The following is a 288,358-nucleotide window of genomic DNA, read 5'->3' as shown; positions in this document are numbered from 1 at the left end:
TTTGGACCAGCCAACGGGGTTAGTAGGGGTCTTAGAGCAGTAGCTACTAACCAGATAGTATGATAGAATTCCAAGGACTTCACAACTGGAAGAGTCTCATTGAGACAAGCCTGCCTTAGTGGCTATACATGCTGTCTAGGTGTGTTTATGGTCAGAAATATTGCCTGAGTGTGTTTACAGTCAGAAGGTAAGCAGGTTAATAATTTTCTCTTTAAAAAAAGCCTCAAAGACATGAACTATTTTTAAAGAGTGTTCAGTGTTCCATTATGTCCATTCTCTCCTCATTCCAAAGTAAAAGGATTATAAGTTGAGCACAGGGTCACCAAGCTTAAAAGTACACTCCCCAGGCTTAATTGCAGCTAGCTGTGGTCATGTGATTAAGCTATTGCCAATAGGATGCAGATAGAAGAGATTTGAAGAACCTTCTGTTCAAAATTTTAAAAGGAGAGAGGATATTCTCTTCCTACTTTCTTCATCCTGGTATTTGCTTCTTAAACATTGTGGAGAGCGATTCTGAGCTATGTGGACAAGGGAAATATCCTAAGATTGGTTGAGCCACAGGATAGAATGAGTCTGGATCCCTGGACAACTGCATGCAGCAGAGTTGCCATGCAGCCATCAACCCTGGACTATCTCCAGACTGTAATATGAAGAGAAATAAACTTTGATTTGTTGAAGATATTGTCAATTTGGGTCTCTGTTACAAAGAGCCTAAACAATACAAAAATATGAGTGTATTATGGGTTTCTCTCTTTGCTACTCTTTTTATTCACCTGAGCCAAATATATGTATATGTATTTCTTTCTAACTTTCAAGTCGAGAGGTGATGCTAGAAAGCCACAGGTGCTAAGATCTAATATTGATTTTAAGTCTCTTGTACCCTCCTACTGAGTGATGATAAGAAGACAATTTCTTTTCCACTCAATATCACTTCTAAGGTGTACTTAGGCACTCTTGGAGGTTATGTTGATCATTTAGACAATCCTATGTACCTCTTTTGGATTAAGAAACTGATATTAATGTACCACCACTGCAAGTGAAATGGAACAGATCTTAACTTTACTTTCTATAGTCTGTAGTTCAAGCAGGGACATATTCTCCTTGAATCTTAATATTCCCATTAGAATAAGGTAATACAACACAACACGTGGAGCAGTGGGAGAGGAAGAGGCCACCTGTGCAGCCAGTCAGGTCGAATTAGCCCTTGCAGTCAGTCACTGGAGAGAAAATAATATTGGAATGGAATGTCTATTTGACCAAATTGGGAGTAGAATTAGTAAATCTCTACATCAAATAGTAGCCTGATACCTGTTAGACTTAATATGTACTTTGCTGAAGAGAAGCTACTTGTTCCCTAAACCAATCTATCCTAGGTCATAATGAACAAAAGTGAAAAAAAATTAGATGGTAAAATAACATAGAGCAAGATCTTTTCTGTCTGGTTGTAGAATTTAAGCTGTAGTACCAGAACTGTTTATCAAGAGTTTATTGAAGGCCTGGCTAGCATGGCTCAGTGGTTAGGCATTGATCTATGAACCAGGAAGTCATGGTTCAATTCCTGGTCAGGATACACGCTAGGGTTTCAGGCTCCACCTTGGGTGGGGGATGTGCAGGAGGCAGCTGATCAATAATTCTCTCTCATCATTGATGTTTTTATCTCCCTCTCCCTTCTTCTCTGAAATAAGTAATAGTATTTTTTTAAAGTTGATTGTAAGATTTCAGTCAAGAATTATGATTTAATTAGCTAAATCTAGAGAATCATAGGGCAAGAACCTGGCCTGTAAGTAGCCACAGCAATTGTTTTCCAATTCCCTTAACATTTATGTGATCTTATTTAAAGCTCACAACAACCCTGTGAGGTAAATACTACTATACCCATCTCATATATAATGAACTTAAGGCCTAAAATAGTCAACCTCAAAATTACCCCCAGCTAGTACTGGGAAAGAGCCAAGACTTGAACCCAAGTCTGCATTCCATGTAAGCATAAGCTGAAAGTTAAGTTCTACATTAGAAGTTAATTTGTGAAGGGCATGAGATGAAGGATGATCTCCCTGCATAGGCTATTTCACCTCTTGAGTACTGAACTTTGAGTCAAACCATTCACTAGAGACCTGTTTTCCCAAAAATACCCAATTTCTTATGAGTCTTGGGATCTGAATGACAGGTATCAAGGACAATATTTTAGCTTTAGTGGGGTTGCTTATCTTATATGTAAGTAAAAAAAAATCCAGCAGCATCGGAAAATCAGGGAAAGCCAAGTGCCTGAAGAATCTACAACTTACATCAATAGCTAGCCTAGAAAGATAAATGACTGTAACTCCAGATATTTGGAGCTCATTTTGGGGAGACAGATTAATAGAAAATTTTATTCCAGAAAACAGCTTTACTTCTAGGCATAGGGATTGCTTATGTGGTTTCCAGAAAGTGCTCTTCTCTCTTCAGGGTAATCTACTGAGTCTTTAACAATCTTTTCAGCACTTCTATTTAATTCCCTACACTTTAATCTGAAAGTAAAGGTAGAAAAACCCAGTGTTAACATGAACTACAGACATAAGAAGATAAAGAGGGAAAAGCCTGTCAGGTTTTTTTTATTTTATTTTGTTTTGTTTGTGTTTGTTTGTTTGTTTGTAGGGCTTAAGGCAAGAACTTCTCCCATCCAGGATGGAATCAGATCATACTGTATGCTTCATGAGTGATTTGGGGACTTGGGGTTCAAGGTGAATGGACTAGGTCTCTTTCCTCTGAGACCTGATGAGAAAGATCTGTTGTTTGGGTACTTAGCTCTCCCTAGTGATTTAACAACAAATAACCGTGAAGGAAAAGTTCCCTGAGGGAGGCAAGATAGAGTTTGCAAAAAAGTCTGAGTTTATAAAACAAGTCTCTGGGGTAATAATCAACTCCTGTGCATATTCACCCTCAAACACACATGCCAAGCCAAAGTCTAGTTAAGAATACACAGTGTCTGCAGGTCAGTACCACAGAATTACTACACCATGGAGGACATTATAAACACCAACAATCAAATTAAGCAATTTTTTCATTCATTCATTAATCAAACATTTGAGTGCAATTCCAGTTGTTCTCTAACTATAATGTACATCAGAATTTCTTTTTCCAGTTAGTCCTCTATCATATAATCACTGCCTATTATCAACCTCCCCTAACGTGGTTGCTATGTAGTTAGAATTCACTGAAAGTCTCAGATTGACTATTTGTTGATTTACCTGGTGTATCTATTAAGATACTGTTGACTGAGACTAGCAGAAAACCTTTGCCCCTTTCTTAATCAGGTGGTTTGGTTTTGTATTGTTGAGTTGTACTTGATGACATTTGAGATGGGAAGATTATCATATGGAATCTGGGTGAGCCCAATGTAATCACAAGGTCCTTATGATAGGGAGGCAGCAGGGTCAGAGTCAGAGAAGGAGATGTTACAACGGAAGTAAAGGGCAGAGTAGTATGGGGCCATAAGCCAAGAAATATGAGCAACCTCCAAAAGCTAAAATAGGCAAGGAATAAAATTCCCTCTAGATTTTCCTAAAGGAATGCAATTCTGCCAAGACTTTGATTTTAATTCTCTAAGACCCATTTCAGACTTCTGATTTCTAGAACTAGAAGATAATAAATTTGTGTTGTTTTAAGCTGCTAAGTTTGTGGTAATTTTTTACAGCGCTAATAGGAAACTAATACACTATCTTATTGTTTAAGTTAGAGCAGGCTTCAGGGTTTGTTGATTTAGCACTTTTAAAGTGTCATCAAGTACAATGCAACAATTAAAAAACAAACCACCCGATTTAAAAAGGGGCTAAGGATGTGAATAGGCATTTATCTAAAGAAGATATGCAAGATTTTCTTTATATATTTAGGGGTTCCTATGTTGGGTGCATATATGTTTACATAGGTTATATCCTCTTATTGGATCCATCCTTTTAGTATTCTGTAATGTATCTCGTCTTTGTCTCTTGTTATATATATCCTATCTAATAAAAGAGCAATATGCAAATTAACCATCACTCCGCTACACCCACAAGTCACGCCCACCAGCCAATCAGGAGCGAATATGCAAATAAACCCAACCAAGATGGCTACGGCCACAGAGAGCAGGAGGGAGGCTTGGGTTTCCCCAGCAATGGAGGAAGCCAAGCTTTCCGTCTGCCCTTGCCAGCCTAGGCCTCCACTCAAGGCTACAAAGTTTCAATGATATAAGATACATAAATCCAAACAGAAATGGCGGCAACCATGAAGCTGGAAAGAGCAGGAGGTTTGGGTTTCCCTGGCAATGGAGGAAGCCAAGCTTTCTGCACACCCTGGCTGTCCCAGGCCTCTGCTTACGGCTACAAAGTTTCAATTATAGAAGGTAAATAAATTCCAACAGAAATGGCTGTGGCCACAGAGTGAGCAGAAGGCTTGGCTCCACTCCAGGCTACAAAGTTTCAGTTGTAGAAGATAAATAAACCCCAGATACCAGGGCCTCCACTTGGGTCACTGGGGGGCATGGCCAGCCTGCAAACCACCACAGGCCCTTCGCCCAGTTCGCCCCATGCCCCAAGGGAACCCCCACCCTGATCCAGGACATCCTTCAGGGCAAACCAACCGGCCCCCACCTGTGCACCAGGCCTCTATCTTTTTTTTTTTTAAATATATTTTATTGATTTTTTACAGAGAGGAAGGGAGAGAGTTAGAAACATCGATGAGAGAGAATCATCAATCAGCTGCCTCTTGCACGCCCCCTACTGGGGATGTGCGCTTAAACAACGTACGTGCCCTTGACCGGAATCGAACCTGAGACCTTTCAGTCCGCAGGCTGACGCTCTATCCACTGAGCCAAACTGGCTTCGGCCAGGCCTCTATCTTATCTAATAAAAGAGTAATATGCAGATTGACCATCACTCCAACACACAAGATGGCTGCCCCCATGTGGTCAAAGATGGCTGCCCCCATGTGGACACCAGATGGCCACCACAAGATGGCCAGCAGAGGAGGGCAGTTGGGAAAGACCAGGCCTGCAAGGGAGGGCAGTTGTGGGTGATCAAGCCTGCAGGGGAGGGCAGTTAGGGGTGACCAAGCTGGCAGAGGAGGGAAGTTGGGGGCGACCAGACTTACAGGAAAGGGCAGTTGGGAGGGACCCAGGCCTGCAGGGGAGAGCAGTTGCGGGGGGGCAGGCCTGCAGGGTAGGGAAGTTAGGAGTGACCAGGCCTGCAGGGGAGGGCAGTTAGGGGCAAACAGGCTGGCAGGGGAGTGGTTAGGGGGTGATCAGGCTGGCAGGCAGAAGTGGTTAGGGGCAATCAGGAATGCAGGCAGGCGAGCAGTTGGGAGCCAGCAGTCCTGGATTGTGAGAGGGATGTCCAACTGCCCGTTTAGGCCCAATCCCACTAGGATCAGGCCTAAACAGGCAGTTGGACATCTCTCGAGGGGTCCCAGATTGGAGAGGGTGCAGACTGGGCTGATGGACCCCTCCCCCCCATGCACCGGGCCTCTAGATTTTTTTTTTTAATAAAAGTAGTGCTATCCCAGCTTTTTTTCATTTCCATTTGCATGGAATATTTTTTTCCCTTCCCTTCAGTTTCAGTCTGTGTGTATCTTTTGTTCTGAATGAATCTTTTGTAAACAGCAAATATATGGGATCATATTTTCTTATCCATTCAGCTATCCTATGGCTTTTGATCACAGCATTTAATCCATTCACACTTAAAAGTTATTGATAGATATTTATTTATTGCCATTTTATTATTTATACCCATGTTCCTCTCTCTCTCTCTCTCTCTCTCTCTATATATATATATATATATATATATATTCAGTGGCATTGATAATCAAATATTTATTACATGACCCTTGGTTTGTATGATTTGAGTATGTCAAGTATTTGCTTGGCGCTAAAGTGAGTAACTCTATAAATTAGACTGGAATGGAAATTTTCACATAATAAACTGTGGTCTACAATGTCCCTGGGTGGATATAAGAATAAATACTTGCTTTTACAATGCATTTGCCATTGTGCAAAGTAAATCCCTTCATAAGTAGTTAGACAGAAAACATATAGATTGCTTGGGATATCGGTTTTATGGGAAACCAGTACAATGACATTGCATCGTTTATGTTTTCCTTAGGAGTATATATCTCTCTTTTCCTGGGTTTAGCTTATTAGAAATAACTAGGAGAGAGATAGTCAGAGCTGTTTATGAATATCCATGCTGTGCCTGTCTCCAGTCCCCTGAGACACAGTCTAATCCCTGATGGCATAGGGTTCTAGGGAGGTTGAATTGGGTTGGCTGCTGGCAAAGAATTCTGCCTGGCTTCCAGTCTTCTCAAAGCTTGAGCTCAGGGAGATAATTACTGAAACTGCTGTAGTCAGGAGTAGGCTGGGAACCAGGGAAACAAACTCCATTATGACATTCTGAAAAGGAAACAGCAATTTCTCTTAGAATCAGAGAATCAAGGGGCTTGCAAGGGCCCTCGACAAGCCATCATTCATTCCCTACCCTCTAGGTAGGCCTATAGTGAAATCATTTAAGACAAACTTATGAGTATCACCCACCCCTGCACTGGCTGCTATTTAGTCCATTTCTTAACACAGGGGAGATGGACTTTAGGACACTTGAACATTTAAATAGAGAGCGGATAAAGCCCTAGATAGGAAATCTTCCCTCCTCAAATCCCTCATCCTCCAGCATGGATAACCTAATAAACAAAAAGGCTTGGGAGAAAAAGCCCAATAGCAACAGATCCCTTGTGCAGGCCAAGTGTTGCTTAGCAGAGCAACCTGGGTATTGGATGTAGGCACAGCCATGTGGAAGAAGTAGGATGAGTAAGTCCAATGCAAGGAAAACTAGCAGGAGCCTTGTAGAAGGCTCTGATTGTCTTATTACCATTTGAGACATTCTGATGAAACGATTTTCTGTTTTCTGCTGCCCATAATTAAACATAATTTATGAAGCCAAAAGCTGATAAGTACTGGTGAGAGCCTAATGTGAACCCTGAACAATTGCATTAGTTTGTTTTGAAATTTAAGATTGTGTTCTCAATATCCTTGTTCTCCTCTCCCAAATTCTGTTCTCTACTTGGCCCCTGTGTCATTCCTCTCCACCAAATTGTCCTTTTATCCATCATGTTTAAAAATTAGTCTTCCATTCTCCTTCCTCATCATTAAAATGTGTGATCTTTATAGTACAGGTCCAACTAAATACAAGGTACAAATCAATCTGGTTGAACTAATTCAAGCTCATGTAGGGATAATTGTGAGCTCTTGAATGATCACAGGACACTGCACTTTAAAAGAAGATAAGGTTTATCCAAATTAATTTCTGATCCTAGAAAAATTTTAAACTAAATGATTTGATGAATTTTTTAGAGGGAAGGTTTGGGGAGGGAGAGGAACCTTTAGATCACATACTACTTTGCTGCACTGCTTTGACAACATCCTAATTGTACTGTCATCCAGGATAGGAAATATGGTCAGAACCTTAAAAACCTACCCATGCAGAAGCATAAGGTCTTGAAGCATTACATTTTAAATGAAAGCGAGAATCAGAGTTTTGGATGTGTGTTTTTTATTGAGTCTCAATAAAACTACCCAGTTGGTGTCTTCCTGGAGAAAGCCTCCTCTCTATGTGTTACATCTTCAGAGCAGTCTGGTTAAGACTAATGATTCGCCCTATTTTGGAATTTCCTTGCCAAGAGAGCAGTAGGTAAGAGATGATTGAGAAGATAAGCATCAAGATGAGATACTCTAAACCAAGCATGTCAAATCAAAGGCTAACATGGGCCAAATACACAAGGTTTAAGTTTATGTGGGCCCCCCAAAAACAAAAGCTTCAATTTTCATAGAAACGTAGGTTTATTTCGATAGAGACATGCTGAATACAAAGGGCTGAAATAAATAAGTAATCATTAACATAAATAATAGAAAATTTTTTTTAAATCAATATTTTTTCTTGAACATTAACTTACCAGACACTGAATAACTGCACAAATTTATAAGTGTAATGCAAATAAACCTATTTTTCTTGTTTTTCAAAAGCGAAATATTTCCTGTTGGCCACACTAACAAGTCAGTCCAAGACTAATGACATGGCAATCAACTGCTAAAATATTTGCTCCTAATATTAGTGGAGAGAAATGGTGAACCTGCACATAAGGCACGTAAGAGAAATGAATGCCACATGATGATAATAATCAGTCATTAGCGAACATTGTAGTTTGTTATTAGTAATTATGCATAACAGGATATTGTAAAAATTAAGTTACAAAATTTTTATTAAAACGTTTCTTACATATCATTATATTGGCTAGGCCACAAAAATATTCATTGTGGGATGCATGCGGCCTGTGGGCCTCGAGTTTGACATGCTCGCTCTAAACTAATAGAGAAAGAAAAAGTCCCATGGCATATATACATCAGCCTCAGCCAACTGAGTAGCTGGTGTTTTTCTTGCACTCTCAATTTTCCAGTTGGTGAAATTCAGCATTGAGTTAATACACACAATTGTAAGAAGTGCATGCACTGTTTCACAAGCAAACTCACTGCAGACAATGAGCGACAGATTCTGCAGTGAGGGTCCACCTATTTGGCCTGTAACTTATTTGCAGATGCATGGCTCTGCTGGATCTTTAAAAAAAAATGCTCTTTATTCTAAGCTTTTTCCTTTGGGGTTTCCATCCCATTACCAGCACCACCCTTCGCCTCCCACAAACACACACTTTGCAGTTTGCAGGGCTGATAACTATACCTAAAGTTAAACATCACAATCACTCTGATTGACAGAACAGCCAAACAAGACCAAAGAGAAAGGGAAAATTTTCTATGTACAGTATCATGTCACCTGTGAAGAGAGATAGTTTTACTTCCTCCTTTCCAATTTGGATACCCTTTATTTCTTCTTCTTGTCTGGTCACAATGGCTAGCACTTCTAGTACTACGATGAAACAGGAGTGGTGAAAGTGGGCATCCCTGTCTTGTTCCTGTTTTTATGGGAAATGGTTTTAGCTTTTGTGCATTGAGTATGATGTTGGCTATAGGTCTGTCATATAGAGCTTTTATTACAGTGAGGTATGATCTCTCTATTCCCACTTTGTTGAGAGTTTTTATCAAAAAAGGGTGTTGGATTTTGTCAAATGCTTTTTCTGCATCTATTTATATGATCATGTGGTTTTTATGTTTCAGTTTGTTGATGGGGTGTATCACATTTATTGATTTGCGAATATTGTACCAGCCTTGCATCCATGGAATAATTCCCACTTGGTCATGGTGTATGATCTTTCTAATGTATTGCTGGATCTGATTTGCTAGAATTTAGTTGAGGATTTTATCATCTATGTTCATCAGGGATATTGGCCTGTAATTCTCTTTCTTTTGTAGTGTCTTTAAATGGTTTTGGGATTAGGGTAATGCTGGCCTCACAGAAAGAGCTTGGCAGCGTTCCTTCTTTCTGAATTTTTTGGAATAGTTTGAGGGGGATAGGTGTTAGTTCTTCTTTGAATGTTTGGTCAAACTCCCCTGTGAAGCCATCAGGTCCAGGGCTTTTGTTTGCTAGAAGTTTATTATTATTATTATTATTATTATTATTACTGCTTCAATTAAAAACTCCATCAGGAAAATACTAGATTTAATAAATGAATTTGGTAATGTAGCAGGATATAAAATTAATACCCAGAAATTTGTTGATGATAACCATTCTGACTGGTGTGAGATGGTATTTCATTGTCATTTTGATTTGCATGGCTTGGATGATTAGTGACTTTGTGCATGTTTTCATGTGTCTCTTGGCCTTCTGTATGGCCACTTTCAAAAATGTCTATTTTAGTCCTTTGCCCATTTTTTAAATTAGATTATTTATCTTCCTTTTGTTAAGATATATGAGTTTCTTATACATTTTGTGATTAGGCCCTTATCAAATAGAACATTGGATAATATTTTCTCCTACACAGTGGGCATTTAAAAAAAGCCAGTTTGGCTCGGTGGATAAAGTGTCAGCCTGTGGACTGCAGGGTCCCTGGTTTGATTCCAGTCAAGGGCACATGCCTGGGTTGTGGTTTCAATCCCAAATAGGGGGCTTTCAGGAGGCAGCCAATCAATTATTCTCTCTCATCATTGATGTTTCTATCTCTGTCTTTCTCTCCCTTCCTCTCTGAAATCAATAAAACATATTTTTAAAAAGAAAAAGAAAAAATAGAGGAATACCTAAACAAATGGAAGACTATACCATATTCATGGATTGGTAGAATCAACATCATTAAAATGTCCATACTACCCAAAGCAACCTATAGATTTAGTGCAATCCCCATTAAAATACCAACAGCATATTTCACAGACGTAGAAAAAACTCTCCAAAAATTCATATGGAATAAAAAAAGACCCTGAAGATCTGCAGCAATCTTGATAAAGAAGAACAAAATTGTAGGGATCACTGTACCAGATATCAAGCTTTATTACAAAGCCACTATTCTCAAAACTGCCTGGTACTGGCACAAGAACAGACATATAGACCAATGGAACAGAACAGAGAACCCAGAAATCAACACAAGTTAATATGCTCAATTAATATTTGGCAAAGGAGGCAAGAACATACAATGGAGTCAAGACAGTCTCTTTAATAAATGGTGTTGGGAAAATTGGACAGATACATGCAAAAATATTAAACTAGGCCACCAACTTACACCATACACAAAAATAAACTCAAAATTGATGAAGGACTTAAACATAAAATGGGAAACCATAAAAATATTAGAAGAATCCATAGGCAGCAAAATATCAGACATATGTCGTAGCAATATCTTTACCCACACAGCTCCTAGAGCAATGGAAACTAAGGAGAAAATAAACAAATGGGACTACATAATAATAAAAAGCTTCTGCACAGCAAAAGAAACCATCAACAAAGCAACAAGGAATCCCTCCCCCTTTTATATTTTATTTTTCAATTACAGTTGACATTCGGTATTATTTTATATTAGTTTCAGACATACAGGGTAGTGGTTAGACAATTATATAATTTACCTACCTTACACCACCAATATTATTGACTATAGTCCCTATGTCTGTATTTTACATCTCCGTGACTATTTTGTAATTACCAATTTGTAGTTCTTAATCCCTTCACTTTTTTCATCCAGTCCCCAATCCCCTCCAGTCTGTCAGCTATTAGTCTCTTCTCGGTGTCTTTGAGTCTGCTTCTGTTTTATTTGTTCATTTATTTTGTTCTCTGGATTCTACATATAAGTAAAATCTTATGGTATTAGTCTTTCTTTGTCTGACTTATTTCACTCAGCATAATACCCTCTTGGTCCATCCATGTTTTCACAATGGTAACAATTCATTATTTTTTTACAGTCAAGTAATAACCCATTGTACATATGTACCACTTTTTTAATACTTAGAATGTTTTATTTACTTTAGGTAGACTGGTAACAATTACTTGCATTTATACTTTTTAAGATATTTCACTTTATTGAAAAATAGATAATTGTTACATTATAGACTTGTGACTTTCATGTGTTTGCTGCTTTAGGTTGAGAAAACATCCAGCTCTTTCCTACAATGTGTTTAAGTATTACAACTCATCAACAAAAGGTGTATGCCCCAAATTTCCACTTGCTGCCATTGACTTCTGGACAGAAACAAACTCTTTTGCAGCATTTATGACATAGGTGTCAGCTACTGAGTCAATATGCTAAAGGACTGTGGATGGTTGCATGTACGAGCCAGCAACAAGAGCCTGAGATCCAACTTTATCCAGGAATCCCTCAGAATACTCCAATGACTTTAGGTACCTAGGTTTCAGCTTGTTCTTGTCAGTCTGGACATCTGTACTGGAAAGCTTTTCTTGATCAATTGCTTTTACTTGATTGTAGGCAGCCTTGATAACATCTCTGGCAGCTGCAGCCTGGAGATAGTGTAAATCCCAGAGTCCAGAATCTAAGTAACTGGCATTAAAAGGGGACATGTCAAATGGCTGGTGAATCCCCTTGGCAGCAACTTGGTTCAGAGGGCTGGTGGCATTGCTGCCTCTCTTGACATGTGGCCCAGCACCCAGGACATGCTGGAAAACATTAAGTGCATTTGCTTCTGCCCTTCCTGCGGTAGCACTTTTCTGCTGCTAAAGCAGCATAGAGGAGTTTGTCTCTACTCTGTTCTCGAATTTCACCTCCATGGTATCTGGCCTTTGCACCAGATAAACTAAGCCCACCCCTCATGTTCAATAACTGTTCAGCATCTTGCTTCATAACAAGATGACTCACACCAACTCCTATCAAAGCCATTCTTGCACTTGTAAAATGGTTCTGAACATAGTAATGTGACTCATCTGTTGTCGCTTTTCCAATCTTATAATCAGGACAATACAAGGAGTTAGCCAAGGCATGTCGGTAAGCGGCAGGGTACAAATTTCAATGATATGATCCTGTGGATCCTGAAAAGCTACAGCTTTCTCAATCCTTAGATGAGACGAAGGGCAGCTACCTCCCAATGATGAAATTCAAGTGCTGTGGTGACATTGAGCAGGAACTCCATTAGAATATTGATGTGATCCTGCAGACATTCCACAGTGTAGGCCATGTTTTCCCTTGTTGAAGTCACACTTAATTTACCACCAACTGCTTCAATTCCATGGGTTATCTTGAAAGATGATGCTCCTTTTGTAGTCAGACTGGATGCAAGATGAAGCAAATGAAAGGTTCCTAAGTTGTTAGAGTCCTTGTACCTACTGCCTGCTTTAATGAACAAACCAACTCTTGGTGCAGGAACATAGTTTTCCAGAGAAGCAATCACTAAACTATTTGGTAATTTGATAAACCCAAGGTCCTGAGGATGTGGAGGCACTCCTGCAAGGGTAGTCATGGCTTTCACTTTGGGAACAACTTTGAGGGAATAAAATCTCAAGAAAGACCTGGTTCTGTTTAGCAGCTGCATGGCCCAAAATTGCTCTGACCCACTGCCACTGCCAATGTGAAGGAAAGCAAGATGGTTGCGGACCTGTACCACTTTTTCTGTACCCACTCATTTATTGATGAGCATTTGGGTTGCTTTCATATTTTCCTTCTTGTAAATAATGTTACAATGAACATAGGGTTACATTTATATTTTCAAGTTAGTGTTTTGGGTTTCTTTGGATATATATCCAGAAGTGAAATCACTGGGTCATAAGGTAGCTCTGTTTATAATTTTATTTTTTTAAGAACCTCCATACAGTTTTCTATAGTGGGTGCATCACCTTGCAATCCCACCAACAGTGTTCCAGGGTTCCTTTTCTCTACAACCTAACCAACACTTGTTGTTTGCTGATTTAATGATGATAGCCATTCTGACAGGTATGAGGTGATTTCTCATTGTGGTTTTAATTTGCATTTTTCTGATGCTTACTGGCATTGATTATCTTTTCATATGTATATTGGCCACATGTATGTCCTCTTTGGAAAAGTGTCTATTCAGGTCCTCTGCCCATATTTTAATTGCATTGTGTCTTTTTGTGTGTGTTTCTGTGTGTGTTGAGTTGTATGAGTTTAAAAAAATAAATTTTTGATATTAACTCCTTATCAGATGTATCATCTTCTTCCATTCAGTAGATTGCCTTTTCTTTCCTTTTTTTTTTTTTTTTTTTTTTTTGGTGGTTTCCTTTGCTGTGCAAAAGCTTTTTAGTTTGCCATGGTCCCATTTTTTTTCCTTCTGGCATTTCCCTTGCCAGAGAATATGTCATAAAAAATACCACTAAGAGAAATGTCCAAAATGTTACTGCCTATGTTTTCTTCTAGAAATTTTATAGGTTTTTTTTTAGTTTTATATTTAATCCATTTTGAGTTTATATTTGTACTAGAAGCCTGGTACACAAATTCATGCAACAGTGAGGTCCCTTGGCCTGGCCTGCGGGATCGGGCTGAAACCAGCTCTCTGACATCCCCCAAGGGGTCCCAGATTGTGAGAGGGCACAGGCTAGGCTGAGGGACCCCACTGGTGCATGATTGGTGCTGGGGAGGGACACGGGAGGTTGGCCAGCTGGGGAGGAACCGTGGGAGGGCTCCAGGGCATGTCTGGTCCCTCTAGCTCAGTTCCGATTAACTAGACCCCAGCAGCAAGCTAACCTACCAGCTGGAATATCTTCCCCCTGGTGGTCAGTGCACATCATAGCGAACAGTTGAGCAACCTTAGCATATCATTAGCATATTATGCTTTGATTGGCTGAATGGTCGACCAGTCAACCTGATACTTAGCATATTAGGCTTTTATTATATAGGATACGGTGTATGATGGTAGTCTAGTATCATTTTTTTTTTTTGGATGTATCTGTCCAACTTTTCCAACACCATTTGTTGAATAGACTCTTTACCCCATTGTATGTTCTTGCATTCTTTGTCAAATATTAATTGTTCATAAAAGTAGCCCAGTGCCATGCTGTTTTGATTTCTATGGCCTTGCAATATAGTTTGATATCAGGTAGCATAATATCTCCAACTTCATTCTTTTTTTTTGTTTTTTGTTATTGTTAATCCTCATCTGAGGATATTTTTTCCATTGATTCTCTTTTAGAGATAATGGGAGGGGTAGAGACAGAGAGAAATATAGATGTGAGAGAGACACATAAATTGGTTGCCTCCCACACATGTCCCAACCAGGGCCAGGGATCCAACTGCAACAAAGACACATGCCCCTGACCAGAATCAAACCCATGACTCTTCAGTCCATGGGCCCACATATAACCACTGAGTCAAACTAGTTAGGGCTGTTCTTTTATTCTTAAGATTGCTGTAGCTATTTGTGGTCTTTTGTGGTTCCATATAAATTTTAGGATTATCAGTTCTAGTTCTGTGAAAAACACCATTGGTATATTAATAGGAATTGCATTGAATCAATAGATTGATTTGGGTAGTATGAGTTTTAACAACAATATCTTTAGTTATAACTAAACTATTCTGGGACTTTTGTTGGTCTTTTTGTCAACTTTCAAGCCAGTGAATTGAAACAGATGAGTTGAAAGATTTGGTTTACTAGTAGACTTATCTTTGCTTTTTACTAGTTTTGTGGATCTGGAAAACTTACTATCCCCTCAGAGTTTGTTTCCTCATCTATAAAATAGGATAATATATTTCCTGGACAGATCTCATTTTTCTGGTGAGGACAAGTAATATATTGAAAAACCCATATGTAAGTTAATTGCTACTTTTCTAAAATCTTATACATATATAAAGTTGGTTTTAAAGATTCATTTCAACCTTTTGATCCATTCTTCAGACTGCTTTTTAAATTCTGAGTCTACCTTTTATATAATGATGCCCTCTGCTGTTCTCTTGTATATCTTTCAGTCCATACAGGAGAAATAGTCTATATCATCATTCTATTCACGACTATTAGAATAAGAATGATACATGGCTATCAGTTGGGCTTATTTTAATGTATCTGTCCAACTTTATTTTAAAGATGAAAGCAAAATATGGACATAATGGTGAAGTGCCTAAAATAAGTCAGATCAAGACCAGAACCCAGGCTTGTAGACTCCAAAATCACCGTCCTTTAGTTAGAATGACGATATAGAGCTATTAAAAACACTATGGAATTTTAATTAAATGTCCAAATAGACTTTATTATTATGCCCCAACACTTGTTCTTTCTCCTAAATTTATTATCAACATTAAAAGGTTATTGGTGGCATCTACCCAGTTACCCAAGACAGAAACCGCAGTTAGTTTTAATTCTGCCTTCTCCTTTACCCACCACATTAAATGTTATGTACTCTTTCTATTATGACTTTAAATATTCTACCTTCTAAATCTATTTCACCTTCTTCTTCATTTGGACTGTCATCATTTAAGCCTACATCTTTCTTTAGCTTGTGTTATTTCAATAGCCTCCTAAATTTTTTAGCTTAGGTTAACTTAGCCTACATTCATTCAGTCAGTCAATAAAATTTTTGCTTAAATCCCTAAAATGTTCAAGGCAATATGCTAGACATGGAGAATTAAAATAGAAACAGATATTGTGTTCTCAAGGACGCTAGTAGAGATAAATATGTAAACAAATATGAAATTTTGGTTCTACCAAAATAATTGATGAGACAAAGCTGAGTTTATTCTTTCCACTGTAAAGGAAAGTATTAACTCAACATAGACTTGGTAGCATTTATAAGTAGTGAAGGTGAAGTCAGGGTATCTATTAAATTTTGAAGCCTTTTTTAAGGCAAATCTTTAAATAGGGAGGGAGACTTGACTATAATCGAGTAAGAATCATGATATAATAGTTTAAGATTGATTGACCTAGCAGGTGAGGATTTTGGAAAGAGAGTTCCAAAGATTTTTTGGGTGTAAATTATTGGTTTATGTTTTCTGTTGAGAAGATGGCAGTTCTCTCAGTAAGTTCCTGGGATGTACAATAAAGTTTATTTGCAATTTTCTTTCTGGTCAAGAATTTTATAGGATAATCGAGTTGATGAATACAGTAGAATAGTAAAGTCACATGATTTAGATAAACTATGGTGGTAAATGGTTTCACTTATAAGAAGGAAGGACTACAAAGCATTATAAACACATGTATGGAGTACTATGGGAGGAAGGAGGAGAAAGTGGGGATAATTAGAAAAGGTTTTATAAATGTGAACTGTTTCTTAAAATGTAAATAATATTCCATTTATAGATATACAACATTTTGTTTACCCATTCATCAGTTGATAGACATTTGGGTTGCTTTCACTTTGGGGCTATCTATACTAATAAAAGGGTAATATGCAAATTGGTCAGGATGCCCTCATGCAACTACTGAACAGCAGGCTGCGTTGGGTGACCAGACCGGCACGGGGGAAGTGAGGGGTGACTAAATGACCAAACAGCAGGCTGCGTGGGGCGACCAGGCTGGCAGGGCAGGCAGTGAGGGGAGACCAAACGGCCAAACAGCAGGCTGCATGGGGTGACCAGGCCAGCAGGGGGACAGTGAGGGGTGACCAGGCTGGCAGTGGTGGGCAGTTGGGAGTGACGAGGCCAGCAGGGGGGGCAGTTGGGGGAGACCAGGCTAGAAGGGGGGAAGTGAGGGGCAACCAGGCTGGAATGGGGGGGCAGTTAGGGGCCACCAGGTTGGAAGGGGGGGCAGTGAGGAGCGACCAGGCTGGAGGGGGGGCAGTTAGGGGCGATCAGGCCGGTAGCCAGAGGCAGTTAGGGGTGATCAGGCCGGTGTGGGGGGGCAGTTGGGGGAAACCAGGCTGGCAGGGGGGGCAGTGAGGGGTGACCAGGCAAGTGGGGGGTAGTTGGGGGCAATCAGGCTGGTTGGGGGGCAGTTAGGGGAGACCAGGCCAGAAGGGGGGCAGTGAGGGTTGACCAGGCTGGCAGGGGGGAAGCAGTTAGGGGCAAGCGGGCCAGCAGGGGAGGGCAGTTGGGGGTGACCAGGCCGGCAGGGGAGGGTTAGAGGCCACCAGGCCAAAAGGGGGGCAATTATAAACTATCAGGCTGGCAGGCAGAGGCCGTTAGGGATGATCAGGCTGGCAGGGGGGACAGTTAGGGGCAATCAGGCAGGCAGGCAGAGGCTGTTAGGGGTGATCAGGCAGGCAGGCAGTGAGCAGTTAGGAGCCAGCAGTCCCGGATTGTGAGGGCGATGTCCGACTGCCGGTTTAGCCTCGATCCCTGGGGTCAGGCCTAAACCAGCAGTCAGACATCCCCTGAGGGGTCTCAGATTGGAGAGGGTGCAGGCTGAGCTGAGGGGACGCCCCCCTGCACAAATTTTGTGCACATGGCCTCTAGTTATGCATAAGCTGCTATGAACATTTATGTATACATTTATTGTGAACATATATTTTCATTTATCTTTGGTACAGTATACATCTAGGAGTAAAATTGTTGGGTTATATGGTAATTCAATGGATAACCTTTTGAGGAACTGCAAGACTATTTTCTAAAGAAGCTGCATCATTTTACATTTCTACCAGCAATATATGAATTTTAAAATTTCCTGACATTCTGGCTAACATTTATTTGCCATGTATTTTTTTAAAACTATAGCCTTCTTAGTGGTATTTTATTGTAGTTTTGATTTGCATTTCTCTAATAACTAGTGATGTTGAACATTTTTTCATGTGTGTGTTGACCATTTCTATATCTTCTCTGGGGAAATAGCTTTTCAAATCCTTTGTCCAATTGGTTTTTAATTGCATTATTTTTCTTTTAATTGTTGAGCAAATTACTCTGGATACAAATCGCTTATTAGATATATGATTTGCAAATATTTTCCCCATATTTATTATGTCTTCACTTTTTGATGGTATATTTCAAAGCACAAATGTTTTAATTTTTTATTGAGATGAAAGTCACATAACATAAAATTAACCACTTTAAAGTGAACACATTCTGTGACATTTAGTACATTTAAAATGTTGTGCAATCACCACCTTTATATAGTTCCAAAATATTTTCAACATACCAAAAGGAAATTCTGTAACTATTAAGCAGTTGCTTCCGATTCCTTATTCCCCCAGCCACTAGGCAACCACCAATCTATGTTATGTTTCTATGGATTTATCTATTCTGACTAGTTTATATAAATGGAATCATGCAATATGTGATTTTTTTTGTGTCTGGTTTCTTACACTTACTATAATGTTTTCGAGGTTCTTCTACATTGTAGCATGTATCAGTACAGTAAGTTCTGGCTTACCATTGTTGATAGGGTCTGCAACATTAAGTGAAATGACTATAATGAAACCAATTTTACCATAAGCTAATTAATACCAATAAGAGTTAAGTTCCTAGGTACTTCAATGTTATATAAAAAAAACAAGGTTAAAGGAAACAATGTTATTTAAGGACATGCTGTACTTCATCCCTTTAGATAGCTGAATAAATCGGGAACTGTGAGTCCTCCAACTTGTTCATTTTCAAGATTATTTTGGATATTTGGGATCTCTTGCAATTTCATATTAATTTGAGGCTTTGCTCTTTAATTTCTACCAAAAAAAATCCATTGGAATTTCTATAGGGATTGAGTTGAATGTGTAGATTATTTTGGGTAATATTGCAATCTTAACAATATTAAGCTTCCAATCCATGAAAATTAGATTATCTTCTGTTTTGTTAGTTGTTCTTCAATTTCTTCCAGCAGTTATGTAGTTTCAATATACAAGTCTTCCACCTCCTTGGTTAAATTTATTCCTACGTATTTTATTCTTTTGAATGTCATTATAAATAAAATTATTTTTTAATTTTTTTTTCATACTTATTTCTGGTGTATAGAAATGCAACTGATTTTTGCACCCTGTAACTTTGGTAAAGATGTTTATTATCTTTAGTAGAGTTTTCTGCATGTAGATTCTTTAGAATGCTGAAGTATTTGCATATAACCTATATTTTTATATAGGTTACAGCAAGGTGTGCCTACACATGATTTTATTTGTGTGTATTCAGCATGCTGATAGGCATGTGGCATTTTTGAGTTTTGCTTTTTGGAACTTTCTAAGATTTCCCCCAAAATATTTTCTATTTGCATTGGTTGAATCCGTGGATGCCTACTGTATTTATTTTCTTGTCTAATTGATCTGATGAGAACTAGTATATTCAACATTTTGAATACCTGTAGTTAGAGTAGGCATCCTCATCTTATTCCTGATATTAGAGAATATTTTCAGTCTTTCATCATTGAGTATGATATTAGCTATGTGTTTTCATAAATGCCCAATATCATGTGAAGGAAGTTACTTTCTATTTTTTATTTTGTTGCAAATTTTATCAAGAAAATGTGGTTGGCGTTGGCCAGTGTGGTTCAGTTGGTGGGCATGTGCTCCTGTACACTGAAAGGTCATGGGTTCAATTCCAAGTCAGGGCACATACCCAGGTTGAGGGTTTCATCCCCCCCCCATCCCCATTGGCAACCTATTGATGTTTCTCTTACATCAATGTTTGTTCTCTCTCTCTCCTTTTCCCTCTCTCTTCCTCTCTCTCCAAAAATCAATAGAAAAATATCCTTGGGTTAGGATTAAAAATAAAGAAAAGAAAATGTGAAAAATAATTGTGATCAATTGCTTTTTCTGCCTTAATTAAAATTCTCACCTGGTTTTATTCCTCCCTTCTGTTAATATGATGTATTACATTGATTAATTGACTTATGCTAAACTACCCTTGCCTTACTGGAATAAATCCCATGTATTCTGATCTTTTTAATATACTGATGGATTTTCTTTGTTAGTGTTTTGTTGAGAATCTTTGAATCTATATTCAAATGGAATATTTGTCTTTAGTTTTCTCTTCTGTGATGTCTTTGTGTGGCTTTGGTAGTGGGGGAAAATTGTCACCATACAATGAGTTAGGAAGTGTTTTCTATTTTTTGGAAGATGTTGAGAAAGTTTCATGTTCTATTGTATATATGCACCACTTCTTTATTCATCTATCTTACTAAGAAAAGCCTAGGTGGTCCTCATGCCGTCACTCCATGATGTCCTCATGTGTCACAAGATGGCTGCATGCACAGCAGAGGCAGAGACCAGCAGCCACTCCATGTGTCTTCCGCCAAGGTTCCTGCAGCCTCATGCCCACCATGGAGGTGGGACCCCTGGCTCCAGCCTACTTCTTTGGGGCAATCCATCGAGGAGCCCCGGATGGGTGGGAAGGGCCTACCTCTTTGGGGCAATCGATCGTGGGGTTCCCACACTGTGAGAGGGCATAGGTCAGGGTGGGGGACCCCCCCCCCACCAAGTACACAAATTTCGTGCACTGGGCCTCTAGTCTAAAAATAAAGAAAAGATGAAAATAATTGTGAACAATTGCTTCCAAATCTTGGCTATTGTAAATAATGCTGCAATGAACTTAAGGATGTATATATTTTTTTAATTTAGTGGTTTGGGTTTCTTCAGATAAATACCCAGAAGTGGGATTGCTCAGTCCTTCTTTGTCGCTTGTTATATAGGCTTTGTTTTTTTTTAAAATTTCTTTATTTATTAAGGTATCACATATTTGTCCTCATCCCCCCATTCCCATCCCACACCCCTCCCCATGCATGCCCCCACCCCTTATTGTCCTTAACCACTGGTTAGGCTCATATGCATCCACACAAGTCCTTTGGTTGATCTCTCCCCTTTACCCCTACCCTTCCCTACCTTCCCTCTGAGGCCTGACAGTCTGATCCATGCCTCCTTGTTTCTGGGTCTATTCTTGTTCATCAGTTTATGTTGTTCATTATTTCCCCTAGATGAGTGCGATCATGTGCTGTTAGAAATACACTTATAAGAACCGAAAATGAGACAAGCAATAATGGTTATGGTGACAGGCAAATGAATCAGACTGTAGTGAGTTTCTTTTTGGGCCAACAGTTCTTTTGAGACCCAATTTCAATGTCTAACAGTTCCTTATGTGTACATGTCAGCACTGACATTACAGTTCTGGATGGTGGACAAATGGTGGTAATGCAGGTCCGACTCTCTCTGGTTTGGTCCTGGGCAACCTGCAGTGATGCACAGCTGCTAACTGCTAGTAAGGGAAGGCCACATCAGCGTCTTCCATCTCTGGACTGCTTCTCTTCTGTCTTCATGGCTGGAGTAGTCCTATTGATTCCTCTCTCTTGCTGGAATCCACATGGTCTCGGAGTTGTTTTCTGAAAATATACAAACATATTCTCGACCAAAAGTTAATAAAGGAATATTTTCAATAAATTTGACTTGGGATCCTATTTCATTTTTTGCCCAAATGATTTTCCTCTGGCTTGTTTTGACACCTTGTGTGTTTTTCATGGGTGTCTTGCTTTTAGCCTTACAATTAATTTTCTAAAGTATTAATTTTCTAGATGTAATTTACTTACAGGATATTTTTCCTTACGTGATATTCTTCTACTATCCCCTCCTTTTTTGATTTAAATGTTAGGAGGCTTTTGAAATTTTATAATGTAGTCTTGATGGCTTTTAAATTTTAATTTTTTGCACTATAATATTACTGTTTTAGGTTCATTACATGGTGCACAATTTTATCATGAGATGAACTGCCAATAAAAATTTTAGTTAACACTTTAGGAACACCTTTTTGTCCAGTACGATTAATTTTTCTAGAATATTCGCTTGTTTCAACTAGCCAATGTAAATTTGCCTGAAAACTTGACTACTATTTTACTGTCAAATTTATTACTCTAACAACCATCTTATTTTACCCTGTAAATATTAGTGGAAAGGATTATTTGCCTTCTTGAGTAGGTCCTGAGCATTCCTGGTGGTAGGCTGGATTTAGATATCATAAACCCACTTCCCCACACCATGGGTACAAGACAACTCAAACAATTCTTGTTGGAGTGAGAGGGCAGCTGTTGTCGGCCAAGTCTCTGTTGGTCACCTGGGTCTTGATCTGAGCTGGGCATGGGAAGCACGAAGCAGCCATGGGGGCAGGAGACCTCCCTCAGAAGGGGCTAAGGTTTAGGCCCCTGCAATGTTGGGGGGGGGTGAGGGTCTGTGCCCCACCTCTGTTGATCTCCAAATTCTCTCCTGATGGCCCCTCTGCGACTGTGCCTGTCTTAGGTTGTTTCTTCCTTGAGAAATCTTACCCATCTCTGGCTAAGCAGCCATCCTCTGGGGCCAAGCAGGGTGATGTGAGGTTCAGTTTTGTCTCCTTGGTAGCCTATGCCCCCGTGGCCTCCATGCCCAGCACCTGCCTTGGTATCCCTTCCCCTGCTGGCAGGGCCCCAGCACTGATCACATATCTTGGGAAAGCCGGGTTTCTTCTCCAGGGAGGGCTCAGTTCGCCCCACTGGGTGAGAGACAGATCCATGGCACCAGTCATCACGAGACTTCAACATCGACATGAACGGAGAGCTCAATGCAACAGCTTTGAGCAATTGAATTGTGAGAAGAGGGTCCCCCTTAGCCTAAAGGCCAAGAGGGACCAATATAGAATGCTCAGGTGCCTTCCCAGGAGGCCCTGTACATAATGAAAGGGATTAAATCCCTACATGTCCTTTTTAAATTGCTGCCAGACATTCAAAGAATTAGTTTGTAAGTTTGCTTGGGATAATTGTATATTATGCTGTTGTAATTCTAAAATATCAAGAGATGTGTTACGTTTGTCTCCAAGCACTAAACAGATGATTTTTTTTTATCCCCAAGGGTGCGAGGAACTTTTATAAGTACTGGGGGTGATCCAAATCTGGGAAAAATTTTAATGACAGTGTAGAATAATATCATGTAAGGATATTCTTTGTTCTAGTCCATGGCAATTCCCTTTCAAACTGGCTGTCCATTTCTTTTTGTATAGACAAGGTCTTAGTTACATTTTCTGCACCTCTACCGGGGGCAAGTAATTATAGTAGTGACACCATTTCTTTGGTGTCCACACAAGCCAGAAACCTCTCTTTAATTGTATACACAAAGGGGTGTTGTTTTGATTTTGTGTCATACAAAAAGGAAGCTGGGTGGAGACCCCTGTGTATTTATACTTTCTTGCCCCACCCATGGACCTCCTGGATGAGCAAGGTGTTTGGTGTTATTGGTAACTAAATTAGTCAGGGGATCAGCCCACGTAAGGGGTCTTACCCATGAAGGTTAGGGAGCATAAATCCAAAATACTTACCCTCTTGTCCCAGGTAAAATTACCGTACATCTGATGATTGCTAGCATGGATAGAGAGGTGTTCTCAGGCATTCTTGGGTTTCTGGTTACCTCACAATTTCTTCCCTGAGGTTTGACGTTCTGATTGATGTTTCTCTGTTTCTGGATCTGTTTTTCCCCCCATCAGTTTATGTTCTTCATTATATTCCACAAATGAGTGAGATCATGTGATATTTATCTTTCTCTGCCTGGCTTATTTCACTAAGCATAATTTTCTCCATCTCCATTCATATTGTTACAAATGGTAAGAGCTCCTTCTTTTTTACTGCAGCATAGTATTCCATTGTGTAGATGTACCACAGTTTTTTAATCCACTCATCTGCTGATGGGCACTTAGGCTATTTCCAGATCTTAGCTATGGTGAATTGTGCTGCTATGAACATAGGGGTGCATATATCTTTTCTGATTGATGTTTCCAGTTTCTTGGGATATATTCCTAGGAGTGGGGTCACTGGGTCAAATGGGAGTTCTATTTTTACTTTTTAAGGAAACTCCATACTGTTCTCCACAGTGGCTGCACCGGTCTGCATTCTCACCAGCAGTGCACGAGGGTTCCTTTTTCTCCACATCCTCGCCAGCACTTGTCATTTGTTGACTTGTTGATAATGGCCATTCTGACAGGTGTGAGATGGTACCGCATTGTTGTTTTGATTCGCATCTCTCTAATGATTAGTGATTTAGAGCAGGTTTTGATATGTCTCTTGGCCTTCATTCTGTCTTCTTTCGAAAAGTGTTTACTTAGATCAGATGCCCATTTTTTGATTGGGTTGTTTATCTTCTTTTTGTTAAGCTGCCTGAGTTCCTTGTAAATGTTGGAGATTAAACCCTTATCGATGACATCATTGGCAAATATGTTCTCCCATGCAGTGGGCTTTCTTGTTGTTTTATTGATGGTTTTCGTTGCTGTACAAAAGCTTTTTATTTTGATGTAATCCCATTTGTTTATTTTCTCTTTAGCTTCCATTGCCCTAGGAGCAGTATCAGTGAAGAAGTTCTTTTGGCATATGTCAGAGATTTTTCTGCCTGTAGATTCCTCTAGTATTTTTATGGTTTCCTGTCTTATGTTTAAGTCCTTGATCCATTTTGAGTTTATTTTTGTGTATGGTGTAAGTTGGTGGTCTAGTTTCATTTTTTTGCATGCATCTGTCCAATTTTCCCAACACCATTTATTGAAGAGACTGTCTTGACTCCATTGTATGTTCATGCATCCTTTGTCAAATATTAATTGAGCATAGTGATTTGGATCTATTTCTGGGTTTTCTTTTCTATTCCATTGATCTATATGTCTGTTCTTGTGCCAATACCAGGCAGTTTTGAGAACATTGGCTTTGTAATATAGCTTGAAATCTGGTATTGAGATCCCTCCTATTTTGTTCTTCTTTCTCAGGATTGCTGTAGCTATTTGGGGTCTTTTTTTATTCCAGATAAGTTTTTGGAAAGTTCGTTCCAGGTCTGTAAAGTATGCTGTTGGTATTTTAATGGGAAGTGCATTGAAATTATAGATTGCTTTGGGTAGTATGGACATTTTGATGATGTTGATTCTACCAATCCATGAACATGGTATGTTCTTCCATCTGTTTATGTCTTCCTCTATCTCTTTTTTCAGTGTTGTGTAGTTTTCCGCGTATAGGTCTTTTACCTCCTTAGTTAAGTTTATTCTTAAGTATCTTAATTTTTTTGGTGTGATGGTAAATGGGATTGCTTTTTTAGTCTCTCTTTCTGTAAGTTTATTATTGGTGTATAGAAATGCCATAGATTTCTTAGCATTTATTTTGTATCCTGCTACTCTGCCGAATTTATTTATTAAGTCTAATAATTTTTTGATGGAGTCTTTAGGGTTTTCTATGTACAGTATCATGTCATCTGTAAATAAGGACAGTTTTACTTCTTCTTTTCTGATTTGGATTCCTTTTATTTCTTCTTCTTGTCTGATTGCAATGGCTAGTATTTCCAACACTATGTTGAACAGGAGTGGTGAGAGTGGGCATCGCTGTCTTGTTCCTGTTCTTAGGGGAAATGGTTTTAGTTTTTGCCCATTGAGTATGATGTTGGCTGTGGGTTTGTCATATATGGCTTTTATTATGTTGAGGTATGATCCTTCTATTCCCATCTTCCTGAGAGTTTTTATCAAGAAAGGGTGTTGGATTTTGTCAAATGCTTTTTCTGCATCAATTGATATGACTATATGGTTTTTATCTCTCAATTTGTTTATGTGATGTATCACGTTTATTGATTTGCAAATATTGTACCATCCTTGCATCCCAGGGATAAATCCTATTTGGTCATGGTGTATGATCTTTCTGATGTACTGCTGTATTCGATTTGCTAGAATTTTGTTGAGGACTTTGGAATCTATGTTCATGAGGGATATTGGCTTGTAATTCTCTTTCATTGTGTTATCTTTATCGGGTTTTGGTATTAGGGTGATGCTGGCTGCATAGAAGGAGCTTGGAAGTGTTCCTTCTTCTTGAATTTTCTGGAATAGTCTGAGGAGGATAGGTTTTAGCTCTTTCTTGAATGTTTTGTAAAACTCCCCTGTAAAGCCATCTGGCCCTGGGCTTTTGTATGCTGGAAGCTTTTTGATGACTGCTTCAAGTCCTTCCATAGTTATCAGCCCTATTGAGATTTTTAGTCTCTTCCTGAGTAAGTTTTGGAATGTTGTGTTTTTCTAGGAATGCGTCCATTTCCTCCAGGTTGTCTAGTTTGTTGGAATAGAGTTGTTCATAGTATTTTTGGCAATCCTTTGTATTTCTGTGGGTCTGTTGTTATTTCACCTCTTTCATTTATGATTTTGTTTATTTGGGTCCTCTCTCTTTGCTTCTTGTTGAGCCTGGCTAGAGGTTCATCAATCTTGTTTATCCTTTCAAAGAACCAGCTCTTGGTTTTGATCTTGTGTATTGTTTTTTTGGTCTCTATGTCATTCATTTCTGCTCTGATCTTTATTATTTCCTTTCTTCTGCTCAATGTGGGCTTTTCTTGTTGCTCCCTTTCTAATTCTTTGAGTTGTTGAATTAGATGATCTATTACCATTTTTTCTTGTTTTTTGAGGTAGGCCTGTAGAGCTATAAACTTCCCTCTCAGGACTGCTTTCATTGTGTCCCATAGGATTTGCAATGTTGTGTTTTTATTGTCATTAGTCTCCAGGATGTTTTTAATTTCTTCTTTCATCTCATTGATAACCCAATCATTGTTTATTAGCATGCTATTCCGTTTCCAAGTGTTTGAATTTTTTGTAATGTTTTTATTGTAGTTTATTTCTAATATTATGCCATGTGGTCTGATAAAATGCTTAATATGATTTCAATCCTTTTGAATTTGGGGAGATTTAGAACGTATATTCCATGGCTTTGAGGTGAAATACTCTGAAGATGTCAATTAGGTCCATCTGATCTAGCGTGTCATTTAGAATTGCTTTTTCTTTGCTGATTTTTTGTCCAGAGGATTTATCCATTGATGTCAGTGGTGTATTGAAGACCCCTACGATGATTGTATTGATATCGATCTCTCCCTTGATTTCTTCCAGGAGATTTTTTATGTATTTGGGTGCTCCTGCATTGGGTGCATATATGTTTACCAGGGTTATATCTTATTGCTGAATTGCTCCCTTTAGTATTATGTAGTGGCCTTCCTTATCCCTTATTATGGCCTTATCTTTGAGGTCTATTTTATCTGATATAAGTATCGCAACCCCAGCTTTTTTCTCGTTTCCATTTGCCTGAAAAATTTTTTTCCATCCCTTCACTCGCAGTCTGTGTGAATCCTTTGTTCTAAGGTGGGTCTCTTGTAGACAGCAAATATATGGGTCATGTTTTCTTATCCATTCAGCTACTCTATGTCTTTTGATTGGTGCATTTAATCCATTTACGTTCAATGTTATTATTGGTAAGTACCTGTTTTTTGTCATATTTTTCCTTAGTGTTTGTGTTTCTTCTTGCCTTTCTCTTTCTTCCTTTTACAGCAGTCCCTTTAGCATTTCTTGCATTGCTTCCTTGGTAGTGATGAATTCTCTTAGCCCTTTTTTGTCTGTGAAGCTCCTGATTCCACCTTCAATTTTGAATGATAGCCTTGCTGGGTATAGTATTCTTGGATTTAGACCCTTGCTTTGCATCACTTTGTATATTTCATTCCATTCTCTTCTGGCCTGGCGTGTTTCTGTTGAGAAATCAGTTGATATTCTAATAGGAGATCCCTTGTAGGTAACTTTCTGTCTCTCTCCGGCAGCCTTTAAGATTCTTATTTTGTCGTTGGTGTTCACCAATTTAATTATGATGTGTCTTGGTGTCGGTCTTTTGGAGTTCAACTTGTTTGGGACTCTGTGTACTTCTTGGACTTGGATAGTTTTTTTTCTTGCCGATATCAGGGAAGTTTTCTTCAAACAGGTTTTCCATTCCTTGCTTCTCTTCCTCTCCTTCTGATATACCGATTAAGTGAATGTTATTTTGTTTTGTGTTGTCCCATAGCTCCCTTAGGCTCTCCTCTTGCTTTTTAAGTCTTCTTTCCAGTTGCTGCTGTGTTTGTGTGTTTTTTCCACCTTGTCTTCTACTTCGCTGATGTGGTCCTCAGCCTCTTCTAGTCTACTTTTTAAGCCTTCCATTGTGTTTTTTATTGCAGTTATGTCGTTCTTCATCTCCTCTTGATTTCTTTTTATGTTGGTGACATTCTCATTCAGCTCCTTATAGGTCTCATTGAGTTGTGTGCATTTGTCCTCCAGCCCTTTAAACATCCTTATAACCATTACTCTGAATTCTATCTCTGATAAGCTGCTAGCCTCGGATTCATTTAACTCCCTTTCTGGAGATTCCTCTTTTTCTTTCCTTTGGGGGTTGCTTTTTTGTCTTCCTATGTTTTCCTGTAATGTTTTAATTGTAGATGCAATTGCTTTGCTGCCCAGGTTCTTTTGGGGATGGTGCCACTTGCGTAATCTCTCAGTTCTCCTGGGCTTGTTAATCTACTGTAGCTCCCTTCTGAAGCTATTTGGGTTCTCTTGATGTAGGCCTGTGAGCTTGGGAGGCACAACTGCTGAGTCTAGAACTCAGCTGCTGTGGAAGGGAGTGTCCCAATTTTTGCTCTCTTGCACCCTTAATTGTAGTCACGTGTGCCCAGCAGGGACTCGTAGTGTTCCCCAGGAACCGTCTGTTGGGGTGTTGAGGCTCAGGGGACCAGAAATTTGGGGGGGGGGCGTGACTGAGGTGCCCAGAGATCTGCAGTCATCGGGTGGGCAGACCCAGCTTTTGCTGTTGCACCTGTGGTGGGTATTTGCTTACTCCCAGTGGCAGTTCACAGGAGCACCCTAGTTAGTTTGCCAGTGAGGCACACTGAAGGATTCTGAAGTGTCTTGACAGAGTAGCTGCACAGTTGAGGTACCTGTGGGCCAGTATCTAGGCTAAGTAAATTTGAGGCTTCTACTGCTGGAGGGGTGTGTGCCTCCTGCTTTTACAAGATCACACCCAAAGAGAGCTCACAGTGTCTCCCACTAGAGTCCTGTGGTTAGTTGGGCTCAGTGTGTCCAGCTGCCGGAACCTCGCACCTGTGATGGCTTATCCGCAGATTTGCGCTCTCAGGGCACAGAGCTCCGATGCACTTCGAGGGGTCCCAGCACTTCAGCTGAGCAGCTGGGCTAGCCTCCAGGAAGAGGGAATTCAGATTTTCCACTGCAAGGCCGCTCACCCCCGTCTGTACAAAATCATACCCTCGGGTGCTCTTGGCATCTCCCACGCGCTGCCCAAGGAGAGGCACGCAACCCCGGAGTGAAGTGTCCTAGCTTGTCTATGGGGTTGGGATCCTGAGCGCAAACGTCCCCAGCTTGACTCTGGGTTTCTGTTGTTGGGGAACGTGCACGCTCTCTCTCTCAGCGTCTCCTGCACACTGCCCAAGGAGAGACAGGCAACCCTGGAGTAAAGTGTCCTAGCTTGTCTATGGGGTTGGGATTGTGAACATGAATGCGCCCAAGCGTGACTCCGCAACTCCCAGGTTTTGCTGTTGGGGAGGGGGAGCTGCACTTACAGCTGCTGCGAACAGTGTATCTTTGGATGTGGAGGTCCAAGGGTCTGCAGCTGGGGTAGCAGGATATTGGCTGCAGTTTGTGATGGGTCGTGGGGCAGTTCCAAGGCTTGTCTTGTTGGTGGTGTTGATGGGTTTCTAAAAAAGGCCGTTCAAGATGGCGTGGGCTCCGTGCTGGAATTCTGCTGTCCGGGGAGTGCCCGCAGCCATGGTAGTCTCTCCTTGTCAAGGAGAGGTTGTCTGCCAGTCCCTGCTGTTCCTGCGAGATTTAACTTTCCCTCACTCACTAACACACACCCCACGCACAGCTACACACTCTCCTTTCATAACCTCACTCACTTCCTCTCTCTCCGCTCCGTCCTGCCAGCCACCATTTTTTTTCTATAGCCTTTGTTTTAAAGTCTATTTTGTCTGATATAAGTATTGCTACCTCAGATTTTTTTCTGTTTATTTTCATTTTCATGAATTATATTTTTCATTCCTTTAATTTCAGTTTCTGTGTCTTTTGATCTGAAGTGAATCTCCTGTAGACAGCACACCTAAGGGTCTTGTTTTCTTATCCGTTCTGTTGATTAAATAATGAATTTAATCTGGGAGATCAACTAAGATTCTATTAGTGGCAGTGATAGTGGTGGTGGTAGTGGTAATAGTAGTAGTAGTAGTAGTAAGAATAAAAAGAGATGGGGAAAAATAAAGAACATGGACTTAGCAGCTGGAGGGAGGAATAGGAAAACTAGAAAGTAGCTGGGCTATGAACAAGAAGGGCATCCAAAAACCCAGCAATGGGGCTTTAGCTTTTACAGAAAGAAGAAACAGAACAACTTCAATAGTGAAACAGATGGCTATACATTCAATTTGGAGAAAAGTCAGATGGGTGGGGCAGAAAAGAGAGAACACTCAGATAATTGATAGAATGGAAACAAATTTTAAAAAGAAAACTCCCATTTTACTGTAAAGGAAATTTAAGAAGTATGAACATAGATGAGAAACACTGCTCACATTCTCTTGGGGCCTAATCTCTATCTCAGGCCTACTAAGTATAAGACCAGAGATACTCTGATACTCTTGGTTCAGTGTAAAGGATGGGAAATGTCTAATTTACCCCTGCTCAGAGAACATGAACAGTTTATTAAGAACTGTGACAGGTCTGTGGAGAAGATAATTAGAGAAGAGAGTACATCTCAGTTGCCTTATTGAAATTGAATTTTGGGGGGCAGTGTGGTAGAATTGAATAATCACAAGCTTTGTGGCCAGACAGACACATATCTGAATCTTGACGCTGCTACTTTACTCCCTGTGTGCTTTTGGACAAGTTATATATCCTCTCTGAACCTTGATTTTTCTCTATCCAAAATGCAAATTATATTGATTTCATAGGATTGTTGTGATAATTAAATGAAAGTATGTCAGCAAAGCACCCAACACAATGTCTGGGAAGTGTATTACTAGGTGCTCAATATGTGCCAGTTGCTTTCCCCAGGCTCTTATCAGTGCATTCTAGGCACAAACTGGAGCTGTCTCCTGATTCTAAAGGCTTTGACCCAATAATTCTACTTCTGATATTCTATAATGAGGAAACTCCTCAAAGAACAGAAGACATTTTGTGATCAAGGATATTCAGTGAGTTTTCTTTTTTATTCCAAACTGGTTATACACCAAATTATTATACAACAAAATATTAATGATCATTGCTTTTCGGTGGAGAATTATCAATAATTTTATTTTTTTACTTTTCTACCTTGCACATTACATTACTTTTATACTAAAATTTAATTTAATTACAGAATACTTTTTAAAAGGCTCTTGAGAAGTACTCCACAGCAAACAAAATTATCTACAACTATATGTGATAATATGGGTGAATACCACAAGCATAATACTAAGCAAAAGGAGCCAGATGCAAAAGAATACATAGTGTAAAATTCAATTTATTTTAAGTACAAAATCAAGCAAAAGTAATTTATGCTATTAATAATCAGGATAATGGTAATTCTTGGAGGGAGAGTGGTAGTAGCCTTTGCATCTGGCTCCCTTTGCTCAACATTACATTTATAAAATTCATTGTATCTGTAGGGATTGGGGAGTGACTGAAAAGGAGTATAAGGGAGATTTTCGGATCTGGTAATGTTCTATTTCATGATCTGGATGCTAGGTGTGCTCAGTTTGTGAATATTTATCATCCTTATGAATAGTGTTATACTTCAATAAAAATAAAAATAGAATGATTGATGGATTATTAGGTAGGTAGGTAGGTAGGTAGAAAAAAATGAAAGAAAATGTACTGAGTGAATGCAAATCGTCATCAGTGCCTTATCTGGAGAGTCATCTTTAAAACAAAGAAAAACTCTTGTTTTGGCCACAAGATGGCGCCATTAGTTGCCTGGAAATCAAATACCAAAGTGCTCTTCAGCACGTTTTTAAGAACCAAATAGTTGGTGTATTGTCTTAAAAGAAGAGAACTTAGAGATTTTAAAGTACAGCATTCTCTAATTTTCCAGATAAAAGAAATAAGGCTGTGGAAGGGTGACTTGCCCAAGATCACACTGTTGGTTAAAAGACCTTAGGCTGAAACCCAGGTTTTGGGGCTATCAGCTTGCTCTGCCACACTTAACAATTCCTATTTTCAGCTCTTTTTCCTTCCTGCCATGATATGGAATAAAAGGGTTATCAATAATAACTGCACCTGTTTATTAACAAGAACAGACCCAGAAACAAGGAGGCATGGATCAGACTGTCGGGCCTCAGAGGGAGGGTAGGGGAGGGTGGGGGTAAGAGAGATCAACCAAAGGACTTGTGTGCAAGCATATGAGCCTAACCAGCCGTTAAGGACAACAGGGGGGTGGGGGCATGTGTGGGGAGGGGTGTGGGCTGGGAATGGGGGGATGAGGACAAATATGTGATACCTTAATCAATAAAGAAATTAAATTAAAAATAATAATAATAAGTGCTCCTTTCTTTTTTTCTTTTTGTTAATTTTCACCTGTGGATATTTTTTTCCATTGATTTTTAGAGAGAGTAGAAGGGAGAGAGGGGGAGAGAAAGAAAGAAACATTGATGTGAGAGAGACACATCAATTAGTTGCCTCTCATACGCGCCCCTGCAATCCAGGTACATGTCCTTGACCCACAGCCCTTAGTTCCACAGGCAGATGATCTAACCACTGAGAAACCGGCCAGAGCATAAATGCTCCTTCTTTTATAACTCCAGAAAATATAAGTCTCATATGGAATAGAAAATTCATGACTAGAATTGCCATTATTTTTAGGTTCCAGTGTGAAATTTCCATATATGGACATTTAAAAATCATCATATGGCCAATTCTGCCTGAGCTGGCTTAGGTTTCTACTTCTTAGATATGAAGGATAGACCAGACATTCTCTGTCTATTTTCCCCTTTTTTCTTTGTTTATCTTAGCCTCCCTCCCTCCCTCCCTCACTCCCTCCCTCCCTCCCTCCTTGGTCTCTTATCTCTGAGCCACCAATGCTTCTCAGAACCAAAAACTCAAAATCAAATGCAATGGCTTTCTTGAACAGACCAGACCTTAGCTCTGTGTTGTGATATATTTGTCAATGTGGCAGAGGACTTTCAGGAGAGAGCGCACATGGCAGATTAAAGTGTCAAACTAAGATGAAAAATCTCTGTCCTTGTAATCTGGACCTTTTGACAGGCTCCAAGATATGCACAGGAATCTTTTTTGATCATCTACACTTTAAAGATGGGCTTCGTATACGGGAGCTAGATAGATTGGAACAAGGGGGTTATCCTCCCTCTCCCTGGAAATGTTTGGCCATGTCTGGAGACATTTTTCATTGTCACAACTGGGAGAAAGGTGCTACTGGAACCTAATGGGTGGAGGCCAGATATGCTGCTAAACATCCTACAATGCACAGGACAGCCCCCCATAACAAAGAATTAAATAACTCCAAATGTCAATAATGCCAAGGTTAAGAAACCCCACTGTATGTAAAATTAGATGCAAGTGGAAGGTCTTTTGGATTTCTCAAGCAAACCAGATACCTTTCCAGCTCTGTGAGAAATAAAACAGGTAGTGTCTAACACTCCAAGGTGAGGACCTATAGAGATATAATGCAGTTGATTTAGGCCAATCTATATTTTATTGTATAATTTTGCCTTTTAATTTCTTCCTAGTCCAGAAGTATTCAAGTCAGTTCTTAAAACATTGAGTGCCTACATGCACAAAGGAGACACCATAACTGTTGAACCAAAGGGACTCTCAAGGGCATATCACAAAGTCAGAGAGTCTCAGACTGAATTAGACTGAGATTTTCCCCTCTTGTGCTTTCTTTCTAAATGGTGACAAAGGAATTTGAATTTTCTTTGAAAGATCTGCTGGACACTTCATGGCATCACACATATTTCATATATTACCCAAGGTCAGTACTAACATATAACAATAAAGGATGATTATTAGCCCACCCTGCATCCCACTGAGTCTAGACTCTAGCTGCTCTCAGTCCTACCTCTAGTCCTAGTCAAGCAAGCAGAAAAACAGAAAAGCTTATCAGAGGGAAGCCTCCAGTTACCAAAATTCTTGGTGGCTGAGGGGAGGCTTCTGGTTTCTTTATTTTTCTAGGTAACTATAGGATAACCAGAATAGGCATTGTTGCTAAAAATCTTTCTAATATGTGTATACCTTTTCCACATTACGAAGTAAGAGAACCTGGATGACTAGGTTGAAGCAAATATTTTCATGGTTTTAGTCATCTTCTTGCAAATCAGTGACCCCTATCCAGACCTGGAGATAGTAATTGGAATATAAGAACTTTAAAAGTAGTCCAGTCCCTCATTTTCCAAATGATTAAACTGAGTTACAGAGAGAAAAGTGAGCTGAGGTCATAGGGGTCACAGAGCTGGAAAGGCATAAGACCAGCTTCAATGTGAATATATACATACTAGAGGGCCGGTGCACAAAATTCATGCATGGGGCGGGGGTGTCCCTCAGCCCAGCCTGCACCCTCTCCAATCTGGGACCCCTCGAGGGAAGTCCGACTGCCCTCTCACAATCCAGGACTGCTGGCTCCCAACTGCTCGCCTGCCTGGCTTCCTGATTGCGCCTAACTGCTTCTGCCTGCCAGCCTGATCACCCCCTAACCACTCTCTGCCAGCCTGATTGATGTCTAATTGCTACCCTTCCAGCCTGTTTACCCCCAACTTCCCTCCTCTGCCAGCCTGGTCACTCCTAACAGCCCTCCCCTGCAGGCTTGATTGCCCCCAACTTCCCTCCCTTGCAGGCCTGGTCCCTCCCAACTGCACTCCCCTGCTGGCCTGATCACCCACAACTGCCCTCACTTGCAGGCCTGGTCCCTTCCAACTGCACTCCCCTGCTGGCCATCTTGTGTCCACATGGGGGCAGGATCTTTGACCACATGGAGGCAGCCATATTGTGTGTTGGAGTGATGGTCAATCTGCATATTACTCTTTTATTAGATAGAACTAGAGGCCCGGTACACGAAATTCGTGCACGGAGGGGGGTTGTCCCTCAGCCCAGCCGGTACCCTCTCCAATCTGGGACCCCTCAAGGGATGTCCGACTGCCCGTTTAGGCCCGATCCCACTGGGATCGGGCCTAAACGGGAGTCGGACATCCCTCTCACAACCCAGGACTGCTGGCTCCCAACTGCTTGCCTGCCTGCCTTCCTGATTGCCCCTAACCACTTCTGCCTGCCAGCCTGATCACCCCCTAACCACTCCCCTGCCAGCCTGTTTGCCTCCAACTTCCCTCCTCTGCCGGCCTGGTCACCCCTAACTGCCCTCTCCTGCAGGGATGATCACCTCCAACTGCCCTCCCTTGCAGGCTTGGTCCCTCTCAACTGCCCTCCCTTGCAGGCCAGGGTGCCTCCCAACTGCCCTCTCCTGCTGGCCATCTTGTGGTGGCCATCCTGTGTCCACATGGGGGCAGGACAGCTGGTTTGCCCTGAAGGGTGTCCCTGATCAGGGTGGGGTACCCTTGGGGCGTGGGTCGGCCTGAGTGAGGGGCCTGTGGTGGTTTGCAGGCAGGCTACGCCCCCTGGCAATGCAAGCAGAGGCCCTGGTATCTGGAATTTATTTTCCTTCTACAATTGAAACTTTGTAGCCTGGAGCAGAGCCAAGCCTGGGGCTCCCTCCGAGGCCCGCAGGCATTTGTGTTGGGGTTATAATTGAAACTTTGTTGCCTTAAGCGGGTGGGCCTGGCCAGGGAGTGTGGAAAGCTTTGCTTCCCCTGTTGCCAGCGGCAACCCTGGCCTGCTCTCTCAAGCTCCATTCTGCCGCCATTTGTTTGAATTTGGTTACCATCTATAATTGAAACTTTGTAGCTTGAGTGGAGGCTTAAGGCCTACAACGGCTGGCAGAAAGCTTGGCTTCCTCTGTTACCTAGGAAACCTTGCTCTCTGTGGCTGTAGCCATCTTGGTTTGGGTTAATTTGCATACTCTCTCTGATTGGATGGTGGGCGTGGCTTGTGGATGTGTCGGGGGTGTGGTCAATTTGCATATTACTCTTTTATTAGATAGGATAGAGGCCTGGTGCATGGGTGGGGTCAGCTGGTTTGCCCTGAAGTGTGTCCCAGATCAGGGTGGGGTTCCCTTGGGGTGTGGAGTGGCCTGGGCGAGGGGCCTGTGGTGGTTTGCAGGCCGACCATGCCCCCTGGGGACCCAAAGGGAGTCCCTGGTATCTGGGATTTATTTATCTTCTACAATTGAAACTTTGTAGCTTGGAGCAGAGCCAAGCCTTCTGCTCGCTCCATGGCGGCAGCCATTTTTGTTGGGATTTATTTATCTTCTATAATTGAAACTTTTTAGCCTTAAGTGAAGGCCAAAGCAGGCCAGGGCTGCAGAAGCTTGGCTTCCTCCATCGCCGGGGGCAACCCTAGCCTCATGCTCTCTCCAGCTCCGCGGCTGCTGCTATTTTTGTTGAGATTTATTTATCTTCTATAATTGAAACTTTGTTGCCTTAAGAGAAGGCCTGGGCTGGCCAGGGTGTGTGGAAAGCTTGGCTTTCTCCATCGCTGGGGAAACCCAAGCTTCTTTCCCGCTTTCTCTGTGGCTGCAGCCATCTTGTTTGGGTTAATTTGCATACTCGCTGCTGATTGGCTGGTGGGTGTGGCTCGTGGGTGTAGCAGAGTGATGGTTAATTTGCATATTACTATTTTATTAGATAGGATATATTCTATATAATAAAGACATAATATGCAAATTGACCATCACTCTAACACACAAGATGGCCACCTCCATGTGGTGAAAGATGGCCGCCCCCATGTGGACACAAGATGGCCATCACAAGATGGCCAGTAGGGGAGGGCAGTTGTGGGCGATCGGGCCAGCAGGGGAGGGCTGTTGGGAGGGACCATGCCTTCAAGGGAGGGCAGTTGGGGGTGATCAGGCCTGCAGGGGAGGACAGTTGGGGGGGACTCAGGCCTGCAGGAGAGGGCAGTTGGGGGGAACCAGGCCTGCAGGGGAGGACAGTTAGGGGCAACCAGGCCAGGAGGGGAGGGCAGTTGGGGGGGACCAGGCCTCCAGGGAAGGGAAGTTGGGGGTGACCAGGCCAGTTGGGGGGGACCAGGCCTGCAGGGGAGGGCAGTTGTGGGGGACCAGGCCTGCAGGGAAGGGCAGTTGGGGGTGACCAGGTCAGCATGGGAGGGCAGTTGGGAGGGACCAGGCCTGCAAGGGAGGGCAGTTGGGGGAAACCAGGCCTGCAGGGGAAGGCAGTTAGGGGCAATCAGGCTGGCAAGGGAGGGAAGTTAGGGGCAACCGGGCCAGCAGAGGAGGGCAGTTGGGGGCAACCAGGCTGGCAAGGAAGGGCAGTTAGTGGTGACCAGGCCAGCAGGGGAGGGCAGTTAGGGGCAATTGGGTCAGCAGGGGAGTAGTTAGGTGTTGCTCAGGCTGGTAGGGGAGTGGTTAGGAGGTGATCAGTCTGGCAGGTAGAAGCAGTTAGGGGCAATCAGGCAGGCAGGCAGGTGAGCAGTTCGGAGCCAGCAGTCCTGGATTGTGAGAGGGATGCTCACTGGGATTGGGCCTAAATGGACAGTTGGACATCCCTTAAGGGGTCCCATATTGGAAAGGGTGCAGGCTGGGCTGAGGGGCACCCCCTCCATGCACGAATTTCGTGTACCGGGCCTCTAGTGTGTATATATTATATTAACTGGGAAGGAAAATAATCTTGCTTAAGTTGAAAGTTCTGGCTAGTATAAATAGAAAGTATAAGCTTTCTTGTTCTCCATTCACTTCTTCTGTAAGTACCAGCCAGAAAGGACTGAAGCAATTTTCTGAATCATTTCCACTAAAACCCCATTGCATAGCTATAGTCTTTAAATATATGTGGTGTGGCTATAGAGTAATGTGACCAGTTTCCACAAACCACACAAGAAAACTGGGCACACTATTATATATTCATACTGCATGCTCTGGATTTTCCATGAATACAGGGGACAGGAAATCCAGAAATAACCCCCAAACTTGTTTTGAAGCCAGTTTCCACCTCCACCTTCAACAAATCTCTTCGAGAAAGCCACTAAGGAGAAGTAAAATGGACTTACAAAGCCATCACATTTCTTCTTATCTTTTCTCTTATCCATGCTTACTTTATCATCTCCTGGTGCTAATACCAAGGCAAGTGGCAAAGTGTTTGAAAGAAAGGGGGAGAGATGGCAATTGAAAAATAGTCTACTCGTAGGGTAAAAGACACAAATTACAGAACACTAGCAGTGATGCTTACACTTCAAGAGAAAGATGAATTGTTGGCTTCTCCCATTAGTTATGCTCAATAGCCTTACAACTCAAAGTATGGTCCAAGCACCTGCAGCATTGGCATCATTTGAGAGCTGGTTACAAATGCAGAATCTCAGTCCCCCATGGCATATTTCAAGTTAAACAAGATCTCCAAGTGATTTGTGTATACAGTAAAACTTTGTGAAGCATTGATGTAGAGTACGGTGAGAATAATTCTAGATTAGGATTGTTAAACTGGGTTTCGCTTCCTGCTTCTGCCAATTACTGGTTTAATAAATGTTTCCAAATCACTCCTTCTTTCTGCACTCCAGTTTTATCATGGGTACAATGAGGGAATTGGACTAGAAGACCTCTGAGGGTCTTTATGCACCAAAATCTAGGATTCTAACTAACAGTGGACACCTGACCTTGAATGTCTCCTTATAAACACCTCAACTTCCCTCAGATTAGCAAAGTTTATGATTGAAAACCCAGATGGTAAGACATTGGCTTTTGGGGCATTTCCAACTCCTCCTTTCAGTTTGCCCAAACCTTACTGGCCCTTCCAAGGATTCTGAGATGGGATGGTTGTGGTTATTACCATTCTCAGTTTTTCAGAGTGAGTTTACATGAATCAAAGGAGAAGGCAGCTATGTTGAAGGTGGGAAGGAACCAACATCTGTGGCTGTCCCCCTGGAACTATGACAGAGATACATTCTTAGGATGAGGATAGCTAGTAACAGCTTCAGAAGCTTGTCCCAGTCCACCTACCAGTTCCTCTTCACAAGATCACCTAAAAAGCACTACATTTATCTTCAGTGTTAAATTTTCTCTTTCTGCTCTTCCATCTCATGGACCAAGTCAAGTTGACCCTATTGCCACATAGTCAGTGTTTGGCCCTAGACTTATTATTGAAAATGAGCTAAAATGTGGCAGAAGAGAAGCATCACCTCAACACCAGGGTCATATTCTGTAGAAAGAAAGAGATTTGAGTGGCTTATCTTGGGTGCTTCAAACCTCAACTAGCCATATTCAGTCCATAAGTAACTACTGTTCCAGTAACAATTGTTGCATATAAACCACCCCAAGCTTAGTGACACAACAACAATTTTATTATGCTCATGGATTCAGTAGTTTATGAATTTGGGCAGAGATTGTCTGGGTAATAGTTTCGCTCCTCATGGTGTGACTTGAGGTCACTTGAGGTACTTAGGTGATAGATAGGATAGTCTGGAGGATCCAAGAAGGCTTAACTTCCATGTCTGGTACCTTGGTAGCAATCTCTGGAAGACTGGATTTGCTGACATTGTTTTCTAGAGTGCCCACATGTGGCTTCTCTAGCATGGCTGTCTCAGGGTTATTAAAATTCTTACAGTAATATAGTGTCACTTTTGTCATATTGTATTTGTTGAAGTAGTCAGAAGACAACTTTGATTTAAAGAAGATGGAACACAGATTCCAAATCTCAATGGGATGAGTGACAATTAATTTGTGGTCATAAAACAAACAAACAAGTAAAAAAAAAAAATCCTATACCATACCCAGAGGATAAATAACACTGAGGAAGCACTCTTTATTCAGTCCTTGATTGGCCCATATATACTGCCAAGGACTCCTTTTCCCCCTCCAGCATGCGGCCTATACAAGAGGGCAAGCTCAGCAGAATGCTGAAGATGCTCTTTGGTTCTTCTCTCTATGGTCCACACCATATTTTTCTTCACTAGATCTAGATTTTAGAACCTACCATAAAAGGAGGAAGTAAAACTAGGGCATAGGAAAAAAAAATGTTCTCTCTTTCCCTTCTCTCTCACCACCCCTGTCTTTTTTAATAAGATCTATAAGGGCGAAGTTACCCATTTTCTGTCTCCTTTCTCTGGGCTGCATCTTGGTCCTGTATAAATTTCCATGAGCTAGGGAATGGTATATTACTACACCTACCCTCTGGGATCAGAAGGAATAAAAAGAGCAAACTATGCAGAAAAGAAGGGTTGCAAGAGAGCCAAAAGAAAGCGAAGATTTGTTTGCCTTAGGCCAGTTCTATTTATATTTCCTCTAATCCACCCTAGCACGGTGGTCTAATTGTGTGACTCTGTGGATTCCAGAGCTCCATTTTATTCTTGATCTACACCAGAGTGCTTCTGCTAAGTGAGGGGAGGGAGTTCTAGTTCCTCATTCCTCTCCCTTCGAAGAGTTACAGTATATGCCACTTAGCTATTATTGATCACCAACTCTGTGCCAGTAATTGTGCCACTTTACACCCATTATGCCATATAAGTCTCACAATAACCCTATTAAATGTATAATATTATCCTTGAGTCACACGTGAGGAAACCCAAAGGCTCAGTAAGTTGAAGTAATTTGTCCTGGCTCACACTGTATAAAACAGAACTTAGATGGGAACCAAAGTGATCTGACCCCAAAGCCTTCAAGTGGCAATCTACCCATGTTTTTCTCAGCCAAGCAAGAGGCACAGTAGCAGTTATTATAAAGCTATAAGTACAATATATTTATAGTCAATGAGACTTTTAGTTAAGGGTTATGTGCAACTAACCAATTATATTAGTATACAATTATAATAGTAATAATATACAATTATATTAGTACCAAAAGCTTACTATGTGCCAGGAACTAATGAAACATGTTAGCTACATTAATTTTTGAATTACAACAGCCTGTCATTATGAGTTGTAATTGAGTAAAATGAGGCACAGAGAAGGTAACTTGACCAAAGTCAAATTATAAATAATTGACACAGCAGAGTTAAATACAGACAAGCCTGACTTAAAAGTTCATGCTTATAACCATTACGTAACACTGCCTCTCTAAATTGTATCTGCCTGTGAAAGTTGAAATCATAGGTGTTATTAATCTTTCTAGGAAAGTGAACGTATGTAGCCTACTGTAGAGGTACAGAGTTTTAAACATATAAGAGCTATTTTGGTTAAGGTCTTGCATCACTCCTGAGGAAATATATATATATATATATATATATATATATATATATATATATATATACACACACACACACTTGTTGCCTATTCAGTTGCTCCTACTCTAGGACCTTTAAGATTATATGAATCCAGAAGCTAAATAAAAAATCATTTCCTTTCTGCTCAAATCTCTTAGGCATTATTAATGCATGAGGCTGTGTGCTAAGCATTTTGGGAAACACAAGTTAAGAAATTACATAGTGATAGTTCCCTAAAAGTTCCTGGTTCTGGGTAAATCACTGTATATAAAATAAACCTCATCTTATTACTTCTTGTATCTTTGCATCACTACAATTTTTCTCTAGAAAAATTATATTTTTATATATGATTTTTAATCCTGGAGTTCTTAGGTTGTCATCAGAGTTGTTCCAAATCACTACCACCACCACTTCTCTAGGTATAGTTCCTCACAGAGAGAACATTTCCCACCATGCATGGTGAATTTTAGCTGCCAACCAGCTTGTTAGAGGAGTGAGGCAGAAACCGAATGTAGCTGCAGTTTGGTTTTTCTTTCATGTGGTCCTTTCAACAAGTCCTGACCCATCAGCCTACCACATCAAATACAAATACTTCCTTCTGATTTTCCAAGTCTTCTATCTATATCTGTCCTCACCTAATCCACCAACTCCATTTCTCCCTGTTCCTATGTAAAGATCTTCTGTAATGCAGATAAGCCCTTGACCCCAGAAATAACATCATGCTTATTCCTACCTCCTTGTGTTTGTTCACTCAATTTGACCTTCCTCCTGCTACCACTAGTGCTTGTACCAGCCAGGTTAACACTTAATGGCATTTTTGTAATAGGCACCCATTATATAATGTATCAGCTTTCACTTTTCAATTATATTGTTGTCACATTGTGATTTATAAGATATATATATATCCTAAAATAAGAACACAATAAGCCCAAAGAAAGCAAAAGAAAGAACATAGCAAAGAGGAAGTCAATAAAATTTAAAACAATAGCAAAAAAAATCAGTGAAACAAAGATTGTTCTTTGAAAGAATCAATACAATTGACAAATGTCTAGCAAGACTGACAAAAAAGAGAAACCACACAAATTACCAATATCAAGAAAGAAACAGAGGATATCACTATCATCTGCAGACATTAAGAGGATAGTAAGGGATATACTGTATTTAGCTTCTTGTTAAGAGGGGCTTTTTTTTCTACCTGGACTGTAATTCAGAGGGGGGGGAGGTTTGACCACCTAAGTGTAGATACAGGAACGGATATAATTGAGTGAGGCTTTCTCTAACACAGATTTGCTGTGTGGGATGGCATATGCCCCAGCCTAAATTATTCAAACTGGATATTGCCTCATTAAGGACTGCTTTGTCAGGCTTTAAATAATAGATTCCCATCTCTTTTGACACTGGTACCTTCAACTCCCCCTATGAGCCTTCAGGAGGAAAAAATTGTACTTTTTCTACTAAAAAAGAACAACAGCAAAGTTTGGGATCCAAGAGGGTGGTGGAGTAGGTGGGAGTTAGACTCACTTCTTCCCAAAACAAAATTGAAATTGCAACTAAATTATAGAACAACCAACCTGAATAACCAATTGAAAACTAGCTGGACAGAAGTTTTATAACCAAGGATTTACAGAAGCCATGCCAAGACTGGTAGGAAGGGCAGATACATGAAAAGAACTGAAAGACCTGTACTTAGAAAATTATAAAACACTAGAGGCTCGGTGCACGAAATTCATGCACAGGGAGGGGGGTGTCCCTCAGCCCAGCCTGCACCCTCTCCAATCTGGGACCCCTTGAGGGATGTCCGACTTCCCATTTAGGCCCGATCCTGGTAGGATCGGGCCTAAACAGGCAGTCGGACATCCCTCTCACAATCCAGGACTGCTGGCTCCCAACTGCTCGCCTGCCTGCCATAGTGATTGTCTCTAACTGCTTCTGCCTGCCAGCCTGATCACCCCTTAAGCACTCCCCTGCCAGCCTGATTGATGCCTAATTGCTACCCTGCCAGCCTGATTGCCCCTAACTGCCCTTCCCTGCAGACCTGGTCACCCCTAACTGCTGTCCCCTGCAGGCTTGATCACCCCCAACTGCCCTCCCTTACAGGCCTGGTCCCTCCCAACTGCCCTCCCATGCTGGCCTGATAGCCCACAACTGTCCTCCCTTACAGGCCTGGTCCCTTCCAATTGCCCTCCCCTGCTGGCCATCTTGTGGTGGCCATCTTGTGTCCACATGAGGGCAGGATCTTTGACCACATGGGGGCAGCTATATTGTGTGTTGCAGTGATGATCAATCTGTATATTACTCTTTTATTAGATAGGATAGAGGCCTGGTACAAGGGTGGGGGCCAGCTGGTTTGCCCTGAAGTGTGTCCCGGATCAGAGTGGCGGTTCCCTTGGGGCATGGGGCGGCCTGAGCAAGGGACCTGTGGTGGTTTGCTGGCCAGCCACGCGCCCCGGCGACCCAAGTGGAGGCCCTGGTATCTGGGATTTATTTATCTTCTATAATTGAAACTTTGTAGCCTTGAGCGGAGGCTGGTGCCAGCCAGGAAGCTTGGCTTCCTCCATAGCAACCCTAGCCTCCTGCTCTCTCCAGCTTCGTGGCTGCCACCATTTTTGTTGGGATTTATTTATCTTCTATAATTGAAACTTTGTAGCCTTGACCAGAGGCCAGGGCTGGCCAAAGGGGGTGGGAAGCTTGGCTTCCTCCATTGCCAGGGAAACCCAAGGCTCCTGTTTGCTCCGTTGCCGCAACCATCTTGGTTGGGTTAATTTGCATACTGGCTCCTGATTGGCTGGTGGGCATGGCTTGTGGGCGTAGCAGAGGTACGGTCAATTTGCATGTTTCCCTTTTATTAGTGTAGATTGAAGAAAGAAGTTGAAGAAGATACAAATATTTGGAAGAATACACCATGCTCATTGATAGGAAGAATCAATGTTGTTGAAATATCTATACTATGCAAAGCAATCTATAGCTTCAATGCAATGCCTATCAAAATACCAATGGCATATTTCACAGAACTAGAAGTAACCCAAAAACTTATATGGAACAACACACACACACACACACACACACACACACACACACACAGCCCAAATAGCCACAACAATCTTGAGAAAGAAGAACAAAGTTAGGAGTATCATGCTACCTGAATCAATTATACTGCAAGGCTATAGTAATCAAAACAGAATGTTGCTGGCATAAAAGCAGACTACATAGATCAATGGAACAGAGTAGAGAGCCCAGACAAAACCCATGCCTATGTAGTCAATTACTATTTGACAAAGGAAGCTAGAACATACAATGGGGTAAAGAAAATTTATGCAATAAATGGTGTTGGGAAATTTGGACAGATATCTGCAAAAAAATGAAACTAGACCACCTTCTTAGACAATGCACAAGAATAAATTAAAAATGAATTAAAGACTTAAATCTAAATTTGAAACCATAAAAATCCTAGAAGAAAACATAGCAGTAAAATCTCTGACATTTCTCTAAGGAATACTTTTTCTGATATATCTCCTTGGGCAAGGGAAACAAAAGAGAAAATAAACAAATGGGACTACATCAAACTAAAAAGATTTTGCACAGCAAAGGAAATAAAAAATAAAATACAAAATGAAAAGACAATATACTAAATGGGAGAAGACATTTATCAATGATATGTCTGATAAGGTGCTAATATCCAAAATTTATAAATAACTCATACAATCCAATAACCAAAAAACAAATAATTCAAAAGAAGTCTAAAATTATTTTTAATTAATAAAAATTATTTTGTTTTGAAATTCACTTAAAAAAGTAGCCAGAGGACCTGAATAGACATTTTTCCAAAGAGGACATACAGATGGTGGAAGCATATGGGTATCATTGTTTCCCTTTTGCCTCTCTCTCTCTCTCTCTCTTTCTTCAATTAAAAAAAGAAGCATATCCTCAAATGAGGGGAAAAAACACACAATTAGGCATCATCTCACACCTGTCAGAATGGCTATCATAAATAAATCAACAAACAAATGCTGGTGAGGATGTGGAAAAAAGGGAACACTTGGTCACTATTCATGCACTTTTGAATGCAAATTGGTGCAGCCACTATGGAAAGCAGTATGGATTTTCTCAAAAAAATTAAAAATGGAACTGCCATATGTCTCATCAATTCCACTTCTGGCAATATATCTGAAGAAACTTGAAACACTAATTTGAAAGAATATCTGCACCTCTATGTTCATTGCAGTGCTATTAAAAATAGCCAAGATATGTAAGCAATACAAGTGCCCTTCAAATAGATGAGTGGATAAAGAAGAAGTGGGACATATATACAATGGATTATTAGTTAGTCTTAAAAATATATGAAATCTTACCACTTGGGATAGTGTAAATCAAGCATGTCAAACTCGGTGCCACCGGGCTGCAGACCTCGAGTTTGACATGCTTGGTGTAGATTGACCTAGTGGTTATTATGCTAAGTGAAATAAGTCAGACAGAGATAAACAAATACCATATGATATCACTAATAAATGGAATCTAAAGAACAAAATTATCAAAGAAAAAATAGAAACAGACTCAGATATTGAGAACAGAATGATAGTTGCCAAATGGGAGGGAGATTGGAGGGCGAGGTGAAAAAATCTGAAGGCATTAAGAAGTACAAATGGTAGTTACAAAATAGTCATTGGGATGTAAAGTACAACATAGATAATCTATCTATATAATAGAGGACTATGCAAATTAGCCAGGACGCCATAATGTCATGACTGCTCAGAAGGCGGCAGGGATGCGGGCAGGGCCGTAGTATCTGGGGGATGGGAGCCTGTGGTGCTTCCTCTGGAGTTGGGGAGCTAATGATGATGGGCTATGGTCCTCCTCCAACAGCCCTCTCCAGCAGGGATGGGGTTGCTGAGACCCAGGCCGGGCCTCCGGCCACAGATCCACAGGTTCATGGAGACTGACTCTACCAGGCTGCCTGGAGGCTATGTGGCTGGGCCGCAGGGTGCCCTAACCCAGTGCCCATTCAAGATGTGAAACAGAGAGGAGGTGCGGGAGGAAATCCAGAGAATGGGATGTGGGGTTTCAAGACTCACTTCTTTTGGGCTTTGTCCTTCTTGGCCTTATTCCTTTTCTTTTGGGCCTGGAGCACAAGCACTGCAAGAGAGTGGGGTGGATGAAGGGCAAATGTGGAAGAAACGAGGTGATCCAGGTGAGGGTGGAGACCTAGCATTTGCGAGAGGCCTGGCTGTGGGGCTGCCTGAGGGGTGGCTCCTGGATGAGCGCCACGACTTCAGTGAAGCGGCCAGCCAGGAGGCAGGCAGCCCAAGGGGCGCAGAGCAGAGCCAAGGCGGCCTGCACCAGAGAGGGCTCGGGCCAGGGCAAGGGGCCAGTGGGCGGGGATCTGCCTTGTCCACAGAGAGCGAGGTTCTGCAGTGGCCACAAGAGGTGGTTGGCCAGGTGGAGAACAAGGTGGAAGGACACTCAGGTGGAGGGGCATGGACCTGCAGCCCTGAGGTGGGGGTTGAGGGGTAGCGCCACCTCAGTGGAGGGGTGCCACACTGCCAGGTACCTGACTGCTGCGGTTCAGAGAAGCTCCTGGCACTAACTGGGCCTCGCCCTAGCGGCCTGTGCACTTGAGAGGCAGCAACTCCTGCTCCCACCTTGGCCCCAAATCAAGCCCACGTCTGCTCTGCCCCATGGCGGTGCACACCTGCATGGTGAGTGCGAAGCCTACCACCTGCTCCAGAGAAGGGGGGGCAGTAAAGAATGGGGGCAAGGGGCCGTGGAGAGGAAAGAATGTGGAGCATCCACAATGAAGAGGTGCTTGAGAATGAGGCTCAGAAGCCAGACGGGGAGGTTTGTTCTGTTTGCCCCATGGCTGCCCCTTAGGAAGGTTGGAGATCACGGCTGTGAGAGCTCCCTGCTTGCTGAGTCAAGTTCCACAGCCAACTGGAATTGGCCTCAGTTTCCTGGTCTGTAAAATGGATTAATGGTGTCCCAGTGCCTTTGCTGACCTTAAGGGCAAATTGAGATACCATATAGAGAAAATGAGGGGAAGACATGAGAAAGAAAAGGAAGGGCGAGCAACACAAAAGAAATATTGGAAGGAACCTATAAATCTATTGTCACTTAAATTGGGAATATAGTCAATAGTGTTGTAATGACAGTATGATGCCAGGTGGGTACTGGAAATATTGGGGAACACTTTGTAAAGTATATGATTGTCTAACCACTATTCTGTAACTAATATACAACCTGAAACTAATACAAAATAATATTGAATGTAAATAAATGAAAATAGGAGTGAAATTGTTATAAATTTCAAAGTTTAAATAAAGTCAGTAGAGGAAGGAAAGGGGAGAATAAAATAGTGTTTTTCATTTTACCACTTTATTGTCTTTTCAGTACATGAAAAAGACAGTTGTCTTTATATGATACTAGTGGCCTGGTGCACGAAATTTGTGCACCGGAGGGCTGGGGGTGTTCCTCAGCCCAGCCTACACCCTCTCCAATTTGGGACCCCTCAAAGGATGTCCTACTGCTGGTTTACAGGGATCAGGCCTAAACCAGCAGTCAGACATCCCTCTTGCAATCCGGGACTGCTGGCTCCTAACCACTCACCTGCCTGCCTGCCTGCCTGATTGCCCCTAACCACTCTGCATGCTGGCCTGCTCACCACCAACTGCTCCCCCGCCAGCCTGATCACCCGCAACTGCCCCCCATGCCAGTGTGCTCACCGCCAACTGCCTCCCTTGCCGGCCTGCTTGCCCCCAACTGCCCCCTGCTGGCCTGCTCACCCAAAACTGCCCCCTTCCACTGTCCTGATCACCCCCAGCTGACCTCCACTGATGGCCTGATCGTCCCCAACTGCCCCCCTGCTGGCCTGATCACCCACAACTGTTGTCCCATCCTGGCCTGATCACCCACAACTGCTCTCCCCTCTTGGCCTCTAACTGCCTCTACCTTGGCCCGCCACCATGGCTTTGTCCAGAAGAATGACCGGAAGGTCTCCTGGAAGGTCTCCCAGTCTAATTAGCATATTACCCTTTTATTAGTATAGATGGATGCCTGGTGCACGGGAGGGGGCAGGCTGGTTTGCCCTGAAGGGTGTCCCGAATCAGGGTGGGGTTCCCACTGGGGTGCCTGGCCAGCCTGGGTGAGGGGCTGATGGCTATTTGCAGGCTGGCCAAGCCCCCCAGCAGAGACCCTCACCCCATGGGGGTGTGGCCAGCCTGCATGAGGGGCTGATGGCTGTTTGCAGGCTGGCCACGGCCCCCAGCGACCCAAGCTCCCAGCCCCTCCAATTTTGCTGGGGGTTTTTTTCAGCGTCTCCTTGAGTGGAGGCCAGGGCCTGCTGGAAGCGGGTATCTGGGATTTATTTATCTTCTATAATTGAAACTTTGTAGCCTTGAGCGGAGGCCAGGGCTGGCCAAGACAGGCTGGAAGCTTGGCTTCCTCCATCGCCAGGGGCAACCCAAGCCTCGTGCTTTCTCCAGCTCTGTGGCCACCGCCATCTTGGTTTGGTTAATTTGCATACTCGCTCCTGATTGGCTGGTGGCCATGGCTTGTGGGCGTAGCAGAGGTACTGTCAATTTGCATGTTTCTCTTTTATTAGATAGGATGGTGCTTTTATACTTTTCTAAGTCATTCTCTCATTTGATGTTCAGGGCAACTTAAAGACAAGATAATTATTCCCTCCACTATTCAAAGAAAGGAAATCTTGGTGTCTGGTCCCAATGATTCAATCGTCAAGCCCTTATTGTAAAGCAGAGTTAGTGAAATTTTCAATGAAGGGTCATATCTCTACTAATAAAATCCTTGGGGGCAATTAGGCCAGCAGGGGAGGGCAGTTGGGAGTGATCAGGCTGGCAGGGGAGCAATTAGGCATCAATCAGGCCAGCAGGGGAGCAGTTAGAGGGTGATCAGGCTAGCAGGCAGAAGTGGTTTAGGCCCTGTCCCGGAAGTTGGACATCCCCCGAGGGGTCCCAGATTGGAGATGGTGCAGGCCAGGCTGAGGGACACCCCCCATGCACGAATTTCATGCACCAGGCCAGTAGTCTATATTATAAAAGGCCTGTGGCTGTAATGCCATAACACCATAATGCTGTAACACCATAACGCCCAAAGACAGGTCACCTGGAGGTGCATTGATGGGTCTTGCTGCACAGCTGGTCTGGGGTCCTTCCTTGCGTGGTGCAGGTCTGGGGTCTTGTGTCCCACCTTGTGTGGTGGGTGTGGGGTCTGGGCTTCCAGCCTGCATGGAAGGTCTGGGGTCCCATCCCACACAGCAGGTCTGGGGTCCCATCTCATGCGGCGGGTCTGGGGTCCCACCTCGCACTGCAGGTCTGGTGTCTGGGGTCCTGCCTCACGCGGCGGGTCTAGGGTCTCACATGATTTTGGCTCACGTGGTGTAGCCCACAGGCTCAGATCACATCAAGGTTGGTGGCCAGCAGGCATGCAGGGTGGCAGGCGGGTGGGCGTGGTGAGGCGGACTTGGCGAGGCATGCGCTGATGGGCAGGGCTGCGAGCACAGCGAGGCATGCACATGTGGTCGGGGCCACGCAACTTTGCGTGTGTGCTTCCAGTATAGTCGATAATATTTCATACTATTAGGTGGGTACTTGAAATAGCAGCGGGATCACTTTATAAAGTATATGATTGTCTAACCACTATGCTGTACACCTAAAACTAATACAAATTAATATTGAGTGTAAACTGTAATAGAAAAAATAAAATAAAAAAGTCTAATAAAGGAATACTACATATAACTCTACACACATAAATTCGGTCACTTACACTAAATGGACCATTTCCTTGGAAAACATAAAGTACCACATTCATTTGATACAAAAATCTGTAATTTGAACAGCCTTACAACTAGTAATACAATTAAATTAGTAATTTAAAAACTCCAAAAAATCTCCATGCCCAGATTGTTACTCCATGATTCTACAAAATGTTTAAAGAAGAATTAATGTAATTCTACACAATCTCTTCCAGAAAAATAAAAGGAGTGCTTCCCATTCATTTTCTGAAGCTAAGAATTTCCATGATACTGAAAGAAGACAAATATAGTTGAAAGAAAGAAAGTTTACAGGCCCATACCTCTCATGAATATAGATGTAAAAGTCCTGAACAAATATTAGGAAATAGAATCCAACAATATATACAAATAGCTATACAGCATTAATTATGGAATTTATTCAAGAATAAAGTTAGCAACATAGATAAATACAAAAGCCAATAGTATTGCCCCTTTTTTGGTTTGAAATTTCTATTTTTCTCTCAGTGTAACTTAAAAGGTAAGTAAATAAAACAATAATTATAAATGTATATTAATGGGCACAAAATGTAAAAAGATAGAAGTTGTAGCAATAATAACATAAAAGGGGCATGGAGCTATAAAGTAGTGTTTTATACTATTGAAATGAAATGGGTATTAAATTCAAACCTTATTGTTATAAAGTTAAGATGGTAATTGTAATCCCCAATATAACCACTCAGAAAACAACTTTTAAAATGTACATAATAAGAAACAAGAAAGAAATCAAACAGTATACCAAAAAGTTAATGAATCACAACAAAGGTAGTAAAGGAGTCAATGAGAAACAACAACAAAAAAAATGAGACATGTAAAAGACAAAGCAAAATGGCACAAGTAAGCCTTTCCTTATCAGCAATTACTTTAAATATAAAGGGATTAAACTCTATAATCTATACTAATAAAAGGGTAATATGCAAATTGGTCAGGACACCCTCACAGTAATGACTGAACAGCAGGCTGCATGGGGCAACCAGGCTGGCAGAGGGGGCAGTTGGGGTGACCAGGCCAGTGGGGGGGTAGTTGGGGGTAACCAGGCTGGTGGGGGGCAGTTTGGAGTGACCAGAATGGCAGGGAGCAGTTGGGGGTGACCAGGCCAGCAGGGGGGCAGTTAGGGGAGATCATCAGGCTGGCAGGCAGAGGTGGTTAGGGGTGATCAAGCTAGCAGGGGGGACAGTTAAGGGTGATCAGGCAGGCAAGCAGGTGAGCAGTTAAGGAGCCAGCGGTCCCAGATTATGAGAGAGATGTCCGACTGCTGGATGTCCCACAGGGATTGGGCCTAAACCGGCAGTCGGACATCCCCCAAGGGGTCCCAGATTGGAGAGGGTGCAGGCTGGGCTGAGGAGACCCCCCATGCTTGAATTTAGTGCACTGGGCCTCTAGTCCTATATAATAAAAGGCTAATATGCAAATAGACTAAACAACCAGTTACTATGACATGCGCTGACACCAGGGTGCGCACACGGAACATGGTGGGCGTCAGTAGCAGGTGGCAGAGCACAGAACATGGTGGGCATTGGCCGCAGTGGGATGGTGGATCAGGTGAGCAGGGGAGCCAGACCAAGGCAGGGTGCCAGTCGCTATCATCGGGGAGAGCCTCTGGTGATTACTGAAAATTCTTTGCTCCCATGCACCATAGTCCCGCCTGGTGCTCACACCTGCTGCTGGTGCCAGCCCTGCTTACACCTGCTGCTAGTCCCAGAGCTGCCATTGGCACCCGCTGCTGGTTCCTGGCACTGGCCCCAATCGCTTGGCACCATCAGCAGGTACAAGTGGCAGCTGCTGGCCCTGATCACCCCTCAGGGCTTCTCCACCTCCCCCTGCTCCTGAGGGGTGATCAGGGCTGACAGCTACCTCTCGCACCTGCTGCTGGAAACAGCCTCACTTGCACCCACTGCCAGAGCCAGTGCTGCCGCTCATACCCACTGCCGGCACCCAGTGCTGGCCCTGATTGCTCGGCGCCAGCCCCAATCACTTGGCACCATCAGCGGGTGTGAGCGGGGCCGGTGCCATCAGAACATGGGAGTGGCAGTGTTGGGAACAGGGCTGCTGGTAGACAGGGGACTGGGGGCCTTGGTAGGAAGGTATGAGGGGGGCTGGACGGGGGCACGAAGGATGAGCCCAAACCCTCCCTTGTGCCCACAGCAGCCTCACGGCCCACAGTTCCTTTCAAGGTGCATGAATTCATGCACTGGGCCCTTAGTTAAAGGATGAAATTGTTGGAATGGAAAAAAGTCAATATGCTGCCTACAAAAGACTCACTTTAGATCCAAAGACTAAATTATATTATCTACACTAATATAAGAGAAAGATGCAAATTTACCTTACCTTCACGATGCCCACCAGCCAATCAGGAGTGAGTATGCAAATTAACCCAACAAAGATGGCGGGTTAATTTGCATACACAGGAGCCCAGAGGTGGGGGTGGGATGCTTGCGTCATCACCATGAAGTAGGTGTTTCGCACTGCCCCAGCCACTCCAGGCCTCTGGGCTGCGTAGGAAGGTGGAAAGGCGGCTCTGGGTGGAGTGAAGGCAGAAAGGTGGCTCCGGGCCAGAGCAAAGGCTGTGCTGGCAGCCAGGGTAAGGAAGGCTCATTCTGCATGAATCTTCATGCATCAGGCATCTAGTCCTATATAATAAAAGGGTAATATGCAAATAGACCAAACAGCAGAATAACCAAACAACCAATCAAAGTGTAATATGCTAATGATATACTAAGGCTGTTCAACTGCTTGCTATAATGTGCACTGTCTACCAGGGGCAGAGAGTCAACTGGTTGACCAGTTGATGATGTGCACTGACAACTAGGGGGCAGATACTCCAACCAGTAGGTTAGTTTGCTGGGGTCCGGCTGATCAGGACTGAGCAAGATGGGCCGGACACACCCTGGAGCCCTCCTGCAGTCCCTCCCTGGCTTGATCATGCACTGGTGGGGTCCCTCGGCCTGACCTGTGCCCTCTCACAATCCGGGACCCCTTGGGGGATGTCGGAGAGTCAGTTTCAGCCTGATCCTGCAGGCCACTCCCCTTGGGAGGATGCCAGACGCAGGGCTCATGGCTGGTGAGCACTGCTGCGGCAGCATGAGTCTCTCCAGATCGGGACTGATTGGGCACGAGCCTTCAGCAGGCACAGTGGGGCTGGGATGAATGGGAGCAGCAGGTAGGAGCTGCAGGCGGTGTTGGACTGCAGGTTTTGGCCTGATCCCTGCAGGCCACCCAGAGGGACCCCACCTTTGCACGAATTCGTGCACTGGGCTTCTAGTTGATACATAAACAACATGGATGAATCTGCAGAGAATTATACCAAGTGAAAAAAAAGCCAATCGCAAAGGTTACATACTCTATACTAAATTTATATAACCTTCTTGAAATGACATTTTAGAAATGGAGAACAGATTCATGATTGTCAGAGGTTAAGTGGATGGATGAATGAAGAAAGTTGATGAGGCTATAAATGAGCACTGTGAGGAATTCTTACTGTGATGGAACTCTTCTGTATTTGGCTGTGATATTGTGTTAGAGTTTTGGAAAATATTACCATTGGGGAAATATTGGTGGTTACATGGGATCTCTCAATATTGTTTCTTTCTATACTAAGAGACATGTGAATCTATAATTATCTCAAAATAAAAATATAATTAAAAAATCAAAATGCACAGAAAGAAAAATATCTGGATGGAAACATACTATCTCTGGATGATCGGATAATTTAGGCATTTATATTTTTCTTTGAGCTTTAAAAGATTTTAGTTTTTCTAATATGACCTGCATTGTTTTGTATATATTTTTTATTCGTGCCAATGTGTGGGAATCATCAAAGTGATCCTCCCGCCATTCCTTTTTTTTCTTCCCCTATTCACAGGACACCCAGTTTATTTTAAGTAGCTTCCCCACCAAACTCCCACCCCACCCCATCACAATTCATTCCTATCTGCATTTAGATCTTGCATTACAGCTATAGAATTTTTCCTTCACCTGGACGGAATCAAAGCCTTAACTTAAGTCTAGGATCTGTGAATGGATTTCTGGATTCAACCTAGGGAAAAGGACAGGCATAGAATTTGGAGGATTCAGAGAGGGAGCATGAGAGCCTTTGCCACATCCCTGATAATACACAGAGTACATAACCAAGGAATGAGAAAAGAGCTCCTGGGATATGGATGTGCTTGTGTTTGTTTGTTTTTTTCCTGTTCTTTTCTTACATGCACCCGCACAGCCCTACAAATGAATAAGGAAATAGGCATCTGGCTCCCTTTTCTCTTCAAGAAATGCTGATTCTTGTCTTCTGAGTAGTAAGTGCCTTCCCTGCTCCTAAACAATAAATCAACGCCCTGAAAATCATTTGAAAGACACCAAGATTTGCCCTTGATTAATTTTTTATTTCACCTTTTCTTCTCTAATGTTAAAAAGCAGGTGGTGTATTTTAGTTTTAAATGACAGCTTCCGGCTTGGACTTATAAAGTATCTTCTTTGTTACTTTGTTTTTTGAGGGGAAGATACCAGTTAATTTTTTTCAAGCATTTTATTATGAAACTTTCAAAGATGCAGGAAAATATAAAGAATTTTTTAGTGAACACCTGTACACTCACCCCCTAGCTTCTAGAATTTACATTTTATGGAACTTGCTTTATTTTTAATATTTATTTTTATTGATTTCAGAGAAGAAGGGATAGGAAGAGAGAGATAGAAACAGCAATTATGAGAGAGAGTCATAGATTGTTTGCCTCCTACATGCCTCCCACTGAGGATTGAGCCCTGACCGGAATTGAACTGTGACCTCCTGGTTCCTGGGTCCATGCTCAACTGTTGAGCCACACCCAGCTGGGCGAAACTTGCTTTATGACATAAATTTCCATCTAGCCATCCTATCTAAATACTCATCAATCCGTCTCATTATTGTTTGAGACATTTCAAAGTAAGTTGCATTCTTCAGTACACTTCAGTATGCATGTCAGTAGCTCGAGTTTAATAATTGTGCAAGTTTGTTTTTTCCCTTTGGATGTGCAATTTATATACAGGAAAATGCACAAATCTTAAGTAGTACATTGGCTGAGTTTTGACATATACATAGAAGTGTGTAATCCAAATCTCTGTCAAGATACAAAATATGATAATCAGAAATTTCCCTCATGCCCCTTTCCAGTCATTACTCACCTCCAACCCCTTTGGAGTTAACCAGTATCCAGATGTTTGCAACATACCATAGATTTGCCTTTTTTAGAATTTCATATAATGGAGTCATATAGTACTGTTTCTGGAAAGCTTCTTTCACACAGCATAATATTTTTGAGAGTCATCTATGTTGTTTTGTATCAGTCGTTTTACCTTTTCATTGCTTTGAGTAGTTCATTGTTTGAGTTATCACAGTCTATCCAGTCTTTAATTGATGGACACGTGCCATGCTTCCAGTTTTTTGCTATTATGATAAATTTATCATTGCTTTTCTGTGTTAATAAATGTGTCTCATTTGAGAAAGTACTATAGAGTATTTAAATTGAAAGAGCAGAGTTGGGAAAAGTAGTTGTCTCTTACATGATACCTTGGTGAACTGAACCTTAGCCTAATGGTCAGTCTCTAGAGCTGATATCAGGCCCTTGCCTTCCCTCAGCCCAAAACAAAGAGATATCTGTGTCCCTGGCTGCACTTCCTCTCAACTCATAAATTGCTCTATTGAAGCAGGTGTGACATCATTAAAAATTTGCTTTTAGTGTGTGATTTAATATTCACAAGCTCAAATCAGTCTTTTTTTTTTTCACTGTCCAACATACTCCAGCCTAGCATTAACTTCCACCATGCTTAGTATAGACAACAGCAATAGGCTCCTATTGGGTATTACATTTCCATTATGGTCACTTATTAGCGCAAAGTCGCTGTGTAATAATTCTAATTTTTAAAAATTAAAATATAGTTAACATACAATTTTATCTTATTTTAGGTGTACAACATAGTTAATCAACAATAAGTCTAATAATGATCTGTCACTGTACAAAATTAGTTTGATATTATTGACTATAATCCCTATGCTATGATTTATTTATAACTGAAAATTTGTACCTCATATTCCCCTTTACCCTTGTTACCCTTTACCCCCTTGCTTCTCTACTGGCAATCATCAGCTTGTTCTCTATATCTATGAGGTTTTTCTGTTTTGTTTTGGTTGTTCAAATTGTTTTTTTAGATTCCACATATAAGTGAAATCATATGGTATTTGTCCTTCTCTGTCTGACTTATTTCACTTAGCATAATATCCTTTAGATTCATTCATTTTGTTTCAATGACTAGATTTCATATTTATTAGGGCTGAGCAATATTCTATGTATATACACTACATTGCTGGAGGCTGATTCCAGCAGGGCATAATAAAATGCAAGAAGTTCATCAGAAGGCTGATGAACCTTGGGGATTCAGCAGGGCTGAAGATCTGCGTATATATTATTGCCTGCTGCCATACAGCTGAGGGCAGTTCCCCCAACCTGATAATACTTTATGGTTTACCAAACCTTACCTTTGATATGTATATCTGCTTTGCTATAAGGTAAAATGTGCAAATAAAAAGCCCTTGGTCTGGAGATTTGGGGAGCTCACCACTAGAGTGAAGCTTCCCATGGCTCCCCCATGCCTCCCAAATTTATATTTCATGTCTAGTTTATTTAATTTACATGCAGCCCTTTATTCCATATTCCTTGAACCCTTGCAGCTGCAGATAAGACCCCAGCACCACATTTTCTTTATCCACTCACGTATCAATGGAAATTTAGGTTGCTTCTATGACTTGGTTATTGTAAATAATGCTGAAATAAACAGAGGGGTGCACATATCCTTAAAATTAGTGTTTTTGTTTTCTTTGGGTAGATACCCAGAAGTGTAATTGTTTGGTCATATGGTCACTCTATTCTTAATTTTTTGAAGAACCTCCATGTTTCCCATAGTAGTTCTACCAAAATTCAACCCCATCAATAGTGCATGAGAATTCCGTTTTCTCCACAATCTCTCCAAAACTTATAATTTGCTGTCTTTTTTATTATAACTAATCTTACAGGTCTGAGGTATTTTCTCACCATGGTTTTGATTTGCATTTTCCTGATTATTAGTGATGTTGAGCATTTTCCATATGCCTGTTGGCCATCTGCATGTCTTCTTTGGAAAAATTTTTACTCTGTCCACTTTTAAATTGGATTGTTAGATTTTTTAAATTTATTTTGAGTTGTATAGTTCTATATATAATTTTAATAACTCCTTATCATATACATCATTTGCAAATATCTTCTCCCATTCTATAGGTTGCCTTTTCATTTTGTTTATTTTTTTTCCCATGCAAAAGCTTTTTAGTTTGACGTAGTCCACTTTCCTTTGTTGCCTTTGCTTTTGGTGTCAAATCTATAAAAACATTGCCAAGACTGATGTCAAAAAGCTTATGAGCTACATTTTCTTCTGGGAGTTTTGTGGTTTCAGGTCTTACATTCAAGTCTTCAACCCATTTTAAGTTGATTTTTGTGTATGGTGTAAGATAGTCATCCAGTATCATTCTTTGGCACATGACTGTCCAGTTTTTCCAGCACCATTTATTAAGGAGACTGTCCTTTCCCCATTGTTTATTCTTGGCTCCTCTGTCATAAGTTAATTGACCATATATGGGTGGGTTTATATCTGGGCTCTCAACTCTGTTCCCTTGGTCTATGTGTTTGTTTTTGTGACAGTGTCATAATGTTATAATTGCTATGGCTTTGTAATATGGTTTGAAATAAGGGAGCATGATTTCTCCATCTTTATTCTTCTTTCTCAAGATTGATTTGATTATTCAGGATCTTTTGTGGTTCCATATAAGTTTTAGAATTATTTCTTCTATTTCTGTGAAAAATGCCATTGAAATTTTGATAGGGATTGCATTGAATCTATAGATTGTTTTGGGTAGTATGGACATTTTGACAATATTAATTCTTCCAATCCATATAATCTAACAAGTGTGAGGTAATTTCTCACCATTGTTTTGATTTGCATTTTCCTGATGATTAGTGGAATACCTTTCCATTTACTTGTATCTTCTCCAATTTCTCATAGTTTTCATTGTACAGATCTTTCACCTCCTAGGTTAAATTTATGCTTCGGTATTTTATTCTTTTTGATGCAATTATAAATAGTATTGTTTTTTTTAAATTTTGTTTCCTAATAGTTTTGTTGTAAGCAGTTATATATATATGAGCAGAACAAGGACCATGGGCCAGGTACAGAAGGTCACCAAGGTAGAAAGCTCCAGGTACCTAACATGGATAGTCAATTATAGAGTGGGACCTTACCCCCAGGTTGACTTTTCCTCCCCCTGACCTTTCCTCCATAGAGATAACATTTATGCTTCAAGTTGTATTTCAACTCTTGGCCCAGATAAGCAACAAAGCTCCTACAACAATTTGTTATTAATGTCTAGAAATGCAAACAATTTCTGCATGTCAATGTTATATCCCACAATTTTACTGAATTCATTTACAATCATGCACCACTTAATGACAGAAATACATTCTGAGAAATACCTCATTAGGTGATTTCATTATAGTGTTGTAGGATGCACCTCAGTACAAGACCCAAACTGTAAGAGAACATTTATTGGGTAAATGACAGAGGTTGAAAAAGTAATTCCTAGATGAAATGGGCTTAGCAAACAAGTTCTAGAGGTAAAGGAAGGGTCCTTGGAGCTTGGGAGTGAGGGAGCTAATGGTAATGTGCCTGTGGCCAGGACAGGGAGGGGAAGGGGAAGAGGAGAGGGAGGGAAGCGGGGAAAGGAAGGGAAACTCAAGGGCACACTCCCTGGGGGGAGAACACACTGGGTCTTCCATACTAAGGGTTTTAAGGGCTAAAGGGTGGAGATTTTAGGGGAGGTCCCAGGGAGTTATCTTAATAGAGTATTCATCAGTTTTCCAGGGGTGTCCTTTCAGGATTGTGGTCTCCACTGATTGATTGGTGGCACCAGGGCAGGGGTTCATTATTCAATACAGCTGGTCCTGAAGTTAGCTGTGTCTGGATTAATTGCTTATCTAGGCCTGGAGCTGAAATACAACTTGAGGCCTAGATGTTATCTCTAGGGAGGAAAGGTCAGGGGGTCCAAACCACATGACCAGCAATATGATAGGGAAAGAAAAGTCACTCTGGGGCCAAGGTCCCATCTTACAATTGATTGTCCATTGCTAGGCACCTGGGGCTTTCTACCCTGGTGACCTTCTGAACCTAGCCCATGGTCCTTACTCTGCTCATGTCTGTCTAACTCCCTACAACAGTAGTGCAAGCATAGTGTGCATTTACACAAACCTAGGCCATGTGGTATAGGGTATTGCTCTAAGGGAAGGAAAACTAATTTTTCTTCTACCTTTCTGGGTACTTGGCTGAGACATCCTTGTAATAAAAGATAAATTAACACAAGAAAAACAAAACTTTAATAACATGTATACCCTGTATATACATGGAAGAGAGCCAGGAAACCTGAGTAATTTGCTCAAATGGCAGAAGCTACCTTGTTTAAACACCATCTTCAGCTGAAGACAAAAGATGTTGGAGGTGGGGGGGAGTTAGTTATGAGTGTTTACCAGAAAAAGCATAGTAAATAGAGTAAGGTTGTGTTGGGTCCCAGCCCCTCTGCTAGGCATGGGACCTCCTTGGAAGCTGGAAACTGGAAGAAGACTTTAGTAGCCTCAGGTAGATGGGACATGCTTTATTGCAAATAAAGCAGCTGGCCACCCAACTGTTCAGTAGCACCTTTTATACCAACTCAAACAAAAGAGGCTTCTTGCCAGTTAATGACATCAGTGTTACATAAAATAGGTAGGTTATCAGAGTGTGTCTGTGTAATGCGCATACTGATATTTGTCTTCTTGTATGTGTATGGCACTGGGTCTTTAACATCCCACATACTCTGGTCAGGGCCCCCACAGGTTGTTATTCAGATTTGTCCTTGTCTTCTGCATTGATAAGTTTCTAAAGATAAGGTCATCCCCCTCTTGCTGGTACAGGGAGGGAGATACCCTTACAAATGGAGATTTCCCTTATAAATGTAAATGCATTTTACAAAGGGTAACTTATACTTGGTTTTCAGAACTTCTCCCAAGTCTTCTGTTTCTTAAAATTAACCAGCATGAAATAATACTTATGCCAAATAGACTTATTTTGGGCTGAAAAATTCTGTTTCCATACAGTTTCTAGGCTACAAACCTGCACAGCATGTTACAGTACTGAATACTGTAGGCAATTTTAATACAATGACATTTATGAAAAGCATTGTGCTATGACATTGTGATGGCTATGGCATCACTCTTTTTTAGCTCTATAATCTCATGTGAGATTGTATATCAGTGATTTTTTTTAAAGATTTTTATTAATTTTAGAGAGGAAGGGATTGGGAGAGAGAGATAGAAACATCAATGATAAGAGAGAATCATTGATCGGCTGCCTCCTACATGCTTTACACCAGGGATCGGGGATTGAGCCCACAACCGGGGTATGTGCCCTGACCAGAAATCAAACCGTGACCTCCTGGTTCATAGGTCTATGCTCAACCACTAATCCATACCAGCCAGGCTATAGCAGTCTGTTGTTAACTAAGATGTCATTGTGTGGTACATAATTGTATTTTTTTGTTGTTAATCCTCACTGGAGGGTATTTTTTCCATTGATTTTTAGACAGAGTGGAAGGGAAGGGGAGAGACAGAGTGGAAGAGGGGGGAGAGACAGAGAGAAACATCAATGTGAGAGAGACACATTGATTGGTTGCCTCCTGCATGCACCCCGACTGGGGTTGGGGATCAAGCCTGCAATGGAGGTAGCTGCCCTTGACCAGAATCGAACCCAGGACGCTTCAATCAGGGGGCCAATGTTGAAACCACTGAGCCAAGCCAGTTAGGGCCATATAACTGTATTTTAAGTTTTTTGGTGGAGTCGTTAGGCTTTTCTATAAATAATATCACAGCTGCTAATAGTGACAGTTTTACACGTTCCTTTCCAATTTGGATGTGTTTTATTTCTTTTTCTTGCCAAATTGTCTGGCTAGGACTTCCAATATTATGTTGAATAAAAGTGGTAAGAATGGAAATTTTTGTTTTCTTCTTGAGCTTAGAAGAAAAGTTTTCAGCTTTTCACTGTTGAGTGTGATTTGTCACATATAATCTTTATTATGTTGAGGTATATGACCTCTATACTCATTTTGTTAAATATTTTTTATCATAAATTGATATTTAATTTTGTCAAATGATTTTTTGCATCTATTGAGTTGATATAATTTTTATCCTTTGTTTTGTTTATATTGGGTAACACATTAATTGATTTGCAGATGTTGAAATATCCTTGCATCCCTGGAATAAATCTAATTTAATCATTGTATATGACCCTTTTAATATATTAAAGTAAGAAACATGCCAAAACCGGTTTGGCTCAGTGGATGGAGTGTCGGTCTGCGGACTGAAAGGTCCCAGGTTCGATTCCGGTCAAGGGCATGTACATTGGTTGTGGGCACATCCCCGGTAGGGGGTGTGCAGGAGGCAGCTGGTCGATGTTTCTCTCTCATCGATGTTTCTGGCTCTCTATCCCTCTTCCTTCCTCTCTGTAAAAAATCAATAAAATATATTTAAAAAATAAAGTAAGAAACATTTAAACCTATATAGAATTTTTGTGAGTTTATTTGAGCCTGTGGACAATTGCTGGGAAGCAGAATCTCAATGTATTGAGGTAATGCTCCGAAGAATGGTGTTTTTTTCACCTAGTCTAATAAATTAGCATCAAAAGAGAAGACATATGTGGGTTACATGAAATCCATTGGTGATAGATTAGGGAGGTTGGAGAAAGCAAAGAGGGGAAACCTCAGGGATTGGATAAAAAGTAAAACAATAGACACATGCTTCTTTTACATAGGTGAATACAGGATACATAGGTGTTACCTATGATAACAATAACAATGAGGGAATTTTTAGTCTCAGCCCTGGGACATAGGTTGTGCCCTGAGGGGTCCAGAAAAAGAAAAGTTACAAGTTACCCTGACATTCCAAAGGTATGTTATCATAGATGCAAAGAGACAATAGGCACCCCTATGTTCATTGCAGGATTATTTACAATAGCAAAGATTTGGGAAGCACCCCAAGTGCCCATCATAGATGAGTGGATAAAAAAGCTGTGGTACATTTACACAATGGAATACTACTTGGCTGTAAAAAAAAAAAAGAAGCTTCTCTTACTCTTTGTGACAGCATGGATGGACCTGGAGAACAATATGCTAAATGAAATAAGCCAGTCAGAGAAAGATAAGTATCACATGATCTCACTCATATGTGGAATTTAATGAACAAACCAAACTAACAAGCAAAATAGAGACACACTCATAGATAGCAGGCAGATTGGTCTGGTAGGGGATGTAGGCGGTGGGGAGGGATTGAGCAAAAATGAAGAAAAGGAGAAAAACTGATGGACATGAACAACAGTGTGGTGATTGCAGGGGGTGTGGGGGAGGTTGAAGAGAGTATTGGGGATAAATGGTGATATAATAAAAAAGAAAAAAAAAAGAAACTGCCATATCTCTTTTCAAATGTGGAGAAACACTTCTTTCATTTAAGGTGCCTTTAGTATCTCTGACTCATGGGTTTCCCAAGAATAGAATTGCCCTTTGTTGTTGAAATTGTGGAGGTGGAATGATTCCCACCCCTTTCCTGGATCAGAATTGATTTGAGAATATATGTACCTTTCATAGCATCTCTGCTCTCACAGCTGTCAACCCTAGTCAGGGGGAGTCGGGGATATTTAATTATAATGCTTCTGATAGTTTCTTAGCAGAGAGCCCAGTGCCTGCTGCACCAACAGCTGAACTCAACCTGAAGCTGCTATGCTGAAAACTCACCTTCAAATATCTGACTCTTTATCAGTAAGCCTGCTTAATGGTTCAAGAACTTAATGTTTACACATGCTCAGTCTGTTCAAGTGCAGGTTGCAGGCTGCAGCACACTCCAGCTTTAAGAGGCTTGCATTTCTTTATCTTACCACTAGAGGCCCAGTGCATGAAATTCGTGCACTGGGGGCAGCGGAGCATCCCTCAGCATAGCCTGCATCCTCTCCAATCTGGGACCCCACAGGGGATCGGGCCTAAACCAGCAGTCAGACATCCCTCTCATAATCCAGGACAGCTGGCTCCTAACCGCTCACCTGCCTACCTGCCTGATTGCCCCTAACCACTCGGCCTGCCAGCTTGATAGCCCACTAACTGCTCTCCTGCTGGCCTGATTGACACCTAACTGCTCCCCTGCTGGCCCAATCGCCCCCAACTGCCCTCCCCTGCAGGCCTGGTCACCCCCAACTGCCCTCACCTGCAGGCTTGGTCACCCCCAACTGTCCTACCTTACTGGCCATCTTGTGACAATGTAGGGGCAGCCATCTTGTGACAATGTGGGGGCAGCCATCTTGTGGCAGCCATCTTGTGATGATGTGGGGCAACCATCTTGTGATGATGTGGAGGTGGCCATCTTGTGATGGTCATCTTGTGATGACATGGGGGCAGCCAACTTGTGACAATGTGGGGGCTGCCATCTTGTGATGTGAGGGTGTGAGGGTCAATTTGCATATTACCTCTTTATTATATAGGATTATGTTAGGGGCAGCCCAGGATACAGTTCAGCAGAGAACAAAGCACCTGAGAATGGGGTCCTCAATACAGCCCATGTTTTCAAAGTTCATCACATTTGAACATACATGAACTAACTGGCTCTGCTCATGTCCCTCTGGGATCTATTTTTTAAAAATATTTTTCATTGATTCCCCAGAAGAAGGGAGAGGTATAGAGATATAGAAACATCAATGATGAGAGAGAATCACTGATAGGTTACCTCCTGCATGCCCCACACTTGGGATTCAGCAAGCAACCTGGGCATATGCCCCAACCGAGAATTGACCCATGACCTCCTGGTTCATAGGTCGATGCTCAACCACTGGGCCACACCAGCCAGGCCCTCTGGGATCTATTTCTATGTCCTTTGTCTTCTTTCTTCCATGACTGATTAGAAGAGCATGGGCAACAAAATTCTCTGAGAGGTGGGGTACTCTTGTTTTAACCAATCTAGAAATGTTCTTCACTTCCTCCCATAGTACTTTAGCAGTACCTCTTTTATGGCACTGTACACTTTTTTTTTAGCAGTACCTCTTTTATGGCACTATACCCTGTATCATCACTATTTGAAGCCATTTGTTTACCTAATACCCCACCTTGTCCCAGATAGGATTTGAAGTGGTTTGTATGAATGAATAAAATACAAATAAATATCACAAATTGAAAGTGGAATAAAAGAGACACAAGGGTGGGGACATAAAATGGAGTCAAACATGCTTTTTTGTACACATCTTAGCTCTTCTTATAAATAGTGAGTGCCATAAGGAAATAACTGTTTTATTTATCTTTGTATTTCTAACAAGAAATGGTCCATTCTTTTTTAAAAATAGCTATATTGAAATATAATCATATACCACAAAATTAACCCATTTAAATGTGAAACTCAATGGTTTTTAGTATATTCAGATCTATGTAATCATCACCACAATCTATGGTAGAACATTTTTGTCATCCCACAAAGAAACCCTATATCTTTTAGCAGCCAAACCTCATTTCTTCTTAACCTTAGCCTCCAACAACTATTAATCGGTTGTTTTTTTGTCTTTATGAATTTGCCTCTTCTGATTACTTCATGTAAGTGGACACATACAACATATAGATTTTTCATTTCTGGTTTCCTTCACTTAGCATATTTTCTTCGTTTATCCATGTTGTAACATGTATTAGTACTTGAATTATTTTATGGCTGCATAATATTCCATATTATGGATATAATGCATTTTGTTTACCCATTCTTTTGTTGACTGGCTATTATAAATAATTCTGCTATGAACATTTGTGTACCATTTTACATTCCCATTACCCATGCCTAAGGGTTCCAATTTCTCTACATTTATGCTAATATTTTTCATTATCTTTCTTTATGATTCTTGCATCTTAGTGAGTGCAAAATAGTACCTCATTTTGGATTTGATTTGCATTTTCTTAATGACTAATGATATTAAACATCTTTTCATGGGCCTATTGGCCTTTCGTATATCTTACATGAAGAAATGTCTATCATATCCATTGCTCATTTTTATTGCATCATTTCTTTATTTTTGAGTTGCATGAGTTATTTATATATCCTACATACAAGTCCCTTGTCTGCTATATGATTTGACAATATATTTTCCCATTCTGTGAGTTATTTTTTCTCTTTCTTGGTAGCATAATATGAAGTACAGAAGTTTTACATTTTAAAAAATATATTTTTATTGATTTCAGAGAGAGGAATGAAGAGGGAGAGAGAGATTGAAACATCAATAAAGAGAAAGAATCATTGATCAGCTGCCTCCTGCATGCTGCACTGGGGATCAAGCCCACAACTCAGGCATGTGCCCTGACCAGGAATCCAATCCTGATCTCCTTCATTGGTTAACACTCAACCACTAAGCCATGCCAGATAAGCAAAAGTTTTACATTTTGATGAAGTACAAGGTATCTATTTTTTTTGTCAATTGTGCTTTTGGAGTTGTATGTAAGAAATTTTTGCTTAGCTCAAGTTCACAAAGATTTACAAAACCTCTTTCTTACACAGTCTGGAAATGCAAACGTTTAACTACAGCAACAGCTAACATTTTTTGACTGCTTACTCTGAACTTGACATTACACCACGTACTGTCAAGAAGATATTGATGTCAGTAATGGCAACAATAATAGTTAACTTTATTGACTTCTTTTTTATTGTTTAAAGTATTACATGTCTCCTTTCTTCCCTGATAACCTAGCCTCGGCCACTCCCACCCCCCAGGGCAAGCCCCGACCGCCCCAGTGTCTGTGTCCATTGGTCATGCTACTATGCATGCATACAAGTCCTTTGGTTGATCTCTAACCCCCCACCTCCCCTGCCTTCTCCCTGAGGTTGGAGGGTCTGCTCAGTGCCACCTTGTCTCTGGATCAATTTTTGTTCATCAGTTTATGTTGATCATTATATCCCACATATGAGTGAGATCATGTGATAGCTTATTTTGCTAGGCATAATGCTCTCCAGTCCCATCCATGCTGTTACAAATGGTAAAAGTTCCTTCTTTTTAATAGCAGTATAGTATTCCACAGTGTAGATGTGCCAAAGTTTTTAATCCACTCATCTGCCGATGGGCACTTAGGCTATTTCCAAATCTTAGCTATTGTAAATTGTGCTGCTATGAACATAGGGGTGCATATATCCCTTCTGATTGGTGTTTCTGGTTTCTTGGGATATAGACCTAGAAGTGGGATTACCAGGCCAAATGCAAGTACCATTTTGAACTTTTTAAGGAAACTCCATACTGTTTTCCACAGTGGCTGCACCAGTCTGCATTCCCACCAGCAGTGCACAAGGGTTCCTTTTTCTCCACATTCTCACCAGCACTTGTTTGTTGATTTGTTGATGATAACCATTTTGACAGGTGTGAGAAGGTACCTCATTGTTATTTTGACTTGCATCTCTTGGATGATTAGTGACTTTGAGCATGTTTTCATGTCTTTTGGCCTTCTGTACCTCTTCTTTTGAAAAGTGACTATTTAGGTCCTTTGCCCATTTTTTGACTGGATTTTGTTAAGTTGTATGAGTTCCCTGTAAATTTTAGAGATTAAACCCTTATCAGTGATAATATTGGCAAATATGTTCTCCCAGGCAGTGGGCTTTCTTGTTGTTTTGTTGATGGTTTATTTTGCTGTGAAAAAGCTTTTTATTTTGATGTAGTCCCATTTGTGTATTTTCTCCTTAGTTTCCATTACCCCAGGGGCTGTATCAGTAAAGATATTGCTACGAAATATGTCTGATATTTTGCTGCCTATTGAGTCTTCTAAGATTTTTGTGGTTTCCTGTCTTACATTTAAGTCCTTTAAACATTTTGAGATTGTTTTTGTGTATGGCGTAAGTTGGTGATTTAGTTTCATTTTTTTTTTGTCTGTGCCTGACCAAATTTCCCAGCATCATTTATTGAAGAGACTGTCTTGACTCCATTGTATGCTCTTGCCTCTTTTGTCAAATTTTTTTTGGGAGGGGCAAGAGTATTGTTTTTTTTTTATTGTTTAAGGTATTACAAATGGTAGTACATATGTCTCCTTTTTTTCCCCCATTGACCTTCCCCCGGCCTCCTCTACCCCACGGCACATGCCCTCACCCGACCCCCCCATAGTGTCTTGCATCCATTGGATATGCTCATATGCATGCATACAAGTCCTTTGGTTCATCTCTTACCTCCCCTCCCCCTCCCCAGCCTTCCCACTGTAATTTGACAGTCTGTTCGATGCTTCTCTACCTCTATCTATCTTTTTATTCATCAGGTTATAATGTTCTTTATTATCCATAAACTAGTGGCCTGGTGCATGAAATTTGTGCATGGGGGTGGGGGTGGAAGGGGTGTCCCTCAACCTGGCTTGCACCCTCTCCAATCTGGGACTTCTCGGGGATAACCGGCAGTTGGACATCCCTCTCACAATCCAGAACTGCAAGCTCCTGACCACTCAACTGCCTGCCTGATTGCCCCTAACTGCTTCTGCCTGCCAGCCTGATCATTTCTAACTGCTCCTTTGCTGGCTTGATTGCCCCTAACCACCTCTGCCTCTGCCCCGCACCTGGGACCTAGGATTCCCTCCTCCAGCCGACCACAGGCACCTGGGATCCAGGCTTCCCTCCCTCTGGTCAGCCATAGGCACCCGGGACCCGGGCTGGCTTTGCCCGGGCTGGTTGCAGCCTCAGGGGATGTTGGGCAGGTGGCTTTGCCTGGGCCACAGATGCAAGTGCAGGCGCCTGGGACCGCAGGGTTTGCGGCTTCTCCATCTCCTGGGCCACAGCCAGTCGCAGGTGCTGGTGCCTGGGACTGCAGGGTGGGCAGCTTCTCCACCTACCAGGTCATAACCAGCCACAGGTGCTGGCACCTGGACCACAGGCAGGCGGCTTCTCCATCTTCTCTGGGATGCAGGGTGGGCGGATTATCCTGCTGGCTGTGGCCTGGGATCATGGAGCAGGTGGTTTTTCATCTCCTAGGCTTCAGCTAGCCTCCGGTGCTGGCGCCCAGTTTCTCCATCTCCCCAGGACAGGGGGCTGGTGGACGTGGGGTGGGTGGCTTTTCCAAATGGCTGTGGTCTGGGATCACGGGGCAGGCGGCTTCTTGGTCTCCTTGGCCGCAGCCAGCCTCAGGCGCTGGTGCCTGGTTTTTCCGTCTCCCCCAGGACGTGAGGCAGGCGGATGTGAGGCGGGCAGCTTCTGCGGCTGGTTGCGGCCTGGGATCATGGGGCAGACAGCTTCTTGGTCTCCCTGGCTGCAGCCAGCCTCAGGCACTGGGACCCAACTTTTCCATCTCCCCTGACTTCTCTGACTCCCACAGGCCCAGAGGGTTGGGGGGCGGGGCTGTGACATATTTGTCAGGTTAATTTGCATACTCCCTGCAGATTGGCTGGTGGGTGTCATGGAGGTACGGTCAATTTGCAACTTTCTCTTTTATTAGTGTAGATGAGTGAGATCATGTGGTACTTTTCTTTCACTGACTGGCTTATTTCACTTAGCATAATGCTCTCCAGTTCCATCCATGCTGTTGCAAATGGTAAGAATTCCTTCTTTTTTAACACAGCGTAATATTCCATTGTGTAGATGTACCACAGGTTTTTAATCCACTCATCTGCTGATGGACACTTAGGCTGTTTCCAAATCTTAGCTATTGTAAATTGTGCTGCTATGAACATAGGGGTGCATATAACCTTTCTGACTGGTGTTTCTGTTTTCTTAGGATATATCCCTAGGAGTGGGATTACTGGGTCAAATGGGAGTTCCATTTTTAGTTTTTTGAGGAAACGCCATACTGTTTTCCACCAATCTGCACGCCCACTGGCAGTGCACAAGGGTTCCTTTTTCTCCACATCCTCTCCAGTACTTGTTGATTGTTGATTTGTTGATGATAGCCATTCTTAAATGTGTGAGATAGTATCTCATTGTTGTTTTGATTTGCATCTCACTGATAACTAGTGACTTTGAGAATGCTTTCATATGCCTCTTGGCCTTCCTTCTGTCTTCTTTCAAAACGTATTTATTTAGATCCGTGGCCCATTTTTTGATTGGGTTTTTTATCTTCCTTTTGTTCAGTTATATGAGTTCCCTGTAAATGTTGGAGATTAAACCCTTATCGGTGATAATATTGACAAATATGTTCTCCCATGCAGTGGGCTTTCTTGTTTTGTTGATGGTTTCTTTTGCTGTGCAAAAGCTTTTTATTTTGATGTAGTCCCATTTGTTTATTTTCTCTTTAGTTTCCATTGCCCTAGGAGCAGTATCAGTGAAGAAATTGCTTCGGCATATGTCTGATATTTTACTGCCTGTGGATTCTTCTAGTATTTTCATGGTTTCCCATCTTATGTTTAAGTCCTTTATCCATTTTGAGTTTATTTTTGTGTATGGTGTAAGTTGGTGATCTGGTTTCATTTTTTTTTTGCATATATCTGTCCAATTTTCCCAACAGCATTTATTGAAGAGACTGTCTTAACTCCATTGTATGTACATGCCTCCTTTGTCAAATATTAATTGAGTATAATGGCTTGGTCGATTTCTGGGTTCTCTATTCTATTCAAATGATCTATATGTCTCTTCTGGTGGCAGTGCCAGGCTGTTTTGAGAACAGTGGCTTTGTAATACAGCTTGATATCTGGAATTGAGATCCCACCTATTTTGTTCTTCTTTCTTAGGATTGCTGTAGCTATTTGGGGACTTTTTTTATTACAGATGAATTTTTCAAAAATTATTTCTAAGTCTGCGAAATATGCTGTTGGTATTTTACTGGCGAGTGCATTAAATCTATAGATTGCTTTGGGTAGTATGGACATTTTAATGTTGTTGATTCAACCAATCCATGAAGATGGTATCTTCTTCCATCTGTTTGTGTCTTCTTCTATCTTTTTTTTCAGTGTCCTGTAGTTTTCCACGTATAGGTCTTTTACCTCCTTAGTTAAGTTTATTCCTAGGTATCTTAATTTTTTTTGGTGCGATGGTAAATGGGATTCCTTTTTTAGTCTCTCTTTCTGTAAGTTCATTATTGGTGTATAGAAATGCCATAGATTTCTTGGCGTTAATTTTGTAAACTGCTACATTGACAAATTCATTTATTAAGTCTAATAATTTTTTGATGGAGTCTTTAGGGTTTTCTATGTACAGTATCCAGTCATCTATGAATAAGGACAGTTTTACTTGTTCTTTTACAATTTGGATGCCTTTTATTTCTTCTTCTTGTCTGATTGCAATGGCTAGTACTTCCAATACTACGTCAAACAGGAGAGGTGAGAGTGGGCATCCCTGTCTTGTTTCTGTTTTAGGGGAAATGGTTTTAGTTTTTATCCATTGAGTATGATGTTGGCTGTGGGTTTCTCATATATGGCTTTTATTATGTTGCATTATGATCCTTCTATTCCCACCTTGTTTTTATCTTGAGTTTTTATCAAGAAAGGGTGTTGGATTTTGTCAAATGCTTTTTTCCACGTCAATTGATATGACTATGTGATTTTTATCTCTCAATTTGTTTATGTGATGTTTCACGTTTATTGATTTGCAGATATTGTACCATCCTTGCATCCCCAGGATAAATCCTACTTGTTCATGGTGTATGATCTTTCTGATGTACTCCTGGATCTGATTTGCTAGAATTTTGTTGAGAATTTTGGCATCTATGTTCATGAGGGATACTGGCCTGTAATTCTTTTTCATTGTGTTGTCTTTATCTGGTTTTTGGATCAGGGTAATGCTGGCTTCATAGACAGAGTTTGAAAGTGTTCCTTCCTCTTGAAATTTTTGGAATAGTCTGAGGAGGATAGGTTTTAGTTCTTCCTAGAATGTTTGGTAAAACTCCCCTGTGAAGCCCCCTGGCCCCAGGCTTTTGTTTGCTGGAAGCTTTTTGATGACTGCTGCAATTTCTTCCATAGTTATCTGCTTATTGAGATTTTTAGAATCTTCCTGATTGAGATTTGGAAGGTTGTATTTTTCTAGGAATATGTCCATTTCCTCAGGGTTGTCTAGTTCGTTAGAATAGAGTTGTTCATAATATTTTTTAGCAATCCTCTGTATTTCTGTAGGGTCCGTTGTTATTTTACCTCTTTCATTTCTGATTTTGTTTATTTGGGTTCTCTTTCTTTGCTTCTTGGTGAGCTTGGCTAGAGGTTCATCAATCTTGTTTATCCTTTCAAAGAACCAGCTCTTGGTTTCATTGATCTTTTGTACGGTTTTTTTGGTCTCTATGCCATTTGTTTCTGCTCTGATCTTTATTATCTCCTTCCTTCTGCTCACTCAGGGCTTTTCTTATTGCTCCCTTTCTAATTCTTTGAGTTGTTGTGTTAGATGATTTATTACCATTTTTTCTTGATTTTTGAGGTAGGCCTGTATAGCTATAAACTTCCCTGTCAGGACTGCTTTCCTTGTGTCCCATAGATTTTGGATTGTTGTGTTTTTATTGTCATTAGTTTCCAGGATGATTTTAATTTCTTTTTTGATCTCGTTGGTAACTCAATCACTGTTTATTAGCATGCTTTTGAGTTTTCCAAGTGTTTGAGTTTTTTGGATTGTTTTTATTGTAGTTTATTTCTAATATTATGCCATTGTGGTCTGAGAAAATGCTCAATATGATTTCAATCTTTTTGAATTTGGGGAGACTTTGCTTGTGACCCAATATGTGGTCTATTTTTGAAAATGTCCCATGTGCACTTGAGAACTTATATTCCATGGCTTTGGGGTGAAATGTTCTGAAGATGTAAATTAAGACCATCTGATCTAGTGAGTCATTTAGGATTGCTGTTTCTTTATTGATTTTTTGTCTAGAGGATTTATCCAGTGATGTCAGTGGTGTATTAAAGTCTCCTACTATGGTTGTATTGTTGTCGATCTACATGTTTTCCAGGAGTTTTTTATGTATTTGGGTGCTCCTTCATGGCGTGCATATATGCGTATCAGGGTTATATCCTCTTGTTGTGTCGATCCCTTTAGTATTATGAAATGGCCTCCCATATCTCTTGTCATGTCCTTCACTTTGAGATCTATTTTGTCAGATAGAAGTACTGCTACCCCAGCTTTTTTTTTCCTTTCCATTAGCCTGAAATATATTTTTCCATCCCTTCACTTTCAGTCTGTGTGAGTCCCTTGTTCTGAGCTGGGTCTCTTGTAGACAGCATATATATGAGTCATGCTTTTTTATCCATTCACTCACTCAATGTCTTTTGATTGGAGCATTTAATCCAGTCACGTTTAAAGTTATTATTGAAAGGTAATTGTTTGTAGCCATTTTTATTTTTTGTGACTGTGTTTCTTCTTACCTTTTTATTTCTTCTTTTTACACCAGTCCCTTTAGCATTTCTTGCATTGCTGGCTTGGTAGTGATAAACTCCCTTAGCCTTTTTTTGTCTCTGAAGCTCCTTATTTTCCCTTCAATTTTGAATGATAGCCTTGCTGGATAGAGTATTCTTGGATTCAGTCCCTTGCTTTGCATCACTTTGTAAATTTCCTTCCATTCTTTTCTGGCCTGATGTGTTTCTGTTGAGAAATCATTTGATAATCTAATGGGAGCTCCCTTGAATGTAACTCTCTGTCTCTCTCTTGCAGCCTTTAAGATTCTCTCTTTGTCCTGTACATTTGCCATCATAATTATCATGTGTCTTTTAGGGTCTCTTAGGGTTCAACTTGTTTGGGACTCCCAGTGCTTGTGTGACTTTTTTCTTCCCCATATCAGGGAAGTTTTCTGACATTATTTCTTCAAATAGGTCTTCTAACCCTTGTTCCTCTTCCTGTTGTTCTGGCACCCCTATTATTAGCATGTTGCTGCATTTCATGTTGTCCCATAGCTCCCTTAGGGTCTCCTCCTGTCTTTTAATTTTTTCTCCAATTGCAGGTCAGTTTGGGTGTGTTTTGCTTCCCTGTCTTCTAATTCGCTAATTCAGTACTCTGCTCTCCTAGTCTACTGTTGAAACTTTCCATGGTGTTTTTTATTGCAGCTATATCACTCTTCATTTCTTTTTGATTCTTACATAAGTTATTGATTTTTTCCATCCATTTATTCTTGATTCTTACATAGGTTGTTGGTTTTTTCCTCCATCTGGTTTATGAACTGTTTGACCCCTATTCTGAATTTTTTTCTGACATATTGCTTGCCTCTGTTTCACTTATCTGCTTTTCTGGCGAGTCCCTCTTTTCTTTCCTTTGGTAGTTTCTTTGTCTACCCATTTTTGGTCTCACCAACTGATCTAGATGTCCAGTTGTGCAGGGGCTGCTCCTTGGGTGGCTGTGGCTCCTCAGGCTGAGGTTGCTCCTTAGGGAGTTGCTGAAGTTGCTGCTCCTCAGTTGGCAGCAGCTCCTCTGCTGGGTGTTGTTCGCAGCAGTGTTGTCTCCTCTGGCTGTTGGGGAATGCTGTTTGCACAGATGCTGTTCCTTGGACAAGGGTGGGCTTTTTATGCGGCTGCTGCTCCTTGGATAGGATTTGGCTGCATGCTGCTACTTTTCCTCAGATGCGGTGGGCTGGTCGTGAGGCTGCCGCTTCTTAGACAGGGCCAGGTTGCTTGCCGGGTTGGTGCTCCTCATTCGGGTGCGGGCTTCTTGCACAGCTGCTGCTCCTCGGACGGGTAATGGGATGCTTGCATGGCTGCTGCTCCTCATGCGGGAGTGAGCTGCACTTGCGGCTGCTGCTCCTTGGATGGGGGCGGGTCACCCACCCAGCTGCTGCTCATCGCTCAGGTGCAGGCTGCATGTAGCTGCTGTTCCTCGGACCAGTGCGGGCTGCTCAGGGCTGCTGCTCCTCAGATGTGGGCATTCTGTTCATGTGGCTGCTGCTCCTCATCCAAGGGCAGGCTGCTTGGGTGGCTGCTGCTCCTCGAATTGGTCAGGCTGCTTGCGGCACTGCTGTTCCTCTTATGGGGGCGGGCTTCTCACACTGCTGCTTCTCCTCTAATGGGGGCAGGCTGCTCGTGCTGCTGCTGCTCCTCGGACAGGGGCAGGCTGCTCCTCAGAGAGGTGCAGGGTGCGGGCTGCCCACAGCTGCTGCTCCATGGTTGGGAGTGCGCTGCGCTGGGCTGCCACTCCTCAATCGTGGAAGGGCTGCTCTTGCGGCTGCTGCTCCACAGATGGGGTGGGCTGCTCGTGTTGTTGCTGTTCCTCAGACAGGGGAGTGGGCCACTTATTCAGCTGCTGCTCCTTGGACAGGGGCAGGCTATGTGAGGCTGCTGTTCTTGGGCCTGGGGTGGTCTTCTCGTGGGTCTGCTGTTCCTTGGACAGGAGTGGGCTGCTCACGTGTCTGCTGCTCACATGGTTGCAGTGCCCTGGGCTTTTTCCAGGGATCCTATGCCCTTCCTGGCTGCAAATTGTCTCACCTGCTGAGTCTCCTTCGCCAATTCAGGTTGGATGTTATTTGTTTCAGCTGTTTATTCTATCTGCTCTGAGAGAAGGCTTGGGACACGTCTGTCTATTCTACCACCATTTTTTCTCTCTCCTGTAATATTTTAATTGTTTCTGTGTCCTAGATCCAACTGCTTTGCTACCCAGGTTATTTTGGGGATGGTGCTACTGGTTTGATCTCTCAGATGTCCTAGGCTTGATAATATAGTGTAGCTCCCTCCGTGAGCTATTTGGATTCTCTAGATGCAGGCCTGTGAGCTGGAAAGGCACAACTGCAGTGTCCAGAAATCAGCAGCCAGGGAAGGGGATGTTCAAATTTTTTCTGCCTTTTGCCCTTGGTTGAAATCATTCATAGTGCCAGGGTAGAGAGGCATTTTAGCCCAGGATATTAAGACAGAAACACTGCCACCCAGGGGTTGTATCAGAAATTGACTCTTGTGTGTAAATACAACTAAAGGCACGCTGAGAACCAAAGAGAGCATAGAGATTCTGCTTGCTTGAAAACAGGGTTGTGGCTTATGACACAGAGGAGTGGTGAATAGCAGGGAACTTCAATACTGTGCTGACTACCTGAAAGGAAGCAGACATGCCAAGCAGAACAGTAGAGGAATTCAATGACCTTCACTACTTCACATTTTTATTTTTTATCTTTTACTTAACAAACTAATGTTTTTTCTCTCACTAGATTTTACCTTATTGTTATATTTTTATTTTTAACTATTATTATTAATACTAATATTTTACCCTTTTTTAAGTTTTATTTTATGTTATTTTTTCTTTATTTTATTTATTTTATTTTATTTTATTTTGGGATTAATGTTCTACATTCTATTTTTATTTTCCCTTTAGCAATATTTTGTTCTATCTCAATTTTTCCTATATGCCAACACTCTCTTCTTCACTGTTTCCCCTTTTTGTCCTGTTTCTCTTACCCTGTCCCTGCTTTAGTTTTTCTCTATCCTTTCTTTTTACTCCCTGTTAAAAATTGATCTTACTCATATATCTAATTTCCCCTCCCTTGCTCCAAGCCCATACATACTTCTCTCTTCTCTTTCTTCACTATCCAACTTGTTTTTTGCCGTTTTTCTTCCTTCCTGTCTTGTTGTTGTTTATTTCATTGTTGGTTAGTTTTTTGTTGTTGTTTTCTTTCTTTCTTTCCTTTTTTTTTTGCTTCTGTTTTTCCCCTCCTTGCTTGTTCTCTTTTTCTACTAATCATTTAACTAATTCCAATCACCAACTCAGACCTATCTACTCTCTAGTCTCCTTTTCCAATAGTAAACAAATACATAGATAGATCAAAGAATGGGGAAATTCCTATATATAGGAATTCCAACTGCCCTCCCTTGCAGTCTTGGTCCCTCTCAACTGCCCTCCCTTGCAGGCTGGGTGCCTCAATATATATATTGAGTGGCCAGATTATTATGACAACCTGACATTTGTAGGCAAATTAGCCACACACTGCATTGTATGGGATATGGAAGCCGAATGCCTGTTCAAACACCTTTGCTGTCTGCAGTTACCAAGATAAAATGTCTCCAATTCGCACAGGAACAGAAGGACTGGACAGTTGAGCATTTAAAAAAAGTCATGTGGTCTGATGAATCACATTTCCAGTTGCATCATGCAGATGGAAGAGTGAGAATTTCACAGAAACAGCATGAAAGCATGCACCCCACATGCATGAGTACAACCCTTCAAGCTGATGGGGGCAGTGTTATGGTTTGGGGCATGTTTTCCTGGCATGATTTGGGCCCTTTAATTCATGTGGAACAACGTCTGAATAGCACAACATACTTAAGTATTGTTGCTTATAAAGTCCATCCTATCATGTTGATGGCATATCCCAAAGAGATGGCTTCTTCCAACAAGACAATGTGCCACGCCTAGGTGCTCTTATTGTGCAGGAGTGGTTTCAAGAACATAAGGGAGACTTTACCTTGCTTAGGTGGCCCCCACAATCACCAGATCTCCATCCAGTTGAGCATTTGTAGGACGAAGTTAAAAGAGCTATCAGGCAACTGGTTCCATATATATATACTAGAGGCCCGGTGCCATATATATATACTAGAGGCCCCTCCGTGCATGAAATTCGTGCATGGAGGGGGGTTGTCCCTCAGCCCAGCCTGTACCCTCTCCAATCTGTGACCACTCGAGGGATGTCCGACTGCCCGTAAACGGGCAGTCGGACATCCCTCTTACAATCCAGGACTACTGGCTCCCAACTACTTGCCTGCCTGCCTGCCTTCCTGATTGCCCCTAACCGCTTCTGCCTGCCAGCCTGATCACCCCCTAACCACTCTGCTGTCAGCCTGTTTGCCTCCAACTTCCCTCCTCTGCTGGCCTGGTCACCCCTAACTGCCCTCTCCTGCAGGGTTGATCACCTCCAACTGCCCTCCCTTGCAGTCTTGGTCCCTCTCAACTGCCCTCCCTTGCAGGCCGGGTGCCTCCCAATTGCCCTCTCCTGCTGGCCATCTTGTGGTGGCCATCTTGTGTCCACATGGGGGCAGGATCTTTGACCACATGGGGGCAGCTATATTGTGTGTTGCAGTGATGATCAATCTGCATAATACTCTTTTATTAGATAGGATAGAGGCCTGGTACAGGGGTGGGGGCCAGCTGGTTTGCCCTGAAGGGTGTCCCGGATCAGGTGGGGGTTCCCTTGGGGTGTGGGGCGGCCTGAGCGAGGGGCCTATGGTGGTTTGCAGGCCGGCCACACCCCCTGGCAACCCAAGCAGAGGCCCTGGTATCTGGAATTTATTTTCCTTTTACAATTGAAACTTTGTAGCCTGGAGCGGAGCCAAGCCTGGGGCTCCCTCCAAGAGTAGCCATTTGTGTTGGGGTTATAATTGAAACTTTGTTGCCTTAAGCGGGTGGGCCTGGCCAGGGTGTGCAGAAAGCTTTGCTTCCCCTGTTGCCAGCGGCAACCCTGGCCTGCTCTCTCAAGCTCCAATCTGCCACCATTTGTTTGAATTTGTTTACCTTCTATAATTGAAACTTTGTAGCTTGAGTGGAGGCTTAGGCCTGGCCAGGGCAGGTGGAAAGCTTGGCTTCCTCTGTTACCTAGGAAACCTTGCTCTCTGTGACTGTAGCCATCTTGGTTTGGGTTAATTTGCATACTCACTCTGATTGGATGGTGGGCGTGGCTTGTGGGTGTGTTGGAGGTGTGGTCAATTTGCATATTTGTCTATTATTAGATAGGATATATATATATATATATATATATATATATATATACACACTGAATGGCCAGATTATTATGATCTCTGAATGCATAATAATCTGGTCACTCATTATATATATATATATATATATATATATATATATATATATGGCCTTCCTGGCCAGGGGGAGGAGACATGGGTGGTTGGCCAGCCTGCCTGCTGGTTGAACTCCTTGTCAAGGGGACAATTTACATATTAGCCTTTTATTATATAAGATATACACTGAGTGGCCAGATCATTATGTGTTCAGAGATCACATTATGTGTTCAGAGATCACAATATATATATATTAGTAGTGCTGTGCATGAATCCATGTTCCAGTAGCTTGCCAGTAGCTCACTGCCACACTCCAGTAGCTCTCCACCCACTGCCTTCCCTCCCGTAGCTCCACCTGTCCCCTCTCCCCTCACACCCCCCTCATGACTTGATGCCCTGTCTGCTCCGCTAGCTCTCCACCACCCGCTTATAGCCAGTAGATTCCTGCAGCCCTCCGGTAGCTCTCTGCCCACTGCCCCACCCTCCTGTAGCATCCTCCACCCCGCTGCCCCTCCTCATAGCTTGCTGCCCTGCCCCCTCCTGTAGCTCTCCACTGCCCGCTTGTAGCATGCTGCCACACTGTACTGCTGATCTGTGATCTGGTAATTATGCAGTTGGTCATTACACTTCATGGTGTAGCGACCATTTGCATATTACATCTTTATTATATAGGATATATATATACATATATTTTTTCTTTTATATATATATTTTTTGTATTTTGTTTTTTACTTTTCTTCTTATACACTCATTTTCCTTATACCTCCTCTATACTGAATTGTGGGTATTTCCCCATTCATTCAATTCCTTGACCTTACTTCCTCATAGTTATCTGGGTATTTGCTGTTTGGAGGTTTGTTGTGTGCATTTTTTGGATTAGTTTTTGTTTGTAGTTTTCACTCATCAATGGGTGTTTATTTTTTACATTTTTTTGGATTAGTTGATGATTTATTGGAGTTTTCTCCCCATATACATATATTTCCCCCTTCTTATTCTTCTCTTTCTTTTCTCACTAATATTTTTTCCTTTTCTCAATATCATTTTGGCACTCTTTTCTATTCTCTAATTCTCTTTTCTGTGGTGGTCACCTTTATTTGGGGGTATTAGTATTGTGAATACATTTGTGTCTGGTGCCCTGTGCATTGTATCTTGTCATGCAGTATTTTGTGCCTTTAAGTCAACGCAGGAGAGAGACAGCTCCATAATCAGAAACCCTGAGAGGAGCCATCATGGGGAAACAAAGAAACAACCCACATAAGAAAGAAAAGTAGGATTCACCAGAAAAGGAAGTAAATGAATTGGAGGCAAGAAATATGACATAGAAAGAATTTTGAGCAATGGTCATAAGGTCACTGAGGACAGAAGACAATTTCAACAATATGTGAAAGAACCAAGAGGAAATGAAGAAGAATCCAAAAGAGATGAAAAATGACATTGCAGCAATAAAGAACTCAATGGAAAGTGTCAACAGTAGACTAGAATAAGCAGAGGACCATATCAGTGAACTAGAAGACAAGGTAGGAAAAAAGACCCAAGCATAACAGCACCTAGAAAAAAAACTTAAAAAATAGGTAGAGAGCCTAAGTGAACTTTGGGACAACATGAAACAAAAGAACATCCACATATTAGGGGTACCAGAAGGAGAGGAAACAGAGCAAGGAATAGAAAACCTGTTTGAAGAAATAATGACAGAAAACTTCCCTGATATAAGGAAGAAAAAACTCACACAAGTCCAAGAAGCTCACAAAGTCCCAAACAAGATGAACACGAAAAGATCCACACCAAGGCACATTATAAGTAAATTGGCAAACACCAACCAAAAAATAAGAATCTCAAAGGCTGCCAGAGAGAGACAGAAATTTACCTACAAAGGATCTCCCATCAGATTAACAACTGATTTCTCAACAGAAACACATCAGGCCAGAAGGAAATGAAAAGAAATATACAAAGTCGTGCAAAGCAAGGGTCTGAATCCAAGAATACTGTACCCAGCAAGGCTGTCAATCAAAATTGAGGGTAAAACCAGGAGCTGCACAGACAAAATAAGACTAAGGGAGTTCATTACCATCAAACCAGCAATGCTAGAAATGCTGAAGGGTCTGCTATAAAAAGAAGAAATAGGAAGTGAAGGAGGAACACAGGCAAAAAGAATAAAAATGGCAACAAAAAATACATATGAATAATAACTTTAAATGTAAATGGATTAAATTCTCCAATCAAAAGACATAGGGTAGCTGACTGGATAAAAACATACCACATATCTGCTGTCTCTAGGAAACCCACCTTATAACAAAGGACTCATACAGACTGGTGGTAAAGGGATGGAAAAAGGTTTTTCAGGGGAATGGAAATGAAAAATACCCTGGAGTAGCAATAGTTATATCTGAAAAATTAGACCTAAAAGTGAAGGCCATAACAAGAGATAAGAAAGGCCACTTCATAATACTAAAGGGAGAAATTCAACAAGAAGATATAACTCTAGTAAACATATATGCACCCAATACAGGAGCACCCAATATATATATATAAAAAAAAAAAACTTCTGGAGGATATCAAGGGAGAGATTGACAGAAATACAATCATAGTAGGGGACTTTAATACCCCACTGACACCCCTGGACAAATCCTCTAAACAAAAAATCAGCAAAGAAAGAGCAATCTTAAATGACTTACTAGATCAGATGGACTTAATTGACATCTTCAGAACATTCCACCTCAAAGCCACAGAATATACACTGAGTGGCCAGATTATTGTGATCTTTAAATGCATAATAATCTGGCCACTCAGTGTATGTGCTATATAATAAAAGGTTAATATGCAAATTGTCCCCTCAACCAGGAGTTCAATCAGCAGGCAGGCCGACTGAACACCCATGTCCCCTCCCCTGGCCAGACCCCACCATCCATGCATGAAGTCATGTACTGGGCCTCTAATATATATATATATATATATATATATATATATATATATATATACTGAATGGCCAGATTATTATGCATTCAGAGATCATAATAATAATCTGGCCACTCACTCTATATTCTTCTCAAGTGCACATGGTTCATTTTCAAAGATAGACCACATATTGGGACACAGGCAAAGTCTATTCAAATTCAAGAAGATGGAAATCATATCAAGCATCTTCTCAGATCACAAGGGCATAAAACTAGAAATCAACTATAATAAAAACAACAAAAAAACAAACACCTGGAGGCTAAGTAGCATGTTATTAAACAACTAGAGGCCCAGTGCATGAAAATTCATGCACTGGAGGGGTGTCCCTCAGTCCAACCTTCCCCTCTCACAGTCCGGGAGCCCTCAGGGGAGGGAAGGGACCCAGTGATTAGGGGAAGGCAATGCCTCCATTACACCTCTGCTGCAAGCCTGGTTACCTTAGCCTCAGGTGGCCCTTGGGGGCTGGGCAGCCGCCATCCAAGGCTTGCCTGTGCCACAGGCCAGCCCTGAGCATCTTGGAAGCCAACATCTGAGTGTTGCCTGTGCCTCAGGCATTGTCTGGGAAGCCACCATCTGAGGGTTGCCTATGCCTCGCATATCATCTGGGCAGCCACCATCCAAGGCTTACCTGCACCTTGGGCCAGCCTTGGGCCACTGGGAAGCCAACATCTGAGTCTACCCTGTGCCTTAGGCTGGCCCTAGGAGGCTGGGGGGCTGAGGGCACTGGGGGACTCCAGAGGCAAGCGTGTGGAGAGGCCAGTCCCACCTGGGGGAGGGCCTGACTGTGCCACACACCTGCTACCCCGGCGGGGCTGAGGGGACTCGGGGCCGCCATTTTGTGGCTGTGGGAACCACCATCTTTGAGGTGTGGCAGTCAATTAACATATTCCCTCCTTATTGGCTGTGGATACTGCCATCTTTGTGAGGGTGCGATGGTCAATTAGCATATTCCCTTTATTAGATAGGATGACTCAGTTACCAGAGAGTTCAAAGAAGAAGTAAGCATCATGGAAACAAATGATAATGAAAACACAACAATATAAAAATCAATGGGACACAGTGAAAGCAGTCTTGAGAGGGAAGTTCATAGCTCTACAGGCCTACCTGAAAAAACAAGAAACAATGGTAATAATTATTTAACCATACAACTCAAAGAATTAGAAAGAGAACCACAAGAAAAGCCCAGATTTAGCGGAAGGAAGGAAATAATAAATGTCAGAGTGGAGATAAAGAACATAGAGACCAAAAAAACAATACAAAAGATCAACAAAACCAAGACCGGGTTCTTTGAAAGGATAAACAAGATTGATGAACCTCTAGCCAGGCTCACCAAGAAGCAAAGAGAGAGGACTCAAATAAACAATATCAGAAATGAAAGAGGTGAAGAAACAACTGATCCCAAATAAATACAAACAATTATGAAAAAATACTATGAACAACTCTATTCCAACAAATTGGACAACCTAGATGAAATGGACATATTCCTAGAAAAATACAACCTTCCAAAACTCAATCAAGAAGAATGAAAAAATCTGAATAGGCCAATAACTACCACAGAATTTGAAACTGTCATCAAAAACCTTCCAGCAAACAAAAGCCCTGGTCTGGATGGCTTTATAGGGGAGTTTGACCAAGTATTCAAAGAAAAAATAAAACCTATCCTCCTCAGATTATTCCAAAAACAAAAGGAAGACACACTCCCAAGCTCTTTCTATGAAGCCAGGATAACCCTAATCCCAAAACCAGGTGAAGACACTACAAAGGAAGAGAATTACAGGCCAATATCCCCGATGAACATAGATGCTAAAATCCTCAACAAAATTCTAGTAAACCGGATCCAGCATTACATTAAAAAGATCATAAACAATGACCAAGCGGGAATTATTTCAGGGATGCAAGGATGGTACAAAATCCACAAATCAATAAATGTGATACATCACATAAACATATACAGAGACAAAAAGCACATAATCATATCAATTGATGCATAAAAGGCATTGCATGAAGTCCAACACCCTTTTCTGATAAAAACACTCAGCAAAGGGGAAAAAGGATCATACCTCAACATAATAAAAGCCTTATATGACAAACTTACAGCCAACATCGTACTCAATGGGCAAAAAGTAAAACCATTTCCATTAAAAACAGGAATAAGACAGGGATATCCACTTTCACTACTCCTCTTCTACATAGTACTGGAAGTGCTAGCCAAAGTGATCAGAAGGAAGAAGAAATAAAAGGCATCCAAATTGGAAAAGAAGAAGTAAAATTGTCATTATTAAGAGATGACATGATACTGTACATAGAAAACCCTAAAGACTCCATCAAAAAATTATTAGACTTAATAAAAATATTCAACAATGTAGCAGGATACAAAATTAACACCAAGAAATATATGGCATTTTTTATACACCAGTAGTGAACTTACAGAAAGAGAGATTTCAAAAAGAGTCTCATTTAACATTGCACACACACACAAAAATAAGGTACCTAGGAATAAACTTAACTAAGGAGTTAAAAGACCTGTACTCAGAAAACTACAGGACGTTGAAAAAAGAGATAGAGGAAGAAATAAACAGATGGAAGAACATACTGTGTTCACGGATTGGTAGAATTAACCTCATTAAAATGTCCATACTACCCAAAGCAAGCTATAGATTCAATGCACTCCCTATTAAAATACCAACAGCATATTTCACAGACCTAGAAAGAACTCTCTAAAATTTCATCTGGAATAAAAAAAAAAAGACTCTGAATAGCTGCAGAGATCCTGAGAAAGAAGAACAAAGTAGGACGGATCTCAATACCAGATATCAAGCTGTATTACAAAGCCACTGTTCTCAAAACTGCCTGGTACTGGCACAAGAATAGACAACTAGACCAATGGAATAGAATAGAGAACCCAGAAATCGACCCAAACCACTATGCTAAATTAATATTTGACAAAAAAGGGATGAACAAACAATGGAGTCAAGGCAGTCTCTTCAATAAATGGTGCTGGGAAATTTGGTCAGACACATGCAAAAAAATGAAACTAGACTATCAACTTACACCATACACAGAAATAAACTTAAAATAGATAAAGGACTTAAATGTAAGTCAGGAAACCATAAAAATATTAGAGGAATCCACAGGCAGTGAAATATCAGACATATGCTGAAGCAATTTCTTAACCAATACAGCTCCTAGGGCAATGGAAACTAAAGAGAAAATAAACAAATGGGACTACATCAAAACAAAAAGCTTTTGCACAGCAAAAGAAACCATCAACAAAACAACAAGAAAGCCCACAGCATGGGAGAACATATTTGCCAATGTTATCTCCTATAATGGTTTAATCTCCAACATTTACAGGGAACTCATACAACTTAACAAAAGGAAGATAAAAAACCCAATAAAAAAATGAGCAAAGGACCTAAATAGATACGTTTTGAAAGAAGACATAAGGAAGGCCAAGAGACATATGAAAACATGCTCAAAGTCACTAATCATCTGAGAGATGCATATCAAAATGACAATGAGGTACCATGTCACAGCTGTCAGAATGGCTATCATCAACAAATCAACAAATATCAAGTGCTGGTGAGGATGCGGAGAAAAAGGAACCCTTGTGCACTGCTGGTGGGTTTGCAGACTGGTGCAGCCACTGTGGAGAACAGTTTTTCTTCAAAAAACAATAAATGGAACTCTCATTTGACCCAGTGATCCCACTTCTAGGAATATATCCTAAGAAACTAGAAACACCAATCAGAAAGGATATATGCACCCCTATGTTCATAGCAGCACAATTTACCATAACTAAGATTTGGAAACAGCCTAAGTGTCCATCAGCAGATGAGTGGATTAAAAAACTGTTGTACATCTACACAATGGAATACTATGCTTCTGTGAAAAGGAATGAATTGCTACCATTTGCAACAGCATGAATTGAACTGGAGAGCATTATGCTAAGTGACTTAATTCACTCAATGAAAGATGAATATCACATGATCTCACTCATTTGTGGATTATAATGAACAACATAAACTGATGAACAAACACAGATCCAGAGACAGAGAAGCATTGATCAGACCTTCAAACCTCAGAGGGAAGGTAGGGGAGGGTGGGGGTAAGGGGGAGAAATCAACCAAAGGACTTGTATGCATGCATATAAGCCTAACCGATGGATGCAGACAACAGGGGGCGAGGGTGAGGGCAGGATTTGGGGGGTGGGTGGGGCAATGGGGGGGATAAGGACACATTTGTAATACCTTAATCAATAAAGGGAAAAAAAGAAAATCTCATACCCTTTGAGACAGCATGGAGACACTTGGAAAGTATCATGTTAAGTAAAAGAAGCCTGTCATGGAAATACAAGTATCACATGATTTCACTCATATATGGAATCTAATGAACAAAATAAACTGATGGACAAAATAGATCCAGGGACATATAAGCATAGAATAAACTGTGGAATCTCAGAGGGAAGATGGGGGAGGGTCGGGGAGAGGGAAGGGATCAATTGAAGAATTTGTATACATATATGCATAATCCATGGACACAGAAACTATGGTGATGAAGGCCTGGGGCAGGGGCTAAGGTGGGCAATGAGCAGTCAAAGGGGAGATAAGGGGTACATATTTAATACTTTCAACAATTAAGATTTAATTTAAAAATATAAAATAAAATAAAATATGGTGCCAACAACACTCCCCCTCCAAAAAAATACCCTAAATGTACAATTATGGTATGACTCAGCAATTATATTTCTCAGCATTTTATTTCCAGAGAAAAAAAAACTATGGTTGCATAGAAATCTGTGCACCACCATTTACACATAACACTCATTTATTTTATATAATACTAGAGGCCCAGTGCACGAAATTCGTGCACAGAGGTGGGTTGTCCCTCAGCCCAGCCTGTAACCTCTCCAATATGGGACGCCTCAAGGGATGTCCGACTGGGATTGGGCCTAAACGGGCAGTCGGACATCCCTCTCACAATCCAGGACTGCTGGCTCCCAACTGCTTGCCTGCCTGCCTTTCTGATTGCCCCTAACCACTTCTGCCTGCCAGCCTGATCACCCCCTAACCACTCTGCTGCCAGCCTGTTTGCCCTCAACTTCCCTCCTCTGCCGGCCTGGTCACCCCTAACTGCCCTCTCCTGCAGGGTTGATAACCTCCAACTTCCCTCCCTTGCAGGCCTGATCCTTCTCAACTGCCCTCCCTTGCTGGCCGGGTGCCTCCCAACTGCCCTCTCCTGCTGGCCATCTTGTGGTGGCCATCTTGTGTCCACATGGGGGAGGATCTTTGACCACATGGGGGCAGCTATATTGTGTGTTGGAGTGATGGTCAATCTGCATATTACTCTTTTATTAGATAGGATAGAGGCCTGGTACAGGGGTGGGGGCCAGCCTGTTTGCCCTGAAGGGTGTCCCGGATCAGGTGGGGGTTCCCTTGGGGTGTGGGGCGGCCTGAGCGAGGGGCCTGTGGTGGTTTGCAGGCCGGCCACGCCCCCTGGCAACCCAAGCAGAGGCCTTGGTATCTGGAATTTATTTTCCTTCTACAATTGAAACTTTGTAGCCTGGAGTGGAGCCAAGCCTGGGGCTCCCTCCGAGGCCAAGCAGCCATTTGTGTTGGGGTTATAATTGAAACTTTTTTGCCTTAAGTGGGTGGGCCCAGCCAGGGTGTGCAGAAAGCTTTGCTTCCCCTGTTGCCTGCGACAACCCTGGCCTGCTCTCTCAAGCTCCAATCTGCCACCATTTGTTTGAATTTATTTACCTTCTATAATTGAAACTTTGTAGCTTGAGTGGAGGCTTAGGCCTGGCCAGGGCAGGCGGAAAGCTTGGCTTCCTCTGTTACCTAGGAAACCTTGCTCTCTATGGCTGTAGCCATCTTGGTTTGGGTTAATTGCATACTCACTCTGATTGGCTTGTGGGCGTGGCTTGTGGGTGTGTCAGAGGTATGGTCAATTTGCATATTTGTCTATTATTAGGTAGGATTTCATGTATTAATAACCACTAATCCAATTTGCTATACCAATGATGGAAATTTGGCTCATTTTTATTTTCAACATTTAAAATAATGCTTTTATGAATATCCTTGTAGCTTTCTTCTTGATCACATGCATGAGAATTTTCCTAAGATGCATATCTAGAAATGAAATTTTAGGGTCATAGGTTGATATACATTTTCAACTTTACTAGTTACCAAAAATTACTCTTCAAAATGGAGCCAATTTATGTTTCCTCCAACATTGTATAAAAGTTTAAGCTTTTTTTGTCTTTGCCTATATTTGGTATGCCATACTTAAAAATTTCTATCAACCTAATGTTTTTCAAATATGTAATTTCTGTTTTTACTTGGATTTCCATAGTTAGGTGTGAGGTTGAGTGTATTTTCATATGTTTATTGACCAATTGGGTTTCCCCTTCTATGAACAACATGGACATATTATATGCTCATTTTTCCTATTGGAGTTTTGCCTTTTTCTTATTGGTATGGCATAACTTTATATATATATATATATAAAGACATTAACCCTTTATCAGTTATATAAGATTCAAATATATTTCCTCAGTCTACTACTTATCTTTTAATGTTTTGATGCTATCTTTTGTCTTCAGAGGCTTTAAATTCTCCTATAATCAAATTTACCATTATCCAATCTAATAATAGAGTAATATGCAAATTAACCATCACTCCGTGACAAAAATGGCGGCGCCCATAGACACAAGATGGCGGTGCCCAGTCCTCTCAGGCCCACTGGAGACCCCCAGTCCCAGGGAGGGCTGCTGATGAGAGCCAAGAGCTGGCAGCGTGGCCCAGGATGTAGGCCTGGGAGGTGGCCGCAGCCCCGGCATGATCTGCTACTAGCCTCGGCCCGTGCATCCCTGGCTGTCCACCTGGGAGGCTCCCGCACCCCCCCAACCCCCCTCCCATGATCCGCTTCCAGCCCTGCCCGGGCCATGGGCCTGTGAGGCGGTCATGCACTCCAGCGCGATCTGCTCCCAGCAGTGACCCAGGTCGTTGGCCTGTCGGCTGGGAGGCGCCTGCACCCCTCTCAGCACATTCCACTCCCAGCTGTGGCCAGGGCTGTAGGCCTGTCAGCTGGGAGGCGCCCATGCCCCTCTCGGCGCGATCCGCTCCCAGCCATTGGTAAGGACTGTGGGCCTGGGAGGCAGCCGTGCCCCTCTCCGCATGCTCCACTTTCAGCCGCTGCCAGAGCCAAGGCCGGTCGCCTGGGAGGTGCCTGCGCCCCTCTCAGCGCGATCCGCTCCCAGCCATTACCTGGGCCTTAGGTAATGAATCAGGGCCTAAGGTAATGAATCAGAGCCTAAGCACGTTCAGCTTTCAGCCATGGCCATGGCTGTGGTCCTGGGAGGCAGCCACGCCCCTCTCCGCATGCTCCACTTTCAGCCGCCAGGACTGAGGCCAGTCGCCTGGGAGGTGCCTGCACCCTTCTCAGCGTGTTCTGCTTGCAGCTGTGGCCAGGGCTGTGGGCGCGCCTCTCTCATGCGATCCACTCCCAGTCTTGACCCGGGCCGTAGGCCTGTTGGCTGGGAGGCGTCTGTGCCCCTCTAGGTACATTCCGCTTTCAGCCGCCGCCAGCTTCTTCCCAACCTGCAAAACTCCAGCTTGATTCCCCTATAAAGGGAAGAGAATAGGACAGGACGTTCCCAGGAAATGGTGACAATAGGTTGCATGTGTGGACTGTGCTGGAGCTGTGTCCACAGCACTGTGGGAACACTGAGGAAGGAGCAAGCAGATCTGGCTGCAAGGATGGGGAGAGGGCCACAGAGACTTGGCCAACCCTCAAAGGGCCCAGTAGAACTTTCATAGGTAGAGAGGATTGAGATTATTAAGAGGAGGAAGGCATCTTGGAAGGAGTATTTCAAGCAGAAGGGAAAAAATGGGCCAAAAGTTTGTGGGAAAATGAATAAGTTCAGTATTAGTAGACCTCTATGTGAAAAAGCCTTCCATCTTAACACCTACATTACTTAACAGACTTGGCTCCAATTGACTTTGCCCTTTCAAAATAATTTTTGGAGGGAAAGATGGACAGTTGATTACATGTCTATTGTTTATAAAAGAAAAGGAAACTTTTAGAAAATATGAAAAAGTGTGAAATCACCTATAAACCTTCTACCTATTCAAATATAAGCCCAACAACCACATGATATCACCTTTCCAAGGTCTCATGAAATTCCTGTTTAAGGAGTTTATTTTATGACACCTTTAGTTTGGGTTTACATTTTTACTGGTTTGTCAAGACCACAGCAGGTACACTGTCCAATATGTTAAAGAAAAAACCCTATCTAATAAAGAGGGAATATGCAGGGGAGGGCATTTGGAGGTGACCAGGCTGTCAGAGGAGGGCAGTTGGGGATGATTGGGCTGGCAGGGGAACAGTTAGGTGTCAGTAAGGCTGGCAGGGGAGTGGTTAGGGGCAATCAAGCAGTCAGGCAAGCAGTTGGGAGCCAGCAGTCCCGAATAATGAAAGGAATGTCGGACTGCCCACAGGGATCGGGCCTAAACAGGCAGTTGGACATCTCCTGAGGGGTCCCAGATTGGAAAGGATGCAGGTTGGGCTGAGGGACACACCTCCCCCCAGTGCACAAATTTCGTGCACTGGGCCTCTAGTCCTATATAATAAAAGGCTAATATGCAAATTGTCCCCTTGACCAGGAGTTTGACCAGGGGGTAGGGCCAGCTGGCCAACCGCCCGTGGCCTCTTCCCCTGGCCAGCCTCGCCCCTGATTGGTCCCCCCCACCCCAATCGGGGCAGGTGGGCCAGACCCCACCCGTGCATGAATTCATGCACCGGGCCTCTAGTTTTTCTATAAGATTTCTGCTTGTTGACTCTTGGTGAAGGTCTTTTTTTTAATCACAAGAATTTAAAGAGTCTCCTAGATTTCCTTCTAATAATTTTAAAGTTCTTTTCTTTATAATCAAGTCTTTAAAATGTCTGAAGTTTATTATTATGTACCATGTGAGGTGATCTAATTTAATTTTATCCATATGAAAGTTAATCCCAATTTCACCTGTTGAATATTCCATGCTTTCCTTACTTTAGCCCAGTTAAACAAATATCTATACCATCTATTTTCTAAACATTGTTCTAGGCACTTTGAATACAGTATTAAGACAAATAAAACTATTGCTAATCGTTAATTATATTTCATTAAATCTGTTGCCCTTGTTGAGTTTGTATTCTACTTTGGAAAGATATATAATAAATATGATAAATAAGTATTTTATGTAGTATGTTGGAAGATGACAAGTGTTATGGAAAGAAACTGAGCAGTATAAGGGAAATTGGGAGTGCTGGATTGGGAAGAATGATTATAACTTTAAATAGGGTGGTCTAGTTTTATCACATTATGAAGTTGATATTTGTAGAAAGACGTGAGGGAGTTGGCATGTGAACATTAGGGGGATAATAAAGCTAATACACACACTATCTACACTAATAAAAGAGAAACATGCAAATTGACTGTCACTCCACTATGCCCACCAGCCAATCAGGAGTGAGTATGCAAATTAACCCAACAAAGATGGCAGTGGCCATGGAGCTGGAGTTAGCAGGAGGCTTGGGTTGCCCCCAGTGACAGAGGAAGCCAAGATTCCACCCGCCCTGGCCTCCACTAAGGAGGGGCTGGGAACCTGGGTCACCAAGGGGCGTGGCCAGCCTGAAAAAGGCCCTCAGCCCCTTACCCAAGCTGGCCACACCTCCATGGAGTAAGAGTCCCTGCTGGGGGGCATGGCCAGCCTGCAAACAGCCATCAGCCCCTCACCCAGGCTGGCTAGGCACCCCAGCAGGGACCCCCATCCTGAAGGGGGTGTGGCCAGCCTGAAAACAGCCCTCAACCCCTCACCCAGGTTGGCCACACTCCCACAGGGTGAGGGTCCCCGCTGGGAGGCATGGCCAGCCTGCAAACAGCCATCAGCCCCTCACACAGGGTAGCCAGGCTCCCCAGCAGGAACCTCCACCCTGAAGTGGGTGTGGCCAGTTTGAAAACAGCCCTCAGCCCATAACCCAGGGTGGCCACACCCCCCAGCGGGGACCCTCACCCCATGGGGGCATGGCCGGCCTGCAAACCACTACAGGCCCCTTGCCCAGGCTGCCCAGGCCCCAAGGGAACCCTCACCCTGATCCGGGACACTCTTCAGGGCAAACTAACTGGCCCCCACTTGTGCACCAGGCCTCTATCTATACTAATAAAAGGGTAATATGCTAATTAGACTGGGAGACCTTCCAGGAGACCTTCTGGATGTTCTTCTGGACAAAGCCATGGTGGCAGGGCTGAGGTAGAGGTGATTAGCGGCCAAGAGGGGAGGGCAGTTGTGGGTAATCAGGCCAGGATAGGATAGCAGTTGTGGGTGATCAGGCCGGTGGGGGGCGGAATTGGGGGTGAGCAGGCCGTCAGTGGAGGTCAGCTGGGGGTGATCAGGACAGTGGGGGAGCAGTTTGGGGTGAGCAGGCCAGCAGGGGGGCAGTTGGGGGTGATAAGGCTGGCCGGGGGGGCATTTGGGTGCAAGCAGGCTGGCAGTGGGGGGCAGTTGGGGGCGAGCAGGCTGGCAGGCAGAGTGGTTAGGGGCAATCAGGCAGGCAGGCAGGCAGGTGAGCAGTTAGGAGCCAGCAGTCCCGGATTGTGAGAGGGATGTCAGAATGCCGGTTTAGGCCCAATCCCTGTAAACCAGCAGTAGGACATCCTTCGAGGGGTCCCAGATTGGAGAGGGTGCAGGCCGGGCTAAAGGACCCCCCCTTCCCATGCATGAATTTCATGCACCGGGCCACTAGTTTACTAAATAAGTAAAATATTACATATCTTTACTGATTTAATCATCACTATAACAGATGTTTCACAATAACTAATATTTGTGAATTTCCTTGATCGTCAACATTGACTTCCATACACAAAGAAGTACTTTCCCCCTGAACTCATGCCTGATACCTCTCTTCTGCCAGCGATCCTTCTCTAAAGGTGGGAGAGAAAATGTCTTAGTGAGTAGCTGAGAGTTCTTTGAAAAAATATATGTTTGTGAGATTGAAACCAGACACAATGGGTCCGAGGCCGCCAGTTACTACTTGAGCCAAATTAAGCAGAGACGGGGTTGAATCATGTATGAGTGTTTATTCCAATGATGCCGGTAGTATGGGGAGAGCAGTCAGTCACCCTGGAAAGTCTGCTCCGATCCCCCTCACAAGTTGGCTGATTATATACACACATGAAGTAGAAGATTAGCTGCAAGTGTAACAGGGAAGGGGGAGAGTACAGTCTGCAGTCCGGCCTTTAGGAGTTCAATAACAAGGTGGCTAATCTTCTATGATGTTACAAACAGCTCAGCCTGTTCCTGGGACTGGAGAATGGTCATCACTCCTGAGAAAAAATTCCTGGAGGGGGTCCAGGTCCAGGTACAGCAAAGTGTGTCCTGTCCTTGGTCTGTTCTCAAAATGTATTTCTTTTCTGAGTAATGGACCCATCGAGGCATCTTATCTTTTTAAAGCCTTGTTTCATCCTCCAGTTTCCCAGGGTCTGTAAGAAAACTTCTCATCAGTACTTAGTAAGATGACTGACTAATTGTTAAGCAACTGTGTCTCTATTCTTAGTAATGCCATTCCCCTGTATCAAGATGATCTAGTCCAGGCTTTGCAAAAGTTTTTTCCACAGAACATTAGTCCATGAGATGCTTGGGACTAAAGGTGGTGGGTTCTGAGCTTAAAAAAAAAAAGCCTGGTAAACTCTTTATACTAAGTTGTCTTTATGGAGACTTGTGTCATATTTTAAGAATCTTAAAGGCCCTGAGAAATTTCATGATAAAGAAAACCAATTTTGTATAGCCCATCACCATTTAAAGGCTTTTGAACACAGAACCTTTTTCCTTGGAGCTCAGACAACAAAGAACACCTATTAACATCCACATACCTCACACTGGGAAACATTGATTTTGTTTACTCCCCTGCTCTCTGGTATGTGTAAAACAAACAAAGCCATCTATTCTAGATTGTCTTTTAGAAACTGTTTGCAGCTTCCACTGTAGTGTTGCAAATCCTATACCATGAGGACATTTTCTTTAATATCTATTCTGAATCCCCTTTTTTTAAGTTTTAAAAATCTATCTATTCTTACATCCTCACTGGAAATAAAAGTATTTTTAGTTTTGATGCAAAATGAATTGCTTATATTTACAGAATGCTTATGATGCAAGAAAAAAAAATTTAAGATATTGGCCTTGCTGGACAAGGATGTTGCAACCATTGATTAGAATTTCCATATTTCCCTACTCCCATTCCTTGATATTTTTGTGCACCTGACCTGAATAACCCTGGTTTTTCAAGAGGTGACTACAATTTAAGGCAGAAACAAATGAAAAAAGACACATGCAGTTCCCTCAGGAACTTATTTAGAAACCAGGAGTGCAGCAGCAAGGGGGACTTGGCTATACTGGTTGCACACTTGAAGCTGACCACCCAGCTAACATAGATAATTTAGGCATTGCTAAGCCAACACCTTCCAGAGAAGAAAAATCATATATTTTTATCCAACTTTGAGGTAGCTTACAGTAAAACACATGCTCAGAAAGTGCTTAACTGTAAATCCTCAATAGCTATATATGAAAAAAGGGTTACTTATACTTGGAATCAGGTATAACATAATTACTAAGCATACTAATGTCTCTGAGCTTCCTGGAAGCCAAGTAAAAATGGAACCATGATAGTTCAAGACTGTTAAATATCAATACATGCAGCCTTAGTTGTGAAAATGGTATCCCACCCCACTTCAGTCTCTCGTCCTTCTCTTCTTTCGTCTTACAGTTTGGCTAGATTTAATAAATTCAATTTGGATGCTTCCTTGCTCTTTATAATACATCTGATATAAAGTAGCCAATTAGTAACAAAATAGGCCATTTGAGGAGAAAGCTGTTAATATTTATCTTGTAGCCATCAGACTTAGTTCACATAGAAAGATCTCTGGGTTGGATTTGAAGTTTCAAACTCTCAAAGGTAAATTTCGCAGATCCCATTAACCAAAGCTAAAAGGTCTTTGGGGTCCTTTTTCAACTCTGTCCTCTATGAAATCTGGAGCTCTTTTCCCTTGTCTTGTCTGTTTCCTACTCCCTCTTAGTCTATTCCATTGTCCTCATTAAACAAACAAACAAAAAAAAACAAATCCAGTTGTTGTATGAACAGACTAAAATTCCTTAAAGAACTTGCCGATTTAATCGTTATCTCTCAAGAAGGTGAAAGGAAGAGATCAACAATTTCTAGGAAGCCTGGTTTGACTGTGTCCAGCCCCCAGGCAGATTAAGTCAAGATTTTGGCCAAGTGAAATTACTAATTCGGTAAAAGAAAAGGCTAGCACATTGCTCATTAGAGCATTCTAAACTTGCCTGTGCAATCTTTTTGCTACCCTGCAATTTCCTGTTGGTTATAAATGAAACCTTTCTAGTTGTTAATGCAGGCTGTAAATTGAAAAAAAACCACACAAAACAACATGCAATTAATCATAGGAGGTTGGGGGAATTCACTAAGCCTGAGTATAGGGGAGATGCTGGGCAAGGCACTAGGACCTAGAAGGCATCTATCCACCCTGGCAGGAATTTCTTGCTTGGAGCTCAGACAACAAAGGCACAGAGAGATTGGTTTTCTTTCTCTCAGCATCTCCACCCAACCAGCAGAAAACCGGTGAGTGGGGCTTTCAAGTTATTTTCAGGAAGAATGTAACAGATGTCAAACAGGAAAAGCACAAGGCAAAGTTCTCTCTTTCTGTCTCTCTCTTTTTCTTTACCCCTCTGTCTCTCTCTGTGTCTCTTTTTGCCCCCTGCCTTATTCTTGGATTTGTTTCCTAAGCCTCTACCTGGAATTTTCCTTTGAAAAAGTGAGTTTGATGTTCCTTTGTTTTCACTGTGATGTTTATTTAGAATAATACCACCCCTGACACTAGAGCCAAGCATTACTAGCACGCCTGGGGAAATGCTTGCTACTTGTCTTGAGGAGGTGGGGTCTCTACCACTGCAGGTTGTCTGACAGACAATGCTGAGCTCAGCACAGGTCATGGTGACACTGGAAGAAAAAGGGGACTGATCCTGGCAAACCTACTAGGCACCAGTCCTCCTTTATCTCATATCCTTCTGGTCTCTTGCAAATATCTCTATGTGGCAGTGTGTAGCAGCTGAGCCCTGTTTGCTTTGTGAGTCCTTTTATCCCCATATGTGAGATGCATGTTAATAGTTTGTTTCCTAAGCTGTCACTACCTTTGCTAGCTTTTGAGACTTCTGTTGAATTTGATGTCATGTTTTTATTTTCTTTGTTGTTGTTGTTCAACATAAGGGGGAAAGCAAATCTGACAGATGACCATCTTTTCCTCCTCTTGTAACACACCTGGGCAATAGACAGGTTTGGGGTGAATTGTCTGCTGTGAAGGCAAAATGCCCCTTCAGTCAGGGTAGAACTACAGAACAATGAAAGGTGTGCTTGCTTCTAAAGACCCCATATGCTGTTCAGAGATTCATGTGGGAATCTTTTAAACAATTAAATTATTCTGTTAAGAGGTGGGGTTGCATTGGTGGGAAGGGGGATAAAACATCTAAAAAAAAATAGAAGAGGATTTTGTTACTAAATGGAACCAGAGGGAAGCAAACCTAATAAATTGTTAACTGAATTTTCTAATCCTTTTTCCCCCCAGCTTATTTCTTATGAATGTTGTATAGCTGTACCAGCTTGGTGGGGAAAGGGTTTGATGAATAGCACAAAGACACTGGCTATTCCCTAGAGGCTGCCCCTTTAGAGGAGACTCTTACTCAAGGCTTATTCTGGGGGGGAGGGTATGCACACATTAGAATAGGAAAGAGAGTTTAGAATAAAATTAAAACACTCTCCTTCGAAGTCATTTTACTGAGAGGCAAAAATTGTTTCCTAAGCTAGAGATGCTAACCTTGGCTAGCTCCTTCTGTTCTCTTCAAGGGGAATTTTGTTAGGCTATGGATTCATTTACAACTGTTAGTCATGTGAGCATGTGTGAGGAAACAGATGCTGGTTTTAATGTATTTAGCCTGAAGTTACAATTTGATAGGAGCCAGTGTCAGTAGGTCCCAGGATTTTAAGCTATTTCAAAATCCCTTTCACTTCTCTGTTTGGCACAGTGCCAAAAGTGCCTCTCTCTATCTCTCACCCCAACCCCCACAACCACCAGCACCCCCTTAGCCCCTCCTTCTTCTTTATTAAGATCAATATTCCTGCAGCTCAGGGGCAAGCAGCAGATGGGTCACTGGCTTTTTTCAACCAATTCTTTTCACAAGCAGCAGATTGCAGATTTGGATCTGGCTAATATTTGATTTTTTTCTCCCCACTGCTTTTTCTTTCCTCTTTTCACCCCGACCCTTTTCTCCAATACTCAGGTATTTGAGGTTCCACTAAAATATGGAACTTGATTTTGGACATTTTGACGAAAGAGATAAGGCATCCAGGAACATGCGAGGCTCACGGATGAATGGGCTGCCTAGCCCCACTCACAGCGCCCATTGTAGCTTCTACCGAACCAGAACCTTGCAGGCACTGAGCAATGAGAAGAAAGCCAAGAAGGTACGTTTCTACCGCAATGGGGACCGCTACTTCAAGGGGATTGTGTACGCTGTGTCCTCTGACCGTTTTCGCAGCTTTGATGCATTGCTGGCTGACCTGACTCGATCTCTGTCTGACAACATCAACCTGCCTCAGGGAGTGCGTTACATTTACACCATTGATGGATCCAGGAAAATCGGAAGCATGGATGAACTGGAGGAAGGTAATTCGAGGAGTGGGTGGTGGCCTATGGTGGGAGGTGGCATCATTGGTAATGGTTACATTTTTTGGATTTCAATGAAAGAAATTAGGAAATATATTTGTCAAACAGCACGTTTATGCTCAAGCTTCTGATTCTATAAGCATCAACAGAGCCGTTAACGATTACCCTTCATGGCCTTCAGTCTCTGCTGGGGTTCAACTATAAATCGTGGTGATAATGCATTGTACTTATCCATGAGGGTTTACAAAGGAAAACCTGAATTGTGTGTCATTTACTCTAGATCTTAATATTTAACTCTAAGTATACTATCAAGGCAGACAATGAAATCATTAAGGGTGTTAAATGAGGAAATAAGTTTGATTGGGTTAACAGAAAGAAAATATACTCAAATGTCGTTTGAACTGCTAAGAGACTATTTGTGAATTGCAACTCTGGAAATATACATCTTAAAATTAGGACTTCTTGAATATGTTCACAAAGGATTATGCTTTTAGGTAAGTGGTCATTGCTCAGCTGTTGCTTCTAAAAAGCCCCTTTCAGGGTGTGTCCCTAAGGCTGAGGTCATTGAGAGAAATATAAAAGAAAGCTGTAGGTATTCCTGGTATTTTAATAAGGACTATTCCTACTAGAATAGGAACTGACTAACTGTACCTAAACCCTTTTAAATCCTCTCTACATTTTGGTTTTGCAATTGAGTTTTATGACTAGATTGCTGAAAATCCTGACAACCTGTGTAGACACCCAAAAACAGGGGCTGAGCTCTTACCAAAACTTGCTCATTCATAAAATATTTTTTGGTAGTCATTTAGAAAATAGATCTTGAGGTGCATTCTACTTTACTTTATCAAATAAATTATATTGAGGATGCCTTCCTACCTCCACTTTTAATTTGATATGACATATGTGATCAGTTTAACCTAAACACAATGCTTTCAAAAACAGCCTCAAGAAGTGGTGATAATGAAAATACCCCTGCCCAACCTCTCCACCACTCTCCAGCCTTCACTCCTCACTCCCTCCATTCCCTGAGCAAAGGTGTGTTTAGAGCAGGCAGTTCCCTAGGGAAATCAATTATGAAACAGCCAACAAGGAAGCAGAAATAGCACATTCAATGACTTGTGTGAGTGTGCTCCGCCTCTGCTTCACTGCTTCTAGGTTTCCTATGTTCCTAGACAAAGGAGCATGAGGGCTTCCCTGTATGAGAACACATTCTTGCAAGTAGCTGCTGTTTCCAAAGTAAGGTCAAGTAATTTAGAGCCAGTTACTTATAAGATACTTATAAGTGTCCATATGGCTATTAGATTTAGGTCTCAGGGTTCAAGTCCAAGGTTTTTCTACATAACTAACTGACCTTGGAAAACAATGCTGAGGAGGCTTAGATTATTTGATCATGTGCTAAATGGTCAGGCAGAGGTTAATCCTAGGCTTTTCCTGAGAATTGAAAGATTGGCCATCCTAATGTATATCTTAAAATAAAGGAGAATCACGGCAAACTGGAAGAAGGGCTTCAAGCTAGATTGAAGGAGCTGTCCAACAGAGTAATCAATAAAGTCTTTTGTCACTGTAAAATACACATTTGAGTTAAATTTGAGGGTTTTATTCTGTAATAATTTTCACAAACAAAGCAACCCAAATTACCCAATGTGTCCTCATTTTCACTAGCTGTGATCTTCTAAAGCCCATAATAGACACTACCGCAGACTTCTGAGCCAAGTGACATTGTATTTAAAGCAAGAATTAAAATGGTCTTGTGTTTGATAAAAGAAAGATTCCCCCCCCCAAAAAAAAATCCATTTTTAACATGTATTGCTCAAGTATATGACCTTGGTATTGATTCACAACCCCCAGATTTGTGTGTGTGTGTGTTTGTGTGTGTGTGTGTGTGTGTGTTATAATCTCAGTTTAGTATAGGAAATACATGTCATTTTGAAGACTGGAGCCGTCAGAGGACACAGCGTACACATTTCCTTTTGATCCTTTTGAGTCTTGCTAGATTGGACTCCTCTCATTTACCACTCCTGGGTGCAGTGATAACACTCCCTGGTGAATTACTGGATCATATAGAGTATGAATATGTCTCAGTTGCATTTATTCATGTCATCTATGACCACAAGCTGCAGTGACCCTCACTGCTGCCCCCTCTAGAGTACTGCCCATTTAGTCAAGGAAATTATGGGGTATCTCTGGTATAATGTTGATAAATGTGACTGGTTTTCCCACTACCACAGAGCAAGAAAAGAAGGGGCATTGCCATGAGGAGGATAAATAAAAGGGGCATTTTTCCTCCCTTTTGTCCTTTGTAACACCTCATATAGGAATACAGGGTAGAAGTCTCTCATTTTGGTAACTTTTGGAAAAAGTTGAATGAAAGATTTAAAAAAATCATATACATGGCTTCCCATGAGACTTAGAATTGAAAATGTTTGGAAAGATCGCTGGGTGAAGAATCAGGGGCATTGGGTTATAGTCTTAGAGGCAGAAGATAGTAATGGCAACAGAAATATTTGAATTCAGATTTGCTTCAAATCCAATATCTGTTAACTGCTAGCTTGTGACCTTGGGGAAACTCTTTTGATGGCCTGAGCCTCAGTTTTTCATCTGCAAAGTGGGAATAGCTGCTTTGACAATTAAATAAGACAATGGCTTTAAAGAGTTTAGTATTCTGCCTGGCACACAGTAGCACCGAATAAAGGGTAGTAATTGCTGTTTGAGTCATCCTACTTTATAGCTTGTTAGGTACATGAATATACGCTTGTCCTCATTATCACTATGATTAATGTTCTCTTTAAAACAACTTGTCTTAAAAAACAACTTTACTAAGGTACAATTTCCATATCATAAATTTCACCCATTTATGCATGCAATTCAATGATTTTTAGAAAATTTACCAAGTGGTGCAACCATCATTATAATCTAATTTTAACAATTTTCATCACCCTAAAAAGAAACCATGTAAAGGGGGGAGGGAAATGGGAAATATCTGTAATACTATCAACAATAAAATTTTTTTTTAAAAAAAGAAGCTGTGTAGCAATTAGCTGCCACTGACTATTTCCCTTGTTCTCTCCAGCCCTAAGCAACAATGAATCTACTTTATGTCTCTATAGATTTTCCGGTTCTGGACATTTTATATAAATTGAATTATACGCCATTTACTTTTTTTCTTTCTTTTTTTAAAATTTCTTTATTGATTAAGGTGTTACATATTTGTCCCTATTCCCCCATTACCCCTCTCATCTCCCCCACTCATGCCCTTACCCCCCTGTTGTCTGTGTCCATTTGTATGCCATTCACTTTTGATGACTGGCTTCTTTCACTTAGAAAACTGTTGACAAGGCTTATCCATACTATACCATGTTTCAACACTTCATTTTTTTATTGAAGAATATTCCATGTATATATAGAGCACATTTTATAGTATACGTACTATAATATACGTATTGTAATAAGTATACATGTAATTTTGAAGACTGGAGCTTCATTTTCTTTTGATCCTTTTGAGTCTTGCTAGATTGGACTCCTCTCATTTACCACTCCTGGGTGCAGTGGTAATACTCCCTGGTGAATTACAGGACTATGTAGAGTGTGAATATATTATATGCTTATCTGTAAAATGAAACTGGTAACACCTAACTACTATATCTGTTATAGTGGTTATGAGAATAAAAGCAGATAATGTGTACGGAAACACAATGACAAAGTAAAATTATACTTACAAGGCACCATTATTGTTAATGATGTAAACATAGTAATGATGATGATGATGCTGGTGAGAGGTTGAAATGGCTAGTGGTTCCCATACCTGCCTGTCTTTTAGAATCTTTTAGAGCTTTAGAAAAATATAAATTACTGGCCCACACCCTAGATATATTGTGTTAGAAGCCCCAAGCCTAGGGCTCCAGAATGTATGTGCTTACAAATCTCCCCATGTGATTCTTATGAGCACTTAGACTTGGGAAATACTGGATTAGGTGATCTTGATGGTCCCCTTCAGCTAACTACAGTGGTGGGAGTTCATAGGAATGCAGAACTCCTTGTTTAGTTTTTTGCTCTGTAGATTAAAGGAATAATGGAGCATAGAACGTATTATATTTTCAAATTGCCACACTATTAAATATGTAGCCTAAAATGAAAGAAAAAAAGCAATCATTTAGCAATCACTCTGGCCTCGTGGCACTCCTTTGTCTAATGCCTCTAGTCTACTGTCTGCTTCTACATACTGAAAGTAGCAAGGGGAAAATTTGGGACCAAAGTCAGGGTATTGATGTCAGCTTTCCCACATATCCTTGGTTACACTAAGGGTCTTAGCAAAGTCATATAGAAAATGGCCCTTATTGGCTGTATTCCCAACAAAGGAAATCCATGAATTACATTTTCTTTTGTCTTGCTTAGTGTTCATTGTTGAATCTTTCTCCTCCTCTCTTATCCTGCCCAAATATTTCCCCAATTTATTGTATGTTAGTGTCCAGAACAATTTTAGGGTTATACATTTTGAGCATTATTATGCAGAACAGGGGACAGAATATTTACAATTGAGACAGTCTTTTTAGAAAATCTGAACTGTATGGTGACCCTAGCTATGATACCGTTTCTTTGCCATAGCTCATTTATTCCAATGAGATGAGAACACCTTCTCATTAATTTATCTTCTGATTATTAAAGCAAGCACATTGCCAGAGAGGAGGATCTTAGGATACCTGGGAGAGATGCATCATTAGTAGGTATGATAATACCATGAATTATCATTTAATATGTTTCTTCTTGAGTAATGAAGTCCCAGAAAAAAGGAGAAATCCCAGGCAGAAGTGTTTCGCACTGAGAAAATGTTTAATGTTTTTGAAAATGGAGCCATCCTGAAAGTGAGGGGAGGTAGACATTAGATCATCTTGAACCCATATCTTGTTCCCTTCCTGCCTTTTCAGCTGTACTTCCATGACTTCATTTCCTTAATTCCTCATACTAAAGCACTTTGTCAATTCCAGCAAATTTTCACCTTGCTTGCTCTCTGAAGCCAGCTTTCCTTTTGGTTCCCAATGGGAGGGAAATGGCCCTTGGAAAATGTGGCAGAATGGGAACCCAGCTGTGTAAAGGTACAACACACCACTCCCAGCTCCAAGCGCCAGGCAACTGGATATACAGGAAACACTGAACTCTGGCTGCAGATGTTGCAGACATTTGCAAAATCAGAACAAGAAAACCTGGGTCTAGAGAAATAGCACATTTGATGTCTTTCCAGTAGCAGAATTAGAGAGTCCTAAGTGGGGGGCACCCATTTCTTTAACATTTAATTGCCATAACAGCTTTGTTATAGTAAAGCTTATTTGGGATGGAAAAAAGAAAAAAAATATTTTTATAGACCTTTAGAAGGGACTCAGATGTCACTAGTATAGCTAGAATTTATCAAGTGCTTACTATATACCAGGCTCGGAGCTCAGCACTTTACATATATCATCTGATTTGTGCATCCAAACAACCTTAGGAGATAGGGATTGTTATTATCATCCCCACTTTGCAGACAAGTAATTGAAGCCAAGGGAGGTTAGGTAACTTGCCCAACAATACACAAGTAGGAAGTACTGGGGACCTCATTCTGATTGACATCACAACAGCTGCTCTTTTTCCATTACTCCATATTAGGGCCAAAGGAGAGAGAGTGGAGAGACTGAAATGTACTTTTGGAAGGTGCTTAACGTAGATTTGGCTGAGGGCCAGAACCTTTGGAAAGTTCTTGGTGCCATATGATACCATAGCTCTCTGCCATCATGTTCATTTGCATCTAGGGGTGCTTAATCATACTCGTAGTTCAGAGGCTTAAGAGGTTTAAGAGATGGGAGAAAAAAAAGTCCAGAGTACTAATAGGGCTACACAGCTGACTTTCCAGAAGAGACTGTAGATGAGTGAAATCATAAATATATAGCTTCACACATTTCTACACCACCAGTTGTCTAACAGAGTTTTAAAGTGTATGACAAGTTATGGAAAACATCTGACATAATGGCCGTGGCCTCTTGGAATGTGCCCATAAAACTGGTGAAGTGTTAAGGCAATAGGCTGTTTCTAGGATGTGGGGGATATTGGCTGTAAATATATGAGGGAATTGAAAAGCACCCATTTCATCCTTTTAAATCACAAATTAAAGACCCTAGACTATAACTTGGTTTGGTTAGGATTAGTCAACAAGGGATCCAGAGAAATTAGGGTTTCTTTTGGCTGAGGTCTTTGAACATACTATCGTGTGTGCATGTGTGCAACAGGATGCCTGTGCTTGCATACAAAGCAAGAGTGAACACTAGCAGTTTCTGGTATTTGGAGATGTGTTGGAGGCCACTGTGCATACGTTGGAAGCCACTTATTCTCCCATTCCACACACCCTCATAAATGTCCTCAAAGGTGCCCTAGAGATTCTGACTCAATTTTCTCTCAGAATTAACTGAGTAATTTATTAATTAATGTGGTTTAAATAATTTGTGGTATAGCAAAACAATCAATATTTGCAAAGGGAGTGAATTATCAGCCTGGTGTTTCTGAATGTCTCTGCATGCTTTTCCTGCTGAAACCAAAGGAAGAAGAGCCATCAGACTATAATTGTGTTTAATGCTTCCCTTGCATTAGCTAGAGTTGGTAGGTTGATTTATTTGTTTATTTATGTATGTACCTAATTACTTATTTATTTAGAGTTATTACTGATAGGTTAAGCCTGATTAAATGCTGCTGATTTTCTGCAGCTTGACCTCTGGATGAACTTCTGTATACCTTGAGGCAAATGTGTTTTACTCAACAAATTCACCAGTTTCCAATACTTTTCCCCCCAAGCTGAGTCTACCTCTCTTTAGAAATTCCAGTTTCTAGTCCCAGGTGACTAATCCCTCCTTTTGCCTCTGACCTGTGTGTTTCTTCCGTTGTATTAGTCATTTCCTCTAGCCTCAGGTACATGTGAAAATTACACTAGATCCCTCCAATCCATAAATCAGGCAGTATAATATATTCTCACATCTTCACCTCATTACTTACAGCAGCCAAGGTGAGCACTGGTGAATATAGCCCTGACTACACAGTGCAGCATTTGGGAAGATAGAAAGATGAGGGATGGGTGGTGAAAATAAGGAAGAGTGTTTCTCAAGCAAGAGCTATGGCTTGCAGATACACAGAATATTCTCTGTGTGTGTATGTATGTGTTTGTGTATGTGAGTGTACAGGTTGTTATTTAGACAGTTTCTCCAGCTGGATGTGGCAGTGAGCAGTAGAGGACACAATTATGCACACATATATACATTCAACACACACATATTTTGCATATCAACATTCCACTGCTTAGCCATGTTCTCTGTGCAAAGGACAATGTGGCTTCTTGGCAAGTATGTACTATATGTACAGTATGCAGGGTTACTTGGGTCACTTGAATTTGGAATAAAAATGTATTAACTTTGAAAGTTCTCCTAGGTTTATAATACAACAATGGAGCAGGGCTATGAGTCTAGAAACAGTACAGGAACATTAAGGAAGATGTACATGTGAGAAACACTGTGGTAACGCCCCAGATGTTAAAAACATCTTAGAAATTAACATAAACATTTCAATTCTAATAAAACTGTATCAGGCTTAAGAACCCTACTTGTTAGATTATGCTTAGGTGTATTCATTGTCCTGGGGACCCCTTTGTTTAATAGATTTTTCAACTAGGTATGCCATTATAATGAATAATGTTTTTCTGATTACTTGCTCTTGAATTTGAATGAGCCAAGTTGTTAGAGAACCCTATTAGGAATTGTACCTAAGGTTGGTTATTATCATCACTTCTCCAAAAGTCCTACTCCAAGATTAGTGTATATTAGTTTGGTTAGAATAGTCCATATACCTACTATTAAACTAATCACCACTTATTTATTCCCTTAGGGGAAAGCTATGTTTGTTCCTCAGACAACTTCTTTAAAAAGGTGGAGTACACCAAGAATGTCAATCCCAACTGGTCTGTCAATGTGAAGACATCTGCCAACATGAAAGCCCCCCAGTCCCTGGCTAGCAGCAACAGTGCCCAGGCCAGGGAGAACAAAGACTTTGTGCGCCCCAAGCTGGTGACCATCATCCGCAGTGGAGTGAAACCTCGGAAAGCTGTGCGTGTGCTTCTGAACAAGAAGACGGCCCACTCTTTTGAGCAAGTCCTCACTGATATCACTGAAGCCATCAAACTAGAGACTGGGGTTGTCAAAAAACTCTACACTCTGGATGGAAAACAGGTAGGGTTTTTTTTTCAGACTACTTCTCTTCACATTTGTTCTAAATCCTTGGATGATCATCATATACTTCAGGCATCATTTCTGGTTGGGGGACACTTCCTCCACCTCTCATAATTCCTATCTGATATTTTATGTCTCATTTTGGAAGAAAGTCTTTTCAGCAGACAAATCAATGGACAGGGAATGTGAGGCTTTGAAAATCAATCTGCTTCTTTCTTACTAAGTAAAGTGGTTACTTAGTCTCAGCTTTCTTATCTTCTAAGAAAAGATTTATTATAACCTAGGACCTACATTCTTATGTATATGAATTTATTTATTACATGATGCAACCTTAGTTGTTCTATGCATGTGACTGGAAATGAGCTTTCCTCACTCATTTCTTCTGAGATAGCCTCACATTGGTATTCAGCATCAGTCTGTTGAAAAGAGGTTGAAGTGACCCTTGCATTTTAGGAAAAAAGTCAGATCTGGGGGAGGCACTGAAGTCTCTGTTTCGTTGTCTTTGTCTCACACTACACCATATTTTTTCTCTCTTTCTTGTCCATGTGACATAGCTATTTTATTTAGGTTCCACTGATGGTTTGTGTGAGAAAGGAACTGTTTGAGGATTCTAAAATTAGCCCAAGAAAGATGCTGCCATCTGTTCTCTTCCAAATCAGGTTCTTCATGTCATTGGTTATGCTACTGAAGTACCACCTATATTAATATCTGGGAAAGAATGCAGTCAGGCGTCTACTTCAGACAGATGTACCATTCTCTTGAGCACAGAGAGCTGTAAATATATGACAAAAAATGTTCTAAGGGAATTGGAACAGTGGCTGTTCTGTTGGCTCTAAAGAAAATGCGTGTCCTCCATAAGAGAAGACAAGTGTGGATTATTATCAGTCCATACTTTCTACTTCATAAAATACCATTAGTGTTTGAACAAAAGGGCTAATCATAACTGCTCTACCCATGCTCACAGGATTCTCATGAGGATTAAAGGAAATCATAGATATGAAAGCACTCCTTAAATTAAGACATATGATATAAATATATATGCATACAATTCATCATTAAATGAGATAAATATGTAAATTTCCAGACATTTTCATATATATATATATATATATATATATATCAATAAATGTTAGTTCTCTTCCCTTTACTTTATCGCCATCATTCTTATATTGAATTTTCAGCATTTTTGTGGAGATATACCATACCTTGGCATTCTGTGACTACTCCTAATAGTAAATAAATGGACACTTTCACCTCCTAGGTAAGCAAGCTCCAGTCCAGTGATGGGTGGATTTTTATCCTACAGCAGTCTACACAGAGCAACAATCCCTCTCCAACTACTTCAAACACTGGCTCCAATTTCTTTGGGGAACAAGTTACAAAATGCCAGTGTATGATATGGTGTGTGTACAAAAATGCTAAGGATCAGTGCTCAAGGGAGCAGAACAATGCCTTGTCAGGCATCAGTGCCCCTGTTGATACTGTTCCTTCTCTTTAAAATGTCTCCAACCCCTGGGACTTACCTTTTAACACCTGGTTCATGTTATGTTATCTCTGAAAACTGTCTCCACTATGCAAAGTTAAAGCAATCTTAACTTTTTTTTTTTTAATGCTCAGCTCCTGGTACATTGTGGATGATCTAAAATGTTTGTTAATTCAATGAACCGACATAAAGAGATTCTTACATGGTCAAAGTAGATTTTCTGAGCTGTTCTGAGAGGCCCTCTGCTTTCAATGCCCCAGACACTTTCCTTTTGTCTATCTGAAGAGATAGGGACCTTCCAAAGGAGTGGATAGTCTACCCAGGTAGTTCTATCCTTGACTTACTTGGAAGTCACTGAAGGGAGACTTTTCAAGCAATATTTGCCAAAGTATATTCTAAGAACTATCTCTACCTCCCTGACCCTAGAAGCTTTTCATAAAGGGTTCTGTGGTCAAATAAGGTTGTAAAATGCTGCAAAATATATGTCTTTCTTAGAGATTCATGGTGCTTTTTGGCATATTAAGTGTTCTGCGAAGTCCTGCAGAAAGGAAGCCCATTTAATTTACTTCCAGAATTATATAACCACAAACATCTTTTATGAATTATATATATGAGAATATGTATATATATATATAATAAAATATATAATGGAATATATATTATGGAATATATATTATGGAATATATATACACATATATATTCTGCAGAGCACACTAGGAAATGCTGTTAACAGAAGATGCTGAATGATTGAGATTTAACTACCCAAACCTCACAGGTAAGATTGGTATATATGGGATAGCCCACAAATTAAACATAGTTGTGTGGTTACAACAAGGACATTAAATAACTATATTTGGGGATGCAGGGACAAACCTACTAATTACAAAATAGATTCTGAGTATACCGAAAATTGGTGCCAAGCTCAAAATTTTGGATCCCAGCCCATTTCCCAATTTTAGTGATGACAGCTTTAATGTTAGCACCTGTCAGTCACTTTGATTACTGGTAGGTATTCTTACTACTTAGGAATATGATCTTTCTCTATGCAGGCTGAAGGCACATGTGTTGCAATGGCTTGAACTTGCTCAAGTCAGATTTGGTTTAGCCTGTCTTTGGCTAAATGAGGCACCAGGCAGAAAGGAGAAAGTAAGGTCAAGGCTATTGGTTATTAAATGTTTTAACATGAATTCCAGGCCATAACTTGGTTTCTGTCTTGCGTCTTGCTCTAACTGGATACCAGATAAACCAGAACAAATGGTTTTCTCCTTCTCTGTTTAAAACAGCCCGGTTGATTATATCAGATTTATTGTTGCTTCTGTTTTCATGTGTACCATTTGATTGATAGGCTTATACTGATTGACAAACAATCTGCAGACATGGCTCTAATCTCTTTCTGTTTTTATTTTGTTAGGATGTGCTTTTGGAGCCCTTGGTCTTTTCAGGGCTTACTTTTTGTCAATATAGAAGACTGGTTTCCTGATTTCTTGCCTCTGAGATATTGTGGTTTGTGTAGTCAGGAAGCTAACCATCACCGTAGGAAGGAGTACTAATTTGTTTCTCAACTCAATAAGAAGTTGCTAATGTAATTAGGAGTAGTTCGTAGGGTCCTGAATACCCCCATAGGCTATAATGGATTTCTAGGAGGTCAGGGAAAACATGATGAAGGGTTGTATTATGATGTATTTTCACTCTCAGCTGAGGTTCTTTTGATTCCTTAGCAGCTGCAGTAGTTGTGGTATGTTGAAAAAATTACCAAACTATCAATTTCTATAATCAAGTCACATATTGACCTTTATGCTTAAAGATCATGGATGCATTAAAACTGGAATTCAAATTTCTGGTTCATTTGCCAACTCAGTAGATACATGGTTTAGCCTTAAATTCATTTCTGTAAAGCACAGAACATGATGCTTCTGTTAGTGATGCAGAACTTTAACAACAGACTTCCAGCTTTTTGCTATTGTACACAGGCATACAGCTGGTCCTTACACCATCTATTTTCATGCTTCACTTATTGGCATCTCTAGTCTCGGTTTTGTTCACATCCAGGATCTGTGCCGTCAAAGATTCACTATTGCCTCAAGATAAATACCTAAGGGATAAGTATAGCCTTTAGTATTATTTATGTTAGCTTTGTTAGGCTAATTTTTAATTGGATGAATTTATTTTGTGTTTCTGTCTATATCCTTCTATTACCAACTACTTGCACCAGGAATTTTAGGTCTCAGAATAACAAAAAAAGAGGTTTGAGCTGATTCCAAAATTACCTATAGCTTTGAAAGCTAGAACAGGAGATTTAAGAAATGTTTTGAGCCATAGATGGTAGAATAGGAAAATGAGAGCACAAAGGATATTTGAACCACTGCTAAGTATTCCAGGAAAGACTTGTCCCTTCTATCTTGCTATACTGAATAACTGGGTACTGCAAGCACAAAGGAAATTTCAGGAAACACAGGAAAGAAGATAAGTTGGATTTAACCTTGGAAATGTTGAATGCTTTTCCCAAGGTCTTTACTGGGCCTATGTAGCCATTTTATCTTTCCCTCCATCATCTTTGCCCCCTCAAGTCACATCTGGTCTTACTTATATTCTCTGACCTCCAGCTCTCCAAGAGCCAACCTCTATCTCCTCTTAGTGTTATGACCCTGTCAGTCAATGTTGAGTTCAGTAGAAAATGCCACGTGGCTATAAATTATGCCCCAAGAGGGAGGTCATTTATCATTGACCTTCCCTTGAGAAAATCAAGGCTGGAAAAGAGATGTTTGTTTTACCAAAAGTTCCACCCTCTCCCCATTCCCTGCAACCTTCCACAGATTTGATTCCAGGAGACATGTTTTAAGAGGATTGGCTTGCGCCTGAAATTGAAAAAAGCAAAAATGGGAAGCCAGGCTGGGCACTGTGAAAGGGGACAGTTTGCAAACTACCTTGCCATATGCAGAATATACTTCAAGGTTTCTCACACTGAGGTAGATTTTGTACTTTAGAAGAGGGCTGATGGAACACATCAAATATATTATCCTTCAGGAAAGGAAAAGACTAAGTGTAGCCTGGTTATTAGATATTTCTTAAGTAAATTATCATCTTAAGAGTTTTATTTATTTTTATTTTTTGTTAATCTTCACCAGAGGATATTTTCCCCATTTGTTTCTTTTTTTAGAGAGAGAGGAAGGGAAAGGGAAGAGACACACAGAGAGAAACATCCATGTGAGAGAAACATATCAATTGGTTGCCTCCAGCAAGTGCCCCTTCTGGGCAGAGGGTCAAGCCTGCAACCAAGGTATGTACCCTTGACTGGAATCATACCCACGGCCCTTCAGTCCGAGGGCCGAAGCTCTAAATCACTGAGAAACTGGCTAGGGAAAAAGTTCTATTGTTGATGAAACACTCCTGGTTCTGAGTAGTGATAGAGGTGGGGTTGGGCCATTTTAATCAAAAGTTTTGGCATAATATTCCAGTCTTCCACACTGATGAGTCTGTTGATATCCAACAATCAGTACGTATATGGAAAGAGAGCTAGATTGGGATTTAAAGACCTGAGTTCCAGTCTTTACTCTGTTCTCCACTAGCTATGTGATGTGGGGCCAATCACATCTCTTCTCCAGTCCTTAGTTTTGTAGATAACTGTATGACCTTTAAGAGTATTATGCTAAGTTAAATAAGACAGTCAGAGAAAGACAAATATCACATGATCTCACTTATATGTGGAATCTAATGAACAAAATAAATTCACTAACAAAATAGGTCCAGAGGCATGGGTGCATGGAACAGACTGATGAATCTTAGAGGGAATGGGTGTGGGGGGCCAGAAGAGATTAACCAAAGAACTTACATACATATATGCATAGCTCATGGACACAGACAATAGTGTGATAAGGGCCTGAGGTGGGACAGTGACTGTGTGGAGGGGTGCAAAGGTAGGGAAAATGGGGGACATCTATAATACTGTCAACAATAAAATATATATATTCAGAAAAAGAGTACTTCTAGCTTAGGCTGTTTCCAAATCTTAGCTATTGTAAATTGTGCTGCTATGAACATAGGGGTGCATATATCCTTTCTGATTGGTGTTTCTAGTTTCTTTGGATATATTTCCAGGAGTGGGATCACTGGGTCAAATGGGAGTTCCATTTTTAGTTTTTTGAGGAAACTCCATACTATTTTCCACAGTGGCTGCACCAGTCTGCATTTCCACCAGCAGTTTTCCCATGCAGTGGGCTTTCTTGTTGTTTTCTTGATGGTGTCCTTTGCTGTGCAAAAGCTTTTTATTTTGATGTACTCCCATTTGTTTATTTTCTCTTTAGGTTCCATTGTCCTAGGAGTAGTATCAGTGAAGAAGTTCTTTAGGCATACGTCTGATATTTTGTTGCCTATGAATTCCTCTAGTATTTTCATGGTTTCCAGTCTTATGTTTAAGTCCTTTATCCATGTTGAGTTTATTTTTGTGTATGGTGTAAGTTGGTGATCTAGCTTCATTTTTTGCATGTATCTGTCCAGTTTTCTCAATACCATTTGTTGAAGAGACTGTCTTGACTCCATTGTATGTTCGTGCCTCCTTTGTCAAATATTAATTGAGCATAGTGATTTGGGTCAATTTCTGGGTTCTCTATTCTATTTCATTGGTCTATATATCTGTTCTTGTGCCAATACCAGGCTGTTTTAAGAACAGTGGCTTTGTAATACAGCTTGATATCTGGTATTGAGAACCCACTTACTTTGTTCTTCTTTCTCGGGATTGCTGCAGCTATTCGGGGTCTTTTTTTATTCCAGATAAATTTTTGGAAAGTTCGTTCTAGGTCTGTGAAATATGTCGTTGGTATTTTAATGGGAAGTGCATTGAATTTATATATTGCTTTGGGTAGTATAGACATTTTGATGGTGTTGATTCTACCAATCCATGAACTTGGTATGTTCTTCCATCTGTTTATGTCTTCCTCTATCTCTTTTTTTCAGTGTCGTGTAGTTTTCCCCATATAGGTCTTTTACTTCCTCAGTTAAGTTTATTCCTAGGTATCTTAATTTTTTTGGTGTGATGGTAAATGGGATTGCTTTTTTAGTCTCTCTTTCTGTAAATTCATTATTAGTGTATAGAAATGCCAAAGATTTCCTGGCATTAATTTTATATCCTGCTACATTGCCAAATTAATTTATTAAGTCTAATAATTTTTTGATGGAGTCTTTAGGGTTTTTTATGTACAGTATCATGTCACTTGCGAATAAGGACAGTTTTACTTCTTCTTTTCCAATTTGGATGCCTTTTATATCTTCTTCTTGTCTGATCACAATGGCTACTACTTCCAGCACTATATTGAACAAGAGTGGTGAGAGTGGACATCCCTGTCTTGTTCCTGTTCTTAGGGGAAATGGTTTTAGTTTTTGCCCATTGAGTATGATGTTGACTGTGGGTTTGTCATATATAGATTTTATTATGTTGAGGTATGATCCTTCTTTCCCACCTTGCTGAGAGTTTTTATCAAGAAAGGGTGTTGGATTTTGTCAAAAGCTTCTTCTGCATCAATTGTTATAACTATGTGGTTTTTATCTCTCAATTTGTTTGTGTGTTGTATCACGTTTATTGACTTGCGAATATTGTACCATCCTTGCATTCCTGGGATACATCCTACTTGGTCATGGTGTATGATCTTTCTGATGTACTGCTAGATTCGATTTGCTAGAATTTTGTTGAGCATTTTGGCATCTATATTCATGAGGGATATTGGCCTGTAATTCTCTTTCATTGTATTATCTTTATCTGGTTTTGGTATTAAGGTGATGCTGGCCTCATAGAAGGAGCTTGGAAGTGTTCCTTCCTCTTCAATTTTCTGGAATAGTCTGAGAAGGATAGGTTTTAGTTCTTCCTTGAACGTTTGGTAAAACTCCCCTGTGAAGCCATCTGGCCCCGGGCTTTTGTTTGCTCAAAGCTTTTTGATGACTGCTTCAATTTCTTCCATAAGTATCAGCCTATTGAGATTTTTAGAATCTTCCTGAGTGAGTTTTGGAAGGTTGTATTTTTCTAGGAATGTGTCCATTTCTTCCAGGTTGTGTAGTTTGTTAGAATAGAGCTGTTCATAGTATTTTTTAACAATCCTTTGTATTTCTGTGGGGTCTGTTGTTATTTCACCTCTTTCATTTCTGATTTTGTTTATTTGGGTCCTCTCTCTTGGCTTCTTGGTGAGCTTAGCTAGAGGTTCATCAATCTTGTTTATCCTTTCAAAGAACCAGTTCTTGGTTTTGTTGATCTTTTGTATTGTTTTTTTTTTGGTCTCTATGTCATTCATTTCTGCTCTGATCTTTATTATGTCCTTCCTTCTGCTCACTGTGGACTTTTCTTGTTGCTCTCTTTCTAATTCTTTGAGTTGTGGAGTTAGATGATTTATTACCATTTTTTCTTGTTTTTTGAGGTAGGCCTGTAGAGCTATAAACTTCCCTCTCAGTACTGCTTTCATTGTGTCCCATAGCATTTGCATTGTTGTGTTATTATTGTCATTAGTCTCCAGGATGTTTTTGTTTGTTTGTTTGTTTTGTTTATTTGTTAGTTTTAATGGAGAGATAAATTCATTCATAATATGAAAGAATCAATATTGTGGTGATATCAATTTTTCCAAGATTGATCTATAGATTAAACACAATTCCCACTGAAATTCCAGCAGACATGTCTTCTGAGACCTCAGGAAACTGATTCTAAAGTAAATGTGTAGGCTAAGGACTTAGGATAACTAAAACTGTTTTGAAAAAGATGAACCAGGTTGTAGTTATACTACCTGATTTCAAAATGTCTCAAAGTTATGGAAATAAGATACATTGTCATTGGTGAAAGGATTGGATACATGCATAGATCAATGGAGAATATTGTTCAGACATATCACCTTTACTATGTTCAACTGACTTTGACAAAATTACAAAGGTAAAGAAGAAAAAATGGCCTTTTAAGCAAAGATTAGTAAAACAATGAATAATCTAAATGCAAAACAAAACAAAAACAATGAAGAAAATCACTTCACGTTCTCACTTACTTTACACCTAGTACAAAAATTAACTCAAAATGGATAATCCATCTAAAGGTAAAAATAAAAATATAAAATTTCAACAAGAAAATATACATGCAATAGTTACACAAATCTTATTTCCTTACTTTTCCTTCCATGAGTGTCACAATATATGTTTTTTTAAAATAAATCTTTATTGTTCAGATTATTACAATTGTTTCTCCTTTCCCCCCCCCATATCTCCCCATCACCCAATTCCCTCCCCCCCATTGTCCTTATCCATAGGTGTATGATTTTGTCCAGTCTCTTCCCATACCCCCCACACAGACACCCCTTTCCCCCTGAGAATTATTAATCCACTCCCATTCTATGCCTCTGATTCTATTATGTTTACCAGTTTATTCTGTTCCTCAGATTTTTAATTCACTTGATTTTTAGAATCACTTGTTGATAGATATGTATTTGTTGTTCATAATTTTTATCTTTACTTTTTTCTTCTTTTTCCTCTTTTTAAAGAATACCTTTCAGCATTTCATATAATACTGGTTTGGTGGTGATAAACTCCTTTAGCTTTTTCTTATCTGTGAAGCTCTTTATCTGCCCTTCAATTCTGAATGATAGCTTTGCTGGGTAGAGTAGTCTTGGTTGTAGGTTCTTGCTATTCATCACTTTGAATATTTCTTGCCACTCCCTTCTGGCCTGCATAGTTTCTGTTGAGAGATCAGCTGACAGTCGTATGGGTGCTCCCTTGTAGGTAACTAACTGTTTTTCTCTTGCTGCTTGTAAGATTCTCTCTTTGTCTTTTGCCCTTGGCATTTTAATTATGATGTGTCTTGGTGTGGTCCTCTTTGGATTCCTCTTGTTTGGGGTTCTGTGTGCTTCCTGAACTTGTAAGTCTATTTCTTTCACCAGGTGGGGGAAGTTTTCTGTCATTATTTCTTCAAATAGGTTTTCAGTATCTTGCTCTCTCTCTTCTGGCACCCCAAAAATTCGGATATTGGTACGCTTAAAGCCATCCCGGAGGCTCCTTATGCTATCCTCACACTTTTGGATTCTTCTTTCCGCCTCTCTGGTTGGGTGTTTTTTTCTTCCTCATATTCTAGATCTTTGGTTTGACTCTTCGGGTGTGGTGGTGTACTCTGTATATTCTTTATTTCAGACAGTGTATGCATAATTTCTGACTGGTCCTTTTCCATTTTTTTGGTATTCTCATTTAGGTCCTTGAAGGTCTCTTCAAGTTTCTCAGTGGTTTTTAGAAGATTCTTGAGTAACCTTATAAATATGGTTCTGAACACTGTGTCGTCCATTAGTTTGCTTTCATCTATCTCTCCTACTTGTGACATACTTTGATGTCTCCACATTTTGGCTGCCTCCCTGTGTTGATGGAGTGGCTTTGTGTGGTCGGTGACCTATAGGGGCCGCTAGGTCAGCTTCCCCAATCACCCTAGGTGGTCGCTCTTGGTACTCCCCTTTGTGGGCTGAGTGGAAAGTCTTGGTATAGTTAAAAGCCCTGATTGCTGTTAGTACACTGGGAGGAATTGACCTCTGGTCCAATTGGTTGTGAGGGCCTGCTGTGTCTATAACGAAAGAATTGCTGTACTGGAGACACAGTAGGGCTTTGGTGCTCACTGAGTCTGCCTCTTGAATGTGTCCCTTATGAGAGTGGTTGAAATCTGGTGTCATCCACACTGACAGAAAAGTCACTCTCAATCTCTGACCGATGGCCGAGAGTCCCATAGGTGTCTGGGTCCCCCGTGTGTCCCCAGAAACTGGAGTTCAGAGTGGTTGGGATTGTTGGTATCACTGGCGGGAATTGATCTCCAAGCCAATTGGCTGTGAGGATCAGCAGTGTCTCCACTGGGAGAGCTTCTGTGCTCAGCTTGGATGGGGCGGAGTCTCAGGGTGGCACAGACAAGCTTTGGTTTCCAGTCTGCTCCACCCTAAGAGGGGCGGTTTCTCTGTGCCCGAATTAATGGCTGCATGCCTCTGAGAGAAGGCAGCTTTGAGCCTCTCCCGCTGCCTAACAAACCAGTTTCTCCCCAGCTGGGGCTGGATTTCAGTGCAGACCAGAGGTTTTGTTTTTCTCCCGAACGAGAAATCCAGTCACTGGGAGGGCTGTGCTCAGCTTGGATGGGGCAGAGTCTCAGGGTGGCGCAGACAAACTTGGTTTCCGTCCACTCCACCCTAAGAGGGCAGGTTTCTCTGTGCCCTAATCAATGGCTGCGCACCTCTGAGAGAAGGCAGCTTTCGAGCCTCGCCCGCTGCCAAATAGACCAGTTTCTCCCCGACCGCAGCTGGATTTCAGTGCAGTCAGGAGGTTTTGTTTTTCTCCCAAACAAGAAAGCTAGCCACGCAGTGTCTGCTGCCCTCCCTCTCCACGCACTTCGAGCAAGCTTGCGGAGTAGTATTCAGCCACCCGCCCTTTCCACGTTCATGGATCTCTGCACCTCCACAGCTCCTGAGGCTCAGCGTCCCCCTCTCTTTTTTTCTCTAGTTGTAGGTTTTCCACTCTGCCAGCTTTCCGGTGGTTCTGGAAGGTGTGCGCTCTGTTTTCCAGTTGTAGTTTCAAAATTGTTGTGGCAGGCAATAATTAGGTGTTTACCTTATGCCGCCATCTTGGTTTTTTCTCCAGGATTTTTTTAATTTCTTCTTTGATCTTGTTGATCACCCAATCATTGTTTAATAGCATGCTATTCAGCTTCCAAGTGTTTAATTTTTTTGGAATTTTTTATTATAGTTTATTTCTAATATTATGCCATTGTGGCCTGAGAAAATGCTTGATATGATTTCAATCTTTTTGAATTTGGGGAGACTTTGCTTGTGACCTAATATGTGGTCTATTTTATAAAATGTCCCATATGCACTTGAGAAGAACGTATATTCTGTGGCTTTGGGGTGAAAAACTCTGAAGATGTCAATTAGGTCTATTTGATCTAGTGCATCATTTAGAATTGCTGTTTCTTTGTTGATTTTTTGTCTAGTGAATTTATTCAGTGATGTCAGTGGTGTATTAAAGTATCCTACTATGATTGTATTGTTGTCAATCTCTCCCTTGATATCTTCCAGGAGTTTTCTTTTTTTAATGTATTTGGGTGCTCCTGCATTGGGTGCATATATGTTTACCAGAATTATATCTTCTTGTTGAATTGCTCCCTTTAGTATTATGTAGTGGCCTTCCTTATTTCTTGTTATGGCCTTTTCTTCGAGGTCTATTTTATCAGATATAAGTATCGCAATCCCAGCTTTTTTCTCATTTCCATCCCTTCACTCTCAGTCTGTGTGAATCCTCTGCTCTGAGGTGGGTCTCTTGTAGACAGAAAATATATGGGTCATGTTTTATTATCCATTGAGCTACCCTATGTCTTTTGTTTGGTGCATTTAATCCATTTACGTTTAATGTTATTATTGACACGTACATGTCTGTTGACATATTTTTCCTTAGTGTTTGTGTTTCTTTTTGACTTTCTATTTCTTCTTTTTACTGCAGTCCCTTTAGCATTTCTTGCATTGCTGGCTTGGTAGTGATAAACTCTCTTAGCCCTTTTTTGTCTGTGAAGCTCCTGATTCCACCTTCAATTTTGAATGATAGCCTTGCTGGGTATAGTATTCTTGGATTCAGTCCCTTGCTTTGCATCACTTTGTATATTTCATTCCATTCACTTCTGGCCTGGTATGTTTCTGTTGAGAAATAAGTTGATATTCTAATAGGAGATCCCTTGTAGGTAACTTTCTGTCTCTCTCTGGCAGCCTTTAAGATGCTTACTTTGTCGTTAGTGTTCACCAATTTAATTATGGTGTATCTTAGTGTCAGTCTTTTGGGGTTCAACTTGTTTGGGACTCTATGTACTTCTTGTACTTGCATAGTTTTTTTCTTGCCAATATCAGGGGAGTTTTCTGTCATTATTTCTTCAAACAGGTTTTCTATTCCTTGCTTCTCTTCCTCTCCTTCTTGTATCCCTATTATTCGAATGTTGTTTCGTTTTGTGTTGTCCCAAAGCTCCCTTAGGCTCTCCTCTTGCTTTTTAAGTCTTCTTTTCAGTTGCTGCTGTGTTTGTGTGTTTTTTTCTACTTTGTCTTCTACTTTGCTGATGCGGTCCTCAGCCTCTTCTAGTCTACTTTTTAAGCCTTCCATTGTGTTTTTTTTTTTTTAATTAATAAGCTTTATTTATTTATTTATTTTTTTTTTCTTTTCACAGAGAGGAAGGGAGAGGGAGAGAGAGTCAGAAACATCGATCAGCTGCCTCCTGCACACCCCCCACTGGGAACGTGCCTGCAACCAAGGTTACATGCCCTTGACCGGAATCGAACCTGGGACCCCCCCATCCGCAGGCCAACGCTCTATCCACTGAGCCACACCAGTCAGGGCCTTCCATTGTGTTTTTTATTGCAGCTATGTCGTTCTTCATCTCCTCTTGGTTTCTTTTCATGTTGGTGACATTTTCATTCAGCTCCTTATAGTTCTCATCGAGTTGTGTGTATTTGTCATCCATCCATTTAAACATCCTTATAACCAATACTCTGAATTCTTTCTCTGTTAAGCTGCTAGCCTCAAGTTCATTTAACTCCCTTTCTGGTGATTCCTCTTTTTCTTTCCTTTGGGGATTGTCTTTTTGTCTCCCCATGTTTTCCTGTAATATTTTAACCCTTTGCACTCGCTTGCGTTTTTCTTGATTCCTTTATTCTACTCGGGATTTAATTTTTTAAATACCCCAGATTTTACAAAGCATGGCAGTAGAATAAAAAACTGGATTTTCTTTTCATACAAACTTATTTATTTGGATTTTTTCATATTTCAAATTATTGATACATTCAAAGAGTATAAAAAGAGCTGCTACCGATGCTAACCGTGTCGAATCACACTCGACATCTGAGTGCAAAAGGTTAATTGTAGATCCAATTGCTTTGCTACCCAGGTTCTTTTGGTTATGGTGCTACTGGTGTAATCTCTCAGTTCTCCTGGGCTTGGTAATCTAGTGTAGTTCCCTACTTGAACTATTTGGGTTCTCTTGATGTAGGCCTGCGAGCTTGAGAGGCACAACTGTGGTGTCTAGAAGTCAGCAGTCGTGGAAGGGAGTATGCCAATTTTTGCTGTCTTGCACCCTAAATTGAAATAATTCTTGCCAAGTGGGGACTCACAGTGGCACCAAGAAACCATCTGTCGGGGTAATGTGGCTCAGGGGGCCTGCACTCTGGAAAGGCGTGACTGTGTTGCCCAGAGAGAGTTCTGTAGTTGTGGGGTGGGCAGACTCAGCTTTTGCTGCTGCACCTGTGGTGGATAGGCGCTTACTCCCAGTGTCGGCTCACAGGAGCACCGGCAGTAAGTTTGGCAGCGAGGCACACTGAAGCACTCTGAAGGGCCCTGGCAATGTAACTGCATAATTGAGGTGCCTAGCTTCTAAAGATTTTTCTTTTGGACAGTTCCTATGGCCTCAGGGAGTATTCAGATTACATGGTGTTAATCAGGGTGGAATCTGGGTGTGGCTATATTGGTTGTCTGGAGACTGGAGGGAGGGGCTATCTCTCAGGAGAAAATGGCGACCAGGGACCAGATGTGACTCAGCACCAGACGTACTTCCACCTCTCTTGGACTGTCTGCTGCCTACTCTCCCTAGATTCCACAACTCCACCCCTTTTGCTGCACCTCAGCCATGGGTAAGTGTTTGTATCCAAAAGGTCCTACGAACTAGATTCAGTGGAGAAAGACACAGGCCCCAGCGCGAGGAGGGACCGCATCTTTACAAGCTCCTCTCTTGCCAGCACTGTGTGGTCTTGCCGCTAGCTCTTCAGGGCTGCCTTTGAGCTCAGATCCCAAATCCAGACTCCAAGGTCTAAAATCCACTACCTCTCGCAGTCCCGTGGACCCTTTTCCTCACCGTCAGATGCTTTGCCTGTCCTCAGGGATGCGGCTTAGCACTGTGTAGTTTTTCCTGACCTTCTGGGCATAGAGATCCGGCAGATTCTATTGCCCAGATGTTTGATTTTACCTTTTTCCAGGAGATCTCTGCCCTTTCCAGCTACAAACTGTCTCACCAGCTGCGTCTCCTTCGCCAATTCAGGCTGGATTCCTCTAGTTTCAGCTGCTCCCTCTATTTGCTCCGGGACAAGGCTCAGGACACGTCCGTCTATTCCTCTGCCATTTTGTCTCCTCCTCTGAAGTAACTAGTTTCTTTTTCTTAGTTTTTAATTTTATTCTTTGTCATTATTGTCATTCCCTCAAAGTGGCAGTAAAAGCATTGCCTCCAAATACAGCTTTTTAAAAAAATCTTTATTGTTGAGAATATTATAGATGCCCCACTCCCCCTCATTACCCTCTTCCACCTGGTCCTCATCCCACCCCTTCACCACTCTAGTGTCTGTGTCCATAAGAAGATCTTTGGTCAATTCCCCTGCTTCCTGCCCGCCCCTCCAGCCCCACCCACTTCTCTCTGAAATTCATCAGTCTGTTCCATGCTTCCATGATTCTAATTCTATTTTTTTCACCAGGTTATTTTGTTCATTAAACTTCTTGTTTATTTTGATTTTTAGATTCAAAATAGCTTTATTGAGATACTAGTGGCCCAGTGCACGAATTCATGCACATCAAAATTAATTAGAAGAAATATTTTAATATTGCTATTCACCCTTTCTCTATAATGGAAGTGTCAACCAAATTCATGATTGACAATGACAGATAGAAACACACACGTGTGATTGTTACCAGTGAGAGCTTTATATGTATCATGCATGAGTGAGTCAACTTAGCCTTTTATAGATACAGAATAAACTTGCTTAATTAGACACCTGCTTTCTGATGTAGCTAAACTTTTTCCAGCCCAGTGAAGCACCCCAACTTCTCTTTCAGGTAATCGTCAGCAACACAACAGTAAATATCAACACAAAGTAGATTATTATTGTAGATCACTCAGGGAGAACAAAGGGTAAAATATTTAACTGCAGCAGTGTTTGACTACTAGTATATTCTGTGTAGTGAGAAAACCTGAAGTCATTTTCAAGGTCCACCATTTCTTACTTCTTTTAAGTTGGGTCAAGTTTCTAAATTTTCTAAAACTCCATTTTCCAGCTAATGAAAAGAAAATAGGATTCCACCACGTCTCCTATCTACCTACTCCAGGACTTCTGTCTGTGAGGATCAAATGAGATGAGGCATGGGAAAAAGCTTCACATACATTTGGTTAAAGTGTGAAATGTTTCCACCTGGTTATAAAGCAAGTTGTGTTCCTGAGCTGAAGAAACTGCAAGGAGGCTGGTCATCTCTAGAGAGAGGAAGCCAGGCATTGCTACATGACGTTATTACCTGGCGCTCACAGCAACCTGTTTTGAGCTGGGCTCAGCTGGGCTGTGGGCTGCATTTTGCACTATGGCAGTGTAGGCTGCAATTTGGTGGGCTGTCACTCTGGGGTGATAGTGTGGCTGTGTCCCATTTAGGGGAAGCCGAGTGTTACTGTGTTGGCACCAGGTCTGTGCTGCTGTTTCTCTGTAAATGGCCAGTGTGCATTATGGCAGCTCCTGTGTTGAGCATCTGCCCCCTAGTGGTCAGTGCACATCATAGCAACTGGTAGGACAGGCGGAGGGACACTTAGCACATTAGCCTTTTATATATATATATATATATATATATTTATATATATATATATACTAGTGACCTGGTGCATGAAATTCGTGCACGGTGGGGGGTTCCCTCAGCCCAGCCTGCCCCCTCTCACAGACTGGGAGCCCTCTGTGGGAGGTGACCAGGCTGATCAAGGGAAGGCGCCAGCCCCATTACCCTGCTGCTGCAGCCACTGCCAGCCACTGCAGCTGCCAAGGTGTTTTCATCAACAAGGACTCTAGTCCCTTTACTGTGAAAAAATGACAACTTTCTTTAGGCATTTTCAAGATGTGTCTTTCATAGGATATGACATTTCCTTCTTTCTTTTTTTTTATATCCTCACCTGAGGATATGTTTCCATTGATTTTTCGAGAGTGTGGAAGAGAGAGGGAGAGACAGAGAGAAATATCAATGTGAGAGGGACACTTTGATTGGTTGCCTCTTGCATGATCCCTGACCTGGGCCCTGGCCAGTGAGAAGCCAGTAACCTAGGTACATGTCCTTGATCAGAATCGAACCCGGACCTTCGGTCAGCAGGCCGAGGTTCTATTCACTGAGCCAAACCAGCTAGGGCAGGATATGACATTTCTTAGCCCCTCGAGCAGCGGACCTTCATTTTTTCCTCCAGGAGTGTAGTGGAAAAACCTGAGATCACCTTGGATTCTTATAACCCAAGTTGCCAAGAACACTGCAAGTGGCAGCGTACAGGGAGCTTAGCCAATGAGCGGTCAGAAAAGGTATTTACTCTTGAACTGGTTTGGCTCAGTGGATAGACCATGGGCCTGCAGACTGAAGGGTCCCAGGTTTGATTCCTATTAAGGGCATGTACCTTGGTTGGAAGCACATCCCCACTGGGGAGTGTGCAGGAGGCAGCTAATCAATGTTTCTGTCTCATTGATGTTTCCAACTGTCTATCCTTCTCCCCTCTTCTCTATAAAAAAATCAATAAAAAATAAATATATATTTAAAATGGTGTTTCCTCTGCAGCTCATGTGGCCCCTGTGTTGTATCCACAGGGCTAGGGGGTGTCCCCGCCACCCGGTGGTGGCTGCCGGGGTCTCCGCACACCTCAGAGACTGGCAGCCAGCCTCCCCCTGTAGTGGGTGCTGGGCTGGGGGGCATGCGGAGACCTCCAGGCCACACACAGCAGCGGTCGCCAGGGTCTCCGCAAGCCCCAGAGGCCAGCAGCCAGCCCCCCCATCGTGGGCACCGGGCTGGGGGCATGGACCCAAACCGCGGCTTGGCACCAAAACACGCACAAACAGCTGGGGGCCGGGCAGGAACATCCCCGTGTCGCCATTGCGACTTGGGGATGTTCCCTTCCCGCCCCCAGCCGCTTGGCGGCTGCACCCATAGTCCCGGAGTGGCCGGGGGGTGATCTGGGACCCCTGCTGCTCAGGGCCTACAGGCTAGGAGTAGCCTGGGTCCCGAGGATGTTCCCAGGACCCAGGCCACTGGGCACCTGTGTATGCAAATTAACCACCATCTTTGTTGGGTTAATTTGCATACTCACTCCTGACTGGCTTGTGGGCGTGGCTTAATAGCGTGGCTTGTGGGCGTAGCAGAGGTACAATCAATTTGCATGTTTCTCTTTTATTAGATAGGATAGATGTTCCCCATATCATACAATTGACACATTTTAAGTGTACTATTATTGGATTTAATATATTCAGAGTTGTCCATCAATCATCACAACAAATTTTATAATATTTTCATCACCACAAAAATAAACTCTATACCCTTTAGACATCATGTTCCAATCCCACTAGTGACTAGGCAATTATTTATCTATTTTCTGCCTCTACAGATTTGCCCATTCTGGACATTAAAAATTAATCCAGATGGAATCAACAATATGTGAAACATGCTGGCTGGCTTCTTAACTTAGTATGTTTTCAGGATTCATCATGTAGCATAGTAATACTTTATTTCTTTTCATGGCTGAATAATATTCTATTATACAGATATTCCACATTTTATTTATTCATTCATCAGTTGATGGAAATTTGGGTTGTTTTTACCTTTTTGCTATTATGAATAATGCTTCCATGAATATTCATGTTTTGATTTTTATGTGGACATATGCCTTCATTTATCTTGGGTAAATACCCAGGAATAGTATTTACCAATGGTATTCACTGGGTTGTATAGTATGTGCATGTTTAAAAATTTAAGAAACTGCTGAACTGTTTTCTATACTGGCTGCTACATGTTATATCTCTATCAGCAATATATGAGGATTCCACTTCCTCCACATCTTCATCAACACTTGTTATTATTTATCTTTTTATTTAGTAATCCTAGTGGGTGTGAATTGGGATCACATTGTGTTTCATTGGCATTTCCCTAATGACTAATGATATAGAATATATTTTCACATACTTATTGGAATTTGTATATCCTTGTTGGAAAAAAAAAGTGTATTTAGATCCTTTACCCATTTAATTTTTTTTATTTTTTAAAATAATGTTTTTATTTTCAATTACAGTTGACATATATTATTATGTTAGTTTCAGGTGTACACATTAGTGATTAGACATTACATAACTTACTACGTGCTTATCCTAATAAGTCTCACACTTATCTGGCACTATACATAGTTATTACAATATTATTGACTATATTCCCTATGCTGTATTTTACATATCCATGACTATTTTGTAACTACCAATTTGTAATACCTAATCCATTTATACTTTTCAACAACCCCCCTAACCCCCTCCCATCTGGCAACTATCAAAATGTTCTCTCTATCTGTGAGTTCATTTCTCAATGTTTGTTTTTTAGATTCCACATAAGCAAAACTATCTGGTATTTGTCTTTTCTCTGTCTGACTTATTTCACTCAGCACAATACCCTCTAGGTACAACCATATTTTTCCAGATGGCAAGATTTCATTTATCTTTTATGGCTGAGTCATACTCCATTGCATATATGTACCACTTCTTTTGTTGTTGTTAATTCTCACCCAAGGTTATTTTTTCCATTGGTTTTCTTACAGACAGTGGAAGGTAGGGAGGAGGGGGAAGGGAAGAGAGAGAAAAAAAATCAATGTGGGAGAGACACATCAATTGTCTCCCACATGTGCCCTGACTGGAGGTAGGGGTCAAATCACAATCCAGGAATGTGCTCTTTACGGGGAAGCAAACCCCCGTCCACTCGGTGTGTGTGCCCAGACTCTAACCACTGAGAAAACTGACCAGGTCACACCACTTCTTCTTTATCCATTCACGTATTGATGGACACACACACATACAATGGTACTGGATATAGAAAAGGACAAACCAGATTCAAGAATATTTGGGAGGTAGAAATTGGAGAGCTTAGGGCTTAATTGAATTTGGGGCTGTATTAGTTTTCCACTGCTGTGTATAAATTACTACAAACATAGCAGCTTAGAACAACATCCATTTATTATCTCACAGTTCTGTAGGTCAGAAGAGCAGACTTGACTGGGTTTTCTGCTTAGGGTCTCACAAAGTTGAAGTCAAGGTGTCAGATGGGATAAATTCTTATCTGGAAGCTCTGGGGATGAATCCACTTTCAGCCTCATTCAGGATTTTTGGCAGAATTTAGTTCCTTGCCTCCCTGATTATCAGCTGGGAGCCATTTGCAGCTTTTAGAGGCTACACACATCCTTCTCACATAGTTCTCTCCATCTTCAAGCCAACAAGTATACATTAAATTGTTCTTATGCTTAGAATCTTTATCTATCTATCATCTATCTATCTATCTATCTATCTATCTATCTATCTATCTATCTCTATTTATCTATCTATCATCTATCTATCTATCTATCTATCTATCTATCTATCTATCTATCATCTATCTATCTATTATCTACCTATCTATTATCTATCTATCATCTATCTATCTATCTATCTATCTATCTATCTATCTATCTATCTATCTATCTATCTATCTATCTATCTATATCTATTTATCTATCTATCATCTATCTATTATCTACCTATCTATTATCTATCTATCATCTATCTATCTATCTATCTATCTATCTATCTATCTATCTATCTATATTAGAGGTCTGGTGCATGAAATTCGTGCATAGGTGGGGTCCCTAGGCCTGGCTGGTGATCAGGGCCAATCAGGGCCAGGGCGACTGGGACCAGGCTGATCGGAGCCTGCCGGCCCGGGTAAGGAACAGGGAGTAGGAGGTTGGCCACTGGCCTCCAGGAGGGAGCCAGCCCTTGGCCTCCCTGGTAAAGGGGCTGTATCCACTGCCACCCACCCCCGGTTCCCTGTCCCAGCCTAGGGCCCAAAGGCCTCTGAGGGGTTGGGAGAGGTGTCAATGGTCACCGAGCTGGGTGCGGAAGGAACAGATGCCGGATGCCGATGCCCACCCTTGGCACCCCGCCACCATGTGGCTCCCCATCTCACCCTTTCCTACTTCCCTTGCCGCTGCACCACCACCAGGGCCTGCCGGATAGGGGGAGGGACGGCCTGCTGGCCCAGGGGAGGGCCAGGGCGAGGGACTGCAGGAGTTTTTCTGGCCAGGGGGAGGGACTGCAGGAGGTTGGCCACTGGCCCGGAAGAGGGAGCTGGCCCTCACCCCCCCTGGGGCTGCATCTGCTACCACCCACTCCCAGTTCCCCATCCCAGGCCAGGGACCATGAGGAGGGACCACAAGAGGTTGGCCAGCTGGGGGAGGTTGGCCAGCCAGGGGAGGTTGGCTTTGGGAGCACACTGACCACCAGGAGGCAGCTACTGCATTGAGCATCTGCCCCCTGGTGGTCAGTGTGTGTCATAGCAACTGGTCGTTCCAGTCGCTTAGGTTTATATATATATATACTAGTGGCCCAGTGCACGAAATTTGTGCACGGGGTGGGGGGGGGTGTCCCTCAGCCCGGCCTGCACCCTCTCCAATCTGGGACCCCTCAGGAGATGTCTGATTGCTGGTTTAGGCCTGATCTCTGTGGCATCGGGCTTAAACTGGCAGTCGGACATCCCTCTCGCAATCCGGGACTACTGGCTCCTAACTGCTCACCTGCCTGCCTGCCTGATCACCCCTAACCACTCTGCCTGTCAGTCTTCTAGACCCCAACTGTCCCCTTTGCCGGCCTGCTCATCCCAACTGCCCCCCCTGCTGGCCTGCTTACCCCAACTGCCTGATTGCCCCCAACTGCCCCCCACCCAGCCTGCTTGCCCCCAACTGTCCCCCCTGCCAGTCTGATCTCCCCCAATTGCCCCCCCTGCTGGCCTGCGTGCCCCCAACTGCCCCCCCCCTTTTGGCCTGCTCACCCCCAACTGCCCTCCCCTCCTGGCCTAATCGCCCTTAACCACTTCTGCCTCGGCCCCGCCACCATGACTTTGGAAGAACATTCAGAAGGTCTCCCTGAAGGTCTCCTAGTCTAATTAGCATATTACCCATATATTGATTTCACAGAGTAAGGGAGAGGGAAAGAGATAGAAACATCAATGATGAGAGAAAATCATCCATTGACTGCCTCCTGCATGCCTCCTATTGTGGAATAAGCCTGCAACCGGGGCATGTGCCCTGACCAGGAATCGAACCATGATGTCCTGGCTCATAGATTGATGCTCAACCACTGAGCACACCAGTTGGGCTCATGCTTAGAATCTATTTAACTCCCCCTTCTGCCACAAGTCAGAGCAAAATTTCTGCTTTTAAAAGTCTGTGATTATATTGCTCCCACCTGGATACTAATTTTTCCTTTGATTAACTCCATGTCAACTGATAATTAACCTTAATCACATATGAAAAGTCCTCTTTGGCCATATTTCATAAATAATCATAGAAATAACACATTTTCATAGGTACCTATCACACTCAGAGGAGGAGATGATACCAGGGCAAGGGCTAGTCTTAGAATTCTGCCTACCACAGGTGATGGAAGAGGAGGAATCAGATGACTCTGAGGTTTATGGCTGAGGTATATGAATGGATGGTAGGGCTATTCACTGAGATAGGAAAATCCAGAGCAAGTAGAGTTTAGATATATTGAGCTTGGGATGCCTTGCTACATCTAAGTGGAATCTCCAGAAGGTAGGGGTATATATAGGTCTAAAACTCATAAAAGAAGTCTGGGCTGGAAGTACAGATTTTGATATTTCAACAATGGTAGTTAAAATTAGGCAGGTAGCTGAGCTCACCAAAGGTTCATGTGATAAGTTGCTCCAGGAATAGACCATTAAAGGACTATTTGCATTAAAGAGATAGGTAGGAGGAAGAGTCCAGGAATTGTTAGAAAGAATCATGAAGAACTAGATGAAAATGTGTCCAGAGAGTCTAAGAGAATAGTTTTGAGGTGGGAGTGTGCAGCTATGTCAAATGTGGCAGATAAGGTCTGTTTCATATGAAGATTTAGAATATTAAACCAGTCAAATTCAAATTATTTGAATAATAATTCTTTCTGGGAACAGGAGGCCAAATTCTCTGGTAGATGTGAGGGCAGGGGCTGGCTTAAGAAGACCGTCGGAGACAACTAGGCAGATGGAGTCATGACTGGGTCAGCCTATAGAATGGAATTCTTCTTGGCAGCTCCCATTCCTCATTTTCTTATGGCCTTGGTCTCCTCTAGTTCTTGTGTTATACATGGTTGCTAAACTTTTCTTCTGATATAATTTGTCATTTGTGCATTTTAATATGCAGAGCTATCCCTTTGTCCAATTGTGCTCTGTCCTACCTTATAACTTAAAGCTCAATCCCCAGATAAGTTAATCCTTTTTAGATATGATTTTCTCAGAGCCTCTATCTCAGTTCATGGATTTAGTTGGGAAGGCTCTAATGAATCAATCCTTACTCTAATGTTAGCTCCTATCAGTTTATAACACATTTCCCAAATTATGTTATATTTAATACTAGTCTAAACAAATGTTATTTGGTCAAATAAGTTTAGTAACATTACATAGAAGCAAGACTTATTGAAAAAAAAAAGAGTCTAATAAGCTCTCTGTAAAGTAATCTTCTTGACTTGGTTTAGTCCAGTGTTCCTTCCCTAAACTTGAATATCAAACCTTAAACACACACACACACACACACACACACACACACACACACACACACACACACCTAACTATGACTATATGGTAGAAGGTACTTTGGGAATCATTGGCCTCTACCTCAGGTATTTATTTGCATTTTATTTATTTATTTATTTATTTAAAAAAATCTTTATTGTTGAAAGTATTACATGTCCTCTTTTTTATCCCATTGACATTTTATAGCCTGCCCTTGACCCCCGACCCAGGCTTCCACAACCCTATTGTCTGTGTCCAAGGGTTATACATATATGCATATAAATTCTTTGGTTGATCTCTTCCCTCCCACCCACTCACCTCTGCCTTCCCTCTGAGATTCTATAGTCTGTTCCATGCTTGAGCGGTTCTCAATCTGCTGTAGAGCCTAAGACCATTGGAAAACCCAGATATTTACATTAAGATTCATTAACAGTAGCAAAATGACAGTTATGAAGTAGCAATGAAAATAATTTTATGGTTGGGGGTCACAACAACATGAGGAACTGTATTATTAAAGGGCCGCGGCATTAGAAAGGTTGAGAACCACTGCTCTAGAGGGAAAAGGAGAAATTGCTCAAAAGGTGAGATTTGTCTAGATGTGTCAAGAGTCCCCCAAAATTGACTTTCAGTCATAGGCATTACAGTTTGGCTTCTCTAAACACAGTGGTAAAGAGGCAACAATACCAATTCCATTGCCAGGTTTAGAACATTCACATTAAGTTTAGTCATATATAAATCAGCACTCCTTCCATACTGGAGAGTCTCATTGGAGGAATCAGAGACAGGTTTACTAATTAGCCTGACTGCCATAACTAGTGCTTGCCATTTATGTAGACTGAACACTTTTTTATGTAGATTGCACCAACTCCATGCTTCTCTAGCTGGCAACAATTTGGCAGAACCTAGGGGTCGGAATGTCACCCAGCATAATAAAATCCCTTAAAAGAGGTTTTAGGCCAGAGACCAATACCTTCTGAAGTCTCTTTGTGTCTGCCTATGTATATCTGTGCCCATTTCTTTTAAGTATTGGTAGTCTCATCTGATGAAGTCGTATATAAATATTTATATGACAAGGCATTTCTGGTCTTACTCACCAGAGACTTTATAGCCATGATAAAAAATTCCCTCTGGCAGTCTTGCCTCCACAGTTTATTTAATAAGGCAGTTGATAGGTGAACTTCCTCTTGCTGTTTGCAAAGAGGATGGAGCCTTGTTTGTTTGGAGTGTCAAGTATTTGGCTTGTCTCCTGGTGTGAATTGATGTTTGTGCTTTCCCAGGGACTCCTCTGATTAAAAGAAGTACAGGTTCTCTAGTGGACCACCCTTTAGATTTTGGATCTTCAGGAATAGTTGATACACATATAGTTGCATTATAACTTTTGTGGGCCCTAGGCACTTTTGCCTTTGTAGACCCTTTCCTCCACTAAAATTAATAATTATCACTGTGTTGCTATGAAGAGGAATATATTAATATTATATACATAAGCATTTTCTTCAAGCTAAAATTTTATTTTTTCTGATTTTAAAATTAATTAATTTTTGTGTATGGGTACATAAATGTATGGTGAGCCCTAGGCACTGTGCTTACTGTACGTGATGAATAATCAGCCCTGGATATACTGGGTTATCTGTTTTCTAGGTTGGTATTGTGAGCTCACATCAGCCAAGCGAGAATAAGAATGCTGTGACTCAGAACTCAGTCCAAGAGAGTGGTAGCTTCTTAGACCTCCCAACTAATAATTGAACCCTTCCTCTGGTTTACTTCTAACGTGTTTTACCAACTGTACAAAGCATGATAAAATGCTGTCAATAGTCAGCATTTTTCCTAGCTTGGCTGACTCAGAGTTGGGAATAGGAACATGCCTCCTCAGCATCTTCAAGGAGAGACTTCAGGGATTGATAAATGGCATCATTTATTTCCAGACTGGAACTGTTTCTGTCATTTAGCCTGCAGCCCTGCAGAGGACAGCTGAGTGAAAGGAAGTGCAGAAGTTGATTAGCAATGAGATAGATTACTGCCAGCTCATCTATAGAAAACAGGGTTGGGACAGATTTTAATACATGTCTATTCTTAGTGATATTTAATATAGACACCTCTATCTCAACCCTTCCATAATCTTCCTTAGCAACAGCTACTCCACACTGGAATGAGGTTCTGAATGGTAATAGTGGTAGCACTGCTATTATGTTGGAAGCTAAAGAGTTTGTTGACTAAAGGTCTACTGATAAGTCCTATCTAGAAGTTGGTAGTGCTGGAATTGGGGATAAACTGATGTAGAAAGTGAGCATTTAAAAGTGTCTCCCTCTTGGAGTTTACTTCATATAGCCACCTTTGCTTTCAGATTTTTCTGGGACTAGGGCTATGATTCAGACTCCAGAGTAAATAACTGTTACTGAGTAGGCTAACAAATTCTCAGCTCCCCTACTCAGCTTGACAGTCCTGCCACTGGCTCAATTCACCGAGTGGTATGGTGTTTGGCTACTTCATAGGGACTTTGCTGAGACCTTGAGGTCAGATTGATCAATCTCTCTCTTTTCCTTTTTGTAAAGCAAAAAAAATCTGTTTAAATCAATATGTTTCCATATCCCTAGCTGAATGTGGTTTTCAAGGAAAAGAACATCTGCTCCATACTCCCCTTGCCCTTGTCAGGTCCTAACCTGAAGTAGGACAGAATGATGCTGGGCAGCTTGGTTTATGTATTAACACATACACCATAAATGCAAAGGTACAGATACTGGAAATGTTCACTCAAAAGACAAAGCTAGTGGGGACACAGAATAATAATAATCAGAGCAAAATATAATACAAAATTAAGGTTGATGAATGTTTGCAGTCTCCAAGAATATTTCCTTTGGAATACAAAGGAAAACTTGATTTTTTCATTACAATATAATATATTAGGGTTGGCAAATGATAGGTTTAAAATAAAGGAATGCAGGATTTCAAAATGTCAGTGGAGTAAGTGGAAGCTACATCGACACACTCCCACACTCCCTAGATCAAATTGAAATTACAACTAAAATGCAGAAAAACCATCCTGAATAATCAACTGAACACTAGTTGGAGAGAATCCTGATAACCAAGGATGGAAAGTGGAGACTGCATAGAGACTGGTAGGAAGTGCAGAGGCATGAAGGTCTGCCCGGGCTCCCACAGACAGCAGCTGAAGTGCCAGGTGGATATTTCAGCTGTGAGGGGTTCCCACTGAGAACTCTGGGGTCCAAACTCCAAGCTTTGCTCCCTAGCTCAGAGCACCAGAACTGAGAAAGGTGCCCACAGAACATCTGGCTGTGAAAAATAGCAGGGTTGCTGTCTGCCAGGGAAAGATAGCTGGAAATGCAGGCAACCTTTTAAAGGGCCAATGCACAAAATTTTGTGTGCAGACACTCACCTTGGACTCTGGCAGAGGGAGAGCAGAGTGGACTGGAGCTGTGTGAGCAGAAGACAGGGTTGGAGGCTCTGGGGTTGGAGCTTGGAGGGCAGACACCCAGGTTTCCTGTATTGAGTCATTCCCTCACACTGTGGAGGACATTTTTCTCCTGCAGACCTTTACTATCCAGACAGCTTTTGCCTGGGAAGGAAGCAATAGCCCCATGCTCTTGGAAGAACCCTTACCCCACCCTGTGGAAACTCTGAGGTCCATTAAGAGACTGAGAATAACAGTCAGCCTGCAAGCTGAAGCAATTGCCTCACCTTGTTGGAAAACCTCTCACCCTACCCTGTGATCGATAGCCTGAGGCTAATCAAGACTGAATAACAATTGACTACAGGCAGAGGCAGGTCTCTAGAGGATTTGAGTTGGCCTGATATAATTTAGGGTCTGGGGCTAAGAAATGCAGACCTTGGTGCACATCTTGGTCCTTTCTAAAGGCACCCAGCCTGAGCAGAAGAAACCACAAGCTGTGGATTGTTGATAGCTCCAAACAGGGTACTCAGGGCCAGTCACAAACAGTGTCTGACATTGTACTGCACTAGAGATTGAAAGTTGTACCAAATCTACTTAACACACAGCAAATATGGGGAGACAAAAAAACAAGCCACAAATGAAAGGACAAGCCAATTCTCCAGAAGAAAAAACTAAATGTAATGGAGATAAGAAATGTATCAGACATAGAGTTCAGAATAATGATTACATAAATGCTCAACAGCATAAGAAAAAATAGAGTAACTATGAAGAATGACATAGTACTAATAAGGAACACATCAGAAGGAATACCCAGCAGATTAGGGGAAGCTGAGGATCAGATCAGTGAATTAGAAGACAGGGTAGGAAAAAAAATCACTCAATCAGAGAACCAAAAAGAAAAAACAATTAAAAAGCAAGAGGACAGCTTAAGGGAGTTACAGGACAACATGAAACATAACAATATTCCCATCATAGGAATATGATAACTGAGCAAGGGATAGAGAATGTGTTTGAAGAAATAATGGCAGAAAACTTCCCTAACCTAGTGAAAGAAACAGTCACAAAATTCAGGAGGCACAGAGAGTCCCAAGCAAGAATAATCCAAACAGGCCCACACCCAGACACATAATAATTAAAATGCCAAAAGTTAAAAACAAAGAGAGAATCCTAACTCAGCAAGAGAAAATCAATTTACATACAAAGGAGCTCCCATAAGGCTGTCAGCTGATTTTTCATCAGAAACGCTACCAGCCAGAAAGGAAAGGCATGAAGTATTCAAGGTAATGAAAATCAAGGATCTGAAACCAAGATTACTATATCCAGCAAGACTATCATTCAAAATAGGTGGTGAAATAAAGAGCTTCCCAGACCAAAAAAAAAAAAAAGGCAAAAAGTTTATCACCACCAAACCTGCACTGCAAGAAATGCTAAAGAGACTGCTGTAATGAGAAGAAGAAAGAGAAAAAGAGAAACATGGACATAAAGAATTGAAATGGCAATACATAAATACCTATCACAATGGAACTTTAATACCTCACTGACTTCACTGGATAGATATTCCAGACAAACACTTAACAAGGAAACAGTGAATCAAAATGGTACTGGATCAGATGTATTTATTTGACATTTATAGAACATTTCACCCCAACGCTGTAGACTATATATTTTTCTCAAGTGCACATGGGTCATTCTCAAAGATAGACCATATGTTAGGACACAAAACAAGTCTCTACAAGTTCAAGAAGATTGAAATCATATCAAGCATCTTCTCAGATCACAGTTGAATGAAATTAGAAGTCTACTACAGTGAAAACACTCAAAAATATTCAAACACATGGAGGCTAAATAGCATATTAGTAAACAATGGATGGGTTACCAATGAGATCAAGAAATAAAAAGCTTCCTGGAAACACATAAAAATGAACACACAACAACACCAAATCTCTGGGACACAGCAAAAGCAGTCCTAAGAGGGAAGTTCATAGTACTACAGGCCCACCTCAAAAAAAATAAAAATTAATAAAAAACTATTTAACTACACAACTTAAAGAATTAGAAAGAGAACAAGAAAAGCCAAAAGTAAGTAGAAGGAAGGAAATAAAAAAGATTAGAGAAGAAATAAATGACATAGAGACTAAAAAAATAATACAAAAGATTAATGAAACCAAGAGCTGGTTTTTTGAAAAGATAAGCAAGGTTGATTAACCATTAGCCAGACTCATCAAGAAACAAAGGTAGAGGACCCAAATAATTAAAATTAGAAGCAAATTCAGTGAACTAATAACTAGCACCACAGAAATACAAAGGATTGTGAGAAAATACTATAAGCAACTATATGCCAACAAGCTGGACAATGTGAATGAAAAGTACAAATTCCTAGAAAAATAAATCTTCCAAAACTGAATCAGGAAGAATCATAAAATCTGAATATGCCAATAATCATTGATGAATTTGGAGCAATAATCAGAAATCTCCCAGTAAACAAAAGCCTTGGTCTGGACAGCTTCACAGGGGAGTTTTGCCAAACATTCAAAGAACTAACACCTGTCCTCAAACTATTCAAAAAAATCCAAGAGGAAGAAACACTTCCAAGCTCTTTTTATGAGTCCAGCATTATCCTAATTCCAAAACCAGGTAAAGATACTATAAAGAAAGAGAATTACAGGTCAATATATCTGATGAGCATAAATGCTAAAATCCTCAACAAAATATTAGCAAATCAGATCCAGCAATATATTAAAAAGATCATACACCATGACCAAGTGTTATTTATTACATAGATGCAAGGCTGGTACAACATTCATAAATCAATAAACATGATACATCACATAAACAAATTGAAAGACAAAAACCACATGATCATATCAATAGATGCAGAAAAAGCATTCAACAAAATCCAACACACATTTTTGACAAAAACTCTCAGAAAAAAATGGGAATAGAGGGATCATATCTCAACATAATAAAGGCCATATATGACAAACCTACAGGCAATATCATATTCAATGGTCATAACCCATGGACACAGACAATAGGGTGGTGAAGGCCTGGAGTGGGGAGCAGGGACAAGCTAGAAGGGGTCAATGGGGAAAAAAGTGGGCCATATGTAATACTTTCAACAGTAAAGATCTAAAAAAATAAAAAGGAAGAAAAATATGCAACAGCAACCATGGGGTGAGGGTCACAAAGCCCAATATAATTATTATATGGCCTGTGTTATCCAGCATTCTTCAGAGAATCAGAACCAATAGCATGTGTATATAATGAAATTTGTTTTAAGGACCTGGCTCAGGTGATTGTGGGGCCTGGCTGGCAGGCAGGAAATCCAGAAAAGAGTTGATTTTTCAATTCTGAGACTGCAGAAATGATCCTCTCAAAATACGTTTGCCAATCACTGCAGTAGAGGGAGGTATAATGAAAAGGTGCAAGAGACCCAGATATTCTTTCTCTGCCACCAAAGAGCTGGGTAATCTAGAGTAAATTGCCACCCCTTGCTGGATCTCAGTTTCTAATTTGTAGGATAGATTATCCCAAAAGTTCCTTTCACAGTTCAAACATTCTATGTACTTCAGTCCTTTCTATGATGCTATAACTCAAATCTGGAAGATCACAAATAGACAACCTTAAGCTGCTTTTTGTTATGTCTAGAAATGACTCCACACTGGCAATAATCTCAGACATCGGTAAATGTTAATTATATATAACTAGAGGCCCAGTGCATGAAATTCGTGCATGGGGGAGGGGTCCCCTCAGCCCAGCCTGCACCCTCTCCAATCTGGGACACCTCAGGGGATGTCTGACTGCCGGTTTAGGCCCAATCCGGTACCACTGGCTCCTAACTGCTCACCTGCCTGCCTGCCTGATTGCCCCTAACTGCCCTCCCCCTGCTGGCCTAGTTGCCCCCAACTGCCCCTCCTGCCAGCCTAGTTGCCCCTTACTGCCCCCCCTGCCAGCCTGGTTGCCCCCAACTGCCCCCCCCCCACTGACCAGGTGTCCCTAACTGCCCCCCCACTGGCCTGCTTGCCCCCAACTGCCCCCCCGCCGGCCTGATTACCCCTCAATGGCCCCCTCCTCTGGCCTGGTCACCCTTTACTGCCCCCCTGCCAGCCTGGTTGCCCCCAAATGCCCCCTCTGCCAGCCTAGTCACCCCTAACTGCCCCCCTGCTGGCCTGGTTGCCCCATGCAGCCTGCTGCTCGGTTGTTTGATCGCCCCCTCACTAAACCTCTTGTTGGCCTGGTCACCCCACGCAGCCTGCTGCTCAGTTGTTTGGTCATCCCTTACTAACCCCCCTGATGGCCTGGTTTCCCCACGGAACCTGCTGCTCGTTCGTTTGGTCGCCCCTCACTAAACCCCCTGCTGGCCTGGTTGCCCCCCCCCCCATGCAGCCGGTTGCCCCCCCCACGCAGCTGCAGGCTGTTCACAGGCTGCTGCTCCTGCAGTTGCTCGGTCGTTTGGTGGCCCCTCACTAACCCCCCTGCTGGCCTGGTCGCCCCATGCAGCCTGTTCAGTTGTCCATTCATTTGCGATGGTCACTTAGGCTTTTATATATATAGATATGCAGAATAAACAAAATGCCCAATATTTCTAATTTATTAGTGGTCTTCTTTTTTGAATTTTGATAAATTAATTTGGGTGACATTGGTTAATAAAATTATATAGGTTTCAGGTAAAAATTCTATAATAAATAATCTGTATATTGCATTGTGTGTTTACTACTCAAAGTCAAGTCATATATATTTGCCCCCCTTCAGTATATATTTGACCCTTGTTACCCTTTTATAGCTCCCTGTGACTCCCTTTTGCTCTGGTAACTGCCATATTATTGTCTTTGTGTATGAGTTTTTATTTGCTTGTTTGTTCATTCGTTGCTTTCAGTTTTATATTTGCCATGAGTGACATTATATGGTTCTTGACTTTTTCCATCTGACTTACATTGCTTAGCATGATATTCTCAAGATCCATTCATGTTGTCACAAATGGTTGCATATTTTATTTTCTTTTTTCAAAAAAATTTAATTTTTAAAAAATATATTGAGGAAACTCAAAATATATTTTTTAAAAAGCATATTGGGGAAACTCCAAATAAAATATATTTTAAAAAAAAGAAAATAAGAAATGCTGTCATTTGTGACAACATGGATGGATCTTATTATAGCCTTCACTTTGAGGTCTATTTTGTTAGATATAAGTATTGCTACCCCAGCTTTTTTTTTCCTTTCCATTTGCCCGAAAGATATTTTTCCATCCCTTCCCTTTCAGTCTGTCTGAGTCCCTTGTTCTGAGGTGGGTCTCCTGTAGACAGCATATATATAGGTCATGTTTTTTTATCCATTCACTCACTAGATGTCTTTTGATTGGAGCATTTAGTCCATTTATGTTTAAAGTTATTACTGAAAGGTAATTGTTTGTAGCCATGTTTATTTTTTGTGCCTGTGTTCTTTCTTACCTTTTTATTTCTTCTTTTTACACCAGTCCCTTTAGCATTTCTTGCATTGCTGGCTTGGTAGTGATAAACTCCCTTAGCCATTTTTTGTCAGTGAAGCTCCTTATTTCCCCTTCAATTTTAAATGATAGCCTTGCTGGATAGAGTATTCTTGGATTCAGTCCCTTGCTTTGAATCACTTTGTAAATTTCCTTCCATTCTTTTCTGGCCTGATGTGTTTCTGTTGAGAATTCATTTGATAATCTAATGGGAGATCCCTTGTATGTAACTTTCTGTCTCTCTCTTGCAGCCTTTAAGATTCTCTCTTTGTCCTGAACATTTGCCATCATAATTATCATGTGTCTTGGTGTGGGATTTTTGGGGTTCATCTTGTTTGGAACTTTCTGTGATTATGTGACTTTTTTCTTCCCCACATCAGGGAAGTTTTTTGACATTATTTCTTCAAATAGGTTTTCTAATCCTTGTTCCTCTTCCTGTTGTTCTGGCACCCCTATTATTTGTATGTTGGTTCATTTCATGTTGTCTCATAGCTCCCTTCGGCTCTCCTCCTGTCTTTTAATTTTTTTTCCAAATGCAGTTCAGTTTGGGTGTGTTTTGCTTCCCTGTCTTCTAATTCGCTAATTCGGTCCTCCGCTTTTCCTAGTCTACTGTTGAAACTTTCCACGGTGTTTTTTATTGCAGCTATATCACTCTTCATTTCTTCTTGATTCTTACATAAGTTATTGATGTTTTCATTCATTTCTTTTTGATTCTTACATAAGTTGTTGATTTTTTCCTCCATCCGGTTTATGAACTGTATGACTCTTATTCTGAATTTTTTCAGACATATTGCATGCCTCTGTTTCACTTAACTTCTTTTCTGGTGATTCCTCCTTTTCTTTCCTTTGAGGGTTTCTTTGCCTACCCATTTTTGGCCTCACCGACTGATGTAGATGTAGAGTTGTGCAGAGGCTGCTCCTTGGGTGGCAGTGGCTCCTCAGGCTGCAGTTGCTCCTTGGGCAGTCACAGAATCAGCTGCTCCTCAGTTGGCAGCGGCTCTTCTGGTGGGTGCTGTTTGCAGTAGTGGTGTTTCCTCTGTCTGGTGGGCGATGCTGCTTGCACAGTTGCTATTCATTTGAAGGGGGTGGGCTGATCACGAGGCTGCTGCTCCTCAGATGGGTGTGGGTTGTGTGCAGCTGCTGCTCTTTGGATGGGGGCAGGCTGCTAACATGGCTGCTGTTCCTCAGATGGGGGTGGACTGCTCACATGGCTGCTGCTTCTTGGATCAGGGCTGACTGAATGCTGCTGCCATTCCTCAGATGGGGCAGGCTGCTCATGAAGCTGCTGCTTCTTGGACAGGGGCAGGTTGCTTGAATGTTTGCTGCTCCTCATATGGGTGCAGGCTGCTCGCGCAGCTGCTGCTCCTTGGATGGGGTACGGGCTGCTTGTGTGGCTGCTGCTCCTCAGGTGGGAGTCAGCTGCATGTGCAGCTACTGCTCCTCAGATGGGGGTGGGCCACTCACCCAGCTGCTGCTCGTCAGACAGGTGCAGGCTGCATGTGGCTGCTGCTCCTCGGACCAGTGCGGGCTGTGTAGGGCTGCTGCTCCTTGGATGTGGGTGGTCTGCTCATGTGGCTGCTGCTCCTCAGACCGGGGTGGGCTGCTCAGGTGGCTGCTGCTCCTCAGGTGGGAGTGAGCTGCAAGTGCAGCTGCTTCTCCTCATATGGGTGTGGTCTGCTCGCGCGGCTGCTGCTCCTCGGATGGGGTACAGGATGCTTGCATGGCTGCTGTTCCTTGGGTGGGAGTGAGCTGCACGTGTGGCTGCTGTTTCTTAGATGGGGTGGGACACTCATCCAGGTGCTGCTCGTTGGACAGGTGCAGGCTGCGTGTGGCTGCTGCTCCTCGGACCAGTGCGGACTGCGCAGGGCTGCCACTCCTCAGAAGTGGGCAGTCTGCTTGTGTGGTTGCTGCTCTAATGGGGGCGGGCTGCTCACAGCTCTGTTGTTCCTTGTATGGGGGCGGGATGCTCACGCAGCTGCTCCTCCTCAGATGGGGGACAGGCTGCTTGCGCGGCTGCTGCTCTTCGGGTGGGAGTGATTTGCACATGTGGCTGCTGCTCCTTGGACCAGTACAGGTTGCGCAGGGCTGCCACTCCTTGGATGTGGGTGGTCTGATTGTGTGGTTGGTGCTTCTCAGTCTGGGGCGGGCTACTCGGGCAGCTGCTGCTCCTCAAATGGGGGTGGGCTGCTCATGGCACTGCTGTTCCTCATAGGGGGGCAGGCTGTTCACACAGATGCTGCTCCTTGGATGGGGGCAGGCTTCTTGTGTAGCTGCTGCTCCTCAGATGGGGTGGGCTGCTCACATGGTTGCGGCTCCTCAGACAGGGGAGCAGGCTGCTCACACAGCTGCTGCTCCTTGGACAGGGGTAGGCCACATGAGGCTGCTGCTCTTAGTCCTGGAGTGGGCTGCTTGCGGGGCTGCTGCTTGTGTGGTTGCAGTGCCCTGGGATAAAGTGTTGGGCCAGTCAGAGGGAAGCGTACTTCAGAACTCACAGGGGCTTGTGCCCGTGGTAGCTGGAGACTCATTGACCATGGGACCATAGCCGAGGTAGCAGGTCCCTGGCAGAAGTGGCTGTAGAGTCCCAGGTATATCTGAGGGCTCACTGGGTGGAGGTCAGGCTGGGCTCCCAGTTACAGCAGCTCTCCTCTTCAAAAAGGCTAGGCCTCTGAGGACAAGCTGGCCTCCTCGTACTGTTTGCAATGGTAGCAGAGGCTGTCTAGTTAGGTGAGCCCGGTTAGCCTACCCCCGAAGGTCCTGCAGGATCTAACTGTGCCACACACACACACATACACACACACACACACACACACACACACACATACACCATGACCACACACTCTTCTTTTGCTCCCTCCCTCACTCTTGCTCTCTTCCTCACTGCCAACTTCTTCCTGCCTCTGTAGTTGGGTCTGGGGTGTTATTGATCCGTTCATCCCATTCGTGGATGGAGTTTCCTCTCCAGGTGTCTGGTTATGTGGCACACTCTCTAGCACCTGGCCAGACAGGATAAAATTCACCTCGACAAGACACAACACAAAGGGAACAAAGCACGAATGTACTCACAACACCGATAATCCCACTATTAGTAACCACCTGAGAAAAGAGAATTAGGGAAGAGAACAGAGAGCAAAAATGATATCGAAGGGAGAGAAAAAGATAAGAGAGAAAAGAAAAAGGAAGAACCAATAGATAAACCAAAAAAAAATACAAACACCCTGCAAAGAGGGTGGGGGCAGAATCTGTAGAGGCTGAGCTTATATATAGAAAATAAGGTTAAGAATTGGATGAATATGGGGAAGACCTCAGTTCAATATAGAGGAAGTAGAAAGGGAATGGGTGGATAAGAAGAAAGAGAATGAGAAGAAAATAATAATAAATTTACAAAAAAATGATTTCAAAAATGGCATAAAATAAAAAATAGCAAATAAAAATAAAATAAAATACAGTGATGGAAAAATAATGTGAAAAGAAACAGAAAATAAAGCAACAGGAAAACAAAGAAAAAAGATAAAATAATAATTTAAAAATAGAAATAAAAATGAAAAAGTGAAGTTTCGTTCCTTTGGCTGGCTTAAGATCCCAGTCTTCTGTACTGTACTGTTTCTCAGATTCCTGTTGCTGGGACTGAAGGTCTCTCTTTAGGCCAGTCGCTTTGGACTCTCAGGGAGTATTTAGATTTTTTTTTTTTAATCCTTTGTACCATTCAGGGTGGAATCTGGGTGAGGCTGTATTGGTTGCCCAGAAACTGGAGGGAGGGGCTATCTCTTCAGGACAAAATGGCTGCCCAGGTTCCGGGCTCAGGTATGATTCAGCGCCACACTCACTGCCACTTCTCCTGGACCCCTCCTCTCCTCAGACTCCACAAGTCTGCACCTTCTCCCTCACCTCAGCCATGGGTAAGTGTCTGTATCTGAAAGGTCCTATGAACTAGGTTCAGTGAAGAAAGGCTCAGGCCACAGAAAGGGGAAAGACTGTGCCTCTGTGTGATCCTCTCCTGCCGGCGCTGTGTGGTCTGGTCAGCCCTTCAGGCTGCCCCCTCTGGGTTCAGCCTTTCATGGCTGTGGACCCAGACCTAGAATCCCCTGCCATCCAGCAGTCCTGTGGACCTTCTTTCCACAGTCAGATGCTGTGCCTGTCCTCAGGGACACAGCTTGGTGCTGTGTGGATTCCCTCTGACCCTCTGGGCTCAGAGGTCTGGCAGACTCTCCTGCTCAGATCCTTGATTTTACCTTTCTCCAGGGATCCTCTGCCCTTCCTGTCTGCAAACTGTTTCACCAGCTGAGTCTCCTTCTCCAATTCAGGTTGGATGTTATTCATTTCAGCTGCTCATTCTATTTGCTCTGGGACAAGGCTCGGGACACGTCTATCTATTTCACTGCCATTTTGTCTCTCGATTTCCTTCTTTTTATTACAGATGCATAGTATTCCACAGATTTTTTATCTACTCATCTGCTGATGGGCACTTGGTTTTTTTCTAGAGCTTTGCTATTATATGTAACGCTGCTATGAGCAAAAGGGTGGATATATTCTTAAAAATCAATGCTTGGGCCACTTATCTGAATAACTACTTCATGCTATAGACCTTTCAGAACCCCAATAAAATGCTTCTCTTCTGGGCTCATTCATCCACCAGGGAAATTGCTGAGAGGATAAGATGTGGGGGTTGGGGTGTGTAAGGTGGTGGTTGTGATAAAAATATGTTGGGATATCTCTAGTCTAATGTTTTCCAAAACTGGGTGTGCATCAGAATCACCAGGAACCAGCATGCCCATGGGAGAGACCTGAGAATCTATATATTTCAAAGCTCCCCCAAATGATTCTGATGATCAGCCAGGTCAGTGAAATACTAGCTTCATTGTTCTCTACTGCTTATCAAAGTTTAATTTATATATAATATTCCACATTTATAACAAATTTGCAAGTGTACTGGTCAGAAGACCAAACAAAGCTATTAAGGTAGTGGTTCTCAGAGTGTGGTCCCTAGGCCAGCAACATTAGCATTACCTGCAAACTTGTTAGAAATACAAATTCTCAGTTCCCACTCTGCATCTAATGAATCCAAAACTCTAGGGTTCAGGCCCAGCAATCTGGGTTCCAACAATCCTAGGGGCAATTCTGATGCTCTCCATCAGTGGTCTGAAAACCACTGTTATAACTAATACTAGTAATAAGGTACAGGGGGCTGGTGCAGTGGATTTGAAAAATTCAAATCTCAGTTCTGTCTCTACTCTTTATGGACCTTAGTTTTCTCAGCTATAAAATGGGGTTAGAAATAGTACACATGAATTTCACCAGCATTTGTTTTGCTAGGAATTTCATTAGGTGTTAGGAATAGATAAAGATAAATAAGATACATTCTCTGCCCTTAATGAATTCACTGTTGCCTTGCCTAATGAGCAAGTTTATTGTGGATCTTAAATGAGATAGTGTATGTGAACATACTCTGTGAACTATAAGGTATGTTGCAAATATGAGTTATGGTTCTGATAAAAATCCTGCCAAATTTTCTTCCATCTTGCATTTGTAGTGGTTCTCTGTAGCCCTAAAGCTTTAGCAGACATTCCACTGGGAAAAGCTGAAAAGGTAAATTGAAGCAATAAAATTATCTTATATTTGTCTTGGGCTTCATGCTTTTATTTTTTAAAATATTTTTATTGATTTCAGAGAGGAAGGGAGAGCGAGAGAAAGAGGTAGAAACATAAATAATGAAAAAGAATCATTGATGGACCGCCTCCTGCATGCCCCCCACTGGGGACCGAGCCTGCAACCCGGGCATGTGCCCTTGACCGGAATGAACTTGGGACTCTTCAGTCTGCAGGCCAACAGTCTATCCACTGAGCCAAACCAGCTAGGGCTTGGGCTTCATGCTTTTAGAAGTCCTTTCACTTATATTATCTCTTTTCTTTGTCACAACAATCCTGTGAGATAGTTTGGGTGGATATGATTATCTCTCTTTGTCAGATGCAGAGTCTGATTTTCAATGAAGAGTTTCATGCAAGGTCACAGAACTTATCAATGGCAGAGCCATAAGTAGAATCCAGATCTCTTAACTCCTAAGTCAGTCCTTTCCCCCCATACCATTTTGACTGATCTAGTAAAACCATTTCAGATATTCACTACATGCTAATTAGGTTGCTGCAAGCACAGATGTAAAACAAACTAAAGCCTTCTTTTGAAATATTTTATTTATTTATTTTAATTTTTAAATTGTTGACAGTATTACAGATGTCCTCCATTTCCTCCTCTTTGTTCTACTACCCCGCTCCTGCCCCACCACAGGGCTTCATCACACTATTGTCTGTGCCATAGGCTATGCATATATGCATATGTTTTTTGGCTAACCTCTCCCCACCCCTACCCCCAAACTTTCCCCTCTGAGATCTGTCAGACTGTTCCATGCAGCCAAGACTCTGGACCTATTTTCTTGTTCAGCTTTTACTTATCTGCTTGAATTAAAGCTTACATCAGCTGTCAGAGAAACATAGCTAAACTCCTGTTTTGAATTTCTATGCATCAGAAGACATCAACTGTTGTCAGGCAGTTGGATTACATGTACATTTCAAGATTCAAAGGTTTGCCTTAGCTACATTAGGAAACGAGAATAATATTCTTGCACCATAGAAAGCCCTTTAGAAAAGATTATAAATAAAAACATATATTTTAATACAAGGTGAAACTTGAGACCTCCTCTTCTCCTTTGAGTTTTGGGTTTTTGACACATAGCCTAATTTTCAGAGTAAGTGGAAATTGAGGAGTTTCAACTCTGGACAGCCACAGTTACTGGGATTTACACCTTAATGAAGACATTTTTTATTTGCAAGTAAATGCTACAGAATGAAATATTTTGCTTGAATAGGCAAAACTGAAGGATAAATTTCTTGTTTTTAAAAGAGGATGTTTTTGAAATAGGTTCTGGACAGAGTTGTCTTCTTCATATATAATACGTAGACAAATGGTTTCCCGCTTGGATCTTGAGGGCAATTCTGCATTTTTCCATGCCAGCTCTCTGCCCCGCCCCCCATAAAAACCGTACGCCTATACCACTATACACAGATAATTCCCCATCACCAAAAATTCTATTTGAAGTTCCATTAAATACATATTCCTTTGAGGTTCCCTGTATTATGGACTGTGCTTCACTGGTACTTTCATTCAATATTGTTCACTTTCCATAGTTTACACTATGTTTTGGATTCTTCAAATATCTTTTGATCCAGGAGACAAATGCTACACAAATATTTTTTTTCTTGATTCTTTTTATTTATTTATTTATTTATTTATTTATTTATTTAATTGAGGTATTATATGTGTACATATCTTACCATTGCCCCCCCACCCCACACCCATACATGCCCTCACCCCCCAAAGTTTTGCGTCCATTGGTTATGCTTATATGCATGCATACAAGCCCTTCGTTTGATTTCTTATCTCCCCCACCTCTCCCTAACCTTCCCTCTGTAATTTGACAGTCTGTTTGATACTTTACTGTCTCTGTATCTATCTTTTTGTTCATCAGTTTATAATGTTCTTTATTATCCATAAATGAGTGAGATCATGTGGTATTTTTCTTTCATTGACTGGCTTATTACACTTAGCATAATGTTCTCCAATTCCATCCAGGTTGCTGCAAATGATGAGAATTCCTTCTTTTTTATGGCAGCATAGTATTCCATTGAGTAGATGTACCACAGTTTTCTGATCCAGTCATCTGCTGATGGGCACCTAGGCTGTTTCCAAATCTTAGCTATTGTAAACTGTGCTGCTATGAACATAGGGGTGCATATATCCTTTCTGATTGGTGTTTCTAGTTTCTTCGGATATATTCCCAGGAGTGGGATTACTGGGTCAAATGGGAGTTCCATTTTCAGTTTTTTGAGGAAACTCCATACTGTTCTCCACAGTGGCTGCACCAGTCTGCATTCCCACCAGCAGTGCACGAGGGTTCCTTTTCTCCGCATCTTCGCCAACACTTGCCATTTGTTGATTTGTTGATGATAGCCATTCTTACAGGTGTGAGATGGTACCGCATTGTTCTTTTGATTTGCATCTCTCGGATAATAAGTGACTTTGAGCATATTTTCATGTGTCTCTTGGCCTTCCTTCTGTCTTCTTTTGAAAATATTCTGTTTAGGTCCATTGCCCATTTTTTTATTGGATCACTTATCTTCCTTTTATTAAGTTGCATAAGCTGCCGATAGATGTTGGAGATTAAACCTTTATCAGTGATAGCATTTGCAAATATGTTCTCCCATGCAGTGGGCTTTCTTGTTGTTTTGTTGATGGTTTCTTTTGCTGTAAAAAAGCTTTTTATTTTGATGTAGTCCCATCTGTTAATTTTATCTTTAGCTTCCATTGCCCTAGGGGCAGTGTCAGTGAAGAAGTTCTTTTGGCATATGTCAGAGATTTTTCTGCCTGTGGATTCCTCTACTATTTTTATGGTTTCCCGTCTTATGTTTAAGTCCTGTATCCATTTTGAGTTTATTTTTGTGTATGGTGTAAGTTGGTGATCTAGTTTCATTTTTGCATGTATCTGTCCAATTTTCCCAACACCATTTATTGAAGAGATTGTCTTGACTCCATTGTATGTTCATGCCTCCTTTGTCAAATACTAATTGAGCATAGTGGTTTGGGTCGATATCTGGATTCTCTATTCTGTTCCATTGATCTATATGTCTGTTCTTGTGACAGTACCAGGCTGTTTAGAGAACAGTGGCTTTGTAATACAGCTTGAAATCTGGTATTGAGATCCCTCCTACTTTATTATTCTTTCTCAGGATTGCTGTGGCTATTTGGGGTCTTTTTTTATTCTGGATGAATTTTTGGAGAATTCTTTCTAGGTCTGTGAAATATGCTGTTGCTATTTTGATGGGAAGTGCATTGAATCTGTAGATTGCTTTGGGTAGTATGGACATTTTAATGAAGTTGATTTTACCAATCCATAAACAGGTTATGTTCTTCCATCTGTTTACGTCTTCCTCTATCTCTTTTTTCAGTGTCCTGTAGTTTTCCGCGTATAGGTCTTTCACCTCCTTAGTTAAGTTTATTCCTAGGTATCTTAATTTTTTTGGTGCGATGGTAAATGGGATTGCTTTTTTAGTCTCTCTTTCTGTAAGTTCACTATTGGTGTATAGAAATGCCATAGATTTCTTGGCGTTAATTTTGTATCCCGCTACATTGCCGAATTCATTTATTAAGTCTATTAGTTTTTTTATGGATTCTTTAGGGTTTTTTATGTACAATATCATGTCATCTGCAAATAAGGACAGCTTCACTTCTTCTTTTCCAATTTGGATGCCTCTTATTTAATCTTCTTGCCTAATTGCGATAGCTAATACTTCCAGTACTATGTCAAACAGGAGTGGTGAGAGTGGGCATCCCTGTCTTGTTCCTGTTCTTAGGGGAAATGGTTTTAGTTTTTGCCCATTGAGTATGATGTTTGCTGTGGGTTTATCATATATAGCTTTTATTATGTTGAGGTATGATCCTTCTATTCCCACCTTGTTGAGAGTTTTTATCAAGAAAGGGTGTTGGATTTTGTCAAATGCTTTTTCTGCATCTATTGATATGACTATGTGATTTTTATCTCTCAGTTTGTTTATGTGATGTATCACGTTTATTGATTTGTGGATATTGTAACATCCTTGCATTCCTGGGATAAATCCTACTTGGTCATGGTGTATGATCTTTCTGATGTATTGCTGGAGCTGATTTGCTAGAATTTTGTTGAGGATTTTGGCATCTATGTTCATTAGGGATATTGGTCTGTAATTCTCTTTCATTGTGTTGTCTTTATCTGGTTTTGGTATTAGGGTGATGCTGGCTTCATAGAAGGAGCCTGGAAGTGTTCCTTCCTCTTGAATTTTTTGGAATAGTCTGAGGAGAATAGGTTTTAGTTCTTCCTTGAAAGTTTGGTAAAACTCTTCTGTGAAGCTGTCTGGCCCCGGGCTTTTGTTTGCCGGAAGCTTTTTGATGACTGCTTCAATTTCTTCCATAGTTACTGACATGTTGAGCTGTTTAGATTCTTCCTGATTGAGTTTTGGAAGGTTGTATTTTTCTATGAATATGTCGATTTCCTCGAGGTTGTCCAGTTTGTTGGAATATAGTTGTTCGTAGTATATTTTAACAATCCTTTGTATTTCTGTGGGGTCTGTTGTTATTTCACCTCTTTCATTTCTGATTTTGTTTATTTGGGTCCTCTCTCTTTGCTTCTTGGTGAGCCTGGCTAGAGGTTCATCAATCTTGTTTATCCTTTCAAAGAACCAGCTCTTGGTTTTGTTGATCTTTTGTATTGTTTCTTTGGTCTCTATGTCGTTTATCTCCGCTCTTATCTTTATTATTTCTTTCCTTCTGCTTACACAGGGCTTTTCTTGTTGCTCTCTCTCTAACTCTTTGAGTTGTTGGGTTAGGTAATTTATTACCATTGTTTCTTGTTTTTTGCTGTAGGCTTTTAGAGCTATGAACTTCCCTCTCAGGACTGCTTTCGCTGTGTCCCATAGATTTTGGATTGTTGTGTTTTCATTGTCATTTGTTGCCATGATGTTTTTTATTTCTTCCTTGATGTCTTTGGTAACCCAGTCATTGTTTAATAGCATGCTGATTAGTCTCCATGTGTTTGATTTCTTTGGGTTGTTTTTATTGTAGTTGATTTCCAGTTTTATGCCACTGTGATCTGAGAAGATACCTGATATGATTTCTATCTTCTTGAATTTGGAGAGACTTTTCCTATGTCCCAACATTTGGTCTATCTTTGAAAATGACCCATGTGCACTTGAGAAGAATGTATATTCTGTGGCTTTGGGGTGAAATGTTCTGAAGATGTCAATTAATTCCATCTGGTCTAGTGAGTCATTTAGGATTGATGTTTCTTTGCTGATTTTTTGTTTAGAGGATTTGTCCAATGGTGATAGTGGGGTATTGAAGTCTCCTACTATGATTGTATTGCTGTCAATCTCTCCTTTGATATCTTCCAGGAGTTTTTTAATGTATCTTGGTGCTCCTGTATTGGGTGCATATATGTTTACCAGAGTTATTTCTTCTTGTTGGATTGCTCCCTTTAGTATTATGAAGTGGCCTTCATTATCTCTTTTTATGTCCTTCACTTTGAGATCTAATTTGCCAGATATAAGTATTGCTACCCCAGATTTTTTTTTCATTTCCATTCGCCTGGAATATCTTTTTCCATCCCTTTACTCTCAGTCTGTATGGGTCCTTTTTTTTGAGGTGGGTTTCCTGTAGACAGCAGATATATGGGTTTTGTTTTCTTATCGAATCTGTTACCCTGTGTCTTTTGATTGGGGCATTCAATCCATTTACATTTAAAGTTATTATTGATAGGTACTAATTTGTGGCAATTTTTATTCTATACCCCTGTGTTCCTTCTTTGCTTCCTATTTCTTTCTTTCTTTCTTTCTTTCTTTCTTTCTTTCTTTCTTTCTTTCTTCTTCTTCTTCTTTTTTTTTTTTTACAGCAGACCCTTTAGCATTTCTTGCATTGCTGGTTTGGTGGTGATAAACTCCCTTAGTCCTTTTTTGTCTGTGAAGCTCCTGATTTCACCTTCAATTTTCATTGATAGCCTTGCTGGGTACAGTATTCTTGGATTGAGACCCTTCCTTTGTATGACTTTGTATATTTCATTCCATTCCCTTCTGGCCTGATGAGTTTCTGTTGAGAAATCAGTTGCTAGTCTGATGGGGGTTCCTTTGTATGTAACTGTCTGTCTCTCTCTGGCCGCTTTTAAGATTCTTACTTTGTCGTTGGTGTTTGCCAACTTAAATATAATGTGCCTTGGCGTCGGTCTTTTGGGGTTCATTTTGCTTGGAACTCTGTGAGCTTCTTGGATTTGTGTGGGTTTTTTCTTCCCTCTATCAGGGAAGTTTTCTGTTATTATTTCTTCAAACGGGTTTTCTATTCCTTGCTCAGTTTCCTTTCCTTCTGGCACCCCTATTATCCTGATGTTGTTTTGTTTCGTGTTGTCCTGAAGTTCCCTTAGGCTCTCCTCATGCTTTCTAATTTTTGTTTCTAGAAGCTGTTGTACTTGGGTATTTTTTTCCATCTTGTCTTCTAGCTCACTTATGCAGTCCTCTGCTTCTTCTAGTCTACTCTTGATGCTTTCTATTGAGTTCTTTACAGCAGCGATGTCAGTTTTCATTTCTTCTTGGTTCTTCTTCATTTCCTCTTGGTTCTTACTCATATTGTCGAATTTGTCTTCCATCCTTTTCAGCCACCTTATGACCATTTCTCTGAATTCTTTCTCTGATAGGCTGTTTGCCTCTAATTCATTTACTTCATTTTCTGGTGATGCCTGATTTTCTTTCCTATGGGGGCTGTTTCTTTGTCTCCCCATGGTCTCCCTTCTCTGGATGTCTGGTTATGTAGTTCAGTAGTTCTCTCTCTCCAGCGTTGATTTAAAGGTACAAAATACAACACAACCAGGCACAACACACAAGGCACTGAACAGAATTGTATTCATGATATTAATAACCTCCAATAAATGTGACCACCAGAGAAAGACAAATTAGGGAATAGGAGAGGAAGAGGAAGAGTAAAAAGAAAGAACAAAAACAAACAAACAAACAAAAAAAAGAGTGTGAATCTGAACTTGGGAAAAGAGAAGAAAAAAAAGAAAAGAAAAAAAAGTAAGAGAGACAAGAACGATACTAAGAGAGAAAAGGGGAACAAACTATATATATGGGGAGTAAACTCCACTAGAACAACCACTATTCCCAGCAAATTCCAGCCACACGAGCCTGGAGATTAATACAAACTGCAACACCAGCTAATATCAAGTGAGGCAAGGGAAAACAAAAGTAAAAAACAAACAAAAACAAAGCAAACAAAAGAACCAAACAAACCAACAAAAAGAATAATCAAAACAATCTCATAAGAAAGCATAAAAATTCAATCCAATCAACATTCAAGCAAACAACGACAAAAGGCCAGAGAGAAAAACAATTTTTTAAGGTAGCGTAGAGAGAGGTATATATGGACTTGGAGCAGGGGGTTGGGAATTGGATATATAAGTGGGGTGAAATTTTAGCAGAGGTTAGACTGAAGTAGTAGGGAAAATCTAAAGCCAGAAAGGGTTAAGATAAACAGGAGACCAAAAGGGGAAAGGTTAGGAGGAGAGTGATGGCATAATGTTAGCGTTGAGATAGGGTAAAACGATTGTAAGGGAAAGATGCAAATAGAATGTAGGACACTAATCCCAAAATAAAAGAAAGAGAAAATCAAATGACATTAAAAAAAGTAAAATAATAGTAATAATAATGCTGATTGAAAATAAGAATGTAATAATTAAAAAGGTGAAAATCGAGTGTGGAAAAAGAAAAAAATTTAGTTTCTTAAGTAAAAGATGCAAAAAATGAAAATAAAAAATTAGAATAAAAAATAAAAAAAATTTTTAAAAAAGAATTTAAAATAAAAAATAGGAAGACTAAAATGTGCAGTAGCGGCTGTCATTCACTTCTTCTATTATTCTGTTTGGTACGCCTGTTTCCCAGTCTGGGCAGTATTTCAGTTCCCTTCATTCCAGGGCTCCTCAGTGTTGGAAGCCAGTCCTGATTTTTAAGCCGGCCGTGTCTTAATTTCTCGTATTTATTTTTTATTATACCAGAGACAATTAGCTTTTCGGCCCCTGGGTGGCAGTGTTTCTGAATTGACTTCCGGGCCTCTCTAGCTTTTTTTTTTTTTTCCCCTCTATGGCACTCACTACTGGTTTGTGGAGGTGTGGGCCTCAGAGCTGCCTCTCCAATGGTCACACCCAGCTCTGCTCCCCAGGTTCCGGAAAAACAACTTCCCCCTGCAGTCTTTCAGGGTATTCCCCAACTGGGTTTTCCTATGTATTGGGCTTAGTAATCAGAGTCAGAAAGAGCCCAAGTATGCTGACAGTGGGTTTGTGCACAAGACTAAGGAGCCTGCACTCCTTTGAAAATTCTTAGTCTGACCCTCCTCATCAGATTAAAATGAGTTGCTTTTAAGATATCACTTCTGTTAGCAGCTCAGAGGACCCCCTTCCACATTCACGGGTCACGGCAGCTCCAACCACCGCACATTTTTCTAGGCACAGACCTCCCGGGTCCTGCCGGTCCTGCAGCTGGCATGCTTCCCTCTCCCACCGCAGGTACGAGAAACCACACCTTATTTCAGGCGAAATCTGACCTTTCCGTGGTGCAGTGAAGAGTTCCTTTGAATCCGAATGTTTGCGCCGATAGGGGACTGGTGTTCTGGTGCTCACAGCTGTTCAGTGTTTGCAGTTGTCGCGGAAAGTCAGGTTTCCAATAAAATCCTCCTTTCCTTGCAAGATGGCGAGGCCCCTGGTGAGCCCGCAGCTCCAGGAGGGGACCCAGCCCCTGTGGGTGCTGCACGGTCAGGGGAACCCTGCCCAGCACTCCCCTGCCTTCTCCTGGTGTTTAGCTGTCCCTTAGCTTGACAACATACACTCCCCCTGAGAACCACTGCCGCTCCTACTCTCCGCCCCAGGACCAGACTCCAAACATGACTCTATTCAGCCGCCATTTTGAGCAGAATCTACACAAATATTTTTAACCTGAAAAATTCAGGCATAATAAATATATAGTTGAAAACATAAGGACATCAAATTGGCCCAGTAAAAATTTCTTATTGTTAATACAGAATTTGGACAAGGGGATAGAGGAAAAAAAATGAATTACGTTCCCAGCAGAAACCTATTGAATTCTTTCAACAACAGCATAAAAAATGTCATTTAAAAATTTTAAGAAACAAAGGAAGCAAGTGTGGTCTGGTGAAAACATCTTTGCTTTGGAGTTGGGAGTTAGAAAACTTGGGTTTCACTTACAACTCTATTAGTTTGCTGTTCAAGTTATAAGCCAGCCACTTATTCTCCCAGGGTGCCAGTTTTAACATCTATGAAGTGAGGAGAAATAATGTCACAAAAGGGTAAATCCAGGACTCTTGCAATCTTGAAAAAGAAGAACAAAGTGGATTGACTCACACTTCCCAATTTCAAAACTTACCGAACAAGGTTACAGTGATAAAAATAGTGTGGTTTTGGCATAAAGACAGACATATAGCTGAATGGAATAAAATTGAGAGTCCAGAAATAAGCCCTCACATTTATAGTCAATTGTTTTAAAAAAGAATGCCAAGCAAATTCAATGAGGAAAGAATAGTTATTTCAACAAATCATGCTAGGACAACTGGATGTCCACATGTAAAAAACTAAATAAATATAAAAAGTTAGACTCCTACCTCATATTATATACAAAAATTAACTCAAAATGATCAAAGGTATAAATGTAAGAGCTAAAATTATACAACCCTTAGAAGGAAACATATGTGTAAATCTTGGATTTAGATTAAGCAATAGTTTTTTAGCTAGAACACTAAAAGTACCAACAATGAAAGAAAAAAAGAGACAAATTGGAATTCATTAAAATGAAAAACTTTTGCCCTGGTCGGGTGGATTGGTTAATCGGAGCATCATCCCATACACCACAAGGTCTGGGGTTTGATTCTCAGTCAGGACATATACCTGGGTTGCAGGTTCCATGCCTGATTGGGAAACATATAGGAGGCAACCAATCAATGTTTCTCACATCAATGTTTCCCTCTCTCATTCTCTATCTTTCTTTTTTTTCTCTCTCTCTCCTCGCTCTTCCCTTAAAATCAATGAAAAAACATATCCTTGGGTGATGACTTAAAAAAAAAAAAGAAAATTTAAAACTATTGTGCTTCATAATCCCTTCACCTTTTTTCACCCAGCCCCTCAGCCCCCCTCCACTCTGGCAACCAACAGTTTGATCTCTATATCTGTGAGTCTGTTTCTGTTTTGTTTGTTACTTTATTCTGTCCTTCAGATTCCACATATAAGTGAAATCATATGGTACTTTTCTTAAGAAGTACAATTTGGTAGTAACAAAATAGTCATAGGGATATAAAAAACAACATAGGGAATATAGTCAATAATCTATCTACATCTACCTAATAAAAGAGTAACATGCTAATTGACTGTACCTTTGCTACATCCACCAGCCAATCAGGAGTAAGTATGCAAATTAACCCAACCAAGATGGTGGGTTAATTTGCATATGCATGTGCCAAGTGGCTGGGGGTGGGGTGGGAATCTTGCGTCGTTGCCATGGTGACAACACAGGCATTCCGTACCACCCCAGCTGCTCCGGGCCTCTGGGCAGCGTGGGAAGGCGGAAAGGAGGCTCTGGGTTGGCGCAGAAAGGTGGTTCTGGCCAGAGCGAAGGCACTGCCAGCAGCCAGGGGAAAGAAGACCCATTCTTGCATGAATTTTTGTGCATCGGGCCTCTAGTACATCCTACCTAATAATAGACAAATATGCAAATTGACCGCACCTTCGCTACGCCCAAGCCACGCCCACCAGCCAAGCCACGCCCACCAACCTGTCAGGAAGAGTATGCAAATTACCCCAACAAAGATGGCAGCTAATTTGCATATCAAGACAGCATAGAAAGAAGCCAAGAGCTGCAGAAGGGAGCAAAGCTACGGTGAAGCAAGCAAGCTGGGGGGAGGAGAAGGGAGGAGTGGAGGCGGGGCTGGGGGAGAAGGAAGGAGAGCAGGTGGGGCCAGGGGAGAAGGCGGGGCAGGGGAGAAGGGAGGAGCAAAGGCGGAGCCAGGGAGAGGAGTGGAGGCGGGGCTGGGGGAGAAGGAAGGAGAGCAGGCGGGCTGGCAGAGAAGGCGGGGCAGAGGAGAAGGTGGGGCGGGGGAGAAGGGAGGAGTGGAGGCGGGGCCGGGGGAGAAGGGAGGAGCGGAGGCGGGGCCAGGGTCGAGGGAAGGAGAGCGGGCGGGCTGGCGGAGAAGGCGGAGCGGGGGAGAAGGGAGGAGCGCAGGCGGGGCCGGGGGAGAAGGAAGGAGAGCGGGTGGGCTGGCAGAGAAGGCAGGGCGGGGGAGAAGGGAGGAGCGGAGGCGGGGCCAGGGTAGAAGGAAGGAGAGTGGGTGGGCTGGCAGAGAAGGGAGAAAAGCAGGTGGGCTGGCGGAGAAGGTGGGGTGGGGGACAAGGGAGGAGAGCAGGTGGGGCGGGGTAGAGTGCAGCAGGAAACCCAATTGCAGGATTTTTCCTGCAACAGGAACGCTAGTGTGTGTGTGTGTGTGTGTGTGTGTGTGTGTGTGTATGTGTATATATATATATAATATATAATAATATATATATAAAAGCCAAACAACCAGAATGACCAGAATGACTAGAATGACCAGAATGACTGGTGGCTATGACATGCACTACAGAGACCAACCTGTCTGATGGGGGCCCTGATCGGCCCCTCCACCCCTATCGGGGACTGGGCCAGCCAGACAACCACCCATGGCCCCTCCCCCCAGCCAGCCCAGCCCCAATCAGCCCCTATCAGGGCAGGCCAGCTGGACCCCACCCATGCACAATTTCGTGCACCTGGCCTCTAGTATTATAGTAAGTATGTATGGTGTCAAGTGGGTATTTGAAATATCAGGGGAATCACTTTGTAAATTATATGATTGTCTAAGCACTATGCTGTACACCTGAAACTAATATAAAATAACTAGAGGCCCAGTACACAAATTTGTGCACAGGTGGGGTCCCTCAGCCTGGCCAGCGATTGAGGCCTATCAGGGGGGCCAGCCAGCTGGAGGGAGCAACCTTGGTAGGTTGGCTGTGGGAGCGCACTGACCACCAGGGGGCAGCTCCTGCATTGAGTGTCTGCCCCCTGGTTGTCAGTGTATGTCATGGCGACTGGTTGAGCGGTTGTTCTGGTCTTTCCAGTCGTTCAGTCATAATGGTTGCTTAGGTTTTATATATATAGATATTGAAGGTCAAGTGTAATTGAAAAATAAATTTTAAAATAAATAAATCAATGAATTTAGGAGACTAAAAAATACCTTTGTGCTATAAATGATACCATTAAGAAAGTAGAAAGACAACTCATAGGATGGGGAAAATATTTGGGAATTATATTTGACTAGGGACTTTCAGCTAGAATAAATATAAAGAACTAGAGGCCCGATGCACAAAATTCGTGCATGGGTACGGTCCCTAGGCCTGACCTGCAATCAGGGCTATCTTCCCCAGCTGCTGGCAGTTGGCCCCACCCCCCGCCACCACCCACCTCCAGTTCCTTGCTCACCATTGGGTCATCGGGTCATGGGAGCCTGCCAGCTAGGGTAAAAGACCGAAAGGTTGGCTGTTGCCACCAGTTGCCCTCTGTGTGTGGGGAGACTGACAGGGTGGGGGCCCTGACCTGGCGCTGCCCACCTCCGCCGCCACCCACCCCCTGGTTCCCCATTCCCCATGGGGCGATTGGGGCCTGCGTGCTGGGGGCAGCTCCTGCATTGAGCGTCTGCCCCCTAGTGGTCAGTGTGCATGATAGCAACTGGTCATTCTGCCATTCGGTTGATTTGCACATTACCCTTTTATTATATAGGATTATTACAATGCAAAAATAAAGAAAATAGTCTGATTAAAAATGTGCAAAAGCCTGGCCAATATGGCTCAGTTGGTTAAGCATAGTCCCATGCACCAAAAGGTTGCCAGTTGGATTCCAGGTCAGGGCACATGCCAATGTTTCCAGCCTGATCTCCAGTAGGGGGCATGCAAAAGTTAGCCCATTGATGTTTCTCTCATTCATGTTTCTATCTCTCTTTCCCTCTCCCTTCCTCTCTTTAAAATTAATAAAAACATTTTTAAAAATGTGCCAACAACTTGAATAGACATTTTTCCAAAGAAAATATAGAAATGACCAAGCAGCCTATGAAAAGATGCTCAACATTGTAGCCATCAGGGAAATACAAATTAAAACCACAATAAGATACTACTTTACACTCATTAGGATGGCAGTAATAAAATTAAAAGAATTGATGTACTACTTCAGATTGGGCAATGTTGTTCCAAGTTGTATTGCATTTTTCTGGGAAGCTAATTGACTTTAAAGAAAACAATTGTTGCAAAAAATACAAAGATTGGAAAATTTCACCACACTGAAGCAAAAAATGAAAAAGTATTGATATACTAAGTGTGTTATTTTACAGATAATGAAATAAAAGCTGTATTCCATCACCCAAAGCTCTGTGCAACAAAAACTTCTAGGGATGTAGGTATTGGGGTTCAAGGAGGTATGTCAGTGAGTAGTCAAACTGTGAATTTATACTGTTTTCTCCACAGGAAAATGGTTATAATAGGGTAGGAGCAAAACCAATGTTTTTCAAAGTTAAGATCAAAATTGATACCTGACAACAGTCAACAGAAATTGCTTTCTCACCACTGCCATAATGTCTGCTGTCTGTCTTTGACATTCTACATGACAATACTTCACAATTCCTTTCATTATTTAAAAAAATTTTTTTTACTGCCTATGGGCTGTGATGTATATAGAAGTGTACATTAAACATATCCTCATTTTTTCTTTTCTTTTTTTAGTGCAAAAATTTTTAGTTTCTTTTTCATGATGTGGTAACTACAAAGTGATGGTAGATTTAAAATATTTTTTCATTTTTATTTTTTATATTTTTTTCATTAAGGCCATATCTCTAAAAAAAAATAAAAATAAAAAAAAGTGCAATGTACAAGTTTCTGTATGTATGAAGTTATGCTCTATTTTGGGAGAACAGGTGATCACAATTTGCTTCATGAATCAAGGTGTGGAAATGGTTGCACATGATTTAGAAAATAGTTACCAGTACAGACAAAAAACAAACAAACAAACAAACAAAACAACTATAAGACAGAAATACAACTTCAGTGATAAGACAAACAAAACAACTATAAGACAAACAAAACAACTATAAGACAGAAATACAACTTCAAAGATTTTTCAGTGATAAGAATCCACATTTGTATTTCAAGATAATGTAGTTTTTAAAAAAAGAAAATATATTGAGGTAAATGCCTCCTTTTCCTCTGGCTTATGAATAGCATTTATTCAGTATAAAATCTTCGTATGTTCCACATGTTAAAGATAAATGTACATTACATCTTGTTAAGTGTGGTGATGGATGTTCTTAAATACTGTTCCAGTTTCCTTAAAGTGGTTCCTCATAGTAACCAAGTTATTTACAAGATATAGGGGAAATACAGTCGTGTACTAACATAGTCCCTCATTACAAAACCATGAGGTCCAGAGGAAACTTTAGGGGTTATCTACCTTAGAGTGGGGAGCAACAGTTTGACTTTTTCAAATTACTTATCTAATTAGCCTTTGTTTGAAGCAATCAACTCCAATGACATTGAGGTATGAGGATTTTCAGTATATATCAGAGGTGGCTGCTAGCCCATGAAGTAACACCTCAAGAGCTCACCATCCTGACAATATGAGACTGCCTTTTACTCACTTGTTTTAATTTTAATCAGAGTTCAACCTATTCCATATTTCTTCTGTGTGCCTCAAAGTTATTTTGCACTATGTATAATATTTATATTGTGCAATATATAATATGTTATATGTGTTGTACATAGTGCAAAGTGGTTATTTGTATTTCAGGGCATATTAATATTCTCATGTTCCTTCCTTCCTGGTGCATAGTAGTTATTTTAATACTAGTAATTTCTCATTTAATATTTTTCTGCCTCAATAAAAAATCAAATAATAAAAAAGATAGATGTTAACAAGTATTGGCAAGGATATGGAAAAATTAGAACTCTCACAAACTGCTTGTGGGAATGTAAACTGGTGCATCCACTTTGGAAACAATCTGGAAATATAGAAAAATTACCATATAACCCAACAACTCTACTTCTTGGTGTATATACTCCAGATAAATGAAAACATATGTCCACAAGAAAACTTGTATGTAAATGTCCATAGCAGTATTATTTCTAATAGACAAAAATTGGAAGCAATCTAACACCTGTCAATGGACAAATGGATAAACATAATGTGCTATATATATATGCAATGGAATATTATCCTATCTAATAATAGACAAATATGCAAATTGACCACACCTCCAACACACCAACAAGCCACGCCCACAAGCCACGACCACCATCCAATCAGAGCGAGTATGCAAATTAACCCAAACCAAGATGGCTACAGCCACAGAGAGCAAGGTTTCCTAGGTAGCAGAGGAAGCCAAGCTTTCTGCCAGCCGTTGCAGGCCTAAGCCTCCACTCAAGCTACAAAGTTTCAATTATAGAAGGTAAACAAATTCAAACAAATGGCGGCAGAATGGAGCTTGAGAGAGCAGGCCAGGGTTGCCACCAGCAACAGGGGAAGCAAAGCTTTCCGCACACCCTGGCTGGGCCCACCCGCTTAAGGCAACAAAGTTTCAATTATAACCCCAACACAAATGGCTGCGGGCCTCTGAGGGAGCCTCAGGCTTGGCTCTGCTCCAGGCTACAAAGTTTCAATTGTAGAAGGAAAATAAATTCCAGATACCAGGGCCTCCACTTGCATTGCCAGGGGGCGTGGCCCACATACAAACCACCACAGACCCCTCGCTTAGGCCGCCCCACGCCCCAAGGGAACCCCACCCTGATCAAGGACACCCTTCAGGACAAACCAGCTGGCCCCCACCCCTGTACCAGGCCTATATCCTATCTAATAAAAGAGTACTATGCAGATTGATCATCACTGCAACACACAATATAGCTGCCCCCATGTGGTCAAAGATCCTGCCCCCATGTGGACACAAGATGGCCACCACAAGATGGCCAGCAGGAGAGGGCAGTTGGGAGGCACCCAGCCTGAAAGGGAGGGCAGTTGAGAAGGACCAGGCCTGCAAGGGAGGGCAGTTGGAGGTGATCAACCCTGCAGGAGAGGGCAGTTAGGGGTAACCAGGCTGGCAGAGGAGGGAAGTTGGGGGCAAACAGGCTGGCAGCAGAGTGGTTAGGGGGTGATCAGGCTGGCAGGCAGAAGCGTTTAGGGGCAATCAGGAAGGCAGGCAGGCAAGCAGTTGGGAGCCAGCAGTCCTGGATTGTGAGAGGGATGTCCGACTGCTCGTTTAGGGGGCCCATATTGGAGAGGGTACAGGCTGGGCTGAGGGACAACCCCCCCTCCGTGCACGAATTTCATGCACCGGGCCTCTAGTTCAGTCATAAAAAGTAATCAAGTATTAATACATACTACAACGCTGATGAACTGAAAACATTGTGGTAAATAAAGGAAGCCAGGCACAAAACTGTTTGATTCAATGTAATGTCCAGAACAGGCAAATCCTTAGTGACAGAAAGTAGATAGTGGTTGCCTGGGTTTAGAGATTTGGGTCAAAATGGAGAGTTACTGCTAACATGTTTGGGGTTTCTTTGGGAAGTTAAAAAAATGTTCTAAAATCGATGTGGTGACAGTTGCACAACTCTATGAATATGCTAAAAAACAATGACTTGTACACTTTGAATGGGTGAATTATATGATATGTGAATTATATCTCAATAAAGCTGTTATTTTAAAAATAAGTTTTTATTTTAAAGCTATTCAAATTCAGAAATATAGTTCATGTATAAATAACAATGTACAATTAACTAAATATATATCAAGTTTGCAATGCTTTACTCTTTAAAAATTTAAACACAAAATCTGCAAGTGATCACACAGAATTATAGGATTGAAGTAAAAATATTGAAGAGGACCTGCAGAAGTCAGAAAGTTTTTCTCCTGTGAAGAAGTGAACATGAGAGTGCCTGTGAGTGGGTGGCTTCTAAATGCTGAAAGAGGCTCCTGGCTGACAGTCAGTAAGAAAGGAAGGGCCTCAGTCTTATAATTGCAAGGAAGTGAATTCTGATGACAACCTGAATGAGCTTGGAAGAGAACCCAGAACCCAGGTGAGAACTACAACACAGTTTATACCTTGACTGCAGCCTTTTGAAATACTGAGCAGAGGACACAGTTAAGCTGTGCAGGGACTCTGGATTACTGAAAACTGTGATATAATGAATGGACATTGTTTTTAGCTGCTAAATTTGTTACATAGCAATAGAAAACTACTACACTAAGTTTCTATGAGCTGAGATAGAGTTAAGGGGTGGGCTCTATGTTTTGCATCTGAATTTGTACATTTGTTGTTGCTAAAAGGCTGTGAGCAAAGTAGCCCAATAAAAATGTAACCAACATGAAGTCTCTAAAAGGGCAGGCATTCCAGTCAATTCCAACCTTGTGTTCAAATCAGTGGAGTTGAAGACAGAGACAAAATGGATGCCTAGTAGACAGACAACTGTGGCTATAGTAGTAGGACAAGCTAGTAATGCCCCCTGAAGTGTCTCTTCATGCCCAGAAACAGAAACTGGGCCTTTACCTTTTAGACATATGAAGTTGGAAGATGGTTATCTGTTAGGGGTATTGGTGGAGTGGTGTGAAGAATGTAATTTAATTACGTAAAATTAAAAAAAAACCTTTTATGTCAAAAGATACCATAAACCACTATTTTGCAGTGTTGTGCATAGACTCCATATGTGTGAGGAGCTTGTTAAAAATGCAGATTTCCTGGACTCCAACTCAAACCTACTAAATCAGATTTTCTAGAAGGTGGGACTCAGGACTCTTCATTTTAAGGACCTGGCATGGTGATTCATATAAGTGCTAATGTTTGAAATTCACTGAGCTAATCCTTCACCTTCTGTAGTATTGGGAAGTTCTCAACATATGGGGAGCTTTAAAAAAATACAGATGGTGGTCCCTTTCATCTGCAGTGAGAGAGGGGGAGGAATTGAAGAAAGAAGAAGATGATGATGATAATGATGATGAAGAGGAGGAGAAAGAGGAATAAGAAGAGGAAATAAATGTTCAATTATTAAATATGTTTATTAAAGATTAGAGATGTGTTCCACTGTCAGATAAAAAAAAAAATCCATGTGTATCAAACAGAATGTTTGACATCTCTGGGAAGCATCTTCATTCCCACTCCTTCCTCAACACTACCATTTTCACACCCAGGAGTGACTGCTAGAGCAGGTTGCTGAGCCCAAGCAGCCTCATTTGTCAATTGAATCACAATAAGAAGGGGCTTTAATTCCTGCTTATCTTCTCTTACTGGAATATGGTATTAGACCCCAAGACAAAGCTCAGATTGATGCAGATCCACCCCACCCTTATTCTCATGGTTTCTTTTCTATAAGTCATGCTTTCAATGTTGGCAGTCTGGCAGCTGCAAGGCCTGGTTGCTAGGTAACAATTTCCCGGCACAAAGAACCCTCAGCTGGGAAAGTCAGGTCTGTCAGTGTGAAACAGCTGTATAGAATTTTTATTTATCTTCCTCTTGTTTTGGTTAATAACAGGGCATGAAACCAGAATCAAACTTTTCATAGAAATGAGAAATGCTAGAGGATACCAGTTTAACTCTTTAAATCACAGCCTTTCTATTCTTCAATAGAGCCCCAACAAGTCCAGCAGGCTGCAGATGGAGCAGGAATGTTGAGTGGTCAGATGCCCCTTATCTTCTTTAGAATCTGGGCTGGAGTATAGGAGCATAGCTGAACCATAAGATAAGAAGTTAACTCCATTTCTTCAAATTGACCAGCTGTTTTCTAGGATTAGGGTTACCAGATTAAATACAGAATACCAAGCATAAATTTCAGTTGCAGATAAACAATGAGAAATTCAAATTTAACTGGGCATTCTGTATTTTTATTTGCTAAATCTGTCAACCCTACCTAGTATGCAATCAATTTGGCATGAAATTTTTGTAAGGTTGATACCAAAAGAGTAATAGAAATAGGAACGAACCTGATTCTGGTGCTCTGATGGAGGGTTGAGCCTCTGCTTTGGCAGTGCTTTGACCAGTATGCTAGAAGCTGAAGTCAGGAGTTTTGTATAGAGTCACACAAAGAAAAGGCTGAATCCATTTCTATTGCTGTCATTTGGTTATCCATCAGATGCTAGTCTAGTCACTAAACTTGAGTGTGATGCTCATATAAAAATATATGATTGGAAATCAGGAGGCCTGGGTTGTAGAGCTCAATGGATGGACTATTAACAAGCTGTGTGATCTTGGAAAGGTCATTGCTCTTTTAGGCCTCAGTTGCCTTTCCTATGCCCTAAAGAAGTTAGACTAGAGTATGATTTTCAAATTGTGCCCCCTCCTCAATTAGCAGCATCAACATCACTGGGAATTTGTTAGAAATGCAGACTATCTGGCTCTATGCCACACCCTCTGAATCAGAAACTCTGGGTGTGGGACCCTGCAATCTGTTTTAACAAGACCTCCTGGTGATTCTAATGCAAGCCCACATTTGAGAACCATTGAGCTAGAGAACATTTAAGGACCTTTTCAGCTTTACTTTCTTTCACTGGTTCTATTTACTGCTTGGCAAGCCCCTGGAGTTAGCTGATTATTTGAAATGGCATGTTCTCCTCAGTCCCACTCACTCTCCTTAGTGTTTTATTCCAAATTAGTTTTTGGAGCTCTGTTTCATAGCACATTTCATACATTCCCTCTCCTCCTTTGACAAATTTGGCAAGGTCTTCCAGGGTCCATTTTGCCAGGAAGCCAGTGTCAAGATGAAGGTTTCCTCAAGGATCAGCAAGGCTCCCAACTGCTGTATCCATGCTTCAACTCAGCACTAGAAAAGGGACTCTGTCATGGGAATATTGTTATGCAGGAATAACTGGCTAAGGGAACATTTCTATCTACTCAAGTTGTTTTGAACCATAGCTGCCTTCAATTCTGATTTTTCCTTAAAAGTCTATTTTTTGAAAGCTCCCTCTCCCCACTTCATTCCTGGTTCTTAATATTGAATAGTATAGAACTCCACCACACAGCCTTAATAAACATCTTATTACTAAGTGAGGGAAGCAAAATCAAGTGGAGAAACTTTGGGACTAGTCAGTGTGCCCCATAGCCTATTTCTCACAGTAACTGGCATCCAGTGGTGGTGTCCATGGTGCTGAATATGGTTGTTTATCTTAACTTTGGAAATCTTTGTGGAAAATGTAGGCAAAGGAGGGGAAAGCTGGATTGTTGTAGTAGTCCGTCCTTTGTTTCATTTCCCACTGGAGACAACCTACTATGTTACTTAGTCAAGATGACCAAGGTAATTATATGTTTATTTTATAGGTCAATGCCTTTCTCTGGTGCTTTTCTAGTGGAGTGGCAGAGAAAGGTACACCTAGCTTGGGTAACTATATTTTATTCTGACAGATAGTACTCTATATAAAGTGTGTGTTTAGTTAAGAGCAATGGATAATTTCCCAAGTGCTGCACTGTAAATGTAAATTAGCGTGGAGAACAATAAAATATGAAGTTAGCAATCAAGTTAGAGTAGTACTCACAAATAATTTGAACCATCAAAGCAGCTTTGAAGGTAATGGAACTGAAGAATGCTGCATAGGCTACTCACAGAAAGGTTTTTAAAGCTACACTGGGTGATGCTTGAGTGGGTGGAGAGTAGGACCAAGATAATTAGAAGGGTTTAGCCTAACTCTAAGATTCCTTCCAATCCTATCCACTAGGCCTTGGTTTTCTTTGCCTCTTTCAGGGTTCTTATTATGGCATGGGCTATACATTAATAACTTTTGGAGCACACTCCTATGTGTTCATAGTAGTGTTGTACCTCACATGGGCACCTACTCTCATATGCAGTGTAATCTTATTAACTCTACTAGAAGCCCGGTGCATGAAATTCGTGCACGAGGGGGAGGGGGCTGTCCCTCAGCCCAGCCTGCACCCTCTCCAATCTGGGACCCATCGAGGGATGTCCTAAATGGGCAGTCGGACATCCCTCTCACAATCCAGGACTGCTGGCTCACAACGGCTTGCCTGCCTGCCTTCCTGATTGACCCTAACCACTTCTGCCTGCCAGCCTGATCACCCCCTAACCACTCCCCTGCCAGCCTGATTGATGCCTAACTGCTCCCCTGCCAGCCTGTTTGCCCCTAACTGCTCTCCCCTGCAGGCCTGGTCACCCCTAACTGCCCTCCTCTGCAGGCCTGGTACCCCCCAACTGCTCTCCCCTGCAGTCCTGTGTCCCCCCCAAACTACCCTTCCCTGCAGGCCTGGTCACCCCAACTTCCCTCCTCTGCCTGCCTGGTCATCTCTAACTGCCCTCCCCTGCAGGCTTGATCGCCCCAACTGCCCTCCCTTGCAGGCCTGGTCCCTCCCAACTGCCCTCCCTTGCTGGCCTGATCACCCACAACTGCCCGCCCTTGCAGGCCTGGTCCCTCCCAACTGCCCTCCCCTGCTGGACATCTTGTGGTTGCCATCATGTGTCCACATGGGGGCAGTCATCTTTGACCACACGGGGGCAGCCATCTTGTGTGTTGGAGTGATGGTCAATTTGCTTATTATTCTTTTATTAGATAGGATTAGATAGGATAGAGGCCTGGTGCATGGGTGGGGGCCAGCTGGTTTTCCCTGAAGGGTGTCCCGGATCAGGGTGGGGGTTCCCTTGGGGCATGGGGCGGCCTGGGCGAGGAGCCTGTGGTGGTTTGCAGACCGGCCAGGCCCCCCAGTGACCCAAGTGGAGTCCCTGGTATCTGGTATTTATTTATCTTCTACAATTGAAACTTTGTAGCCTTGAGCGTAGGCCAAGACAGGCTAGGGCTGCAGAAGCTTGGCTTCCTCCATCGCCAGGGGCAACCCTAGCCTCCTGCTCTCTCCAGCTCCATGGCTGCTGCCATTTTTGTTGGGATTTATTTATCTTCTATAATTGAAACTTTGTAGCCTGGACTGGAGGCCTGGGCCGTCCAGGGTGTGCAGAAAGCTTGGCTTCCTCCATTGCCGGGGAAACCCAAGCCTCCCTCCTGCTCTCTCTGTGGCCGTAGCCATCTTGGTTGGGTTAATTTGCATACTCGCTCCTTATTGGCTTGTGGGCATGGCTTGTGGGTTTAGCAGGAGGTACGGTCAATTTGCATATTACTATTTTATTAGATAGGATAATAATTTAGGGGATCAAAGTAGAATAAAGACAGATGCAGGAAGCCTATAAGTGTTACTCTAAGGAGGCTGGGTTTGTCTAGAAGAGAACAAGGAAGTATGTATCCATTGCCAAATCTTTTTAAAGTACTGCCACAATCAATTATAGATTGTGACCTAAGTAAGTTACTATACCTCTTGCAGCCTCAATTTTATCACCTGTAAAATGGGTTTAATGATACTTAACAGGCCCTATATATTGAGTAGTTACTATATTCTGGACACTATCCCTACTTCACAAGTCTCTTGTGATAATTCTAAAGTGCATAGTAGGCATTCAAAAATTTCATCTACTAATATTATTATTATTTAAAAAAATATTTTACTCTACTTTTCAGGGGACCTAGATTCATTTGGGTTATGCCTGGTAGATCAGACTCTCTTGTTGGCCAGGACTTGATGCTGCCTAATGTTAGCATGTCTGACAGATGTTTCCCAGGAGCCACAATTATTCCTAGAAACAAGAATAAATACAACCAATTATTTCAAATTTCTTGGCTCAGCAAACACCTATTTTGTGTACTAACTCTGAATGAGGACCAGAGCAATCCATAAGGTATGTTATTCCTTAAGTTGAGAGTCAAAGTATCCACATAGGAACAATTTTCTACAGGACTGTGGAATCAAGAACCAGGGAAGGGATGTTTTGTGGTTTAACCTAGTCTCACTGTTCCTACAGTTAGTACCTTAATGGAATGCTCAGCCCCTCTGGGGCTATAAGGATAATGATAGAAAGGCCAGTCTTATTGTGTTTTGGCCACAAGTCCAGTAGCTGATAGCATCAAATCATAGCAGTGATTACTCTGGGGACATTAACTCCAATGGTGTTGTGATAATGGAACACTGACCTTTCTAACAGAGAACTTCATTTCATTGCATTGTGTTATCAGAGTTCCTCTATTGGAAAGGATCCCTTGATTGCTGACTTCATCATAACCCCAGGCACTCATTTAGCTAAATTGCTAGCTATTTCTTTCCCTGGCAGAAGGGTCCCTATTAGCCTTTACATGATTAAGAGAAGTCTGTCAGTCTGAGGTTCCAAAGGAACGACTGAGCTTAAAAGCTCAGCACTTCTCCCCATGTTTTTCCTATTCTCTTTGCTACCTGACTGCTGAACTTAGCTTTCAGAGTTTTGAAATTTATTTACCAGACTTTTCTGTTTTCAGTTGTCACCAGGCTTCCTCTTAAGGCTTAGCTACAGATATTACTATTAGACATCCATCTGCTGTCTTGCCCAGAGTGTGCCACTCCCTTCCCTTTGCCAACCAATAGTGTCATCCAGCCTGTGAGGCAGGCTGTTAGAAATGAGTGGCTCAATAAGGGAGACTGAGGGGTAAGATGGCTTTGTGTGATGTTGCCTTACTTGGGAAGAAAATGGACACTGATGTACATAAATGGACACCTAGGATGGGGTGTGGAAAATTGTCCAATTTAATGGGATTTTCATTAGGGGAAAGAGTAACATAATGTAGCTTGAGTGAGCCCTGCCCATTCTCTGGTTCTGTGGAGATGTTAATCAAGCTGCTCTTGGCAAGTCTGTCAGAGATGAAGTGGGTGATGTAACTGATTTTCCAGCAATTCCTTTGTCTGAATGACTGCAGCACAGCTGCAAAACAGAACACCAGGGAGCCGGATGTGTTAATGGGGAAAAAGTGCTTCCCTTAGTTCTTTTTTTCAAGAGGGATGTTGTCACTGGGAGCTTTGTGTGTTGGTTGGCAAGGTGTCTAGTCTTATTGTTGGTGTTTCTCAAAGTCAGGATGGAAAGAGCTTTGTTAGAAACACAGTGGATACAGATGATCATGCCAAGGTGTGGATCAGTAACATTGGGCTGCTGAGATTTCTAAGCTTTTTCTGTTTTGGAGTCAAAGGTTTCACGCTTTCATTTGGACTCTGTAATTGAATAAATAATAGAAATGATAGGCAAATATATATACACATATACACTGAGTGGCCAGATTATTATGATCTCTGAACGCATAATAATCTGGCCACTCAGTGTATATCCTATATAATAAAAGGCTAATATGAAAATTGTCCCCTTGACCAGGAGTTTGACCAGCAGGCAGGCCAGGCAATCACCCATGTCCCCTCTCCCAGGCCAGGCTGCTGGACCCCACCCATGCATAAATTCATGCACCGGGCCTCTAATACATATATACACTGAGTGGCCAGATTATTATGCATTCAGAGATCATAATAATCTGGCCACTCATTGTATATCTATAATACAATGTGCATATAATAAATATATAATATTTTCCGAGCTTTTATTATGTGTGTCAAGCATGAAGAAGGAAGTATGGTGGTTAACAGTGTGGGAATGTGGTTCTTAGAATCAAACCAATTCATTCTAGCTCTCCCAATTATTAGATACGTGATTTTGGGCAAGGTACCCTTTCTAAGCTTCTTTTCCTATCTGTCATGGGGATCATAACAGTAGGGAGGATTAGATGAGGTAATTGATGCAATTAGCATAGTGCCTAGCAAATTGTAAGCACTTAATAAACATTAATTTATTACTAATTTATTAATATTATATCATTTAAGTCTTCTAAACAACCTGGTGTGGTAGGTATTATTATGATCCCTATTTTATAGTTAAGAAAACTGAGGTTCACAGCAGATGTTAACTTGGCCAGAATTTCACAAATAGCACCTGGCAGAGCTGGACTTGTCTATCTGAAGCTATCTGACTCCAGAGCTTTTTTTTATTATTTTTTTTTATTATTTTTAAATCTTTATTGTTCAGATTATTACAGTTGTTCCTCTTTTTCCCCCCATAGCTCCCCTCCACCCAGTACCCACCCCACCCCATGCCCTTACCGCCCCCCACCCCACTGTCCTGATCCATAGGTGTATGATTTTTGTCCTGTCTCTTCCCGCAACCCCCATACCCCTTTCACCCCAAGGATTGTCAGTCTACTCCCTTTCTATGCCCCGATTCTATTATATTCACCAGTTTATTCTGTTCATCAGATTTTTTATTCACTTGATTTTTAGATTCACTTGTTGATAGATATGTATTTGTTGTTCATAATTTTTGTCTTTACCTTTTTCTTCTTTTTACTCTTCTTAAACAATACCTTTCAGAATTTTATATAATACTGGTTTGGTGGTGATGAACTCCTTTAGCTTTTTCTTGTCTGTGAAGCTCTTTATCTGACCTTCAATTCTGAATGATAACTTTGCTGGGTAGAGTAATCTTGGTTCTAGGTTCTTGCTATTCATCACTTTGAATATTTCTTGCCATTCCCATCTGGCCTGCATAGTTTCTCTTGAGAAATCAGCTGACAATCGTATGGGTGCTCCCTTGTAGGTAACTAACTTTTTTTTCTCTTGCTGCTTTTAATATTCTCTCTTTGTCTTTTGCTCTTGGCATTTTAATTATGATGTGTCTTGGTGTGGTCCTCTTTGGATTCCTTTTGTTTGGGGTTCTCTGCGCTATCTGGACCTGTAAATCTATTTCATTCACTAGGTGGGGGAAGTTTTCTGTCATTATTTCTTCAAATAGGTTTTCATTATCTTGCTCTCTCTCTTGTTCTGGCACCCCCATAATTCAGATGTTGGTACTCTTGAAGTTGTCCCAAAGGCTCCTTACACTATCTTCATATTTTTGGATTCTTTTTTATTTTTGCTTTTCCTGTTGGGTGTTTTTTGCTTATTTGTATTTCAAATCTTTGACTTGATTCTTATGCTCCTCTAGTCTGCTGGTGGATCTCTATATATTATTTTTATTTCAGTCAGTGTATACTTAATTTCCAGTTGGTCCTTTTTCATATCCTCAAGGGTCTCACTAAATTTATTGGCAGTTTCTAGAAAATTCTTGAAAAACCTTATAACCTTGATTTTGAACTCTATATCCAGTAGTTTGCTTTCCTCCATTTCTTTCATTTGTGACCTGTTTCTTTGTCTCCACATTTTGGCTGCTTCCCTGAGTTGATAGAGTGGCTTTGTGTGCTAGGTGTCCTATAGGGCCCAGTGGCTCAGCCTCCCCAGTTACTTGAGGTGGACACTCTTGGTGCACAACTTTGTGGGATGTATACTGTCTTGTTGTAGTTAAGCCTTGATAGTTGTTGGTATCACTGGGAGGAATTGACCTCCAGGCGAATTGGCTGTGAGGATCAGCTGTGTCTACAATGGGAGAACTTCTGTGCTGGAGACACCCTTATGAGGCAAGACTTGCTTCAGTGGAGCTTTGGTGCTCACTGAGTCTGCCCCCTGAGTGTGTCCCTTATGGATCTGAGAGTTATAATCTGGATGGTCCTACTCTGACTCCTGGGTACACTGTCTCTTGGATCTCTAAGAAGGTGCTAATTTAGCCTCTGCCTGAGGCCACCCAGCTATGGAGTAGCCTCAGGCAGAGGCTAAAACCTCAGGTTTGGGTTTTGGAGGTGCCCAGATGAGGCCCAGCTGTGAAGCAATGCAAGCTGCTGTGGGGCCTTCTTTTGGATGTTCTGGATCTCTCTGACTCAGCTGCAGTTTGTAAGGTAAGTTTAGATTTCAAAGAACCAGGCCATTCATATGCAAAAGCCTCTGGGCACAGCTTGGATGGGGCAGAGTCTCATGGCGGAGCAAACAGCAATGGCTTCCTCTCAGCCCTGCCCGAAGAGGCTCCTGGGTCTCAGTGTCCCTCGGTAATCGCTGCAAGCACCTCTGAGAGAAAGCTGCCCTGGAGTTCCGCCCGATGCCAGACAGTCCAGTTTCTCCCCGTATGAGTCTGGGTCCCCAGAGTCTCGCCCGGAACTGTAGTTCAGAGCAGTCGGGATATTGTGTCTCCTTCCCAGTTGAAAAAGCCAGCCACATACTCAGGTTCCAGCCCTCTCTGCGCGCAGGCCTCCGTACCTCTGTACTTTATTTCTGAAGCTCCTCTGAGTCTCGGCGTGCTTTTCTCTTCCCTTCTAGTTGTAGAATTTCCACTTAGCCAGCATTCCTGTGGTTCTGGATGATGTCCATTTTGTCTTTTAGTTGTAGTTTTGAAGTGGCTGTGTGAGGCAGCAAGTTCAGGTGTTTACCTATTCCTCCATCTTGGTTTCTCCGACTCCAGAGCTTTTAACCAGAAAGCTCTACTGCCTCAGTTATAAAGGGGTGGGAGCTGGACTTTGTCTGTTTCTCTTTAAGGAGTTTGCATCCCTGGCTACAATTTGGAATTGCCTGGGGAAAAAATCAGAACAGAACAGTGATTGCCTCCCAGAAGTGGGAGTGGGTATTTATTGGGAAGGTACATGAGGTGATTTTTTTTAGATCTTGATAGGGTTTTGGATTATATATGTGTATGCATTTGTCAAAAGTCAAGAAATGGTACTCTTACAATTTATGCATTTCACTATATGTTAATGTTATGTAATAACAATTAACCTCAAACAAATATTGAACTCTAATTAATTATATGCCTGCAGAATTATTCAAAGGTGAAGTATACTGGTATCTACAACGAATTTTGAAATGTATAAAAAATAAGATTGGTTGATAGAGGACTAGATAGATGGATAGATAAGTGATAAGGCAATATAGAAAATGCTAATTATAGAATGTAGGTGATACAGACTTTACTATATGTTTGAAAATGTTCATAACAAAATGTTGGAATACAAATTTAGAGTCACTTGGTTAGTTTTAAAAAATACCAATGCCTGGAATTATCTCAGAATTTCAGAAATAAATTAGTCTGGAGTAGGGCTCAGGTATGTTTTAAAAACACACACAAAAAAACACAATTCTCAAGGTGATTCTAAAGAGTCTTTAAAATGTTGAAAATAAAAGTAAGCAAGCAAACAAACAAACACAATGTTAACTGGGTCCTCAAAGCTAATTCACAAGAAATGTCCCTAGGTCACAAACTGAAAGTGTCCTGATGACATGTTAGCCAGTGATAGCTTATTTCTCCTCCTCTCTTGTATATATTCACTCCCTGCACTCTGCCCCTACTTTCAAACATTTCCTCTTGCTGAAAACAGCACTGGGAAGAACACAATGAACAGTATCAGCTAAATTATAGATGGCAGCCACCTTCCTCTCCCAGCTATCAGACCATTGCTTGAGGTTCTGCCTCACCTATGACCCCACTATGCAGTTCCTGGAGAAGCAGACACTCATCTTTTGACTAAGAGGTTGGCTTGATAGCTAAAGCTAAACACAGGGCTCAAAGTTGCCTGGATTTCAGCATCTGTGTTCTTGCCTCTGAGCTGGTCTGGGATTGTGTTCTCAAACAAGCACTCTTTAGGGTCTTTGAAGGGAGCAGAATACCCAGGATCCCAGAGTTTCAGCCTGTGAGCTCTCTTAAGAGCACTTACCACATATTTTCTGTAAACCCTATTCAAGATCACACTCTCTCTCAGAATCTCTCTCTCTCTCTCTCTCTCTCTCTCTCTCTCTCTCTCTCTCTCCCTCCCTCCCTCCCTCCCTCCCTCTCTCTCTCCTACTAGGATGCTATGAATCTGTAATGGCTCATATGTGGGAAAGGAGTCATGTTTTAAGTGACTCATAAGCTAAATTCACATAGGAATAGTTCTTTCTGTAATCAATGTGCCAGGGGTCCACAGGCTGCTGATTCAGCTAAGAAGCAGTGAACTGGGTCTTTTTATCACTGCTTTAACTTATACAGGGGATTGTTTCTCCTCTGCATATGGAAGGCAATTCTGCCAAGAGAAGCTGGGACTGACATATGGCCAAAGAAGGGTTATATGAAATTTGTGTCAGACTATAGTGGAATCATTTTGGGAACTAGTGCAGTCACCAATAGTTCAGAGTGAGGGAAATGAAATTAGAGCCATATGCTAGATTAAGTCAAGATGGCTTTTCATGGAGTCTCCAAAATGTAGATAGGTGTAATGTTCTAATATCTAAACCTACTAACTTGAACTGGCCAGAAATAAAGTTAACTAAAAAATATATTTTTTTATGAAATAACTATAATTTTCAAAATAATTTTTAATTGTGTGAATTATGGCATTGTTTTATATATATACTAGAGTCCCAGTGCATGAGATTTGTGCACTGGGGGGGGGGGGGTCCTTCAGCCCAGCCTGTGCCCTCTCACAGTCCAGGACCCCTTGGGGAGCAGGCCTAAGCTGGCAGTCAGACATCCCTCTCACAGTCAGGGCTCTCACAGTCTGGGACCCTTCATTCCTTACCGCTGCACTCGCCAGCCATGAACTTGGCTTCTGGATGAGTGGCGCTCCCCCTGTGGTAGCACATGGACCACCAGGGTGCAGCTCCTTCATTGAGCATCTGCTCCCTGGTGGTCAGTGAGCATCATAGCGACCAGTTGTTCTGCCATTCCATCAGTTTGCATATTATGCTTTTATTATATAAGATATCTTTAATTATTTAAAGTATTACATATGCCTCCTTTTTACCTGATTGACCCCCCTGGTCCCCCGCCACTCCTGCCCTTTGCTTTTAATGGCTCCAGTCTACCTCCCAAGCATCATGCATCTTTTTAAAAAAATCCTCACCCGATGATATTTTTCCATTGACTTTTTAGAGAGAGTGGAAGGGAGGGAGGAAGGAGAGAGAGAGAGAGAGAGAGAGAGAGAGAGAGAGAGAGAGAGATTGACGTGAGAGAGAAACATAGATTGGTTGCCTCCCACTCGCGAGTGGGGGGGGCAAAATAGGGGGCTTGGGATCGAATGTGCAACTGAGGTATGTGCCCTTAAACTGTAATCAAACATGAGACCCTTCAGTCATCAGGCTGACGTTCTAACCACTAAGCAAACCGGCCAGGGATCATTATGTATCTTATTACATTTCCGGCAGCCTGGATTTTCCCAGAACTATACTCTAGGCCTGGTTTTTCCAAAAGGTGGTATACATTCCATCTATGGTACATGATATTGTTTTATTGGCTTCCTAGATGAACATTTCAAATTCTAATAGATGTGGGGGTTTTTAGACAGATTAGAAAAAATTATGTTACTGATTAGGATGAGGCTAATTTCTGTAGATAAAAAAGAATAATTTGAAAAAAGGGCATACAGGTGAAAAGGTGCTCAAAGTCATGAATCATCAAGGAAATGCAAATTAAATCCCACTGATATGTTACCTCCCACCTGTCAGAATGGCTGTCATCAATAAATCAACAAATACGTGTTGGTGAAGATGTGGAGAAAAGGGAACCCTTGTGCACTGGGATCACAAATTGGTGCAGTCACTATGGAAAATAGTATGAAGATTCCTCAAAAAATTAAAAATAGAGCTGCCTTATGACTTAGCAATTTCATTTCTGGGTATATATACAAAGAAACCCAAAACACTAATTTGAAAAGAATATATGTACCCCTATATTCATTGCAGCATTGTTCACAATAGCCAAGATATGGAAGCAACACAAATGCCCATCAATATACCAACTGATGTTGAAGAAGCAGCATATATATATATATATATATATATATATATATATATAGACACTGAGTGGCCAGATTATTATGATCTTTGAACGCATAATAATCTGGCCACTCAGTGTGTGTGTGTGTGTGTGTGTGTGTGTGTGTGTGTGTATCCTACATAATAAAAGGGTAATATGTAAATTACCATCACTCCACTACGTCCTCGATTGGGCCAGCAGGAGGTGCAGGGGGCGGGACTTGGGGTGGCCGGAGTGGCTGATTGGGCTGGCAGGATGCTGAGCTCGCATCGCCAGCGGCGGCGCTAGCTCAGCGTCTGCGCCATGGCTGTGCTGTGGCACAGAAGGGGCCTCTGGGGCAGCGAGCCCACGTCCTGCTGCAGACCATCAAAAGCGGGGAGCGAAAGTGGGGGAGTTGGCTGTCTGTCCACTCCAGCACCAGGCCTTTTGAAAGCCGCCACCACGCCAGAGGCTTTCGAAAGGCCTGGTGCACCAGCAGACAGACAGACAGCTCCCCCGTGATTGAAAGCCAAAGCGGGGGAGCTGGCTGTCTGTCTGCTCTGGCACCAGGCCTTTCGAAAGCCTCCACCGCACCGGAGGCTTTCGAAAGACCTGGTGCACCAGTGGACAGACAGCCAGCTCCCCTGCGATCAAAAGTGGGGAGCTGTGTGTCCGCTCCAGCACCAGCGGACCCCCTGCCATCAAAAGTGGGGAGCAGGCTGCTAGCAGTGTCCACAGAGTGTGCTAGGCTTTGCACGGCAGTGGATATGGCCTGGATGGCAGGTTAGGCCTAGGGGACCCTACATATGCATGATTTAATCATGCACTGGGCCTCTAGTGTATGTGTGTGTGTGTGTGCATATATATATATATATATATATATATATATATATATATATATATATATATGCTAGTGGCCTGGTGCACGAAATTCATGCACAGGGAGGGGGGGTGTCCCTCAGCCTGGCCTGCACCCTCTCCAATCTGGGACCCCTCGAAGGATGTCCTACTGCCGGTTTACAGGGATCGGGCCTAAACCAGCAGTCGGACATCCCTCTCGCAATCTGGAACTGCCGGCTCCTAATTGCTCACCTGCCTGCCTGCCTGATTGCCCCTAACCACTCTGCCTTCCAGCCTGCTTGCCCCCAACTGCTGCCTGCCGCTGGCCTGCTTGCCCTCAAATGCCCCCTCCCCGCCAGCCTAATCACCTGCAACTGCCCCTTGTGCCAGTGTGCTCACCCCCAACTGCCTCCCCTGCTGGCCTGCTCACATCCAACTGCCTCCCCCCTGCTGGCCTACTCGCCCCCACCTTCCCTCTCCACTAGTCTGCTTGTCCCCAATTGCCCCCCTGCTGGCTTGCTCACACCAAACTCCCCACCACTGCTGTCCTGATCACCTCCAACTGACCCCCACTGATGGCCTGCTAGCCCCCAACTGGCCCCCCTGCTGGTCTGCTTAACCCCAACGGCCCCACTCCCAGCAGCCTGATCACTCACAACTGCCATCCCATCCTGGCCTGATCACCACAACTGCCCTCCTCTCTTGGCCTCTAACCGCCTCTACTTCAGCCCCTCCACCATGGCTTTGTCCAGAAGAATGTCCGGAAGGTCTCCTGGAAGGTCTCCCAGTCTAATTAGCATATTACCCTTTTATTAGTATAGATAGAGGCCTGGTGCACGGGTGGCGGCCAGCTGGTTTGCCCTGAAGCATGTCCTGGATAAGGTTGGGGGTCCTGCTGGGGTGCCTGGCCAGCCTGGGTGAGGGGCTGATGGCTGTTTTCAGGCTGGTCAAGCACCCCAGTGGGGACCCTCACTCTATGGGGGTGAGGCCAAGCTGGGTGAGGGGCTGAGGGCTGTTTGCAGGCTGGCCACACCCCCTTCAGGGTGGGGGGTCTCCACTGGGGTGTCTGGCCAGCCTGGGTGAGGGGTTGATGGCTGTTTGTAGGCTGGCCATACCCCCCAGCGGGGTCCCTCACCCCATGGGGGTGTGGCCAGCCTAGGTAAGGGGCTGAGGGCCATTTTCAAGCTGGACACGCCCCCCGGCGACCCAGGTTCCCAGCCCCTTCTTTTTTTCCTTTTTTTTTTTCAGCACCTCCTTGAGTGGAGGCCAGGGCAGGCCAGAGTGGGTGGGAATCTTGGCTTTCTCCATCACCAGGGGCAACCCAAGCCTCCTCCTTGCTCCAGCTCCATGGCTGCCACCATCTTTGTTGGGTTAATTTGCATACTTGCTCCTGATTGGCTGTTGGGCATAACGGAGGTACAGTCAATTTGCATTTTTCTCTTTTATTAGTGTAGATGCATATTAGAGGCCCAGTGCATGAATTCGTGCATGGATGGGGTCTGGTCAGCCTGGCCAAGGGGAGGAGACATGGGTGGTTGGCCGGCCTGCCTACTAGTTGAACTCCTAGTCAAGGGGACAATTTGCATATTAGCCTCTTATTATATAGGATACACACTGAGTGGCCAGATTATTATGCGTTCAGAGATCATAATAATCTGGCCACTCAGTGTATATGTATATATGAACTAGAGGCCCAGTGCATGGATTCATGCAGATTGAAAGGAAATTAATTAGAAGAAATATTTTAGAGGCCAGGGAGGGACCACTGGAGATTGGCCAGCTGGGGAGGGACTGTGGGAGGGCTCCAGGGTGTGTCCTGCCAATCTCACCCACTCCTGATCGGCTGGACCCCAGCATCAAACTAACCTACCAGTCAGAGCATCTTCCTCCTGGTTGTCAATGCACGTCATATCAACTGGTCGAACAGTTGAACCAACGGTCAGACACTTAGCATATTAGGCTTTTATTTTTTAGTATATTTTTATTGATTTCAGAGAGGAAGGGAGAGGGAAGAGAGAAATAGAAACATAAATGTTGTGAGAGAATCATTGATTGGCTGCCTCCTGCAGGCCCCCTATGGGGGGTTGAGCCCACAACCCGGGCATATGCCCTTGACCAGAATTGAACCCAGGACCCTCAGTCCACAGGCTGACACTCTATCCAATAAGCCAAACCAGCTAGGGCAGGCTTTTATTATATTAGGATATTACTTGGCCATAAGAAGGAATGAAGTCTTAACATTTGTAACAGCATGGAGGGACCTGGAGGGTATTATGCTAAGTGATATAAATCAGACAGAGAAAAACAAATACCATGGTTTCACTTATATGTGGAATTGAAGAACAACGTAAACAACAAACAAAGCAGAAACAGACTCAGATGCAGAGAACAAACTGAGGATTGCCAGATGGAAGGGTGGTGGGAGGGCTGGGTGAAAAAGGTGAAGGGATTAAGTACTACAAATTCATAGTTACAAAATAGTCACAGGATATAAAGTACCTCATAGGGAATATAGTCAATAATATTGTAATAACTATGTGTGGTGCCAGGTGGGTACTGTATTAATTGGGGGAATCACTTCATAAATTATATAATTGTCTAATCACTATGCTGTAAACCTGAAACCAATCTATATATATAAAAGCCTAAGTGACTGAACAACCAGACACACAAGTAGTACCATTTCAAATGTAGTTAAGAGCTCTTCTCCCACCTTCCAACTTGTGACTCAGGAAGAAAAATACCTCATTTAGCTATTATAAATGTTTATATCTTTCTGTGAATAAAGGCTCTAAGGAGTGGGGCAGGATGGTTTTGCCAACTTTGGAAAGAATGGCCCACTACTGGGGGATGGAGATGCTAAGTAGGAGGTTGGGGGTAACAAAACAAACTGGTCCTATTCTTAATTTTGTTCTAGGTTCCCCCTCTCTATGAGTATGATCAGAAATTCCTGGACTTGGAAATATATAAATTGAGACAGGGATATCACTGGGACCAGAATTGTGACTCTGTCCCAAAGGGCCACTGTGTACCCCTACCATAGAGTACATCACTTGTTATTTGTCACTTCATTAAGCCCTATTAATGCCAGACAAACACAGGACAAAGGAAAGATTACAAGAAGACAAAGGGAGTAGGCATTCAGTAAAGTTATTAAATATGAGTAAATAATTATCTTTATTGGATGGCAATTGGAGGTAGTCCAGTATTTGGCCAGTGACTGAACTTGGATGCATTAAATCCCTCATTTTCAAGCAAGTATTGTGGAATCTTCTCTAATTGAACTCATCTCACTCTTCAGAAGACAGTGAATTATTTACAAGGCATAATGATATTCTGCAATGTTCCCATTCCTATTAAGAAGCGATTTTATTATCTCTCCAGATTTCATAACAAGGTCAGTCTTACTTGGCTCTGTTTTCCTTGTGTCTGCAGATCTCAAATTGTCAGGGAACATCTTGTCAGGAAAAGGCCAGATGGGCATGCAGGGCAGTGATCCAGCACCTGAGGAAACAGTGTCTTCAATCTATCTCCACTCCTTCAAGGCACTGAGGAATGGGCCAGACAGACAATGACACAAGAAGGGTTATCTCCAACTTAGCTCAGGGCTGCAGAAACCTGGGCCAGATGAGCATTTTTTGGAGTTTAGGGAACAGGAAATTCAATTTTCATGTTGTAAGCTCACATGATGAAATCTGATACCACCCTCCCTATGCTCTGGAAATGAACTCAGTCCTCTGCTTGAATCAGGGTCTTGAAGCCACAGTCTCACAATGCAATTTTCACTTCCCATTCCCTGTGGGATGCAAAGTGAAATACTGAAATCATAGGCATGGATAGTGATACATGGTCTAATTAAATGCTCAAATTAGGGATGTTCTCACTGGTTTTACATTTTTATTCTCGAGAGATGATTTCTCAGGCAATTATATAGTAAATAGATTTTAGACTAGATCATTCCGGAGTCATCTTGGCATCCTCAATACCTAGCACAGTGTTTTATGTGGTGTTCAGTTAATGTTTCTTTAAAGGATAAGCCTGAAACCTAGCATTAACTTCTCCTTATCTCTTTGGAATATAAGCTTTGGGGTCTCTGTCTCTTGACCTCATCAGGCAGATGCCATCTCTTCTATGACCTATGTCTACCCTCTGGATTGATGCCCTGGGAGCCTGGACAATGTCTACATAAAGCAGACAGGGAATAGGGAAGCATTGTTAGCCAAGCAACCATAGTTTTGATTGTTCTAAGAGCTGTTCCTGGGGTGAGATCTAGTTGGCTTCTGCTTCTCAGCCTTGGCCCTTAGCCCCGTGGCTTTGACCTACAGCTGTGTCTCTGGGTTGATTATTTTCTACAGTCTTATTGGATTTCCTCATTGCTATCCTTGTTCCTTGACCCATGGTCTGAACATTTGTCCACAGATGTCAGGGGGAAAGGCTTGGCTTTATTGTCTAATTGCTTTAGTGGTGATAAGTCAGAGTACAGTTCTGGTTTGAGGAATTCCAAACCAACTTACCTAGAAAAAGAGCAGTAAGAAAGCAAGGACAGTTTATCAAGGTTAGGGCTGAGATCCATAGGCCAGGAGTTTAAAATAGAGACAACACATTGGCATTAAATTTGGAAGTATGGGATAGGTTATGAAAATTTATTTCATAACATCATGCTAATGATGTGATGGTTCTCAACTAGGGGCAATTTTGACAGTGGATATCTAACAATGTCCGGAGATATTTTCTTAATTTTATAATTACCGTTTGCATTCAGCATTATTTTGTTTTAGTTTTAGGTGTACAGAATAGTGGTTAGACAATCATCTACTTTATAAAGTGTTCCTCCCTAAATTTCAGGTACACACCTGGCAGCATACATAGTTACCACAATATTATTGATTATATTCACTATGCTATACTTTACATCTCATGACTGTTCTGTAATAATGAATTTGTACTTCTTAATCCCTTCCCCTTTTTCACCTAGCCCCAACCTCTTTCCCATCTGGCATCCATCAGTCTGTTCTCTGCATCTATAAATCCGTTTCTGTTTTTTTTTTTGTTTGTTTATTTTGTTCTTTAGATTCCACATATAAGTGAAGTCATATGGTATTTGTTTTTCTCTCCAGAGATATGTTTGAGTGTCATAATTGTGAGGGGGCTACTGTCATCTAGTGGGTAGTGTGGCCTGGGATGCTTCTAAACATAAAAATATGCAAGGACAATCCCCACAACAAAGAATTATTCAATTCAAAATCTCAATAGTGCCACCATAGCTAGTGTGGCTCTGTGGTTAGAGTGATGGCCCGCCTACCAAAGGGTCTCAGGTTTGATTCTCAGTCAAGGGCACATACCTGGGTTTGTAATGTAACAATGTTGCCTTTAAATTAAATTTTAATTATATACATAATATATTAACACATTCTGCTTGTAAAATATTATAGTACTAAAGATGTTGCTCAATGGTTGAGCGTCAACCCAGGAAGCAAGAAGTCAGGGTTCAATCACAGGTCAGGGTACATGCCTGGGTCGTGCATTCGATTCCCAGTAGTGAGCATTCAGAAGGCAGCTGGTCAATGATATTTCTCTCTCTCTATCCCTGTCCCTTCCCTTCTCTCTAAAAATCAATAAAAACATATTTTTAAAAAGGATATGACCAGCCAGGCTCAGTGGTTGAGCGTTGACCTACGAACCACGAGGTCACGGTTCGATTCCTGGTCAGGGCACATGCCCGGGTTGAGGGTTCGATCCCCAGTGTGGAGAGTGCAGGAGGTGGCCAATCAATGATTCTCTTTCATCATTGATGTTTCTATCTCTCTTTCCCTCTCCCTTCCTCTCTGAAAAAAAAAAAAAAAGACCAAAGACCTCTTTGAAAACCTGTCTTTTCCCACCTCAGTCCCCTTCCTAAAGGTAACCACTTTTGTGCTTTTGTGGATGTCACCTTTCAAAGATTTATCTATACATTTGCACATACAGCAGTCCCCCCCTCACCCGCAGTTTCACTTTCTGTTGTTTGCTACCCAGTCAACTGGGGCCTGAAAACATTAAATAGATTTTAATTTCTGCTGCTCTGAGTGTTGTGATGAAATCTCATGCCATCCTGCTCTGTCCTGCCTGAGATATGAATCATCACTACCCCACTTGTTAGTCATGTAGTATTCTTGGTTATCAGAGGAGTGTTGTAATGTAGCAAGGCTTGTGTTAGAGTAATCCTTATTTTACTTAATCATGGTTCTGAGTGAAAGAGTAGTGGTGCTGGCAATTCAGCTATGGCAAAGAGAAATGGTAACGTGCTTCCTTTAAGTGAAAAGGTGAAAGTTATTTTTTTATATGTTTATTACCATAACCAACACAAAAAGAAAGATATTTCTCTTTTTTTAATTGTTGACAGTATTACAGATGTCCCCCATTTTCCCCTTTTGTCCCCCTCCACCCAGTCCTTGTCCTCCCTGGACTTGCCCACACTATTGTCTGTGTTCATGGAATGTGAAAGTTTTTGATTTAATAAGGAAAGAATAAAATATGCTGATGTTTCTAAGATCTATGGTATAAAGAAACCTTTTATCTAGGAAATTGCCTAATTTATAAATTAGAGTGTATCATAGGTATATATGTATAGGAAAAACATAGTATACATGGGATTGAGTACTATTCACGGTTTCAGGCATCCACTGGTTTTCTATGTACATATCCACTGTGGATAAGCAGGAACTACTATATATTATGTGCAGCTATAGAACATATATACTATCTCTTTATTTTTTACAGCTTAATAGTATTCTTTAGTTTATCTATTTCCCTACTAATGAACATTTTGGTTGCTTCTGGTCTGGACCTGTTATTACAAATGCTGCATTGCCTTCTTGAACATTCTTGCCAGGATTTCCTAAAGTGAGTATGGGAATGAAAATTGCCAGGTTATAGAAAAACACCCATTTAAAATTTTATCAGCTACTACCAATGGCCTTCTAAAGAGCCCACAAATTTAATTCCCTGACAGTCTCACCAACAGTTGATACTTATCTTTTTCATATTTGCCAATCAAATGGTTAGAAAACAGTAACTTTCATTTGTTTTAATTTTAATTTCCCTTGTTACTGATGAGTTTGAGCACTTCTTTATATATTTGTTGAACCTATCATATATTCTCTTCTTTGGACAGTGGTGTTCACATCCCTTGCTCACTTTTGTATTATAAGACCTTTCCAATAGGTTTTTTAAGAACAAAAAGAGCAGGATCAGATTTGTATGAAAACACAGACATCAGCCTATCCAGCATCTTGCCTGTCCTTCCTACCTAAGACAGATCATGAGTCCCAAACAGACCAAAAGGACCCTTTCTTGCCATTACTGAGAACCCAATAAAGCAATTATATTAGGAAATAAGTTAGCCAGACCATTCTTGCCACTGCTCACCATTTCCCTGGACTGTAAGCCTTTGCTATGCCAGCATCTTCACACTGAGTAGCCAGCAGGTACTGCCAGTCAGATTCACTCCAGTCAAATACAAATCTGATATGTGGTGAGGAATAAAGGACCATGAAAGGCAGCATGTGAACTGAATGGCATCTGCTGCCCGTGCAAATGGCAATTAGTACCATTAAATGTAAGCTAATCTTCATTAAGAACATCTGTTGTCTAGCCCACATGAGAAAACCAAAGATGGGTTTGGGTGATTGTGACCATTACAAATAAGTAGTTGTTTTAACTAGTTTCCCCCCCGCCTCATACCCATAAGCTGAAAAAGATGTGGCAAGGAAAATATATAGTATGTGATATGTAGTGACTAAGGAATAAAACTAGATAGTTTTTGCAAGATTCTTGGGCATTTTTTTTAAAACTAGGGTACTTATAAGTCATGCCCTTTTGTGGTGAATTAGATGATTGATGTAGTTCTAGTGAATTTTAGGATCAGAATAAATTATTCCAAAGACCCAAGCAGAACTAGCCCTTGGCAAAATTGGGTATGGTCAAAATGAATTGTACCCAATCTGGACTTTCTGGTCCCCTCTAGCCTTTTGGTTGCTTCATCTCATACACCATCCTACTCTGTTTTCTTGGGGTCCTGCTCTCTGCTGGAGAAAAACGGATATAAAACATTTTAAATCTTTGATACCTACATGGTGCTTGAGTGCCATCCTTCTGCTTCACAAGTGGAAGACATTGCTGAGTTATCATGCTTCCATTTGGCTTGTATCTGTGGTGGAGCAGACTATTCTCACGAATTCCAGAAGAGGTGTTAGGGGAAGGGCAGGGACTTCTGCACCTTTGAGTTTAGGCAGGTTAATTTCTTCCTGACCATCAACTATTACAGTGATGGTCTTTTTTTTTTTTTTTGTAAGTAAGTGTGGCATTAGGTATGGCTGTACATAGGTAGATTATTAGTCTAGCTTGTGTTTCCTTTGTATGTGCACCATGTACCTCACCTTGATAACCTTATCACTGTTGCAATTTTACATTTGTTTCAGTGACTATTTGGTCAATATCAGTCTGCCCTACTAGTCCGTAGCAAACATGGGAGCAAGAACTATGTCTGTTTTTGTTCATTAGTGTATTCTCAGCACCTAGCACAGTGTCCGCCCCACATGTGCTGAATATAATTTGTTGACCAAAAAACAAATAGTTGTGAGCCTGATGTTCTTATAATGAAGGAAAGCTAGGTATTCAAGCAAGAGGATGAGGAGAAGGATATGTGAAAGGTAGGGTATTTCATCATCTCTCTAACTCACTCTAGGGTAGTGGTTCCCAACATGGAGCCCCATAAGGGGAAAATTTGATTTTTAAGGAGGGCAATTAGAGAATGAGTTATTAACAGTGAATTTTTTGCATTTCTTATGGTTCTAGGGACCTCATATACTAGTATAGTATATAAATATATATTGTGACATATTATGCATTTCAGTTCTCTATTATGTTTTGAAACTTTATTTGCTATTATTTCATATTATTATTATTCTCAACAATTTCTTAGTGATTTCTTCCTCAGTAGTTCAACTGTCCTTTTATTTTTCTCTTTCATGGACACCATGTTCTTTAAAAGCTTGTTTAGACCAAGTAAATGGCTTTTTAGGCTTTTTCCACATGAATAGGAGTTCACTTTTTGAATAATAAGAATTATATGTCACAGGAGGGGCATCAGGATTTTATTTTATTTTTAAAATTCTTTATTGTTTAAAGTTTTACATATAGTATTACATATGTCTCCTTTTTCCCCCATTGAGGGCATCATGATCTTAGGTGGGGCATGGCTAAAAAAAATGGTTGGAAACCGCTGCTCTAGGGAGACATCTCACACTGTGAGTCCACAATCCACCTTTGTATAAGCTGTCCCCAGCCACAGCCATCCCCTGAATCTGCCAACAGTATTTTTATCTAGGAAGGTTGAGGTTGATCGAGAATGAAACCTGTGTTTGATAGTTCACTATTTTCCTGTTTTCTGAAAGCCAGTCTTCTCCAGGGCAGAGGCACATTAGCAGCCACAGGCCTATCTTGTTCCTTGGGCCACGGAGTAAAACAGTGCCGGTAAGGTATAGAGCTGGGATGGTGGGGGAACTGAATAGCTTGGAGACTGTATTTCCAGTACATTTAAAACAAGGCTATACTAGTGCATTTATTGCATCATAATTGCTCCAGGAATCTGCCAATATATCACTCACTTGCATCTCAGAGAAAATTGACATGGAAGGAGGAGAAGATGAAGGGTATTACAAATATGCTGGAAATGGAATATAGTGTTTTAATAAACTTTGACTCAAGCTTTGATTCAAGAAAATTCTTTTTTAAAATATATTTTTATTGATTTTAGAGAAGAAGGGAGAGGGATAGAGAGATAGAAACATCAGTTATGAGAGAGAATCATTGATTGGGTGCCTCTTGCACCTCCCCCTCCCCGCCCCCCCCCCCCCATTAGCGATTGAGCACACAACCCTGGCATGTGCCCTGACCGGAAATAAAAACTGTGACTTCCTGGTTCATAGGTCGATGCTCAGCCACTGAGCCATGCCGACCAGGCAACAATTCTTTTTAAAAAAATCTTTATTATTGAAAGTATTACATATGTTCCCCTTTCCCCGCCATTGACCTCTTCTATCCAGCCCCTGCCCCCTATCCCTAGCCTTCACCATCCTATTGTCTAAAGTAGTGATGCTTTCTCCAACTCTTCTCAACCATCCCATTGTACCTTTTTTCAAACCCATCTCTTTTCTCAGAATCCTGTTCTTTTCCCAAAATCCTTCTCTTGACCTCTTATCTATCACTCTGAATTTTTACAAGGACTTATACCCCCATCAATACCAAAAATAAGATTCTAACTGCCTCTCCCTTGTGACACAAGACACTGATATAGAAATGAGTAGGAAGCTGAAAGCATGAATGCTTTTACCACATCAGCTCAACAATTAGTACTAACTGGAATAGCTCTTATTCATAAAATCCAGAGATTTCCAGGGAGACCATTGCTAATCCCATAAATTCGAGACTTAGATAAAACAGTTGGCTTGGGAATCACTAATTTCATCTTTATGCTTATGTTTGCCATCGTTCACTGAAGGACAAGAACAAGTCAGCCATGATAATAGTAAACCCTGGATTAGCACTATATATTATAGCTGTAAACTTTACTGTAAATGAAAAGTGCATATGATTTAAAGTCAGTTATAGAGTAAAGAAGAAACTACAAATGAGCCTTTGATGGAAAATGGTTTTTTGCTTAGTTGGGTATTTGGGATTGGTTTATTTTTCACATTTTATTATTGTTTCCAGTAGCCTCAAATATTTGATTGATTTATATGAACGGCTCAGCAGCTTAGGTGAAATTAATAAAACCAAACTTCAAAATGTGTTGAAATGGAAGTAAGAGTTTAAAGTCTAGCTATTTTAAAGATACTGACAATTTCTCCCCTTAGAAGCATGAAACATTTCAGAGCCAAAGAGTCAACCTTATGTCACCCAGTTTAATCTCCCATGCAAAATAAAAACTCCCCTTACCAGTTTAAACCATAAACATCTCCAGAGACAGGAAGCTCATTGCTTTTTATTGTTTTTAAATAAGCCAGTCAGTGAAAGATAAATACCACATGATCTCACTCATTTATGGAATATAAAGAACATTTTAAACTGTTGAACAAAAATAGATAGAGGCAAAGAAGCATCAAACAGACTGTCAAACTACAGGGGGAAGGTAGGGGAGGGGTTGGGGGGTAAGAGATCAACCGAAGGACTTGTATGCATGCATATAAGCACAACCAATAGACTCAAGACACTGGGGTGGGGGGATGAGGGCAAGTCCCAGGGGGTAGGAGAGGCCAGGGAGAGGTCAATGGGGTGGCGGGGGAAGGAGACATATGTACTACTATTTGTAATACCTTAAACAATAAATTTTTTAAAATGCAAAAAAATAAAAATAAAATAAATATTTCTTTGAAAAAAACAACCCACACATAATATATTAGTCCATTATAATTTTTAGGTGATTCAAGCAATCCAGAAGTATATAGAGCAGGTGTCCTCAAACTACGGCCCGTGAGCCACATGCGGGTGTTTTTGCCGTTTTGTTTTTTTTACTTCAAAATAAGATATGTGCAGTGTGCATAGGAATTTGTTCATCGGTGTGTTTTTTTAAACTATAGTCTGGCCCTCCAACGGTCTGAGGGACAGTGAACTGGCTCCCTGTTTAAAAAGTTTGAGGACCCCTGATATAGAGAATGTGAAAGTCTTCTCCTCTCCTCCACTTACTTTTTCTCCCTCCAGAGGTGACCATTGTTAACTGTTCAATGTGTATCCTTCTAACCCTTTAAAAATATATTTATATAATGGTTCTTCACTTGAGCAATTTTGTCCCCCAGGGGACATTTGGAAATGTGTGGAGACATGTTTGGTTGTCACAGCTGAGGATGGGATGCTACTGGCACCTACTGGGTAGAAGCCAGGGATGCTGCTAAGAATCCCATAGTACACAGGATAGCTCTTCAGAAAAAAGAGAATTATCTGCCCCCAAATGTCAATAATGACAAAGCTGAGAAACCCTGATTTTTTTATACATAGAAGTGGAGATGGAGATAAATATATCGTTTCTTCTTAAATAAATAAGGTCATGTAATCTCCATTTTTGTGTGTGTGATCTACATTTTCACCACTTGGAGTTCTTTTTATTTGAGTACATATGTTTCCAATGCATTCTTTTTAATAACTGCATGGTATTCTCTAGTATGAATATATTGTACTTTATTAAACAGTCTCCTATTGGTGGATATTTAGGTTTTGTTGAAATTTACATAGAGGAAAGCAACAAACATCTATGTGCACATATTATATATTAGGTAGATTCCTAGAAGGAGAAATACTGGATCAAAAATTATATATATATATATATATACTAGAGGCCCAGTGCATGGATTTGTGCACCAGAGGGGTCCCTCGGCCTGGCCTGCACCCTCTCGCAATCAGGTACCCCTCGGGGGATGTTGGAGAGCCGGTTTCGGCCTGATCCCCACAGGCCAGGTCGAGGGACCCCACCGGTGCACAAATCCTAGTACTGGGCCTCTAATATGCATAGAAGATCTTTGATTAATCTCTTCCAGCTCTCCTCCCTCCCGCTTCCCTCTGAAATTCATCAGTCTGTTCCATGCTTCCATGCCTGCGGTTTCTGCTCCTGCATTGAGCATCTGCCCTCTGGTGGTCAGTGTGTGTCATAGCTACCAGTCGGTTGGCAGGTAGACTGGTCACTTAGGCTTTTATATCCTATATCAGTGATGGCGAACCTATGACACGCGTGTCAGCAGTGACACGCATAGCCATTTCTGATGACACACGGCTGCTGTGGCGGCCGCATGCCGAGGATGAAACATTTGCGAAATAATGTTTTTTCCTCAAAGTGACACACTACCTGAGTTATGCTCAGTTTTTTGGCAAAGTTTGACACACCAAGCTCAAAAGGTTGCCCATCACTGTCCTATATAATAAAGAGGTAATATGCAAATTGACCATCACACCAATACACAAGATGGCCCCCCTCATGTGGTCAAAGATGGTCACACCCATGTGGACACAAGATGGCCGCCACAAGATGGCCTGCAGGGGAGGGCAGTTAGGGACAATCAGGCCATGAGGGGAGGGCAGTTGGGAGGGACCAGGCCTGCAAGGGAGGGCAGTTAGGGACAACCAGGCCTGCAGGGAAGGACAGTTGCGGGGGACCAGCCCTGCAGAGGAGGGCAGTTAGGAGGGACAAGGCCTGCAGGGGAGGATAGTTACGGACGACCAGGCTGGCAGGGAAGGGCAGTTACGGGCGACCAGGCCTGCAGGGGAGGACAGTTAGGGGCGACCAGGCCTGCAGGGAAGGGCAGTTGGGGGTGACCAGGCCGGCAGAGGAGGGCAGTTAGGGTCAACCAGGCTGGCAAGGGAGGGCAGTTAGGGGTGACTAGGCCAGCAGGGGAGGGCAGTTGGGGTGATCAGGCTGGCAAGGGAGGGCAGTTAGGGCCAATCGGGCTGGCAGGGGAGCGGTTAGGCATCTATCAGGCTGGCAGGGGAGTAGTTAGGGGATGATCAGTCTGGCAGGCAGAAGCGGTTAAGGGCAATCAGTAAGGCAGGCAGGCGAGCAGTTGGGAGCCAGCAATCCTGGATTGTGAGAGGGATTGGGCCTAAACAGGCAGTCGGACATCCCTCGAGGGGTCCCAGATTGAAGAGGGTGCAGGCTGGGCTGAGGGACACACACACCCATGCACGAATTTTGTGCACCAGGACTCTAGTATATAGATATATGCCAAAATTGAAACATTTTTTTTCTTTTTCTCCATTAAAAAAACATCTTTATTGTTTAAAATATTATATATAGTGTTACATATGTCTTCTTTTTCCTCCATTGACTTCTTCCCAGTCACCCCCCCCCCCCCCGCTAATGTCTGTGTCCATTAGTCATGCTTATATGCATGCATACAAGTCTTTTGGTTGATCTCTTATCTCCCCCCTCCCTGCCTTCCCTCTGAAGTTTGACAGTCTGATGCTTCTGTGTCTCTGGATTTATTTTTGTTCATCAGTTTATGTTGTTCATTATAGTCTACAAATGAGTGAGATCATATGATATTTATGTTTCTCTGACTGGCTTATCTCACTTAGCATAATGCTCTCCATGTCCATCCATGGTATTGAGAATGGTAAGAGTTCTTTCTTTTTTACAGCAGCATAGTGTTCCATTGTGTAGATGTACCACCATTTTTTAATCCACTCATCTGCTGATGGGCACTTAGGCTGTTTCCAACTATTAGCTATTGTAAATTGTGCTGCTATGAACATAGTGGTTCATATGTCCTTTCTGATTGGTGTTTCTGATTTTTGGGATATATTCCTAGAAGTGGCATTACTGGGTCAAAATTTTTTGAGGAAACTCCATACTGTTTTCCACAGTGGCTGCACCAGTCAGCATTCCCACCAGCAGTGCATGAGGGTTCCTTTTTCTCCACATCCTCACCAGCACTTGTCAATGATAGCCATTCTGACAGGTGTGAGATGGTATCTCATTATTGTTTTGATTTGCATCTTTCAGATAATTAGTGACTTTGAGCATGTTTTCATATGTCTCTTGGACTTCTGTATGTCCACTTTTGAAAAGTGTCTATTTAAGTCCTTTTCCTATTTTTTGACTGGATTTTTAAATCTTCCTTTTGTTAAGAGATTATATATATTTTACTAGAGGACTGGCACATGAAATTTATGCATGGGTGTGGTCCCTAGGCCTGGCTGGTGATTGAAGTGCCATCATCTGGCATGGAAGGGCAGGTCCCAGCTGACCTCTGGGCCTTGGGCAGCACCTGGGCCCCCGGGCCCCATTTGCCCCCCTCTGCCTGAGTCATGGCGCCTGAGTCCCCATGAGGAGAGGCAGTGAGCGCGGCTGGACACCATGGGCCGGAGTGCAGCATGGGCCTCTGGGATGCCCATCAGCACCTAAGGAAGCCAGGGGGCAGCGCAATCTCTTCTAGCTGGCCTCACAGACAAGCTCCTCCTCACAGGGAGCCCAACCGCCACCTGCAGTCCTGGAGGCTGTGGCTTGGCTCACCCAGAAGATGCCGTTCGGATGCAGGGCAGGCTGCTCATGCCTGGCAGCTGAGCACGTGGGCCGAGCCCTGCTGTCCAGGGGGAAGGTAGCAGGGGGAGTGACAGCAAGCTCCCCTGGTGTTCTGCACACATCATAGCGAGTGGTCAAACTCCTGGTCGATCTCCCGGTTGAGGCAACAATTTGCATATTAGTATTTTAGTATATAGGATGTTTTGTTAAATTCTGACAAATTTCCCTCTCAAAAGGCTTTATAAATGTATAATACTATCCATAGTGTTTAAAAGTGCTGTTTTCTCATACATTCAACAATATTTTTATTAATGTTTTAGATTCTTACCAGTGTGATGTGTAAAAAATTATATGTAATTGCTGCTTTAATTTGCACTGCCCTGATACTATCAAAATTGAGTGAGCATGACCTTTGTCCATTTTAAATTAGTAGTTAATTAATTGCCTGTTTATTTACTTTGTCCATTTTTCTATTGGATTACAAGCTAGCTCTTTGTTGAATATGTTGCTTATAGCTTGTATTTTAATTTATTTACCACATTTTTTTAAACTTTAAATTGAAAGTTTTAATTTGGGCATAATCAAGTTTATTATTCTTTTATTTTATGGCTTCTGTATTTTGGGTCTTGCTGAATAAAGACCTTCCTTATCCAAAGATGATAAAAATACTTCTCTATTTTTTTCAAACATTATTGTTTTGTTGTTTTTTTATGTCCATCTCTTCTTTGTGTATGTATGTGTGTGCATGTTTGGTGGGAACTGGGGAAGGGGTCCTAACTTTTTTCCAAATACATAGCAAGGTTTTAATCCAATTTATAAAATAATTAATTCTTTCTTCACTTACAAGAAATAGATGCATCTATTCATCTATAATCTCTGTTGCATCTACCTGTTGTTGGTCTAATATAACACTATATTACATATTATAGTCTGTTTTGATGTCTGATGTTATAAGACCCCAGTTCTTGGAATTCCCCCCCACAAAATACCATTTGCTATTCTTGTACATTTTTTTCTTTCATATGAACTTTAGAATCAGATGAACAATTTCATGCAGCTTCTAATGAGATTTTTATTTCTTTGAATTTAATTTTTTTATTGTTTAAAGTATTACTTGTAGTAGTACATATATCTCTTTTTTTCCCCATTGACCTTCCCTCAGCCTCCCTTTCCCCCTGTTGCATGCCCTCATCCCACCCCCCAGTGTCTTGTGTCAATTTGTTGTGCTTATATGCATGCATACAAGTCCTTTCGTTGATCTCTTTCCCCACCTCCCCAACACTGCCCTGCTTTCTCGCTGTAAATTGACAGTCTATTCAGTGCTTTACTGCCTCTGTATCTATTTTTTTGTTCATCAGGTTATAATGTTTTTTATTTTCCATGAATGAGTGAGATCATGTGGTATTTTTCTTTAATTGCCTGGCTTATTTCACTTAACATAATGCTCTCCAGGTCCATCCATGCTGCTGCAAATGGTAAGAATTCCTCCTTTTTTATAGCAGCATAGTATTCCATTGTGTAGATGTACCATAGGTTTTTAAACCACTCACCTGCTGATGGGCATTTGGGCTGTTTCCAAATCTTAGCTATGGAGAATTGTGCTGCTATGAACATAGGGTTGCATATATCCTTTCTGACTGGTGTTTCTAGATTCTTGGGATATATTCCTAAAAATGGGATTACTGGGTCAAATGGGTGTTCCATTTTTAGTTTTTTGAGCAAACTCCATACTGTTCTCCACAGTGGCTGCACCAGTCTCCATTCCCACCAGCAGTGCATGAGGGTTCCTTTTTCTCTGCATCCTCACCAAGACTTGTAGTTTGTTGATTTGTTGATGATTGCCATTCTGACAGGTGTGAGATGGTACCGCATTGTTGTTTTGATTTACATCTCTTGGATAATTAGTGACTTTGAGCATGTTTTCATATGTCTCTTGGCCTTCCTTCTGTCTTCTTTGGAAAATATTCTACTTAGGTCCGTTGCCCAATTTTTTTATTGGATCATTTATCTTCCTTTTATAAGTTGTATAACTTCCCTGTAGATGTTGGAGATTAAACCTTTATCAGTAATAACATTTGCAAATATGTTCTCCCATGCAGTGGGCTTTCTTATTGTTTTGTTGATGGTTTCTTTTGCTGTGAAAAACTTTTTATTTTGATGTAGTCCCATTTGTTTATTTTCTCTTTAGTTTCCATTACCCTAGGATTGGTATCGGTGAAAGAATTGCTTCGGCATATGTCTGAGATTTCTCTCCCTGTGGATTCTTCTAGTATTTTTATGGTTTCCTTTCTTTTTTTTTTTTAAATACATCTTTATTGATCAGATTATTACAATTTTTTCACCTTTTTCCCCCACATATCTCCCCATCATCCGGTTCCCTCCCCCCCATTGTCCTTATCCATAGGTGTATGATTTTTGTCCAGTCTCTTCCCATACCCCACACACAGACACCCCTTTCCCCCTGAGAATTATCAATCCACTCCCATTCTATGCCTCTGATTCTATTATGTTCACCAGTTTATTCTGTTCCTCAGATTTTTAATTCACTTGATATTTAGAATCACTTGTTGATAGATATGTATTTGCTGTTCATAATTTTTATCTTTACTTTTTCTTCTTTTTCCTCTTTTTAAAGAATACCTTTCAGCATTTCATATAATACTGGTTTGGTGGTGATAAACTCCTTTAGCTTTTTCTTATCTGTGAAGCTCTTTATCTGCCCTTCAATTCTGAATGATAGCTTTGCTGGGTAGAGTAGTCTTGGTTGTAGGTTCTTGCTATTCATCACTTTGAATATTTCTTGCCATTCCCATCTGGACTGCATAGTTTCTGTTGAGAAATCAGCTGACAGTCGTATGGGTGCTCCCTTGTAGGTAACTAACTGTTTTTCTCTTGCTGCTTGTAAGATTCTCTCTTTGTCTTTTGCCCTTGGCATTTTAATTATGATGTGTCTTGGTGTGGTCCTCTTTGGATTCCTCTTGTTTGGGGTTCTGTGCGCTTCCTGAACTTGTAAGTCTATTTCTTTCACCGGGTGGGGGAAGTTTTATTTCTTCAAATAGGTTTTCAGTATCTTGCTCTCTCTCTTCTGGCACCCCAAAAATTCGGATATTGGTACGCTTAAAGCCATCCCGGAGACTCCTTATGCTATCCTCACACTTTTGGATTCTTCTTTCTTTCCGCCTCTCTGGTTGGGTGTTTTTTTCTTCCTCATATTCCAGATCTTTGGTTTGACTCTTCGGGTGTGGTGGTCTACTCTGTATATTCTTTATTTCAGACAGTGTATGCATAATTTCTGACTGGTCCTTTTCCATTTTTTTGGTATTCTCATTTAGGCCCTTGAAGATCTCTTCAAGTTTCTCAGTGGTTTTTAGAAGATTCTTGAGTAACCTTATAAATATGGTTCTGAACACTGTGTCGTCCATTAGTTTGCTTTCATCTATCTCTCCTACTTGTGACATACTTCGATGTCTCCACATTTTGGCTGCCTCCCTGTGTTGATGGAGTGGCTTTGTGTGGTCGGTGACCTATAGGGGCCGCTAGGTCAGCTTCCCCAATCACCCTAGGTGGTCGCTCTTGGTACTCCCCTTTGTGGGCTGAGTGGAAAGTCTTGGTATAGTTAAAAGCCCTGATTGCTGTTAGTACACTGGGAGGAATTGACCTCTGGTCCAATTGGTTGTGAGGGCCTGCTGTGTCTATAACGGAAGAATTGCTGTGCTGGAGACACAGTAGGGCTTTGGTGCTCACTGAGTTTGCCTCTTGAATGTGTCCCTTATGAGAGAGGTTGAAATCTGGTGTCATTCACACCGACAGAAAAGTCACTCTCAATCTGACCCATGGCCGAGAGTCCCGTACGTGTCTGGGTCCCCCGCGTGTCCCCAGAAACTGGAGTTCAGAGTGGTTGGGATTGTTGGTATCACTGGCGGGAATTGATCTCCAAGCCAATTGGCTGTGAGGATCAGCAGTGTCTCCACTGGGAGAGCTTCTGTGCTCAGCTTGGATGGGGCGGAGTCTTAGGGTGGTGCAGACAAGCTTTGGTTTCCCATCTGCTCCGCCCTAAGAGGGGCGGTTTCTCCGTGCCTGAATTAATGGCTGTGCGCCTCTGAGAGAAGGCAGCTTTCGAGCCTCTCCCGCTGTCTAACAGACCAGTTTCTCCCAAGCTGGGGCTGGATTTCAGTGCAGACCAGAGGTTTTGTTTTTCTCCCGAATGAGAAATCCAGTCACTGGGAGGGCTGTGCTCAGCTTGGATGGGGCGGAGTCTCACAATGGCACAGACAAACTTGGTTTCTGTCCTTGCCGCCCTAAGAGGGCCGGTTCCTCCGTGCCCTAATCAATGGCTGCGCGCCTCTGAGAGAAGGCAGCTTTCAAACCTCGCCCGCTGCCAAACAGACCAATTTCTCCCCGACCACAGCTGGATTTCAGTGCAGTTGGGAGGTTTTGTTTTTCTCCCAAACAAGAAAGCTAGCCACGCAGCGTCTGCTGCCCACCCTCTCCGAGGGCTGCGAGCAAGCCTGCCGCGTATTCAGCCGCCTGCCCTTTCCACGCTCACGGATCTCCACACCTCCCCAGCTCCTGAGGCTCAGTGTCCCCCTCTCTTTTTTTCTCTAGTTGTAGGTTTTCCACTCTGCCAGCTTTCCGGTGGTTCTGGACGGTGTGCGCTCTGTTTTCCAGTTGTAGTTTCAAAATTGTTGTGGTAGGTAACAGTTATGTGTTTACCTTATGCCACCATCTTGGTTTCCTCTCTATGGTTTCCTTTCTTATGTTTAAGTCCTTTATCCATTTTTTAGTTTATTTTTGTTTATGGTGTAAGTTGGTGGTCTAGTTTCATTTTTTTTGAATGTATCTGTCCAATTTTCCAAACACCATTTATTAAAGAGACTGTCTTGACTCCATTGTATGTTCATGCCTCTTTTGTCAAATATTAATTGAGCATAGTGGTTTGGGTCGATATCTGGATTCTCTATTCTATTCCATTGGTCTATGTGTCTGTTCTTTTGCCAGTACCAGGCTGTTTTGAGAACAGTGGCTTTGCAATACAACTTGAAATCTGATATTGAGATCCCACCTACTTTGTTCTTCTTTCTCAGTATTGCCATGGCTATTCGGGGTCTTTTTTTATTCCAGATTAATTTTTGAAGAGTTCTTTCTAGGTCTGTGAAATATGCCGTTGGTATTTCAATGGGGGAGTGCATTGAATCTATAGATTGCTTTGGGTAGTATGGACATTTTAATGATGTGGATTCTACCAATCCATGAACGTGGTATGTTTTTCCATCTGTTTACATCTTTCTATATCTCTTTATTCAGTGTCCTGTAGTTTTCTGCATATAGGTCTTTTACATCCTTGGTTAAGTTTATTCCTATGTATTATCATTTTTTTGGTGCGATGGTAAATAGGATTGCTTTTTTAGTCTCTCTTTCTGTAAATTCACTATTGGTATATAGAAATGCCATAGATTTCTTGGCGTTAATTTTGTATCCCGCTACACTGACGAATTCATTTATTAAGACTAATAGTTTTTTGATGGAGTCTTTCAGGTTTTTTATGTACAGTACCATGTCATCTGCAAATAAGGGCAGCTTTACATCTTCTTTTCCAATGTGGATGCCTTTTATTTCTTTTTCTTGTCTGATATCTATGGCTAGTACTTCTAATACTATGTAGAACAGGAGTGGTGAGAGTGGGCATCCCTGTCTTGCTCCTGTTCTTAGGGGAAATGGTTTTAGTTTTTGCTCATTGAGTATGATATTAGCTGTGGGTTTATCATATATGGCTTTTATTATGTTGAGGTATGATCCTTCTATTCCCACTTTTTTGAGAGTTTTTATCAAGAAAGGGTGTTGGGCCGAAACCGGTTTGGCTCAGTGGATAGAGCGTCGGTCTGCGGACTGAAAGGTTCCAGGTTCGATTCCGGTCAAGGGCATGTACATTGGTTGCGGGCACGTCCCCAGTGGAGGATGTGCAGGAGGCAGCTGGTCGATGTATCTCTCTCATCGATGTTTCTAACTCTCTATCCCTCTCCCTTTCTCTGTGTAAAAAATCAATAAAATATATTAAAAAAATAAAAAAAAATAAAAGAAAGGGTGTTGGATTTTGTCAAATGCTTTTTCTTCATCAATTGATATGACTGTCTGATATTTATCTCTCAATTTGTTCATGTGATGTATCACGTTTATTGATTTGCAGATATTGTACCATCCTTGCATTCCTGGGATAAATCCTACTTGGTCATGGTGTATGATCTTTGTGATGTACTGCTGGAGCCGATTTGCTAGGATTTTGTTGAGGATTTTGGCATCTATGTTCCTGATGGATATTGGCCTGTAATTCTCTTTCATTGTGTTGTCTTTATCTGGTTTTGGTATTAGGGTGATGCTGGCTTCATAGAAGGAGCTTGGAAGTGTTCCTTCCTCTTGAATTTTTTGGATAGTCTGAGGAGAATAGGTTTTAGTTCTTCCTTGAATGTTTGGTAAAACTCCCCTGTGAAGCCATCTGGTCCCGGGCTTTTGTTTTCTGGAAGTTTTTTGATGACTGCTTCAATTTCTTCCATAGTTATTGGCCTATTGAGATGTTTAGATTCTTCCTTATTGAGTTTTGGAAGGTTGTATTTTTCTATGAATATGTCCATTTCCTCCAGGTTGTCCAGTTTGTTGGAATAGAGTTGTTCATAGTTTTTTTTAACAATCCTTTGTATTTCTGTGGGGTCTGTTGTTATTTCTCCTCTTTCATTTCTGATTTTGTTTATTTGGTTCCTCTTTCTTTGCTTCTTGGTAATCCTGGCAAGAGGTTCGTCAATCTTGCTTATACTTTCAAAGAACCAGCTCTTGGTTTTGTTGATCTTTTGTATTGTTTTTTTGGTCTCTATGTCATTTATCTCCCCTCTGATCTTGATTATTTCCTTCCTTCTGCTTACACTGGGCTCTTTTGTTGCTCTTTTTCTAACTCTTTGAGTTGTAGGGTTAGGTAATTTATTACCATTGTTTCTTGTTTTTTGCAGTAGGCTTGTTGACCTATGAACTTTCCTCTCAAGACTGCTTTTGCTGTGTCCCATAGATTTTGGTTTGTTTTGTTTTCATTGTCGTTTGTTGCCATGATGTTTTTTATTTCTTCTATGATCTCTCTGGTAACCCAGTCATTGTTTAATAGCATGCTGTTTAGTCTCCATGTGTTTGATTTTTTTGGATTGTTTTTATTGTAGTTGATTTCCAGTTTTATGTCATTGTGATCTAAGAAGATGCTTGATATGATTTCTATCTTCTTGAATTGGAAGAGACTTTGCCTGTGACCCAATATATGGTCTATCTTTGAAAATGACCCATGTGCACTTGAGAAGAATGTATATTCTGTGGCTTTGGGGTGAAATGTTCTGAAGATGTCAATTAATTCCATCTGGTATAGTGAGTCATGTAGGATTGATGTTTCTTTGCTGATTTTTTGTTTAGAGGATTTTTCCAGTGGTGATAGTGGGATCTTAAAGTCTCCTACTATGATTGTATTGCTGTCAATCTCTCCCTTGATATCCTCCAGGAGTTTTTTAAAAAAATATATTTGGGTGCTCTTTTATTGGGTGCATATATGTTTACCAGAGTTATTTCTTCTTGTTGGATTGCTCCCTTTAGTATTATGAAGTGGCCTTCCTTATCTCTTTTTATGTCCTTCACTTTGAGATCTAATTTGTCAGATATAAGTATTGCTACCCCAGTTTTTTTTTTTTTCATTTCCATTCCCCTGAAAAACCTTTTTCCATCCCTTCATCCTTAGTATGTCTGCATCTTTTTTTCTGATGTGGGTTTCTTGTAGACAGCATATATATGGGTCCTGTTTTCTTATAACTTTGGTTGGCAAACTGTGGCTCATGAGCCATATGCAGCTCCTTGGCCCCTTGAGTGTGTCTCTTCCACAAAATACCATGGCCTGGACGAGTCTATTTTGAAGAAGTGGTGTTAGAAGAAGTTTAATTTTAAAAAATTTGGCTCTCAAAAGAAATTTCAATCGTTGTACTGTTGATATTTGGCACTGTTGACTAATGAGTTTGCCGAACACTGTCTTATCCTATCCATTACCCTATGAATTTTGATTGGGGCATTTAATCCATTTACATTTAAAGTTATTATTGATAGGTACTCATTTGTCGTCATTTTTATTCTTTACCCCTGTGTTCCTTCCTCGCTTCTTTCTTTCTTTCTTTCTTTCTTTCTTTCTTTCTTTCTTTCTTTCTTACAGCAGACCCTTTAGCATTTCTTGAATTGCTGGTTTGGTGGTATTAAACTCCCTTAGTCCTTTTTTGTCTGTGAAGCTCCTGATTTCACCTTCAATTTTCATTGATAGCCTTGCAAGATACAGTATTCTTGGATTCAGACCCTTCTTTTGCATGACTTTGTATATTTCAGTCCATTCCCTTCTGGCTTGATGAGAAATCAGTTGTTAGTCTGTTGGGGGTTCCTTTGTAGGTAACTTTCTGTCTCTGTTCGCTTTTAATATTCTTACTTTGTTGTTGGTGTTTTCCAATTTAATTATAATGTGCCTTGGCATCTGTCTTTTGGGGTTCATTTTGCTTGGGACTCTGTGAGTTTCTTGTATTTTTGTGGGTTTTTTCTTCCCTATATCAGGGAAATTTTCTGTCATTATTTCTTCAAATAGGTTTTCTATTTCTTGCTCAGTTTCCTCTCCTTCTGGCACCCCTATTATGCGGGTGTTGTTTTGTTTCCTGTTGTCCCAAAGCTCCTTTAGGCTCTCCTCCTGCTTTTTAATTTTTTTTCTAGAAGGTGCTCTACTTGGGTATTTTTTCCTATCTTGTCTTCTAGCTCACTGATGTGGTCCTCTGCTTCTTCTAGTCTACTCTTAATGCTTTCTATTGAGTTCTTTATAGCAGCGATGTCATTTTTCATTTCTTCTTGGTTCTTCTTCATTTCCCCTTGGTTCTTAAATATATTGTTGAATTTGTCTTCCATTCTTTTCAGCCACCTTATGACCATTTCTCTGAATTCTTTCTCTGACAGGTTGCTTGCCTCCATTTAATTTACTTCCTTTTCTGGTGATGCCTGCTTTTCTTTCATATGCGGGTTATTTCTTTATCTCCCCATGGTCTCTCTTCTCCAGGTGTCTAGTTATGTCGTTCTATCTCTCCTGCATTGATTTGAAGGCATAAAATACAACACAACCAGGTAAAACACACAAGGCACTGAACAGAAATTTATTCACGATATTAATAACCACAAATAAAGATGACCACCAGAGAAAGGGGAATTAGAGGATAGGAGAGAAAGAAGAAGAGAAAAAAAAGAAAAGAGTGCAAAAATGAAATTGGAAAAAGGAAAAAAAAACATAAGAGAGAAAAGAAAGAGAATAAGAAAGAAGAGTGGAACAAACTATATATATGGGGAGAAAACTCCAATAGAACAGCCACTCATCCCAACAAATGCCAGCAGCAAGTACCTGGAAATGAATGCAAACTACAAACAACAACTAATATCAAGTGAGGCAAGGGAAAACAGAAGCCAAAAAACAAACAAAACAAAAAAGAAAAAAAGAATAAGCAAAACAATCTCACAACCAAGCATAAAAAATTGATATAATCAAGCAAACAAGAACAAAAGGACAGAGAGAGAAAAAAAATTAGATAGTGAAGAAAAAGAAGAGAGAGGTGTGTATGGACTTGGAGCAAGGGATTGGAAATTAGATATATAAGTAGGGTGAAATTTAAAACAGGGGGTAAAAAGAAGGAATAGGGAAAATCTAAAGCAGGAATAGGGTAAGAGAAACAGGACAGTAAAAGGGGAAATGTTAGGAAGAGAGTGATGGCATAAAGGTAAAGTTGATATAGAATAAAATGATGCTAAAGGAAAGATGAAAATAGAATGTAGAACACTAATCCCAAAGTAAAATAGAGAAAATAGAATGACACTTTTTTTTTTAAAAAAAAAGGTAAAATAGTATTAGTAATAATACTGATTGAAAATAAAAATGTAATAATTAAAAAGGTAAAATCAAGTGAGGAAAAAAGAAAAAAATAGTTTCTTAAATAAAGGATGAAAAAAATAAAAATAAAAATGTGCAGTAGTGAAGATCGTTCACTTCCTCTACTGTTCTGATTGGCATGCCTGTTTCCTAGTCAGGACAGTATTGAAGTTCCCTGAGTTCCACTGCTCCTCAGTGTTGTAAGCTAGTCCTGATATTTAAGCAGGCAGTGCATCTTAATTTCTTTCTTTGTGTTTCACAAGAGTCAATTTGTGATTCAACCACTGGGTGGCAGTGTTTCTGGATTGACCTCCAGGTCTATAGGTCCTCTCTAGCCAGTGCTTAGATCCTTCTTTCCCTGTGGCACTCAGTACCGGTTTGTAGGAGTGGGTTGCCCTAGAGCTGGTTCTCTGATGGTTATTCCCTGCTCTGATCCCCAGGTTCCAGAAAAACAACTTTCCCCTGCAGTCTCTTAGGGTGTCTCCAATTGGGTGATCCTATGTATTGGGCTTAGTAATCAGAAGCAAGGATTTAAAGAGAAAAATGAAAAAAGAAAGAGAGAGAGAGAGAGAGAGAGAGAGAGAGAGAGAGAGAGAAAGAAAGAGAGAGAGAGAGAGAGAACCAGCGCAAGTGTGTGAACTCCGGGGCTGCGCACAAGTCGGTGCAGTCTTTTTTTCCCCCTTGGGTCTAAGCAGCTGGCACACTTTTAAAATTTTTAGGCTGTCCTTTTGCATCAGATAAAAATGGGTTGCTTTTTAGAGTTCCCTTCTGTTAGCAGCTATGCAGAACCTCTTCCACATTCACAGATCCTGCCAGCCCCAATGGCAGCGGATTTTTCTAGGGGCAGACTTCCCCAGGTTCTCTGCCTCCCGCATGCACGTTTCTCTCTCCTGCTGGGACCAGAGAACTCACCTTATCCCAGGCGAAATCTGACCTTTCCGTGGTGGATTGTAGAGCTCCTCTGAATCCGCGTGCTTGCGCCAATTGGGGACCAGTGTTCTCAGGTTCACAGCTGTTCAGTGGGTGCTGTATTTGTAGATTCTCCAGGCTTTTAAGGCGTCCAATAACATCCACTTTCCCCTTCAAGATGGCGTGGTCTCTGCGCCCGAGCCGGTAGCTCTGGGAGAGAACCTAGCAGCAGTGGGGGCTGCCCAGTCAGGGGAGCCCCATCCAGCAGTCCCCCACAGTCTCCTGGAATATAGCTGTCCCTCAACTCACCAACAAACACTCCCCGTGCGACCACACACTCTCCCTTTGTTTTCTCACTCACACACTATCTTGCAGTCTGCCTTCCTGTCGGCAGCCATCTTCTGTTCCCCTTCTTTGAATTTTATATCTAAGTTTAGGGAGAATTAACATCTTTAAAATATTTTAAATATCTTGTATTCAAATATCTTCAATAAAGACTTGTATATTTTTGATCAAGTATGTCCAATATATTTCTTGTAGATTTATTCCTAGATATCTTATCTGTGAATGAAATATTTGACTTAGAACTTTTTTATAATTGACTGTTGCTATAGTATAGGAAAACTATTATTTTTGTATGTTTATCTTATATGTGGCCACCTTACTGGAACAAATATTTTAGTTCATTTTTCTGGTACTTTCTTAGTAGACAGTCATACAGGATGAAAATAGTGGTAATTTTTCTTTGATACTGCAAAATTTACACATTTTTGTTTTTTAAAAATTTTTATTGAATTTATTGGGGTAGCATTGTTTAACAAAATTATATAGGCTACAAGTGTACAATTTTATAATATATCATCTGTATGTTGTATTGTATACTCACCATCCAAAGTCAAGTCTCCTTCGGTCACCATTTATCCCCCTTTTACACTCCTTTATCTCCCCCACCCCTATACATCATTTTTTGGTTTTAATTAAAAGCTCATTATTTTGTAAAGCTACATGCTTAAAAGTTGCTTCTTAAGTTGAGTCAAAATCTGTTATAAAATTTTTCCATACACTAGTTCCAGTTCAGTTTTGTAGAGCTAAACAGAATAAGGCAAACCCTTCTTCTACAGGATAACCTTTCAGATCATATGCTTATGATCTCCCCACATCTTCTGTTTTCAAGGATAAGCAACTCTGTTATCTTCTATATGTATATATCTTTTGTACCTTGACTCATCTTTCCTTAAATGAATTCCATCCATTTTGTCAATGTCCCTCTCAAAACATGGTGTTCAGAGTGGAAGTGTTCAGGTATTTTCTGACCATTGCAGAGTATAGAGAGGCTAATTTTATTAATTTGCACACAACTCTCCTATCAAACTTCTCCAAGATTACAAAGTTAGAGCTAAACAGTTTTAAAATATTTTTTTTACAATGGAATAATTTCATAAATGAAATCTTAGCCAGTACCTTAATTCTTAAAACAGATAAAAGTGGAGTTTCTCTCATTGAAATGAAAGGAGGGTGAGAGGGTACAGAACCTTAATTATTTCAACTTCCTTCTTGGTCTCCAAGGTAGCCCAAGAAGAATCCAGAGGATCTGAAAACCTCAAATTTAATCCAACTTCTTTAGAAGACAATTTGGCTTAGAGAGTAGAAATGACTTACTGAGGTCACACAGTTACTTAACAGGATAGAACTAAACTTGGGTCTCCTGTTTCCCATTCCATAGATCTTTTCACCATGTCATACCATTCCTCACTATTAACTGCCCCCCCCCTCAACTTAATGATCATATTATCCTTGAAATCAACTGAAATCTTAGGGCTGCTGTTAATATCCATTGCTTCAGTTATACACTTGAATTTTGGAAATCTAAATGTGGGACTTTACATTTATTAAATATATTAACTATATAATCTCTACTAGAATTCAAGGAAACAGACTTTTTGTTTGTTTGTTTTTGCCCATCAGTCATCCCTTTTAAAAACTTTCTAAGTCTTGATTCTGTCTTCTAACATTAATTTCTTTTGACAAGGCTGTTCAAGTAATACTAATAACTAATTATATTGATACTCAACCCCCGGTTCTTCAATGTGCCAACAAATGTATAAGCAGGACCTAACTTCAAAAACTTCAGGCTCACATTTTATGGCATGTATCCTTCTTTAGATGGAAAACTCTTATATATTGAGACCCATTTCAAGTACCACCTTCTCTTAAAGTGGTACTATGTCCCTATTATTTATCCTTGAAGCAGAAGTGATAGGAGCCATTCTATACTAAAATATAATTTTCATAACTAAACAAACTTCCTCTGCTATTTTATGAATTCCTTAATGGTCTTATCCTGTGCATTCCCATACCCTGAGTCTGGGATGGCAGGTGACTATAGTGACTGCCTACTGAGAAGGATTGTGAGGTCAGGTAGAAACTTAGTGGCAAAGAGTGTTGTGAGGGGTTAATGATTTCTTCCATGGGCTCAGGAGGGAAGTATTTTGCCAACCCTGGCCTGAGACATTCCCAATGCTCAAAAATGCTTTAAAATATACTTTATACCCCACAGATGTCTAGTAACTTTATTTTAAAAAGTTAGTTGGGCATGGCTTGTGTCAACCCTTCTTTTTGTCTACTGATCATAATTTTTCTTAAGTGCTCACAAACTATTCTAATAACCCTTTTTGATATTTTTGGGTATCAGCATAAAGTTAATTATTTGTTTATATTTTTGAGATATACTTCTTCTTCTTTTCAAAAATAGGACATTTCCTTGTCTTTAGCCTTCTGGCAACTCTTTCATTTTCCAAGAACTTTCCAGGTGGTGGTGACTCATTTGGAGAAAAAGGCCCCTTTCACTGGGACCTTTCAACATCATTGTTTGTGATGGTTAGGGGCCATAACTAGGAGAGCTGTTTCTTGGAAAAAGTATATTTGAATTGGGCAAATCAGAGGTTGAAGTCAGGATGGCCAAAAAATGTGTTATTGACAGAGGCCTGGCCTAGAAAGACAGCCAATTCTAGTGAGGCCATTTTCTCTGAAACATGTCCCAACAAGCATTTCAGATGGCTCTCCCTATCTTTCTTCCCTTCCCCTTCTCTTGGCTTCGTGTTCTCCTCTTGCTGTAGTTTTTCACCTCTGAGCTGAATTTGGATGGCTAAAGTGTAACCTCAGCACAAAAATGGCCAGAAGAATGCACATCTGACCTTGAGTTCCGGATGAGAGTCTAAGACTAGGTCAATGACTGCTAGTGACAGAGATAATAAGCAAAACAGGAAACAATTTCAAGAAACTGAAGATAGTAGGTTAAGAATAGATGCAACTCAGACTGTATACATGTGAAAAAGAGAGGATATCAACTGTGTAGACACACAAAAATGCAGTAAAATGGTGATTCATTAGAACACTAAAAGTCACAGATTTTTTTCTGTGTGTGTGTGTGAACCTACCTTGTGCTCAGGCTTGAGCTAGACACTGTTAGAATACAAAGATATGATCCTAAAGATGTTACAGTAATTTAATTTTTTTTTACCTTACTCTGCTAATGAGAAATAGCCAGAATCTGGTGTTTAGTTGTATTTTTTAAAAAGCCTTTTCTTTAACAACAAGTTTTTGGACCAAAATATAGTGACTTTTTAAAAAGGCTAACCTTCAATGATTAGAAAATGGAATCCATGCAAACTTTCTGTTCCAACTATATGTTAGTTTAATGACCATTGATCTACTGTAAATGCAAAGAAAATGAGATTGAAATCAACTGAAGCTTGTCTCCCCACTCAGTGTTGTGGGTTCCTTTGTAGAAGCTGCAACAAACATGGTTTATTTAGCCTGGGAAATCTCATCATGCAGGCTCAGTCCAGCTAAGGATCTTGTCACTTCAATGTGGATCTTACCACTTATTTGGGTAAGAGGTACAGTGAGAATGGGGCTTTTGGCCCTACAAATGGTTGTTCTGTTGCTATAAACCATTGAAAGTCCATGCAAGGGACAAATGTAAACAGGGGCTGCTTTGCTCTCAGTGGAAAGGTTTGAGTTGAATGCCTTCCAGGCGATCACACTGACTGCCATTTTATACAGTCTATTTCTGTCTTCCTGTACACATCCCTTAATTTGCATTTCTGCTTAAACTTGCCACTAGTCTTGCTTCTCTGTGTGGGAGGTGGAATGGATTTGAAGAGGGAAAAAAGAAAGGCCTTTTTGTGATGAGGGGGAGAATGTAGGACTTTCACTAGCTGTTCCTTCTGGATGTCTTCAGAGAAGCATTTTGTCTCCTGGCCTCCTTGAGGGGTATCACAGAAGCTCTCTTTTAGCAAAGACATCAGCCTTACTTCTTTGTGTATTTGACTTTTAGCCGAGTTTGAACCAATTTGGCTCATTAAAAAGTGATGACTGGCATAATGGGAAGATGAACTAAAAGAAGGTGGAAACAGAACTCTCAGATGGTTTACATGAAGAGAGTGATTTGAAGGGCCCATTAAAGGCCCTCAATTATCTTTCACCAAATTTTAAGGGACATGATATGTATACTATTAGAGCATTATTCCTTAGATTCAGTTATGGTCCTGTCTAGGTATTACCTCCAACTCTGGGCAGGATACAGATTAAGCTATGAATACTCTAGTATGCATCTGCTCATTAGAAATTTGCAGCCAACCCGTTCTTTCTCAGCAACCAGTTGCTGTTCCTTGGCAATATATTGAACTTGGATTACTTTCCCCAATCTTAAGGGAAATTAATTTAATTGTTTAAATCCACAATCTTAACAGGCCTCAAAAAGCAATTTGTATGAGTCAAAACTTGGAATGGCTAAGCAGTTTAGATGATTGTATAAACAAGTTCCAAGTCAATTTTTCAGAAAATTATACACTGAGTGGCCAGATTATTATGATCTCTGAATGCATAATAATCTGGCCACTCAGTGTATATCCTATATAATAAAAGGCTAATATGCAAATTGTCCCCTCAACCAGGAGTTCGACCAGCAGGCAGGCCGGCCAACTGCCCATGTCCCTTCCCCCTGGCCAGGCTGGCCAGACCCCACCCATGCACAAATTCATGCACTGGGGCTCCAATATATATATATATATATATATATATATATATATATATATATATATACACACACACACACACACACACACACACACACACACACACACTGAGTGGCCAGATTATTATGTGTTCAGAGATCATAATAATCTGGCCACTCAGTGTATGTAGTTCAGACTCAAGGAGATAATTAAATTGTGATAGAATAGATGTAACCAAGAAGTTTCCATCAGACTAACAGCTCCTTGAGGACAGGAGCTATGTCTTATTCTTTTTGTATCCCTAACAGTTACCATCGTGATTGAATTCTCATGAACACTTAGTGAATGTTATTCAATAAGTGAACGAATTCAGAAATATTTCTTGACTTAAAGATTGATTCTGGAGTGAATTACCAAATAATGTTGGTGAGTTTTATTGTAGAGATTTTATAAAAGAAGATAGGTACAGTACTACTATGCCTAAGACATGCAAGTAAAGTACTCTGTAGAGGCAGAGAAAGACAGTGCATGTTCCTTCTTGTTTGTGGGTGCTATGAAACATGATGAAGGTAGTTTATACAAAGTTCTCTCTTATTCTGATTCCCCACCTCTCTTTCTTTTCCAAAACCAATTTATTTTACCAGCTTTTCTGGGTATCATCATATTCACCTTCATTTCCTCCTCTTAGAGCACATATCTTTTGCAAAATACCGGTAATTATAATAATTTGCATTCGTATACCACTAATGCTTTTCAAGGCACTTTTATAAGCACTATCTCTTTTTGTTTCAAATTGCAAAACACCCCACTATGAGCATGAAAAATAGCATTAGTTGCAGTTTTCAAATGAGGAACTTGAGGTATAGTGTTTAAATGATTTGTGCATGATCATGTAGCAATGTGTGACTGAATTAGGACTAGAAGTCACCTTAAGTCTCAAAATTTGAGAATGAAGGTTTGTTAGGAAAAAAAGAGTCCTACTGCCTTCAAGGTTATAATCCTCATACGTTTTGTTGTTGTTTCAAATTCCTTCTTTATATTCCTTTCTAGGCATATGAGGCTGATACTTGAAAAATGGCCAAATCAGGCATTCTCTCAACTGTGAGGTCTCAATTTATTCTCAGCTTTTTTCTTCTGCAAACATGAAGTGCATACTTAACTAGATTTAAAACAACATTGTGTAGGACATTTTTATGTCTCTACTTAAGCCAGCTGACACAGAAGTCTTCTGGACTGTGCTGCCCCAGAATGCATTTTCTCTTTCTCTGTCTTACAGTTTTCTTTGACAATCACAGGAGGAGGGCGTCTTGCACTAAGTGATGTTTCGTTGAGTCCTTTCTTTCTTGGGGTGACAACTTTTTCACACAGATTCAAGAGGTAGCATGTCTCCTGTAATTACCAGCCCAAACCCTATTAGGTGTCCCAGAATAGAATGAGTACGGCAGTGTTGTACTGAAACCATGGATGAAGTTGGACCTCAGAGCCTGGGAAGGATGCCAGGACTAAAAGAGCCAAGCGCTTTGCAAAAACCGGAGGTCTAGGCAGGCTGTGAGTCACTAACCAGACAAGCAGTTACAAAGTAGGAAATAGGCTTCTTATTGGGGTTAAAGCAAGGCCAAGGGTCAAAAACTAAATAGCAATGAACAATAGTAACAACAATAGTACTACCCTGGAGAATGAGATAAAATTTGCCTTAGCCTGGAAGATAGTTGAAGTGACGCTGATTCTAGGAAGTGGCCAGTCAGAGATTTGTAGGTTAGACCAAGGAAGTCATCTGTTCAGGTGTGTAGTGGAGAATGTGGTGGTCATAGCAAAGGTAGTATCTTGATAGTCAAGAACTGCCTTAGAGCAGGGTTTCTCAACCCTGACCAGATAGGTCTTTGTTCTGCGGCACCATTCTGTTCATTGCAGGTCGTTTAGCAGCATCTCTGGCCTCTACCCACTAGATGTCAGTAGCATACCCCACAAGTGTGACAACTAAAAAATGTCTCCAGATATTGTCCAATATCCTTTGAGGAGTTAGGGGGAGGCAAAATAGCCTAGGTTGAAAACCACTGTTCTTAGAGCTACAGATTGTGAAAATATTGATTTTGAGCCTTCTAGGATTTACTGGTCTCTAAATTATCCTCAGAGCAGGGAATCTAATGTAGCAGGGATAGGCATCTGCAATCCAATCCTTCCTCAATTTTTTTTTTCACATCTAGTGCCTGACTCCTCTCTTCCATTTAAGCACTATTGCAGTCCCTAGGAACACTGAACCTTAATTCCCTTAATTGCAACATCAAGGGCAAATCTGCTCATGGTATTTCTTCTTGGTTTACATGCAAATTGGGACAAATATGAAAATACATTTTACTTTTAGAAATTGTATTCTAAAAGACATGTTCAATTTATGTTTTCTTATTATTTACCTTAAGTTTTTCTTTCTTTATTTCCATTTCTTTCATCCAGCCATATTCTTCACAGAAGTCATCTGTTCAGGTGTGTAGTGGAGAATGGTAACTCTGGGTTTTGGTAACAATGGAAGTGTGTAGGTGATGAGGTGGGACACTCAGAGGCCAACAATGAAGAGGAAGGAGAGAGGCTAGAGAACTTAGACCAGGGCCACTTGACAAGAACTGCTTCAGAAAATAACTGCAAAGAATATCTATCTTCTAACTCAGTCTTTTTTCTTATCATGCATTATACTGACCCTTTCTTAATTATGTGAAGAAGTCTATGCATTTTTTTTTATTGTTGCCCTTGTGGTAGATTGTCATGCCCATCAGAAGTAGAAGTCCTCTGAAGGCCATTCCAAACAACTTCATGGAGTGAAACATGACATAGAAGAGACAATAAGATATAGTGGAAATGGTCCTAGACCAGGAGTCCAAACCCAAGTTCTAGTCTCTGTTTTCCTCATTATAGACATTTGATCTTGCAAATCACCTTATGTTGGCTGAACCTCAGTTTTCTCATGTGTATAATAGACCTACCTGTTTGACTACATAATAAACTATATGGTTCAGATGAAACAATAGGGTAAAAGCGTCACGAAGCATGTAAAAGCATTTATAAAAGCAAAATATTATTGATTAATTGCAGATTATGCCTCTTCAATTTTTGTTGCCCAAATATCACAGTGTCCATTGGATAGATGTCATATTCAAGGCTATAACAATAGTTTCTCTTGCTTGCAGTGATAGACCAACTCTCCAGGCCTTCCTCTACAGATCTGCTTTCTACCCTATTCCACCCTGCTCTGCCCTAGAAAGCTGACCCATTATCAACAGGCTCTCCTATCTTTTGGATTCCAGTTGTGTTTGGCCACTGGGGAGCACTGACAGGGAGAAGAATGTGATTAGTCTATTTATTCCCTGGCACCCTGCCTGAGAGATTGCTTCTATCAGAGAGCTCTTTTCATGCAGTATTCATGCTCTCTTCTCCCTCTGGCTTTTGGTAACAGTTACCTCCCCTCTCTCTTTCAGGCCTAAGGGTGGTAATGGACCCCACTATTACTAGTCTTGGGATACTTCAGTATCCCCTGTGGTTTTATTATACTCTTTCCATATGTTTGCAATCCATTATCTTTATTAAACTCTACTCAATTTATCCACTCTGTGTGTGTCATGTGTTTCTTACTTGGACCGTGACTGATATACCCACCAAATCTCTGTATTTTCTGCTCTCCCAACCTTTATTGTTGTAAAATAAACTATTTTAAATAAGGGGACATTGCATAAGGAAATGCAGTAGGTTCATGGCCATTAGTATTCTGTCCAGTCATATTGACAATTAGCTCCTTAAGTCACTATCTCAGAACATCTTACAAATGGGTAGTCCATGCTCTTCTTTTATCCTCAACCATTGCAGGACATTTAAAGGCCATGAATCTGGTGCCTACTCTCTCCCACAAAGTTCATATCCTTGCTAAATTCAAGCAACCTGAGAGGCAATTCTCCGATGCTCACTCCAGTCTCTGGTTCGCTGTAAATCAGTTGCACTCCTTTGCTTCCCTTGGATTCAGTTTGCAGAGAATGAGCTTATATCCTTTTGATTCCCTTGGACTGGAGTCTCAGGAAGCCTGGGAAGGGGGTACAGTTAAGCCTCTGGGATTCCATGACAGCTGCCAACATTCTGGCCCTGGTATCTCTGCTCATTAACCGTGTCTAACCTGGAATGTTTCATAGACTGTCAGAGCTAGAAGAGGTCTCAAAAATCATCTAGTTCAGAGGTTCTTTACTTAGGATCTATATATGTGCTTCAGGGAACTCCTCCAGTCTCCTAAATTATATGAAAAATTAGCTATCTATGTATACACATGGGCATTTTTCTGGGGAGAAGATCCATAGCTTTCATCAAATACTCAAAGGGTCTTGTGACACAAAAAATACATAGCCCTTAAAAGCCTCTAGACCCTTGGTCGGCAAACTGAGGCTCGCGAGCCACATGCGGCTCTTTGGCCCCTTGAGTGTGGTTCTTCCACAAAATACCATGGCCTGGGTGAGTCTATTTTGAAGAAGTGGCATTAGAATAAGTTTAAGTTTAAAAAATTTGACTCTCAAAAGAAATTTCAATCATTGTACTGTTGATATTTAGCTCTGTTGACTAATGAGTTTGCCGACCACTGCTCTAGACCAATACCTTTATCTTACAGCAGAGGAAACTGAGGCCCAGAGATAAAGCAACTTATCCAAGATTCTGCAGCAAGTCAATGGCAGGATTTACTCTAGAATCTGTGTAGACGTTCACTTCCTTTTTAAAATAAACTTTCCTTCCTCACCACCCTTCCTCTACTGCATTCCAAAGCCATACTCCCACTATACTTCTTGCATATCAGACACCAGTTAACTGTTAACTGCAACTGATAACTGCAATGGGCCCTACAAGCACACTGTCTTATTTTAATTGACCCTACTAAACAGAATCTGGAGTTGTGTGGGGCTCAGAGCCAACCTTAGAGCTGGTGGTGCCAAGGGATCAAGCAGGGTTTTTCCACCCCAGTTCTCTCTGATGAATGAAGTTCTGTCTCATCCCCATTTCTCTGAGCCAACTTGTCCCAGGGGCCCCGTGGAGGGGCAGGTGTTGGTCCTGGGCATGGACTCAGCAGCCCAACTCCAGTGCCTCTGCAGCTGTTCTCATCCCTGTGAGGCCCCCAGTGGGAGCTGAAACAGAGAATCTTGGAAAATGGCAAAGAAAAGTTAAAGAAAAAACACTCTTGATCCAGGCTTCCAGAGGAGCTGACACTGCCCAGCTCAGGTTATTAAATCATAACTAGCTCCTGGTAAAATAGGGTAGAAATCTTATTTTTCCCACTTGTCCTTTTGTGCCCCACTTTCCCAGGTCACAGGTATTTTCATTCTACCCAGAGTCCCCTACTGTATTTTCTTACCCATGTCTCCCTGTCTAGGAAATAAGTGCCTTTGCTATATGACTTAGGTACCCAATATGTCAGAGTGAAAGAAGCAGTCTTGACCTCTAGTATCAGCTCTGTAACTAACTAGCAATGGGGTCTTATTCAAGTCTCTTAATCTTGATGGGCTTTCATGCTTCATACATTAGAAAATGGGGTTAATGAACCAAATGAGATATTGGAGGTGAGATCACTTGACAAATGCAAAACAACAAAAGCTGTGTGGGTTCATTATGGCCTTTCATCACTCAAAGATAAATTATTTTAAAGGTTGAAAAGACTAACCTTGAGGGCCAATAGTTCATCTGAGATCTGGCTGCCTAGATTTAAGTCTAACTGGGTTTTCTGGGGAAAATTCTAGAATGGAGTAGGAAGGAGAGTAAGTTTAAGAAAAAAAAATCAGTGTAAGAATCACTTGACAGAAACACAATCTATTCCTATAGTTGTGCATGGTATTTTACATCCTAAATAGCTAGGAAAAGAACATCTAAGGACCAGTGACACTTCACCAGGCAAGAAAGAAGAAATGCCCATCAGATACAGTGCTCAAGAATTAGGAGTCAGACTTAATATGACTTTCCATAGGAATAAGTAGACTAGCTTGCAGAGGGGCAGAAAATTCCCAAGGATGGCACAAGATAGTGGAAAGAGAATATCAATCCCTCTCTTCACAATAAGCCAGTCAACATTGGTTCTTAAGGCCCTGGGAAGGATCACACATGATAGCTAAGCACCATGATGCAAGAGAAAGGAAATCAGACTCTTTAAGAAATGCATGCTTAACTCTTGGCAAAGTGGAAATAGAGGCGACATACCTCAACATAATAAAAGCCATATATGAAAAACCCACATCTGACATCATACTCAATGGGGGAAAACTGAAAGCATTTCCCTTAAGATTTGGAACAAGACAGGGATGTCTGTGTTCACCACTCATTAAACATAGTACTAGAAGTCTTAGCCATGGCGATCAGACAAGAAAAGAAATAAAAGGTATTAAAATTGGCATGGAAGAAGTAAAACTGTTATTATTTACAGATGGTATGATACTGTATATAGATAACCCTAAAGATTCTACCAGAAACTATAAGAACTTATCAATGAATTCAGTAAAGTAGCAGGATACAAAATAAATAACAAAAATCAGTTGCATTTTTATATACCAACTAGAGGCCCAGTGCATGATTGAATCATGCACGTGTAGGGTCCCCTACACGCTTTCGCTTTAGATCACGGGGGAGCTGGGTGCCTGTCCGCTGGTGCACCAGGCCTTTCAGAAGCCTCTGGCATGGCTGAGCTCGGAGGCTTCTGAAAGGCCTGGTGCCTTAGCGGACAGGCACCCAGCTCCCACACTGTTGCTTTCAATCGCAAGGGAGCTGGGTATCTGTCCGCTGGTGCACCAGGCCTTTCAGAAGCCTCCGGCGCGGCAGAGGCTTCTGAAAGGCCTGGTGCCTGAGTGGACAGGCACCCAGCTCCCACGCTTTTGCTTTTGATCGCGGGAGCTGGGTGCCTGTCCGCTGGTGCACCAGGCCTTTCAGAAGCCTTCGCCCTGCCGGAGGCTTCTGAAAGGCCTGGTACCTGAGTGGACAGGCACCCAGCTCCCCCGCTTTTGATGGTCCATGGCAGGACGTGGGCTCGCTGCCCCAGAGGCCCCTTCTATGCTGCAGCACAGCCATGGCGCAGACGCTGAACTCGAGCCACTGCTGGCGACACGAGCTCAGCATCCCGCCGGCCCAATCGGCCACCCCAGCCACCCCGAGTCCCGCCCCCCTGCACCTCCTGGCCAATCGCGGGCATAGTGAAGGTACAGTCAATTTGCATATTTGTCTATTATTAGGTAGGATAATGAGCCAGCAGAAAAGGACACTAAGAAAATAATCCTATTTACAATTACATCAAAAGATACCTAGGAATAAATTTAACCAAGGATGTAAAAGACCTGTACTCAAGAAAATTATAAGATATTGAAGAAAGAAATTGAAGAAGATACAAATAAGTAGAAGCATATACTGTGTTCGTGGATAGGAATAATTAATAACATTAAAATGACCATACTACCCAAAGCAATCTAGAGATTCGATGCAATCCCTATCAAGATACCAATGGTATATTTCACAGAACTAGAACAAACATTCCAAAAATGTATAAGGAACGATAAAATACCCCAAATATCCACAGCAATCTTGAGAAAGAAGAACAAAGTTGGAAGAATCATGCTGCCTGATAGCAAACTATACTATACTATAAGGCCAATGCAATCAAAACAGCATGATACTGGCATAAAAACAGACAGTTAAATCAATGGAACAGAATAGAGAGAGCGAGCCCAGAAATAAACCCACACCTTTCTAGTCAGTTAATATTTGACAAAGGAGGCAAGAATATACAATGGGGTAAAGACAGTCTATTCAATAAATTGTATTGGGCAAATTAGACAGATAAATGCAAAAAAAAAAAAAAGAAAAAAAAGAAAGAAACTATACCACCTTCTTACAATATACAAAATAATAAGCTCAAAATAGATTAAAGACTTAAATGTAAGACTTGAAAACATAAAAATCCTGGAAAACATAGGCAGTAAAATATCAGGCATTTCTGGTAATAATATTTTTCTGATATATCTCCTTGGGCAAGGGAAACAAAAGAAAAAATAAACAAATGGGATTATATCAAACTAAAAACAGTTTTTGCACAGCAAAGGAAACTATCAACAAAATGAAAAGATAACCCACTATATGGAAGAACATATTTGCCAATGTTACATCTGATAAGGGGTTAATATTGAAAATCTATAAAGAACTTATACAAATCAACACCAAACAAACAAACAAACAACGCAATTAAAAATGAGCAAAAGATCCCTGACCGGTTTGGCTCAGTGGATAGAGGGTCAGCCTGCGGACTGAAGGTTCCCAGGTTCGATTCCCAGTAGGGGATGTGCAAGAGGCAGCTGATTGATGTTTCTAGCTCTCTATCCCTCTCCTTTCCTCTCTGTAAAAAATCAATAAAATGTATTTTTTTAAATGATCAAAGGACCTGAATAAACAATATTCCAAAGAAGACATACAAATAGCCAATAGATATGAAAAGATGCTCAATGTCACAAATCATCAGAGAAATGCAAATTATAACTGCAATGATATATCACCTAACACCTATAAGAATGGCTATCATCAATAAATCAACAAACAATAAGTGTTGGCAAGGATGTGAAGGAAAAGGAACCCTTGTTAACTGTTGCTAGGAAAGCAGATTGCTGTGACCACTGTGGAGTTAGCTCAAAAAAGAAAAGAAAAAAAGAAAAGAAATAGAACTACCTTATGACCCAGCAATTCTATTTCTGGGAATATACCCAAAGAAACTTGAAATACTAATTCAAAAGAATATAGACACCCCTATGTTCATTGCAATACTATTTACAATAGCTATGATTTGGAAGCAGCCCAAGTACTTGTGAGTAGATGAGTGGATAAAAAATCAGTGGTGGTGAAGGCCTGGGGAGGGGGCAGTAGCAGGGTGGAGGGGGTCATGGGGGAAAAACAGGGACATCTATAATACTTTCAATAATAAAGATAAATTTTTTAAAATGTAGTGATACATTTACACAATGGAATAATACTAAGCAGTAAAAAAGAGAAAAATCTTACCTTTTGGTTTTGGTTAAATTGTATGAATACAATGAATATGTGAATACAATGTGACTCCATTGCATGTTTATACCACAATTTCTTTATCCATTCAGCTGTTGATAGATACTTGGATTGTTTCTATCTTTTGGCTTTTGTGAATAATGTGGTAACAAACATTATGTACAAATATCTTTTTGAGTCTCTGGTTTCAATTCTTTTGTGTATATACCTAGAAGTAGAATTGCTGGGTCATATGGTGTGATATATGTGATAATAAAAAATACATACATGCTCCGCATAACAATGTTTTGGTCAATGACACATCACATGTATGGTGGTGGTCCCATAGGCTTATAATGGAGCTTAAAAATTTCTATCACCTAATGATGTTGTAATTGTTGTAACATTGTAACACATTACTTATGTTTGTGGTGATGCCGGGGCAAACAAGCCAGTCATAAAAGTATAGCACATACATTTATGTATGTACATACACTGAGTGGCCAGATTATTCTGATCTTTGAAAGCATTATAATCTGGCCACTCAGTATGTGTGTGTGTGTGTGTGTGTGTGTGTGTGTGTGTGTGTATGTATTTATATATATATATATATATATATATATATATATATATATTCTAATAAAAGAGAAACATGCAAATTGACCATAACTCCGCTACACCCACCAGCCAATCAGGAGTGAGTATGCAAATTAACCCAACAAATATGGCAGTGGCCATGGAGCTGGAGCGAGCAGGAGGCCTGGGTTACCCCTGGAGATGGAGGAAGCCAAGCTTCCTGCCTGCCATGGCTGGCCCTGGCCTCCACTCAAGGCTACAAAGTTTCAATTATAGAAGATAAATAAATCCCAGATACCTGCTTTCAGCTGGCCCTGGCCTCTGCTCAAGGAGGTGCTGAAAAAAGAAAAAAAAGAAAAAAAGGAGGGACTGGGAGCCTGGATCACCAGGGGGCATGGCCAGACTGCAAATAGCCATCAGCCCCTCACCCAGGCTTGCCAGGCACCCCAGCGGCACCTCTCCCACCCTGAAGGAGCTGTGGCCAGCCTGAAAACAACCCTCAGCCCCTCACCTAGGCTGGCCACACCCCCATGGGGTGAGGGTCTCCGCTGGGGGCTTGGCCAGCCTGCAAACAGCCATCAGCCCTTCACCCAGGCTGGTCAGGCACCCCAGTGGGACCCCCACCCTTATCCGGGACACCCTTCAGGGCAAACCAGCCAGCCCCCACCCATGCACTAGGCCTCTATCTTTACTAATAAAAGGGTAATATGCTAATTAGACTGGGTGACCTTCCAGGAGACCTTCCAGATATTCTTCTGGACAAAGCCATGGTGGCAGGGCCGAGGTAGAGGCGGTTAGAGGCCAAGAGGGGAGGGCAGTTGTGGGTGATCAAGCCAGGATGGGACGGCAATTTTGGGTGATCAGGCTCATGGGGGGCAGGGCTGTTGGGGGTAAGCAGACCAGCAGGGGGGCCAGTTGGGGGCGAGCAGGTCAGTAGGGAGGGAAGGTGGTGGAAAGCATGCCAGCAGAGGGGGCAGTTGGGGGCGAGCACACTGGCACGGGGGGCAGTTGGGGGTGAGCACACTGGCACAGGGGGCAGTTGGGGGTGATCAGGCTGGCGAGGGGGCAATTGGGGGCAAGCAAGCCAGTGGCAGGGGGCAGTTGGGAGCGAGCAGGCCGGCAGGCAGAGTGGTTAGGGGCAATCAGGCAGGCAGGTAAACGGTTAGGAGCCAGCAGTCCCGGATTGCAAGAAGGATGTCCAACTGCCGGTTTAGGCATGATCCCTGTAAACCAGCAGTCAGACATCCTTTGTGGGGTCCCAGACTGGAGAGGGTGCAGGCTGGGCTGAGGGAAAACCTCCCCCCATGCATGAATTTCATGCACTGAGCCAATAGCGTGTGTGTGTGTGTGTGTGTGTGTGTGTGTGTGTGTGTGTGTGTGTATTAGAAGCCCGGTGCACGGAATTCATGCATGGGGTCCGGCCAGCCTGGCCAAGGGGAAGGGACATGGGCAGTTGGCTGGCCTGCCTGCTGGTCGAACTCCTGGTCTAAGGGACAATTTGCATATTAGCCTTTTATTATGTAGGATATACACTGAATGGCCAGATTATTATGCGTTCAGAGATCATAATAATCTGGCCACTCAGTGTACATTGATAATGATAATAAACCACTATGTTATTGATTTATTGGTTTATATATTTACTACTAGAGGCCCTGTGCACAAAATTCATGCATGGGAGGGAAGTCCCTCAGCCTGGCCTGCACCCTTTCACAATCTGGGACCCCTTGGGGGCCCAGGCCTAAACTGGCAGTTGGACATCCCTCTTGCAATCTGGAACCACTGGCTCCTAACCGCTCGCCTGCCTGTCTGCCTGATCACTCCTAAGCACTCTGCCTACCTGCCTGATTGCCCCTAACCACTCACTTGCTTGCCTGATGCCCCTAACCATTAGCCTGCTTGCCTGATTGCCTATAACTGCTCACCTGTCTGCCTGATTGCCCTTAACTGCCTCTGCCTTGTTCCCCACCACCATGGCTTCACCCGGAAGGATGTCCGGAATTATGTCCGGAAGGTTGTTTGGCTGTCTGGTCTAATTAGCATATTACACTTTTATTATTTTAGATACTATACTTTAATTCATTATTTTATAGTATATTCTCTTTCTACTTATATATAAAAGCCAATTTGCTATAAAACATATGCCACCTTCCACTGCAGCAGTCTCATACATCTTTTGTTTATGGCATTGCTTGATTGTATCATTTTCTCTTGTGCTTGATTTAATCTCGTGTTGTTTTGTTCATCATGGCTCATGAACATACAAAAGCCACTATTAATATTGCCAGTAAGAGGCCACATTAGTGATGACCTGCAAACAAAATTAAAAGTAATGAATGATTATGAAGGTGGAAAATAAGTGATGGTTAACACTCACCAATCAGAAGTGTTCTATTGTAACATAGCTATGATTTTGAAGAACAAGAACAAAGTTATGGAAGACATTAAAGGACCTGCTTCATTGAATGCAATAAAACTAATCAAAAAATTGAGAAGGGTCTATATCAGATATGGAGAAACTTCTTTTTTTTAAATTAAATTTATCAGGATGACATTGGTTAATAAAATCATATAGGTTTCAAGTGTACATTTCTATGATACATGTGCCCACCACCCAAAGAGAAACTATAACTGGACAAACAATGGGTCCATGCTGCTTGTCACTACTCAAGCCAATTAAGCAGAGACAGGTTTAATCATATATGAGCATTTATTCCAATATTGCCAGCAGTATGAGAGAACAGCAGGTCATCCACAAAGATCTGCTCTGCAGCCCACCATAAGCCAGCTGCTTATATAGGCAGAAGTACAAAGGAAAGTAGGCAAAAAGGCAAATGGGCAGTTTACAGATATGCAAAAGGCCTGAGGTCTTCAAAGGACTTAGTGATATGCAAGGGCTGGGGTTACATGGGGAAATAACCAAAGGGAAGGCCAAATGGGCAGGTAACAGGTAAGCAGGCTAGAGATTTGCAAAAGCCTGCAGGTATGCATAAAGGGATGGCAATTCTGGTTTCTGCAGCAAAGTTAATCTTTCCATGATAATAGGCAGGCTCCAAATGGGGAAGGTGGGCTGCATCTCCAGATGAACTCCCATGTCCTGAGTGCAGCTGCCAGCCAAGTTAGAATGTGCCTTCTTTAAATAAAGAAGGCACAATCACAGTTAACAGAGCATGATTAATATTTCTCACAATACTAGCTGGTTCCCCAACATTCTATTTCTGCCCCCTTTCAAAACTTCTAATAGCCTTGATTGCAGACCAAATACAGAAGTGAATTCCTCTCAGCACCATGATGATAATGAGCAAAACAAAATGTGCATTTTATGTGATGTTGAAAGAAAAGGCTTGACCTGACTGTGATGTTGAATTCACTGCTATCTCTGGGTGGCTTAAATGATTCAATATTTATTATATTACTAGTGGCCTGGTGCACAAAATTCGTGCACGGGGGAGGGGGGGCGTGGTATTCCTCAGCCCGGCCAGCACCATCTCCAATCTGGGACTCCTCAAAGGATGTCCTACTGCCAGTTTACAGGGATAGGGCCTAAACCAGCAGTCGGACATCCTTCTCATAATCCGGGACTGCTGGCTCCTAACCGCTTACCTGCCTGCCTGCCTTCCTGATTGCCCCTAACCACTTTGCCTGCTGGCCTGCTTGCCCCCAACTTCCCCTGCCACTGGCTTGCTTGCCCCCAACTGCCCCCTTGCTGGCCTGCTCTCTCCGAACTGCTCACCCCGCTGTCCTGATCACCTCCAACTGACCCCCACTGATGGCCTGCTCACTCCCACTGGCCCCCCTGCTGGTCTGCTTATCCCCAATGGCCCCGCCCCCCACCAGCCTGATAACCCACAACTGCCTTCCCATCCTGGCCTGATCACCCACAACTGCCCTCCCCTCCTGGCCTCTAACCGCTTTTACCTCAGCCCCGCCACCATAGCTTTGTCCAGAAGAACGTCTGGAAGGTCTCCTGGAAGGTCTCCCAGTCTAATTACCATATTATCATTTTATTATTGTAGATAGAGGCCTGGTGCATGGGTGGGGGCTGGCTGGTTTGCCCTGAAGAGTGTCCTGGATCAGAGTGGGGGGTCCCGCTGGGGGGCCTGGCCAGCCTGGGTGAGGGGCTGATGGCTGTTTGCAGGCCAAACCCCCCAGCAAGGACCCTCACCCCATGAGGGTGTGGCCAGCTTGGGTGAGGGGCTGAGGGCTGTTTTCAGGCTGGCCACACCCTTTTCAGGGCAAGCTCCGAGCCCCTCCATTTTTTTCAGCGCCTCCTTGAGTGGAGGCCCAGGGCCAGCTAGAAGCAGGTATCTGGGATTTATTTATCTTCTATAATTGAAACTTAGTAGCCTTGAGCAGAGGCCAGGGCCGGCCAGGGTGGGCGGGAAGCTTGGCTTCCTCCATCGCTGTGGGCAACCCAAGCCTCCTGCTCCCTCCAGCTCCGTGGCCACCGCCATCTTGGTTGGGTTAATTTGCATACTCACTCTGATTGGCTGGTGTGCATAGCGGAGTTATGGTCAATTTGCATGTTTCTCTTTTATTAGATAGGATGTAAAATCTAGAGGCTCGGTGCATGGATTCGTGCCCTTTCACAATCTAGGACCCTTGGGGGATGTCGGAGAGCTGGTTTTGGCCTGATCTCCACATGCCAGGTTGAGGGAACCCCACTGGTGCATAAATCCATGCACCAGGCCTCTAGTATGCATGTAAGATCTTTGGTTAATCTCTTCCCACTCTCCTCCCTCTTCCCTTCCATCTGAGATTCCTCAGTCTGTTCCATATTTCCATGCCTGTGCATTGAGTGTCTGCCCCCTGGTGGTCATTGCTTGTCATAGCTATGGTCGGTAGGCTGGTTGCTTAGGCTTTTATATATATAAGTGGTGATTCTGTGGGTGATGTGAAGGCAGCTGAAGAATATTTGAAAACTTTAGATAAGCTCATTGTTGAGAAAATTTTTATGCCAGAGAAAGTATTGAATATGAATGAAACCTCCCCAGTCTGAAAACAGATGTCTGAAAGGACTTTCATCCATAAGGAGGCCAAGTCAATGCTAGACTTTTAAGGACAGGGTAATAGTCTTGCTTGGGGACAAGGTTGCCAGCTACAAATATAAATACTTTGTAATCTGGCACAGTGAGGAACCCAGGGCCTTCAAACATATCAGTAAGCACACACTGCCAGTATCCTACAGGAGCATTAAAAAGTCATGGATGACCCAACTCCTCTTCCAAGATGCCCTCCTGAATTGCTATGCCAGCAACATGGAAACATACTCTTTGCATAATAACACACATTTCAAAATTTTGCTTATTGTTGATAATATACCCAGATGTCCTCCTTTTATTGGTCATCTTCGTCCTAATAGCAAAGTGATGTTCCTCTCTTTGAACACCAGATCTTTGATCCAACCAATGAATCAAGGAGTTGTAGCAGCTTTTCAGGCCTACTACCTGAGGAGAACCTGTATCCAGGCTATTGCTGCAACTTAAAAGGACACTGAGAAGATGCTAATACAATTCTGGAAGGATTATAAGATCTATGACTACATCAAGAACCTTTTTTGGGCTTGGAGGGATGTCACTGAGGAATGCATAAATGGCAAGAGGAAGAATACATCTAGAGGTTCATTGATGACTTCAAAGAATTTGCCACTGATGAGGAGGTTGAAAAAATCCACAAGGCTGTGGTTGAGATTGCAAACAATTTTAACCTGGCTATGAATAGGGATGGCACTGAGTAGCTCCTAGAGGTGGTTCCTGATGGATTCACTAATGAGGAGTTGTTGAAACTGAAACAAGGACACATAGCTGAAGAAGAGGCAAGAGAAAAGGAAACTGCAGGAAAAGAAAGAAAAATGCCCAAGAAAATTCACAATGAAGGGTTTAACAAAAACTTTTGCAGGCCTCAACAAGCTCCTTAAAATGTTTGAAAATATGGACCCTAATTAAAAGGTTTTTAATAATAAAGAAAAGGTTCATGGTGCCTTATCTGCTTACAAGCATATATATGATGAAAAAGGAAATAAACCAACCAAACCACCACAGACCTGTTTATGAAAAGAGTGACACCTCCTTAAGAAGAGCCTCAGGCAGGTACGTCTGGAGCTTTTCTAGAAGAAGGCATGGTTATTAAAGGAAAAGACAGCCCATGAAGACCTTCCAGTGGGACAAAATGTGGAGGTGGAAGATGGCAATATTGATTATCCTGACACTGTGTAGGCCTAATGTGTGTTTGTGTCTTAGTTTTTAACAAAAACATTTAAAATTTTTTTAAAAAGCTTTTAAAAATAGAAAAAAAATAATAGAATTAAGGATGTAAAGAACAAGAATATCTTTGTGCAGCTATACTATGTATGTTTTTAAGCTGTATTATTACAAAAGAGTCAAAAAGTTAAAATTTTAAAAAATATCTCTAATGTAAAGCCTTGGGATGGGATATGGTCACCTTGTAAATAAATGTAAATAAAGAAGTTCTGAGAACTGAATGTTGGGGCTTTGAAATATTGAGTAGTCTGGAATAGGAAGAGAATCTAGCTAAGGAGATTGATGTAGGAAGAAATCCATAATTCTGCAGTGTCCCAGAAGCCAAGAGGTGCAAGTGTTTAAGAAGGACTAGCTCAATTTGCATCTAACGTTGCTGAGGGGTTTATTTAGTAAGACAAAGCCAGAGAAGTGATGTGGGATTTGACAACATGGAAGTTATTGCTGACCTTGATGAGAGAAGCCTTGGTGTAGTGATGGGGAAGTAAGCCTGATTGGATTGGGTTGAAAGAAGAATTGGAAATGTGGGAGGAAACATAAGATCCTATAAATGTGGAAGTGTTTTTGAAAACAGTAAAAATATCTTAACAATGTAAGTAAAATTGTTATCATTTTACCAGAGATTTTAGGAAAGTTTAAAATGTTGAATAAATAAAATAAATAAATAAATAAATAAATAAAAAATAAAATGTTGAATAAATACATCTGTGTCAATAGAGGCACTGCAGAACCAAGGAGCTGTTTGCCCAGGCAAAACTGTTGACAAGAAAAACCCACAGGTAAGACCTCAAGATAACTCCATAAAAACAAGTTTGATAAGAACACCAGAAACAAGCTCTTCAAGCCAACCCTGTGTCAACCTCTGGCTGGAGCCCATCCAGGGCTGGCAAGCAGGAAATGTTCTAGAATGAGAGTAGAAAATGCCTCATCCATGATGTTTACTGAATTTCTCATTAACTTATTTTATGAAGCTTGCTAGCCACTCATTATGGACAGGACACACTGTTGCCAAGACTGGGAAATAGTGTGGTTTGTCTTCCTTGCCACAAGGTTCCTTCTTTTTCACCACTGGGGCCACTCCTCTCCCCATAGATACTCTGTCCTTCTCTTCACCCCGAATTTCACAAGTAGGCAACTGTATGTTTTGTCTGTGCAGAAGGCTGGCAGATGGGTCTGGGCAATTGTGTTTGGAGAGTTAGAATCTCTGTGACTATAATAGACTTTTTTCCCAGTACTGTTAAGAAAAAGGCATGTTCCTGCTTTTTTTGCCTTTATTTATGCAGTTACCCAAAATACTGTTTACTCCTATCTCCATCAACTTGTATCTTACATATCCTTCAATACTCAGATTTTGTGTCACCTGTGAAGTCTTTCCCAATGTTCACGATGACTTGTTCTCTTTGTCTTTTGGGTGCCCATTGCTCTTTGTGCCTCTATAACAATGCTAACAGCAGTATGCCCTGTGTTATAATTTTTTATCTAGTGCTAACTTGCTTATTATGCTGTCACCTGTGAAGACAGAGGCCTTTTATTGTATACTAGAGGCCTGCTGCACAAAATTCGTGCAGGGGAGGGGGTGATCCCTCAGCGCGGCCTGAACCCTCTAGCAATCCGGGATTGCTGGCTCCTAACCGCTCACCTGCCTGCCTGGCTGCCTGATCTCCCCTAACCACTTTGCCTGCCTGATCATACCTAATCACTCTCTTGCCTGCCTGATCGCCCCTAACCACTCTGCCTACCTGCCTGATCGCCCCTAACCACTCGCCTGCCTGCCTGATCACCCCTAACTGCCTCTGCCTCGACCCCTGCTGCCGCAGCTTCATCCAGAAGGATGTCCGGAATGATGTCTGGAAGGTCGTTGCGCTGTCCAGTCTAATTAGCATATTATGCTTTTATTATTATAGATAAGAAATATTACTGATGATTACCTTTATTCTAAGAAAATTCAAGTGGGAGCAGATCACCTAGATTTGGAAATAATGACTGATGAGGCCTTGTGCCTCTCTTTTGGGAAAGTGACAGCATCTTTAATTATTTAAGGGATATTTGTGTGACCCTGCTATTGTTCATGGAAGTTTAATATAGGGTAAAGGGTGAGAATAAATGCTGAATAGGCAAACGGTAGGTTTTGTCTGTTGGCTCAGAGCTCCATGTATGCCCTTCTGTGCTTTCCTGTAGTTCAGGGGAAACTGCATTTCCTAGATGCCCTTGGCAGCTAACTTCTCACTGCGGAGCATGGACGCAGTGGAGAAGCTCCACTCTCTGCTCCTCACTGGGCCAGCAGGGGTAGGGACAGGGGCAGGGACAGGGGCAGGGGCAGGGGTAGGGGCAGGGGCAGGGGCAGGCACAGGGGCAAGGGTAGGGGCAGAGGCAGTGCAGTCCACAGGCTGCTGTCTTCCTTGGCAACACTGTTCCAATGGCAGCAGCAAGTTCTCAGCAGCCTCATCAGGGCATGGTCTGGCTCCATTCATGTGAATGAGAATGGCTTCCTGTAGCTATTAATCTCTAACTTCACTTTTTTTTCCTCTTCTAGCCTTTCCTTTCCAACCCTTTGGTAACCAATTCCCAATATTAAATTCTATATGTTTGAAATACCTAGTGGGGACTCTTATTTCTCCACTGATTCAGGTGAACCCACAGCCCAGCCTATGCAAAGAATAATATGAATGGGGAGGAGGAGGAGGAGATCATTGATAGGCCAGAAAAAAAAAGAAGAAATCATATAATAAGATCATATAATAAGATGTCAGGGACAACATGCTATGATTTTTTTTTTGTTTGTTAATCTAGAGAATATTTTTCCATTGATTTTGAGAGAGAGAGAGAGAGAGAGAGAGAGAGAGAGAGAGAGAGAGAGGTGAGAGACACATAAATCGGTTGTCTCCTGCATCTGCTCTGAACAAGGCTGAGGATACTGAAACACAACATAGAAATCCCCTACCCCTGCAACCCAGGTTTGTTCCCTTGAACCTGAGATCTTTCAGTGGGCAGATGGACACTCTAATCACTGAGCACACTGGCCAGGGCCATGCTATGATTTCTGATGTTAGCAGTTGCAGGTGGTGATAAGGCTCAGAGTACAGCCTTGGAAATAGTGGCTGAGATGAAGTGAAAGTGTAGTTTCACTGTAATTGATGGTCTTTTAACTGGGATGTGATGGTGCTACTTGGTTCACTCAAGTGTCTGTCAAAATAAATAATAATAATTCCAGGATATGAGACAGGGAGAAGGATGAGAGCATGTCAGACTGTGCCACGGAGGCTTGGAGCAGGCACCCTATGTGTGTGTGTCTGCTGGGGGCCTGTTCCCAGCTGCACCGCAGAGGCTCGGAGCAGGTGCCCCTGTGTGTTCTTCTCTCAGGCTCTGGGCTGCACCTGCGTGTTGTTCTCTCAGGCTCAGGGCGGGCCTGGCCACTCCTCCTGAGCTGTTCGTGACCATTATGGAGTCCTGATCTAATTTGCATATTTCTCTATTTTATATTGCATATTTCTCTATTTTATATATGTATATATATATATATAAAATATATATTTTTATATATATATATATTTCTGAATCTCTCACATAGTATAGAAGCAAGATCTTACTTCCTGAGACAACATTTCTTTCTGAACAATTAAATACTGAAATCTAGAATCTACCAACAGTAGGCACATATGAAAACTAAGTGTCAGTATCTAGATGGAGAATTATTCAAGGTTAAATCAAGTCAGAATGAACTTGCCATTTGAAGCTAATAGAATAAAACTACTCTCACACAGTGATCTATTGTCTTCATATCCCCATTTTTACTTTGACCTTTAAGTCAGTGGATGGACTATATAATCTATTGTTCACACTAACTAATGTACAATGAAGCTAGCTTTTCACCCAATAGCTTCTGATTTTTTTTAAAAGGAACAACATTGATTTAATGGCTCAATGTTAAAGTTGATTTTATTGATTTTGAACTGGAAGTTGGTTAATTACAAACATAGGTGTCATGTTTTTGTGTTCTTGTCCCTGACTTGAATATTCAAATGTGACTCATACAAGAGCTGATGTCAACAAGACTCTTTTTCCCTGAGGATGCTGTGAGTAGTATAATGATTATTATTTTTATCACTTCTGTTTCCATCTCATGATGGACATTTTATCTCAAAGAACTAATGTCAAAATTATACATATGCAACATAAACTAAGGTGGACTTTGTGTTGCATTGCTTCCATGGAATTTCAAAATCCATGTGTGTAGTGTGAGTTTCATTTGGGAATAATTTCTTACACTCCATTCTTTTTTAAAAAAAAACACACATTTTTATTGAATTAATAGAGGAAGGGAGAGGGAGAGAGAGATAGAAGCATCAATGATGGGAGAGAATCACTGATAGGCCTCCAGCACACCTCCTACTGGGGATCAAGCCCATAAACCCAGGCATGTGTCCTGATCGGGAATTGAACTGTGATGTCCTGGTTCATAGGCCAATGCTCAACCACTGAGCAACTCCGGCAGGGTTACACTCCATTCTTGTCCTTCTTCCTTCTTTGTTACTATTTCTTTTCCTCTTCCTTCTCACCCTCTTTCCCTTTGTTGTTCTTCTCCATTGCATACTTAGTTGCCAATTAGAGTAATAAATAGGAGTTTTATTGTTCATAGATAAAAAATAAGATCCGTAAAGATGCTTTTGTTTTCAATCCAGTAAAATGTTCTAATGAGTATCAGACACTGGTTAGGACAAATGGGGCCTCTCCTGTCTAGGCTATATACATGCCTTTCGGGGCTCTAGGAAGGCATTTTCTATCAGGAAATTTAACTGTTTTGTCCTGAATTCAATCAAGACCCCTAAGTGCTATTCTCAACTCTCATGAGCCACCTGTGAATCCTTGGGCCACTTTGACGCTGTATTTTGTGTTCCTGATATTTTTCCAGCTCTGTAACAAAGTAGAGGAGGGATGTTGTGTTTCAGTATCCAAGTCAATTGGGAAAGCTGGGTATCCACATGCACAATGTGAATTGGTCTACATTTTGGAGCCAGAAAAATGTGGGGTGGGATCACACAAGAAACCTGATGCTGAACAGCTGGATTGCAAAATGAATGTGTTAGAAGCCAGCCCCTACCATTGTGAGTGTGTCATAAACATAGGGTGCTTTGCCTTTCTTAGAAGCTCCCCAAAGGAGGGGTATGCAAAGACTTTCCCAAAGCCTGGGTGGGGCAGAGAGGCTTGGGATTGAAGGAGGGTAGGTCTTTGTAACAGCAATCACTAGAGCAATATGTGAAGCCTTTGTTTTCCTAAAATAGGATATCATGGTGTGTCACTGCAATGGCTGCCTTTGAGCTTTTGGTTTTTCTTCTTGGGAAGCAATTTCCACAAATACCTCCAAAATGAATGTTCTGGTGCCTTTTGGTGAAGTGTTGCTGTTTGAAGTATTTATTAAATGATTTTTATGGCCAGTAGTTAGTTTGAGGTTTTCTATTATTTTTGAGCTAATTTCATTATTTAAGTTTTCTTTTAAGCATCATCTGTTTCATCTAAGCATCTAAGTTTTCAAACTAGTTGGCATAATTATGCAAAGAATAACTTCTGACTTCACAGTTCTTGTTCCTTTCTTATTCCTAAATTTGTTATCTTTCAAAACCTTTGGATGCTGGTTTCTACTTTCTGCCACACTGATTTCTTCTTTCCTGTTTCTACTTTTCTGCCTTTGCATGTCCTTACAAAGCCCTCCCCCCACACACTTTTTGTATGTTTGAGTTAAAAACAGTCCTGGCTACATTCTCACTATGTGATAAGCCCTATACCAGGAACCATGGATAGGGCTGGATATACTTAGTCTTTACATTCAGGAAACCTGTGATTTAATGGGAATGACTAGGCGAGTACTAATGAAAATACAGGCAGGTTTTTTATTTTTATTTTTTAAAGTAATATTAATAATTATTTATTGACAAGCGGCCTGGTGCATGAAATTCGTGCATGGGGTATGTATATGTGTCCCTCAGACCAGCCTGCACCCTCTCCAATCTGGGACCCCTTGAGGGATGTCTGACTGCCCAGTGGGATCGGATCTAAACGGGCATTCAGTCATCCCTCTCACAATCCAGGTCTGCTGGCTCCCAACCACTCGCCTTCCTGCCAGCCTGATCACCCCCTAACCACTCCCCTGACAGCCTGATTGACACCTAACTGATCGCCTGCCTTCCCGATTGCCCCTAATCGCCCTCCCCTGCTGGCCTGGTCACCCCTAACTGCCCTACCCTGCAGGCATGGTACCTCCAAGTGCCCTCCCCTGCAGGCCTGGTACCCCCAATGGCCCTCCCTTGCCAGCCTAGTCAACCCTAACTGCCCTCCCTTGCTGGCATGGTCACCCCCAACTGCCCTCCCCTGCAGGCCTGGTCCTCCCCAACAGCCCTCTCTTGCAGGCCTGGTCTGCCCCAACAGCCCTCCTCTTCAGGCATGGTCCCCCCCAACTGCCCTCCCCTGCAGGCCTGGTTGCCCCCAAATGCCCGTCCCTGCAGGCCTGGTCCCCCGTAACTGCCCTCCCCTGAAGGCCTGGGCCGCCCCAACTGCCCTCCCCTGCTGGCCTGATCTCCCACAACTGCCTTCCCCTGCTGGCCATCTTGTGGTGGCCATCTTGTGTCCACATGGGGGTGGCCATCTTTGACCACATAAGGGTGGCTATCTTGTGTTGGACTGATGTTCAATTTGCATATTACCCTTTTATTAGATAGGATTTGGGGCTTGTCAATATATATATATATATATATATATATATATATATATATATAGTTTAAAGTATTACAAATAGTAGTACATATGTCTCTTTTTTTCCCTATTGATCTTCCCCCAGCCTCCCCTACCCTCTGGCACATGCCCTCACCCCACCACCCTAGTGTCTTGTGTCCATTGGTTATGCTTATATGCATGCATACAAGTCCTTCGGTTGATCTCTTACCCCCCGGCAACACTCCCCACCCTTCCCACTGTAATTTGACAGTCTGTTGGATGCTTCTCTGCCTCTGTATCTATCTTTTTGTTCATCAGGTTATAATGTTCTTTATTATCCATAAATGAGTGAGATCATGTGGTATTTTTCTTTCACTGCCTGCCTTATTTCACTTAGCATAATGCTCTCCAGTTCCATCCATGCTGCTGCAAATGGTAAGAATTCCTTCTTTTTTATAGCAGCATAGTATTCCATTGTGTAGAAGTACCCTAGTTTTCTAATCCACTCATCTGCTGATGGGCATTTACGCTGTTTCCAGATCTTAGCTATTGTAAATTGTGCTGCTATGAACATAGGGGTGAAAATATCCTTTCTGATTGATGTTTCTGTTTTCTTGGGATATATTCCTAGAAGGGGTATTACTGGGTCAAATGGCAGTTCTATTTTTAAATTTTTGAGGAAATGCCATACTGTTTTCCACAATGGCTGCACCAGTCTGCTTTCCTACCAGCAGTGCACGAGGGTTCCTTTTTCTCCACATCCTCTCCAGCACTTGTCCTTTGTTGATTTGTTGATGATAGCCATTTTGACAGGTGTGAGGTGGTACCTCATTGTTTTTTTTTGATCTTCATCTTTCAATGATTAGTGATTTTGAGCATGTTTTCATGTTTCTATTGGCTTTCTGAATGTCCTCTTTCGAAAAGTGTCTATTTAGGTCCTTTGCCCATTTTTTGATTGGGTTGTTTATCTTCCTTTTGTTAAGTTGTATGAGTTCCCTGTAAATGTTGGAGATTAAACAGTTATTAGTGATAACATTGGCAAATATGTTCTCCCATGCAGTGGGCTTTCTTGTTGTTTTGTTGATGGTTTCACTTGCTGTGCAGAAGCTATTTATTTTGATGTAGTCCCTTTTGTTTATTTTCTCCTTAGTCTCTCTTGCCCTAGGATCTGTGTCTTTAAAGATATTGTTATGACATATGTCTGTAATTTTGCTGCCTATGGAGTCTTGTAGGATTTTTATGGTTTCCCATCTTATGTTAAAGTCCTTTAGCCATCTTGAGTTTCTTTTTGTATATGGTCTAAGTTGGTGATCTAGTTTCATTTTTTTTGCATGTATCTGACCAAATTTCCCAGCACCATTTACTAAAGAGACCGCCTTGTCTCCATTGTATGCTCTTGCCTCCTTTGTCAAATATTTTTTGAGTATAATGGCTTGGGTCCATTTCTGGGTCCTCTCTTCTGTTCCATTGGTCTATGTCTGTTCTTCTGCCAATACCAGGCAGTTTTGAGAACCGTGGCTTGGTAATATAGTTTGATGTCTGATATTGTGATCCCTCCAACTTTGTTCTTCTTTCTCAGGATAGCTGTGGCTATTCAGGGTCTTTTTTTGTTCCAGATTAATTTTTGGAGAGCTTGTTCTATATCTTTGAAATATGCCATTGGTATTTTAATAGGTATTGCATTGAATCTATAGATTGCTTAAGGCCGTGATGGGCAACCTTTTGAGCTTGGTGTGTCAAACTTCGCCAAAAAACTGAGCATAACTCAGGTAGTGTGTCACTTTGAGGAAAAAACATTATTTCGTGATATTTATAGTTTAAATAATATAAATGTATAATTGTTATATATAATTGTATTTAATAAACCTCAGCGGCACCGTTTCATCAGAAATGGCTACGCGTGTCAGTGTGACACGCGTGTCATAGGTTCGCCATCACTGGCTTAAGGTAATATGGACATTTTAATGATGTTGATTCTACCAATCCATGAACATGGTATGTTCTTCCATTTTTTTTATGTCTTCCTCTATCTCTTTTTTCAATGTCTTAATAGTTTTCTGAGTACAGGTCTTTTACGTCCTTGGTTAAGTTTATTCCTAAGTATCTTAATTTTTTTGGTGCAATGGTAAATGAGATTTTTTTTTTATTTCTCTTTCCTTGAGTTCATTATTGGTGTATAAAAAGGCCATAGATTTCTGGGCATTAATTTTGTATCCTGCTACATTGCCAAATTTATTTTTTCATGGAGTCTTTGGGGTTTTCTATGTATAATATCATGTCATCTGCAAATAAGGACAGACTTACTTCTTCTTTTCCAATTTGGATGCCTTTTATTTCTTCTTGTCTGATTGCTATGGCTAGTACTTCTAATACTATGTCAAACAGGAGTGGTGAAAGTGGACATCCTTGTCTTGTTCCTGTTCTTAGGGAAATGATTTTAGTTTTTGCCCATTGAGTGTGATGTTGGCTGTAGGTTTGTTGTATAGGGCTTTTATTATATTGAGTTATGATCCCTCTATTCCCACTTTGCTGGGAGTTTTTATCAAGAAAGGGTGTTGGATTTTGTCAAATGCTTTTCTTCATGCACTTATATGATTATGTGATTTTTATCTCTGTTTGTTTATGTGATATATCACATTTATTGATTTGTGGATATTGTACCATACTTACATCCCCGGAAAAAATCCCATTGGGTCATGGTGTATGATCTTTCTAATGTATTGCTGAATCCAATTTGCTAGAATTTTTATGAGGATTTTAGCATCTATGTTCATCAAGAATATTGGCCTGTAGTTCACTTTTTGGTGGTATCTTTATGTAGTTTTGGGATTAAGATAATGCTGGCTTCATAGAAAGAGCTTGGAAGTGTGCCTTCCTCTTGAATTTTTTAGAATAGTCTGAGGAGGATAGGTTTTAGTTCTTCTTTGAATGCTTGGTAGAATTCCCCTGTAAAGCCGTCTGGATCATGGCTTTTGTTTGCTAGGAGATTTTTGATCAGTGTTTCAATTTCTCTAGTAGTTATTGGCCTATTCAGGTTTTTTTACTCTTCTTGGTTGAGTTTTGGGAGCTTGTATTTTTCTAGGAATATGTCAATTTCATCTAGGTTGTCCATTTTGTTGGAATAGAGTTGTTCATAGTATTTTTTCATAATCATTTGTATTTCTGTGGATTCGGTTGTTATTTCACCTCTTTCATTTATGATTTTGTTTATTTGGTCCTATCTCTTTGCTTCTTGGTGAGCCTAGCTAGAGGTTCATCAATCTTGTTTATCCTTTCATAGAACCAGCTCTTGGTATTTTTGATCTTATGTATTTTTTTTTTTTTTTTGGTCTCTATGTCATTTATCTCCGCTCTGATCATTATTATTCACTTCCTTCTGCTTACACTGGGCTTTTCTTATTGCTCTCTTTCTAACTCTTTAAGTTTTAGGGTTAGGTAATTTATTACCATTGTTTATTGTGTGTGTATTTGTTTTTGTTGTTGTTTGTGTTTTTGTTTTGTTTTGTTTTGTTTTTGCTGTACGCTTGTAGAGCTATGAACTTCCCTCTCAAGACTGCTTTCCTTGTGTCCCATAGATTTTGGATTGTTGTGTTTCCATTTTTGTTTGTTGCCATGATGCTTTTTATTTCTTCTTTGATCTCTCTGGTAACCCAGTCATTGTTTAATAGCATGCTATCTCTAGGTGTTTGATTTTTAAATTTTTTTTATTGTTGTTGATTTCTAATTTTATGCCATTGTGATCTGAGAAGATGCTTGACATGATTTCTATCTTCTTGAATTTGAAGAGACTTGCCTGTGACCCAATATATGGTCTATCTTTGAAAATGACCTATGTGCACTTGAGAAGAATGCATATTCTGTGGCTTTGGGGAGAAATGTTCTGAAGATGTCAATTAATTCCATCTGATCTAGTGAGTCATTTAGGATTGATGTTTCTTTGATGATTTTTTGTTTAGAGGATTTGTCCAGAGGTGATCGTGGGGTATTAAAGTCCCCTACTATGACTGCATTGCTGTCAGTCTCTCCCTTGATAGCCTCCAGAAGTTTTTTTTTTTATGTATTTGGGTGCTCCTCTATTGTTTGTGTATATGTTTACCAGTGTTATTTCTTTTTGTTGGATTTCTCCCTTTAATGTTATGAACTGGCCTTCCTTATCTCTTATTATGTCCTTCACTTTGAGATCTAATTTGTCAGATATAAGTATTGCTACCCCAGCTTTTTTTTTTCATTTCCATTCGCCTGAAAAATCTTTCTCTATCCCTTCACCATCAGTCTGTGTGAGTCCATTTTTCTGAGGTGGGTTTCCTGTAGTCAGCAGATATATGGTTCATGTTTTCTTATTCACTCAGCTACCCCATGTCTTTTGATTGGGGCATTTAATCCATTTACATTTAAACTTATTATTGATAGGTACTTGTTTTGTGTTTTTTTTTTTGCCATTTTTATTCTTTATGCCTGTGTTCCTTCTTCGCTTCCTATTTCTTCTTTTTATAGCAGACCCTGTATCATTTCTTGCATTGCTGGTTTGGTGGTAATAAACTCCCTTAGTCCTTTTTTGTCTGTGAAGCTCCTGATTTCACCCTTAATTGTGATTGATAGTCTTGCTGGGTACAGTATTTTTGGATTCAGACCCTTCCTTTGCATGACTTTCTATATTTCATTCCATTATTTTCTTGCCTGATGTGTTTCTGTTAAGAAATCAGTCACTAGTCTGATGAGGGATCCTTTCTGTCTCTCTCTGGCCGCTTTTAATATTCTTACTTTGTCATTGGTGTTTGCCAATTTAATTATAATGTGCCTTGACATCGGTCTTTTGGGGTTCATTTTGTTTGTGACTCTGTGAGCTTCTTGGATTTGTGTTATCTTTTTCTTCCCTATTTCAGAGAAGTTTTCTGTCATTATTTTTTCAAACAGGTTTTTTATTCCTTGCTCTGAAGAAGAGGACTCCTTCTGTCACCACTATTATGTGGATGTTGTTTCCTTTTGTGTTGTCCCAAAGTTCCCTTAGGCTCTCCTCCTGTTTTTTAAGTTTTTTTTTTCTAGAATCTGCTCTGCTTGGGTATTTTTTTCTACCTTGTCTTCTAGTTCACTGATGCGGTCCTCTCCTCCTTCTAGTCTACTGTTGATGATTTCTATTGAGATTTTTATAGCAGCGATGTCATTTTTCATTTCTTCTTGGTTCTTCTTCATTTCCTCTTGGTTCTTACACCTATTGTTGAATTTGTCTTCCCTTCTTTTCAGCGACCTTATGACCATTTCTCTGAATTATTTCTCTAACACATTGCTTGCCTCCATTTCATTTACTTCATTTTCTGGTGATGCCTCCTCTTCTTTCCTATGTGGGCTGTTTCTTTCTCTCCCCATGATCTCTCTTCTCTGGCTATCTGGTTATGTAGCTCTCTCTCCTGCATTGATTTAAAGGCACAAAATACAACACAACAAGGCACAATGCACAAGTCACTGAACATCAATGTATTCATGATACTAATAACCCCAAATAATGGTGGCCACCAGAGAAAAGAGAATTAGGAGATAAGAAAAGAAAGGGGGGGTGTGCAAAAATGATATTGAGAGAAGGAAAAAAAGTAAGAGGGAAAAGAAAGAGAATAAAAAAGAGGATGAGGGGAAACTATTTATATGGGGAGAATTCTCCAATAGAACAACCACTAATCCCCAAAAATGTAAACAACAAATACCCGAAGATGAATGCAAACTACAAACAACAACTAATAACAAGCGAGGAGAAGAAAAACAGATGCAAAAACAAACAAAAACAAAAAAAGTGTAACAATCTCACCAATAAGCACAACAATAACCAATCTAATCAACAATCAAATTCACAACAACAATAGGACAGAGAGAAAGCAAGACAAAACAAAACAAAACAAAAAAACCTAGAACAAAAAACCAAAACACAACAACAAAAAAACAAACAAACAATAACAACAACATCAAAAAACAGAAAAAAAAGGGCAGGGAGAGAAAACATTTGGATAGTGAAGAAATAGAAGAGAGAGGTGTGTATGGACTTAGAGCAGGTGTTTGGGAATTAGGTATATAAATAGGGTGAATTTTTAACGGGGGGTAAAAAGATGGAATATTGAAAACCTAAAACAGGACTAGGGTAAGAGAAACAGGACAACAAAAGGGGAAAAGGGAGGAAGAGAATGTTGGCATAAAGGTAAAATTGAGATAGAGTAAAATGATGATAAAGGAAAAATTAAAATACAATGTAAAACACTAATCCTAAAATAAAATAAAGAGAAAATAAAATGACACTTTTTTTTTAAAAAAAAAAGTTAAAATAGTAGTAGTAATAATACTGATTAAAAATAAAAATATAATAATTAAAAAGGTAAAATCAAGTGAGGAAAAAAGATAAAATATTTAGTTTCTTAAGTAAAATATGAAAAAAATAAAAATGTGCAGTAGTGAAGGTCATTCACTTCCTCTACTGTTTGTATGGTACACCTGTTTCCTGTCTGGTAGTCAGGACAGTATTGAAGTTCTCTGCGTTCCACTGCTCCTCTGTGTTATAAACCACAGTCCTGATTTTCCAGCAGGCAGTATTTCTTTGTTTCTTAGACTCCTTTATTTGTGTTTACACAAGAGTCAATTTGTGATTCAACCCCTGGGTGGCAGTGTTTCTGGATTGACCTCTGGGGCTATAAGTACTCTCTAGCCAGTATTTAGATTTTGTTTTCACTGTCACACTTAATACTGGTTTGGGAGTATGGATTGCCCCAGAGCTGATTCTCTGTTCATTACTCCTGGCTCTGATCCCCAGGTTCCACAAAAACAACTTTCCCCTGCAGTCTCTGAGAGTGTCCCCAATTGGGTGATCCTATATACTGGGCTTAGTAATCAAAAGCAAGGATTTAAAGAGAAAAAAAGAGCCATAGTAAGTGCATGAAATTGTGACTTTTACCCTCTGGCACTGCGCGCAAGTCTGTGAGTGTGTGTGTCTTTTTTTCCCTGGCACTAAGCAGCTGGGCACACTGTTAAAATTTCCGGCTGCTTTTTTGCGCCCAATCCAGCTATGGGTTGCTTTTTAGAGTTCCCGTCAGCTAGCAGCCCTGTGGATCCCCTTCCACATTTGTAGATCATGCTAGCCCCAAGGGCCGTGGATTTTGTGGGGCACAGACTTCCCCAGAGCCTCTAGCTCCCTGTGTGTGTGTTTCTCTCTCCTGCCTGGATTGCAGACCTCACCTTTTCCTAGGCAAAATCTGACCTTTCAGTGAGAAGGTGTAGAGCTCATCTAAGTCTGCATATTCACGCTGCTTGAGGTCCAGTGTTCCTGGGTTTGCTGCTATTCCCTGGGTTTTGTTGTAGATACCCGGGATGTATAGGCTTCCGATAATAGCCACTCTCCCTTTCAAGATGGTGTGGTCTTCACGTCAGAGGGGGTTGCTCTGGGAGAGATTTCAGCAGCAGTGGAGGCTGCCCGGTCAGGGGAACCTGGTCCAGCAATCCCCAACAGTCTTTTGGAGTATAGCTGTCCCTCTCCCACAAATATACAATCCCTGTGCTACCACACACTCTCCTTTTGTTCTCTCATTCACACACTATCTTGCAGTCTGCCTTCCTGTCGGCAGCCATCTTCCTCAAAAATTCCTACAGGAAGGTTTTGAAACAAAGTGCTAAATCCTAGAGACTACTAGTGGAAGGACACAAAAGCATGAGGCTTTCCTCATTCATGATAAAAAGTAAAGGCAGCCAGTCAGGGTCAGGGGAAACCCCTTCATGGTCAAGGAGGAGTCATGGAGTAAATAATTCAGAGACATACAATGTATCCAAGTTAGGGGCTCCAGATTTTATTAAGCTAAATTCCAACATGTCAGTGGGAGTGTGCAGCAGGGTTTGAAGCCATGTAGCCTCTGTCATTGGATCTGCTTCCAGGACAATATGCAGGGTACTTATTGAATTAACAGTGCCAGCCAGCGACTGGTTCACTTGCTACTAAATAGCTCCCGTGGCACCTACATATTCTTCTATCTTACCACTCATTGAAATCCTCTGTTTCAATGTCTCTCATTCTGTCAGATTGTGAGCTACATGAAGTCATGACCTGAGTGTTATTCATCTTTATCTCCACAGTGCATGGACAATCCCTAAGTGTTTTGTATTACCAAGTGGACAAAAGCACTGGCTTTAGAGTCATATCTGCATTTGTTTGGATTCATCCCTTTCCACCTAAGTAATTTACTTATTGTCTCTGGGCCTCAGTTTTCTCATCTATAAAATAGTGAAGATAATACTTACTTCTAAGATTTGTTGTGGCAGTAAAATGAGGTGACAAATTTAGAAGTACTTAGCAGAGTTCCTGTCACAGAGTAAGCATTCAGTTAGTGGTATTTCTGATTATCATTACATGATTGTGGAATGAATGAATGAGTGAGGGACAAGGAGCTAAAGAAGGATTTTATATTATTTGACTAGCTTTCCCGTTGCAGGAAAAAATCCTGCAATAGGATTTCCTGCTGCACTCTACCCTGCCTCCGTTCCTCCCTTGTTCGCCCGCCTCACCTTCTCCTCCAGTCCGCCCGCGTTTCCCTTCTCCCCCGCCCCGCCTCCGCCCCGCCCTTGTCCCCCGCCTCGCCTTCTCCTCCAGCCCTCCCGCGTTTCCCTTCGCCCCCGGCCCCACCTCCGCTCGCCCGCCCCGCCTTCTCTTCCAGCCCTCCCTTGTTTTCCTTCACCCCCGGCCCTGCCTCCGCCCCGCCCGCCCCGCCTTCTCTTCCAGCCCACCCTTGTTTTTCTTCACCCCCGGCCCCGCCCCCGCCCCGCCCGCCCCGCCTTCTCTTCCAGCCCACCCTTGTTTTCCTTCACCCCCGGCCCCGCCTACGCCCCGCCCTTGTCACCCGCCCCGCCTTCTCCTCCAGCCCACCCGCGTTTCCCTTCGCCCCCGGCCCCGCCTCCGCCCCGCCCTTCTTCCCCGGCCCCGCCTCCGCCCCGCCCTTCTCCCCCGGCCCTGCCTCTGCCCCCCCCCTTGCTTGCTTCTTCGAAGCTTTACTCCCTTCTGCAGCTGTTGGCTTCTTTGGACGCTGTCTTGATATGCAAATTAGCCGCCATCTTTGTTGGGGCAATTTGCATACTCATCCTGATTGGTTAGTGGGCGTGGCTTGGCTGGTGGGCATGGCTTAGGTGTAGCGAAGGTGCGGTCAATTTGCATATTTGTCTATTATTAGATTAGATGATATCAGAACTTAGGCCTGGAAGAAGCTTGATAGGAGCAATCCTGATAGTTCTTCAAGTCTCCTTCTTTTCTCTTAACATCTCTTGTATGATTGGGAGGCTGAGAAAATGGGGATAATCTTTATGCATCTTTTGCTTTGTGTAAGGCTTGCAATCATATTGGCTGAGGGAACAGGAATTGAATAGACCCAGAATGGAGAATAATATTATTAATATAAACATTTTTCAAATGTAACATAGTGTACCCAACAAGCCATTGTTAGTTTGTGAGCACTGTGCCTTTGGATAGTCATTGCTTGCAGCTTCAATGGGTAGCTTAGAACAATTAGAAGCTTTTAACACTTTCAAACTAAAGATTGAGATAAGAATGTTTTGACTTCATGGTTTCTCCTGGGTTTTACCTGGTGCGCTGAACTGATTATCCTATATAATAAAAGGCTAATATGCAAATTGACCAGTGGAACAACTGGTCGCTATGATGTGCACTGACCCCGAGGGGGCAGATGCTTAATGCAGGAGCTGCCCCCTGGTGTTCAGTGCGCTTCCACAGGGGGAGCGCCACTCAGCCACAAGCCGGACTCACAGCTGGTGAGCATAGCGGCTGTGGTGGGAGCCTCTCCCGCCTTCACAGCAGTGCTAAGGATGTCCAAGTGACGACTTAGGCCTGCTTCTCCGAGGGCTCCCGGACTGCAAGAGGGCACAGGCTGGGATGAGGGGACCCCCTCTCCTAGTGCAAAAATTTCGTGCACCAAGCCTCTAGTCAGATAGAATTAGGAAAGCTGAGAATTGGGGAGACTACAGGGAGTACCATACTTTCCCAGGGACCCTTGTTGCTTTATGCAACAAAAGGGTTATGAAGATAGTCTCTCTATTTTAGACAAGCTGCAATGCATAGGGGACTAGAGGGTGGGAAGAATCCTGGGAACATGTCTTTACCAGCAGAACCTCAATCCTATGGGGATCCATTGCTCTTGATTAGGTTTTAAGTGGTCAGGACAGTTTCCCCCTTCTTGTTCTTCAGGAAGGAATGGTATTCTGGGCCTTGACCAGATTCTGGGTCCATTTTTAACACAAGTTCAATTTGGAGGGGGGGCAAAGAAGTTAAGAATTGATATCCTTCTTTTAAAACTAATGAAAATGATAAAGAGAGGAACTTTCCCCTCTCAGTCAGTCACAGCCTCTCCACCACATGCTTAAGAAGATCTTTCTTACCTGTCTTGTTCTAGACCCTTGACCCAGACCCCTGGCCCCAGAGTTGGGCTAGGATTACTCTGTCATCTCTGTGTCTCTAAGGAAAGGTAACATTTGTAAGGCCATATGCTTGTTGACTTTTGTTCAGAGGGTATTCCATTTGGACATGGTTCCAAAGTTACTCTTGATACAAGGTTACCATGAAAAATGGAAAGACAATGGCATTCAGTATGTCTTTACCCATTAGGGGCTGTGTACAGACTCTGAGCCTATTGTTTTGAGAAAAAGAAGATCCCTGGTGCTAGAAATAATGGCTCAGATGTGATTTCCCCCCTCTGCCAGCATGCTATAAATTTAATTGCCATAAGGCCATCCAATAGCAATCCAATGATTCTGCTTTCTCCATAGGTAACCTGTCTCCATGATTTCTTTGGTGATGACGATGTATTTATTGCCTGTGGTCCTGAAAAATTTCGCTATGCTCAGGATGACTTTTCTCTGGATGAAAATGGTAAGCACAGTCACTGGATTTTATTGCTCTATTGTTCTCTCTCATTATGTCCCTTAGGGTTTCCATGGGTTCATATGGCCTGGAGCACATCCATTCATGCTCTCTAAAGGGAAAATATTGTTAGTCTTTCTTTTGTATTTTTGGAAACATGAGTCACTAAATGAAAGGTTAATTGGATGTCCCAGATGCCCACCATCCAAACTCATTAAGACTCACTCTCTACCCCAAAAGTGACCATATTTCTTAAAACACATATTGTGTCACATGGGCTGACAGGTACAATCAGACCACGGGAAGGAACATTTGGAGTCAAGTTGGATATTCTATGCATGCATTTTTTCTAGTCAACACCTCTAGCTATTTGGCCCATGTTAGTGATTCTATCTTAAATTCCCCCCTGTTTTCTTACTATAAAAACTTTCTCCTTTAATCACCTTGGTTTGCTGCCCCATTCCCTCTGCTTTTTGACTCAAGAGTCCAGAGGGCTGTTAATCTCTGGAAGGAGGTGAAACATCTGCCCATCTCCCTTTTCTGAGTCTAAGCTCCAGATGTAAATTAATGTAATTTAGCTCACACAACATCAGGTTTAAGATATGATCCAAATGGAAAGACACATTCAAAGGATATTTCCCACTTATGAGGAGTAGAGAGTGAGAAAAACAAACTGAATTGTACTAATACAGACTTTACAAACAACTTAAATGACAAGGACCCTGAAAGAGGTGGCATTTCTACTTTGTTTCCTTTGAGAAGAGGCAAATGACCATAAAATAGCTAAACAAATTCCAGGCTATGTCCATTTTCATATACCTTCTATATCTCTAGCCCTGGACTGTGATAACTGAAGTTCATCAATCAAAACAAGAATGAGCTTTCTGCTTAATTGAGTTTCCTAAAATAATCTTAATTTACCAGAAAAGGTCCACTATTCTTTCTGGGTAAATGATATTTCAATGTATCTTTAAGTAGAAGGTGACAAGGTGGTATCCAAAGAAAAAAACTAACCTTTGTTAAGCTGTTTGTTTCTACTCTGAGCAGCACAAGGTTCAAAAGTCTATAAAATAGAGTAGAAAGAACACTAGACGGGGACTCAAAAGACTTGGCTTTTAGTCCTTGTTCTGCTATTTTCTTGCTTTGTGGTCCTAAGCAAGAGGCTTAAGCTTTTTGTATTCTTATCAGTAAAATTAGTATAATACTCATTCTAATACATTAACACAATAAGTGCCCAAAATTGCCATAATAGGGATGCTGAGTGACCTAAATAGAAAGGGTGCCCCAAATGTGTCAGACTGGGGTTGGGGCCATAGCAGGAACATTTGGCAGACTCTCCCACACACCCACTAGCTTTCTGTAAGTTCCCAGTGGCAGAGTCACTGCTGGCCCATTTATTCATTAAATCAGCAGAGGGGGTTATGATAACGTATGTGTATTTAAACTAAAAAAAGAACTCTATAGATGCAAGATAGTGGTGATGGTAGTAGTGCTTATTTATAAAATCACATGACATCCCAAATATGCCTATCACAATACATGACATGTAATAAACAATAAAATTTAAATTACTTGTAAATGTTTCATCTGTGTGATTACAACCTCTAAGCTGACAATCTCTTCTCCAAGGATATTAATTATGTCAACAGGTGCTATTCTGAGACATGACTTGCTTGTCCACAAATGATTGAGTTAATTAATGACCTATCCAACCTGCTTCTTAACTCTTTCCCTTGTTTCCATAATGCAGGGATGTAAGCACCTGGTTTATCCCAGGTGACTTTTGACAGTTTCTCCACTGTCTCCCTCTCCAGAAACATCATTTTTTCAAAAAATGAGGACCACCTTTTGGACCTAAGCCATTCAGTGCTTTGACCTGTGGTGGTTATTCCAGCTTCCAGAGGTTGTTAATATGCCCAGCCTCGGTCCTCCCCTAGCTCCAGTAAGCTGTCTGTGTCTTTTTCCACCAGAATGCCGAGTCATGAAAGGAAACCCTTCAGCCACAGCTGGCCCCAAGGCATCCCCAACGCCTCTGAAGAGTTCAGCCAAGAGCCCTGGCCCCATGCGCCGGAGCAAGTCTCCAGCTGACTCAGGTAACGACCAAGACGGTGAGTGTTCTTCTCTTAACTGTGTATAATGACTTCATTTACAGAGGCCAGTACCCTCTGCATGAAGAGGAATGAGTCCCTCATGAACACCATTGTGTCTCCATGATATCAATTCTATAAATTCATAGTCTAAACAATTCAACTTGTTTGGAATCATGGAGACACACACATGGCCCTGATTCTACTCAAGTGGATTCTACTCAAGAAATCTGGCCTATTTTGCCATAATTGTCACACATAAATTTGAAATAAAAATCAGAAACAAAAACAAGAATTCAAAAAATGCCACCTAAAAGTGTCAACATAATTGATGCATTTGAGTTTCAAATTTGACTTTGAACTTTATAGAATTCAAAACAAAAAAGGAAACAAGATAAATTGCATTATTTTCACAATTAGAAAAGAAAATATAAGCCAGGTCCTGAAGTGAAACAAAGAGATTTGTCATATAGGATTTTTATCTAGTGAATAGTGAGTGATAAAAAAAAATGTGGTCTATGGATCACTGCCAACCCATGAACAATTTATCACTCTATGACAAGTTTAGGAGCTTGTGCCAAATGTAAATCATGCCATTGAGCAACCCATTTACTTCAGCTGACTCTTTTTTCATAGCATGATTTTACTGATGAAGGCAGGAATATGTTGGTTTATGTTCTGGTATGAAGTCTTACACCCACAGGATGCTGTTCTAAAAGGCAAAAGGCCATAGAAGTCTGAGTTTGGAAGCTTAATGGACTCATGAACAGACAATTTGAGTTGTTCATGGTAAGGAAAATATATGGTCCTGAAGAACTTACACAATTATCCTCCCAAGGCTCAGGGATTACCAGGAGAATTACAGCTTGAGAACCTTTGAGCACAGATCATAAGCACCTTTTCTCTCTCCTTCAATTTTCTTGAGCAGCCTATTGTCTTGAAATGCCTGTAGTCTAGAAAACCAGCCTGTCATGCTGGCCTCACAATGCTAGAAATATGCATGTCACCAGTCATCTCTTTATTTTCAGGAAGAAGGAACTAAACTGTGAAGAGGCACTTTAAGCTTCCCATATTTCCATATGTTTGCACACGTTGTTCCCCTGTACCTGGAATGCTACCCCTTTACTAAACCACCCTTCTTTGTTTGAAAACACCTATTCATCCTTCAACACCTCACAAAGATAGTTGTTCTGTTCTCTGAATTATCATAGCATGCAAATAGTATGTATTTACCTGTTTACTTACTCAACTAAATACTGGGCCCCTCAAGAGCCAGGTATCATGTTCCTTTTTGTGTCTTCAGTGCCTAGCACAGTGCCTGGCCTCTAGTAGATGCTCAAGTAATGCTTATGAATGACTGGACACATAAGAGCACCTCTTTCACCCAGCATGATGCTAGAGATGCAGTAAGCATTTAAGTAATGTTTGCTGAAAGAATAAAAATGCATGTGTTTGGTGATATTTTGGTTAAGTGTACAGAATAGCACATGAATCCATTTAAACAAATTCATATTGTTCAAACTACAAGGAAATAGATTTTAACACTTGGATTGAAAATGAGATTGTTTGTACATATTCTAAGCAAAGTCTTGCAAAAAATGATTTCAAACACTATCAAGATCATAAAGTCTGGAAATAATCACTTAGTTAGTCATTTTTTTTGGAAATCTCACAGGTTATTTCTGAGACTTATAACCTGTATTACTTATTTCTTGCTATGAAACAAATTGCCCCAAATCTGAGTGGCTTAGAAAATATACATTTTTATCTCAGTTTCTGTGGGTCATGAATTTTTTGTGGCTTAGCTAGGTGGTCTTATCTGGCCCAGGATCTCTCCTGTAGTTGTAGTTAAGGTGTAGGCTGGGACTGTAGTCATCTGAAGGCTCAACTGGGACTGTAGGATCCACTTCCAAGATGGCTCTTGCAGATCTTCACCCAGACTGTTCATTCAAGAGAATGAACAAAGCCACAAACTGTCACATCTGTTGTAGTCTATTCATTAGAAGCAATATCTAAGTCCAGCCTACATTCAAGGAGCGGGGAATCAGGCTCCAACTCTTGCAGGGAGGAGTATCAAATAATTTACGAACCTATTTTTAAACTACCACACAACTCATGAGTTAGAAATGCTGAGGAAACAGCAGCTTGAAGTAAAAGGCTTTTATTTGAATACTGTATCCAATTGTGTTACACAGCACACATGAACCAACCACTTGTAATTAAACACAATTTAAGCATGTCAAATCATTGATCTTCAGCGTGCTACCTACAGAATGTCCCTTCTATAAAAAATACCTGTCACTGATTCCAAGATATTAGAGACAGATCAGGAATGCACAAGGACTCAGTGAATATTTGTCAAGCTGAAAGGAGTTATACTAGATCTCAACCCAAGCTTTGTTCACAAGATATGTTCTTGCTCCTTCAGAGCTCACTTGCTGAAGGGAAAGGATGAGGATATAGTCACAGATACAAAATAAACAGAGTAACTAATTTGAGGAAGGAAAGGGGGACTTGGTAGATTTCAGAATTACAAGCAGCCCCTATTCTCTTTCCCTACAAATATAAAATCTAAAGTGGTCTCAGTAGTGAAAATTTAAATTTTCCTTTCAGATAGTTCATGAACATAAGTGAAGCTTAACTCCAATCTAGTCAGCATCCTTGGAAATTTCCAGGACATTTGGCTTCATCTCAAATGATGGTCTAGGGTCTTCACATGATTTCAGCCCCAAGGAGTAAAATGATCTATGTTATATAACCTTGCCCATTACATGGCAGTTTGTTTAGAGACAAGTTCAGAGAATCCAGTCAGTGAACATTCCATGGGGCAAAATGATCTCAGGCAAAACAGTATTTTAGATAAGGTTTGGATTTGACATAGTTGTACAAATAGCTTCCATAGAATCAGAATCATAGAACCAGAAGGATGAGGTATAGCCAACACAATTTTGCATTAGTGTAAATTTCCCCTTACAGGCATTAAGAAGAAATAATTATTTCATAGTGTCAAGATTTTTCTGAGCTGTTAGTAAGGAACATATGCAGGTTAATATACATTTAACCAAAGAACATTACCATTGGGTAGGTCTGATATGCTTTGTTCTTTTATAGAATATGGTAATACCACCATGTTTCCATCCTATGTTAGTCTGTCTTGAATCTGGGACTTGTGGATGGATTCACATTCCTTCATTTAACCTGAATAACCAAAAGTTGTGGAAGATAAGCCACTTCCAAGGAGTTTTAACTACCTTCCTTTGATGGCAAATGAAAGCAAAACATGTTCCTCTTTAACAGGGACTCAAAACAAATGAAATATTGGCTCAGTTCAGGTTCAGTTAAAGGAATGTTTTTATGTTCTATTAGAAAATATATAGCTTTGATTCTGGTTTGAATATGTTTGATTGATTTTTCAAATATATATATTTGGTCCAATTCATGGTTCAGTTAATATCTAGGTTCAGTTTGACTTGAGGTTTAGTAAATTGATGCTATTTGGTCTGTAATTTACATCATAATTTGAATCCTTATTCCTTACTACTTAATTGTCTCTTTCCTGTTCTGCCTCTAAATAAATCAAAATCCTTCTACTTTATTCTCTTTGAGTTCAATCCCTACCTACTTATGCTGATACTGAGTTTGCCCCATATGGAATGTCTGTTGTTAAGTCCTAAATTGGAGTTTACGAAGGATTTACTATTATATTTCTATAAGGAGCTCATTCTCACTGGGCATAGATGATGGACTCAGACTCCAAGTCCTGTTAGCCATGTCTGTATTTAAAGTAAGCCAAGAGACTGTGGTCAGCAGAGAAAATCTGAGCCTAGGAGGCTCACTTCTATGGGATGTTTAAAGCAAACTTGTGTAGTGCCAGCCACATTTGCCATTTTAACCCAAGACTTGCCACTTTGATGGAGGAGAGGTGAGCCTGGCTTCAGAACTAAAGGAAGACATTTCTAGTGTGTCTGTTTCCATTTCTGCCATTAATGTATTAATTTTTCCCTTCATGCAACTAGCTCCAATTGAATTAAATTAAAAGGACAAAGTTGCTGGGAAGGAATCTTTACTCTCCCTTCCTTCCTTCCTTCCTTCCTTCCTTCCTTCCTTCCTTCCTTCCTTCCTTCCTTCCTTCCTTCCTTCCTTCCTTTTTCTCTCTCTCTCTCCCTCCAAGGAAGCTAATTTTCCACCCTGGTAGGATGAGCAAATTGTAATGTCATAATTAGTTTACTATTCTTCAACAGTAAATCATTATCATTATCATAGCTACAATGGTCCCAACCCCCTTCCCCCAACCTATATGCACCAATTCCTGAGAGTCAACTTTTTTCTGTTCCCAAACTCCCAAAAAAGAATGGCTTCTCTACTGAAATATACATACTTTGAAAGGGATAGTCAAGGGACACAAAACAACATTGGGGGGGGCGGGCGGGCTGGAAGGGGTCCATGGGAGAATTGTATTTGCTAGTCTTTCTCTTCTGCACTGAAAAGACTGCTTTCAGTTGCTTAAAATGGAGGGACATTGTTCTTCTGACCTTCCTGGATGTGACTGTCTCGACTAGTCTGTCCAATAGGAATATGATACAAACCACAAATGCAAGCCTTGTATCTAATTTTCCATTTTCTAGTAGCCACTGTTAGAAAGTTCAAAGAAGAAACAGTGGAAATTAGTTTTGATAATATATTTTCTTTTACTCAGTTTGTCCACAATATTAAAATTTCAACATTTAATCAATGTAAGAAATTATAACAAAATATTTACATTCTTTGAAATTGTGTTATATATTACACTCACAGCATATCTCAGTTCAAACTAGCCACACTTCAAATGTTCAATAGCCACATATGACTAATGGATACTATATTAGACAACAGAATGCCTATGCTTTTCTTCTTTATCTAAGAAAGGTCCAAAATAATGATCTCCTACATGAATTAAATGCTCTGTGCTTTGCAAAATATTTCCAAATCTGTCACCTCATTTGTCACTCATGGTGTTAGTACCATGAGTTAGGTTGGATAAGTATAATTAATCCATTTCTTTATATGGGAAACTAAAATATAAAGAAATTTATTATCTGTGATCTTCCCAATGTCACACAACTATTTAGTACCCAAGAGCCAAGGTCTGGAAGGCAATCCTTGCAGTGTACCTGAGGCAGGGTGTGGAAGCTCCAGAATGGTGAAAAGAAGGGTCTCTGTTGGGTGTTTCTTGCTTCTCTGCTTTGTTCCATCTTCTCTCAACTCCAGGCATAGGATGTGGGGAGTAGGTGGTGGGATATTTCATCAATTCCCCTACTATCACACCAAAGGGAACTGGTACCCTTGGCAAAGCTATGTGAAAAGAACAACTTCCCCTCTCTCATCCCCATTCTTATTCTTTCTAAAACCACAGCTTATATCTAGTTTAAATGGAAGAACTGCCCTATATCTATGGCAACTTTCTCATTGTCACGGAAGAGCCTCTAATGAAATGGTTGAATGAAGCAGTATAATGGGGGACATTTAGTACCCCACATGGCATAGGATGCAATCATATTGACCCCCTTGTAGCATCCTGACACATCCTGGGATTTCGGTTTGATAGTGTACCTAGTAGTACTAGGTGCTATGAAGAAAAGAAATTATAAGACAAATTCCCTGTCACTAAGCAATTTATAATTTATTTGGGGAGCCAGTAGTCATATAAATTAAACAAAATTTTTCTACAAATAATTAATTGTATAGTTATTATGTGCCAAGCAACTGTTCTAATTACTTTACCTGTATTAACTATTTTAATCTTTACAACAACCTTATGAGAAAGGTACTATTATTCCCACTTTGAAGATAAAGAAACTAAGGCTTACAAAAGTTAAGTCACCTTCCCAGGTTCACACAGCTAGGAAGTGGTAGCACTACGATTTGAACCAAGGCAATCTGGCTCCACAGTCCACAATTTAACTATTGCACTATGGTACTAAATTTGAGTTAATGGCAATGGTTTATTTAAATGCCAAGTGAATGAGAAATACAGGAAGTATAATGGAAAAATGAGCTCATCAGGGGCTTGGGTGCTAAAGGAAGGCTTCCTGAAAGAACTGGAGCTCTAAGGAGAGTTATATTTCTTTTTAAAAAAATACTTTCTTTATTTTTCAGTTACTGTTGACATGCGATATTATATTGGTTTCCCGTGTACAACACAGTGACTACATACTTATAACCCTGACAAAACTTGTACCCATTTAACACTATACATAGTTATTACAATATTATTTACTATATTCCATATGCTGTAATTTATACCCCATGACTATTTTGTGACTAACAACTTGTTCTTCTCAATCCCTTCAACTTTTTCATCCAGCCAACCAAACCCCCTCCCATCTGACCACCACCAAAATGTCCTATTTCTATGAGTTGTTTCTGTTTGGTTATTTATTTTTTTAGATTCCACATATAAGTGAAATCATATGGCATTTGTCTTTATCTGACTTATTTCACTTGGCACAATATTCTCTAGGTCCATCTATGTTGCTGCAGATGGCAAGATTTCATTCTTTATTATGGCTCAGTCATATTCCATTGTATATATGCACCACTACTTCTTTATCCATTTACATAGAGATGGACACTTAGCTTGCTTCCATATATTGGCTATTGTAAATAATGTTATAATAAATATATGGATGTATATGTCTTCTCAAATTAATGGTTTGGGTTTCTTTGTATAAATACCCAGAAGTGTAATTACTGAGTGCTTCTTAGTCTCTTGTTATGGCATTTGTTTTTAAAGTCTATTTTGTATGATGTAACTACTGCTACCTCAGTTTTTTTTTCAATTCATTTCCGTTTTTGTGAAATATCATTCTTCATGCCTTTTCTTTTAGCCTTTGTGTTTCTTTTGATTAGAAGTGAGTCTCTTATAGACAACATATTTAAGGGTTATGTTTGTTTTTAATCCATTCAGTCACCCTATATTTTTATTAGAGCATTTAATCCATTTATATTTAAAGTATTTGTTAATAGATGCATAATTAGGGCTATTTTATTATATATATACTAGAAGCCCGGTGCACAAAATTCATGCACGGAGAGGGGGTTGTCCCTCAGCCCAGCCTGTACCCTCTCCAATATGGGACCCCTCGAGGGATGTCCGACTGCCCATTTAGGCCCGATCCCAGTGGACATCCCTCTCACAATCCAGAACTGCTGGCTCCCAACTGCTTGCCTGCCTGCCTTCCTGATTGCCCCTAACCACTTCTGCTTGCCAGCCTGATCACCCCCTAACCACTCCGCTGCCAGCCTGGTTGATGCTTAACTGCTCCCCTGCCAGCCTGTTTGCCCCCAACTTCCCTCCTCTGCCGGCCTGGTCACCCCTAACTGCCCTCTCCTGCAGGGGTGATCATCTCCAACTGCCCTCCCTTGCAAGCCTGGTCCCTCTCAACTGCCCTCCCTTGCAGGCCTGGTCCCTCTCAACTACCCTCCCTTGCAGGCCGGGTGCCTCCCAACTGTCCTCTCCTGCTGGCCATCTTGTAGTGGCCATCTTGTGTCCACATGGGGGCAGGATCTTTGACCACATGGGGGCAGCTATATTGTGCGTTGCAGTGATGGTCAATCTGCATATTACTCTTTTATTAGATAGGATAGAGGCCTGGTGCAGGAGTGGGGGCCAGCTGGTTTGCCCTGAAGGGTGTCCCTGATCAGGGTGGGGTTCCCTTGGGGTGTGGGGCGGCCTGAGCGAGGGGCCTGTGGTGGTTTGCAGGTCAGCCACGCCCCCTGGCAACCCAAGCAGAGGCCCTGGTATCTGGAATTTATTTTCCTTCTACAATTGAAACTTTGTAGCCTGGAGCGGAGCCAAGCCTGGGGCTCCCTCCGGAGCAGCAGCCACTTTTGTTGGGGTTATAATTGAAACTTTGTTGCCTTAAGCGGGTGGGCCCGGCCAGGGTGTGCGGAAAGCTTTGCTTCCCCTGTTGCCGGCGGCAATCCTGGCTTGCTCTCTCAAGCTCCATTCTGCCGCCATTTGTTTGAATTTGTTTACCTTCTATAATTGAAACTTTGTAGCTTGAGTGGAGGCTTAGGCCTGGCAAGGGCAGGCGGAAAGCTTGGCTTCCTCTGTTACCTAGGAAACCTTGCTCTCTGTGGCTGTAGCCATCTTGGTTTGGGTTAATTTGCATACTCGCTCTGATTGGATGGTGGGCGTGGCTTGTGGGCGTGGCTTGTGGGTGTGTCGAAGGTGTGGTCAATTTGCATATTTGTCTATTATTAGATAGGATTTTTTTCTCCTCCTCCTCCTCTTCCTCTTCTTCCTCCTCCTCCTCGTCCTCCTCCTCCTCCTTCCTTCTTCTTCTTCTTCTTCTTCTTCTTCTTCTTCTTCTTCTTCTTCTTCTTCTTCAATAAGCCCCTAATACTGGTTTGGTTGTGATGAACTCCTTTAGCTTTGTCTTGTCTGGGAAACTCTTTATCTGTCCTTCCATTATAAATGATAGCTCTGCTGGGTAGAATAATCTTGGTTGTAGGTCCTTTCTTTTCATCACTTTGAATATTTCTTGACAATCCCTCTTGCAAAGTTTCTGTTGAGAAATCAGCTGTATTATGGGAGCTCCCTAGTAGGTAACTAACTGCTTTTCTTTTGCTGGTTTTAATATTTTTTCTTTGTCTTTAACCTTTGGAATTTTATGTATCTTTTTTATGATATATCTTGGTGTGGGCCTCTTTGGGTTCATTGTATTTGAGACTCTCTGTACTTCCTGAACTTGTATGTCTATTTCCTTGGCCAGTTTAAGAAAGTTTTCCATCATATTTCTTTAATTAGGTTTTCAATTCCTTGTGCTCTCTCTTTTCTTTCTGGTACCCCTGTGATGCAAATGTTGATATGCTTGATGTTGTCCCAGAGGCCCCTTAAACTTTCTTCATTTATAAGTGGTTCCTTTTTTTTTTCTTTTTGCTGTTCTAATTGAGTGTTTTCTGCTTCCTTCTCTTCCAAATTGCTGATTTTATCCTCTGCTTTATCTTCTCTACTGGTGATTACCTATAATGCATTCTTCATTTCAGTTAGTGTATTCTTCATTTCTGACTGGTTCTATTTTATGTTTTCTATCTCCATTTTATGTTTCCTATCTCTTTATAGAAGTTCTTACTGAGATTATTTAGCACCCTTATAACCAGTGTTTTGAACTCTGCATCTGGTAGATTGCTTATCTCCATTTTATTTAGTTCTTTTTCTGGAGTTTTGTTTTGTTCTTTTATTTGGGACATCTCTTTGTCTTCTCATTTTGACTGCCTTTCTGTGTTTGGTTTTATGTATTAAAGCTGCTTTGGCTCCCAGTTTTGATAGAATGGTCTTATGTAGTAGGTATGCTGTGGGGCCCACTGGCACAACCTCATTGGTCACCTTTGCTGGGTGCTTCAGGTGTGTCTTTTCTGTGGATTGTTTGTACCCTCCTGTTGTAGTTGAGCCGTGATTGCTATTGGCACATCAATGGAAAGGATTGAGCCTCAGGCTGATTCAATGTGAGGACTGGCCATGACTATACTGGAGGAGCTGATGTGCAGAGGCTGACCCTACAGAGCAGGATTCACATTAGCAGGGCTCTAGTGCTCTTAGAGTGTGGCATTTGTGGAGGTGGTTGGGTGGCACTCTGGTGTGGTTTAAAGCTGACCAGTGGGTATGTCATTCTGGGGCCTCTTAGGAGGTGAAGACCAAAGTCAGTCACTACCAGTGCCCTGAATGAGATCACCTGATATAAGCTACAAAGTGATCTGCAGATGGTTGCCACTTGTGCTGGGTTTGGAGGTGCCTGGGAGAGGTAACCTGTGAATTGAGGCCAGCTGCCTTTAGTGCCCAGCTTCAGGCTGCTTAGGAGAGATACGGGCATGCTGAGTCCAGACACTGCTTCTTTAGAGTTTGTGAATGTCTGAGAGATTTTGGGAAAGTCAACAGCATGAGCCAAGACAGGCCATTTGTATGGAAAAGCCACTAGCAGCGGCTTGGGTGCATCCACACAGTGGGTGGGGCAAGGTCTCAGGGAATCACCAGGAAGTCTGTTAGCCAAGTTTATGGAGACTCAGATATATTGCCTGCCTGAACTTGCAGGGGGTTGGGAGCTCAGTAAAACAAACAAACAAAAAACCAATGGCTTCTGCCAGCACTCCTGTCTGGGAGAAAGCTGCCCCTCCGGCCCTCATCCTGAAACCAGACATTTAAGTGCCTGGTGCCTTTTGAGCTGCCATCCTAGCACTGAGGCTCAGAGCAAGTAAATCCCAGTAGGTCTGTGCCTTTTAAAAGGAACACCTGGGACTCCAGAAGCCCTTCATCTCAGTCAGCCACAATTTCTGATGGTTTTTACATCCATAAGTTATGGAAACTTCTCTTCCCAGCTCTAGAATCCTGAGCTGGGAAAGCTGGTATGGGCCTGGGACCCCTCACTTCTCAGTGGGCTTCTGCAGCAGAGATATCCCTCCTGATTTTTAACTGCCACATGGGGGTGTAGGACCAACCTGCTCAGCATCTTTGCTTCTTCTACCAGTCTCCTCATGGCTTCTTCTGCATATCATTAGTTGTAGAATTTCTGTTCAGCTAGAATTCAGGTGGTATTGAATGATGGTTGTTGTGTAGCTTAGTATCATTTTGATGTAGTTGTGGGAGGAGACTAGTACAGCATTTACATACTGGTATAGCATTTCCATCTTGACTGAAACTCTGGGGAGTTATATTTCAACTAGAGGCCTGGTGCACGAAATTTGTGTCCCTCAGCCCAGCCTGCACCCTCTCCAATCTGGGACCCCTGTAGGATTGGGCCTAAACAGGCAGTTGAACATCCCTCTCACAATCAGGCACTGCTGGCTCTTAACCGCTCAACTGCCTGCCTGCCTGATTGCCCCTAACCGCTTCTGCCTGCCAGCCTGATCACCCCCTAACCACTCCCCTGCCAGCCTGATTGATGCCTAACTGCTTCCCTGCTGACCCGATCACCCTTAACTGCCCTCCCCTGCCAGCCTGCCAGCTTGGTCACCCCTAACTGCCCTCCCTTACAAGCTTGGTCTCCCCCAACTGTTCTCCCCTGCAGACCTGGTCCCCCCTCCCCAACTACCCTCCCCTGCCTGTCTGGTTGCCCCTAACTTCCCTCCCCTGCAGGCATGGTCACCCCCAACTGCCCTCCCCTGCAGGCCTGTTCCCCTGCAACTACCCTTCCCTGCAGGCCTGGTCACCCCCAACTGCCCTCCCCTGCAGTCCTGGTCCCCCCAACTGCCCTCCCTCCACTGCAGGCCAGGTCACCACCAACTGCCCTCCCCTGCAGGCCTGGTTGACCCCAACTTTCCTCCCCTGCTGGCCATCTTGTAGTGACCATCTTGTGACCACATGGGGGCGGCCATCTTATACGAGGGCGTGGTGGTCAATTTGCATATTACCTCTTTATTATATAGGATTTGTAAGGAAATACATATTTCAGGCAGGGTGGGGAAATCAGAACATAGAACAGAGTTGGTGATGAATATAACATATCAGGGCTTAGGGAGTTGGCTGTTAAATCTACATTTCTGGCCCCTATCTTCCTTCTAGACATCTTTATTAATGCTTAGCCAACAATCCTGCTTATAGGAGCCAAATATAATGTGTCTTAAAATTAAATAGATTTCTTCTCCTCAACTCCCTGTCTCACAATAGATTCAATTCTATTCTATTCTCCAGGCCCAGCACCTTGGTGATACTTTGACTCTTCCCCCTCTTTAATTCTTCATGTCCACCATATACTGCTGCCATTGTTGTTATTGAACCTTTGAAACATCTACACATTACTCACACAGAAGTTCCTTCCTTTCACTAATCATATGATACCTGGATTATTTCACAGACTCCTAAGTAGTACCTCTGTTTCAAACATCTGTTCTGGTGCCACCACATTGCTTGTCCTAAAACTCCATTTCCATTGTGTTACTTATCTGCTACAAAGCCTTCAATGGTTCCACACTGCACTCATTGACACCCTTTCCCACTATGGTATTGCTGAAAGAGTAAAAAGAGAGACAAACAGAGGGCCAAGGGTTGTGTTTGAGGGAGGACAACAATAAAATGCAAAAACCAGAAGTAATAGTCTTCACTGAGAAAAATGTCAGTCCTCTAATGCCTGACTGCTAGTCAATGAGTTAGTCTTCAGCCAGTATAGGTGAATCCATTGTGGAAAGGGATTTCCTAACTCAGTGCTGATCTTTTTGTACAGTTACTCAATTCCTTCCATTTCTAGTAGTTGCCTTAGTAATATCAATTGAGGATGTCATTATTGAAGACTTACTTTGTACTAACACACTTGGCCAAGCATTATATGTATAGTCAGTCATGTAATTCTCAAAACAAAACACCAATAATTCAGATCACATTATTTTTTATTCAAATGTTACAGATGTGGAAACAGACTCTCAGAGGTTACATTCTACTCAAGGATACATGTCTAGAAAATGGTTAAGCCAGGACTTAAAACATTGACTGATTCCAAATTGTGTGATCTTTCCACAAATTAAGAGCAGTGCAGTTTGTTCTGGTTCCTGCTGCATAAAACCAGTAGTGAGCAGGCTTGCTTCACCAGAAACATGTTCTCAGCAGAACCACCTTCAAAAGGAAATAAATTTGAGCATTTATTCTGAGAAAACAACTTTTCTCCCTCCTTCCTACCCCCATCAGAAAGATGTTGTGAGAAAGCAATCCTGGACTTTGCCCAGCCTTCTTACAGTGGGAAAATGGTATATGTTAAATTGCTGGAATGGGTAGATATATTAGTTTTGCAACAAGGAAGACTCTGACTTTTCTCCCTTATTGAAAGAATTCACAACTCTATGAACTCCAAAAACTCTGTCAAGAATATATTTAACATTCAAGTTATAGTATCTCACAGACTATGATTGAATTTGGCCTGAGAAACAGCCATATGATCAAATTAGTGAAGAACTGTCCCTGAGCCCTCAATTCTTGCTTCCTTCATTTATGGATATTTGGAGTTTTTCCACTGAGGAGAAACAATTAGCCAAACCAATATAAACATCCCACCCAACAGCTCTTTGGATTGAATGTGTGAAAACCACAGGCTCTGTCTTGGCTTTGTTCTGAAGTAAGTTGAAACCACCTTGGTTCTACTTGGTTGGTTTTCCAGAAAAAAACTCCCTGTGTATGTAGGGAGAGTACAGGATATCTTTAGACTGGCATGAAGGAACACTGAGAGCATCTCAATATGAGAAAAACTGAGGAAGTAGATGAACTATGTATTCAGATCTCCCTCTGCAAGGCATTAGGGAATTAGAGGAGACAAGACAGAGAACCAATCACTAAAAGGTCACAATGAGAGGTATGTGAGGTACTGACCATATGGGAATTTTGAAATGAATCTATGAGCAAATTCCTCAAATCACCATCCATTGAGAAGAAGTGTCTTATAGCATTTAAGCAAGTCCTACTCTCTCTGAGCCTCTATATCCTTATGATTAAATGGATACCAGTGATTACTGGCTACTAGTTCTTGTATATGTGGTAAATGTTTTGAAAACAATTGTCAAAAAACAACTGTAATGATTAAGACAGCTCTGAAATTACTTTCATGGCTTTCCTTAGTAGACTGGACTTGCTTTAAGTGAGCAATATTTCAAAATAGACATAAAACCAAAACCAGTGTGCTTGATTTTGAGTTGAGTTCAAGTGTTAGGATTAAAATGGGAGGGAAAGCCAGAGCTAAGTGAATGGGCATTAAATCACTTTGGTCTCCAGTCAACAATTGGGTGTTAAGTAGATATCAAGCTGGCCCTTTCCTTCCAATGTCATTCTAGCCATGTGACTATGAAGCCAGAAAGTATAATGAACTTTCTAACTTGTTGCCCAGAGAGTTTTTTAACCACCATACCTGGGGCTACTTACATCCACTTTATACACAGTTCATCTTAATTTCTAGGGATCAGTCCAGCCTCCAGACAATGGAATCCATAGTCTAGAAAATCAGTATCAACTCTGCCTGGCTGGTGACTACACTTTGTCATTGGCCTCTCATGTAATAAACTGGACTCTGTCCTTGTTATGTGGAAACTGACTTCCCCCACCTATTCCTCACTCTTGGGAATCCATCTTCCCCATACATTTAAATTCCTATAAATTTAGGTAAATCAGACCAATTGTCTATGCTTCTACTATTCCATTCTGATGGAGCCAAGAATTTAAAGATGAGCACTGGGTCAAAGGCATACATAATCATTCAGAGAATATAGTGAATCAAGACTGTGCTAGGCCAAGCTTGGCAACTGTGTTGTATAACTGAGGAGTGCAAGCTGAGGGGAGTGACAGACATGGAACAGATACCATCTTCCCAGAGAGATGTGTGGCATAAGGGTAGTTACATGCCGTTATGGTATCTCTGTCTGCTATTGTTTCATAATATTGTCTATGGCCCCCAGTCAGTTTGATGACTCACAGATTTTGCTGATCACTTTCTAATGTCAACTAGATTAAGCGGGATAAAAGCCAAAATGATATGTGTAAGTTATGGTATTTACTTTCACCTTTTCCTGTTCCTCTTTTCTCTGCCACAAATTTTCACCCTCCTCTCTACCCCCCAGCAGAAAGTTGTCATAGGAAGGAGTCCTAGAAGAAATTCATTTTAAAATGGAAGAGTAGTGTAGGAAAAAAAAAAAACACCTAAAAACAAACCAAAAAACACATAGGTGTTAGACTCAGAGAAACCCACTTTCAAATTCTGACTTTGCTACCCCCTAAACTGGAAGAAGCTTGTTTTCCCATCAAAAATAAGAATATGACTGACTTCCAGTCAAAAGAGCAGGTAGGTAAACACGGTACTCACACCCACAATCACATCAACATTACAACTAAACCTCAGAACAACCATCATTTAAAACCACCTGAAATCTATCTGAACAGAAGTCCTATAACTAAGGATATAAACAAGCCATGATGAACCCAACAGTTGTGGCTCAGTGGTTGAGCGTCAACCCAGGAACCAAGAGGTCACAGGTTTAATTCCCAATCAGGGCAAATGCCTGGGTTGGGCCCCTGCATAACAGCTCCTCTGCTGTGGGGCAGCCAGTTATCAAATCTGATGGGCCTGTGAGTAAGTCCATCCCATTCATGTGAGAACAGCAGTCAAGACTAAACTATAACAGTAAGGTACACACAGACCACAAGGAGTTATACTTAAAGCACCCAGATTGAGTGAATGGGGATGCTTGGCCCTACAATAATATTACATAAGGCCAATCTATAAAGACTGGGAGATGTAGCAGCTCCACCTAATTAATTGAAATATGCAAAGGGAGGCAGCCAAAATCAGGAGACAAAGAAAAATATCACAAATGAAAGAACTGTATAAAACTCCAGAAAAAGAATTAAACAAAATGAAGACAAACAATCTACTAGATGCAGAATTCTAAACACTGGTTATAAGGATGCTCCATGATCTCAGTGAGAACTTCAGTAAAGAGGTAGGAAACATAAAAATTGAGATAGGAAACATAAAAAAGAACTAGTCAGAAATGAAGAATACACTAACTGATTACATTACAGGTAATAACCAGTAGAGAAGATGAAGCAGAGGAAAAAAATTAGCAATTGGAAGAGAAGGAAGCAGAAACAGCCAAATGAAAAAAGAATTTTAAAAATGAGGATAGTTTAAGGAGTCTCTGGAACAACTTCACAGTGTACCAACATTAGAATTATGGAGGTGCCAGATGAAGAAGAAAGAGAGCAAGAAATTGAAAACCTAATTTAAAAAATAATCATGGAAAATTTCTCTAACCTGATATAGGAAATAGACATTGAAGTCCAGGAAGCACAGATGCACCCAAAGAGGTCACACTAAGACACACAATAATTAAAATGCCAAAGGATTAAGGCAATGATAGAATCTGAAAAGCAACAAGAGAAAAGCAGTTAGTTACCTACAAGGGCGATCCCATAATACTGTCAGCTTATTTCTCAACAGAAACTTTGCAGGACAGAAGAGAATGGCAAGAAATATTCAAAGTGATGAAAAGTAAGGATCTGCAACCAAGATTACTCTTCTCAGCAAAGCTATCATTTAGAATGGAACGTCAGATAAAGAGCTTCCCAGATAAGAAAATGTTAAAGCAGTTCATCACCACCAAACCAGTATTACAAGAAATGTTAAAGTGTCTTCCTTAAGAAGAAAAACAAAGGTCAAAATATGATTAATACAATTGCAATAAGTTACATTTTATCAACAATTACTTTAAATACAAAAGGATTAAATGCTTCAGTCAAAAGACATATGTACAAGAAATCTACAAGAAAACAGAACCCTTACATATGCTGTCTGTAAGAGACTGACTTCAGATAGAAAGACACACACAGAATGAAAGTAAAGGGATGGAAAAAGATATTTCATGAAAATGGAGACAAGCAAACAAAAAGTCTGAGTAGCAATACTTATACCAGACAAAATAGACTTTAAAACAAATGCCACAGCAAGAGACTAAGTAGATCCAGCAATTCCACTTCTGGGTATTTATTCAAAGAAACCCAAAACACTAACTTGAAAAGACATAAGCATCCATATATTCATTGCAACATTATTTACAACTGAGACCTGATGCACAAAATTCGTGCAAGCACCTTGGTCCTCGGAGCCCTGGCTTCATCTGGAAGGTCGTCCAGAAGGACATCGGGAAGGTCATTCAGCTGTCTGGTCTAATTAGCATATTACTCTTTTATTATTATAGATTGCCAAGGTATAGAAGCAACCTAAGTGTCCATCAAGAAATGAATGGATAAAGAAGTGGTGCATATTAAATGGCATATTAAATGGTTATTAAAAAGAATAAAATCTTGCCATCTGTAACAACATGGATGGGCCTAGATGGTATTATGTTAAGTGAAATAAGTCAAAGAAAGACAAATGCCAGATGATTTCACTTATATGTGGAATCTATAAAACAAAATAAATGAACAAGCAGAACAGAAACAGTCCCATAGATACAGAGAACATTTTAAGGTTGCCAGATGGGAGGAAGTTTAGGGGACTAGGTAAAAAAGGTGAAGGAATTAAGAAGTACAAATCTGGTAGTTATAGAATAGTTATGGGGATATAAAGTACAACATAAGGAATATAGTCAATAAGATTGTAATAACTGTTTATGGTGTCAGGTGAGTGCTAGATTTACTGGAGCAATCATAAATTCATAAGTTATATAAATGTCTAATTGCTATGTTATACACCTGAAAGTAATATAATATTGTATGTTAACTGTGATTGAAAAATTAAAAAAATATTAAAAATTAAAAATTGTTGAACTATTTCTAAAAAAAAATAAGAAAATAACTAACTAAATGTGGCCGAGAGAGAGAGAAAAAGAGAGAGAGAGAGAGAAGAGGGAGAGAGAGAGAGAGAGAGAGAGAGAGAGAGAGAAAGAGAGATATAGAGATAAAAACTGGTAAACAGAGAACAAGACAGACACTCATACTATAGACATTCCGTAAACATTAATTATTATCCTGGTTTTTATTGGTAAGATTGATAAAATGGCTTAGGATTGAAAAGTTTCTGATGTTGTAGAGGGGGACATTTTTAAACAAAGTACCTTGTTGTAGAGGAGGAAAATTTTTAATGGTACAATGAGAAGAAAGGAGTGAAAGAATTTGGACTATAAGTAAATAAAAGGTGACAACAGTGAAACAATGCTGTGGTTCTAATGAGAGAGAGAGACAATTAAAAGAGGGCAAAGACTTCCCAAATGCATTTCTAATTGCAGCTGAGAAATAGAAGCTCAGAGACAAGAGTGAAGGATTTTAGTAAAAAATAATAAAGGAAAACGAGGGATATCATAAAGTCGTATTATTTTCAGCCACTCTCAAAATGAACTGTGACAAGCTTTCATTTGGATTTGCCCATTTAGGACCATGTGCAGTTTTGCAGACCACATATGTTTTTTCCCTGCTAGTTCTTTTACTTGACAATTATATGAACTGGCTTAAGAATCTATATCAAATGGCATTCTCCCAGGTTTTTCACATGAAACCCATAGAATAAATGCATATATGAATATATTTTACCTACTTTGTAAATGTAGGCATTCCTTCAACTGATGCATGTCTACATTTTCTCATTTCTCTAATGTCCATGTTTGGGTTTCATTCCATCAGGAAATATGAGAAAGTATCTTCATTTTTCAGCAATGTAGTGAGTGGCAGTTAAATGATTAAAAACTGATTTCCAAAGTGATTGTTGAGTGTTGATGACAAAATGAAGTACTCTAAGATTGTCTATCTTGGGTTGGTGGTGGCAGGGAGACATATATGAACATAGAGATGGAATATGTATGCCCCTAAAATCTTGGGATGAGAGTTTCAGGAGATACTGAAAAAAATAATTAGAAGTTGCAAAAGAACCTGTGTGTGCAGCTCTATGGCCAACAGGTGAAAAATGACTCACATGTAGATGTACTGTGGTTAATAATTTTCTACATTTTGGTAAGATTGGTAAGCTCATTGTCAGCTAGATAAGAATGTAAGGGGTGAGGAGAGACATTTTTCACTTTGTAGAATGGCTGACAAATGCTGGGAAACTAGAATCTGTTGTTGCCAAAGGATACAGCAATCATGTGAAACAAAATGTCAGAACTTACCTAGGGATGCTTACATCTGTTAGACTTCCTGGCTGATGCCTGGGCTTATTGGGGGGACTTTGATTATGTCTGCTCAGATCTCCAAGATTGCTTTTCCTCTTGAATACTAGGGGCCAGGTTCTGCTGGGGAGGCCCTCATACAGTGTAGTAACTCCTTTCTTTTCCTGAAGAGTAACTGATTACTTTGCCTCTCTGTGGCTCCACAGAGAATGCGTTGTCCCTCTGTGGCTTCTTAAGAATATTATTCTAATAAGGTGGTCAGAAAAAGCCAAGAATCATATGATCTCACTCATATGTAGGATATAAAAATGAAACTCATGGACACAAACAACAATATGGTGATTACCAAAGGGAAGATGGTAGAGGGTAGTAAAGGGTAAAGAGGGAAACTATATGGTGACCAAATGATTTGACTTTGGGAGGTGGGCACATAATGCAATACAGTATACACATCATGTATCATAGAAATGTACACTTGAAACCTATATGACCCTATTAACCAAGGTTACCTCAATAAATTTAATTTAAAAAATGAAAAAAAGTTCATTAGATATTTATTGAGCATCTACTCTGTGCCAGGCATTATTCCAGTAACTGGGATGCATCATTAAACAAAATAGGGAAAACCCTTTGCTCTATTGGCACTTATATTATTTTGGGAATCAAATATCCTCAATAGACCTTTGTACTTGTTATTCTGGTTACCATGTTAGGCTTATCTCATAGAGGATGATGACCGAAGTGCCTCCTTTATTCACCAGAAAGCCTAGTACCCTGACTAAGCTTAGCTCCCCCAGTCTCTGTGCTATTTGGCCTGGGTCATGTTGTTCTTAGGGTGGCTTATATGGTATGTGCACATAATATTGTAAGCTTGCCTGGCCTATATGTCTCTATCTTCCACCATGTACTTTCTCTCCCTCTCCAGTGCTTTAATTTAAGCCATCATTGACTCTCACTTGGACTACTACATTGTCTTCTAACCCATCTCTGCTTCTACCTTTTCCTTATCCTACCCCACTCCATCCAAGTCTTACCACAGCAACTGGAGTAATAGTTTTAAAATGCAAATATGATGGTATCACTCCCAGATTTCTTTTCAAATCAAACTAAAAATGAAAAATGAAACATCACAAAGAACCCCCAGGCTTTGGCCTTTGTCATCCTCCCAGTCTTATTTCTTAGAACTCACTGCTGGCACCCTATGACTCAGATATTTTGAGCTATTTGCTCTTCTGTAAACATTCTGTATTCATTTACAGCTGCATGTCTTTGGCCCTATTAGTGCAATTCTAAAGTCTAGAATACCATTTTTACCCTCTCTGTCTAACTAGCTCCAATTCATTATTTTTATGACTTCATTGAGATACCATTCACAGAGCAAACAATTTACTCATTTAAAATGTACAATTCAATGTTTTTTTTTGTTCAGCCACAGAGTTGTGCAACAACCACTATTTAATGTCAGAACATCTTTATCCCCCTAAAAGAAACTCTGTACCTATTAGCAGACACTCTCTATTTTCCCCCAGCTCCTCCTTCCCGCACCCATCCTAGACAGCCCCTGGCAACCATTAATCTACTTTCTGTCTGTATGAATTTGTCTATTCCATAGTCATTTTCAACACTTTTTCTGGTGTTGCCTCCTCTTATTTGCCTCCCAGTTCCCTGATTTCAGTCTCTCCTCGGGGCTCCAATAATACCCCTTACATGGCTTTGTCATAGCACTTAGCCTGCTGTATTCTTTCCTATGTCCACACAGGAAATGACCCATCTCTGAAACCCCGATGTATAGTACTTGGTCTGGCTTAGAGAAAGTACCCTGTAACCACTGGCTAAATGAATGAATTATTTCCAGGAAGCTCAGATAGGGGAAAAGGTCTCTTAGAGAGTGGGTGAGAGATGAGTGAATACACAGGCAAAGCCAGATAGCGGATATCTAAGTGCCTACTTTCAGCCCACTTGCACTTGGACAAATGCAGCAACCACCACATCGATGTCCATTTCCTCTCTATAGTTGGTATTCAGGTTGCAGAATCTAGGGAAGCATTACCATAAGTGGTGCAGAGGAAGTATATCCTCAGGAACTGTTTATGATACAACAGTTGATGCTTTACCTGTGGGACTAATATCAACACTCTCAGGCCATTCTCCTGCTTAACTTGTTGGATTTTTTATTTCCTCTCTCTCTCTCTCTCTCTCTCTCTCTCTCTCTCTCTCTCTCTCTCTCTCCCTCCCTCCCTCCCTTCTTCTCTCCCTCTCTTCCCCAACTCCTGTCTTCCCTTCTTTCTCTCCTCCTCCATCCCTCTTACTCCACCCTCACACCATTGGAATATTTGCCTTTATATTTGTAAAGCACATTTCAGAATATATCTGATTAATAACATAAGTACTTACATTTTAAAAAACATACCTTAGCATGAGCTATCTGAATAGGAATCCACTTTGAAAGCTGTTTAATTGTTCTAATCAATGCACTACATTTCTTTTTACTTGATTGTATATTTAAAAAGCTAATTAGCAGAGGAACATAAAACAATTGCAAACATAATGGAATACAAAGATTTTAAATACTAAATCATCTCAATTTTAACATTTTATTGACTAGAGACAGATTGGGGTGCACTCTGACTTTGGCCACCATTGTCTGCCTTTCTCTATTTCTGTCTCTATTTCAAGTTCCCCATTCTTCTCTTCTCCAAATCTCTACCATATTTCCCCTCTCCTCCATTCATTATCTCTTTCTCTCACTCTTTTTTCTTCTTCCCTCCACCCATTTTGCTGTATGAGCCTTTTTTATGTTTCATTCTGTGTTTCTACTTCAATATATATATACATATATAGTGATTTCAGAGAGGAAGGGAGAGGGAGAAAGAGATAGAAACATCAATGATGAGAGAGAATCATTGATTGGCTGCCTCGTGCATGCCCCCCCCCCCCCCCGCCCCAGTGGGGATCGAGCCTGCAACCCGGGCATGTGCCCTTGACTGAAATCAAACCTGGGACCCTTCAGTCCGCAGGCTGACGCTCCATCCACTGAGCCAAACCAGCTAGGGCTCTACTTCACTTTTAAATTCTTCTTCCTGACTAGTCCCTTTTCTCTTTCGTTCCTTTTGTTCTTTTTGCTCAGGATGAGATAGGGAAGAGTGTGTGAGGAGGGGAGAGGATAGGTTGATCAGGAAAAGAGAGAGTGGAGAGACATTGACAATGGGGCTGTCCTGAACCTGCCACATCATCTGCTACCAAAAGGGATGTGTCTTGGTTCGAACCACCCATATTTCCTCTCCTTTAAGCTAAGGCACAACATTTCTTTGTGCCTCACTTTTTTATCACTTACAAAATTGAAGCAAAATAATATGTTCCCAGACTACCTCACAGAAATGTTAAGGTCAAACTTTGTAATGAATATGAAAAAGGTTTGAAAAGAACCAGACTCTCTAATTGGAAGCACTCAAGGGAAAGGGTGGGAGGATTGCTGCCTTGCACTGCTCAGGGTTCTGATTAATGTGAGGACTGCACTTATGGTCTTTCTGAGGAATGAGTTTCTTTTCACCTTTGTCCTACTCATCAAATAACTTGTTTGTATGTGTGCCTTGTTTGAATGTCTTTAGTATCTGCAGAGGGGAAGGATAACTTGTTCCTTTGTATGCTGTTGATTTTTATCCATTCCTTTTCTCTTGCCTTGGGCTAGCAAATGGAACCTCCAGCAGCCAGCTCTCTACCCCCAAGTCTAAGCAGTCTCCCATCTCTACACCTACCAGTCCTGGCAGCCTCCGGAAGCACAAGGTATTATGTCTCTTATACCTTACTAAACCCCTTTACACTTGGACTTTTTTGATGGGCTTGGTTATGGTTTTCTCTTCCATCAGCTTCAACAGCACATCAAGGCTAGAATTTCTTTTCATCTGGTCCATTAGTGTGAAGCCCTGGGAATCACAGCAGGGGTCTAGCTTCCATTCACTTTTATGTATTCCTCTGACCCCTGGTTTATTTAATACTGATTATATTTACTCAAAAGGTAGAGGTACAGAGGTACCAACTATGCATTCTGAGCTAATGGTGTCACCAAATAACTGACTCAGGGGATGGGTTGAGCACTTGTCTGTCCAATTCAGAGGCATAGTGAAGAGGGCCTTAAAGGCAACTTATGTTTCATAGGCACCAGTCAATAAAAGTGACATAAATATAGCACTCAAAGAAAGTTAGCACTGAGTTAGTTCCTTTAGATTTGCTGGATCTCAAAATATAAACAGATCCTAGTTTCACTATGTATTTGCAAACAGATTCTGATGCAGCATTGGAAGAGAGGGCACATGTATACTGCATTGGTCCTAGGCATCATGTGCACTTCTAAGTCATCTCAAATGAATATACCATTAAAATAATAGAAGTGTATAGATTATCTAGCTCCACTTCTAAAATAGATTCATATCCAGAAATCTCCTCTGTATAGAAAATATGGAGTGGTTATTGCGTTGTACCTCATCTCTGATGTTATGTAAATGTGGTTTCTGCTCTGATTACCACATTCTAGAGCTGTGTTCTCTATGATTCTCTTGTATTCTGCCTGTTCACAAGACTCGGTGCGAGATGGGAAAAGGCAGAATTCACCAATGTGGCCAACTGCATCACAGAACCATAGATGGTCAAAGCTGGAGATCTTAGATGGAATTAAACTAGTTTCATTTTATTTTCTCTGTGATCTTGTGAGGTTAATATTTTACAGAGGAGAAAATTGCAACCTAAGAAGGTTAAGCTACTTAGTGAAGTAACATTACTAGGTAGTAGCAGACAGAAGACTGGTACCCAGATTATTTCCAGTAGCATGCCTGGAGTCAGTTTGTACAAGGTCGAAACCTGACTGTACATTGCTTCCCAACTCTGTGTTCAGTGACATTGTGTTGGTAACTAGAACACAACTGTTGTAGGAAGATTTACACCATGGAAATCAGCAAAGACTACAAATCAAGGTTGTTTTGTTCCTACATAAAGTTAGTGGTTAAAGATTTAATAGTACACCACTACCTTACATCCATTTTCATTTCCTTTTCTCTGCATTTGGGTTTTAATTTCCTGGTTAATCTGACCATTACCTGCTCCATCATTCCTAATGTCTGTTGCATTCCTTGAGTGACCCTTTTAACCTATGATATTGACCCTGACCAGAACCTTCTGATTGTCCTGCTGAACTATTTGGTTTCCCCAAAGGAGGAGATGCTGAACTGTTTATGTAGCCAACATTATCCAGAGATTGTGAGATGAATGAAAATTACTTTTGCAGTGAGCTTTCAGTTATTCTTTTGAGCAGCAAAGTTTGTTAATGTGGACATTCCAAGATGGGGAGCAGCCTAATCCTACTTTTCCACTCTCCACACAGAACCTCCTATATGCTGCATTACTTATTACTGTATATTTTCCCTATGCATTTCTGCCCTTACATTGTCCCTGAGAAGTGTGACCTACCCCAGCACCTTATATTAGTACCTACCCCAAATAGCTGGGAGAAACATGGGAATATATTTGGTTTGCACTTGTGAGTCATTCAGCTTTTCATTTGACATGTTCAGTTCATTTAGGCTGAAGATCTATTATTCATAAGCCCATTGAGGTGAGTGATGGCATTGTTAAACCATTTCTCCTTGTTGGGTTTGCAGGCTTGCTTATTTATTTATTTATTTAGCAGTCAATTCTAAATCTAATTTAACCACTGAAGAACTAGAACAAGCTATAGGTGGCAACATTGTCAGACCTTAACTGTTTTCTTAACTGTGAAATATTCAGTGTGTCATTTTATTTTTAAAATAACTCTTTTAATGACAGTTAAGCAAACCAACATTAGTACTGAATTATATAATTTTTAGAGCAAACTTTTAAAAAATTACATTTTGGTTTAATTCTAAGTAATTTTTAAGCTTTTCACTTTGATATCATTTCATAGTTACAGAAGTTGCAAAATAATAAAGAACTTCTGTATAGTCTTTACACAGATTGACCAGTTGTTTATATTTTGCCCCATTGACTTTATTTTTTGTTCTCTCTCTCTCTCTCTCTCTCTCTCTCTCTCTCTCTCTCTCCACACACACACACACTTATAGTCTTTACACAGATTGACCAGATGTTTATATTTTGCCCCATTGACTTTACTTTTTTGTTCTCTCTCTCTCTCTCTCTCTCTCTCTCTCTCTCCACACACACACACACACACACACACACACACACACACACACACACTTTACTATTTTTTAGCTATCAAAATCAGGAAATTTGCTCTGCCGTGATACTATCATCTACAGTCCATATTCGAATTTTATCAAGTGCCCTAGTAACATTCTTTTTCTGGCCAGGATCCAATCCAGGATGACACAGTGCCTTCATTTGCCATGTCTCTTTAGTATTCTTTAATCTAGTACTGTTCTTGAGTATTTTTTGAATCTTTTAGGACTCTGTATTGTACAAATGAAGAGTACAGGCCCAATATGTAGTGGAATGTTTTTTAAATTTAGGTTTGTCTATTGATTTCTTGTTATTAAATTCAGATTATGCACTTGGAGCAGAAACATCATAGAAGTGATTCTGTTCCTCTCTTGGTGCATCCTATCAGGAAGCAATGATGGAAAGTGAGCTGGTTTTCCTAAATAAGTTAAAAAGTGTCTTGTGACCTTGGCTCAGCCCCGCTGAGGCTCTAGTCTTAACTTATTGCTCCTCCTTTAACACAGCTACCTGAACCTTAGCACCATTAAGGTCTTTGGGCAGTGGACCTAAGCCGGTCTCATCTGAATGTCCATCCAAGCGGACCTGAAAGGTGTGAGTCATGGTGGAGACAGGAAGCAGGTGGCTAAGGCCATGACTTTCCTCCTGCGCAATTGGAAAGAAACTTGAAGTCCCAGCATCCCTTTGGTAACTTTTGATGGCCCTGGCAGGGCCCAAAGCTGGAATCAGCCTCTTGGATTCCCCTCTTAAGCAGGTCATGGAGAATCCTCTATAATGCAGCTGTGATGGGGTTAGCCAAAGTCCGAATACTCAAGTACTACAATATGGACACAAAGTAAATCCTTGTATAGTTAATGAGAACAACATTTTGCATTTCTATACTGCTTAATCTTTTTGCATAGCCATTTTCTCACTTACCTTTGTGATAACCCTGTGAAAAAGATAGGGCAGGTAGCATTTCCATTTTATAGGTGAGAAAAAAGGAAGGGCTGGGGTTAAAGACAGCTCTAGTATGATTCAACAATTGGGAGAAGGTAACATATTAAAGATGTACAAAAAGCTTAGAAACATAGGGAACATTTTTATTTTTATATTTTTTCCAGATTAGTGATTGTACTCATGGCTTTAAATTTGGAGGCATTTTGCTTGCAAAGTTGTCTGGAGATTGGAGGAAAATGTATTTGACATATTATCTGAAAATGTAACTAATATTACTTAATATACATTTTCTTCTGTGTTTCCAGACTTTTTTTTTTTTTTTTTGTCATCCTGTAAGTGCTTGGAGAGATAGTTGGATGAATAAAGCAGGATCCTGACCCTTAAATCACAGACATGACTCTAAGTGAATTTTGGTAGTATAATCAAGAGGGAACAAAAGGACTACAGGAGCACAAAAGAAGATGGGAGACAAGGAAAGCTTTATAGACTAGGTGACATTTAAGTGGGCCCTTGAAGCCTGGGTAGGCTTTTGATAACTGGTGTAGAGAACAGGGAGTTTCAGCTTTAAAAAAATTTACTCACTTGTGGAATTTAATGAACAAACTGAACTACCAAGCAAAATAGAGACAGACTCATAGATGGAGAGCAGGCAGACAGCACTGGTGGGGCAGCCAAGGGGGAGAAGGGGGAGGGTAGATTGAGCAAAAAAGAAAAAAAAAGAGAGAGAACTCATGGACAACAGTGTGGTGATTGAAGCGGGGAGGTGTTGGGGGAGGTGGAAGAGGGCAGAGAGGGGATAAATGGTGATGGAAAAAATAAAAAAAAAAATTTTTAAAAATCAGCAAAAACAAAGCCAAACCATAAGAAAAATGCAGAGCACATTTTGGGAAAAGCAAACCCAAACTAGAAGCCAGGTTTCTCAAAACTCCTCTCTGACTTTCCTTGGACTATAAGCTTATTGGACTAGAGACCAAGATTTTGTTTCCTCTAATGCAAAAATATCGCCAGCACAGCTGTATTTGTTACAAACATTTTGTTCTGTAGGGCTCCAAGGGACTAAGCAAATGAATTTCAGGTGCAAATTATGTGTATTGTTAAGCAATATGTGTATTTCTGTATTTTTACATATCAATCAACAAAAACAGAATGTTGAGATAATTCTTTTTCCTGAACATTGTTTTACCCATACAAGGTAATATATTTTGAATATTAAATAAATTGATGGAGGACAGACATTCACACTTAGGCCTAGTCATATGGATTCTTTCCATAACCTATATCTAACTGTACCCATTCCAAGACAGAGCAGCTGCTAGTGGAGTCTCCTCAAGTTTCTACCCTGAGGCCTGTTCCCCTGTCCTCTGAGATAAGAGTCTGGAACAATCTTCTCATAATTATTTCCACTAGCCAACCAACAACATTGAAGGATCTGTTACATGAACAATTAAGAGCAGGGGTGAATGCTGAAGCCCAGTGGTTCAGAGTGGTGGAACTCAATGATGGTGGTCTCCATAATGAAAAGGCCCTTTTGTACTGCTTTAAAAATATCCATGGAGTTCACTAACGTGGCAGTGTCTAATTTTCTTTGCTTTGGTATAAAGAAAAAAATGCAATGATCTGAATTACATTTTATAGATTTTTATAACTAGAAGGAATCCTAAAGATCTTATACTCCGCATATTCCATGATTTTTAGATATAAGAACAAAGGCTCTGAAAAGGAGGAAGTTAAAAGGCAAAGCTAGGCCTAGAACTTAGGTCTCCTGATTCTTAATCCTGAGCTCCTTCTACTACAGTGGACTTGCATTCTGTGTAAATTTAACTTGTGGAATTCATCAATAGTCACAATGTAGTCATTAAAAAAACTACTACAAAACTGTCTCATATTTGTATACAAAATTACATGCTGAATATTACTATATGCATTATACATTGTATATTGCTGTATAGGGTTTCATACTTAAGAATCACATAAATAGTATTTAGTTGTCAATGTGAGATTTTCAAAGGTACTATTTTTTTAAATAAGAGCTTATTGAGATATAATTCACATACTATAAGTTACACCTTTTAAAATTGTACAGTTTAATGTTTTTTAGTAAATCCCACAGTTGTGCAGGAATATGTTCATCACCCCCAAAAGAAGCACTATGCCCATAAGCAGTCACAGGTCTTTTCTCCTCTACCCATGCCCTGGATGCCACTAATCTACTACTCTCTGTTTTCTATGAGCTAACATATACTGAACATCTCATATAAAATTTTCTCTGGGTACTGCTTTAGCTGGATCCCATAACTTTTGCTATATTATTTATTTCATTTTTATTTATTGAATATTTTGTAGTTTCCCTTATAATTTCTCCTTTGACTCATTAGCTATTTAGCAATGTGTTGTTTAATTTTCACATATTTGTGAATTTCCCAAATATCTTTGTTTTGCTTTCTAATTTAGTTCTACTGTAGTCAAAGAACACATTTTACATGATTTTAGTACGTTTAGATTTATTGAGACTTGTTTTATGACCTAACATATAATCTATACTGCAGAATGTTCCATGAGCACTTGAGGAGAATGTGTATTCTATGGTTGTTGGATGGAATATTCTAGAGATGTATAATTGTTTGTAGTGTTGTTCAAGTTTCTTTTCTTATTGGTCTTCTGCCTAGTGATTCTACCCATTATTGAAGGTCTGGGGTATTGAAGTCTTCAACTATTATAATTGAATTCTTTATTTCTCCCTTCAATTCAGTCATTTTTTTTCATGTATTTGGGTGTTCTGCTGTTAAAGTGTATATATACAAGGGTATCTCAAAAATGTATACATACTTTAATAGCGTGGAGCTCAATTGATGTTTCTTTTCAGATTTAACCCATTAGAATTAATAATGGTATTCAAAGTGCGTATACATTTTTTGGACACGTTGTATTTACAATTATGTTTTGGGATGTAGTGACCCTTTTATTATTATAAAATGTCCTTATTTGTCTCTAGTAATAATATTTGTCTTAAAGTCTATTTTTTTTCCTGATATTAGTATAGCCACTCCAGCTCTCTTTTGTTTTCTAACTGCATGGTATGTCTTTTTCCATCTTTTAACTTTCAACCTATTTGTGTCTCTGAATCTAAGTTGTGTCTCTTTCAAACAGCATAGAACTGGATCATGTGTTTTTTCTCTGTGTTGTTTTTTAAAATATATTTTTATTTATTTCAGAGAGGAGGAGAGAGAATCATTTATCGATTGCCTCCTGCATGCCCCACACTGGGGATCAAGTCTGTAACCTGGGCATATGCCCTGACCTGGAATCAAACCCAGGACCCTTCAGGCCACAGGCTGACGCTCTATCTACTGAGCCAAACTGGCTAGGGTGGATCATGTTTTTTTCCCCCCCTTCAATCCATTCTGCTGATCTCTGCCTTTTCATTTGAGTGTTTAATCTATATTTAGTGCAGTTACTAAAAAGGTGGGAATTGCGTATTCCTTTTTTGCTATTTTGTATTTGTCTTATATCTTTTTTGTTCCTTTATCCCTTTATTTCTGCCCTTTTGTGTTAGATAAATATATTTACAGTGTACCATTTTAATTCCCCTTTTTGTATTTTTAGTAATTTTATTTTGTGTTATTTTCTTGGTGTTTGCCCTGGGGATTACAATCAACATCTTAATACAATCTACTTTGAATTAATATCAACTTAATTTCAATTGTATATAAAAATTTTGCTTTAGTATAACACTGTTCTTTTTGCCTTCTCTTTGTGCTCTTATTGACATACAGATTACATCATTATATATAACCAGAGGCCCAGTGCATGAAATTTGTGTAAGGGTAGTCCTTTGCAGACTAGGCTGCTGCGACCCTCACAGCCCCAGTTGCCTTGGCCTTTGCAGCTCCTTGGCCCTGCCCCCTGGTCATTCAGGAAGGTCATATTGCCTTCAGGTCTAATTAGCATATTAAATCTTTATTAGCTTTATATATGATAACTCCACCAACACATTATTATAATTGCTATTTTATGCAATTGTCTTTTCAATTAGATAACAGAAGAAGAGAGTACAAAAATAAATTTTTACTATCTGTTGTATTTATCTTTTTTAAAATTTTCTTTTCTTTTTTATTGTATGTAACTGTATACTATGTTTAAATGCTTATTAGCCTTTTTAAAATTTCTTTATTGATTAAGGTATTACATATGTGTCCTTATCCCCCCCATTGCCCCCCCCACTCTCCCACTCATGCCCTCACTCCCCTGTTGTCTGTGTCCATTGCTTAGGCCTATATGCATGCATACAAGTCCTTTGGTTGATCTCTCCCCCTTACCCACACCCTCCCCTACCTTCCCTCCGAGGTTCAACAGTCTGATCGATGCTTCTCTGTCTCTGGATCTGTTTTTGTTCATCAGTTTATGTTGTTCATTATATTCCATAAATGAGTGAGATCATGTAATATTTATCTTTCTCCGACTGGCTTATTTCACTTAGCATAATGCTCTCCAGTTCCATCCATGCTGTTGCAAATGGTAAGAATTCCTTCTTTTTTACCGCAACATAGTATTCCATTGTGTAGATGTACCACCATTTTTTAATCCATTCATCTGCTGATGAGCACTTAGGCTGCTTCCAAATCTTAGCTATGGTGAATTGTGCCGCTATGAACATAGGGGTGCATATATCCTTTCTGACTGGTGTTTCTAGTTTCTTGGGATATATTCCTAGAAGTGGGATCACTGGGTCAAATGGGAGTTCCATTTTTAGTTTTTTGAGGAAACTCCATACTGTTCTCCACAGTGGCTGCACCAGTCTGCATTCCCACCAGCAGTGCACCAGGGTTCCTTTTTCTCCGCATCCTCGCCAGCACTTGTCATTTGTCGTTTTGTTGATGATAGCCATTCTGACAGGTGTGACATGGTACCCCATTGTCGTTTTGATTTGCATCTCTCAGATAATTAGTGCCTTTGAGCATGTTTTCATATGTCTCTTGGCCTTCCTTCTGTCTTCTTTCAAAAAGTATCTATTTAGGTCCATTGCCCATTTTTTTGATTGGGTTGTTTATCTTCCTTTTGTTAAGTTGTATGAGTTCCCTGTAGATGTTGGAGATTAAACCCTTATCGGTGATAACATTGGCAAATATGTTTTCCCATGCAGTGGGCTTTCTTGTTTATTTGTTGATGGTTTCTTTTGCTGTGCAAAAGCTTTTTATTTTGATGTAGTTCCATTTGTTTATTTTCTCTTTAGTTTCCATTGCCCTAGGAGCGGTATCGGTTAAGAAATTGCTTCGGCATATGTCTGAGATTTTGCTGCCTGTGGATTCCTCTAGTATTTTTATGGTTTTCCATCTTATGTTTTCTTTATTTCTTATCTGGACTTATATTACTGTCTTGTTGTCCTTTCATTTCTCCCTGAAGGATTCTCTATAGTATTTCTTGTATGACATGTTTGCTAGTAACAAATAATCTGTCTTTATTTATCTGGGAACTGTCTTGATTTATCCTTCATTCTTGAAGGATAATTTTTCTGGGTTTTCTTGAATACCTTGCTCCAATAAGTCTCCCAGCCTTTGCTGAAGGCTCAGTGGGTGTGTACTGGGGCATAATTTCAATACTCTGTTAGGCAGTTTAACACTTTGTCTTAATCTTCAATTCCTGCTTGCACAGGGCCTCAAGGGCAAACAGAGGTGAGAGGTAAAAGGCTTTTCAGGTCTTTTCTGAGAATACACACAGTCCTGAACATGTGCTGGCTTTAGAGATTACTGGGAATATGTTGGTGCCTTTCAAAGTCCCCTATGGACATTAATTCTTCAGCTTTTCCTTTAAGGTTTTAAGCAGCTTCATTTACCCCAAATATTTCCCCCACCCAAGGAGGCTATGGTTTTAAGCAATTGCAGCTGATTAATACTCCCAGAAAAGGCTGTTCACAGGAAGTGTGCTCTGAATTAGGTCAAATTAAAAAAAAAAAAAAAGAGCCCCACAAGTGCAGTTTCTAGACAGATTAAAAAGTGACAATTCTTAAGGACTAGGGTATTTTGGGGGAGCTCCAAACTCACTCTGCATTGTCCAGTGACTGCTAGGGTGTAGTTTTTTTAAATACTGTAGTGGTGAGGCTATTTGTTTTCAAAGCTACCCTGCATCTGGAGAAAGAGGGAATGAAATAAGGTGAGTTAAAGCACCATAAATCTTGGTATTCTCACTGAGATTTACCCATTTTTTCTTTAATGAACAGTTATTGGATTGTTGCAAGCCTTTGCTTAATTTCTAGAGTTTTGAAAGAATAGATTTTGACAATTATCTTAGTGTTACTACATTTATGTAAAAGCAGGTTTTCAGAGTATTTCTTCACCATTCTGGAAGTCTAGAGCTCAAAGATACTTTTGATTATGTTCAATATTTACTATATTCAAGTACTGAAGAACTAAATCTCTTCAGAGATGCAACTCCATTCTATGCCACTTCAATTCTATTTTGTAAGTTATATTGCACCGTATTATTTCTTCAGCCTTGTACTCCCTAGCTATTTATCACTTTTCTAAGAAATCTTGTTTGGTAGTTTAAAACAAAACAAGGTTTTCAAATCCTACCTATGGCCTGGTTGTTTTTGGATGAATCCCCAATGTAAAACAATCTTTCTTAAATCTTTAAAGGGTTATAAATGAAACAAAACCCAAACAAACAAGACTGTGTGGCAGAGAGCACATATGGCCAGCAAAGAGAGTCTAAATATTTACTATCTAGCTATGTACAGAAAATGTTTGCAAACCCTTGAGTTACAGTGAAGGGATGGTGGTTTGGTGAGAGTTGAATCTATTCACAGTAGTTGCCTTTGTTGTGTTTTTAAATTATTTAATATTCCCTTGAGAGTTCCAAATAATAGCCACAGAATTGGAAGAGACATTACAGATTGTCCATTCCAAAGTCTGAATTTTCTTGATGAAGAAACCAATATTAAAAAGACTTGTTCAATGCCATAGTACTAATTATCCAGAATTAAAACCTAATGTTTCTGAATATACTTTTCTTCTCTTTCCATTCTATGATGCCTAAGACTTTTCCTGCCCCTCTTTCCCACAAAAAATGCATTTTAATGTTAGATGAATAAGTCATTCTCCTTCCCATTCTTGTCCCTCTTTCTCATCATCACTTTTTCTTCTACCTCAAAGAGAAACCATATTTTCCAATTTTCTTGGACTTTCTCTGCTGAAGTTCTATGTCTCAGTTTTAGCAAAGTAGGTCTATTAAATATCCACAAAATTGTCCCTAAACTTTTCTATTTCCCATTAGTATCTTGCTGATAACATGAATGAAAACAGTGGTTTTCAAATTGTGTTTCATTTGGAGGTGGGTGAGATCCTGCCTCCCCAATGTCTGGTTCAACTAGAACAACTACACTTTCATTTTATTTATTTATTTATTTTTATTGGGCATCCAAGCGAATTTCAAGTGAATAGAGGATTTAAAGAGAGAAGAGAGAGAAATTAAGAGAGACGTGAAAACCACTGATTTATACCAATGGGTGAAGTAAATCCAAGAGGAATCACAAATATCTCCAAATTGAGTTCTGAGGACAATGGAAACAAAACAATGCCATTTCATTCCCCCATCTCCTAAAGATAATAAATAAGGCTTGGAACATTATTGGAGTCATGAATCCTAATGGTTAGAAATGGAAGTATCTGGAAATATGTAGATGGGGTACATTTTCTGAGCTAAGCATTTGTTCAGGCAGTTTTCTCAGAGCCTGAAATAAACCTATATATACTAGTATATTCACAACTGATTTTTTGACAAAGGTGCAACAGGCAGTGAATGGAGTAAAGGTAACCTTTTCAAAAATTGGTGCTGGAGCAATTGTATATCTATAGGCCAAAAAATACCCCTAACCTAAAATTCACATTTCATGTACAAAATTAATTAAAACATGAATTTTAGATGTAAATGTAAAACATTTAGAAAGGAAACAGGAGAAAATCTTCTGATCTTCTGCTAGGCAAATAATTCTAAGCTTGGCAACAAAAAGCACACCCTAAAAGAAAAAAAAAAGATACATTGGACCTTATCAAAACTAAAAACTTTGCTGTCAAAAACTGTATGAAAACACAAACTACAGACTGGGAGAAAAATATTAGCAAGACACATATTTAGCCTAAGACATATATAGAATACATAAATGACTGTTAAAACTCAATGATAAAAAAACCCCAATTAGAATATGATCAATAGACATGAAGTAACATTTCACTGAGGAGGAATTACAGATGTGAAATATGCACATGAAAAGATATTTAATAGCATTCACCATCAGGGAAATTAAAACCACAATTAGATATCAATACAAACCCACAAAAATGGTTAAAATAAAAATTAATGAAAACACAAAATACTGTTGAGGATGTGGATAAACTGAATCACATACTTTTCTGGTGAGAATGTAAATGGTATAGCCATTCTGGAAAACAATATTGTATTCCTTACAAAACTAAACATGCAATTGCCATACTATTCAACAATCGTACCCTTGATTTTATCCAGAGAAATGAAAACGTATATTCACATAAAAATCTAGTGTGTGGATGTTTATAGCAGTTTCATTTGTAATAGCTCAAAGCTGGAATCATCCCACATGTCCTTCAATGGGTGAATGGTTACATACTGTATGGTCCACTTATATCACATTCATGAAATGTCAAAATTTTAGATGGGAAACAGATTATTGGTTACCGGGGCTTTGGGATGCGAGAGGAGTGGATGTTGATATAAAGTTGTAGCACAAGAGAGCCTGAAATACAGTTCTGTATCTTGATTGTGGTGGAGGTCACACAACTATACACATGTGGTAAAATAACATGGGAACACACACACACACACACACACACACACACACACACACACACACACACAAGTAAATGGAAACCTACAAGATGTTACCATTGAGGAAACTGAATGAAGAATACATTGGTACAAAGATACCTCCCTGTTCTTCAACTTCTTATAAATCTATAATTATTTCAAAATAATATTAGAGAAAATATTAATTAAAAACAAAGCAGTCATATAATATTGTCCAAGTTCTTAATAAAAAGAGAATTAACATTGCCTCTTATTTTCTTATAGGACCTGTACCTGCCTCTGTCTTTGGATGACTCAGACTCACTTGGTGATTCTATGTGAAGGAGGAGAGCGTGTTCAGAGTCCAGAGTACAAATCCAAGATTACTGTTACAATAGGGTACTTCTGCTCAAGTGTCCAACAGGGCTATTGGTGCTTTCAAGTTTTTATTTTTGTTCTTGTTGTTATTTTTAAAAACACACAGTACTATGTTGGGTTAATTTTTCTGTGATTTCTCCTCTGGGCCACTGATCTATAGTTACCAATTATAAGAGATAGATTGATAACCATCATTTGGGGTAACTTTCCAGGGATTCAAAATGTCCTAGTCCATGACGTTTATATTGAATACTTAGGCACCTGCATTATTTTATCCTGGTCACTATGCTTATACACAACAGTTTTTTTTTTCATAGAGGGATGTTTACATGCATAGCACTTAAAACGTGTGTGTGTGTGAAAAAAATCATTGGCAAATCCAAGAGTAACAAACACAAAATCACTAATACCCCTTGTCTCTTAATCTCAAGAATGCTATAAAATCCTGGGAGGATGACAAGACAGCTCCCCAGTCTTGTTCTTTACTCCTAATTCAACACCCTGTTTGTTGTCTAACACAAGTTCTGGCTGTCAATGGGGAGAAACACCAGCAACTTATAATTCTGGCACCAGACACCTAAGACTATGACACATGAGTGGCTAAAAGAGTCTAGGCAGAATTGGGGAAACACTATAGACATCTAAGTAGAGTTTATAAAGTGCAGTGAATTTTTTTTGTCAATTGCTCCACTGGGGCAATTTAGAATCAATAAGCAATTAATTAGAGTTGGGGGTGAAGGATTTCATATATCTGATTCCTCTAAGAGGCTGTCCAACATAGCAAGTTATTACACAAACTGAATGGTATCCATCTATCTCTGTTCTATTGAATGCCTTGTAAACAGCCAAAACTGAAAAAAAAACTGTGAGAATTTGTTTTCAGGTCTGACACCTTTTGGTCACTTTTTATAGCAAGAATCCACTATCCTTTTTATAAAACCTCATGTCTATATTTCAGGAGCAAACTCTTCAGGCTCCTTTTTTATAAACTGGTGATTTTTCTTTTGTCTAAAAAACACATGCAGAAAATTTACCAAAAAAATAAATAAATAAATAAATGCAGAGCAACGTAGTTTAGGAATTATGCTGTTACTGGCAAATAGAAACCTCCAGGAGAAAACAAAATAAATATCAGAGGCCAATTCAATAGAATCAGTCTTTTGACAACTTCTAAATAGTTATGCTTACATTAATAATTTCAATGTGAACAAGACATTCTAATTATATCTTAAATGAAATGTTATGGCATATTTTAAGCAACTTTTTTATCTATAACCCTAATATTTCATACTGAAGACAGAAAACTTTCTTTTGTCTTTAACACTGGAAAGAATTTTGCTTTGCTAAGGACTGGATATTTGAAATAATTCTTAGTCTTTGAAGTGCAAATTTATAACACTGCTTTTTATCTGTAATCATAGCCCATAATGGTGAAGACAACTAAATTTAAGTAAAAGCCATGCATGTCAATTCTGTGTTTGCTTTTAGCAGATGTGAAGATTTTTAAAAATTTCTTTGTAATTGTGCAGATAGTTGGAAAGGTGCAGCATTCTCAGCCAAGTGGCTGCTTGGCTATGGGATGACTTGCAGTTGTTCCTCCACTTTAACAGAATGAGCTTGGGGTGTGTGTGTGTGTGTGTGTGTGTGTGTGTGTGTGTGCGCGCGCGCGCGCACGCACACACGCGCAACCACTTTGTAATTAGGAGATACGACAGGATACTCCAACGTGGATCAGTGGCAACTTGGTGGCATTGCTGATGAGAATTGTGTAGAAGAGAATTCAGTGGTGCAAGGAGTAGTTCAGATGCCCCTAGACAAGCTTCAGATGGTGTTAACTATGAGAAATATTTTTTTGGTTCAAGAAGTGTCCAGATGATGGTAGTACTGATTCCTGATTAAACTGGTCATTGAAGAACCCCAAATTATGAAAATCTATTTTGGCACTTGTCCTCTATTTGTAGGCTTATTAGAACCCCTTAAGAACCCCGTGTTGCTTACCCCCTTCTTCTTTCTAGAAGTTCAAGGTGTGGATAGTTTCTCCCAGAACAATTTGTGGTTAAATAGGAAAAACTGGTACTTGGGATGGGGGTGGGGGTGTATACAGTGGTAGGCAGCCTGTTTTTAAACTTCAGGCCAGACTTCCAAAGGTTTTTCCCTTTCTCTAGATCTCATTTAGTTCAATTCCTTCAATCTAAGATGAAACGGAGTTTGAGGCAGCTAAATGACCTGCTTGAAAAAGCAGGACCAGAAGAGGAATTGAGATTTCCTCATGTCCAGGTCCTATGCTAACTCTCTGAGCATTTCTTCGCTTGTAGAGCATATGTATCATTAAAAAATAATAAATGGCATATTTTCATTACAATAATCTTTAAACCAACAATCATCTATAATAGTAGTAGATTTTCCATCTTTCTTGTAATAAATTATAGGGAAATGTTTCTGTACTCCCACTTCAGAGGGATTTGGTGTAGTTCAAAATTCAATCCTTCAATAATTGCATTTTATTTTTAATTTATCATTATTGTTGAAAGTATTACAGATGTTCCCTTATTTCCCCCCAATGACCCCTCCACCCTGCACCCCCACCCCCCAGGCCTTCACTGAACTATTGTCTTGGGCCCATTTTCAAGGCAACAAAGAAAAATGTAACTGAGCACCTTCATACTCAGCATTCATTCCCAATTTTACCCAGTCCAGTTTTACCACTAAAGTTCCATTGTGTTACCTTCTGCACAGTTAGCAAACATTTACCACTAAAGTTCCATTGTGTTACCTTCTGCACAGTTAGCAAATATAATTCAACAAACATTTGCCTCCACTCCCCAAATTATCTCTTCCTCTTTCACACACACATATAAACACACACACAATCCATGTGTTGTTTGTTCCTACCTCCTGAATATTCTCCCTTACCAAACTAGAAATAGGGACAAAGAATGGGAAAATGTATATATGGGGACTGGATTGAACAACTTCATAAGTAGTGTTAACTAGGGGTAAATTGAGAGAAAACATCCTTTTCTCTTCACTGTTTTTGGAAAGGATAGCCATTCGCATGATTTCTTTGTGTCTTTATGGACCTTAGTATTAGCTTAGATTGAATTATAGAGTTTTCTAGCTGGAAGGAACCTTGAGATCACATCATCTACTCCAAATTTCTCATTTTCAAGCCAGGAATGGAGATGCAGAGGTAATTTCCTAAAGGTCACACAGCTGGCTTGAGACAAGCCTAGGATTAGAACACATATCTCCTGACTCTTATTCCAGAGCCTGTTCCACTGAACTATATTGCCTTCCATTATGCTCCTGAGAATACTTTCTCAGCGTCATGTTGCATCTTGGAGCCATATGCTCTTGCCATGGTCTCAGTGGTAAATCCACCCAACAATCTAACACAGCTATTTTTCCTTGTATTTACATGGTTTTCATCCACATGGATTGCAGGTGTCTCCTAAAGAGGAAGAGCTGAGGACAGTACCAATGGGATCTATGACCATGTCCATTCAACACAGGGGATCACTGGCCCACCTTGAGGATCCCTCAAAATAGCCTTCTGACCTCCTGCCTTGTCCAGATTGGATATAGAAAGACTGGTTTTCCTAGACAGCTCACCTCATCTCACCTGATACTGGTTGGTCTTCATAGGTTGAGAAAAATGTTTCTTGTTCTTAGAGCAAAGAAAGGAGGGAAGAGGGAACAATAGCTTTGTTCACCCAAATTTCTGAGATGGCTTTTCAGTCCTTTTTAAACGAGTGTGGCTACCATTCACTGGCAATGATTTCCTTTAAAAGATGGGAGTGAGACTAGCTAGAGAAAATAACCTGGTCTTGCTGTGGTTGTCCTCATTCACAATGTCCCCATAGCCATCCTGCCATAATGGGGACAATTTCCAAGTATAAGCAAAGGACTTTGTGACTAAAACGTGCTCTGGCTGATGTTAAACATTGGCTCCTTGTGTTTCCACTAAAATAGCAAGCTATGTGCTCTACACACCGTACTGATCTTGTATACACTACTCCTCTGTCCTTCCATTCCAGAAACCAGGGCAACAAGTTCTGAACACATAGTTTCCCTCGCAGCAAGGCTCTTCCTGGGAACGGAAGGGTATTCATTAGATTAGTTCCAAGAGACCACTGTCCAGGCAGGTCTTTCCCTACTTCTCAGGAAATTCTCTTTCCTTCCTGCTTCTCATCCCAAATCAGAAGTGACTAAGGAAAACAAAGTGAATGAAGAAAACAAGAAGAAGGGCCTGAGTGCTTAGAGCCTTCTACAGATCCCAAGTGTTAGAACAGCAACCCAGTGCTTGCCTTGGGCAACATTGTGTCTACTGCTTTAGTTCCTCCTGTATTCTGGATGGATATGCTCCCAATTCCCCCTCAGATTTGGTTCTTAGTAGTTTAAAAATTTGCACAAAACAAACAAACAAAAAACAAAACCACATCGCCCAGCCAGAGTGGCTTAGTTGGTTGAGTGTTGTCTTGTGCACTGAAAGGTTGTCACTTCGATTCCCTATCAGGGCATATACCTGGGTTGTGTGTTCTATCCTGGTCAGGGCACATACGGAAGGCAACCGAAGGCAACTGATGTATATTTCTCTCTCTCTCTCTCTCTCTCTCTCTCTCTCTCTCTCTCTCTCTCTCTCTCTCTCAGCATGTCCTCTGGTGAGGATTTGAAAACTCCCACACATGTCCTCTTAGGACAAGGGAACAAGCTGGCCAATGTCTTCAAAATAAGCTCTAGCACACTGATGAGGATATTTCCAAAGACCAGCCCATATCAGAAACATCTATGCCAAAAGACTTCCCAAGACAGATGCACTAGGATGGTGAAGTTTGAATAACTTCCTTCACCATCTAGTTTGCTATGGAAATAAAAGACATTGGAGATTTCTTAATAAAACAGCAACATTGAAACTTTTGGAACTTGTCCTTGACCACATGGGGCCACTTGGATATCCAAGGACAGCATCTTCACTCATGCATTATCCTCATTGCATGAAAGGATTTTGCTCTTAGGCTGATTTTCTAAGTAAATGATCAGTGTTTTGAAACTTATCTGGGATGGAAGAGGGATCAGACTCCTTTGTTTTGGGACCTGAAATCTAGACAGAATTAAGGCCCACTGTCACACTTCTGCCTCTGTCCTAAGAAGGGGACTCTATATTTAGCCTTGTCCACTGTTCTATGATTTTATGCAAGATTTCCTCTTCAATATAGTTGTGACCACCTGGAGCAATGATACTGAATTGATTCCTCATGCACACCTTTTGGCTGGAGAGGCATCTCCAACAGATTCTCTGGCTGTTGGTGGCTCAGACCCAGTCTAGTGCTGTTAATATTCAGTGAATTGTCTTCAATCATCCCTGAGGACTGATTTTGGACTAAGAAAACACAGGTATTTTCTTTAAAATGAATTCCCTCTGGTTAGCCACACAGTAGCTAAGTCACATGTGCTGAGAGGAAAATGCATTTCTAAACCCATGGAACACTGAATCCAGTGGGAAACCTACTGTGGTCTGGGACTGTCAGCAGCTCCTCCTAGCCTCTTCTATTTTTTTATTTTCAGAGACTAGAATACTCTCTCTCATCAACTGTCTTTCAATATGCCTGGATAAAGAATTTTGCCCTTCCTATCTCTTCAGGAAAAGGTGCCTTCCTCCTCAGTCTCCCTCACCCTGGTCCCCAGAGCTTTTCTTCATCCCCAAAGATCTAGTGTGATCTTTACATCAGCCTCTCAGTGTTAGTGTTGCTTCCTACTAGTTTCCCTTTAAGGATCCATGTAGACTTCTGACTTCGGCCTAGGTAGTGTGACATTGGTTCTCATATGACAAGACTCTTAAAGCAATAATTAGAGTCATGACAAGACTTTAACTGCCTAATTTTTGATACCTTAGTTTATAGGCTTCAACATGTTCTAGAATCAGACAATCTTGTCTTACCTTCATTGCCTGGGGCTAGGAGAGTACAGAATTCCCTTTGGAAATTAAGACATTTTCTTGCTCCTGATTAAAAAGACAGGCTAGTTTGGAGAAGTCAGATGTCCCAACAGAAGTCAGAGCAAAAACATTATAAACTAAGGCAAAAACTTACAAGCATTGGAGCTTCTTATTTCTGAGTAAATAAACTCAGAAAATCAATGGCTTTTGCCACTCTCTACCTCCCCTGTGCATCTCTTTGTATTTTCTTTCTTTCTCTAGTTCACCTATTTTTGCTCTTAGTTTTATATTCTGTGTTATTATAATCTCTTTCCTTAGTACACACATCCATCTTTAGCCTCTGCAATTCTTTTGTCTCTCTTGTTCACTCAGAACCTTTTTTCCCCTTCCTCCTTATCTAGACATTGGGCATATGTCTCTTCTTAGCCCTGGGATTTTGCCTTGGTGTTGAGAATTACTTGTATACTCAGCCAGCCCTGATTCTATCCCAGTCTAGTCAGAAATACGTTGTTGGGAATAATCCAAACCTGGCCCTTTCTTCTTCATTTTCAGTTGTAATTCCCTGACACAGATCCACACAAGCAGTTTCCTTATAGCTCATGTGTCTTTTGGTCTTTGCCTTCCAAGCACTGTATAGAATACTTTGTGGTTCCTTTTTAGTCTACCATTTTGTGGAACAGTGAAGTGTGCTTAAGAAATAATCAGCTGAACAGAAAAATCCACCCATGGATTCCTGTCAGCTAAATATCATTAATTTATTTTGTTTAAATTGCTCATAGTTTGAAAAGCTGCAATATAATATAATGAGAGACCACTGGTAATAATTTCTCCTGTCATCTGGTTTGGCTGGTGGGGATATTGGGTAGGGAGCAATTTGTTTAAAGTTTTATGGATACACATTAAGCTCTCTGTAATAACCTTATGTTTGGGGCTTGCCAAGTGTTGAATTATTTTAGCTAAGCATATGGGCAGTTGGGGTTGATTTAAATGTAAAGGATATTTAACAACTTATAGTATAAAAGGAAACATTCACTTAATTGAAATGTATTTTTTCTTTTGTTACTAAATTCACCTAAACATTTACTAATGACACCAACTGTTCATGATCTGTTCAGGCATTCCATATAAAAGTAATTAATAAACCTAAAGAAGCAAACTTCTAGGTGTTAATTTATTCAACAAGATGCACATGCTTTGGGAATGTCACTGCTTGGCAATACCATATAGAGTGCCCTTTCCAATGCCATTTCTTTATAAGTTCTCTTAATAGGATTTGAGCAAGCAAGAGGTTATACCAAAATGTTTTCAATATATGGTCCTGTAATATATTGCAGCTTGAAGCCAATGATCTTTTATGACTTGTACACAAAAAATGCATGTTTTGATTGAATTTTGCATTTCTCATTTGTGGTAAGTTCTTTAAAACATTTAGGCCACCTTTTTGTGCCATTAAACTTGTACAGAAAAAGTTTTTATGGCCATTTTCAAAGGGAGAAAGTTTAAAATGGAAACAGCCCACCCTTTCTGCCCTGTAGCTGTAGTTAGAACTCAGTAAATGTAGCAAAACAGCTGTAATTGGTGGTTGTAGTGTTAAAGGTGTTAGCTTGCTAGTGACTAGCTTTGGAGAGTAAATGCATGGTATTGTACATCACATTTCTTAAATAACTCATTTTAACCTCTGAAAAGAATATATTCTTCCTTGTGGTCCCTCCTCATTCCCTTGCCCTCTCCCTCTCCCTGCTCCCAGGTGTCTTACAGTTGTAAATAACTGATTTGGAGGGCCAATAATCTTTGCCAAGTAAAGTCAGAAAAGAACAAACAAATCAAAAAGGGGAAAGGGGGCATTTCTCAAAAGCCTTTCAACAGTTTGTTATTGACCATTTCTCAAAGAATAGCATTGTGATCAAAGATTCAACTCCCATTTGCATAAAAATCAATGGCAAATTGGGAGTGGTATTGGCTATTTGATTAGCAGAATTAAATAGTTCTCAGAATCACATATAATCAGATGACAGTGGACAATGATATACCTATTCAAGCAGCAGTTTTGAGATATTTGGAGACTTCAGACAGCTCTGCTTGACCAATGACGAATAATTATTTTTTAAAAAAAGGGAAGAAAAGAAAAACAGAGAAAGACAACAAATATTTAGGAAATTTTAGCTGCCCCTTTAGAATAGTATAACCATAAAAGGCAAAGACATGAGTTTATATGCATTGCTGCTAGTTTCCAAGGCAATGCCTAGCCTACTCTTAGACTGTGATTCAAAAACAGTGTTCTAAGAAGGCATTCTTTTCAGTTTGCTGTTCTCACATGGACTGGTATATATTGGGGAGGCCCATGTAAAGCAGCTGGAGCAGACCCTTTTCATCTCCTGTTCCTGTTAATCTCCCTTTTCCTCCTTCCACAATTTGATGAGGGCTTTCTTTGGACAGAGGACTTCAAAGTCTAGAGAAGTTCCCATGTGTGTAGCGTGTTGTGAACTGTGAATGCTACAGATTCACAGCATTCAATACCAGACAGCCAAAGAGCTGCTCTTGCAATTATTTTGGCTCTCAAACTTTGTTGTTCATCTCATTCTCATTTCTATGTACATTTGCAAGATGTGTGTAATGTCATTTTCCAAAAATAAAATTTGATTTCAATATTTATGGCTGACATTCTCTTTTTAAAAAGCATTGAACCAATGATCATATAACCACAAAATGTCCAAGCTGGCAGAAAACTTAGACATTATTTTGTCCAACCTTTAATTTTATAGATGAGGAAGCTGAGGATTAATGTATGATGGAAACACCATAATTAACAGCACAGCATATTTGCAACATATAAGATCTTGGATCTCCCTTCCAGTGTTGAGCAGGAATCTAATGATTTCTTTGTATATGTAAGATGCTTTGGCCAAGCTCAGTCTGTCCCATCAGAATAGATGGTCACATCTAGTACAGTGTTTTCAGAGGCTGAAGAAAGACTCCATGTGGGTTCCTCAAAAATATGTCTACGTGCTGCCTGAAATTTCTTTGACTGTGACTGTTCTCCCTCCATAGGTTGATGGTACAACCACTCTTTGGATAGGGAACACCTAAATAAGAATGAACCCTCAGGCATAAGTGACTAATTAAATATTTTTCTTAGATACTCTTTTATTAATAGGGAGAACACAAGTCACTGGGCTTGTGAAGAGGTTGACTGGAAGGGAGGTAAGAAAGGGAACAGAAAATGGAGGCTGAGATTTTGAAAACTGTTTGATCAACCTTACAATAAATGCCAACCCTGGAGCTCCCACCTGACCTGTGTTTGAAGAAGCAAAGATACCAGTATCCTAGTTTTTCCCAAGGACTGAGATGATTAGGAATGCTTCCTCCATACAGTATTCTATCAGCTAGTCCCATAATCATTACTCTGGTAGATACAAAGAAAGTAGGTGAAACTTTAGTGTTCCTAATCCAAAGAAAAAAAAAAATATATATATATATATATATATATATATATATATATATATATATATATATAAAACAATCAGGCTGGCCAGGCCAGTCTTTATCCCCACTATCATCAGGCCCTCATCTCTGATTTCTCATGATGTTACTTTCTCCCAGCTTGGTCTATCCTGGTCTCCATTGCAAGTAAAATCTTTCTAAAAGATTATTTTGATTGTGTCATTCCTCTGACCAGGAGCTTATGATAGTTGTTTATTGCCCACCAGATCAAATTCAACTGCTCTTTATTGTTTTCATTAAGACATCTCTGGAGCACTAATAATGTTCCAGGTAATCTTAGGTCTCTGGGAGCTCCAGCTTAATGTAGACAGGCCTATAAATAAGAGTCAAGTGCAAAGTAGCAATTGCTATAGGAACACCAATGTTGGTCAATTAATGTCCCATGATGACGAAGGGCAGAAAAACTTCACAGAATTGGCAGTATTTGGGAAAAATTAAAAATTTTCCAGGTGGGCTGTGAGCATTTTAAGCAGATAAAATAGCATGGGAAATGGCAGAAAAAGCAAGGGCCTCTCTGAGAACTGAAAAGTACCTGAGGTAGCAAGGTTATAGGCCCAGTATACAAGTTCTGGAAGGGAAACACACGTGCATAGTCTGGAATTATAGTTTGGGCGGTTTTACCAATGGTTTCTCTCTCCCAGTTTCTCTTCCTTAATCTTCCTTTCTAAGCCCCTTTCTGTTCTCCTCTCTTCCTCCCCACCCCCTATCTTTTTGCTCGTTTTATGATTTCCTTCCTTAACAGTTGCTACTGAAAGCCGGCTATACTCCAGGCCCTGCACTAAGGACCTGGGGATTAAAGAGATGTAAAGGTTTCTGCCTTCACAGTACTCACACTGAAGAGCAGTGCATTAGCACCATCTAGGAACTTGTCAGAAAGGCAAGTGCGCCCTAACCGGTTTGGCTCAGTGGATAGAGCTTCGGCCTGCAGACTGAAGGGTCCCAGGTTGGACTTCGGTCAAGGGCATGTACCCTGGTTGCGGGCACATCCCCAGTAGGGGGTGTGCAGCAGGCAGCTGATCAATGTTTTTCTCTCAATGTTATTCCTCTCCCTTCCTCTCTATAAAAAATCAATAAAATATATATTTAAAAAAAAAGAAAAGCAAGTCCTTGGGTCCTACCTCACATATGCTGAATCAGAAACTGTGGGAGTGGGACCCAGTGATTCCTGTTTTAGCAAGCCCTCCAAAGGACTGTGAGGCCCTCCCTTGTTCTTGTGAATTTCACTTCCTTTTCCTGAGTACTCAGTGAGGACTTAAGAAGCACATAAAAATCTCATGGGCCATTTGAATTAGAGTTTGTATCTTTCCCAGAAGAAAAAAGACTCAAGAGACTGTCAATTCTGGCAAGATCTCTATATACTTAGTTTTCTGAAGAAAGACTACCTTTTCAAGATTGAGACAAAACTTGCATAGGTAAATACATACTGAGAATGAGTCTTTGCAGCTGTTGCAAATGTCTAGGTGGGGACATGAGGAGACCCTAAATTAAGGCCAGAGCAATTGTGGTGAAGAGAAGGGATGGAGTAAGGAGCTGTTGATATAGAAATGACAGTGCTAGGTAGACACTGGATGTATGGAAGAAATGTGAAAGAAAGAAAACTTCAACTTGACTCAAGAAATTTAGTCCTAGCTTACCCTGTCCCCAGACATGGTCCTCTGATCTGCACAGCTCAGTAGCCTTCCTCATATCCACCTCCTCCACTGACTTGGGTCCTGGCTATGCAATGCTCATTTACACTTCATTCTTGCTGACAGAGTCTACCCTTCTTTCCCTGCCCAGAAAAATACCCTCTGAATGCCCTTCCACATTCTCTCCACCTGTCTAAATCTCAGATGTAGCCAAAAACTACCAGCAACGGAACTTAAGGCATATTTATAAGAAAAACAAACCCAAACATGAAGAAAAAACTCCAACTACCCTGAACTTTCCAGGGCAGTTCTGATCTTAAGTAATTTTTTTTTCCTTTTTAAAATAAAGGTGATTTGTTAAACATACAACTAAATGTGATTTTGTTTTCAGACCTTTATTTAAATTTTTATATAAATACACTCACAAATTGGAAAACATTCCTTGTCAGTATACACATCTTCATTGAGAGTTTGGAAAAGATAGTTTCTTTATGGGAAAGGCTTTCCCATGTTTCCTTGTTAACTTGTCTGGCCCCCCTCTACTCAATCCCCTTGTCTGTATGGAAGAGATGCTGCCTCCTCTACCTCTAATCCTGCCTTTTTAGTACTCCAAGAGAGTCTTTCTGATTGCTTGAGTATATTAAGCCTGATTGCTTCAAGGAGATAGTTTTGAGTAAACAGGTAATTTCTCTTTGAACCTGAGAGGATGCTGATTTTCTTCAATCAAGAAGACTTGTCTTAAGTTGCTATAATCCTCTTCCTCCTGCCTGCACAGCCCTGGATGATTCTGAAAATACTTTACCCAATTTAGAGTGTAATATCCTGGAGGCCTGAATTATGTACCACTATTTACTATACTCACTAACAAACCAGTTGCATACAGAATTGCAGAATGTCAAAGGTGAAAGAGCCCTTTGAACTACTTGCCCAATGTGTCCCAAACTTTCCCAGGAAAGTGAGTCATTTGGGGTACTTGTTACAAATAAAATTCTGGGACTCCATCTTAGTCTCACTTCATTAGGATCTCCAGGACAGTGGCCAAGGTTGTATGTTTAACAAGGGCTTCAGTGATTATTTTATTAGGGAAGTTCACAGTGCTTTACTAAATTTATTGTGGGTAGAGTCACCTGATGATCTTGTTAAAATGAAGATCCCTATTTATAAGGCTTATTGAGGGAGCAAATTCTGAATTTCTAATAAGCTACCCACTTACGCCCTATGCTCCTTATATATGGACCACATCTTAAGTAACAAAACATTAAATTCAAACCCCCCCATTATTCAGAAGAGGAGGAAACTTAGACCTAGGAAGGGAAAGAAAGTTGTCCACATTCATACAATTAGGTAGAGGTAGAGAGGGGCTAGCACTGGGGACTCCTGACTCCTGAACCAGTCTTCCTTCCACATGACCAGGCTTACTACCACCAGCAGGCACTAAAAGCAGCCCAGCCGCAATGGCACTGTTTCCAATCAAAGACTAATTGGAAAATGATGCTTCTCAGTAATCAATGGGTGCACTGGCAGGGAGAAAGGATTGGGGCAGGTTCAGAATTTATGTCTTATTTTAATTGAAGAAATGAGCCAAGGTCCCTTTACAAGGAGCTGGGGGTGCAGGGTTAAAGTTACACCACGTCCTCCTTCCTTCTCCAGGAAAAACACACACACACACCTAAACTAAACTAAATTAAAACAACCAACCAACCAAACAAAAAAACACTACACAAAGACTTGGGAAAGTGTTATAATGGAGGTGCTGCAAGGAGTAGGGAGAGCCCAGAGAAAGGACAGTCTGGCTGCTGGGGTGATGAAGGCTGCTAGATATTGGAGTTAGTATAATGAAGCATTAATGATGAAGAATGAACTAAGAATTACCCTGTCTAGAATAAATCTTTAGTTTAATGATCTCCTTCAGGCACAGGCTTTACCGAGGGAATGAAACTTGAGCTGAGGCTTACACAACAAGTTGCAGTGTGTTAGGTACAGAGGGGAGGGGTGGACAAGGGCATTCCAGCCACAAAGACCAGTATGAACAAAGGCAAAAAGGTATGTATGATCCATGTCTAACGTGTCTAGAAGTCAGAAAGACTTCCAGTGAGGTGGAGAGGCCTGGAATACAGGGGAGTGAGTAAAGACCATGTTGTCAAACAGGCAACAAGTTACATGCTGGGTACTTGACCCACAGAACTCCAAGTCTAGCTAAGATAGGCAGTAATTATAACATAGTGTGTCTAGTGCTATGACAGGAGCAATCGTAAAATGGAAGGGAAACCACAAGAGGCACTTAATTCAGCCTGTGG

General features: G+C 41.1%; 1 protein-coding gene and 1 pseudogene across 1 annotated transcript; one reads left to right on the top strand and one right to left on the bottom strand.

The window, feature by feature from the left end:
• Positions 1–11,552: 11,552 nt before the first annotated feature.
• LOC103301604 (cytochrome b-c1 complex subunit 2, mitochondrial-like) lies at positions 11,553–12,910 on the bottom strand (annotated as a pseudogene).
• Positions 12,911–96,058: 83,148 nt separating this feature from the next.
• DCX (doublecortin) lies at positions 96,059–274,961 on the top strand. The gene is made up of 6 exons (XM_008158602.3): positions 96,059–96,422; positions 104,316–104,656; positions 237,873–237,975; positions 239,937–240,074; positions 262,348–262,442; positions 274,905–274,961. The coding sequence occupies exons 1-6, from the start codon at positions 96,059–96,061 to the stop codon at positions 274,959–274,961; spliced, it is 1,098 nt and encodes a 365-aa protein (XP_008156824.1).
• The last annotated feature ends 13,397 nt before the right edge of the window (positions 274,962–288,358 follow it).

This window comes from Eptesicus fuscus, chromosome 1 (assembly GCF_027574615.1).
Source record: "Eptesicus fuscus isolate TK198812 chromosome 1, DD_ASM_mEF_20220401, whole genome shotgun sequence".
In the NCBI taxonomy this organism is placed as follows: domain Eukaryota; kingdom Metazoa; phylum Chordata; class Mammalia; order Chiroptera; family Vespertilionidae; genus Eptesicus; species Eptesicus fuscus.
Note: the sequence above shows the minus strand (reverse complement) of the source record. Positions and strands in the feature narration are given on the sequence as shown.

Bases quoted from the DNA above. Each gene is read 5' to 3' on its own strand.
- DCX (XM_008158602.3), top strand. From the start codon at position 96,059: ATGGAACTTGATTTTGGACATTTTGACGAAAGAGATAAGGCATCCAGG. The intron at 104,657-237,872 runs GTAGGGTTTTTT...CTTTCTCCATAG, and splicing joins ACACTCTGGATGGAAAACAG to GTAACCTGTCTCCATGATTT. The intron at 262,443-274,904 runs GTATTATGTCTC...ATTTTCTTATAG, and splicing joins GCAGCCTCCGGAAGCACAAG to GACCTGTACCTGCCTCTGTC.